This window comes from Megalops cyprinoides, chromosome 20 (assembly GCF_013368585.1).
Source record: "Megalops cyprinoides isolate fMegCyp1 chromosome 20, fMegCyp1.pri, whole genome shotgun sequence".
Taxonomy (NCBI): domain Eukaryota; kingdom Metazoa; phylum Chordata; class Actinopteri; order Elopiformes; family Megalopidae; genus Megalops; species Megalops cyprinoides.
In genome coordinates this window covers 11212326-11420000 of record NC_050602.1, presented here as the reverse complement: position 1 = coordinate 11420000, position 207675 = coordinate 11212326, and the positions used below count along the sequence as shown (strand labels likewise).

The following is a 207675-nucleotide window of genomic DNA, read 5'->3' as shown; positions in this document are numbered from 1 at the left end:
TGGACCGTCTGTGTGATTTTACTTTCTTTGAAGAACCCAGAAGTGTGTCAAAGACCGTGCGCTCTAATGGGAGACCCGGTACAGAAATAAGGCAGCTCATTAGACCAACACCAGCTCAGTCTTTTTCCATACAGAGTACACGTTCTTTACTAAACGAATCCTCCAAGAAAAAAAAAAGAACTTCAAAAGACTTTTTGGCCATTATCTTGTTAGGAAAACATTAGATTCCCATGTTTCAGTCCTTTTTCTACATGTCTCCTCTTCAACCATTGCCAAAAGAAGATCAGTTCCTACACTAAAACAAGGCAGTGAATCCCAAATTTATATTAGTTGAATTGCTGGAATTAAAAAATGTCACAGCCATGAGTGATGTCATTATTCTGTAGAAGGTCAATAGTTAAGTACATTATATTGTAAATCAGTCCACAAATCAAAACACGAAAGGCACCAGAAAGCATATTCCTGAGAGTGAGCCGAGACCTATTTTGCACAAATCACAGAATACATGTCATGGCTTGGTGTGGAGGCCAACCAAAGCAGGTTTCGGCAGCTTGTAATTTAATTCTGTGTAATTTCATCAAGTAGTTCAATCCTTTTTCTGGAATGAGCAAACCAGCGTTTTATCCTCGGTATCCTTTCCAACGAGGCGTGTGTGACCCAGAAGGCCCCTGGGTGCCTGTTTCAGCCTGCAGTCTGGGTATTTTTAGTCAAGCCGACGATAGCTGCTGCAATTTTTTTTTTTAGTAAACGCTAACCCCCTGTGCTAACCCTCAGAAGCACTTTCAGACTTGCAGCCATAGATATAGAATTACCACACTGGACACAGTGAGACAGTGTTCTCTCTGTTATGCATTTCAGCATCCCCAGTGGGTACAAATATAGAGAACCTGATGTTCGAAATCCCAGCGCTAAATCATAAATAGCAGCTTCTAACCGATTTAGAGGACTGTCTGCTATCCAATATGGCCACCCCCCTCCCACATACATTTGACGGTGGCTTTTAGCTGAACATCCACACTGGTAATCTTCTGTCTGTGGGGAGTTGGGAAGGATAGGGTTGATGGGTGTTGGCAAGGTGACAGGGCTGTTTCAACCAATGAGTGGACACTCCACAGCGCCTGCCAGGGCACGTCGGGTATACACGGACACTCAAGAAGCCAAAATTCCACCTCACCTCACACTGCTTCCCACTTACCTCACAATGGCTCTGAACACACCAAGTGAAAAAGCAACAACCACACAATGATAAACAAAGCACCAACTTTCCCAAGACATGTCCTGTGCATGGCACATTCTCACAAATCTGCCAAATCTCCCTTTAGGAGGGGGAATACTTTCAATTGGGACATTTCTGTCCAACTGCAGTCATGAAGCCAGCCTCTTCTCTCTCCTAATTAGAGAAAAAAGCACAGTTCTCAGAGGACAAAGATGGTATTTTGAGCTGTCGTCACGCTGGTCAAAACTCTCATTAGAAAGAGGCAGCTCCTTGGGAGAGAGGCGATGGTTATCGCCGTGGAGATGCCAGCTGACGAGAGGGAGTCGAGTCCTCCAACCTTGCGCATTAATCCTCTGTCTGCCTCGCTCTGTAATCTCCGCTGCAGATAAGGGTCATAAACAGGACGTTGACTGGCGGTGTCATCGTCAGGGAGCGAGGGGGTTCCGTCTTAAAATGGCGTCCGGGCAGGAGAAAGCAACACTGGCAGTTCAGTGTGGGGACGGGGGTGTCCTGTACGGTAACAGCTTGCGCTCATCTGACATTATCTCACCCCCTGCCCCTGTCACGGCAGCCACAATGCCCTCCTTTGTGTGACCTCTGACCCCTCCCCGACCCTCCCTGGTCAACCCTCTCTGGGATAAATGAATGGACAAAAAAGACTCTGGAGATCCGTCAGCCAGCGCTGCTCCTTGCCAAGAGAACATGTCAAAACATGCAGCTTTTGATCTTCATGGAAATAGGATGGGGTTTTTCCTTATCTTTTCTTTTATATACAAATGAAGTAGATGAGAATATTCTCTCTAACAAATCATGCGTTTCCTTTCGTAAGCACAAATTCTAAGTGCCACCTCTCTCTCCAACTCTCTGTCTGCCTCTCTCTGTCTGTGTATGCTGTGTTATGAAGTGCTCCTGATGTCACTTCTGCGCGTCCTAGCGAGTGACACGTCCCAGTGTTCCTTCCAGCACAGGAGAAGCCAGAGTGGTGACCGACATGTATTCATGCCCAAGCTCTCCCTGCGGTGTTCCTTTGGTACTGTAAATGGTAGAAAACCGTCCCAGACTGCTGAGCTGTCACCGGTCAAATCAACAAACCTTCCAAAAGCATTTGCTTTTATATATTATACACGTTCTCACATAATTAGGCTTGCAGCCCAAACCTGAAATGGGACAAGAGTCATTGTTTCCATTTGCTCTTTCTTTTCCTTCTTACTTAGATCAGCTTTGAACAGTAAGTCAGTTGATACCTATATTGGATTGCAACACAAAGGCTAGCCAAGCGTGTCATAAAGGCATTAAATGATCATTACTAAATAATACAAGTTTAATTAAATTAATCTGTTTTTGAAAAAAAAACAATGAGGGGGGGAAATGAACTGAAAGGAGCCATTGTTTTTGGTGATCTTTCGGCGGATGAAATGACCATCTGAGAGCACAAATTAAAAAAAGTAGAGCTTTCTGCAGGTGTGTTTGTGCGGGAGTGCTCTGATAATCAGGCATTAGAGAGGGTGATGAGAGGGGTACAGAGTAACGGGGCTGTAAACACACCCCAGGGACCCAGATTCAGAGCTGTGCCAACACACCTGGAGGCCGGCCACAGGTACCTCCACACATATGGACTGCTTCTCCGTGGGGCGGGACGCCACAGAAACGGCTTTGGCCGCCCTGAAATCTGGAAGGCAGGCACACCTGCAGTGGCATGGACTCAAACGACCCGTCTTGACATGCCATTTCGGACGAGGCCAGAGCGCATTAACAGGAGCATTGCAGGTGTTCAATGACGTCCAGGACGCACGGGTGCAGAGAGGTCAGGGACTTCATACGCACAGTGGCGGATGAATGACACAGAATGACCCATGATATATTTCTCAGCTGGGCCGGCAGGGTTCCTTCCCCTTCGGCTGATTGGGTGAATCTCATGGCAAGGCCCCCGGGTTTATGTCGTACTGGTTACTATGACAACAGTCTGTGACACAGCAGCCTCACCCCCCACACACAAACACACACGCTGCCCCTAACCCTGATCTGCCCCTCTGCCCCACCTCCAGCAGCCTCTGCTCAAGTCACTCCTCGCCATTTCAATCCTGCAGACACGCACGCCAAGGTCCGACAGCCCCCGAGTCACGTGCTGTCTGAGGTCTGATCGAATTTTACACTCACTTACTTTTATGGATTTGTCCTTGCGAGATGATGCATTCCTCAACGCGGGGAAAGTGACATGAGCCATCTCCCTGCTGGAGACTATCCACCCCCCCCCCCATCACTTTTTCTCTACTTCTTCAGCTTATGATTTCCACCCATTCTTTTTGATAGCATCCCCGCTGCGAATCCCCAGGTGTGCCTCCGCAGGTTGGTGAGGTGACACATGAGTCAACAGCAGCCTTCAGTAGGAAAAAAAAAAACCCTCTCGGTGTAGAGAAATGGAATCCGTCGCATGTTCTCCTAATGCAACAGCGCTCACCGCTCACACATCGACGACCGCCGCCACAGAGATGGAGTTTTGTTCGTGTTCAGTGTTATAGAATATGAGAAAGGTTTGTCTGTTGGTGGGGCTGAGGTGAGGAGAGCAGAGAGGTGAGATGGGAAAAGGTGTCAGGTAAGCGAGCTGTGAGACGTACAGCCTGTCGCTGCAGTCGCGGCGTGACGGTGACTCAAACACAGCACCTGGGAGGTACAGCTGACTCACAAACCGCTACGAAATGCTGTGGTGGCGATGCGCAACATCGTTATGTTATGGCAATGTGATAAGAATGCTGTGAGGTTTGTTATGCGCTAACCGAGAGCGCTACATGCTTTCAGACAGATTTGAGGATGGAGGTGTATCCCTTAAACAGGAACTGTACCCTTCTGTCCATACAATACGGAATACATTTCTAGACAGAGTACTGGACTCTTGACCTGAAGGGTAAAAAAACAAACACCATTCACCTTTTTATCAAGGAACTTTACCACTGACTCAGAAAAAATGAAGGTGCATTTTAATGGATGTGTAAAAACTGTATGTGCTGTTGCTCTAGATAAAAGTGTCTGATGTAGTTGTATAGAATAAAACACAAATGTCCCCCATATCCTAAATATAATTACAAAGCAGGGGCCTCTTTGCAATATAACTATAACTGGTCTCAGCCTCTCACTGAAGAACATCAAACTCCAGGAAGGACTGCCTCAGGCATGGTTCATGAAAGTTTTCCACATGTTTAGGGAGGACTGGGAGGGGGAACGTTGTGTTTAAGGAAGGATTATGGCCTTGTAATTCCTGGGAAATGCAATTTCTTGAAGACGTCCAAATCCCAAGGTAAACAGACCACGGTCAGAACCACCAGGTCACGTTAACAACAGAATCCCCACTCCCGGTCCGGCTGTGCAACAGGAAGGGCAAACAGTGTGAAGATAAAGTCCATAATATTAAAATAATAACACGATACATTTTGCAATAATACCCACATATATTCAGCATATCCCAAAATGAATAAGCTATTTAAACTTTCATGCATTATTATAAACTTTGTAATATGCACAGAATAAATTGTATTATGCACAGAATAAAACTGATTTAAAATTGTAGATCTTCTTTAGAGTTTTGCTTTTTCAGTTTGTTATTTCTGTTATATGTAAATGCAATGTGAGACAGGAGTATAATTAAACAAAGAAATTCCGTGAACAGGTCTGCTTAGTTTGCCATTCAACCCCCCTGTCTGAGTTCTAAAGGAGGGTTATAGCTCTATGTGACACCACACAAGTGCCAATTCAGCAGCAGTAGGTACATAACAAGCAAGTTACCCAGCTATCGTAATCAGCTGTGATTTGGCTGGCTGTGTTCAAACAAAAAAAATGCACCTGAAAACACAAAACAAGGTGCCTTATCTGTTGCGCAGTAGAGACACACCCACCGCGTGATGGGCGGGGCTTGGCTTTTTAAACAGATCGTCTCGTCTGGCCGCAGACCGGCTTCACGCGGCGAGAGTCTGGCGCAATTCTGATGCCCGCAAACGAGACAGGACTAAATGCGATTAAAATCAAGGACAATCCCGCGCTGGCCTTAGGCTGTCTCGGCGTGGGTGTCGCCGTGCTGTGTTCTGTAAACGACCTTTCCAGTCTAATTAAGCCCCTGTCCTATGGTTCGCTTCCTGTTTTATCGTATCTGCCAAGAAATCTGTGTACATACAATGGCGCATATTTTCCCCATTAAGACTCCTGACTGCCAGGTGAAGAGAGGAGGTTTGGAGTCAAGCTCGTTCTTGTACCGAGAGCGGGGGCATTGAACTCCAGCAAAAACAACTGCGGGCCCCAGGGGTTGTCCCCTTACTTTAAGCCCTGCGTTTCCATGCTTAGTTGGTTCAGTGTGTCCCAGTATGATGATTCTTAGCTCTCCTAATTGCTGAGAAGAGGCTGTCTTTTGTCCGGCTTTCACAAGAGCCGTTCCAAACACTGCTTGATAAAAAGGCATCTGATTCTACGTGAGAGTGATTGTTTGCAGGTCGCTTATGTTTTTGGCTGTAAATTAGCCATGAAAATTCTGCCCAGGTGGTTTACTTTCCGCAGAAACGCTAGCAGAACAGAGATGGATACTGTGCCAGAGTGATGCAAGACAATGATCGCTCAGAGAAGCTACCGGTAATCTGCCCTACATTTTGGGACATGTTTTATTGTCCTTGGAGGCCCTGACATGAACTTGGGAGTTGTCAGGTTCACGAACTTCATGAACCTCTTAGAATAAAATTGGGTTTTCCTTCATTTTCTTGTTGACTGACATGCATATGAATACCAAACCAACAAGTGATCTCGTCGTCAAATGTTCACTGTTATCACTAGAAAGCAACAGTGTGAACTCACTCAAACCTCCATTCATTAACTCAATCGTTGGAGAGCTACAGAGGAACACCATCATCATCGTTAAACCCCAGGATTTCAGCTGAGGGAAGAAGACTTCCAGTATCTATATGCATGAAAAAAAAAAAATAATTATATAATCTTAAAAAGGACCATATTAGCAGCCTACTCACCCTTTGGTATTTGTGGCTCAGTAATGGAGCCTTAGCCCTTAACTCCTCAGCCTGTATGAAATCTGACATAGTTCTTACCAGACCATGCGGCTTAGCTGATGAGTCCTCCTGGCAGTCAGATGCAATAAGCATTTCTGTCCGTTACAAACGCTAAAGTCACATCAAAGAGCTGGCAAGCTAGAACCACGCCATAAGATTTTTTTCCACTATGTGCATGGGCATTCGTAATGACTTCAGTTGAATGCTGATTTGCCAACTGGAGTACGTTCTTTATGTAACTTCTTTATTTATGGGACTGCAGACTTCTTTTAAAATTGTCTGGACATTTTTTTTTTTGGAAAGAAATAATTTCCCTCTCATCTCATCTTCCATTAAAATTTCAAATGTTGTAACGATACAGGGTGTTAATCCCACAAACTGGGCCAAATTTCTGATCTGGCCACCCATCACAAAATGCTGCCATACTACAAAGCATGTCTGTGTTACAGAGTGGAGAGCCTTGGATGCAAGGGATTATATGCGGTTCATTATTTTCTCTTCTCATTGTCTTGGGTCAAATCAAGTGGATTCAGGTAGCTCTTTACAAGAGTCTACAAAGGATTTGATCCTCCACCCTCTTATGTGCTTCTCTAATGAAATGAGAGCAAGAAATAACACCAAACTGAAAAAAAGGCGTACGTCTCCTACCCCTGATCATCTAGTACCCTCCTGAACGCTGCTTATCCTCATACTCCTCTCAGATTTCCTGTCCATCCATGTTGAAACAGCTGTCAAACATCAATGGGAAAATGCAGGGACGTCTAGGGAGTCGGTCTGATGCTGGATGGGTCCCACTGGGTCTGAATGGGGCTCCGAGGCATCAATTCACCTGGGTTACCATGTGAACAGGACGGTTACAATGTGCCACGACTTCTCTCTGCAGAGACGCTCCAAACAAATGATCGGTGTGCTTTTTTGTTATTTTGGAGCAGCGGTTGGACAACTTTGTCCAAAATTTTTAGACATCAGATAAAATCAACACACGGTTGAGACAGTGAGACAGCGAGCCAGTTCCGCCGAAACAACGGGGAACGGAAAGGGAGCCTCCTCTCTCAGCAACACGCACAACAGCTGTACCCGGCCGAGCCAAATGAAACCTGAGAACAGCAGAGGTGCAAGGTAAACGATGACGCGGCCCGGCTGCTCGATAAGATGGAGGAGGAGGAACGGCACTGACAGGCCCGCTCCCCTCGGGGGTGAAACCCAGGAGCGCACGGAGGTTTTCAGCTCCCACGATCATCTGACGTCAAACCCAATCCGTCTCGCCCCCGTGCGCACCGCCCCGCACGGATTTGTTGGTTAATTTCCTGGAGTGATGTGCGGCGGTTCGGCCAGGACACCTCAACCTTGCTTTAAATCCAGGAACCAATTCAATTTACAGGCTGGCCAAACTTTAGACAGTCATGAGTTTTTTGGGGTTTTTTTTTTACAAACAGCAATGCGGTTGAATGCATCCAGCTCCAAAATTCTCACTGTACATATTATATTAAGGACAATGTTAGTGACAGTAGCACAGGCTTTCAAATGATTAAAGGTTGAGAAACAGACAAAATGAGTGTGTCACAGATCCATTATGGTACAATTCCCAGACCAGACATCCGACCTTGACAAGAAGAAGAAGATCTAGTTTCCACAGGCAGCCTCCTTGTGCTGCTTCATGTTTTCTATTGGTGAGTCACGACAAAGCCCCTCTGTATAAGACTACCTCATATACTCTCTTGCATCTCACTTGGAAAGTTACCTGTATTCTACAGCAACTATTTTCTACCTTCATTTACACAAAGATTACAGCTTACTCCTAATGCCCCACTGACACAAACAACTGCCATTACCCATACCGGAAACCATTTGAAGGGAGCCAGAAGGCTCCTATCTAGAGTTCAAGAGTAGATTTTAGTGCCTTTCCCCCCTTTAGAACAAAGATGAGGAGGAATCTGGAATGAGAGGAGAGAATTTTGGCAGGTATGAATAAGAAAGAGACTAGTAGGGAGACATGAAGTAAATTAAGATATCTGGAGAGAGGGGGCTGTTGAGAGAGGATGAAAGAAATAGTGTGAGGAGCATCGATATAATGAGATGAGAGAGACAGGGAGGGAAAGAGCTCGAGAAGGGGAAGGAGGAAGAGATGAGCGGAGTGGAAGCATGAGGACGAACAGAGAGAGAAAGGCTAAAAACAGAGGGAAACCGAGAGGACTGCTGGAATAGGAAGAACGAGGAGGCAAGAGAGAGACGGAGAGCAAAGGAGAGAAAAATATACAGAAAAAGAAAGGTACAGGCTGAGAGTATGAGACAGACTGAGATGGGGGGGAGACGGTCCTGTCTCCTTGGCCCACAGCATGATTCTCTCCCACAGGATGGGGGACAAAATGAATAATTTATGGTGAGGGGCTTTTAACCCCCCCCCCACCACTACCTCACCACCACCAAAATGCTGAGCCATGGCATGCACACTCACACCATGCACACTCAACCACACACTCATACCCACACACATCAAATATCAAACACATACTATTACACACACAGACCACCCCACCTGCCACAAAACTGGTGTTGTTTTCAGCGTCGTGCAATATTCACGAGGACAGCCACAGTAGGAGTGCAGAGAGAGGGAGAGGAGGAAGAGAGATAGAAAAAAAGGATGAGAGGAGAGAGAGACAGATGCCCTCTATAATATCTGAACGCACACAAAACAACCCTCTGGTCACTTTTGCTGCCATCAACTCTGCGTCACTCTTCCTCAGAAACAGCGGCTTGGGGGGGGTGCCTTCTTCTCAATGCTTCTTATAATCACTCCTCACTCACCCTGACCAATCATGTCCTGTCAACCACTTGCATTAACCAATCATGCGATGCCATCCTGATCATGTGGGCTTCCACAGAGCAACACTGCAGGGCGGTTCTTGTTTCTGGTGATGGTGTACGGTCTAAGACTCACTTCAGCCTCCCTCTGTTGCAGCCATACCAAGGTACACAAAAGCGTTTAAAAAAAACCCACACCAAACCGAAAAACTCTCTCTTCCGTGAAGTGAACAGTCGAGTCGCGATCAGAGAATGCGGAACACAGCGCTCTCTTTCTGCCTAGTTAGAGCTCAGGGCTCCAGTGGAAGCAAACTGCACCCGGCACTGCCAGATCCAGTGCCTGCTTAGCCCTTCAAGAGCAGAGGACTGCTGCTCTGTGTTTTACACCTCACTCCCCTAACTAGCCCAAGAGAGCGTAATGCCTGATGCGATTTGCCTCTTTCTGCCTTTCCCCTAAAACAGGTAGACGCCCACGGAAACGGAATTGGTGACCTTGTAAAAATGTTTGGGGGATTTCTGCAATTCTTAATTACTCTGTGACTGTGGGAGCGAGGCGCCCTGTTGCTGAAACCGCCGGCCCAGCGCCGCCTCAGACCTGCGTGAGACGGATCTTTCGCTTCCGCCAGAAACGTCGGCGCCGCGGAGCAGTTTCGCACCGTCGCTCCCGCGCTTACCGCTGACAAACCCCCGACGTGTTACGGCGCTACGCCGCGGCGGAGGTGTCAGAACGAGAAGCCGCTTCGCACGCTGAGGAGTGCTCGCAAACGGGGCGAGCGTCGTGGAGAAAGTTCAGCTAAGCCTGTGTTTGGACATCATAGGACATGCAGTCCTAGACTGGATTCAGCTAGCTGGACCATAGCATTTACATGTTTTATGTATGGGATATTGGGACTTCACAAACAACAAAATATCTGCTTTGGTTAGAAAGTCAGCAAGCTGTGTTGGTTAGCAAGTTTAATCAAGTTTTTCCACAGACAACTGATTTGTCAGTAGCCTCTACAGCACACAAATTGTAAATTTCATCATTTCCTTTTTACTGTGTCTGTAAGCAGTCTATTATCTCACAATTACTGAGCAGTAAGAATAAATTATTGTGTGAAATTGCCAAAAAAAGTAACACACAGCGAATTTTCAGCGATTCAAATACATCATGAAAAATAAACTTTTCTAATTGATAACACTGCTACTCTATGAATATGTAATTAAAATGAATTTTCATCTTAATTGAGACTATTCAACATTAGAAGGGCTTTGTGTTAAAACTAAGTTTTATGCAGCAATGTGGCTTTTAGTGTCAGATTAACTGCTAGTAAACTTCATTTGTTCAATTTTTTCTTTTGTGAAACAAAACAATGAGGATATGAGATATTATTAATAACCCTGATCCAATTATGAAATGGTACTCTCATCTGTTTGCGTGTGTGTGTGTATGTGAGTATTCTGTGTTTGTCTGTGGGTGTGCACATGTATGTCTGTGCATTAGTGGCTGTACATGATGTTCTTACATGTTTGCGTATGTGTTTGTATGGGTGTGTGACTATGTGCATATCTGTGTGTTCATGCGTGTGTGCACGTGTGTGCATGTGTGTGTGTGTGTGTGTGTGTGTTTGTGTGTACATGTCTGTGTGTGTGTGCGTGTGTGCGCGTGTGTGTGTGTGTGTGCGTGTGTGTGTGTGTGTTTGTGTGTACATGTCTGTGTGTGTGTGTGTGTGTGTGTGAGAGAGAGAGAGATAGAGCAACTCCTAGGCCCCATGTGACCCTGCAGTCTCCCAGAGCATTCGCACTCCTTGCCATGCAGCTGTTGTGACCGATGTGACGCGGGGCCGTAGCCGTCCCCTGCAGACCAGGATGGATCCTTTGAATCCTCCTCAGAAAGCACTGTCCCACCTCACTCCAGCCAGCGCAGGGCCCTCTAAGCCTGCGCCCGGGCTTTGGGCCGACCATCGACCGGCAGCCGGCTCGCCGCTCCCAGTACCCCTCACCATTTTGCTGCTGCTTTCGTTTACCGCGCTTTCGGAGTGGCTTCCTCTGATCCGAGGGACTCTTCAGGGAGGGGGCGATGCGGGACCGCGAACATGGCACGCACACACGCGCACGCGGGGGGGGGGGGGGATTCTCTGCACCCCGGGGAAGGCACCTCCTTCCCTCACGTGTAGTGCGGCTGCGCGGGCCTCATTACCCACCCCGCGCACGTCAGACTGATCACCTCCTCTCTCTCTCGTGCTGTTTATCCCGTCTGCATTCTTTCATCTGTTCCGGGCTAAAAATACCTCTCCGAGATGAAAGACAGCGGTGATGTAAGGCCCCCTGCTTCTAGAACACGCGCGGGGCAAACTTCCGCTATTACTACATCGCATGGACGTATAGTTCATTCGTTTGGCAGGCGCTCTTCTCCGGAGCGCTAGGTTTTATCCCCGTCGGCCCCGAATACAGCTGGGTATCCACCGAGGCTGTACCCTTGCCTCGGGGTAGCATGCAACGGCAAAGTCCCAGCCGAAAACTGAACCCACAACCTTCTGGTTAATAGCTCAGCTCCCCAAACGCTGAGCCACGCTGCCATCCTGCATCCGATAAATGTGTCTTCCTCATTTTCTGCCAGTCTCAGCCTGCACCCGCTCATTATAATGTGCTGAAATGTACTGTATTCTGTGTATTGTATAATGAAACTCGATTCAGATTCAAATAAAGAATGCATATATGCAGAACCTGTAGCAACATTATCATTCTCCTTCTCTCCCAGATGATGTGTAGAATGCTGCAGTGGATCAGAAGAGGCAGGGATCTCTGTTGTGTTTATGAGGGATGGGGGAGGGGGGGGGGTGTTCTTGTTGAAGTGCTTAATCATGCTTCATTCGTCTCTGGAGACAGCTGCAGGGTGCTTCGTCAGCCCCCCCCCCCCCCTCCCCGATCCCGCATCCGCCCCTTCGCTGAGCAGCTATCCAGAGAGAAAGAACATGTGCAGGTCTAAGGAGACCTAATTAAGAGGGCTTGAGAGACCATTAGGGGAAAGGAGGAGAGACAGGGGAGACAGGATGTTTTGGAGTATGTGTGTGTGTGCGCGCGCGCATGTGTGTGTGTGCGTGTGCATGTGTGTGAGTACGTTTGCACACATAAGCCTCCCGGCACTGTCATCCATATGCATGCTTTGATTGGGATTCCGGTATGAAACGCAGGTTTGGGAGTGACTCGAATTGCAATCTGGGAGCAGCTCTGGGTGGAGAGGGGGATTCTGACCTCTGGGGGGAGGGGGTGGCGTTGCAGCCCTGAGTGTATCCCCCTCGCTGATATTTCGGGCCATTGTCTGGGACATATAGGAGCCTGCAGCCCAGGCCTGGTCCAGCCAGGTCAAGAGGTACTGAAGGAGCCTGACGATACCCACAGGGATGGACAGAAGGTCTGGTTCAATCCACCTGCACATCCACCTGGTAGCCAAGATCCTGAATCTCCGGAGGGCAAGAGCACACCGTCACGTTCTGCAATGAGGGACGGTGACTGACCACCTCTCCACTGTCACCGCAGGGACCGGGAAACCCTCAGTCTCTATTACAGAGAGACAGCCAGTTTAAAGTGATGATATCACAGGCAAGGAGTGAAGGGGGCTTGGAGGAGGCAGGACGGCGTGTCAGCACAAGTCACGGGGCAGCTGTGATGAGGTGGAAAAAAAAACACCCCACGTTCACAATACTTAGAAAAGCTACTCAGAGCACTGAAAAAGACGATCCATCAACACTTTGCATTCAGAGTTGCAAAGCTGTCAACATACTTTTGCTCCAATTAAAGAGGGGACATTCCTAATGCTGTCAGGACCCTGTCGGAATGCACCGCTTAGCCTGCACCCCCCTCCAGCACGTTTACAGACCAAAAGCTGAAGGCTGCTCCTCGGCCTCTACATCCTACCATGATTTCTAGTTCAAATCTCCATGTTTCTTTATTTCTACGGCAGCTGAGTATAAAAGAATTTCAACACTCAAAGACAATGAAAAAGCTGGCAAGTATTCAAGAATTATTGAGAGCGGGGCTCAAACTGGCAAAATATCAATATCGCCAGTGATAACAAACAAATTAGCTTTATTTATTCCAACTTATCCATCTGTCTTGCCGACAGAAATTAGATTATTCCTACAGTATTCGTCAGAAGCCAAATGTGATTAAAATTAGCACATATTTCAGTCTACAAGTAAGAAGATTTTAAAGTTACAACACACTGTGTTTCCGTCCTGTCTGCCCAGTCAAAACCTACCACCACAGGCCGTGAGATCAAACTCAGCACAGTTTTGCCACTAGGGGGTGAAAAGGCCAGGTAAGTAGTCACTGCAGTGGAAGGTTCTGTTCTTGTTTTTTAAAAAAATCAGAATGGTATCCCTTGTTGTAAAGACAACGAGATGCTACAGCGGCCAGAGTATTGAATTTTGGGCCCAAAAGCTTCGGTTATGGGTTTTGGTGGCGAAATTGACCAAAAAAACACATGGATGAATAAGGATCTCTGTCCTTGTCAACCGCTCGACCCACAAAAAAATGTCCGCTTTGACCACAGCGACCTGCCAGACATGCCTCGGCGTGTCGTCTGACACATTTTACAACGATCAATGAATTAGCACTTGTGCTAACGGGTAATGCCCCAGAGTGCTTTTCATTCAATTACTGGTCCGCTGCCACGCCACGGCCGTAAGACGCCGGTTGCAGAAAACAGTACTTCATGGTTTATCCTCTGTAATCCTATAATTCTGTTGACAGCATACCGAACAGCACAGCCTGTGGTAATGACCTCTTCTGCTTTCTGCTGAATTCTGTACATTCCTAAGGGAATGTTCTGGTGGTGCTTAAACCAAGTACGGCCACAGTATTTGTCTCTCATTAGACACAACTCATCCTGACGGAGACAGCGCCGGGCCTGTAGATTTCAGCTGGTGGCTGAGATAACGAACGGACTCTTTGGATCCGTATTCAAATGCATCTTCGTTAGCAAAAAGAACTGGAAATATTTCATATTTTACTCTTTCTCGCCAATATTTATGCATAACAGATAATTAACTGATATTTTTCATTTTCATGCTTGGTATTGTCAGACAATACAAATTTGTCATCATTGGTTGTTATGGGACAGAAAATTTTAACATTAACGTTGAATTTAACATTGAATATTGTTATTTGAATATGAACTGGGGAGCCATAGAATAATTCAATATCAAACAAAATGCAAATACCTAATTTGTACCTGTGTAGTTCTTTCAGTAGAGCACGCTGATCATGCCTCTCTGAAACAGTGCCAGCGGTCATGAGGTACCAAGAGTGTCATGACTCTGCAACCACTAAAAGGGCAAGGAGCCACTGGGGCTGGGCTCTCTCTCATCCTATCTGTGACCCCAGCACTTGCTGAGTGTGTGCTGATTGACCCAATCACACCATAAATTCAATTAACACCTTATAAACGCCGCACTGATCTCCAGACCTGCCGTGCTGAAACTCCCTCCCTCCCTCCCTCGCCCTCTCTCCCTCCCTCTCTCTCTCTTTCCTTATGCAGCCAGACAGAGCCATTCACAAAGGTCTTTGAGGCATGGAGGCCGGCATGCAGATCATGACACTCATCACAGAAGGGCCTTTCAACCGAGTGGTGGGTGGGGACAGGGAAGCCTTGACAAGCAGAGGTGATTGTTGGAGGATTGGTGAGCGCTGCGGACCTGTTCTAACAAACACCACATGATGAAGTGGTAGTTATTTATCTGTATGCGAGTCTCAACAGTTGCAGGTCTGAAGCAGGAGGCAGTGGAGAGAAAGGGAAGTGTCACCACATTCAAAATAATGGCTGTGTAACATCATTCTGGGCCAATTGCTAGGTATAAAATATATAAAAAGAGAAACGGTAACTCTCACAGGTGGGAGATCAGGCAGTGTGTCTATAACAAAGGCATCAAAAACAGTAAAAATTCCTTTCTGTAAACTTTCCCAGTTTTAACGTTTCCACCAAAAACCCTTCATGATTGGAGGGGGTGCAAAAAAGGGTTTTCACTCATTTTCAACAACATCAATAATTGCACACACTTAAAGGCAATTGGCACCTCTATGCATTTATTTATACAAATCGCGGAGATGGTTGTAGCAATAGTCAGCAAGCTCTACTTATAGCATGTTAGCCATGGCTAAAACCACCTCACATCATTTGTGAAAATAAATGTGAGGTAACAATCAACACCTTTCTTTCCTGCCCATCCTAACTCCATCACCCAATCAAGTATGTACACAATGATGTCACTATAAAGGTAAGCACTTGGAGGCAGAGAGCGGGCATGGCTTCCTGCAATTTGGTACACGGCCAGAGACTTCACTGGAATCAGCGTTTTCCAAACTTCTGCAAAGGGAATATTAGCATTGCGAGCACATAGGTAAGGGAAGTGGGACACTGAAAATAGAGGATATATGCGTATAAAGATCATTAATGGATGAAATTCATTAAGTTCACATCAAAAGCCGAACAGGCGCCGGCCTAAGTGTCGCTCAGAAAGCCCACTAAATGTACTTCTGCACTTTAACAAATGTATAAAGCGCTTTAAGCGAGGACTTTTACCTGCCCGATGGCCAATGAACCACTCTCACTTAAGAAATCAATACGGGCTAATCACCGGCGAGATGGCCAGATAAAAAGAGAAGGAGGGAAAAAGAACCGAGTCTCTACTGCCAATTGGAGAAGTGTCTTATCTGGAAAACTCTTTTAGGCGCTGGCTTGAATGTCTTCATTGGGAAACAAAACAGCCCCCACAATGCACCTCAAAGGAGGCTATCTGTGAGGCAGACCGCAGGGTATCAGCGGCGATGAATTAGTGACATTTGACTTACACGGTGGAGCTCAATAGCTGTGTAATTTCAGCTGGCCGTCATTGATTGCCCCGACAATCTCCCCTCGCTGTGAAGCGTCTAACCTTTGGCGCGAAGCTGCATGCGGGCGGCCGGCACGGGCGGAGGCCTTTATTAGCGCCAGTCGGCGGGGGCGAAGCGAAACCCAGATGTAGGTGCGCATCCAGGGTTTCCCGGCTCGGCGGAGACGGCGTGACGCACTTCTAAAGCCTTGTTTACACGCACCGCGGAGGGGAGGCAAAGGGCGTAGTCGTTCCAGTCGGGGGGCAGAGGGGCAGAGCACAGGCGACCTTCGTGCCCCTGGGTAGGCGCCTGTCCCCCAAATACAAAATAAAGTGCTCCTTGAACCCTAATCCTAACTCCAAATGCACTGTGCACAGATTTGAAGCTGATCCAGGTTCCGTGCTTCAGGGCACTGGGGATCCACACCTGTGTAGCCTTAATATGGATTAATACAAATGCAGACAGCAGAAAACAGGGTCTGCGACATCTGTCTTACAAACACAAGCCCTTTCTCTGCCAGGATTGTCTTTCTAAAAAGTTACATTCCAACAGAATCTGAGGTGTCTGAGAGAGGACGAACAGATGCCACAGTTTTGGCTGGGAGCGCGGGCGGAGGGGGCGGTGGGGGGGAGTGGAATCAAGAGAAAGCGATGGGGTTGAAATGAGAGGAAAAGAGAGAGAGAGGGCGCTCAGCACGCTGTTCCTGCCCCCTGCTCCAGTGTGTCATTTCACAGGATATGGTCGTGCCAGCGCAACAACAGTCTGCTCACAAAGTGCCAGAGCAGCTCCATCCAGCGAGAGAGGCGAGAAAGCAAGCTATGATTTTATTCTCAATGCACCTGACAAGGCAAGCAATGTAATGCAATGTACCCACTGCGCAAATGGGCCACGTCAGAACTTCAGAAGGGAAACACACAGACAAATACAACGGAAAAATAATGGTAAAAAATGACCTGAAAGCTAAAACACTACCCTACAAACCTGCACTGTTCTTCCCATGGTGCACAATGCTCCGTTGTGTGCATAAATAAGATATGACAGAGGTCTCTGAATGATTCACGAGAATCAGCCCTCCGTCGCGTCCTGGACGTGTTCGTCTCCACCCTGTCGTTAAGACTGGATAGAAAGGCCCTCACAATCTCTGTCTAATCAACTTGCAATCCTCTGTGCCCTCAGCAGTGTTAACAAGCAACCTCCATCCCTGCAAAAACAGCTATACTCTCTCCAAACTGACTCTGGCTTCCAGATATGTATTCCTCTAGCATGGCAGTGGCAGCAGAATGAGGTTACAGAAATATATAACCCGTGATATGCAGTCTAATTGAATAATAGATCGTCATAAAAGTTCACCATGAACCACTGCACACAACACAAGCCATCTGTGGTTAGCTGATCATATGTTGCCTCTGATTGGCTAAAAGTTTGTTGATGGTGGCTTCAGTAAAATTTCAAAATGCCAATATTTAAGAAACAGATACTGTTGCTCATGTGATGAGTAAGTCACTTATTATGGATCTATGACAATATGTGATTAATACATTTGAGCGTAATGCATTCCTTGAAATATGATATTTTTCGTAAAGTAATATCTCTGGAAATTCACAGAGACCTTCAAACGTATGTGGCAGAGGCAAATAAACCCACTGACTGACAACGCTAGACTCATTCATCATCCAGCACCTTATGGATAGGACATTTAGAAGAGGAAGGGCTGTCAAGGAGACTTACTTTGGCATTAATTCCACCAAATGATTTATGCTGTATGGTTAATCAATTTGATTAAACGGGCTGCATTACCGGGGGGCTTTTCAGGGCTTGTGATGGATAGATTAGCTACGATAACCGTTTCACCACTCTCCGCTGTTATTAATGAGACTCTGCTTTCTTCCAGCGCTAATCACATCCTTCAGAAACCGATAAGAACACACAGTGAAACGATTCAGTATGACAAACAGGCTAAGGTCAGAAATTTAAACAGTCTACGGGTGTGTTGCGGGCTGCTTATTTGGGCTTTTGGGATTCCATCTATAACATTTAGTCATCACTTTGTCAGTCAGCTCAGACAGGAAAAAACAATAATTGCTGTGTACCATTTTTTCAACCGATTTAATGATAAGGCGCCAGCGCCGATGAGTCATTTTTTACATAATTTAGCGTGTCATGTGAGTTTCGAGCGCTTTCCTGCCTTTGATATTTCTCATTTTGTTGGGGGGGGGAGAGAGAGAGAGAGAGAGAGAACATAGCTCTAACCTCTTTTAGACTTTCGCTGTCACTGTTAGAAAGTAATTCTAAGAAAGTAGGAAATTACACACGATGACAGCAATCAATCTCCGGTAAATTCTCGTTGGTAAATTCGTTGGAAACCGCTCTCCGACCGCCTAGCATGCACACACTGCGTTTTGTGGTATCATATTAACGCCGTTTTTCTGGGTTTTAACAACATGGATAAGGCTCACAGCTTATCTAAAGACTGTCGACCGAGCGAAATGACGAAACGCTCTGAGGACCGGTGGCATTTAACACTTTGACCAGTTTTTTTCTTCTTCCAGAAAAGATGTCTGATTTCAGATCAACCGAAACCGCGATTAGGAAAAAGGGAGTCAGCGTGGCTTTCTCACAGTAATATCGTTCCCATGTCTTTGAGTCACGCGGTATAACATTCTCATTTCTTCAAACGGGTTCCTTTGCCAAAGTATTTGTAAAAGCTAATAAATAAAAACAATGTGGTGGCAAAGTAAGTGACAGGGACCTTTTTTTAAGATACCGGTTAAAAGCCAGAGGCTTAGGGGAGCTACGTGTGTGTGTGTGTGTGTAAATTTACCGTGATGTGAACAATCAAGTGACCTGTGCCTTTACAAACATTGCAATAGCTCGCAATAGCTGACGTCCCAGCGCCGTGGCGGCAAATGTAGATAAAATGCAGTGGCCCAAAAATAATTTTCATACTGTTATGTAAAAGAGCATTGACACTTGACATTATAGCTATTATTATCAGTAATGCTACTGGAAGAATTAAATTGTTCAGAATGAGCAGCCAGTTGTTAGTAAAAAAAAAAAATCATATTAATGTCTGAGTTTCAAGGTGTCCTCTAAATCCTGAAAAGTTTGCATAGGACCTGCTGATGCGTCTATAACAGGTTTTTGAAACATTGGCGTGATGTATTATGGCATGAAGTAACTGAGGAGGTTTATAGACCTTGTTATAACACTGATTCTGCCATGGAATCTCATGTATTGCTATTACTTGTATGGTGAATAATTAAAATTATTCAGCATACAAGGAGACATTTTGATTGACGCGTACACGCTAGAGATCTAAAACATGCCAAATAGTTAAAACTCCACAATACGAGAAGGATGTGAACGCCAGAGAACGCTGCTCTTACCAGATATCTCGGTCTGTGGAACTCCGCTCAGGCTGAAGCCCTTGCCGTTGTAGAACTGCCTGACATCCGAGCAGCTGCGCGCTTTACCGCTCGCGTTGTCCCCGAAAACCGGAGCGGCGAGGACGAAAAGAAGGAAAGCCCACGGAATATCCATCTTACACGGGGAAGGGGGGGGCGGGGGGGCAAGGTGACCACCAAGCGGCAGCGTGCAAATCCGCGAACGAGTGAGGAGTGAGTGAGGAAAAGTCCTAAACTGCGAGAGGCATCCGCGCGGCTTGTTTGTCCGGTAACGGGGCGGTTATAAGCGCCGCAGTGTGCCCGCTGGCTCGCAGTGCTCGAAGACAGCGTCTGCGCTGCAGAAACCTGAAACGAAATGCAAGCGTATCCCGATACCGACTGCAAGAGTTTCAATCCTTCCGAAGGGCACTTTTGCTTCCCCGGTCCGGTACGAAATGAATCACTTTAGTCTAACGGGTTGCAAATGGATCCTGCCAGGATAGGTGGATTAATGTTACTGATATTTCATAGAGGGCAGAAAATCAACAAGGAAAAAAAAAATATTTTAATGACGTAAACAGAATATACGGTATAACCAAACGTTAAAAAGTAATCAAATTGAACTAGATAACAGGACACTAAACCGGTGCTGACATTTAAAAAAAAGAAAAGCGAGAGCGATCCAGCACAGACGCGGCGTTCAGCTGCGGTGAAGGTGCGCGTGTGCGCGTGACAGAGCGCGAGGAAGGGTTTGCAGTGGGCTCGCGTCCTCCGGTCGGCTTTATTGCGGAGATGCTGTCGCGGCACTGCCCCATGGACGAGTGAAGGAGAGAGGGGAAGACACCACCTGCAGGGCATTACCGATCGTGTTTTTTTTTTTCTTCTTTCCTTCGCGAGTATTTCTGCGGAGCTTCCCTACAGGAAATTACATCAAACAAGCGGGCCGGCCAATTGAAAAGGGATTGTTTTTTTGCCACCACGCACCGGGGTTTTTGAGTCTGACTTGATTGCAGGGTACTCAAGATTTTAATTGCCACCCCCCCCCCCCCCCCTCCCCATATACTGAATCTGAACCAGGGTACGGTTTTTTTTTCTACAGAAATGGTTCAGTGTAAGAACCTGAAATAGAACGCGGCGCGGTGTTTATCCCGAGCGCAGTGTTGCAGTTTTAATAGAGAACCGGGTGGATATTATTGTGAGTAAGCATTGCCCATAGCGCAAACAAGATAATATTTTAAGGTAGCCATGAAAATGTCGTCACTGTCCATTACAGTACAACACCATGACAATTTAGAAAGATAGTGGCTATTATAATTCTGCACTGAATCTACCTCTGTGCTGGGTTTTCAAATTGAATTAGAACGTACTGCATAACTCGACATAGTATCCACTGTTCTGGTGGTTGTCCGTTCATTCAAGTTGCGTATGATCTCACCTTCGCGGACGATATACACCTGCCAGTTAGAGCTCTGTATGTTGAGAGCGTTAGGAAAACAACAATCAGAAGCACTGTGGACGTGAGTCACGTCGCTTTTGTGCATTATATGAGTAGCTGAGGAACTCAGGATAAGGTCTGATTTAGACATGACCTACTCCACAACTTACAAAAAGAAAAAAAAAAAGAAAAGAAAAAAAAGGACGGTAAAGAGATAATGCCCTCTGTAACATGATTAACTCTACTATCTTTCCAGACACCAATCCGGCATTCTTGCATGTGGGTGTGAAACACTATCAGGGAGTAGCCAGGAAATGATCCCCAGACCTACAGTACAGGCAGTGTAAGCGCAGACAGCCCTTGTTGGCTGATGGCAGGGTGTCACTGTTATGCATCTGGGTACAGCAGATTTCATTTCAGCCTAGTTACCCACCCGCCAATGAGAAGTCTGCATTCTTGTATCCACAGTGAGCTCTCCCAGTAGTTTAAGCTCAACAGAACGTGCCACTCGCCCCATGCCCTTTGTCCTCTGCTCATTCTGAATAAAAGGTTTCCCGCCACAGACATTTTGGTTATGATTGTGTTTCGGAACCATGCCAGGCAGAGGCATTTTATCCTGCAGAGAGTGAAAAAAAATGTTAAAAGCAATGGAAATTGACTTTCCCTGTTCTCCTCATACAGGGATGTCAGGAGCAACTTTGCCTCTGCTCACTCACAGAGACAAGCAACATCTCTTCTCCCTGACACGTTTATCTGTCTGTGTACAGTTTTCCCCTCACTGTCCCTGTCACTCTCTGTCTCTGCACCATGCTTGTGTTGTGTGGTTATGTTGGTGCAGCAATGGTGTATCTCTGACTTCGCTTACATGGATTGTTGCCTTCACATTCATGACAACTAATTCGTTCAAGTACCAAGGCTATGCTCAGCCGTTGTTGAACAATTCAATGCAAAAAAATGCCCTGTAGGACCATGTTAAAGCTGGGTGAACTTTGCAGGATGTGACATCACATGGTCGCAGAGGATTTGGTTGGATAACTACATGCTGCCTTTGAGTGTCTTCCAGCTGCGTAGAGAGCCCGCCGTGGCCTCGTGTTATAACATCCTGTGAAGTTCATGTCATGTGCAGCCTTTGGTCCTTGTGAGCAAGGTTTGTGTGCATTTTTTTTTTCTTGTTCACGAGCGCATCACGGCCAATACTGCAACTTTGCTCAGTAAACTGTGGCTGGACTGTGGCCTCCTTCCATCCCAGTTCATTTGGTTTATGGTTAACATTAGTGTATCCCCTGTTTGGACAGGAATCTGCTTCTTTCAAGGAGGTTTTTTTTTTTTTGCCAAGTTAAATGAGACAACTTTGATGATGGAGGTAGAGTCAGTGACAGAAATGCATTTAACTGGATTGAGCTGTGGCTCTTCCTTCAGTTTTGAGGAGGCAAATTTTTTTCTTTTTTTGTTTCCTTGTGATATTTCTCAGACACAACTAAGCTGTGAGTTTTACCTCACATTACAAAAAGGGAGAACCCTGAGGGGAGATCAACACTACTGAGAGCATGTGAATTTCATCTTAAAGCCACGCCCTAAACCCAGTAAGCTCACCTAAAGTCACACCTGAACCCAGCCATCTCCCCACACTCCTTTAAAATTACACCCTAAACATGTTTGTGGGTGCTGCAGGAATAGATAGACTGCTTAGCTCATCCATCACCAATCAGACCCACTCACACAAACACTGGGCAGTTGTTGTCCTTGCATAGTGTTAATATGCCAGTCATGGAATCACACGCTGATAAAACTAATAAGTTAATTTGATAAACTAATACTCTGTCTGGTGTAATTTGATACACCTGTCACCAGTTGCTGTGCTTGAGCATGTGGTGTTTTGGCAAATTGACAATAATCTGCCATAAAAGTGTTCCTTAAAGGGTATGATCTGAGGACGGATTTCTCAATGTTTCACTCTTAGCATTTAAAAGCGCACAGAATATCTGCTTGTGTACATTTCTGCATGGCAGGACATGCCATTCTGGGGCAGCTGACAGGGCGCTCTGTTTGCAGTGTAACTAATGCAGATCCTGACAGAGTCCCGCGGCCTCCGAGCGGCTCAGTGTGTCTGCTGTCTGTGCGCTTGCACTGTGCCCTCCCGGGCCAAGATGCCTCGGCTCAGCTATAAGGTGCCAAGTGCCAGCCCTGCCTCCACCCAGCCAGAGTAAGCTGACCCTCTGCCTCGGCTGTCAGAATCAGGGAAGCTCCACTGGAGAGAGTGGATGTCTGTGTGTGTGTGTGTGTGTGTGTGTGTGTGTGTGTCTGTGTGTGTGTGTGCCTGTGCCTATCTGGACTGGTTTGTGTTTTTTTGATTGTATGTGTCTGTGTGTGTGTGTGTGTGTGTGTGTGTGTGTGTATGCGCGCATGTGTGTGTGCATGTGCTTGTTGGCAGTGCCTGTTTAGCCTTGCGTGGGAGAGCCTCATGTTTATATCAGCAACCTGGAAGACGACAGAATAACAAGCTACACAAACTGAAGAAAAGCAAAGAAGAATTAAAATTAGTAACTGAATGTTTGTTTGAGTTGTTTAGATTCCTCATTCCAACAAATCTTTTTTTGACATTCGTCTTAAAACACATTAAAACACAGTTGCAGTTGTTTTTTTTTTTCAATAAAGTAGGAAACTGCTGATGCCAAAATAAATAGTGTCAATACTGAAAGCCGAGCCGTCATACTGAACATGCACTTTCATATTTCTCCGAGGAGGCCATTTGAGTGAGGTGACCGCTCCATCCTCTGAATAAAAGAAGCGAGAATACACATCCTACGCTGCACTTTGTTTCATTCTTGGTTGGTGGTCATCATCCTGAAATGATTGTGTTTTGACCATGGAAACACACATTGTGATTCCCGGTCCGCTGAAGCCACCTTGCTTGGCTCAGCGGCGTCCGTTCCTTCGCGGATGAAAGTGGAGCACTTCCCACGCTATGGCAGGAATGTGAAGGAGGGGGTGGGCTCCTGGTGGCACATTCCTGAGTGACAGAGGCTCACAGGTGTTGACTAGACTCTCGCTCGCAGACGTACTCACCTGTGATAGCCTGCCCCGGGAAACGTCTCGCTGCACGCTCAGACACACAAGCTTATTATTATAACATTATTATTTAATTTTCCCCTTCAGACTGCCTTGTGGATGGTGGCATGCCTACAATGCTTACAGTATTACATCTCACACGCTTTCTGACCCCATTTATACAGCTGGAGTTTGCTTACCGGAGCTTTCAAAGCTAAGAACCGACTTCTCTTACGCACTACTTGGCATATATATGGTAACATATTTTTTTGCACAACAATTGCAGGAATGGATTTATTTTTATACATGTAAAAATATACTGCTTTTATTTAAAAAATTATATCAGATCTTCTAGCTTGTATAAATGTGTATTAATGAACATATTTCCAAACACATTGTCACATTTCCTTTCTGTTAAATGTGTTCTGGTGGAGCTACATAAGTGAAAGTGGCGATAACTGTTACAATTTTGAACAAATTCAGCATGTTCTAACAACATTGAAATCATGCTCCATATATTCTTGCAACAGTCTGTTCAAGGGGCACAACAGTGTCTTTCTGGCAGAGGTATTCAAACCCCGTATCCAGTACACTGTGGTACTGAGGTTCCGCGTGGTGCAAATGCCATGCCTTGAAATCGATTCTAGAGTGCGGTTTTGCAAGAAGAGAGCAGCAGGATTCTGAGCAGGACGACTGCAACCAGAAAATACGTCTCAGTTTCCACCCTCCCGTCCACACCCGCAGAAAGCACCGCATCGATTCTCACCCGGACAGCCTTCGCTGTCATCTTACTTGCGGCATTCCTTTTTTGAGTACAATCATTGAAAAGATCTCAAAGGTAATAAAGCGGTAACTGATCAAGGTTTCAAACCTATACCCATCAGGTCCAGAGGCTAGTGCTCTGTTGAGCTTGTCTTCATGACTCATTGGTGGGGACTCAGATAACATAATGGTGGCATTGTAAAGCAGTTCTGTTTGCAGAAACAACCTTACCTCTTAGCACAGCAGATGCTTTTAGGTGCAAGGGGCATGCTCTGAATGCATGGCAAATTCACATTACATGGTTCTTACTGAATGAAGGAGCAACTGTCCTGCAATGAACTAAATTATCTCCTGGAGGCTGTTTTAGAAACACATTAGTGCAAACTGTCCTTCAGATAAGCAGATAAATAAAGATAATTTGAGGGTTGGCAGCGAATTAACAAAAAAATACCCTCAAAAGAAAGAAAAGGAAAACAGTGCCCTACCCAAAGGATATGTCCTCTTTTCTTTTTGACAGGTTTTTTTTTGTTTGTTTGTTTTAATGTGTTCTGTCAGATTCACTCAAGGGAAGTGTTGCCTTGGCATAACCCTTTGACAGGTGTCAACCGGTGCCAGTTGATTTTAATAAGAAGAATTAACCAGAAATGTGACCATTGGAAACTTCATTGATATTGGCAGCTTGCCGCATATCCATGTGAAAGAACAGCATATGCTCAAACAGGAGCGTGAATGCTGCAAACACAAGTCTGGGCATGTCTGCACAGTGACCCACATGACTAACAAAATAAAACTGGCTCAGTTCTCAAAGACCTGTTGCATGTTTGATCGTCAAAATAAACGCGTTCAGAGAGAAAGGACGGCCATGGCTTTGCCATTGTGCGCAGAAGATGCCCGTGAGAACAAAACAGGAGCAGATAGGCTTCTTACTGTGGACTCAGCGGCACTATATCACAGACCTGCCGCAGACTGTATGTCTGTTCAAACACAGCGGCCGCGTATCCCTGTGTAACACTGGGAGCAGGGCTGGACTGCCCCGCCAGCCAGTGCATTCCTTTCCCAGCATTCACCAGGATGGGCTTTGTGGGAAGCCATTGTTGGGGATAAAAATGCTCTTGGGGTTGAAAAGCATTTTGTCAGCCATTCATTCGCTGCATGTTTCTTGGCACCAAGTCTCTTAGGTAATTACAAATCTGCGCACATCCCCCATCTCTAATTACAGGCACTTTCATTTTATAAATATTTTAATCAATCACTGCATCTGTGAGGTTGCGTTGTGCGCCACTGGTTGAGGGAGAGAGAGAGAAAGAGAGAGCGAGGAGGAAAGAGGAGAAAATGAGAGAGACGACAGAGAAAAAGGCAGGAAGAAAAATAAATGAGAACAAGGAGAGAGACGGGAAAAGAAGGGGGAGGGTCAAAGATATTGAGATGAAATTACTTGTCAAATTGAGAGCTAAGTGGTTTCATCTCGACACCCCCAATCGCAGGAGAGTGGAGCACCTGCCCATCCATCCCAGACCCCATGCCCTCAGACGCTGCACCTCCTCGTCATCTGGGCACTGCAGTCCTCCCACACTGTCGCATACTTCAGCATCCAATTATTCCCTTCACTCGTGTACACGCTGTTATCTCCCGAATGTCACTCTCCTTCCTGACTGTGAAAATGTAATTATGTGCCTTCAGAACAGATAAAAAGCAAATCACTATTATGAGTGTTTTCCCGGCACGTAAAAATAACAAAGTCTTGGGGAAATGGCTGACAGACCGGTTGAATTAATGCTGCCTCCCCATTCGTTTCGAGTGTAGGTTGATGGCTGCACGTCTGTGCTGAGAACGCGGCGGGGTGTCCCCCCGGAGAGATGCTGCGGGAGGCGTCTCTCGCCCTGTGATCAGTCGGAGCCGAGCAGCGGCGGCGCCACCTCCGCCAGGTCCCATTCGCGCCCGCTGAGCCGTCTCACCTGCGCAGCTGGACCGCAGCACCGGAGCGTGTTCCGCGCACGGCTCATGCATCTCGCGGGCTCCCCGTCTTCTGTCGGTAATTATTTTTTCACAGCTTTCTCCCGAACATCTGAGCCCGCGAGTGACGGTCCTCCGTCAGAGAAGTTATTTGTGCGTGCCCCTTTTGGTCTTAATTACACGGCATTGTAGTGCGCATTGTTTCTTGTTTTTTTTTTTAAGGCAAATCGTCTCTCTCCCAAAGAGCTGTTGATTTGTGCCATCGCAGATTCTAGGAGGTGCGAATGACGCATTGACAGTCCCGTACCAGCTCCCCCTCGAAGCACTACAATTCATTTTTTGACACTCAAAAAATCACATTCCATTTCATAATCTCTTACTCGTGTCGCAAATCCGACCAAATTTAAATGAATTTGCTTCCAGAGAGGAGTGGTTTCTAGATAAAATTATGCAGAGAGGGAGTCAGTCACTACATTTTAAGAGTATGGTATAGCCTGATAGGCCCAACACTCATGCCATATAATATGGCACTTAGTGATCACATAATCTTGAATCTTGAGATGGTGCATACTCATCATAAACAAACAAAATTTAAGGAATTGTTTCATGAAGCTGGCAATGTGGACAATATACACTGAAACCTGAGCCATATTGGGCAAAGGCAAGAACAAATTATTGACTGCACACCCTTGTTGACTGTACAACATTGGCTGGCTGCCTAGCTAACTGGACTCAGTGTAAATGATTGACGTTGGTTGAATGGAAGTGAGGGATTGTTTGTCTATTACTGAACTAATCTTTTGATGTGGGTACTCTCTCAGCTGTGAGCATGTATTCAGAGTACTAACTCTGTCTTTAATACCTAACAACTTGAAATTTACAGCATGACTTAGCATTATATTAATTTATATTCTCTAAATGTTTGCATATTTGGTATAAGTAGATGTGAATACTTATTTTTTTCTTGGCAAAGCAGCATTTGAAAGGGCAATTTACAGAATAAAGTATGTTAACAAAATACTATATTGTGACAACATATGTTTGATCTGAAATATCTTAAACCATGAAAAATACTATGCAATACATGTGTGCCATAATATGAAAAGCATGCCCAGTTTGGGTACACGAAAGTGTTGCACATAAAAAAATGCATTATTAATTTGTGGCACATTTGGAAGAAATATATCCCTGATATATTTAGGTTATTATCATAACACATTTGAACATAGATGCATTTTTCATTCGAGGCTCGTCCAGAGGATCGGACCTTCTCTGGGGCAGTCTTGCCTTTGGGCCCTGGGACAGCAGGGAAACTTAACAGCATTTGCTGTTTTAAATTTTGCCCAGATTCTGCTCATGAGTGTCAGCCTCCTACATCATTGATTTCCTATCATCACCACCCCTGCATTGTGACACCCAGGCAGGATGCTCTGAATTCTCAATTGCGCCCGATCAATGAGCTCCTGTTTAGGCAGGGTAGCCCCAAGCACTCCGAGAGAAAGAGAGGAAGAGGGAGAGGGCGGGAGGAAGAGGCACTGAGGGAGGGAAGGGGAGGATGAGAGAGGCAGGGAGAGAGAGAGAGGGGGTGGAAGAAAAAGAGGGAGGATGGAGAGAGAGGGGGAGAGGGAAGGGGAGGGTGAAAGAGAGAGAGAGAAGCAGAGAAAGGAAGGGAAAGGGGGATGGGGCGGTGAGTGGGAGGGTAACAGAGCTATGCATTGGGGGATGGGGGTGGGCACCTCCCTGGGACAGCCCCTCCCTGCGTCTCTCTCCTCACCCCATCACCAAAACACGCACCCGTACTCGCTGCCTTCCGCAGTCCGCTGCTTCAGAGTGGCACAACCCCCCCCCCCTCCACTTTCTCACCAGACTGCATCCGTCCTCCCCTCCCTCCCACAAAACCCACCGCTGTTCCAATCTGCCCCCGTTCCGCCAGCGCCGCGTCACCCGGGAGACGAGCGCGCGACTGGAGCCGGGCTCCGAATCCAATCCGGTCCGGCGCATGACACCATGTGATGCATTTGCCATCTCTCAGCGTGGCTCAGCGGTGCATGAAATTCCGCGGAGCAGGTGAGAGCCGAGTGCCACTCAAGATTTAATGTAAGCTTTCAGATTAAGATTTCATATATTTATCAGAACAATCAATCCGTGGATTCAGCCATAGGGGAGGGTGGAGGAGAGAGAAAAAGCACAAAGGCGAGACAAAGTGTGATAACAGAAGCGGAGTGTCAGCGGGGGTGGCGGGAAGATAGCCATGCTCACCCTCAGCGGCACCCATCGAACATGCCACTCAACAAAGCCCAGATTCTCAGAAAACGGGCTTCTGTATTCTGAGAGGATCGGCTCACCAGTTACTGAGTCAAGCTGAATAGGACGCCTTGCTAAAACAAGGCCCGGGTTGAAAAACACTGCAAAACATTTCAAAATCCCTTGGCATATACTGCAAAGAGCAGGGGGTCCCTAGCGTCCTGGCCGAGTGTCCAATCTGGCTCTTGACAGCTGGCCGTATAGCCGTCCTCTGGTTTCATTGGCTAAATAAATCCCCCCATCTCCACGTCAGCTGATGAGTGTTCTGGCGCATAATAGCCGACGTGCCTCACTCGCCCGTGAGTCTCCTGCCCTTTGCTGCAACCGGCTTTCAATTACCCATAATCCTTGGGATGAATGGGATGTGCTATAAAAATGGAATTCGTTGTTCTTAATATAAAACATGAGTATCAAGATGATCATTATCATTATCATCATCATCATCATGTGACAAGGCTATCCTTCCCCTTAATACTTGAGGGTGACATATCCGCTGCATTACTAAGCAGGATACAAAGAAGTGAACTGTTGAAATCAGCTGAAAGTGACTTTTAACCACACAACACACAACAGCTCTCCCTGTGTTGTAACCTCAAACAGCTGTTGCCTTTCTTGCAGCTCTTATGTCAATGTGGGAGAGAACTAGACAGATTTGGAACGGGTGGCTTTGTCCCTGGTGAAGATTTCGAGAGGCGGCAGCAGGCGACGTGAACTCTGAATAAATCAGCTGGTGTGCAGAGCAGAGGAGGAAGTATGGCAGTTTCGCCCGCTCTATTCTGAGAGCGCGAGCATCGCTGCCACATAAATAAATTGGCAGAAGGAAGCTCTGCTGACATAGCAAACGCCATTGTTATGCTGCTAAGACTGTCCGAGCGCAGCCGTCCGGCGAGGTGGCCGCTGTTGTCAGCAGGGGAGGGGCAGCGGGTTCGAGTCCGAACCGTCCGACTCCTCCACCTGTCATGGGCTTGGCTTGCTGGAAAGATGATTCCCAGACACGGCCCCTCGGATACGGGGGCCTTCATGCCCCTCTGTTTTCATTTAATAACCTGAAGAATAACTTCGAATTCCATCGAGATTTTGAATTATTACAAACCATAGCAGTTTCTCTTTATTATTGTTGCTGTATTTATTTTTCTGTAGAGGGGGACTTTTTAATGACCTGCTAAGGGGTGCTGCAATATATTGGACTTTGTGACGCGGGGTAGATACTGAATGAGAATGGTGCGTGTGTGTGCTGGCGAGGCTCATGAGCTTGAAATAGTGGAGCCTAAAAACGTACTTTGAAACGATTTGTGTTGTACTTGTTTTTTGTTGTATGGTGTGAGTAACAAGACTGCCAGTGTGTGTGCCCAATGTGGTGGCACTCCCTTTGTGCCCATGAAACTATGCAAAATGTGTAAATATATAAATATGTAAACCTTCACACCCCATTTTTGATTGTGGCCAATCTCCTGTCTCTTTCTTGTAATGAGAAGTATTTAATGTAACCTAATACTTTTGGTTTAGTTAAAATGCTTGTACACAATATGTGTATTTTGTGTACCCAGGCACAGTGTGCTTCCTATCCATCCATACTTTCAAGTTCTTTAATGAAGTTATTGAATTGATTCATTGGAAGATGTTTCAGCAGCACCTTTGAATTCCTTTGGAGCTGTGGCCTCATTTCTGACACTAGACGCTGTGTGGCCTACAGACAGAGACATTACACAGAGAGGCTTCTAACTATCTTAAGACAAGCAGATGCCAGTTGGTCTATCAGGTGATTGCACACTGGCACAGTGTCCTTTTTACACACACATGCGTTTTGTTCTGCCAAGTCACTGTCATGTGAAAGGAGAAATAACAAAGAGGAGCTCAAAAATATTCATCTGAATGTTTAAATTCAGGCCTGACCTAAATGTCCTAAATGTTGTCCCCCACCCCTACCCCCACCTTGCTCTTCTCAATATTTGGGTGGGGGGAGTAACTAGACACCCCTGCTCCACTCATGGTAGCAGACAGACTCATGTCTGCTCTCTACAGTCACGGGGGCAGCTGGGGGGGGGGTGCTTTTTTGGTCCTGGGGAGGCCTGACCTTCTCTGTTTGCATCCAGGAAGCTGCTGGCTAAACATATCGGCCTGTTTGTTCGTGGAGAGGCAGCTGGCATGTGCGTGCCGGCGGGCGAGCGAGCGAGCAGGCGGGCGCAGGATATTGGAGTGCGGTGGCACGGTGCTCTCCCAGAGAGGACTCTCTGCTATTTATGGAAAATAATTACTGAGCCAGGACTGCAGAAAAAAAGAGGATTTAGCCCAGCATAGCTCCTGCCGCCCGACAGGACGCCAGCTTCAGACTGCCCAGGGTAGTGTGTTCCTGTCAGAGCTCGGCGCACCGGCTGCCCCAGAGCGTAACAGCCAAGACCCTCCTGTCAGCCCTTCTTCCACCCCGTCTGTGCCGAGCACACACAGAGAAAGTAGAGCCTCATCTCTGGACAGCTCCAAGTTATACAATCCCTCAACTACTTATTTTCAAGGCATTTGGTGAAAAAGACAAATAAAGTCTGAGGACACACACGCACACACACACATACACACACACACACACACACATACTAAGCTCCCATGACTCAGTGGTCACAGTGAGTCACTGCCGAATGAGATGTATCCATCGAGCTTGGCCACATCCTGCCATATATCAGGATCACACTTGATTGGTCTTGATTGCGCCTGTGAAAGCACTTCGTCTGGGTGTGCCACTCCATCTGGGGACTTCGGGTGTGTGAATAAGATCTGCGCGGCCGAATGTTCCTGTTGTGGATCGGAAAGAACAGAGTTGGTTCTGCTGCAGAGCTGAGAGTATCGGCCCCAGAATTGAGCTGAGAGCATGGGTCCCAGTACAGAGCTGAAAGTACTGGCCTCAGTATGGAGGTAAGAATATGAGAATATGAGTCCCGGTCCAGACCTGATATTATGGTCCCCAGTACGGAGCTGAGAGTGTGGGTCCCAGTACAGAGCTAAGAATATGGGCCTCAGTACAGAGCTGAGGGTGTGGGTCCTGGTACAGAGCTCAGAGTACAGGCCCCAGTACAGAACTGAGAGCAGCCCCACAGAGTGGGGGGGGGGGGGGGGGGGGGGGGGGTGTTCTGCCCCTGCTGCACATGAGCAGGGACTCGGTGTCATAACAGCTGTCTGCTCTGAATGCTATTTTAAAACGCTCCCCGCATCAGCATTTTGGGGACGGCACCAGCGGCCCCTCAATTAGCTCTTGTTCCTGTCTGAGCTGAGCTGGCACGGGGGTGTACAGTCTGGGCTGTCAGCACTCCGGGGTGGGGTTCAGATACAGCGCTCAAAGCAGGGGGAGAAAGCACACAGCAGATGAAAGTGAAGAGAAATCATCAAAAGTTACATCACATGACACACATGTTGTATCAGGTGGAGGGATCCATAGAGGGCATGTCTGGGGGCAAGGGTGGGAGGGGGTTGCTCAGAGTTTGGAAGTGCTCCTTTAAAAAATCAGATTAGGCAGCTGTGTGGAAAATCAAAATGGTTTATAATTAGCAGACTCAAATCCCAAGCTTAATTACTGGCAAAGGTACTTCAAGTTCCATGGGATAAAAGCATCTGCCAAGCCAAAAAAAAGAAATGTTAACACACGTCGTATGATTAATGCTTCTACTACTTATTATTATTATTATTATTATTATTAATGATAATAATAATAATAATATGAATCATCATTAGTGGAGCTTTGTGTTAAGAGCCAGTGTCCATCTGTTTTAGAGAAGGCAACAGATATGTGCTATGCTTTGATGGAGGAGTCATCATCTCAGCCAATTAGAGGCCTAGTTCTGGGCAGGTTTGGTATCATGGTTGGTGAAGACAAATAAACACAGAGAGACAGATGTGAAAAATGATTGTCCATTGCGGAAATGCGTACTGTAAGATTTCTGTGGGTCGTGAATTGATCAGCATTGTTGTAGCATCTGTTGCTAACCAACCTGCAGACCCATTTATCAGCCGGAGGTTTGCAAGTTCGAGTAAAATAGAAAGAGACACACACCCAGTACAGTACATGGCCAAGCAGACCCTTATACGTTTATTGAAATGTCAATTAAAGTCTAGAAATAAATGCTTCATCCATTTCGCTCAGGCCCAGTGACATTCCAAACTTTCCTTATTCCAAACGGCACGCTAAGGGTAACGCTTTTTAACAAACTGCACTGTTGTTTTTGCGACAGACACAGTGGCCCTCCCATTCACGTCCAAGGCCTCTGTGACACCAGCGACAACCTCCAAACCGCGGGGAACCTTGCAAAGCTGGAACCTCCCTGAAACATCTCCGCAATGTTTTAACAGCGTCGTAGGAACACCGCGCAAGATGGGCGCTGTTCTTCTCAGATTTACGCATGAACCAGGAGTCCTAGTGTGGGTGATTCATGCTCACAGCGTGCACCATTTGTAGTTTCACGACTGTATATAATGCAGTCATAAATATACCCCTGCCAGACTGCCAACCGCTCCTCTGACTTTTATCTGCCCCTCCCCACCCCTCTATGTATCATTTATGTGGTGATTAGGGAACTGGGCTCGTGGCCCAAAAGTTGCATGTTTGTTTCCCAGAAGAGGCACCGCAAGTGTATCCTCCTGCAAGGTGTTTAACACGAATTGCTTCATTAAAATACTCAGCTGTATAAATGGCCGTTATGTCAGATGTAAACTACGGTGGTGACCCTGGACAAGGGCGTCTGCTAGGCAAATAAATAAGGCGATGTGCACAGCCGCAGATCTGAAGGTGGTGGATGTTCACTTTGGCAGCGAGATAAGACTTCTCTTGTGTTCTGCGGTCGCTGCGCAAATAAAACGAGTCTCAACACTTGCAGAAATCCGGGCGAGGCCGGTCTCACGCAGCTCCTAACAGCACGTAAAAAGACCTTTATGCGTGTTGAACACACTCTTCTCACACACGGAGATCACAGATGGCTGCTCGGGGCCTGTCAATCACTCCGTCACATGATGAAGATGTTGTCTCGGAAGCCGAGAGCTGGGGTTCATGAACTGAGCACAGACCTACTTTATCACGAGTGAAAGAACTGCTGCTTTCCTAATAAAGACAGTCAAGTTGCGGTGATTCCTACAGATATGTGGAGACCAAAATATGCAGAAAATTTAAAAGATCTTGACTGCACACTGCACAAAAATAGACTTATGAAAATGTAATAAAACGATGAAATAAACTGGTAAAACATTCCCCATTTTAACCATGTTTCCACCAACTCTGTTAACCGTAAGACCTGCAATTAATAACTTTAATTTAGTAGCATTTTGTGCAGTGTGTGGAGACAAACTTCCAAGAAACAGAGCATGCCTTTAAAAAGCCTTACTGGGCCATTTCTACCCACACTTGACACCTTGCATTAAAAAAAGAAGGCAAACAGAAACAAATGAAGGGTGACTTAAATATATACATTTATACACATGCTATAATGAGTGTTTGTTGTGCATTTGATGCGAGTTAAGGATGCAGATGAAGACAAACAAGAGAACAGACAGATGATGTCACATGATCTACTGAGCGTGCTCAGTCCAAGTCAAACTTTTGCTTTGACAAAAAAGACAAATTGCTTCAGAACTCTGACCAAAATATAAAACACAGAAGATCTACGCATTCATGTAGCACTGCACCTCACCCTGGTTGGAACCCTATCAGTACATACATCTATACGGATACAAAATTTTACATTCACTCGACATTTAATTACGAGTACTGTACAAGCTTCTAACGCTAACGGTAAACATTCAGTTCTGAAAAAAAAACATGGCATGAAAAGAAAAGCATAGTTCACACATAGACTCTCAAGCACGCACACACTCGCTAATATGAAAATAGTTATTTTATACACAAGTAACGTGATACCAAATCACCAGACTGTAAAAGCATTCCAGCTGGCGATCGTAAATATTGAACCGAGAGATTCTTTTTCTGACAAAACCTGTCATCGGTAGTGAAAATAAACAGCGGAAGGAGTCAAGCAGTTTGCTCTAAGTTGAAAAGTTCAGTGTCATTTGCTTAAGTTGACACTGATCCTGACTGATGGCAAGAAACACACCCATAACACTGCTGTGATACTGCAGCAGCAAGTGGTAACATTACTGTAACATTGTGAGAACATTATGCATTATCTGGGATACCATTGTTATATAACGAAGCCATAAAACAAAAAATTACAGATATAATGCAACTGCAGGCAACAACAACCTTGAACTCACACGTTGATAAAAGTGCAATATGTTCATCATATTATATATATTCTCCTCTTAAAAGATCGGAAGACTGCCATAATGCTATTGTGGCCATGTTAACGTAAGTGTTTGACAGTCCAGCACGGGTCTGGTCTCGAGAGTCGGAGAAAGGGACAGGGACAGAGAGCGAGAGAGCGGGGGAAAAGAGAGAGGAAAGACAACAGCAAAATCTATGCATACGTTTATCTGTGCGGGTCACACAATAACCTCAAAAATAAACAAACAGAAAAATTTGCATAAGAAAAATTTACAGACAGGGCTTGACCTTGGATCTCTTGTTTAAAAAAAAAAATACATCTAAACGCACAATAAAATATGAAATGCTAAGTGACAACAATTGCCTTTTTTGTTTTTGCAAAATGTGACATTTTTTGGCATATATTAAGAATATATTTCTTTGATGCAGGTTGTTGTGTTGTAGGATGCACCGCTTTTCCAAAAGGGGAGCGCGCTGTCTGTGGAGAGCTGATCTTGAGACAATGTTATGCAGACACCGGAAGTGTTGGAGTTGTAGTCAGGTGTAGAATCCATAAACATACTCATGTCACGATTACTGCATATAAATGAGCCCCCTGATTTTAAGAGTCATCCCTGCCAGCTACGTAACACTTACAGAGTCAGCCTGACCAGAGGGGGGGGGGGGGGGGGGGGGGGGAATGTCTTACCCTGGTTTTCAACCACGGAGGCATCCATCATCTATGCTGCAGTACTGCGTGCCTAACAGGCCCCCCCCTTTGGAGAAAACCTCAGTGAGGAGCCACAGAACCACCTTCCCACCCATTGTTATCTTTGCACGCTGTGGTGGGTCGAGACTGGTTTCGCTCTACCAAAGACACACGCGGATGTGAGCCCAAAGCTGACGCACTACAGGGCTCCGGTTGCGAGCTTTCACAGCGTAACTGACAGTTCTGAGGGAGTGCATGCCAGGCTAAGCACTGAACACATGGACAGCAAAGGCAAATGGATTCGGCTGTTCCTTCCCCACCCTGCCCCCCCACCCCCCATCAGAATGTGCTTGGCTCCCACTGTGGACACCTGCTTTAGGGGGAGTGAATGGGAGGGGGGTGCAGGCAGTGAGAGAGAGAGAGAGAGAGAGAGAGAGAGAGAGTTTGTCTTTTCCTCCTTTACTCAGAGGTGCAACTGAGACCAACCCAAGAGGGAGATGAGATACAGACTGTGAGTACAGTAAACTGGAGAGGCCTGTGTGTGTGTGTGTGTGTGTGTGTGTGTGTGTGTGTGCAGGTGAGAGGAGGCAGTCCTCTGTCCGTGCAACGCTCTGACTGAGAGGAGAGAATGGGTAAACTCAGTAGGCTGCTGTTCCGTGAGCGAACATCCACCATTCTGCACTCCGTTGCACTGTAATTCTGTCTAAATCAGTTTATCACATTGCATTTATTACACCTACACTGTTCATTCGCACCCTCATGCCTCAAGCATCTCCCTGTGTCTGCAGTGTGAAATAAGCACAAAAAGGTTTGAGCGTCGAGTAGAAAGCGCTAGATCGTGTTAGAATTAGACAGCCTTCATTTTTCCGGGTTTGTGTGACCGTTTTAAAAATATATTAGGGATTCCAACAAATACATTTCAAAACCAGTATAAAATTTCCTGGATTAAAACGGAACCAATCCACTGCCATGCAGGCAGCCAGTGCAAAGGAGAAAGCTTTGGGCCAGTGCAGTGCGGTGTGGAGGTGGTGGAGCTGGGTGCAAGTCACACACCTGTGTAAGCTGTAGGTGTTTAGGTGAGTGCGTGCATGCACATGTGATTGTGCAAGTTGGTTTGTGAGTGTGTGTGTGTGTGTGTGTGTGTGTGTGTGTGTACGTCAGTGTCCATAGGTGCCTCTAGGTGTGTGTCTGTGTGTGAGTATGAATGTGTCTGTGTGTGCGTGCATGTGTACATGTGTGTGTGTATGTGTTTGTGTGTGTGTGTGTGTGTGCGTGCATGTGTGTGTGTGTGTGTGTGTGTGTGTGTGCGCGTGCATGCATGCATGTGTATGTGTGTATACGTGTAGCTGGTCTGCATGTGTACGTGTGTGTAGGTCTGCGGGGGCGGGGGCACAGTCCTGCCTGGAAGCCCGTTACAATGAGGAATTACAGTACAGCAGCTGAAGAGCAAATAGGACAAGGCCTTAAATGAGCCTGAGAGAGGCACCAGGTTCCCAAGCCAACGCAGAGCAGCCCATAGAGAAGCAGCGGGTTAAGAGCCAACCGGCCTAGAGCTCACGCACACTGCGGCATGACCCACAGTCTGTCCTGTAAGCGACCGCACCCCCCCCACCCACCCCCTCCCTCTTCATCGTCCTCCTCTTCCTCCTCCTCCTCTTCAGTCCCATGCTCTGGAGGCGTGGTCCACACATCGTGCGGGGGGGGGGGGGGGGGAAGGCCCGGGTGGGGGGGTTTCGTGGGGGGAGGAGCTCAGAGCAGGGTCCACTGGAACGCCAGGGCAGACAGGAGCAGGGCCAGGGTGGGCAGCGCTACGCTGGCGGTGGGGGCGCGTCCCGAGGCCTTGGGGACCAGCCTGCGTGGGGTGATGGTGGAGGTCCAGTGGGGCGCAATATCTCCCTTCCCCTTTTCCTGAGGAACCCACTCAACGGAGACAGTCTGTTCTTCATGGGCTGAAAAAGACAGAGACAGAGATTTTTGCCCATTCATGCCATTTTATACATGTATTGGTCTTACGTAATATATTCATGTCCTAAATTGCTTTCTGCAACTCATGCTAATAAAGTTAGTTTGAAGTCTTGAATCCTTGAAAGAGAGGGAGAGAGAGTAAGAGAGAGGGGAGAGGCAGAGAGGGCGAAAGACAGCACACATTGGAGAGAGGGAGAAAGATGGAGAAGGAGAATGTGAAGAAGAGAGAGGAAGAATAAATCCGCTCCTATATTTTTAGAAGACTTTTTTTACCTTATTTCAGGAAGAAATAGGGACATGAGTCATTCCTGGAGCCTCCCACCCACTATCTCTATAACGTGGGGCCATTTAACAGACAACCTTCAGAACATCATTACAACCAATCAGGGATAAATCAGAGTAATGGAGGCGGGGCGGGTCGAGCACCGGCCTCCACTTTGTCACAGGCCTGGCCCTCCCCCCCACCCCCAAAAGTTTTGGCGGTCTGCTGACTTCAGCGCACTCCCAGTCAACACTCCCTGAATTAAGAGCTCGCTCAGGTACCCGCCAAACCCCCCCCCGCCCACCCCACTGGCGGCCACGTCCTGCCCTGTCAGCTCGCCGGACGCTTTAAATCAGCCTGATCGACCCGCATTAGCCCTCTCCCTAGGCCGTAATTGAAACCCTCCGTTCATCTTCCCAAACAGTGGATTAGAGGAGATTAGATTGGGCCCCAGCGACTCTCCTCTCCAGCTGCCAAGACTCTTGCCTGCTGTTCCTAGATCAGCTCAGAGGACAGGTTAGAATGCGCTCCGCATGATGTCCAGCCACCATGCACTGTTCTGGGGACAGGTCACGGGTGAACGTGTGTGGGGTGTCTCCTTCCTGTCCAATATGGCCACCAGGGAAATGATGCATTGTGGGTACACGAGTTTAAAACACGTGCGCCCCACTTTACATCGTGGGGTCCTCTGCTAGTCGGATATATCAATATTGAAAGAGCAGGTACAGTAAATTTAAGTTCTGTATTAAGAGGTAGAATGAGCACAATAATGAACATAATGGCATAGAGGGAATTCTGCCAGGAACAGTCAAATTCATTATGGAGGTCACATTGTGAGCCTTATCAACCGAACAGCCGGGTGCATTCCCTGCTCAATTCTGCAGCACATGTCAATTGAAACTTGTTATTACCATCCACTCAAACTAATCCCTATGAAAATGTGTCAAATGTGCGCAGACAAAAGTGCCCCCAGGTGTTTTTTTCATCGGACAGAAATGATTCTGAATGTGCAATTTCACCGCTGGAGGGTTTGTGATTTTCTTGAAATTGTAATCCTGATGCTGATTACAGCATTAACTGTTGAAATTATGCTGGGTCTACCTAGAGGGCCCTGAGGACTTGATGTAAGTGCTCCATGTAATGTCAGTGTTATGAAACCCGACAACAGGGTTCAGGGTTGCAGGGGAAAAGTAGGCAAACCCCGAGGGACTGAGATTCGATTCCGTCGCACAATAGGGATTGTGGCTTCTGAGAACAATAGACAAAAGACCTCATTGATCTTTAATCGTGATGAGGTAGTTGTTTATGTGATAAAAATGAATCTGATTAAAACTGGACCAAAGGGAACGAAAGTGCCCGGAGTCTGTTAGCACGTTTTTCGCTATTTTACACTAGTTTTTAGTGTGGTGTCTCTAAAGATGTTCCTGTTTTTTTAATTTTCGTTTTTCCCATAGGAGTATGTTTGAAGTGGAGAAGTCTGAAGTGCTGAATGCACAAGAGACCGAGATGCAGCCCCATAAGGCACCTAACTTTACACTGCCAGCGCAGCCCCTGCTGTGCTTCTCAGCTTGACGCACATTCATACCCTTCCACCCCAGGGCCATTACCCACAAACCACCTCTTCCATCAAACATCAAGCAGATATCCAGCAGATGCTGGTCCTAAAGCAAGCTGTGCAACCTGTACAGCAGGATGGACGGTTTCACTTACAGCGCCGTCGACGTGATTATCAATCAGAGGGATAAAAATGGCCACCCACTGCTTCGTAGCGTCCGCTCCGCACCGGAGATTAATATGTGCAGTGAGCGCGCGACTGGGTCTGAGAGTGCGAAACTCAATCCCTAAAGGGCCGCCGCGGACGCAGCTCTTTACCTCAGCCAATTACCCTTGCTTAATGGGTACAATTAGCTAAATTTGCTGTTTACGCTAACACCGATGCATCTCCAAAAAAAAAAAAATGACAGCACATGTGCCATATACACCTGCACCCATTAAAAGTGAATGGGTAAGTGTTTAGGGTAATTGAAAAATTAAGCAGAGTGGTTTGGAGGGAAAAAAAAAAAACAGCATATGCACACAGCCTTCTGGGAATTGAGTCTGGCACCCTTGGGCTAGTCTATTAAACACGGTCCACATAGGTGCAGGCCTGAGTCCAGGGGATAGAGCCAATCAGTGAGGAGTCCTGTGTCACATGGAGGCACCACTGATGCAGAAAGCCCCTGTCCTCTCAGGACAGCCCACAGCAGCAGTGCTTCTCAGCGACTTCACATCTGTGCCCACACTTAGTATCACTTCAGCAAATGCACAAGGCCGCAAAAGATCACTTATGTTCTAACAATGTAAGTCAGTATATGGCTAAATCTTTGCATACAGTTTATATATACACACAATGGAGTATATTTAGAGATTATTCCTTACATTTTAGATTGTGCATTGAAACAGACGTGACCCTTTTGGTAGGGGTTTGAAATCCACTGCTACCTTTTTAGCTATTTTTTGTGCAATTGGTATTTTCAGCACAGCTTCAGTGCTGTCCAATGTTCTGCCAACTTAATTGTGTCAATGGCTGTTTGATGAGTGGCTTTTTAGCATTAAAAATTCCATTACTGGGACAGGGTTTCTCAGGTACATTACAGAAGCATTCACTTCAGTTCACTTCAGTGTTCGGGACTGTTTGAATTTCATCTGGCAGCAGTGTTGGCTTATGTCTAAAATGAAAAATGACAAGAAATGTGGAATTTATTAAATCAAAAAATAAACGACTAAAATATTAATAATATTAATAATAATTAAACATGATTAATTACAGTTTGTCCAAAAGACATGAAGTGCAATGTCGAACTGAGCAACTTTTTTCTGCCTCTAGTTGTCCTGCATTGATTTTAATAATTTTCAGCAGGCTTCACCTCAACAACAGGGACATCAATAACATGACATTTTCCTCACACTACTGATACAGCCCTCCTTTAATCTCCAACATCAGGACTTCCCCTTTTCATCAAAGTTTTCAACTCTGTGTGTGTGTGTGTGTGTGTGTGTGTGTGTGTGTGTGTGTGTATGTATGTACGAGTGTGTATGCAAGTGTGTGTAAGCATGTACACGTGGGTGTGTGTAGATGTGTGTATGTGTATAAACGCGTGCATGCGTATGTGTTTCTCTCTGCAGATCTGGCAGAGGAACAGCCTGCAGGCCATTGAAGTGATGGTGCTTCTTTCTGTGAAACACGCTTTTATTTCAGTGGCAATGGCCTGTGAATGACAGCTCACTTTTCAGATAGTGAGTTAAACCCAACACCTTTCTTTCTAACGGTGGACGCTTGTCAGCTGGTAAACCCACACAAAATAAAAGGGCCATTTTCCATCTGGGGTGGGAGGCTTGCAGCAGCAGGGCCAGTCTGCTGTGTCACCTCTGCGTTTTAGCACACAGCAGGGATGCGACTCTTCTCAAGCTTATGGAGACACACAGTCAGGTGCACCCGTCTGGGCTATGCCTTTAGCGGAGCTGTCTGAAAGAGGCCTCCAAAAATATGTTGCTTTTCTGTGGACCAGAATGGGATAGGTATAACACCAGGGAGATTGCGATGTGGTTTTGGGGAGAGAGGAGCGCTCTTGACCATCTTTCTTGACTTCTGCTCTCTCGCGGGAAACCTCCTCGCCGTTAATTGTGAGGCGTGTGCCGATACTCTCCGCTGTCACCCCCTCCCACATCGAGGTCTCCGGGGTGCTGTGGGGGGTGGGGAATAAATCAGTGCAAACCACATCCGGCCAACACGTTTCTAGCACAGCCCTGGGGAGCACTCTAAAATCCATGAATCAAAAGCTTGAACCGTATTGACTGAGAAAGTGTAATACACGGCCAAATTCTCCCCCAACACAGAAACATAAGCAGTCAAGACAATTCTAGTGACAAATCCCATCAACTACTGCAAAGAACGAACCAGCAAAACAGCATTTTAGCCTAAGCTAAACAACCTTCCCGTGGCATTCTGCACGTCAAGCTCATTCACATCCCCGCCGCTGGGACAAGCTCTGACTCCCGAGGCCCATCCAGACCCAGACGCGGCCGCTGTTCGGAGTCAAGTTTAATGTGTTTCTGCCGCTACAGTGTAGGCCATTCAGGGCGTCTCTATTTGTGAGAACGTTCCAATTTGGCTGCCGTTTCTGATTTATCTAAAAAAGCAATCATTTACTACATACAGAGACAGGGAGGGAGAAAAATGGTTCTGGGAAGCAATCGGTGCAGCAGGGGTAATTGAATTTCAGATTGGAGCTGGTAATTGCACTGCCTGCTGTTTATTCTGCATGCTGCACACACGCCGGTGACTGGAGGTCAAAGACCCTCAGTGAGTCTCTGCTTCTCCCTAAGGACAGATTTTTTTTTTACTTTTTAGTCCCCCATTTTTACCTTTGGAGGTTTGCTCCATTTGTCACGCTGAATGCCTTGTGCTGTGCATTCAGAAGTGATTCACAATACTGAAGACCCCCCAGACTGGCTGACCAAGGGAGAGAGGATGAGACCAAAGCCCCATGCACACTGATGTATTAGGGTCAGCAAACCTTACACTGGTGTGCCTTAGATGGCTCTAGTTTTCATTTGGTCTGAACGCTTAAATTCATAATCATAAACAATTTTGCCACTTCAACCCTATATTTCTTCAGTATGTATCTATCTGTATAAATGGACAACATGGGATGCAATGTAATCTTGCTGGTAAGTGCTATTCAGCCAAGCAAATGAAAGTTCTCCAGAGTGATTCATTCCCTTCAGAAAGGACGGCAGTACTGATTGAATAGAGGGGTCAGTTTATCGATATGCGGTGCTGGATTAATCTGGGATGGCTGAGGATTTGTTCTTTTTTTTTGGATTGAATGGCTTTCCCACTTAAAACGGCCTGCCAGATTCGATCAATTCAAGAGGCATGTGCAAAAGGTCACCTCTTTTTCTAATTTGGAGATCAACACGTTCTACAGGATTGCGGGATCCCAACAACTGGGATGCACTCCTCTTTCGGGGAGCACAGAACAGAGCTTGGCGGCTCTAATGCGGCAGAATTTTCCTTCAGTTTTCTCCTTCAGTCAAACATCAGAGAGAACTTGCTTTCTGCCAGGTCACATGCGTTTGGAAGTAAGCAGCGCTGAGAGTCCACAAGTGGCCTCATATTTAAGAAGCAATGAAGTGGAAGTGAAATGCGCTCCAGCGGCTAAGAAGCAGGGGCCCGGGGTTTGCAGTGCTCCGGCTGGTTTAGCTTCACTTATTATGGTTAGCCTAAATATGAATAAAAACATGCAGCACAGTAAAAGAAAAAAAATGGGATTGGAATATGTGCCTCCTATCGTTACTCGGTAATTCAGCTCTATAAAGGCCCAGGCATCTCTTCATTTCTCAGCGGGAACGGCCCCAAGCCCACTGGCGTGCGTCAGAAAGAGGAAGCCACAAAAAAATCGGGATCATCGGGTTCCCTGGGACGGCGTCCTCCTTTTTCTCTTAACGCACTTCCAACGCCCCCCAGCCATCCCCTCTATCTGGCAGCGTGGGGCATTATCTACTGCGGGGTCTTGTTGACGAATGAGAGGAGTGTGTATGCGTGTGGGTGTTTGTGTGTGCAACCGCGTGTGGAAGAGTATATGTGTGTAACAGAGGAAAAGTGCTGTTTCAGTGAGGATTTGTGTATGAGAAAAAACGTGTGGGTGTGATAGATAAAGAGATGGAGCAACTGCACAAAGATGTATTGTGTGTGTGTGTTTGTGTGTGTGTGTGTGCCTGCACCAGTTTCAGAACCATAGTTCACCTGTGACATTTAGTCTGTAATAACCATTTATATTTTGCACATTGTGTGTCTATGCCAAGATCACACAAAAAAAAATCAATGCCAGGGCGGGTCAGTGGGCTGGTCCATGAGGCTGCTAATAGATTTCTATCTCCAAACAGCGTGACAAAATTCAAACCAGCAGAAGTGGTTTGAAGACACCGATGACTATCATGACCTAAGACTTTATTTTTCAAACCCAGTGAAAGCTTTGTATGTGTGTGTGGTTCTGAAGTGCGCTCTCTCTCTCTCTCTCTCTCTCTCAAGAGGCCTGTACTTGTTTGTCACCAAGAGACTCCCAGCCTCAAGGCCAGAAGTATCAAACACGCCACACATCACGAATCTGCCGCTTCCCAGGAGAGAGCAGTTAGAGCTGCAATCCCCCCCCCCCCCCCCCCCAGTCCCCCCACCTCCTCCTGAAGAGGTGGTCTCAGCTCCTTTGACAAAAGACTTTTGGTACAGTTAATTTCATCCCTGTATGTTTAAGAGAAGGTCCTTTCTACCACTCATCCATGAGCTGTATTATAAAGCACATAAAAAGCAGAAGATACAGCTAGCAGTAGCCACTGTTTGTATACTCCTCAAAATATTGTGAGTAGCAGTAGCAGAAAAATGCCTTTTCTGTTTCAAAATTTCACTAAAAAAACTTCACCAATTACATAACATTGCTGGGAATGCTAATAACACATTTGCTAGGCTGGAACTGTTGTCTCCACATAAGCTGCTGTGAAAGTCCGCTGTCCTGTTGAACATGCAGGGAACACTCACAGTTTGCTGTCATGTCTTGCTTCAGTTGTTTAGTTTTTCATAAACAAGTACCACAACATGGCCGAGCTTAATGCCCGTAAACCAGCAGCTGCTGACATATTCATGAGCCCGCCTTTTACGGCCAACCTGTTCTCAAGTTGTGCTTATATGGAGTCAGTTTTTACTGTAAGCAGTCCTGTGTACTGAGGTTTTCTTCCAGACTGTAAAGCTTCTGAAACACAATAAATGTTCAAGTACTGCGATTGTGTATATAAACCGACCAAGTGCTGATCACACCTCAACGCAAACCCTGTAACTGAACCAGTGGAACATTTCTTACCACACTTGGTACATTTATAAGCTTGTAAGTGTGAATGTCCATTAAATTGATACCTTTCAACCAAGCCGAGCCATTTGAAATTAAGGTAGTGTGAGTGGGCCCTAATTCAGCTCTACTGTGTGCTCTACCACTGAAAACACAATGACAATCATGTCTGATAAGAAGTAATAGGGGAGAATGAGAGTATTTGAGAGTACAGGGCTGACTGTGGTGTTATCAGTGTGGTCTGCCTAAAGTGAAAGCCTCTTGAAATGGTTGAGCTGAAGGTGTGGAGGAATTTCTGTTGGCTCCACATACATCGCCATTACACTACAGCTTTCCGGGATTCATGGTAGAAGCAAGGACCCTTACAGTGTTGACGGCTAGGCTTGACACAGTGCTATGGAGACTATAGACAAAATGATGAAAACAGATGGGCCAAACAACCTGCTCCCCTCATTAAAAATCTTATCTCCCTAGGTTTGTTCCCAGGATGGCAAGAACGGGGGTGCCTGCGATCCGTGCCAAAAAGCATATTAAAGAAAATAAACATCCTGTTGACTGTAAAGTCAATACACAGATGCGCGGACTCCACCAAGCGCTCTCACCCACCCTCTATCAGTTTAATCTCATTGCATTACAGTTCAGGGTCAGGATTAGGGGTGGGTAAAAGGATCCTGTATTAGCTGCATGGGAGTTATTGAGTATTCAGGGCTAAAAAAAGATCCGGGGACCAGGACAATTTCCAAAACAAACAAGGCAATCTCCTCTGTGTGAAAGTTCATTCAGCCCCAATCTTATGGTCGATCACATGCGACGTGTCCACTGTACTTGCCTATTAGACACTCCGGATCCAGGGCAAAGGTATTGTATGTAGGCCGCAGTCAGAGCCTATTCCAATCTACATTTTTCAAAGGATCTTATAATACAGATGAAAGGATACGATCCATTCCTTTGTGGTGATGCAGTTCTAACAAAGGTTTAAATAGGAGCTTGGCTAATCAGAAAGGAGCAAGCTTCTCTCTCTGCTTCCCCTAATTTCCTCTTTCTTTCTCCCCCTCTCACCAGTCATGCCCTTTCTTTTTTTTCCCCCTGTCTCTTCATCTCTTTCTCATTCTCTCCCTCACTTCTTTTTCTCTCCCCCTCCCTTTCCATCTTTGTCTGTTCTTCCTCTCTCTGTTTCTTTCTTTCCCTCCTCCCCATTCTTCTCTTTCTCTCTTGCCCCCCCCCCCCGCCCCGCCCTATCCCGTGCCTCTCTTTCTCTCGCTTCTCTCCCTCTCTCTCTCTCTGTCTCCTTTTCCCTGTGTAGAGACAGTGCTCAGTAGACTCCAGCATGAGGAGGGAGAGAGACTGCTTTTGTTCTTCTCTCACAGTCACATGGGTATGGGACAGTGCTGACAGCTCCCTATATGACAGTAATAAGGTAATAATGAGTCCCTAATCTCATTTTGTACATATCTATATCTGTTCTCTATCGTTTGACTGCTTTCTCCTGCCTGAGGCAATACCAAATTACCCAAACCCTACATCGCTTATTTTAATATGATTGTGTTATACATTATTAACAGTATATCTGGTTATTATTAGGCACTTCGTATACACTTCTTAATAACTGCTGATTGATTCGTTGATTGATCGACAATCAGCCGTGGAGTGGTTATGTAGTGATAAGAGCCTTTGTTTCTCTTCCAAAGACTTCTCACACACACACACACAAACACAGGCAGGCACGCTCACAACACACCTGATCTGCTTGACCTTGGGGGTTGGCTGAGGAAGTCTCCCTGCTCATTAGCGTCTGAATCAGTAACAAGCTCTTCATTGCCCCTTGGAGTCTTTACCCTTCTTCCAGGCAGAGAATTGGGCTGATCCAGATATTATTCACACTCCTCTCTTTCTTAACAATGACTGCTTGCTCAGTTCAAACACGCTGACCTGGGTTCAGGGGGGCTAGGGCTCCATGTGCTTCAGTGAAACATCATTGACCACAGTCACATTTACTGTGCCTAGCATGTCCATTTGAGCGCACTTTACAGTCTGCGATGTCATGTGGAGGTAGCTGTCTCCTGCCCACAGTTTTCAATACATTGAGCAAAATGACATAACCATCTCAAATTGATATATTGATACTCAGACAAGTATTCCAAATCAATTTAGAATTTCATAAGGACATCTCCGAATGCAGTCTTTAACAACAAAACATGCAGTAGCCTGCTGAAAATCCCCAAAAATGCCACACCCATGGAAGCTTCCACAGAGAGGGCCTAGCTGAGGGGCGGCAGTCTCATTCCCCATCTTTCTTTTACGGGTGTGAGTCAAACAACCTAGAAAAAAACCTGGGATCAAACAGCAGCACTCTTAGGGCCATCAAGCAAGCATCTATTTCTCATTCACTTCCACTTCAAAAAAAACGGCTGTTTAATAAAAAGAGGCACTTAAACGTGGAATAATTCCTTCTGCGATAAGGGGAAGGGATCTTCAGTCTAGCGTCCTCGAGGATTCTCATGCCATCGGGTTCCGCAAGGCGTTCCTACATGCGCCGTCCTTGTTGAGAAACCACTTTATCGTCTCGAGAAACTCAGAGGGCCTTAATTTTAATCACTGGCAATTATGTTGCAGCTCCAAACTGACACTGGAGTGCAGCAGATGAAATACATCCACTTCCCCCGGGGGCGCCCGGCGAGTCTGTTGTGTATTGCTTAAACTCATACCAGGTGCAATTGTCATCTGGGATTACAGATTATTAAATTGGGAAGATAAAAGCGTCTAATTCAATGCGAGGAGGCAGGCAAATACTGGTAGAAAAGCCCTCAAAGGATGAATGATTTTCAAAGGGAAACACGCCCCTGGCCCCGAGCTGCAAGACCGGCGAGAAGTGCTGATGTAGCTGTTTGAGCATGACTCCTTAAAGTCACACATACGCTCGCATACTCATACAAGCACACAGGCATCTAAATTCACGCAGACCTGCACATTCATATGCACCTCTAGAAACACACACACATATATGCACAAACACATCTGTACGACTGCATGACAACACACACCTATGCACATGTAAAAAAACAGTTGCAAGCACATGCACTTGTGCAAGCCTGCCCACACAAATACACACACACACACAAGATTATATGAATCCATGTACACAAACAGAACTTATACAAACACACACACACACACACACACACAGAAATAGCTGCTCTCAGGGTATGGGACACCTCTCAGACAGATCAAGATACTTCATTAGCTCACTGTTTCATAAAAAGGATGAAAAGCAACAGAAAGGCTGGGTGCTAACACACAGATTCAATCACATGTCAGCACCTCAGACCCCTCTGCACAGATTCAATCACATGTCTGTCTGTCTGACCCCTCCGTGTGCAAACTGCACCACTGCAACAGTGACCTGGCCTCAAAAAGCTTTCAACCCCCCCCCCCCCAAGCTCAATCTCTCACCCATGCTGGGTCCAAGGCACATTGCAACTCCCCCTCTCACAACAACAAAAACAAAACAAAAAAAGAAACAAGCTTGACCTTCTCTTGGCTGTCTCTGTTGAGACAGTAACTAAAATTATAATCAGCTAATTAAGCACATTTATCTCCAGGGCAGAAACCAATTGTCTGTGATGTAAGACTTCTGAGCAGCAGATAGGATTACGCTGGCTACAGATTACTCCGACAGCCAGTCCGTGCCCGTTTCCAGCGTTCTCCCATTGTATTGCATTACAGATTGAACGCTAAAATCATTTCCTGCTCCGCAGAGTGACCGCAAGGATCTGGCGAATTCCAAAGAGAAAGACAGAGAGAGAGAGAGAGAGAGACAGAGAGAGAGAAAGAGCCTATTTTTATTTTTAATTAAGCAGGTCACAGACATTAATGCCCGCAAACACAGACACAATTAATCTGGTAGCGTTCCGCTGTGCCAGCGAGCCAGGGAGTTAGAGGTAAAACGGCGTCTCTCTTTCTCAGGCGTGACAGATAAATATGTTGTTTCTAATTGCTTTTGATTGTTTTTCTTTATTAAATTCTTTTATTAATCTCAGCATTGCCAGGCTGGCGGGAGACAAAGGCCGCAGCAAGTAGCAGCAGCCCAGGCTGAGAGATGGGACTCGTGCCCAAGGCTAAATGGCTCCGAGACCATTATCCTGCTTTTCACGGTGAGAAAAAGCTTGGTGCGCGAATGTGCCCCTACCACAAGGGGGCGCCAGTCAATCAAAGGGGTAATTACTCCTGCTGCCTCCTTCCATAATGCAGAGAATCAAGCAGGTGGGATAGGTACCGTTTTTGGATATAAAATAAATCTTATTGTTAAGTCTGAAAAACCGGTCCATTATCGGTTTAATGGTGAGTTCTCTTTGTAGCTCACCAGCTGCCAACTCAGCTGAGTCACAGCGTGTGTGAATCAGAACACGCGGGCAATCAATGTGTTGCTTTGCGACCTCTTAGGATGCGGCGTGACACTAACCATACCGCCTCATTACGAGCGACTCCAATGTTCCCATCCCACGATGCGTCACATCGGGGTAATACGCTTGACTTCTTTCCCTCTTAATCAGACTGCTTTTTCAAATCCGTCCGACTCGGTCTGCAAATAAACTTGCGTCAGATCAATCTAACACAATTATTAATTCTCATCGTAAATTATCAGAGAAGATGAATAGCTCGCTGTGCTGCGCAGTCCTTGATGATAAGTAATTATCTCCAAATTGCAAACATCCCACTCCAACTCCAGTAAAACAGGATGATATGAAGGTGGCTATCAAAGCATCCCACATAGCTTCAAAAAAGAAGACTCTGCAGGTCTCTCGGCATGGTCCACAAAAGCAACCTGCTGTGAGCCTATGCGGTAATTGCCTCTGGTTTGCAGTGACAAAAGTTGTGGTTTCACCAATATATAGACAGTTAGCGCAGGGGAAGAGGCTAACACGAATGCAGTTTCATTGCACAAAATAGGGACCGCAAAGATAAACACAGAAATAAATCTCTAACTCTTTAACGAGCAGTATCCCCCCCCCCCCCGGAGCAAGAGATACTGCACTACAGTCCCTGGGCTCAATTATATGGCATGTGTAACGGTTATTAAATATAATGACTGCAAAACGCTGCACTTCTGAAAGGTATGTTTAATTCGATATCTAAGTAGCTCATTAACATTCATCAGATTTGCATAAATTGCTCATTTAAAAAAGCCTGACCACCTACTTCTGGAAACAAACGATTAAATGTCCTCTGCTCTGGTTGAGGTGAAGTCATTTTAGAGGAAGGAACACAGCCACAGTAAGCCAATAAAAAAGCTGATGTTGGTTGTCCTTGCCCTGATTGGTTCATAGCTGAAAGAAGCATGTGGCCCTGTCAAAGAATGTCCAGGTCCCCTTGTAACCCCATTTTCTATTGAAATAATTGTCCTCAGTAAAGATGGTGGAGTTGCTGAAGTGCATATGTGTCTTCTGTGATAAAGATTTTTTTCCAGAGTTGGCTCACTGTCAACTAAATACTTTCAGTTCAATATGTTTAGACAATTTTCACCTGCCGCTTCACCTGATGCTTAACTTGGTACAAATGAGATCCAGTCAACAAGACTCACTGTGATAGAGAAGAGCATAACCTCCTTCTAAATGGCTCTGTGCAGGTCCTGGATGTAGGCGTAAGTGGGGTCTCTTGTTCCTTTGTATCTTTGCAATACTCCAGCAGGTGCTGGGGGTTATCCAATCAAACCTCAAGTTGGAGAAGCAGCAAAGCAATGGTCACATAACCAATCAGACCGGTGTGTTATAACCTCAGATGTGGCCTTATATCTCTTACTCTGGCTAATGTCATTTCCTCTCTATTTTTATTTTTGCAGACAGGAATTTAGTGATGTTAAGGCAACACATTCTATTTATCGGGTGAGAGTTTCTAAAAATACAAAAAACATCAGAGACAGACCCACCAATACCATCGTGTATGTTCACAGTCAGCAAAAGACTGGGTTAATTTCAAATCATTCGTAGATCACTGTCAATGGTCACAACCGAAGAGAATGCTAACGCATCGTGGAGTAAGCATCAAATCAGGTAAATACTAAATGGCCCCATATCATGTGGTTCACTTGTGTTGGGTCGCTGTAGGATGGCGATACTTCACAGTCCTTCATTAGTTTTGACCTATTCCCAGTCTGCGGGAGAGATCACCATGTATTTAATTGAAGGCCAGCGTCCGGCAGTACAAATACTCCACAGGCCAGTGTGCAGGAAGGTCCTGTCAGGGGCCAGTAAATGTGACACCCTAGCGCAGGGGTGAGGTTTGCCTGTTTGTGTGTGTGGAGTGGTGGTGAGGGGGAGGAGTGCGGTGGGGTGAATGTTGGGGAGGGGTGTCTGGTCAAAGAGGCCGGCCTCCAAATCCCCACCCCCCCATCCCTCATCCCCCGTCCCCCATCCCCACGGCCACCCCCGTCCCAGAGGAGCTTTCACCGCGTACGGATGAAGCGGCAGTTTGGAAGCACGCAATAATAAATAAGCAAGAGTCCGCGGCCGAGCCTCGGCGGCGCAGGGCGGTATGAGGAACAAAGCACACCGCCGGCCTTTCGTTAAAGCCCGCAAAGCCGGGAAAGGTGCTGCGCAGCTGCCTCCGCTGGCAGGGGGACCGCATTCCTGGCGGACGGGGGCCCGGCCCCGCGCAGGATATGGCAACCCCGGCTCCGGCGTTAGCGGGATTTAGCCTGGAACGCCGGGGCGCTCCAGAGAGGCCTCCGCAGTAGCACGCACCTGACTTTCGAACGGGGCGAGAGAGGAGGGGGAGGGGGAGGGGGGATGGAGGCACCGGGTCAGACGGATAACCGCCAGAGCCAATAATCCCAGCTCCCTCCGGCAGTAGCGGGAGCCACGGATCCAGATGCGGCATCTGTGGCGCGGATATTACCGCCAGACCCGCTGATTTCCTGTCACCTTTCATGTCAGGGGTTGGGGGGCGGACGCCGCGCGCCTCAGAGGCTAGGCCGGGCTGGCTGCATTGACAGGAAGGGCGGGGTGACGGTCTCAGGATGCCTGTGGACCACGGTTGACCTTGTATGTCTATAGTCCATGTGGCTTATAGAGTAATAGTATCCTCCCCAATGATGTCTTTGCATCATCATATACATGTTTTTATCATACAGTACCAGTCAAAAGTTTGGGTACACTTAATCATATTTTCCACATTTTAGAACAATAGTGAAGACATCAAAACTATGAAATAACACAAATGGAATTATGCAATGACCAAAAAATTCAAAATTATGTTATATTTTCCATTCTTCAAAGTAGCCAAAGATATTTTTTTTTAATTTTGGAAAGAAGTTCATACATAGGCATCAACTTCACTATTTATATTTGTCTAAGAAACAAATGTCAAGCATTTAAGCATAAGCCTTCAGATCAAAATGTTTTTGAATGCATGTTTCCCTTTATCTTAAACAGGTGTGTCCAAATTTTTGACTGGTATGGTATGTGCAATATCAGGGAAGAGGCCCACGATACTGGTAATAAAAAAGAAAGCTTACTCCTGTACACTCTGGATTTCTATCCAAAAGAGAGCATGCTGTATGATCAGCTATTCCTCTAATTTCTCCAAACGAGCAATCCAACATCATTTTCATCATCAGCATTTTTCTCTCGCTCCTCAGGTGCCTGTAGCCGGTGCGTGATTTCTGGCACATTCACCCACAGGCTTTTTTTTTTTAACGGCACCACTGCCACGCTAAAGCTAATCACGGTGACGACGGGAGATCTTTGGGCCTTTAAATCATTTCATTTCCATTCCCTTCCCTTGAAACCCGGCTCCCCAGATCCTTTGTAGGGGTCGTCTGAATGGGAGAGAGGAGCTGCATCTCAGTTCATTGCTTTCAGCCGGGGGGGAAAAGCGGTTTCCTCTTCAGCTCACAAAACTCCAGACGAACAAAGCCATTAAACCCTCCAGATTTACATCTCAATCAGTCCTAAAAAAGCTGTAAAACTTAGCATATTTCTACAAAAATACTGAAAACATTAAAAGAGTATCTGTGCTATGGTGGCAAATAGACAGGTGGGAAGGAATGCATCTATGAAAGAAATTACAATGATGAATGAGATCAATCTGTATTTCAAGAGAGCTCTATTGTTATGTCTAATTAATTTATTTTGCTGTCCAACACACTGCTTATTTGTTTAAAGACCCTTCCCTTTGAGAAGCATTTACCTTTAGATACATTCCTCATTTGTCCTTAACTTTGACTTTCACATAAATTCAAGTGATTTCTTCACACGCACACAGTTCGGTGAGTTCAGTAATCACCAAAATTAATGGGAAAAATGTGCCTCTATTGAAAAAATGCTGGCGTTTATTTGTAAGTCAAAGTTAAGGACAAATGCTGATTGAATCCAAGGGTTTGTCTCAATTATGAAGTAACCATTCTCTCGGCTCTGAGGAGGCATTGGTTATGCAGTACATTTGTCTCGGTCCCACCCACTGCTCCAGGCTGAATTAATCAATCCCAGATCATTAAGAGTGAAGTGTAGATGGAGCTGCTCCAAATGACTGTTTTCGTCATCCAGCACAACATGCCAGACATAAAACAACGGCTCTGAGGCTGATGCACCTGACTTTGCAACCACATCCCTCACATGGCCCCAGATTCTACCACAGCCTCCCCATCCATTCTACCACACCCTCCGAAAAATTCCACCGCACCCTCTTGACATTCCTGGACCACGCTGCTCTTTCCGGTCAGGCACTACTGACACACTGAGATCACTGTGCAATCTGTTATTATCTCCTCAAAGCAAGAAGGGGCTGAAACTGGGTGTATTTTGTCTCTGTTTGTAAAGTGCAGCAGGCCCCACTGAACGCTGGCTCAGCCAGAGAACAGCACTCCTGATCTGTACCACAGCTGTAAGGTGACAATGAAGGAGAGGTTCGTCCTGTTGACCGTCAGCGGGGGCCACAGCTGTCAGGCAGACAGCCACCAGAGAGCAGGTAGAGACAGTTATTAACACATGACCAACACTGTCAAGGAGAGAAAAAAAACAGAGGTGGCTATTAACACAAGCCAGCGCTGTCAGGTGTGAGCCATCAGCTAAGAGGAAACCAGAGGACATCTGACCTGCCTCCACCTCATCCAACAGCGATTCTCCGGTGCAGGGTTCACAGATAGCGAGGACATGCTTCTTGTCGACACGCTGCAATTAGGCTGTCGTCAAGAGAGCTGTCATCCGCTGAACATTTGTTCACCAGCATTTAGCGCGAGTGCCGGGGTCTCTGCCACAGTTTCAAAGGACTCCGCGACTGCATTTCCGTCAGTGCGAGAGAGTTTTTTTGTGCGTGAGATTTGCATTCAGGGAGTTACGCGGCGTATCTTTTTGCTGGTCACAGTATAACGCATTTAACATTACTGACACTCTGGACAGAGTTCGGTTGCCTTGGAGACAGGCCGTGACTGCATTAGGAGCATCAATCCCATCCTCCCGCGCGATTCCCGGGGAAGAGTCCCCCCGAGTGGCGTGCCAACGCAGGGCCGGCATTCCTCCCGTAACCCAATTACTTTATAAGCAAAGAAAACATTCCTTCGATATTGAGAAATACATTATGAAAACACAGAGGGCTCAAGATCCGCTTTGGGCAGATCCCTGAACTCATTAAAAAAAATCCCGTTGTTTCAGAAAGTCGATTTCCCATAACTGTAGCCTCTCTCTCAGACAGCCTCAAACCAGGCGCTCCGCATCAACCAAACAAGTCAGGAACAAAACACATAAACAAGCAAAGGGGAAACACACTCCCTGTTCACAGATGCACCGCTGAAGCCCCATAGAGACAGAATTACTCAGACACAGTGGTGCACAGGCCGTTCTGGAGCTATTTGGCTCTCGGGCAGGGGAGTGGGAAGAATCACCTGTTTTTCAGGCAGCGCGTCCTGTTGATTCTAACCACGCTCTGTCAAAACCCTCACCCAGGGCAGCTTAGATATGACATGTTATCCTCTTATTGACCTGGATTTCACAGAAGCAATTCGTGCTGAGGTCACAACTGCACACCTGTGAGTCAAACCTGTTGACTTCTGGTTAAAAGCCCAGCTGGTTAACAACAGAGGCACAGCACACATTGCACAGACAGGACCAGGGCTGAGGTTAGCGCATTCAATGGCAATCACCTCCTTTTTCAACAGGGCATACGGGTCAGGTGCTTCTGTCTGTCCCCTCACCCCTTGACGGGGACAGGCCTGATGCTAAACCATGAGGAACTCAGTCCTGATCCTCACTGACCTCACACCTACCCCCTTTCACCGCCCCAGGACTCCCTGATCCTCTGAAAGGAGGGGTAAAGCGGCAGCCCTTTCATCTGGCCCTCCTCGCCCCCCCCCCCCCCCCCCCCCCCCCCGGCACGGCATCAGATGTTGCGGTCAGGTCGGGTCGGGCTATTCCCAGCCCATGGAACAGAATGTTCCGAAGGCGAATTCCACACCAGCGGCAACAGTGTTGCCGGCCCCACGCCCCGCTCACCGGTCCGAACGCCGACAGCACGTCAAAACAAACACACTCGCACGCACACGCCCCATTCGCGAGCGAGCACATCGGCTCTCCCACGGAAACACTGTGAGACGGATTCTCCCTCCCTGTCTGTCCCGCACACGCAAAGCAGCTACTGAGGTGGTTTTCAATGCAGGCCAATACCCACAGAGTGGTCAAACAGAGCCCCCGGTCCGTCTATCTCTGAGATAATCAGGACATGCTCCCTGCTCTCCACGCGCTCACTGCCTTCCTCACAGGACTCTAATGAATCTGTAACTGCCAGAGGGCTGACGCCTCATCTCGACACACTTTGTTAAAGCACCCTGCTAAACGATTTCTCTCTGTGAGGAGAACATGATTCTGTATCTCCACTCCAAGGCGTCACCGGGGTTCAGACACATGAGGAGCACACACCTGCAGAGAGCAGATTCCCTTCGTGTTTTGGGGGAACTCGCTGCGAGTTGAATGAGTGTGTATCCCGGGCTTGGCTCTGGGCTTCGATTACAGGCAGCTCGGGACACACGCAATGGTAAATGTGAAAGGAAGGTGGAGAAATCTGTATCCTTTTTACAATTCATTTTAAAAAGTCCTCTTTGGTGAAGGGGGCGGGGTGCCACGCAGTGCCATTCACAGGTTAGGGCTTTAATCCGGTCTCATCACATTGCACACTGCAATCTCCAATCCCAGGGTATCTTCACAAAAGTCAGTCAAATATATCACTTCATACAGAGTTTAGAGAACTTCAGCTGTAGCATGCTATTCTGCAGCTATGTCAAAAAACTGTGCTTGAAGAAAGTATCACTGAGTGATAAAAACTGTATTGTTTGACTCAGCTCTGGCTATCTTGCTGTGAGAGTGTATGTGTTTTAATGCTGGTAGGAATGGGAGGTGCCTGGATAAAGCAGCAGGCAGCAACAGCAGAAACTACAGAGCAGTAGGAGCTCTTGTGTGCTGCTTTTTTTCCCCTGCTCTCTCTCCGAAAAGCACATCCGAAACAGGGCATTTTATCAATAAGAGAATGGCATTTCAGACACAAAAACAGGCCACAGGTTCCTCAAGCTGAGTGCTTTTTACATCTATGGTGAAGAGGTGGAATAGGAAGCGATCCCAATCAGCCGTGGCAGAGATGACTTCCCCACTGGCGTCAATAGGGCTTTGACAGTGTTCGCCGCCAAAGCGACGGCAAATATCCTGTCACCGCCGTATCTTTTAGTTACAAGACGAGCTCGTCATTCAAGCCTTTATTCCTGTACCTGATTCTTACAGATGAACCAGCAATTCAAATGTGTCTCTCCCGTATCTGAGCGTTATTGACGAGCCTGTGGCTGCAATTCAGATCTTTCTCCCCGTGCCTGCTCACTACAGATGAGCCCGCAGTTCAATCTCTCTCTCCCTGTATCTGCTGCTCATAAATGAACAAGCAATTCAAATCTTTCTTCCTGTGTCTGAGGGCTGCGGATAAGCTTGCTTTTTAAACCTTTCTCTTGACTATAGTTGGTTGTTAGCGACAGGAAGGATCCATTGACTCTTTTTTTTTTTTGGCCTGAAAATATGAGCCTCGCCTTGATTGGCTGTGACACGCTATTGATTACTTTGCTCTCAGAAGATGAGAGAAATAGCAGTTCAGGCACTTTTCCGGTGATGTGCAAAGAGAGTGCATGCTGTCTTCCCCAATTACAGAGACAGAGCGCACAGCGGGTGGGCGATACAGCCCTCAAACCGCTCATGTTGAGCAGCGCTGGCTGAAGACACCTGTACTTGTCTCCTGGAGCCCGAGACAGACAGCAGCAGCGGCCACTCCACTGTGTTTGCCTTTTTATCTCCGGTGACAAGGTACAATGACTGACAGGTGCCACAGCAGCTTGGCCTCGAAGATTAAAAAGACAGAGCTGGCACTGAGGCGGTGTTGGCAGACTGGCATAAAGCACAGTGCTAAGGAGCGCTGAACGAAACGCACTCTGGGGAATACCAGTCTCGTTATATAAACCATGCAGGAGTGCTTTTCAAAAAAGCTATTGTACAGATGCTCTTCTACTCCTACAGACATCACACAGTAGCGATCCACCTGGGCAAAGGGTGGAGCTTTTATCCCGAATATTGAGTGGTCTTAGCACAGCTATTGGGCCTCAGGGGTTGAGGGGAGACACAGAGGTTTACCAGGTTTATAATGGGCAACACCCAGTTCCAGCTCAAAGCTTTGAGAAGAAACTATGCCTGACAAAGCACATTAATGAGTTTGACAGCTGCCTCAAGTCAACGGTCAATGGAAAGGAAGACCCTGCCCATGGTGAGAACAGAACTGGAACAAGGGAAGGATCTCAGGATGATGACTGTAAGCTCTGGCTCCCAGCCCGCGGTCTCCTCACTCCCCTTAGCCGTCGCACCTCATCTCCGGGCCCGGCAGAACCAGCACGGACCGAACCGTCACCTTCCCCCCCTGCTAACAGTCACCTTCCCCCTGCTAACACTCTCTCAGCTCTACCCTCTCCCCCTTCTTCAGCAGAGGCACGCACTCACTCTTTTGCCACCTTCTCCACTTCCCACAACCCCTTTCAGCCTGTTGCTGGCACACACTGGCGGCCGTTGCTAAGAGATTCGCAAAATGCATGCCCTCCCAACACCCCCCCCCCCCTTTCCACTTGCCCTCAGCATTCGTTCCTCAGGGTATTTCTGGTGAGGCCCCCGTCCTGTTTTCCCAGCTTGGGCTGCCAGCGAACATGAACTTTAAGGGATACAACAAAGGGCGTCAGGGAAAAGAGGGGACCAGCCAGCTTCACAGAGGGGAGGAGAGCAGGCGGCTCGCTGCTATCCATCTTGGGGCCTGTTACTCCATTAGCGTTCGGCACAAACAAAAGGGACACGGGGATTGATGGCTTGTAATGAGGTGTCTGAAATGGCGTCCAACTTCTTCTGGCCCCCAATAAAAAAGTGGGGTTGAATGTGTGAAAGAGATGGAGAACAGAGAGAGAAGTGGACTGATCTGAAGTCATGACAGGTTCACAGCTGCTTGGACCCCTCTGTTTAGCTGTTAGGATTCTGTAACATGACGAGTGTGCCAGAATCACCTCATTTCGGACTTTAAACTCAACACAGTCATCTGCGATATCCTTTTACAGTACAATAGAGATGGCTTTTCATTGCAGCAAACCATAAATACAGCGTACAATGCTGCTGATACAACCATTACAATTGCAACTAATACTGCTATTGCTAGCAGAACTACAATACTTCTATAGTAGTGCTACTACTATCTACTATCAAATAATACATTTTTTCATTACATCTCAAAACACTTTACAGACAGTAAGACCTACCCCACCCACCACCAAAACTATGTAACAGCCATCTTTGACCTTTCATTATTCTGGAGAATGGAGAGACCCATGCCATGAGCGGAGTGGCAGGGTGTTTCACATTATAGATCTTGCACGCAATGCTAAATGAAGGGCAAATCCACATGGTGACGGAGTCTTGCTCTGTGGCCTGCATCCCCTCCTTATTTATGCCCTCATCCCACACAAACACATATACCCTCCAGCCACCTGGACTTACCTGGCCTGACCCCAGCATCACAGTCCTGGGTCTGCTCATCTCTCTCTGTCTCTCTCCCTCTGTCTGTCTCTCTCTCTTTCTCTCATTCTCTCTCTCACTGTCTCAAACTCTCGGCGGTAGGACAATAACTGGCTCTAATGCACTATATTGAAAACGTTTAATGTTCTCATGGCGTCACTGTGAAGCTGAAGCCAGGTGCTGCTGCAACATCGGGGCCAAGTTGTGAGAATGACCAGGGGGAGCTGGGACAAGGTTTTCAAGGCCCTCAAAATGCAATCCTGTCCTGTCCTTCCGCCGAACTGCAGCCATTACAAGAAACAGTCCGCTTCTGTGTCGAACGACGCTCGCTCGGCCTGCCTCACCATGACTCAAAGCGCTTCATTCAGTCATTAAAATTCACGCCCTGATTTACACATTCACCATTGCACTTATTCACACCAGCAATCGGGGGGGGGGGGGGGGGGGGGGGGGGTTCAGATGTGACCCAGGGTGGGTCTGAAAGGGTCATCAGAAGATGCAGCTCATCAATAGCGCTTCCCCCGTCTCCCGGGACAGTGCCCCCACAGACACGCGCTTCCAAGGTCGGGGTAGAGGCGCGCGATCGAGGGCGCGACCTCCAGCCCCGAAAAAAAACCACCACGAGTCGCAAATCAAATGTTTACGACCCCGTAGAGAGAGCTACCGAGCACGAGCACCGGGAATAAAACCCAAAACACTGAGGAATTGTAATATCGTGCGCGTGTGTGTGTGAGAGAGATGACCTTTATTTCTAGCCCATTAAAAAGAATGTGTGATGCACTGAGATTATAAAGAACGGTTTCGGGAGCAGAAAAAAACAGGCTATGAATCAGTCTTGCTGGTGCCAGATGGGTCTCTTTAGTGCTTCATAGCCCCCGGTGTATTGCAATAGCCGGGGGGGGGGGGGGGGGGGGGGGGGGCACTGTTGAAAGCCAACTGACGGCTTATAACAATGTCTTATAATGCAGTTTATTGCAATTACTGTGGTGTGAAGAATCCTGCCGCACAAGCACAGAGTGTGCATGTAGTAGCAGAGGGCTTCAGCCCCAGACTCCTTCGATCTCCACCATCTCTTCATGTTTGTAGATGGGAGGCCAGGATGGTGGTTACGTCAGCCTCCTCCAAATCCCTCTACACATTTTACTGAGACAATCCTGAAATCCTGCTTCTCCATGGTTCCCCTTCTGTTCCACATGCTGGTCCAGAGGTATCACTGGTGATAGCTAATAAGCTGGTGTTTAAACAAACTATCTGTGTTTGCCATCCGTCAGATTGAACAATATTAGTGTGTAGATACTGCACTGCCTGGACATTTTAAAGTGCACAGAGGAAGTCCACATTTCAGGAATTGGCCCAAACTCAATCCCACACCTCCTTGACCTTTGCCACAGATTTAGATCATTTGTGTGTGTGTGTGTTTGTTTGTATGTGTGTGTGTGTGTGTGTGTGTGTGTGTCCGTACATGCACGTGTGTACGTGTGTGTGTGTGTGTGTGTGTGTGTGTGTGTGTATGTGCGTGATGGTGGGGGACGCGTGTTAAAAATAAATCTTATCAGCGAGCAGCAGGATGAGGACTGTCTGGGAGCCGTTCGTTTCTCACGCTTCCACAGGTCTGAGGACGTTGGTTGAAGGTATGGGCTGGCTCTGGCACCGTCTCACAGAGGAAAAACCTGGCTCTGCAGATGCAGTGGTGCTTCTCTCAGATGTTTTCAAAGACAGGCTGTGTGCTTTTATTTTGTTTTTGTTTTGTTTCATTTTTTTTATTTATGTATGTATATATATATATATATATATATTTTTTTTTTTTTTTTTTTTTTTTCCGGCCAATGCAAGCCTTCTCAGTTTGTCAATCTGTCATGCAGCCCCGCTGTTGAGTCCTTGGTCCACGGGGTATTACTCATATCCACGACATCTCAGAGGCTGATTGGAGCGCTAATTAGATGGCCTGCATTATTCCGATGTGTACCCAGCTAAAAATTCAGCTTTAACTGTTTGGACGATGCTGCTGCTGCGCTGTGGATTCCCTAACTGCAGGCAAAACAGTGCACTTTTACCCTGACATTTTAAACCTGAGGAAAAAAATAATGAGGACAAAATACCCCTGGGCTAATATTATAATGATGAATTTGGTTCTCCCCTCTGACCCCTTGGGTCAGCGCCACTGACCTTGGTAGAGGCTGTAAGAGGGCAAGAAGCACAGAATGGACAGGACAGCCGCAGTACCTGTTAGCTGTGTGTGTGTGTGTGTGTGTGTGTGCGTGTGTGTGTGTGGAGGGGGAGAGTATGAGGTGGTGGGAGAAGAGGATTATGACTGACAGAGAGCAGAGCAGGATCTAAGAAGCGAGGATAAGAGATATGAAGACTTGGGTGTGAGGACTGAGGAAGACAAGCAGAAAGATGCAGAGTGAGGATTCGAGTGAGAACAGAAGGGGTTGTGAGGTGAGGACTGGCCTTGAGGTGCAGCAATATTTTGAGAGTAAACAGTAGCTCATTAAGGGAAAGGGTGTAAGGATGGAGGAATGAAGACAGGTGGTAAAAGAGTGAGGAGTAGGGGTGAAGGGGTGTGGAGGAGATGGTTTGAGTGGTGAAGAGTGGTATAGCTAGTGGCAAAGGTGAGCAGCAGGCTGAGGGAGGGTGTTGAGCAGAGTGTGAGGAACAGCAGAGGTGGACTCACGGGCCTGGACGGTCCCCTCCCCCGAGCCCTGGCAGCCATCCTCATCGTCGCAGTCGGCACTGCCCTCCACTGTCCCGCTGCCGATGTCCGCCCACGCCCCCCGGGTCCCCCATCCGGGTGAGCTGTCCTCCATCTCCTACAGCGCAGACACAGGGCGGCGAGGTTACCCCAAACAGGCAAGGTAGACAGAAACATTACTGCACAGAGCTTATCCCAAACAGGTGAGACCATGACCTCACAGGCTAATTCTGAGATGAAATCCACACAGTAGCGTGTGGTGCAACAGCTGGACTAGTCTAAGCTTTCAACCCTGGTATGGACAGGGCATTTGTGCCTTAAATTAATGTCCTCTACCTCAAAGGCTTGGGTGCAGAAAATCCAACAGTATAAATATGTTAAGGAAATTGTAAGAAACAAAATGACAATAGTAATGCTTGGGAGTGCTAGAGCATGACGGCTCTGATTTATGAAAGGAAAGGTCGAAGCACAGGGACGGGATCTGGCGCGTCCAGAAGCGGGAATTCACCAGCACCTTGTGAGGTGCCCTGAGGACGTTTCCTTGGAAACCTGTGCTGCTCGAAACGGGTCGACCGCGCCTTTCTGTCCTGTCACTCCTCATCTGTGAGCCCATCTGTGCGGGGCTAACAGGAGGCTAAGCGAAACAGCGCCTGGGCGCGACCTCCGTTTTGCGCAGACAGCGGCGGCCGCGGCGTCACCTTCAGCATGATGGGGCGCCGCATCCCGACACCTCCCGCGTTCGAGACGCGCGGGGAAGCCAGAGGGGCTTTTAAATAAAACACACCGTGACCATTAAACCCACAGCCCAGCACCGGAGCGCCCCCACGGTTCACGTCCCCAGCTCCCGTGGAGCAACAAGCAGCTTAAAACCAGGAAGCGGCAACAGGGGGGTGGGGGGCGGGGGTAGTCACGGACCGCGAGCAGGCACAGACCGGTGGAGCGCAACCGGATAACGAACGTAAGGTCGCGGTAACGAACAGCAAAGGTCTCCCGAGGATAATGCTTTGGGGGGAGGGAGGCTTCTTCCAGTTTGCAGAGGGATAAAACATTGTCTTTCTCCCGCTGTCTCTTGATTGCTATGAAAATGTAGCCTATTGTTATATGACAGCTTTCTTTTTTCCTGGATGCTCTTGTATATACTGCAATACCACGATCCTGTCATGCTGAATTAGTCTGACTGTTCTACCATAGGATTAGTTTTAAAAACAGATTCTATGCATTTTTTGTCCACCTGCCAGTTCATTGCTAGGATGTATCACCAGTGTTAGAATGGCAGTTTCTCTCAGGCTATACCAGGATGTGTAAATGATATTCAGAGACATGGTGGTGAATGTAAAAGCTCAGAGATTGCCTTCTGAAACCACTGCATCCCAAAAATCAATGGGGGCCAGATGCACTTTGCCAGTGTGTTTCTCCTGTTAAGTATAGTCTAATGAAGACCAGTGTGTTTTTCTCCTGTTAGACGCAGCCCAATGAAGACCAGCGCGATTATCTAATGTTAAGACTAACCCAATGAAGACCCATGTGTCTCTCCTGTTAAGTATAGCCTAATGAAGTGTGTTTCTCCTGTTAGGTCTAACCCAATGAAGACCAGTATGTTTCTCCTGCTACGTTTATCCCAATGAAGACCAATGTACTTCTCCTCCCTGACTGCAGTAGTGTGAGCACTGGGCTGTCCAATTCAGCCTGGATGGTTTCAGTTTTCAGTTTACTACCCAGCTCAAAAAAAAAGTACATTATAGTACATTACAGTACATGACCTCATTTATTGTCAATATCATATCGGGATGGTATGCCCTGCTCGGTTTTCACATTACCTTGTGATGCTCTCAGTTTATTGAAGTGACTCATGGTTAAGTGCCTTGCTCAATTGTACAGACCGCAGCATCCCACATGGGGTTCAAACCTGCAACCCTGTAGCCACAGTCCATTCCCCTCACCACCAACTTCAAAGAAAGTGACCACATAGCAGAACCACTAAGCTAATAAATAATGTACAGCGGTGTAATAAGCGTACAATGAGGCAGGGTTTGCATTGTGAACAGTGTCAGCAGATATGGGCATCTCCTAAAGATATTAATCACATAATGTGCTATAATGGAATAAGAGATGAGGTCTAATGCTGACCTTGATGGAGTTCAATGTTTAAAATCACCGTGTACATTCAGGGAGGAAACATAGATAAAAACATAGATAAAAATATTAGGATGGGGCACAAAAATGGTGTGTGTGTGTGTGTGTGAGAGAGAGAGAGAGAGAGAGAGAGAGAGAGAGAGTGTGTGTGTGTGTGTGTGTCCATGTTTTCACCCTGTAGTGAGTACTATTCATAACCAATGCAAGTTCAAATTTATTAAATAATTAGAAGATGCAGGTGAAGAACACCTGCATTGCCTTATTGCAAGTAGAAAGTGAGTTGGATATCATCTCATTGTGGTGTGACGTGAGGCTTATCACTGAAAGATTTGATGTGCAATTAATTGAACAAAAAGTGAGTATTTCATGATATTGAACATGCTCTGCAAGCTTTCTCAACACTTTAAAGCTAAGTAAAGTGAGCGCAAAGTGCATATCTAATCAAGTTCTTACCACATTTCAATAACGGGTTTTACAAATGTTGACCACAAGATAACCAAAAAGCTACCTCAGGGTCCATTTTACCAGATCCTCAGGAGAACCTGTACAGTCACCATCCGAAAGACTTACCAGAATTTTATTTTTCGGTAAATTACATTACATTATTGGCATTTAGCAGATACTCTTATCCAGAGTGACTTATTTCAAATACAGGTCTTTACAATGTTATCCATTTATACAGCTGGATATTTACAGAGGCAATGGTGGGTTAAGTACCTTACCCAAGGGTACAGCAGCAGTGGTCCCATGGGGATTTAACCAGCAACCTTTCAGCCCTGCCCCCTTCTAATCTATACATCACGCCATGCAGAAGCTTTAATGTGTTTCTCAGCAAAAAGCAGGGCAGGTGAGAACATTACAACAGGCTGAAAGAGACAAAGTCGCAAGATGGCAGCTCCCCGGCCTTGGGCGAACTGCCTAGGAGAGATTAGGGCTTGTTTTCAAAGTGCAGTCTGCTCCTCTGATGTTCCTCAGGTGTGCGATGTCTGCTTTCCATTTCATAATACCTGCCCTCGCTGGTTCTCTCCCACGCCTTATTGGAGGAATGCTTTCTCTGGTTTCTTGGGGTGGTTTAGTTTTCTATCTCCCTCTCGCTTTCATCATTCTGAGCTTCAGCAAACAGTCTGCAATATAATGCTGCTTGTCACGGTTTTCACTGCAATTGCAGAAAGGAGCAGGATGAAAGGATATTGCGGTTAACTGGAGAGACTCCTCTGCCACAGTCTGGGCTTCACTGCCTCAGATCTTCTCCTACCAGCCCAAAAAAGGGGTCATAACTAATTAACCCCCTCACCCATTCCCTAGCACGTCTGACCTGCAGTCTTAAAGTGACCAAGTCTTGTATATCTATTTCAAACTGAGAGACTGAGGACTGCCCGAAATCTAGGAAACATGCAAGCTCATGTCTGGAGCTTTCAGCTAGTTGAGACTGAACCATACACACATAGAGGTTTGAAAAGAGGGATGCCTTCTCCAACTCAGGCACAAGGTTTCCACTGTAGGGGAGAGCCTCTAAGGAGGCGCATGTTGCAGTAAGCCCTACAACAAGCACTGTCAATCATGCGGGGAAGACAAAAGACAGACAGACAGACAGACACAATACAGACACAAAATGACAGAAACCTGCAGATGAACTACCGACAGAATGACAGATGCACAGACCAAAAGGGTGGTTAAAGATGATGAGTGACGACAGCAGTCCCCTCCCCTTCCCCTGATATCCACACAGGCAACAGATGCAGACGTATGCACCGATAGCCGCAGGCTAACAGTTTCATTCCGTAGAGCAAATATTGTGCTTTCATAAAGAATTCTGGGATGTCTCGCTTCAGAGGTTTCGCATCAGTCGCGTACAAAGGCAGAGTTTACACTTTCTTCATCCTCTTTTCCTCCTCCTCTCTGCCCCAGCTCGCGTTTCTGAAGAGTGTGCTGGGATGCTGCGGCCCTAAGTCAATCTAACCACAGTATGTTTAAAGGACTGCTGGACACTCCAATATTCAATAGCATAATGCTTTCCAGTCAAGGCATATTTAATTAAATCACTTGATCAATCAGCCCCAATGGAATACGGAGTTTAAGGCCCAAATGAAGGGGGATGGGGGAAAAGAGATTCGATTAGTACAGTCAATAGGTTAACGGTAGCAAAGACCTCCATGCGTGTTCAGTCCATTTATTTTTTATCGAGAATGTTTATGGCAACTTGGATAAATCTCTCACAGAAGCATGCTTTTTGCAGCACAAGCAGAGGTATCTACAACCCAAAGGATTTTTAACAGTGGAACAGGGGGAGCTAATGTGGGCTTTACTCCTCATACTGAAATATTTGGAGCAGTGGTCAATAATGGATACCAATAAGAATAATGGTTCGAATGGGACGTCCACTGCACACACTACAACAGTGAAATATTTACACTGCAAGCAGACATCTCAGGACTCCCAGCGGTTGACTAGCTCATTCATGGATCGTTGCTGTTTGGAGATCGCTGTTCCCTTTTTTTCAGTGAAATCCTATGATCCTCAAAAGATCAGTAGGTTCAGAAATACCACACAACTGGGAAGCAGAGCCCTGAGAAAACATGTTTGTTTTGTACAGAGCATCAAAAATGAACACAATTAAAGCACTTTGGCTGGTAGAAAAACTGCCTTTCACTGTGAACTAGGCACTCTGTCAATACTGTGATAAGACCATTAACAATTAATTATGTAAAGCAACCAAATTAAATGTCTTACTTAATAACCATGTTCACGAGTTAATGAATGAACGTTCGGCTGCAGCAGAACACTGTGCAGCAACATTTACCCAGATTACCAAAAGGGTATTAAATAATTACTGAAGGAGCTAAAATGATATTTAATCTCAATGAGTCTGGCCCAATCAGGTTTGGGCTCCTCAATTAGAGGCCCAATAAAGATTCAATAAGGAGCTGCCTCTGTGGAGACCACGGTATCTTGTTGCAGTCTGACGGCGGGCCTCGGGCGGCTCTCTGTTTGTTCGCCGCCTCTCTTTCAACTCCGCTAATTCGAAAGCGCGGCTGCGGCAGCCGCCGTTTTGAAGCAAAATTGATGCTAATCTCCGTCATGGGATTCGCGCCGCAAAAGTGACTGCCGCGTTCCGACGCTGAGTGCGGGCTGCCAAAAGCGGCCTCCGCTGCAGACTGAGTGCTATTTCCGCACGGCGTGGTCATCAAACTTCCGATGCCTCCCAAGGTCACGCCCAGGCTAGTCAGTCTATAGCTATGTTTAGCTCGCTCGCTCTCGCTCTCTCGCTCTCTCTCTCTCTCTCTCTCTCTCTCTCTCACTCTCTCTCTCTCTCTTCCTCTGGGTGCCAGAGAAAGTCTGTTGTAAATGGTCTCCGGCCTCTCGTGTCCTTGCTCATCCCCGGCGCCCACACTGTCCATCTGAGGAGGGAATGGGGCCAGACGCGTCCAGCATTATATTTATTACTTATTTGCTTAGCAGATGTCCTTACCCAGGGTGCCTTATATAGCTCACATTGTCACACTGCTCCTATTTATGTGGCGGGAGTGTGCTGTACAGTTTGCCAGAAAGCACGGTGACAGTGGGTGACATGGGAATCGAACCTGCAGTGGGCCGGTTACAGTCCCAGGAACTTCAACACAATGTTACGTGGCTACCCAAGGATGAAGTGGATGATTGGTTGGAGCCACATGGATGTGGAGGAGACTAGGAAGGGGACAGGGACTGGATAGGGAGGTGTTAGGGTCACCGACAGCATACGTAAGGAGGCCTCTCCCTCTTCTATCCAGCTGCTAAGAGCTCACCGCCTGAAGACACTTGAATAGAAAGCCGGGTAGAGAAGCTGATTTTCAGTCAGCTCCCCCTCTCTCTTTCTCCCTCTATCTCACTGGCTCCCCCCTCCTCCAGGACGCCTGAATCCAGGCTGAACTGCGATACCAGGGACCTGCGCTGTGTGCCAATGAGTTCTCTTCCTCAAATCTCCCAGGCGGCACTGGCTCCAGGGCCCTCTCTCCGCTGAGGCCTGGCCTTGTAACAGAGATCAGAGCCCTCAGGAGGACGGCAATGATAAGCAGACCTGCCGCTCGCCACCTTGCGCACCACGCATGCTGAACCACATGATAAAGCAGAGTACAGGATTACTGGCCACCCCGTGCTACACAGGAACATAAGCTTTCTGAGAAAGAGTGAACAGAGCTTTGGATTCACACTTACTTCAACCAGTTTCTCTGTAAAGGAACACTGCCTGGTTTCTGGGGGCTTTCCTACTCTCATGCAGGGCTACTCTGGCCCTTTACAGTCACGGTATCTGTAGGGCTACTCTGCTCCGATACTGCAGAGCCACAGCGTCTACAGGGCTACCCCACACCAGTACTGGAGTGCCATAGTGTCTGTAGTGCTTTACGATAGCCAGACAATTAACGTTCAACAAATAACTGTCTTCACTTGACTACCTCAGCTTCCCTCTTTTGAGTTTCAAGAGTCAAGACAGAGTGTGTAAGATGTGCTGCAGTCCTGCTCCTCAGCTCCCGCCCCGACCGTAACCTGAAACTCACACACCTTGGAAGGAGAGACGCAGCACAGGTAGGTTCTCACACTCTGAGCCAAGCACAGCATCGGCAGATGGTGCCCAGACGTGTCTGTCTCTAATCCCTGGCAGTCGAGGCAGCTTTCAAATTGTGAGAACCGTGGCCGCCGTTCCAGGACTTCCACCTTTCTTTGCACAAGAGGGTATGGCCCCGTGGACCTCTGAGGACCACAGACCTCCCGTCAGTGGCATTATCCCACAGGCCGTACTTTTCTCAGTTACTGCACATTACTACGGTTTATTGTCTCTGGTGCACAGGGCATGCGCAGACACAGATAGAGATACTTTCACCTCTGCACAACTGTTTTCAAAAACTGCCTTTGAGTCATATTAGTGGCCTTTAAGTTGCAAAACATATGTACTCTAGTAAGAGCTCAATCCCAGTTGCCAAATACATTCTGAATAAAAAACCGCAGGTCTTTTTTTTTTATGTGAGTGCGGTTGTTTGCTACTGCTGTCCCATTGATTGTACTGTTGGATTCCAGATGTCTGCTCTGCGCTGTTGTGCTGCACAAATATGGTATTCTTTCATGCTGTTATGCTATTCTTTGTATTGACTGATTTTTTTAATGATTTTCTGCGGAACTAATATCCTGATTGGAAGACGAATCAGTGTGCCATTGTGATGCGATGCCATTGGCTGGAAGTTGTGATACGGGCGTGGTTAATCCTCTGGGTGGGATGTCCCCAGGTCTTCCGCAGCATGCTCCCGTCTTATCCAATACGCCCAGCTGTCACGAAGCTCGCCGGGTCCAGCTCCGCCCCCCGGCTTAAGAGCTGTGCGCCGCACCCGTTACAGGCGGCACGTGGGACGGGAAAGACGTACCGCGCGCTCCCACCCCACAAATATGGGCTTGCGGAGGGACAGAGAGCCCATTGTGCTCTTCATGGGAACAGGGGCGCGCTCTTGGTGTTGCACAAGGGTGTGAGATGAGACGAGAATCCTCCCTTTATCTCCCTGCCAGTCTCCATGTGGAGGCCTTTGTGGGCTCTGCACTGCAGCACATGTGACCGTTTTTCTCACAGGGCTGAGGGGTTCCCTGAGCCCAGTCGGACCCCAAACCCACCCACCCATCCGCTCCCCCTTCGGCACACCGCGACCATGCTGGGGGCGAAAGACAGTACCCTGGTAAGGGTTTTTTAAAAGAAGGGAAGTGAGGATGGGAAAAACAAGCCAACATTTTTTAAAGCAGCAGGCCTCTGGCATCCGATGCCAAATTATGCCATTCTTTCCATAATGTTGTCATTGTGAGGCTGATTCGGCTCACCGAGACTAAAGTGGAACATCTATATCCCATTTATGGGCCTGAACCGAGGACACCATTCGCTACCAAGGTCGCTGGTATGCGGTACACAGATTTCTCTTCTGTTGTCTTGTGAATCCTATTCACGGTGAATCCCGGTTGCCGGGAGACACCAAATCGCGCTTCACGTTTGTCTGGCCCCCTATCGAGTGGTGTTGCAGGGCAAGAGCACAGAGGGGCCCTGATTAGCCTAGCGACGGGGTCCCAAACACATTCCTACTTTATTGGAAATGGAGGGGAGAAAAAAAAAAGCACAATTTGTCCCCGAACAGCCTGGCGGAGACCTGCCCGACGCTTCGAACAAGGACAGACAGAAGAAAAGGGGCTTCCCACCTCTCGCGTCTGGGAACAGGATCACGACTCCGCGCCCCGAGCCAAATCGCGCATGAAGACATCCCTGAGTCACTGCTTTTATTGCAACAGCATGGATCTGCGGTTTCTCGCTGTGAGTTTTTCATTTCGTTTGCATCCCCCTCTCTCCCTCGGTCCCCGCGCTGTTCTGCCGGACCCGTGACGGACTGCTGTGATTCCTTTCCCAGCTGCCCGTGCCGCGGTGTGAATCAGGGAGAGGTGAACAGAACCCGCGTCTCACGGGCCTGATCCGAGCCCCGTCTCCGATGATCTCAACGCCGTCACCTCATCCATGAGGCCCACGCGTGGGACAGCCGGAGCGCAGCCAATGACGAAAGCCCACCAAAAATAGAAGCGGCAGACAGAAAAAGGAAGGGAAAAAAACAACAACCATTTGGGGTTTTTTGCTGTCAAAGTCCAAAGAAGCCTGTCACTCCTGTCTTCACTTCCTGTGTTGGACTCTTTCCTCTGGCCTTCGCACCCCTCCGCCCCGGCAGACCAATCGGTGGGGAGACCTCATTTCCCTTGTGTGAACTGAAAACATCCACACCAGAGCCCTGACAATGCAATCAACAGGAGGGGCCTTGTACTCAGCACATGGCAGCATTTTTTCCATGGCCACGGACCATGCTTGTTCTCCTAGGGGGGAGCCAGGGAAGCCCACTGCTCTAGCCATAATTAAATTTCTTGTTTGGCACCTTGGATTAATTTTATATAATGCTCAGGAAGTCAACAAAGGAGTGTTAATACAAGGGAGGAAAAAGCGGGCTACCTCTGCTGTCAGATCCTCTGAATAACGTATTGCATTCAGATGTGTCCCACAGCACTGCCTGGTAATTAATTTCTGTAAGTACGCGATAATTGCTGGCTGAGGAGTTTCTGACAAGCCCAAAGCATTCCTCCGCGTTTGTGTTTGCATGCGTGTATGGGTGTGCAGGGGTGTATGAGTGCAATACCTCCGATCCCAAATCATCTGGCCCATTTCTGTCAAGGCCAGGTCTGCTTATGGCTGACGTGAATGAAAAACACTTGAAACTGCAGTGTCTCTGGCTAAAACCAAGGCAGATCTTCAGTCCTAACGATCACAGACGGCACAGAAAACACCAGGATCAGACGGCAGCCAAACGCAGCATCAGCTAGGGTCCAGGTGGATGGAAATCTATACTGTCTCAATACTAAAGGGGTCTCACTGCCAGATCTGAAGCACTCTCACCTCAGGAGCACGCTGAATTATTATCATTGTCTTACTGCCATCTTGCTTGGTTTCCATAATGCAAATTTATTGTTCTGTTTGCGGCATTTGACCTTACTTCCTTTTTGTTTTCCGTTTTGAAGACCCTCTGGTGTACTTTATGCCTACTCAGTCCTACAGTTATGATGGTCACATGTTAATGCAGCCGTGCACATAAACTGCTGTCTGACAGTGAGTTAAGCTTTCACTGTAGAACTACACACCAACTAAAAAACAGGTAACCCTGGGAAATATGTGCACTTGGCTGATACAGACTGAAATAGGCAGCAGCCTTGAATGTATTTGGAGCTGCACAGGCGGTCAGTCTGTCAGTCAGTAAGGGATGCTTCCCTTTCTAAGGCTGCTTTCAGTGGTTGCACCCAGTAATCAACGTTACGCGTCAACCAGTCAATATAAATCAACTGCCCCATTGGTATAGTGCATCCAGCATCTGGGGATGTGAAGTACTGAGTGCCATCAAACAGTATTATAATATCCCAAATTCCTGTGTGTATTGTAATTTAAGATGCAAATAATAAAAAGGACCTGGAATATTGACTCTTCACCAAGCTACACATTTCACTGATTTGAAACAGTTCAGAGCAAGTCCCTCAGCCCGCAGCACAGTGTGGCCTTTTGATATAGAATACTGTGGGGAGGTCACCGAGGGCCAGCTGTCAGCGCCCTCCTGGGTGTCTTCTGTTCACACGTCTGACCATAGCATTGATGGGGGTCCTCTGCTGGTTACAGTTCAAGTTCCTCCAGAGGGTGCGAGCTGTCTGCCTGAATCAGCTCAAGCAAGGAAGAGCCACATATATATATGTGTTGTTTTTTTTTTAATTGTTATTAATAACTGAAACAATGGATAGTGAGAATGTTTTGTTGAGGAAGCGCCCATATGAATAACTGGGATGACAGACATTAACACCTCTTCCCTTGCTCATGGTTTCACTTCACTCCCTTCCTTAGGGTGGAGGCTGGAGGGGAAGCATCTCCAAGCTAGAGGCACCATCCTCCCAGTTGTGGCAGTCGCTAGGCATGGACATGAAGACGTATTCATTCATATCATAATCAAAGCTACAGTGACAGGCAGGTATTTGGCTCCTGCTTCTCCAAGGAAGGGACATACTCGGCATGGCCAGCTTTATTATAAGATTATTATAAGATAGCCTGTTCATTTAGCATTAGATTTGATTTTCCATTTCAAGTCATAAGGGGCGTTTTCCAGGCTTTGCTCAGTCGCTGGGTGGGAACTCATTATTCAATGCTTTCAACAGCAGGAATGATTACTCTTAACTGGATCATTCCCCTCGACCAGAAAAAAATCCATACCCACCCAAACCCTGAACCGTCAGCTGGGTGAGTGTCATGAGAAACAAATGCAGCTAACGAAACATTCAGTGTCACAATCAAAAGGGAAGAGTCCAAAGACTAATGCTAACGAACCATGAGCACAGGCAAGATTATGCTTTTCAACCTGCTACACACATACATTAGAACTACATGAACAGAATGTTTCTTCTGCACGCTTTGCTACTGCTGCTAAACTGGCACCTGTCCAAAACACGAATACGTATACTTGATTTGTGAATGAAAAACAGGTTCCCACAGCAAACAGTACAGAGACAAAGAGCTGAAAAGTTGTGTTAGTGAATGGGGTTCCCTTTATCAAAAATAATTACTTCCCTGCCTCACAAGCTTATCGGCTTGAAACAGCGCTCAGTGTCATTTAACAGCTAACTGACACAATTTGGACGTTCAGCCAAGTGAAAGTAGCTTGAGCAGACAATGAACTGGCAGGCTATCGTCATATGCTGACTTCCACTAAAAACAAAGCCGTTTGCTATGGTTATTCATACAGTTGTGTTTTAATAGTGATGACCAGAATACCTTTAAAAACATTTTGTTTTACCCTTTATTATCTAAATCTGTCATGCTGTTGTGACTATTGTTTGCCCAATGCCTTTAGATAAAAAAAAATCACTCTGACTGACTACTGCAACCTAGCATTGCGGCTGGCTACTTTAGAATAAAGCAAATTTATGTTACATTACACCAAAGACAATGCATCCCTCTGGGAACCTAATGATATCAACGTAACGCAATGAAATGGATCTTTTAAAATTAAGTTACACATAAAGAACTGGACACCGAGTCATAGTGAATTAAATCTTTCTCGGAGCATACTGTACATCTTAGCATTTCACTGGCGGTTATGAAAAGGTGGATTTAGCATTTAGCAGGGCCACAAACAGAGCCAGAGACAATAAATACAGTCAGAAATTAAGTACACATCTCATCATTCGTGGGCTTCGCCCGTCTGATTCTCTGGAATTAATGCAGTCACATCGAATTCAGTTTCCATCCTTTATCTGATAAAAAATCCAGAAGTCAGCTTCTCGCTTGATGGGAAGCAGGCTCGCTACAGCTTCAGAAAAAAAAAAAAGTCTGGTTTTAATGGACAAATAAAAGCTCTCTCTGAAGAACAGATAGGCCTTTGTGCATCTCCACCCAAAAACAGCTGCGAGAATGGCCTGCAATCAAGATTCCTCTTTTTAAATATTTACAATTCACATTAGACGCGTTTATGGCATGCTGAGGGAAAAGGCTGGTGCGAAGCAGCAGTAGTCCACAGAGGCCCATAGATTAACCTTCATTTCACTGCAAAGCACATCTTAAGTTACATTTTATAGTAAATCAATTAGAGGTTTCGGAATTCGGGATCTTCACTTGCAGTCCTGAACCACACCCACCGCACAGAGCAGCACTGTACCCAGACTGGTGGATAAGGCTCATTTATATTTCTGGGGCGGCTTTGCGCTTAGAAATTCTATGTAATGTTGCTCACTTGTGGTAACCCCGCACATCCTGCAAACTTCATTCCGGTGCTGTGGAAGTGCTGTAGAATACAGATTTGTCAGTTGAGGGGATTCGCAGGTTTAAGCGCTGTGTGTTGAGCGATCACAGTGCCCACGCCCTCAACAATAATGTGAAAATATTCTTGGGAAACAGACAGGTTTTAACTGCCGTGCAGCTTCACAGTTAAAGTCATTTAAATCCATTTGTTTAAATCCTTTGGCATACAGTTCTGGTGTAATATCGTTCTCCTGACTTGTAGATGTTTGTACATATGAATGCGTATATGGCCGTGTGTGTGTGTGTGTGTGTGTGAGTGAGTGCACGCGTGTGCTCTTGATAATTCTGCAGAGAAACTAAACTGTTTGACACAGCCATTGAGTCACGCCCTAGCCTTATCTACAGCGAACACTAAAGCTCTGGGGGGTTTCGCTAAATATTTCATACCTGACGGCAAATAGGGGGAGAACCCTCTCTTAAATGTCAGCAAGATTGCTGCACCCTCCTGGGTTTCCATGACGACAAAACCTCCCCCCCCTCCCCCCCCACCCCCGAATGTCGTGCAAGGGGGGAGGTAGCAGGTGTCACTCAAACAAGGGAGCAGCGATCTGTCACTGACTGAATGCAAGTGGAGCATATAGGACAAGAGAATGGAGTGAACAAGAGGGAAGAAGAGAGGGAGTGAGAGAGAGAGAGGAGTGATGGCTGATGACGTTTAAGGACACAGTGAACTGGGCTTGACCAGTTATGTACCATGAGACGACTGCACACAGGTGGTGTTCCATATCGCGGCAGACACGCAATGAGCAGACCTAGCACAGGAGCTGCTTCAGTTCTGAGTGCAACAGGGAGATGGAGAGAGAAAGAGAGATGTGGCCGACACACTGTCTGGGCAGCCGAAGTGAGCGGCAGGAACTTAATCTGTCCCCGTTTGTCTCCAGAACGGGTCTCCAGGGAGTCTGGGAAGTGGCTTTTTTATTCAGGGCCTATTCAGGTTTAATCGCATTTGCATGACAAAAAGTATCACTTTAAAGTAGCTTGTGTCATCTCCATTTTTCTGGCAATCCATTGCCGACCCTGTGGCTTTATGCTATTGATCTTTGATGTGTCTCTCTGAATGGTCAGCTTGGAAAGACTCCAATTAGAGTAAACGATGCTAGGAGGGTATATTAGTCCTGCACATTCACTCCTTATCACTCCGAAAGAGAAAGGGGCCAACGCGGCTAAGAAGACCCATCAACGCAGCGAGAAATATCCTTTTGAATAATATACAGAAAACATCACGAAAATGTCAAATTTCAAATAAGCTAAAATGTATAAAATGAAAGGTGTGGCTGAGCTTCACCTCAGAAGCGTGTCAGCCTGTAGTGAAGGGCGAGAGCAGTCACCCCACCCGGCCTCGAACCCGGGTCTACGGGGTACCAAACATGCGACTTTGACCGCGACGCCAAAGAGCAAAGTCACATGTTTGGTACCCCGTAGACCCGGGTTCGAGGCCAGGTGGGGTGACTGCTCTCATCCTTCACTACACAGCCTCCTTGTTTGTCTGTCAACTGCCTTTCCTGAGTTTGGTGCAGCTTTCAGATTCAGCTTTAAAAAGGTGAATCCAGTCAGGTTTTTTGCCTGGTTTGTAATGAGAATGTAGGATATTAACATGCATTGACACCACTTGCTTCTGCTGTCTCTTAGTCAGGTAAAACTGTGAGGATGACCAGCATCCAGGTCATCTCAGTCAGAACATGCTGACAGAGACAGAGAGCCAAACTGTTAACAATATAGGAGCACTGCTGTGTGTGTGTGTGTGTGTGTGTGTGTGTGTGTGGGCGCTGTGCTAGAGTGAGCTGACAGGACAGCTCTGTCTGGTCTATGATGTTTGGTCTGCACTGAGCTGTGTGGTGTGTGTCTACACGTATGCCTTTGCGTGTGGTTGGCTTGTGTTTGACTGTGATCCGCGTGGGTGATCTGCTTCTGGCAGTTGACATGTGTAAGATTAACTCCAGCAACCGCATTCCACTGGTCACAGACTCACAATGTCCCCTCATAATTTGCCCGACAGACATCCAGAATGCACAAAACAGTCCCGGGCTCGTCCCTGTCCTCATGAGACCAATCACACCATTTTGCTCCTGAGCTCAAACAGTTTCACCCCCAGGCCAGATCTGAAGGTGAGCACCCCAAAGTGTTTGGTCAGAGAGATTTCGATTAGGTTTGAAATTAGCTACTGTCATGGAAGATTGAAGGTTTTCAAACAGTCACCTTGAGATGACTGGCACTTTGACAGATGAGGACGGTATTTTATAATGGACTACAGCACACATTGAGGATCTAGTCTTCTGATGTTTCTTTGTCATATCTGGGTACGATACATTTTTGTTCCAATTACTTTCATGTCGTCAGTAGAAATTTTTTCTGGTGTAACGCTTGCAGATCCAACAAAGGAATAATACTAAGTTAAAGAGTCTTGTCTCTGGGTATTTTCTGTGGTACTATTTCCTTAAGACATGGCAGCTGTCTCCCTCTGTTTGACCAGCATTGTGATTCATGTGTTTGTACACGTATGTATGTATGCATGGGGTGGTGGGTGTCAGGGAAGGGAATGCTGTGATTGGGAGGTGGTCAGTGGGTGGAGCAGGGTGATGGACAGGCACAGTGCTCAGAGGATGCTCTTCGTCCCTTTTATTGGCGGATAATTCGGTTTTCTCAAGCCCGTAGCCTCGGAGACGGGCAAAAATGGACCAATTTGAAGACGGTAAAAGCAAGAGGGATGGGGGACGGGAGTTAAATAGGACAGGCAGCATTATATCATTCGTTAGCGGGCGCTTTAGCAAAACGCTTGGAGTAGTTACACTGTTCCCTGCCGCGGTCTGGGCACCCCTCTCACATTATGAGGCGCGGGTTTAGTGTGGAGCTTTGAGCTTTCAGGACTCGCCACACACGCTAGCCCTCCGAGGACGGTCACACCACCCATGCTTCTCCCAAAGTCCCCGGAGAGGGGACTCCGCGGGCGTTATGGCCTCTCGCAGCACACAGTAAGGTAATGGACCCACCAGAGACCCGGTGCAACGCTGTACGAGCGAGGAGAGACGACGCACCAGGGCCAGTTTTCATCTAAACAAGCCCTCCAGTCTGAGCAGCAGCGACTGACTGCTTCTCAGTGTCACCAGAATGTTAAAAAAAAAGGGAAAGGGAGAGAAAAAAGGAGCGTGTGTCTCTCCAGCGCTGGCCACTGAAAGGGAGGCCGAAACGCTGGAATAGAGACGCACTGTGTTGCTTCTCCAGGGATACTGTTTGTCTCAGTGCTGAGTGCATGTAATTGTTCGTGGCTCGGACATCAACAGCATTCCCGTTGGGCCGCTGTGACCTCCGACCCCTGGCCTCATTCATCCTGCTCTCCTGTCTTTCATGAGGGGCACATGACCAGTCATGGTATATTACCCCCCCTAAAACCCCACCCCAAACACAGACTGAGATGATATCACATGATGGCAAGGAAAGAGTGTAGGAATGTCAGTGTAACCACGGCAGAGCACAGGTGTGGGTGTGCAGGTGCAGCTTTACCTGGTTGAAGCGCTCCAGCTTCTCTTTCACCTCTGCCAACAAGGCGTCCGGACTCCGCACTTTGACCTCTGGGTTCTGCCTCTGTGCCTGAAGGCCGCTGTCAACCACACGGCTTGTGTAACTGAGTGAGAGAAAGAGAGAGAGAGAGAGAGAGAGAGAGACAAGACTGTTAAGGAGAGTGAGTGTGAAAGAGAGAGACAGAGACAGAACAAGAGAAACAGAACTACACAAAGAAGGAGAGATGACGTGAGAAAAAAGGAGACAGAGGGTGGGAGAGAGAAAGAGAAAGTGGGAAAGAGAAAGAGAGTGATGGAGAAAGGGAGCAAGGCAGACAGAAACAAAGAGACAGGTTGAGAGAGAAGTGCATAGAGTAAGAATGAGAGAGATACACTTTTCAGTACAAACTCATCGGTTACTTAGGAGGAAATGCTGAAGAGAGACATCACATGACTAATATGACAACACTCTATTTTCTCTCTTTTATCCTTGTTCGTCTTGGGTGTTGAAGATTTAATTTTCAATCTATTTACAGACATTTCACAGAGCTCAAAAACAGGTACCATTTCAGATGTTGCCTATGCCACGAAAAATGCTGTATTCACTGATATTGACGTGCTGCAACATTGGAAACAGAACATTTCATTCCTGCTCCTAAACACGTCAGGCTCGGGTGTATCCTGTTATTTAGACCCTTCACGTGGAGCACGCTGACAGCTTTTGATTGACATTTGATTGACATATACATAATATGGGCTTTAAATCCACATGATACCTACATCTCAAAATACACACATTAAGAAACTAATATAATAACTATTATAATCATATATAATTCAGTACTGTTACTTCAGTGATGTTACTAAATCATCAATATTATCATCAATATTTCCACTTTGTATGCAATTTTATCAATATTTTATGAGATTACATACTGAAAGATTTTCTAAAGTACCTGCAATTCCCTATGGACCCACTTAGCCATAGGCACATACATTGTGACATATGCCGTTTCTCTATACAATGACATTTAGATGTTGACATTAGTCCCAATCAGGCTCTCCCCTAACGTAATTGGCTAAAAAGCTCCCCCCTCACCTCCACCTCAGCTGATGTAAGGTGAGCATTCTAGTGCAAAATGGCTGCTGTGCATGACACAGGTGGGTGCTACACATTGCGCTACACATGGTGATTGAGGTGAGTACCCCCCTTCACTGCAAAGCAGTTTGAGAAACTTGACAGGCTGAAAGGCACTATATAAACATCATCCATCATCATCCATCATCATCATCACCATCACATTTAGCAATCATTTACCTTGATAAACTACACTGAACACTACACTGACAGTTTGAACTGAATTCAGAATCTATTTATTAGTTTTGTGCCTGTGCACTAGCAGGAAGACTGCTAGTGCATCAAAGTTACATTTGCAGTCTAATTTTGCAAAAACACCAGCGCCACCCTAACAACAAGTTAAACAAAGAAAAGCGTAAAAGCGGCCCCCTCTTCAATTCTGAATTTCTGCAACCGAACGCATTAGTAGCGGTAATCTGCTTGCGCGTGTTGTACTGCGATTGTCTGATGCGGCGGCAAATTAACTACCTTGTTGGAGTCGGAGGGCCGTTTTCTCGGGAGGCGCAATCAATAGTGTTTCGGACTGCCCACTTTACTGACATAAATGATTAATTAAAAAGTCAGATAGCTGGCTTGCTGTGAAATGAGCGAGCTCGCCTGGACTGCAGATCACAGTATCGACCACAAGACTGATGAGTGGGGGAGAGGAGGAGCAGCGTTATTAGGGTAATGAAACAAAAAAAAAAAGAGAAAGACTTTGACCATCGCATCTGATAGCTCATTATTGTAATCTGAAGTGGAAAACATGTCAGTTTGCTTAGCCAAGAGCGGACGGCGCCTTTAATTGATCCTTCGCGCTGATGTACGACGGCCAATTACAAGACTGAAGGCATTGCGATAGAGCACGCTTGATCAGAAGCAACCCTTCCCTCTCTCTCACCCCTCTGTCTCTCGATCTCCCTCTACCTCACCTCTCTGTCTTTCTCCTCTTCTTCCCTCTCTCCCTCTTTCTCTCCTGCTCCTTTCCTCTCTTCAACCGTCATTAAGGCGGTGTACCGAGAAGCTATAAATGCAGGCGGCTTGTAAGAAACATCACTGTTGAGCCGTGCAAACAAACCGGTCTTCTGTATGTTTACAAGGACAAGACCGGACTCAACAACCTGCTTTTCTGGCTTTTTAATTATTTCTGTCTGTCAGAGCCATCCTGCTGAAGTCATCCAGTGTCCCTCCAGCACCTTCACGTAGACACATGAAGTGAACGTGAACATGAACGTGCTATTACTCTCTTCCATGTTGCAAACTTGTGGGGGAGGATGACAGAGACAGAAAGAAAACCTTGACTTGACTCTGTGACCACATCCACATCTCCATCTGTCTTTGACCAGATCCACATAATGGCATACTTGGAGGTACAGGATTGAGCAGGTTCTGATATTAAATTGTGAAACCAGTGCAGAATCAAAAGCAGACTGTGCTGCTGGGAGAGAGAGAGACAGTCCTTGTGCATTCTTGCGGTGTTGTGAGGCCAAAGCAATGCACAAAATCAGGGCTTCTCCTTCCTCTTCCTCCTCTCTCCTGCCGTCTTTGGCCAGACAGCACCTGACCCTCTTTTCTCCTCAAAGGGCTCTGTAATACACTGTAGTCGATGGCGCTGTTCGACGGGCCATATTGATTTCTTTTAAAAGGACTCTAGAGCAGATGTGCCAGGCCAACAGAGGAAAGACTGTAAAGAGCAGCCATACTGTAGACCAACAAGGCCCAGACGAAAGCACTTGTAACTGGGGAGGTCGATGGAGAAACAAGCCTGTACTCACCAGAAACACCACTTACTTGATCTTACCCAACACCTCACCCTGACACGTAAACGTACTACAAGCCAGGGAAAAGCAAACAGTCTCGCGCTCATGAATATTCATGAGCAAACGGGGAGCGTAGAGACAAAACGCCAACCCTCCGTCAGTCAGTAATACACCCCTCCGGTTCCTTCCTGTGGGTGAAACAGGACTATTACTCGTCTGGGCACAGATTTCAGAGCACTCCGAAACAAAGAAGCGAGTTGGTGTGGGACCTGGGGTTACGAGCAACATTTAAACACGCTGAAACACTCAGTGCCCAAGTGGCAGCGATGTTTGAAAAACAACCAAGCTTTTCTCACAGGGAATTTCCTGTCAGAACACACATCGAGAGTCCGGACGCCTCTGACAAATAAATAAATTAACACAAAAAAGGTCACGCAGATAAACACTTAATCGGTGAAGAACAGAGCTGCCCGAACATGCTGGCGCAGCCTCTGCGCCCAGAGCTTTTTTATGTTCCGTTTTGCCGCATAAACCGAGAGCAGCCTAGCGCGGCTCGCATCGATTTAATAAGGACATCTGACGATAAGGACCCCAAACCATTTTCTGGATTAACACCAGATTCATCCACAGCTCATACTTGGCCGCGGTGCGTCATTATTCTCTCATTGTTAGATTTACAGTGAGCCGTTTCCCCAGTTGGCCCCTGGGAGCCCGGGGCAGGCCAAATCCAGCCTCCCTCCCGGCTCCCAGCCAGGACAAATTGGCACCCGGAGAGATTTCTCAAAGGATCTTCCTACGGGCCCTACTTTCTCACAGTGCGAGGGCCGAGGCCGTGTAGACAAGTCGCTCCTGAGAAAAAAAAAAAAAACATGCCCGTCACATTAGACAGCAACACAAGTGACAAGCTGACAGCGCGTGAGTTTGCAGCGACAGGGTAGGAACAGAGGGCCATCGATAGCTTTCTCGACTCAGATGGACAAATCAAATGACACCCATGTTTTTTTTTTTGTTTCAACAAATAACTTAAAACAGGAAAAAGTCAAAAATCAAGACAACCATAAACCCAGAATGAGCCACAACATTCCAACATGTGCATAGATATTTTTGTTGAGGACAAAGTTGTCCCCCAGAGAATGGGCAGCAGTTATCTGAGCTGACCCGCTGGGCCTGAGGTTTCAGATCTTTCAGGCTTTTAAAAATCAGAAATGCAGCGGACTTCCAAAAGGCATCCAACACTCTGACAACATTTACAAGCATTTAGCATGTCAACACAACACAAACACGCCAAGTCCAAGGCACTACTGAACTCCACCTTCCTACAGCCTAGATAGATATAGAATAACTAGTTCTGGTTCTTAACACCGATGCATCATTCAAAAAGAGTGCAAGCAGGAGCAAGGTTTTTTTTTTGTATAATTCCACACATATGACAGGAGATACTAGTTCTAGAGCTACCTGCATGTACATCCACCAGGGGGGAAGCATAATAGGTACAGTGGTGGAATGTGTATTAAACAGAACACTGCAACCAATTTGGTACTTCTGTATCTACAGTATGATCGGCCCTCTCTGAGTGAACAGTGGAAGCGTGGAGGGCAGGCAGATAAAGTGTCATACAGTAGCCATAGGCTGTAATTAAAGGTGGAGGAGAGGCAAAAAAAAGAGAGGCAAATCAAACCACTACAATGCGCAAATCAAATCTGGGAAATTGTAGGTTCGGCACATTACATACTGCCACTGAGCACCATGTTAGACAGGCGTAAATTGCTAGGTGGGAGTCCAGTAATTGTCACTGAATTCAGTGCTCCGAGCTCCCGGTTGGAACATAACTATTGTGTTTGACGTCTCCTCCTCTTGACGGGAGGCACAATAGCGGAAAGTGTTTGTGTTTTGTTAGAAAGCAAGTGATGAAGATGGCGCATTATCGGTCCTATCAGGACTCTGGTAAGAAAAAAAGATGAAGACAAAGCTGCCGGAAAAAAAGGACCTTTATGTAGCAATACTAACAATCAAGACCTTTATGTTCCCAGCAGATCTTTGTTTAGACACTAAGAAAGTTCCTGATTCCAACACGATGACTGTACTGTAAGCTGCAGCTCCAAGCAATCGCTGACAACAGATACTGTCTAATAAATCTGACTGAACAAGTTGTCGCTACCTCCCGTTAAAAAACTTCATCGACGTGCCAACCTGCTGCCGAGCAAGCTCACAATGTGTAATTTGACACTCCGGCCATAAATCAGTTTGAGACTGTGCCGTTTTATTTCCAGTCTTCCCTGCTGGTTGGTCGGGTCTGAGCTCAGATGCTCCGCCACAGGTGAATGCCAGTCAGGTACCAGCCGACGGAAGGCATCACAGATAAGAGGTTATCTCAGTTCAATCACATTAACTTTGCTTCACCTGAAGGGATGGCGATGCTAAAAAACAGAGCGGGGACGCGAGACTGTCGTGCTTATTGGAAATGGCCCCTCGGATGAAAAAAAGCACGCCGCCTCCATTGTCGTGTGTTTGCGGCAGAAGAAGTCGAATCAGTCGACAGATGGGACGCGCCGGTGTGACTCAGCGTCTGAGCAGTCACATGACATCACACTGTTTATTTTCCTGAGCGCACGCTCTGCTCCAGCTTAAACGACTTACATTCTTGTATATTATGCATCTGCGATGAGAACGCCCGCCTATTGCGGGGTCATTACCTCAGATGCATCCCCGTGATGCTGGGCTCTGAGGAGAGATATGGAGGGCCTCGCTTTCTGAGTCATGGTTATAAATGTGCGGTGCTGTGCTGCGCTGGTTGAATTATGGGACGTGACGACCTTATGGTGACCAAGCTGACTCCGTAATGGCGAGACCACACTGAATCTGTCAATTTATGCTCCGTAAAGCTGCCCTGAAGCCATCGCATGACCATCCCCGTTCTGCTGCCGCCGAAGTGTCACACGGGCTGGTTGATGAGTGCTGCCACCATGTCGCGGCGTTGCGTTCAACCACGGAGGGTGTCCACTGTGACAGGAAGCTGGACCGCGAGGTGGAACTTCTGGTTCTGATCCGGAGACAACCGTAGGCCAGAGGCCAGGCTGGAGTGGGACGGGGGAGAGGACAGAGCCCACAAATCAGGGGGGTGGGGGGGGTGAAGAATGGGCGTGAACCTGCGGGCAGGGGCGCCTGGCCAAGCCTGCATCCCAGAGGATTATGGGAAGGATCAGCGTGGCGCTGGAACCCATGTGGCCAGCAGCTGTCTGGCGGAGGGGGAGTGCCGGCTCATTCCTCGCGGGAGAACCACTCGGAAGTGCCATCGCCCATCAGATAGAGATCTACCCAAGGACACAAACAAGCCATTAATCACATGCAAGCATTACGCTGGCTGACCGACGGAGCAATATTGAAACAGACTCATTTCTTCTTAATTTGGAAATACCACCAGCATAAAGGGATGGTTTCAGTTTTGGTTTTTTCGGTTTTCCTCCTCCTCTCATAATGTTAAAAGGGAGATGATGAGGGGGTTTTCTGAATTAATCATTATCCTTCATGTGTACTGTGCACTGTTCCCATAAGCACTGAGATCTGCTGGCCTCTGTGTGTGTGTGAGTGTGTGTGTGTGTGTGGGAGAATGTCTGTTGACGCAGTGCATGTGCATCTGCACGCTTGTGTACTCCTCAGCTTCCATACTCCGAGCTGGAACGTTTGTCTCCATCCATGCACCAAGGGGTTAAACACACACACACATACACACACACACACACACACACACACACACACACACACATTCACTCTCTTGTAAGTGAGGAGACGCAGTTCCCTTACGGCCACACTGCTTAAACACCCCTCATTAGTCATGTTACACGCCATCATTTAACCCCTGTTCTCCGTCTAGGCGTGTTCGCTGGGGGTGAATTCTCATCATTAAGCTGTTACAGCTCAGCCCACACACTCGACAGTTCCAACATTTCCTCTGCACAAAAGAAATGGCCGGGGGTTGAGCGGGGTTGGGGGGGTTGGTGGCTGGGGGGGGGGGGGGGGGGGGTTGGGGCTAGAGGGAATTAATTCGTATTGATTTTCTGGGACTCAGAGGCGTGTCAGCAAGTGGAAGTCTTTACTCTGTGTAAGCGACATGCTCTTAGCACATTCTCCACTTCAAGGGAATACCTAAGAACAAAACAGGAAAAATATTCAGAGAGGGAGAGTTGGGGGGGGGGGGGGGCACGGTCTGAAAATATCTGTGCCCCCTCTTATGAAGCCACTTCTCGGTGTCAAAAGCTGTGGGATGCTTGACAGAACCGCTCCTGTTAAGGATCAAACTGACCTGCAATAAACCAATAAACAAAATGGCGTGAGCCGAACCCATATTTCTGTGGCTGAAGATGGTCATCATTTTTTCAGCTGCCATACTGATCCGTGCTTGATAAAATCCCTGGATTTTTTATTTAAAATTTCATAAAGAGTCAATTTTACAGCTGAATTAATCTTTTCACCCTTCTGCTGGTTAGTTTGACTTCGTCCACACATACTATCGCACCAGGCCCAGGTTAAAGTAGCCCTGTTGAGAAACTACAGAACACCTTTATTGACGCAGTTTTGCTTTTTAACCCGGGTTAACCGTGAGTGTGTGTAACATGGCAGTGCATGATACAGCTGAAGATCCACAACACTGAACCATGCAAAGACACCATGCCAATGAAATAACTTCCATTACACTGTGGAACCTTGCAGTAACTGCACAAAAGAGGGACAAGCAAGTTCAGAGTTTAGAAGATGCCTGTTAGCAACGTGGCCCGATCGCAGCTTAACCTCGGATGCCAACGAGACAAGTTTGTATCTGTGCTATCTGTTTGTGGGCTGAGGGGAACGTTCAGCGGAGATGTGAGGGAAATCGGGTCACAGTCACAGTCACACAGTACGACTCTGCCGACCACTGTCTGGAGGGCAGACCACAGAAAACAGGTAGCACGTCAGACACCGTAACCACCTTCATGTGTGTGTAAGCGTAACAGAGCCACAGGGAGCGTGTTGTAGTTAAAACAGCATTTGGCCCACATTGGGCTTTACATAATCAGGCATGTGAAACCCCGCCTTTTCGCCGCCTGAACATAACGTTCAGTGCGCGCTGTGTACCGTTCTCTTTGCCTCAGCCTCAACGCAGAGTAGCCTCCGTGACCCCAGCTGAGGCAAAACAGATAGGGAGGAAATTATTCTGGAATGTCTGGCACAGACGTGGGCCTTTCCAAAAATGACGGGAAAGCACAGTCTGTTTGTTATTCGCATGTTGACGTTGACGTCGTTGTTGCTGCCTGCTACCCGCTCCGCCGCCGGTGCCCAAACACCCCCGCGCTCCTATCTAGTGGTTTTAACTCCCGTCCTAAGATTAATGGAAATATAGGAAAACATTTCCTGGTCATCAGTAAAGCGCGGTTTGACCTCGGCTCGTTGGCTAACTTCGTCAACCAGAAAGACAGGGGAAGAGTTGCATTAACATTGCTGCCATGCTGCCCTCCAGTGGCGGCAGCTGGTATCACACTTATAGTCATGCTTGATGGTGGGAGCAGCTGAGAGAAAAGAGCAGGCGATTCCTGTGGTGTGGGTTTTTAGAGACGACGGCAGGCCTGAGACGTTTCTTTTGGAAACAGCACCGTCATGTAACTACCAGAGTCACTCCTTTGCATTCAACACCAATGGCATGAAGTCACAGACAAGTGCCTTTGAAGGGGTGGACAGCCTCGACGTCGCCACCAGCAGGTCACTGCAGGTCCCTGTCATCAATCACAATAATTGCAGGAGATGCCTGGGGGAAATGGCGAGCCAGAAATGAGAATCTTTTTATAGAAGCGGAAGATGAGCCCTCCCCTCTCCCTTTCAATTACGGATCAAGAGGTACAAAATTTGGATGAATGGGAAGGACAGAACGGTCTGATATCCCCGTGGCTCCTCCCTCGAACCTCAGACACTGGGCGACCGGGGGAATTCCACTCTCAGGCCAAACAGCCTGGCACGGTGTTTCCATTTTCGTCGAAGAAATCTGCCCACTCCTTAGCCTGGAGCCCAGGAGTGCTCTGCATTTCTCTGGCGAAACGGGGAACCACTACCCACATTGGAGGGATATTTCAGAGGGATATTATGCATTGGAGGGATATTTCAGTGTATAATGTACAAATCTAACCAAACTACCAATGAAAAAATAGCTTATTAAAGAATTCCAATTCTGTCCTTTAGACCCCAACTGCTCTGTTTCATTATTGATGAAAACATTACATTTATATTTACAGTTATTCATTTGGCAGACGCTTTTATCCAAAGCGAGATACAATACAAGTGAGGTACTATACAACACAAGTGAAAACCATACGGAGTCAACAATATTAGATTCTCAATATTCTCACTGAGCTCCTCAACCACGGGCAACCCAGAGAGAGCTCTGACCCCTACCGTTTAACACAACCAGGGAGGCTTACAACCCTTTGTGGAATGAGCGTGAGGGGAGACTTTGTGAAAATTATTCCACAGATAGTGAAATAAACACATTTCTTTATGTTGACAAAACTGCCAACAGACAGCATATATTATGAGCCCCTGTGCGAATTAGCATTGCGCCTGGTGAAATTCATCATGTGTCTCATCTGAAGGCAGGGGCGAAGGGTTCTTTTTTAAAAAAAAATTTGCCGCACGCAGCTGTGTTGATTTGCAATTCCCCACACATGAAGATGTTTAGCATGCTAATGAACAAGGTGTTGGGAACACACCAGGAGACCGCTCTGACACCTCGCCATGTAAACACCAAAAGCGCGGGGGGGGGGGGGGGGGGGGACAACGATGCCAACGCCTCCAAACATCCAACCAAGGGTGTGTTTGTATTCCAAAAAAACCGTGGCTGGATATCTGAAACAATCCATCACACTTTGCCAGGTAATGGAGTTTAAACCTGAAGCACAATCTGTGCTCATCAAAGCCAGCACATATGCATAGAGAGGAGCATGAACCTTCATCTTAACTCTGGCAGATTGGAAAAGCTGTAGCTCTTGCTGTGTGACACCAGCCTGGCTCCAGAAGCAAAGTTTCAGTCCATGTGCCCTGTGGCATAGCAAGGGATGAAGTTAAAACTCCCAGAAAGCATGAATGCTTAAATGAAAGCAAATGCGTTCAAGAAAGCCTCCATCAAGCATTTAGGAATCCCTGATATCCATGGTTGCAGTTGCTCCTATGGTACCAGAGACAAAGGTCAATGAAGTCAGAGGACGATTGCTTGATAGCTTGTTTGAAAGATATTAATTATCTGGCTTGTTAAAGAGAGCTGTGCTTGTGCCGTATTGACAAACCACGGACTGGCTCCTTTAAAGCACCAACAGGAAATCTTGGATCTTGGAAATCTTGGATGCCAGGCTCCCTCTAGTGGTCGATATTGTTATTGCAAGAAGCTTGTGTTGCATGTGGGTGGAGGCGTGTGGTGGAAGTATTCCGCTATCCTCACCGCTCATAATCAGCTCTGCTCTTTGGTGGAGGCCACAGTGTGTGCTGTGGCAAGAGGAAGGAGACTGTGTGCCAGCTGAAAGGAGAATAAAGAGTGGCAGGCCTGTTCAAGCAGGACACGGGAGCTGCACGATCAGTCACTCCAGCACTCACATGCCACATCAGTTCCTGTTCAGCTTTGACAGGGCCGCGTTCCTGCATGAAGCACATCACACCACACTCTGTGATTCAGGACGACTCACAGCGCTTGCCTTTTTACATATTGTGTCCCCTTTTCCACAGAGGGGGATCAAACCCAGAACCCTCAGGTGCCAAAGTCCTGAATGCGCTCAGGACACCCGTACACCGATCCAGGCTGCCCTCACGCAGTGCTCACACAATGGAACTGTGGGAAACATTTGGAGATGCAGACCCCTCGGAACAATGCCACGTGGCCACACGCTACCCCCACACCCCCAAGCACTATCATTCACTGGCTGACATACTGCACCTCCCCTGTAGTGGAACAACACCTTCCACCCCTCCTTGTTCTCTCATGTTAGGATCTCATTTGCTTGAGTTTCAGACACTTCTGTTCCAATGTCTAAAATGTTTCCCCACAAAGGACTGTGTCATGAATCAGATTATAACATGCTTTTACCCTTAAAGCTATGATAAGACGGGGTAAAATCGCAGTTCAATCTCATTGATGTTTTAGAAATGTTTAAGTAGTAGAGAAGCTCCTCTGTCAATGTAAAGCTATCCCAAACTGCACTTTAATTCCCTGCAGTGGCACTACATGAGAGTGAGAACACTACCGACAATCAGAGCACCTCCAATCTGCAGAAAAAGGAGAACGTGCACAATTACTGCCACATACCACACGTTACCACGGGCCCGCTCGCAGGGAGAGTGTGCCGAGTACCTGAAACGTCTCCTCTTTGATGTTCATCACGCAGTCAGCTGAAAGTTACCTGCACGCAAGGAGCGAGCCTTGCATTTCAGCCAGAAGAACAAAAATCTTCAAATCTGCAAAACAGGCCAAAACCGGTCAGAACCGGCCAGAGGGAGGCAGACAGCCAGCAGGGCAACGGCTGCATTTTCAGCCTGTAAATACTCTGGCTCCCGCCGTACGGAAAACAGGGGTAAAGGCACGGCCATTCTAAAGCCCCACGCTCACAAATGAGCTCAGTGCGTTTTGGGAGCGCAGGGTTCAGTGGGCAAAGGAAGCCTTTCGTGGGGTCATCTCTCTCCAGGTCCGCTGTCCAGCACGGGACGGACTGGGTTCGGGTCCCTTCACTCCTTTCAGCCAAATATGTTTTCTCCGCACCAACTGGGTTGATCCCATAGCACAAAAGCAGATATCCACGTAGACCAAATCCCAATAATTGCTGAAAAGTTCACCTTAGGCTTCTTTTCTTTTTCTCTTTGTTTTTTTTTTCTCTCAACCAGGAATGGGCGAGTGTGGAACAGTGCAGATCCAGGCGAGGTCTGGGTGTGTCCGTGTGCAAGTCGTGTGACTGTGAACGACCTCTGTGTCAGTCCAGACCACACAGGCACATGGAGAGAACAAGCGCATCGAAAACCCCACCTCTTCCGAAGCACATCCTAACTGCCCTTCATAATCAGAGTCGGGCGAAACAACCGTCTGTAATTAAAAGGGGCGGGAAAAGAAAACGCAAGGGTCTGTGCTTTTTTTTCCTGAGGCCGGGACTCAGGAAAAGGAAGTCAATTGAGCGCAGCTGTTGTGGGCTCCTTTGGTGAAAGTGTGAGCAGATAGAGTCCTGCAGGACTAAGCACTCGTCTGCCTCCCTCACTGTGACAGACAGGTGAGAGCACCAGAAAGGGACCTCAGCCAAGGAAACAACAAACCACGAATCTCCTTCAGAGATTCCTTCTGGCTGTTCACTGCTGGATGCTGTTCACTCACAGATGCAAAGGAAACACACAGGATAGGGCTCATTAAAGCACTTAACCACTCATAACCTAGACAACGGCAGTCATCCTCTGTGAATTATAAATAATCTGTTTGATGTGTGTGAGCACCATACGCACAGAAGGAGAGGCAGCAAATGTGGAGACCAGAACAAAGGAGACTCGCTGAACTGAGAGATCTTCGTCCAATGAACCAGACACATACACACACTCACATACTCACACACAGACATCCACACACACCAAAGTACACACATACAAACAGCCATACGCACAGACAACCACACACACCCAGGTGCGCACAAACACACACATACACACACTCACATACTCACACACAGACACCCACACACACCAAAGTACACACATACAAACAGCCATACGCACAGACAACCACACACACCCAGGTGCGCACAAACACACACATACACATACACACACTCACACGCACAGACATCCACACGCACGCCGGTGCACAGACACACACACGCACACAAATACCACAGTACCGTGCAGCGCATTCCCTCAAATCGTGGGGGGGGGATTTGGAAAGAGACGAAAAAAAAGCGCCTTGTCTCCAGTCTGCCTAATTGAGGCTCGAACCCGGAGTCAGACAGTGATAAATGAGTCGAGGAGCTGGCGGAACCGTGGAGCGGACCGCATTCCTCTCTGGGTTGATGGGCTTGGAATGGGAAGTGGGGTTTTAATGCCAGATTCATTTCGGTAATACAGTCAGCACTCCGCTGTGAGTGCAGATCCCTGAGGCTACATAACCAACCACCCCCCCAACATGAAGAAATGACTCAGGTGCTAACTTTATATCCACTTTTCCATCCCCATGTAAAAAAGCACCTCGTGGTGTTTTCATTTGCCTCTTTTTATTATCGTGATGTATTTTCGCTCCTCACACAGAGCGCGCGGCTGTGAAATAATTACGTTTGGAAACCACACCCTCTGCGGCAATCATAATAACGATAATAATTGGCGCTCACTGCTAATTAAAGCATAACAAATTAGGCAATTACGCCGATCACCGGTGTAATTTTTGCGAGGTACCTGAGGTGAACTTTTGTGAGCGTAATCATAATGAGCCTTAATGTTATTATTATCAGAGTAATTCACTGAGCAGGTTTGCTTGAGGCCAGTTTCTCCCATGCAGTGAAAAAAGACATACTGGTCTCACCTGCCTATGTCAAGCAAGGAGTTCAACCTGAAATGTTTGCTGAGCAGATCTGCTGCAGTCTGCTTGCTGTTGTGTGTGTCCTGTATGTTGCACAGGCATCCACAAGGTGGCGATGTTGGCCCAGGTGTAGGAGACAGACAGCAGGCCTGGAGACAGGCAGGGAAGGTGACTGGAGCTTCTTTACATAAACAGCCTGCCTGACACTTGCAGGGCCTGAGCATGACTCAAGGCCCAAGGGGAGGAGGGGGTGGTGAGGGAGTGAGTAGGGTGGGGGCTCTGAGTACCCCCCCCCCCCGGTCCCCCCCGCCTCCCACCCCCAACCCGACTGCATACTGAGCAAGGATTGTTGAGATTGTTGAGGTCTGGGTCAGACAGGGCTGTAGAAACAAGAGTCTCAGAGAGGCAGTGACCTGTCAGTCAGAGTGCTGGACGGACACACACACACACACACACACACACACACACACACACACGGGACCTAGGGATCACAGTGCTGAGTGAGGGGGTCAGGCACTTGACCACTGTAAAAAAGCTGGACAGGAAAGCCCTCCCATTTCCGTTCCTGGCCACGCTAATACATTTAGATATGTTGCATATTCAACCCTGAGGGGAACATGCATTTATCACAGAGATTTAAAAGACCAGAGGGGAAGATGAACCTGTCCCCACTCCGACAAAGCACAGTAAGCTGATCTTGGTTCAGTGGGGGGGGGTTCTGCCACATCACTCCCTGTTCAGCTGGCCTTGTTAACTGCATGAACCACATCAAATCGTACTCCATGATTCAGGAATATTTGCAATACTTGCAATACGCCTTTAGCCATGCTGTTCCCTTTTCCCCACAAGGGAATCAAACCCAAAACCCTCCGGTGCCAAAGTCCTGAACGCTGCATGGCGAATATGAGGTTGATGCACACTCGGGCAGTTTATACTGAGGTTAGGCTCAATTAGGTGGAATTCGTTAAGATCCAGATCTACAGCTTAGAACTGCAGTTCCATGGAATGGAATGTTGATGGTTTGCACCTTTTAACACTCAAACCAGAAGTTTAACCCAGGTTTTTTTTTAACAACAGAATTGGGTTTTAAAAAGGCATTGATGCTTGTTTGACATCTTAATTACTCCTATTTTGAGCATGTACATTGCATTAATGTCATTTAGCAGAAGCTGTTTTCCAGAGTGGCTTACGTAGGTTACAATTTTTACATGTTACGCATTTATACAGCTGGATATTACATTACTGAGGCAATTCTGGGTTAAGTACCTTGCCCAAGGGTAGAGCAGCAGTGCCCTAGTGGGGAGTCAAACCAGCAACCTTTCAGTTACGAGTCCTGCTCCTTATCACTATGCTACACTGTCGAGCATATCCCTTTAGTGTCACAATATGCACTTAATGGGGTCTTCAGTCATGCACTATATGTTTCAGTTCAGGCCTAAAAACTGGTCTATCTGGTCATTCAAGCCATTCAAAAGGCTGTCAAGAGCTACTGTACAGCAGCGTTGGTCAATACTTATAATACACATATCGCAATGAAAGAGGCTTTACATAACAGCACAACAGTACCAGTGGCTTTTACCATGCTATTCTAATCTTCTTAATCCTGGTTTAAAATGGGATAATTTCCACTTTAAGGAAGTTCAGTTCCAGCTTCATGCTCAGACTCTTGCCAGGATCCAGCACGCCGATCCATTAACACGAAGCATAAACCCCTCTCTGTAAATCAGTCGCAACCGGGAGTGCCAGGCAGGTTCTACGGCCTAGAAAAACATGGGCCTACAATTCCCAGTGCCCTCGCTGCTGTTACTGGCTGAGCTCCAAGCCCGCAAGCAAACATCCCCACACGTCCGAGGGACCCAGGCACTAGGGCGCTCGCCTCTCTGAGCCCCGTTCAAGCCCATCTCATGGGCGTTTAAGTCTCCACCAGGCGCGGCAAAGCCCCCCAGAAACCGCCACTTTGATCCGAACACGTGTAACGCGTGGCTGTGTGGACACCGGATTAGACCTATAGATCGCTTATCTATTCTGGGGGCGTTTGGCTCTAATTCGCCGGCGAATTCCCCTCCCAGCGAACGCTAAATCACAAAGCGTGGCCACGCTTGAGGGGGGGGCTTTGGTTATTTCTGTAGGTTATTCAGGAGGGTGTCAGATTAGCGCCTCACTGAGGGGGGGGGGGGGCGCTAAAAGGGGGGTCTTTCATTAAAAGGAATCGCGGTGAGCGCACTGATGATGTTAACGAAAAAATTGATGTGCGGGAATAGGAAAAAAAACATTCCTGAAATTCCAGCCCAATCCAAATGCAGCGGAGGGAAGGTCCCTGTGAGGTGGTGCAGGAATTCGGGGCCCTGAGCTGAGCTCAGGAATGGCTGTGAGGTCACGTCCTGTTCCCGTGACAACACCCCATAAATCAGCTTGAGTGATGCGAGCCGTGCGGAGCAGGGGTACCCGGGTGGCTAGGCCGAGGGGGGGACGTTTGGAAGCCTGAGCGGAGGGCCATCAGCCAAAACCATTCATCCGACGGCTCAGTCAAACCTCTGTGTCAAACTGAGCATGACACAATATACGTCATTCTGATTTTATTTTCACTTATGATTATAAATTATGACACATTATACAGTATTTCTTACTACGAACAGTTAAAGCTCTTTTTGAAATGTCTGGATATTTCTTATTCTCAGGCGTTGGAAGTAGCTCTCCCTTAACGAGGTCAAACAACTAATGGGGGCCACAGGCTAAATTTGGCCCCTGGGCTGTAGCCTGGTGATACCTATTGAAGGGTTTTCCTGTTGCATCACCCCTGAGGTAAGCTGCATGAAGCCGCCTCAATCCATGAAAGATCGGAAACAATCAGAGCACAAGCACTGTAATTCTGAGTTCCTCCCTGCAGAACTCCCACACCTTGCAGATGGAGTCCCTCAGTCTCACGCGTTAGCCCCTTTGTTCTACATTGAAGGTGTGAAAAAAATAAAATTTTGGCACACAGGAACATCCATTCATCCATTTTTTTTAGCATCTGCTCTTCTTTGCTAATGCAGTGGCTAGGCTGGGTATGCTTTATGATGTAACTGGAAATGAAAAATTTGGGAAATTGATGAAAGGAAAACACAGAGGTTCTCATTTGCATGAGTGATGAGCGGCGCTTCGCGAGGTCAGGAATGCGAGTTTCAATTGCGCTTTCGGCGTTCTCTCGGTCCTCCAGCGGGGCAGGGTCATTAACGGTTCGTTATTTATCGTCACGTTATTTCTCCGCTTAGCGGACGGCCTCATTCGGGATGACTTATGCGCAGCGCGGCTTTTCCATATCGTCCGCGGGAGCAGCAGGGTGTTTACCGAGAAGGTCCAAATGCTACAGCCCTCATGCCACAGAGCGGCACTCAATCCTGCTGCCTCCGGGAAACCGGTCCTTTTCTCCCAGCACTAAAACCACAACGCAGCCCCTGAAATACATCAATGTGGCACCGACATAAAAGTGAAAGATTAATCTGAGGTATTTTTTTTCTTTTGGAAAGAATTTTAGTCAAAGAGCATTATGATCTGAAATGAGCCCCCTACCCCCCAGCAACCCCCGCCCCCCCATCTCAGCAGTACAGGTGAGCACCCTTGAAGGAGTCTCCAAGCCCCGGATTTTGGGACCGAACCCCATGTGGGCTGAGGGGGTGCGGGGGTTAGGGTTTTGGGTGTGTGGGCGTTGTTCGGACAGCCGGTGTAGGCCTGCCTGCACAGAGTTACTGTCCCCCCCCCCCGCTCCCTCCCTCGCCTTCCGCCCCCGCACCCCGGTTTAATGGGACGTGCAGTTTGAGTTCCTGGCCACCTGCTGGCGGTGCGTGCCAAGCTGAAATCCCAGGGCAGATGAAACTGCAGTGACAGCATTCTTCCTCCTCAGTCCTAACGTGCCGGAGCTGCGTCCGACACACAGGCTGGACTAACGCGGGGGGTTGGGGGGGGAGTGACATACTGAAGGTCAGTTTTGTCCCGAATTCAGAGCGCACGAAAACTACTGCCCCTCGGTTTCAAGCAGAGAAGTCTCTTTAGAGAGGATACACTAGACCCCCCCCCCCCCCCCCCCCCCACCCCCTGGATGATACCCCCCCCCCCCCCCCCCCCCGGCTCCTCCTTAGCCAGCCCCACAGCCACCAGCTTCCACTCCTCTCTGTTGTTGCCTTATTTATGTTATTCATTTAACCTTTATTTAGGTCGATGGAGAAACCATTTATCTTTTACTGTGATGACACGGGGTCACAAGCCAGGAAGGGAAAGCAGGGGATCAGCTGTAGGGGGGGATGCTTAGGTGGACACACTGAGAGAAACTTTAACCAAGACATGGGCGTTAAAAACCCCTTCTCTTTCAACAGGTGCTGCAGAATCTTTAACCAAAGTGAGTCAGGAATTCGGTGCAATGGCCCAGTGTGAAAATGTACACATTGCCACACTGGGGCATTGGATTTCTGCATGGTGCAGTGGGAAGGGTGCCCCCTACTGGCTCCCCAGTATCACTGCCACAAGCAGTTTTCATAGTCTTCTACCTGTCAGCCCTTCACATTGTTTCCATATGTATTATACTACTGTCAAACTTTGTTGTACAGTACCCATCTTTCTGCAAAAAAACATGCATGCAACAGTTGTAACTTGCAATATAGCCCGGTATGGATGTACCTGTAAGAGAAACACAGTGAAAAGAGCATGTGCAAGAGTCATTCAGCTCCCACAGGTTGGTCACTGCACAGACAGGTGCTGCTCAGGCAGGAGAGGAAGGGAAGCCTAGCCAGACTCAGCGCTGGAGGTCAGTCAAGGACATGTTACCGAGCGCAGGTTCACGCTGTCAGAGGAGAATGAGAGCACTCCTGGCATCCTCCACAAGGGAGGACAAGGCAACAACAAAAGGAGTGATACAGTGATACAGAGAGGGAATAAATATCCTGTGTGTGTGTGTGTGTGTGTGTGTGTGTGTGTGTGCACGCACATGTGTGTGCGTATTTTTCCAATGTGCCCTGACATCTCATTTGCATGACAACAGCCTCTAGCTTTCTGAACTTACTCCCTCCCCAAAAAAAATCTAGGGCCTTGCTCCCAAAATCCATGGAAACCACTGTTCAGACTGAGAAGGCTGGGGGGATTGGGGGGGGGGGGGGTACAGAGTGGAAAAAGTCCATCTTTGTTGTTGTTTTTGTGAGACCTCTCTATTGAGGGAGGAGGGAGGATATCACCACGGTGACCAGTGCGAGTGCTCGCTTCAACCCTCTTCTCAAGGCCAGCAAAATGGCCATTGTTGTTTCCTGTCCAATAAAAAAAGAAACAAAAAACTCGCTCCCCCTTGTGACTGAACTGTGCCTCCCTCCTTTTATACTCATGGCAGCACCTCCCCCGGCTGTGTGATCCCACTCCCACCCCCCCACACCTCAGCTTTCCCGCTTGCGTCCCGCTGGCAGGCGAGGCCCTGGGGATTTAAACCCGCGACACGCTGGATGAAGGTGGCGGGAGATTTATGTTACGAGGGGACGAGGCAGCGCACAGAGCCGGGGGGGGGGGGGGGGCGGCCCATGTTTGTTCCTTGCCGCCTCGACAGCCGGGGGGGGGTCTCCGACGTGAATTACGGCGCGTGCCGTTGTCCTCGTCAGTGCCGCAGAGAAAAAAGGGCCGCGTCTATAAATGAAATCGCCCGTCATCGAAATTCTCCCCGGAGCCAGAACCCGGCAACGCCAGCCCTCGGGCTCACCGGTTCAGTGCAACCTGCGGGAGGTTTCCTTTATGGGGGAGGGAGGGAGGGTGATAAAATCTATCAAAGAGGGACGACAGATTAACGTTCATGCCGGAGTAGAGCATGGACACTCCCTGCTCTTAAAAACAGCTTCATTAGCATTCTGCAGCTGTTCCTCCTGAGCGAGGCCTGTTTGTGACTTTCTCCCACAAAATTATCTGGCTCTTACTTTTTCTCTCCTCACTCATCGGTCCCCAGTCACCAAGTCAACGTTTCAATATTGGTCTGTGTTCCACAGGGGTCTGTCTTCATTAAAGGGTATTAGAGGGTGATCCAATGTCTCACAAAGCCAAAGCATTCACTGTTATTGTTGGTATGTTTTTAACATGCTGTCTAAAAATGTTTCTTTCCATGGCTTTGTTAGAATGTGTGACAGTGTCACTTCAGCCCTGTTTCCCCTGAGAGAGCTCTGCTCTGTGGAACCACAGGACCTAAATCAGAGTCAGGCCTCCGATGGCTCTGAATTCCTCTGAGTAACGTGTCACATTCCGGGAGAAGAGCAAAGGCCCCATTGTTTTGTGTCTAATTATTTTCCCTGGCTTTGGCAAACACCCTTTTTCTCAGGCCTGACATGCGAGGCTTACTTTCTCTGTGATCTTCCCAATTCTGTAACCCATGCACACAGCCATCTGGGCTGTCACTTGGGTATTTGTGAGTATGGATCTTGCTCAATGGTACTACTGGGACACCATCCCTAGTACTCAAACCTCCTCACCTGTGGAGTCTGAGACTCAATGTCTTATGCTATGTTAGCTGCTCCTCGCATCAGCTGCTAGCCTCTCTGGCTTCTCACTAAGCATCAAATCTTGAGTTCCACCCCTCCAGATACGCTAAACCAATCACAGTTTTCTCGTGCCATCCAAACCATTTCTGGTGTGCAACAAGTGTGCCGTTTTAATAAGGGCCACAACCCACAAACAGTGTCTTTGTTGCTCGCGAAAGCCATCTTTATTTATTTTGCTTCGCTCGTGTTTCTCCCACTCGGTCGCGCCATTTCATCTGTCCTTTTCATGTGTGCCTAATGAAGTTCAGGCCCTTCTTACATAAGAGGCAGCTCCGCGCACTCCCTCTCTCCCTCTCTCTCTCTCTCCCTCCCTCTCTCCAATCGCGTGCTCCAGGCCACACTCCCACAGCCCCCGCTCACAGACAGAACAAAGAAGAAGGGGGGGGACGATGTCGGCCACTTGTACCCTGCGCGGCTGGCAGCGCGGGGACGGCGGTCTCTGAGAGGGCACTTCAGAATAGCTTCACACAGGCGGTTGGTGCTGCGTGAGGTACCCACTGACTGCAACAACAAGGAATCTCACTGGCCTCCGCCTCTCGTCCTCTATGGTTTGGGTTCCTCTCCCAGGGCTGTAATGTTGCAGTTGTGTTATGCATTGTAGATACACTTAGTGAGTGCATGCTTTTGTCCATCAGTACACGTGGAACTGGAAAGACAGCCTTTCTTTGAAACGTTTGTGACGTTTGTATTTACTCTCCAGGTCCAGCAGGCCAGTTTCACACACATGCATGAATTCACACTCTCATGAACGCAAACACACACACACACACACACACACACACACACACACACATACACGAACAGTCCATAAGCAGAGCACTCATGTGCCTTGTCCACCACTGGCTCCATCTGCCACACAGCACTTGGGAGTGACCCAGGCGGGGCTCCAGTCAGGCGGGTGCGGCCTATGGAAACTAGCAGCACCACAGGTGGAGCTCTCCTGGGGACGCAGTGTGCCGGACGCGGTGCACACCCAACGCCCAGGCACAAGGCAAGGCCTGGCACGCCACTGACCGCATTACGTCGCACGGCACGATGCGGTCATTATTACTAATGTGTCGGATTATTTGGACTTCACTGATCCCTGAGAGACATGCCACTGAAGCAGACCTCACACCCTGGTCTGGGACTGATGGCATCTTTGGCTTATTCATAATGACCGTCTACTGTGGTTACTGGCAGAGGACAAAAAGGCGTGGAGGCATAATGGGACACAGAGGACTCTGGGACAAGGACAAGGACTGGGGGAGCAGTGCTGAAAAGACTGCTGTATGTTCACAGAATAGCATGAAGATTAAGGAATTGGGCTTGTTTGCAGCAGGGTGTAGGTTTCAATCTTACGTGGGGAACATATGTTGTACGCTTGAATATTATTTTACATTACATTATTGTCATTTAGTAGATGTTCTTATCCAGAGCAAATTCCACAGGTTACAGTTTCTACATGTTATCCACTTATACAGCTGGACATTTACTGAGGCAATTCTGGGTTAAGTACCTTGACCAAGGGTACAGCAGTAGTGCCTCAGTGGGGAATCGAACCAGCAACCTTTTGGTTAAAAGCCCTGCTCCTTATCGCCATGATACACTGCCACCCCTAACCACAGTGTTGAGCTCCTCCTCAGCGGGAATGCACAGCACAGCAGAATGTCATTCCTACAGACGCAATCACAACGTCAGTTTTAGCAAATTCAGTTCATCACCTTGCTCTCCTGTGAGCATTTTAAGCATGTTTAATTCTTGCATGAACTGAGCCAAATGATTTGCCACGATTAAGATGCTTCATATAGCACTGTTTCAGTAAACGTTCAGCTGCATGAACGGACCGTCTGTTAAATGAGAGCTATGTCACCCTGGAAGGAAGTTCTGGCTGAACAAACGTAGGATCATAGTAATTTGTGTCCTCTTTCCCACTTTCCTCTCCCTTTGTACCCTTGCATCCCTGGGAGCTGTGGAGTTCAGCGGCTGCAGGCTGCTCCTCTCTGTAAGGATGAGTGATGATGGGCCTTCTCTGGGTTCCCGGTGACACCCGGGCGTGCCTCTTTCCAGTTCCTGCCCCTCCTCGGCTCAGAGGAGCCTGGCAGTGGAAGCGCTTGGCCACACAGCGAGATCTGGCCTGGGCCCTTCCTCTTAGACGCGCCCTTGCTCATTCTCTTCCTCTCCCCCTCCCTCCCTCTCTCTTATACACTCTCTCTCTTATACGCAGTTTCACTGTCCTGTGTTCTCTCTCTGTCTGTCTCTCCGTCTCTTCATTGTCCTCTCTCTCTTGCTTCTCTCTCTCACCCTCCCTCCACTTCTCTCTCTCCCCAGTCCTGCTCACTTCAACTCTTTTGTTGTCTCTTCCTTGCTCCATTCATCTCATTCTCTCTCCCTCTCTTCTTCTTCTTATTCATTTTCCTGCTTGTTCTCTCCTTCTTTCTCTCCTGCACCAGTGAGTTAGGCAAAACTCCAGGAAAGCGGTCCCTCTCTCCCGGCTCCAGTCCGCAGCAGGGTTAGTGACCGGGCCTGACACCACAAGCGTCTCTGCGACCCGGCTTCTCCGGGCTCTGAGGTGGGGTGGAGGAGAAGGTGCCAGTGACTACGTCAGGGAGCTGAGCGCGGAGATCGGCAAGGGCTTCACCCCCTCCCCCGCCACCTCCCCCTCCCCCCCCAACCCCAAACCCAAGACGCCAGAATAGATTCCAGATGTCTGTATGATAAACACCCAGATTGCCATAACCTGATAAAGAAAGTGCACTATTCGCAAACTCCTCAGAACTCTCTCCGTTATTAACGGATGAATTACGATTCCACGCCCCATAAAAGGCCCCTGGGAGCGTGTGTGTGCGTGCGACGTTGTCTCTGCAGAGAGCCCAGCTCCGGTAGAATCTTCCCATAAAAAATTCATAAATATCACTGGTGTGGACGGTTAAACGGGCCGGTATGGACCAAAAGTGATTAAACCAAGGATGTGCACACAGGAGCCGAGGCCGCACATGATGAGAAAGCGTCTGACGGCTGTTCCACTGTTTGTTTCTTCTCCAAGTTTACAGGACATGACCACGTGAATATCCTCCATGCTGACTGTACAGAAAAGGCACTTAACCAAAACAATCCGATCAACATCACAACCTCTGCGTTCTTGGCTCCGGCTTTGAGAAAGTTTTTCTTTTTCTGAACAAGAAATATACACAAACACCCAAGTAAAGAGATTAAAAAAAAAACAAAACTTTTTTTTTGTGCTTCACCCCGAAATGTTTTGACATCCAGCAAACTGTCCTCACACACTGAAACAGCGCAGGCTTAATTCATGCAACTAAAATCTGCTTCTTTCTCAAGCAGCTCAATATTCGCTCTCTTGTGAGTACAGAGCAATAGGCCAAATGAATTGCTGGACGTGCTGGGAACACAGGGAATAGCTACAGGATATTGAAGAAGCAAAGGCAGCTTCCTTCATATGTGAGGAATTGCATCTCAATCTGAAGGCTTGTGTTCAGGGTGTGTTAGGGGTGTGTGTCTGGTCTGATGTGGCCCTCCTGCGTGTACATTTGACCAACAGGTTTCTAAAGAGCCATTCTGGCCTTTGGCCCCCCTGGTGGAAACCCCTAAGAGCCCTGGTCCTAATTCTGTTCTTTTTATCTGTGCCCTGAGGGAGAAAGACTCACACAGCGATCTGACTGTCATTCATAATCACACACTCACATGCACACACACAGGCACACACAGACGCTCCAAGTCTTCTTGTCACCCGAGGACATAAAGTACTATAATTGGGATTAATGAACAACTGATGAAGAGCTTTAAAGAGCTTTTTGAAGTGACTGTGTGTGTGTGTGCGTGTGTGTGTGTGTGTGCGTGTGTATGTGTGTGTGTATGTGTGCGTGTGTGCGTGCGTGTGTGTGTGTGTGTGTGTGTATGTGTGTGTGTATGTGTGCGTGTGTGCGTGCGTGTGTATGTGTGTGTGTGTGTGTGTGTGTGTGTGTGCGTGCGTGTGTATGTGTGTGTGTGTGTGTGTGTGTGTGTGTGCGTGTGTATGTGTGTGTGTGTGCGTGTGTGTGTGTGTGTGTGTATGTGTGCGTGTGTGCGTGCGTGTGTATGTGTGTGTGTGTGTGTGTGTGTGTGTGTGTGTGTGTGTGTGTGTGTGTGTGTGTATGCTGTTGGATCACACACGTGCCTATATGTTTTCTGGCTGAGTCTCTGCTGCAGTGACACATTTCAGTTATGGAAAATGCTGTAATAGGCTCTTGTTTAATAACCATCAGCAGTGTGTGAAAACGTCGCTGGCAGCAGCAGCCCTAAAGCAGTGGCTCACGCAGGTAGAAATGCAGGCACAGCCTATGCAACAAGCATCTCAGATCCTGACAAAGAATCCGTGAGCAACAGTGATGTTAAACGTCAAGCTCAAGGCAAATCATTAAAGACAGACAGGCACATTCTCAAACAAAAGATCTAGCTTGTACTGTTGCCAGAGAGCACTCAGTTAATAAAGAAATGTTCCTACAACACTGCTGCAGGTTGCCACGTTGCACAATGCCTCGGTGATACTAGAAGGATGTTGCACAAATGCTCTGGCTCGGTCTCTCCACAGGCTGGGCATGGGAGCGAGGGGTGGGGCGTCAGCGGGCGTGCGGGCGGGCGAGCCCACGGCCCTCGTGTGCGCACATGCCCGGATCAGCTTTTGGGACGGCGGGCGTCCACTCGCTCTCCCCAGGTTCCCCGCTGTTCGAGGGCACATTCCCTGCCTGGGCGGGGCGGAGCCGAGGCTCCTCTCCTCACACGCCATCGGGAGGAGAGCCACTGCCTCCCTCCTGGCTTTGGGGTCTCCAGGGTGGAGCGCTGTCCCACAATGCACCACTCTTTGCAAACCCCTCTCTCGGCCACACCTCAACTTGTAAGTACAGGGAAAGGCGAGAGGTGTACCTCATCACAGGGTCCACAAAGGAGGGCAACATAGTCAGCCTTCTCTGTCTCTCTCTCACACACACACACACACAGGCACAGACACACACACAAACATGCTTGCACCGCACACACCTTTCCTTTAGGTGATCTCCACAGAATGATTAAGTAACAGCCATTCGTGTGCACCAGAGCGGACAGCGCCGAGATCCATGAGAACCGACGCCTTCCCAGCGCCTCACCCCAGGAGCGTGTGGATCCTGGAACCGGCCCAGTCCGCACGGCAACACGTCCCTGCCGCCTCCGCAGAGACATCGCCCAGCCAGAACAGCCTTGACATTCTAAGCCATCTGACCCGATGGACAGCTGATGGTAACTGTCACTCCAGAGACTGGCTGAGGACAAAAGGGAAGACACACCCGTGCCACATCTACGTCAACAGCTCCACTGTTGCAGTCAGTGTGGAGCAGGTGCGGCGGTTAAGGAGCCGTATGGCCGCAGCCTCAAATCCCAGGTGGCCTTGAGACATTTTACCAGAATCTAAAGTTAGCCACCATGAACAAGTATGTCTGCTAAGAACATGGATAACAACAACAACAGGAACATTTATTATTTTTTATTATTTATTATTAAATTTATTTATATCAGGGACCATGTACAAAATACATTAATCTCAAAAAAGAGGAAAGATGCCTTGTACCAGATTTAGCTACTAGCTAATTTCCATCTGCAGTCCCTGGGAAGCAGAATAATATTAATAGCTTAACAGATATAGGCAGGATGCAGGCAGTGAAAGGCAGAGCCAGCGGTTCTGTCAGTAATCCACCCACCACACTCGTAGGTCAGACGCTACCACAAACCAATGGAAGCCTGGCACACCTAAAGTTCCACAGACTGTTGGGTTTGTTAAGTGGCTGGCCCAGAGTGGCATGGAATAAGAGCAAACAGTGCCACTGGCTACTGGCAGAGCACCCGGCCAGCTCCACTTCTCTTCCAGGCTTGTTTGTCCTCTCGCCATGAGGAAAAGAGTGTACCTGTCTGATCTGAATACTGGATTCATCTGTTTTTATCCAATTGTATCCCAGATCCTTTGCCCTCATGAGGTCATGATAAATGGCTCCCCAAGAGTGCTTGTTCTGGACATGTCGAACATCTGGCTTTGATTAAAGTATGGACTCGTTCAACCCCAAATTGATAACCACATCCAAGGGACGTACAGCAAAGAACACATCTATTCATCTAGCAATTATGACACTTTAATGACATCTCTCCCAATATCACCCCTATCACCTGTTCTTTCCTTAACAGATGATGATGATGGTGATGTCAGTGATGTACTTATAGCACAGGCCTAAGGTGGCCAGGCTTAATGACATCCCTCACAACATCACCCTCCCATCACCTGTCCTTTCCTTAATAGATCTTCATTGAAGAAGATGATGATGATGACGATGATGATGAAGATGGCGCACTTACAGCTCCAGCCTAATTTGGCTGGGATGTCCCCATAAGTCCACATCAGCGGCGGAGGGCCACCATAAACGTTAAATCTGAGGGGCACTTGCCACAAGCTCATATTTGTAGCACATTCCCGGAAAGCCTGACATGAAGAGAAAGTGCCCTCCATTAGCAGGGCTCATTCAGACATTGTGATTATTAAGCATAATTACTTTAAGTCCCCCTTAAACACATCTTCCAAACTTGCTGTTCCTCCTTTGCAATTTTTCTTCATTTCACCTTAATCTCACTTATTTCATATCTGCTTGTTTCCATCATTTATTTTTATTTTTTGAAATCAGTCTGCCCTTTAAACAAATTAGTATCCATCTTTATCAAAATCAAGCACTAAACCAATTACTAGATTTCATTGAGAGAGCTGGCCCAATTTAAAGGGCAGATACTGAAAGGATGTTAAATAAGCCCACCTACTTGTATTTTTCCAGCTCAGACACCCTCCCCAGCAACACACCTCATTCAAAAAGGATTCACAGAACATTAACCATCAGGAGATGTTAAATGCAAGTCCCTGTTCAGCTAACAGCTCAGACAAAACAAGCTAATTAAGATCTTATTGGAGTTTAGCAGCAGCTGGAACAGAAAAAAGCACACACAGAGTGCACCCAGGACCAGGGTTAGGAAATGAGCTTTACCTGCTAGTTTGTACCTTGCCTGGCCAACCACTGAAACCTGGTCATGCAGAACTTCTAATATAGTCCTATAATAGTCTTTCACTTGTGTCGTATTGTATCTCACTTGTAAGTCGCTTTGGATAAAAGTGTCTGGCAAATGAATAAATGTAAATGTAAAAGTAAATGAAATGCTGGGAAAGAGGCACACTTCACTTAGGTAACTTTGGATGCATGAGCAGGTCCAAAACAATAAAACAATAAAACTTGAGGGGACAGACAGCAAGGCAAGGAATAGGGGATTATTTTAGCTGTCATCTTTAGTCACATTCCTGCATGTGGGAAAAACCTCTGTTCATTACACATGACTACATACAGTATATAAATATCAGTATAAAACTACAAAAGAGTCAAGACAATAAAACAATCAGCTGGAAATAAAAACAAAATAAAAAGACTTAATTGAGATCATTGTCCTTTATCCTTCAGTTCAGATCAATCCCACCACGCCAAGACGTGGGTCGTCATGACAACCAGAGCCTAAATAAAGGAGACCAGTAGAGGACAGTACTGTCACTGTCACATATAAAAGCACATCCGAAAAGGAAAATGCTGCCAGCCGGCATGTGCTTGCTGACCTCCCTGAACCGAAGCCCCCTTCATAAATAACTCGCGTTTGAAAGCTTGACTGAGGCTTGCGTGGCACAGGCAGTCATGACTCTTCAGCGCACTCCCCACTCCCCCCCCCCCCCTTCCGCGCCCACTTCACTGTGTGATAAATGCCTCGTAACTCAGAGAGAGAAGAGCATTCTTCACTTGACACTTGCCACACATGCAAAGAGACAGAGACAGAGAGAGGGAGCACAACTCAGAAAAAAATGTAACTCTTGTTATTTTTTCCGCATCCAGAGTGGTGAATTTTTTTAACCCTTTCCTCATTCATGAACAAACAGCATAACAAATACCCTCAAATTTGGGGTGGTGTAGGGGATACGCAACATCCAGGCAGTTAAGACAGCTGCTGATCTTCAAAAGCAGAGAGAGCCCAGCTGTCACACTGTCAATCTTATTCCTTGGTGGGGAATTCTCCAATAATGACAGCAAGACTGGCTTTTAGAGAAGCATATGCGGGGCCTCTGAAGGCATATGGAGATTTTACTGACACGAGAGCATCTGCACAATCCAGCATCTCTGAGAAACGCTCTTTTGCAAAGGAGGCATTGCAGTAATTTATCAACTTGATGACATTTGGAGCAGTTGGACAATTCCAACTCGAATCGTAAACCCCCCTTGGATCCCCCCACCCAGAGCGGTTTAATGATGTAGACGCACTTCATCAGGATTCCGCTCCGTACCCCCCCCTTCCACCCCCCCACCGACCCCTCTCCTCACCTGGACGTCGGCACGACGTCGTCGCCGCTCCAGCAGTTGAAGTCGTCCACCACCGTCTCCCCCTCACACAGCAGGTCGGGCAGCCCGCCGAAGAAGGACTTGTAGTTCCGGATGTAGACCATTAGCTCCCTGAAACAGAGCAGGGGGGGCTGCTGTGAGGGGGGTGGGAGAGAAGGTGTTGAAGGGAGGGCCAGGGGTGCGGTCACAGGTCAGGGCAGACACGCCCTCCCTCACACCCCACAGCCTTCACCCTGACTCTCACCACGTGGGCGGGAGCTTTAGGTCAAAGGTCAGCATCATATATCCCTTACAGCAAACTGTAGAACAAGAATTTTCCCTAATTAACAAATATTCAATATTCCTGGCATATAGGGGAATATAAACGGTACATTAAATATTTCATGATCAAGTTACTACTTAATTGTTCAAAAAAGGGAATGTGAGCAGTGATGAAAATGAACTGATTACCACTAACAGAGGCATAATGCACGGCACACAAGACAAGCACAAATGCACAGAGAGCAAGCACAAATGAGAGAGGCCCAAAAACCAAGAGGATCAATAATCATTCATTTATTAAAACAGAGACTTTACCATATGAAATGATGTATGATGCACATGCAATTTCCCATCAATCAGTGACTAATAAATTGAAAACAATATAATATCATAATGTAAAACCAATCATCACTTGTTCAGTCAAGTTTGCCAATAGGAAAACTGGCATTGTAAATGCATGACTCTTCTATTGGCTGTTATAATAATGTTACTATAGCCAGAGAAGAGCAGGGCCAAAGCATGCAATAGTATCAAACAGGGTCATCTGGGGTCATAGTTAGCACCCCTTCAATCAATGTTTTTACAATGTAAACTTGTATGTTAAGTCTTAAAAACGGGCAGTCATTAGTACTGTACATTCTACAGAAATGTACACTGTAGCCAGACAACACTGAAGATCCTTAAAAGCTTTAGCTTGACAAAGAACACACACACACACAAGCACGCATTCGCACACACACACACTCACACACACAAACACACACACACACACACACACACACACACACACGCACGCACACGCACACATACATGCATACACACACACACACATGCACACGCACACGCACACATACACACACACGCACACAATCAGACAGAATTGTCACACTCTTCTCGTATATGACACTGCTGGTTACAGAGAAAGATAGAAAGGCGCTGGGATTCATGCTTACCTAGATATCTTTTTCAGACTTTTAGGTTTATCTTTCTTGGAGGGTTTCAGAGGTAAGGAGCTAGGGATGGTCAAACGCCACAGGGGAGAAGAAGGGGGGGGGGGGTTGTTGCAAGCAGGAGGGATGCAGGTGGGAGGGGGGAAATGAAGGGAGAAAGAAAGAGGGGGGGAAAAAACAACACAGGACGACAAAAAGAAGGGAACAAAAACAAAACGAAAAAACCAGTGAAATCACAACCCCTGGAAAAAAAATAGTCAATCATGCGCATGCAAGACAACACCGTCGCTGAGGCGGACCGAGGGAAGACAGCATGCATTGTCACACACGCAGGTGGCGGGCACACTGCCTCCTGTCTCCTCCCTCAGTCCGAGAACGGGCGACCTCAGCGTCATGTGATCGTCCTACTGTTCGTTCATAGACATGACATCACTAGATCAGCGGAAAAATTCTTTCAGACCAGCGGAAAACTATCCAATCAAGGCCGGCCCGCTGAATGGGAGTACACATGTATGTGGAACGTCGCGTGTCGTTTGAGAGTCACGGCATCCTTTCACGGCGGATAATGAAATGCTGTGAGACGACCTCATCTGATATGGAATCCGAGGCCTCACATACGTTTGACCTTCTCTTATAATGGGCAGAACCACTTTGGTGATTCAATCTCCACATATTCGTGACCCTCGCTTAACCTTTACATTTAACTGATTGTTGCAAGGCCAGACTGAGTGAAACGTGTAAACATTTCACTCAACTGAGTGAAATGTATTTCCATAAACACAATATGCATTTTGAACAGGCTGGTTGTCATCACTGAGTAGCATTTTACAATTGTTGCCAAACAAAACGAACTTTCCCTTCGGGCAAAACAAGATATTTAATTCTAATCTACACCATCCTATCAGCTTTAATCAATTCTGCTTTATTCTTTTTCTATTTGATTCCATTATGTTCAAATAAATTATTTTCTGCTGCACTCCACTGAAATAATTCCACTGCAGCGATGCTGTTGTATCTCTCTCTCTGTGCTGGCTGCCAGTCACACAGTGTGGTTAGGCTGAGTGAGGCTGCTAATGTTCTCAGGCAGTGTTGAGTGGCAGTGCCAGAACAGGCTGGCAAGCTGGCAGTGGGGGCCCGGGGCCCTCCGTGCCAGCGGGCGGTGACTTATAGGCGGGACCGGGCCTGAGAGTGACTGCTGCAGAGCGGGGCCGGCCAGGGGACAGGAGGTTGCGGATTTGAGCGTGGCGGATTAACCCAGGGCGGTCCTCTCTCCCTTCCCCTCCACGCTCCTGCCAGCTGCAGTGGGGTATGAGCGGGTCAGGGAAGGGAGGAGGGTACTCCAGCACGTGCCCGTCGGGCAGGAGTCCCCGAACTGAGCTCACTTAAAGCACAAGTTCAGCTCCCGGTTCGAATGCAATGTGGATGACAGTGGGATTTTATTCACATTAAGGTCTGGATCATACTGTAAGATCTTTGCTAATCATAAGCTCTTGGCCCTTAAAAGCAGAGGAACATATGACTCATGATAATGTTGTGTCTGTGAAGGCAGATCAAGGCAGGGTCACTGTTCCGAATCTTACCGCCTCAAGTGGGCCAGTCGGCCTAGAGGAGCTTCCGACGGTGGTGGAGACGGGGTCGCGGGGGTCAGAGAGGACGTCGGGGTCACGGGCGGAGTGACCGTTACCGAGGAGGGAGCGCTTGTTGCTGTCCCTGCGGGCTGTCCGCACACTTTATCCACCTGGACGGGGGGGGGGGGGGGTGGGGTTGGTGGAGGGGTAGAACACAGGAAGGCAAAGTCACACATCAACAGCAGCAGCAGTAAAATCAGAGCAAGTAAGGTCAATTTCAAACGCCGGTGCTACCTCTGGCCAAAACCCTCAACTCCCTACCGCAATTACAAAAAAAAAAAGAAAGAAAGAGAGTTTGAAATAGTATTCTTCCTGGAACTGAGTTCTGTCCTTGCAGGGGATTGTGGGTTTGGAGACAGCTTGCAAAATAGAACCCAGCATTTTCCATGCTATATTGATTCAATGCAGAAATAATAACAAACAGAGCTGTTGTTACTGCGAGCCACACAGTCATTATGATGCTGTCACTGAGCTGACAAGGACCAAGACACGCGCACACACGGATATAAAGTGCGCACACACACACACACACACACACACATACACTATATGGACAAAAGTATTTTGGACGCCTGACCATTACACCAAGAGGGACTGTAATGACATTGTATTCAAATACTTTAATATGGAGTTGGTCCTCCTTTTGCAGATATATCAGCTTCCACTCTTCTTGGAAGGCTTTCCACAGGATTTTGGAGTATTTCTGTGGGAATTTGTGCCCATTCATTCTGTAGAGTATTTATGAGGTCAGGCACTGATGTTGGACGAGAAGGCCTGGCTCGCAATCTCTGTTCCAGTTCATCCCAAAGGTGCTCGATGGGGTTGAGGTCAGGGCTCTGTGCGGGCCAGTCAAGTTCATCCACACCGAACTCATTAAACCATGTCTTGATAGTCCTTGCTTTGTGCACTGGGGCAGTCATGTTGGAATAGAAAAGGGCCTTCCCCAAACTGTTGCCACAAAGTTGGAAGCATAGCATTGTCCAAAATGTCTTGGTATGCTGAAGCATTAAGATTGCCCTTCACTGGAGATAAGGGGCCTAGCCCAAACCCTGAAAAACAGGTGTGGCCAAATACTTTTGTCCATATAGTGTATATCCAATAAGAAAAGAGCCACAACTCAAAAACCTCTCTTTCTGCCTGTACAATGCAGGTTACGTTTCATTCAAAAATACTCAAAAATAAAAGCTGTTGTGTATATATATATATATATATATATATATATATATATATATATATATATATATATATATATATATATATATATATAAAGCAAATTATATGTACATTTATTGTACATATAAGACAGCATAAAGCACCCACACACATTCTACAGTTGTCACAAAGATGTTCTGTGATTAAACCTTCTTTTTACAAATTTACAGCATGACATTTTATTTATGCCTATACACTGCCTACTGCCTACTGCCTAAACAGCACTGCACTTGTCATGCTACTATTCTTTGCCTGCTCTTTGCCTATCCATTTAACAGTGCCTGCATTAGTGGGTGGCAGAAGAGAGGGGGAGGACGTTGAGAGATTGAGAAAGTGAGAGCTTCACTGGAAGAGAGAGAAAGAAAGGGCACAGAGTTTCTGACTGATTGAGAGATAGAGAGATGGAAAAAGGACAGATTCCACCTGATTGAGAGAGAGGGAGACGGCAAGTGAGAGAGAGTGAGAGAAGGACACAGAGATTCTTACTGACTGAAAGAGAGAAGGAAAGAGGGGAGTGATCGCTGAATAGAGAGGCAGGTGGGGAAAAAAAGGAAGAGTTACAGCCCGCAGTATCAGGGGTGGAATCTAATCCCCTGCCAGCAGCTATAAAGTCCCCCTAACGAGATGAGCACAATCAGACCTCCTTAATGATGATCAGTATATACACTGAGGTATCGACCCGCCCTGAGTGCCGCACTGAGCCCACGCTAATTAAAGGCCTGGCAGCTAATGAAAAAGGCTAACGTTCCCTCCCGCGAAATCAATGCCGTCTCATAGGCTTAAAAGCACTTCGGGTTATTAAGTGGCCTTAAATCTGGCTGAGTCTTTCAAATGAATACATGCACAGGACAAACTGAATGAAGCACACAGCAACAATCAGTAAGTGCCTTTGTGTACTTGTGTGTGTGTGTGTGTGTGTGTGCGCAGTATTTTAGCCAATTTGAATATGAATCACCAAACCTGACACTATTACTGCCTTTGTTTTGGGCTGTAGTAAGGCCCCTCGCTGACTGACTTAAGTAAGCAGCTCCTGCAGTGACCACATTTTACCACAGGAGGCACTGCAGGGAGAACAGTGTCTGTTCTGTTCCAGTTTATACTCTTGGGGTAGAGGTTAGGGGAGGTTCCTAACATGTGGGGTAGGGGTTAGAGCACTGGATCCGAGTTTAAGGTGGAACACTGCCACAATACTCTTAAACAAGGTATTTGTTGGACTCTTAAAAATCGGAAGAAACACGTAAGTTGGGATCATTCTATGTCGCTAAGGGTGTCTTTTAAATAGACAACACAATGTGCAACAACTCCCAGATGCAGAACTAAGCACTGTTAATGCGAAACATGACCCGTTTCCTCGCAGTGCGTTTGTGGTTTCTGGTTAGCAGGTGGGTCCTTTTGATTAGCGGACCCAGCCCTCTGACTCAAACGCTCCGCTGCCTCTGAAGCGAGCGCGTTGGCGGAGGTGTAAACGTTTCCACATTGGGCCGACGGGCGGGCCATATTGATTGGGCGAAGCCATTCCGCAGCTCTGCCGTGTTTACTTAAAGAGCGCCTCGGTTTCCTCCAGTAATGGCTTCCTAATTCATTAAAGCTATATGTGGCAACTTCAAAGCCATACTAAGCATGGATGTTTTAATCTCACTCCTGGGGCAGGAGGGGTGTTGGGGGACATTTATGGATGCTGCTGGCGAACAAACAATGGAATGCATAAACAGACGTCACTGCCATGCACCACAGACAGAAAAAAAACGCATAGAGAGGGAATAGGGGTGGGAGGGGAAGGGGTTCCGAAACAGCTGCTGAAAAAAAACCCCTACAACAATTACTGAACCGCAGGTTGTCAGAACTCATATGCTAAAAAGTTAAAAATAACTTCACCCTGCCAATGTGGAAGCCCATTCTTCAAGCAGTATGAGGGTCCTAAAAAATGATGGGAGTTTGTGTGCCCCCACCAATCATGTGATGTAAAGCACTCAAGCGTCAGGAGAATGACCTCGCAATGAGGACCAATCAATCCGTTTTTGACAGTTGCTTGTCAAACTGTGTTCCAATCAGCTTTCCATAAAGCCATACGGACAAAACAGATTTTTTTTGGAGAAGAAGAGGGATCATTGTTCTGCAGTCTGAGGGGAGAGAGGGAGGATAGAAGAGGTAAACATTACGAAACCTTTCGGAGATGAATGGTATGAGGTCTGAATGGTATGCGGACTGCAAGACACACTCCGGACTGGCCCACTTTGGTAAACGGGCTGAGAGGAGCGGGTCTGTGAAGTCCTTCCAAGTGGATGAGGCGGCCGTTTGCGTTATGAATTTACGGCCTGCTCTGAGCTGTGACTGAGCAGAAAGGACACGGGAAAGCCAAGGGAGACTGGCTCCGCAGGGACATCGCACGCCTCCTGCGGCCTGCGTTCACTTTCACCTCAAACCGCGCAAAACTGCAATTTCTGGGGAGCAGAAATACACAGGATGTATGATTTGGCACCGCAATGCCTCCGTTTATGCATTAACCTTAGTCATCGCTGGACTCGTAAAAAGTTTTTTTTTTTTTTAAACGTGGCTTCTTTTATCAGGTCGAAGCAGCGATGAGAAGGAGTACAAGTCTGAAAGGCAGATCTTTCCGACTGCCCTGGTCTGAGAGGGGTCTGTTTAATAGCAGCCAAACAGCCAGACTTGTAAAGTCACACACACTTCGCCTTCCTCTCCCCGTGTTGTTGTTTTTTTTTTTAACTTTAATAAAAAAAATGGAAAAAGGTCTTATCACTCATAGACTCACTTTCCTTGCCGGTCGTGCGAGCTTTACTGCAATGCTTGTAAAACGGGTTGTTTTTCTTGGTGTGAAACACCCTCTGGAAGCTGTAAGGTGAGGTAATCTGCATGTTATAATTCTTTTTCACAGACTTCTGGGGAATACTGTGAGGGGGTGCCCTCCCCCCTCCCCCCTCCCCAGAATGCTACCTTTTCTCTATATGTCTTTCTCTGTCTTTCCACACTCGCTACACCCATCTCTCACTCACTGTACCTATCACTGTACCCACATCACAAGATCATCAATTTCAAAAGTTCTATGTAGCACATAGTCTACTTTCCATATCCAAGATGACTTATAGACCTTACATTTTTCACCTTACATCCAGCTCCCCCTGGATTTGAACCTGCAGCTCCCTCTAAATGTTGCTCCACAATGCTTCCCAATGTGCATATTTTAGCCCTTTAATCTTGTTCCCCTTTCTCAACAGAGGTGCTCTCACTGTGACACATTCTTTCTTCTACTTTTAAAAATGACCTTCACACTTCTGATGCACAGATAACAACACCCAAGCCTTCATCCAGCTCCAAATTTAATGCCTGTCTTCTTCCTATTCCTTCAGGACTTCAACTGCTGCTCATCCTTCTCAGCCAGGCTTTTGGGTCTACCAGCCCTGGGTTTTTCAATTACAGACAATGTGTCTGTGCACTGGCAATGTGGCTGATTATGCTTTGGATTCCGTATCTTGAACATAGAGCTACTTGGTCAATGTTTTCCCTCCTATTTGCAGTATTGTAATCATATACCAATCATCATATCCATCCAAGAGAAGATGTGTGTGTGTGTGTGTGTACATATATACACAGTATAGTCACTCCTGAATGTGAATATATATGTAATATTTTATTTATTGTTCAATCTTTTTTCTTCATGGCTGTGCACGTCTCTCCTCTCCTCTCCCTCTCTCTCTAGAACATTCCTGGTTCAGACAGATGGGCTCCGCTGCAGGCGCTGGGCCTGCCATAGACTGGCCTGGGGGGGGCAGAGCGAGCAGCAGGCAGGCAGCACAGTGCTGCAGGGGCCGCTGGTATTAATAACCGGGGGGCAATTGCAGGGCTGGAATTCCTCAGACACCCCGGCTCACGGAGCGGGGGGTGTCAGAGAGAGCCGGGGTGCTTCTGGATACGGATCAATCCGGGCCCGGTGCCACGGCCTGGAGCCCTGACAGGCTCATACAGCTACCCAACACTCCGCAAACCCAGGGGCCACTGAGCACACTGCATCCTTCAGCACTAACAGTTACCGCACGTGAGCCATAAACATCAGAGACAGTGAAAAACTTGTAAACCCCATGCTAACTGCGATGAACTGCTCAACACAGTGCACCCCTAGGCTGGCTGACCTTTGCAAACGAACACATTACACCATGGCCATCATAATAAGTGTGCAACAATAATTGGGCAGATACGTTTGGATGAAGGTGAAGGTGATTTAACACACTTCAGACCTGAGCACTGAGAGTGATTAACACATCTCAGAAGCGAATGCCAGCCAATATTTAAAAACCACCAACCAGAACACTACCAATTATTAACACCTCTCAGAGCTGCATTTTGATAAATATTGCTTCAGACCTGAACACTAACAATGATTACCACACTTCAGACTCCAACTATGATCTCAGCACATCTAAGCCCTGGACGCTGAATGATGAAGCTTGATCACAGCTCCCAGTGGTCCACAGGAAACACATCAGTCCAGTCTTCTTGCTCTATCCTTCAAATACTCAAATACTTTATATCCTACATAAGCATTTACCCCACAACCGAGAGAAGGTAACAGAGAGGGACAGAGGGAAAGAAATAGCAATTGTGCTATACAGGTATCATACTTTTAGCCATACATGGTGACAGAAGGTCTCCAACGTCTTATTTTAGAATTAACTTACAGCTCTTTTCCCTCTCAGCCAAACAAACAGCTTCGCTGTTCCAACAGACAAGGATATAAAAAGATAAAACACGGCCAGTGCATCTTAAAAATATTTATAGCCAAATAAATCCTGCTTTTTATCCCATCACAAAGACGTCTCCTGGATTGTGAAATGTACACCAGTGACAGGCAGAACAGCCAAAAAGGACTCTTTGAACCATATTTATCTTTTGTCTTATCCTTCTAGTCCTCATAACATCCCCAGAAATGGCTTGGCATGTGTGTGGGGGTAAGCGTGGGTGTGTGTGTGGCGTGTGTTTGGCTAAGTCCCTATTAACATTTGTTCTATGTGTTTCAGTGAGCTTTTTTTGTGTGTGGGAGCATGCAAGTGAAGGTAATGGATATAACAAGATGCATCACCATCTATTGTTCTGAACACCAGGGCATCTCTGGCCCTTTAAACAGAGTGAGTCAAACACAGTAAGATGATTAGAAATCAGTAGGGTGTCCATGCAAAACAAATAACTATTTAAAATATTAAAAACAAAACGGCAAAAGATGACCTTGGCCACAGCGTGATTCTCAGCACAAACAAAAGCTCTGAAAACAAAGGCCCAACTAGCTTTATGTAATGTCTTCCACACCCGCCTGAGAATTAGTCCATCTGTGGACTGACTGACGGTACAGAGAGTAATGTAATGCACCTGTTCAAACGCTCGTCAGTCAATCGATCAGTTAATTAACCCTCGCTGATAATTCGAGCAGAAGGGCCCGGCGCTGGGTTCAGCTACGGAATGCATGCGGTTTGGTCCAATACTTGTCCATTGTTATTCTTCCTGTTACATCTCAGGCATTCCATTTCCAACATTCCGTTTCTGATTGACCGATAATTGAGCACCGCGTGCCTCTGAAAAACAAACCACGCCAAGACCGCATTTCTGAGAGCTTCCAATAGCTGTTAGCTTCGCTAATTCCAGCGGGTCTTCTTGCAGATCGCGTTTCTACTTGCGGCCAGCAAACAGGTGTATGAGTGTGTGTGTGCGTGTGAGGTTCCCTCCGTCATTCATAGCATGTGTTTATCCATCATCACTTCTTGGTGTGTCCATCGTGTGAGTGTGTGTGTGTGTGCCTGATAATCATTGTCCTTCTGCATGTTATAGGGCATCAGCCAGCACCATTATAGGGCATCCACACTTAACACAGCATTCATGAGCATTTGTTTGTGTGTCTGACAATCATGGTCATTGTATACGTCCACTCCTGGCAATCCAAGTGTGTGTTCATGTGTGTGTGTATTCACATGTGCGTGAGTGAGAGAGAGAAAGACAGAGAGATAGAGGATGTCACTCCATGTATGGGCCAAAGCGGGGCAAAGTTCGAGAGAATCTTCCTGCTGGTGTCTGAGCATGTCTTCTCTCAGGGAGTATTCCCTTACAGTGACCAGTGGTGGTCCATTAGGGAGGTTTATTTGTCCAAGGATTAGCCTCAGAGGCAGACAAACTTTCTCAGAGCTCTTACGGCCCCTGTGCTGCACTGCATTGTGGGTAAAGGGTCTCTCCAGCCAGCACGAACCCTTTGTCCACTGCTGGATTTGCATTCTTCACGCTGAGTTGCACCACCACCCCCCCCCCCCTTTCCACAGCCAAAAGATTCAGCACCTCTCATGCAGTCATAAATCTCTCATACATCCATACAACTCTCACACACTCACAAATCCCTCCCACACTCACACAGCTCTAACACACTCAGAAAAGCCAGACACTCTCACACCCTGTCCTACAGCTGTCACACACTTGTACCACTCAAATACATACACACACACACACACCCAACAGACACACACACACATTGTATATATATATATATATATATATATATTCACTCTCATAAAACTCTTACATAGTTTTATGAGTAGATGCTCACGTGCACAGACTTTAAGACTTATCAACAGCACCAGATCGCAGCAAATTCTCTCGGCCCCTGTTACTGAACAATCGTCCTCCCGTCAAGACAATACACTGGTAACCACAGTCTGACCAAAATTGACCAAGAGGCACTAAATCATTAAGAGTGCATTAGCATCAAATGGTTAGCTTGGCTGCGTTTTTGTTTACCTCGGCGACAATGCTGGCAGGGACCGATGGGAACGCTTGGGCCAAGACATTTTTCAGCCACGATGAGAAGCTTTAAGTGGGTATACATCGTTCCTCAAGGCCACTTCACATTATTTTAGTGGGGTTACACGGTTCCAGCAGTTATTTCTCTATTCATCTTTTTAAGATTGAATCCAGGAGCGTAACCTACCTTTTTCTAGCCTGACTGTGTGCTGCAATATTACTGTAATGTTGCCAATGTACACTTTTGGTCGAATAAATCACGCAATGTAGAAATCAATGCAAGTGCTCAGCTGACACCCTTATGATGTGTATTTACGTGCAAGTAAAAGAGGGAGCTTTGAACTTTGACCTTTTGCCTTAAATAAATCTATAGTGCGGCAAATTTATTAGCAATACCATTCTGCACCGCGGTGCAGGGCGACGATTTATTACCGCACTTGCATATGCGTTCGCTGAGAGCGTTCGTCATTGTGATAAAGTGGTTTACAAAGGAACAGTGTGAAATAGGCTAAGCGTTCGGAGGGAACACTTCAGATTCCAGTACAAACAGAGACGCTGCCTCAGAGCGAAGACACGCCCCAGGGTTCATGTCGATGAAGACGACCGAAATCTTGCTCTCTTCAAAGCTGGGTGTGTTTTGCCGTCTGCTGTCATTGATGCACCGCAGACAGGAAAGGCAAAACCAGTGGAAAACCGCAAGATGCGGCCTTGATCAGACAGCCATGAGCAATGATGCTGAGTGCAGGGGCAGCCCCTCCTTTAATAGCATAGGAATGAGAGAGAGAGGGAGTGGTTTCCATGCTTTCATATCCTTTGTAATTTTGTAATAAACAGAAGTATGATTCAAAAGAAAAAAAAAATACAGGGGCTTTATTCAGATTTGCTTTCTTGAATGAAAAATATCAACGAATGAAAAATATCAACCCTACCAAAATGGGACAGGGCTGTAGGCACGTGTTTTTCAAGCGTCCTTTTCTCAACACCACAATTTTATTCATAACTCAATCAAAATTTTGCACAGCCTGCACTGATATGCAGAAAATAATTCCTACAGACTTCTGTGAGGTTCATGTGGATATTTTTATAGCCATCATCTGACCAGTGGAGGTCAAAGATACTGAAATTTACCAAAAAAGTGCCTGCAGTGTGGAGACAGCTCACTAACTTTAGCCATGATGAAGGCTGGTGATGGATTGCCTCTGTGAGTAATCTACTTTTATACCCAGTGCTAATACAGGTTGTTGGAAGCTTCTATTAAGTTCCAGAAGCTTCCTGTGAATGGCCAGACCACCGAACAGAGGATGTTTTCAAGGGTTTTCTCAGATGATAATAAGGGGTAGTAATAAGTTTATCATTATTTTAGTTTGTTTTTGTCATTATTGTTGTTTTTGGAAAGACCCACTATTCATTTCATGCTGCACTGGGCTTTTAGTATTAAAAATATTCCTGTTTTCAGTTTATTCACATTGTCTCTTATTGTTCAATTAAAAAACAATCCACTGTATTTTGTTCTGTTTGTTCATATTAAACAAGGTGGTGAAGAGTTATGGAGAGTGCTGTACACTCCCACATTCATGACTCATTGTGTTCCTGGAAGCAGCATCATTTCGAGCCGAATCCCGTTTTCCCACAAAAGCAATTTTCTAAATGGAAATTATAATTTCAATCACAGAATAGAAACGCGATGAATGCCTCACAGATCAGCGTAGGTAAATATGGGATTACACAGATGAGTCATAAAATATTAATTCCGTATAATTTTGGTGTATTTAAATATGCTTAGACGTCTGAAATGCAGTATAATTATGCAGTATTGTGACACACGCTGTGTGAAGGGTTCGGGAATGCTGGGATATGCAGAGCAGCAGGATGTTAATCATAGCCTTCTGTAGAGCATTTATTCAGAGTGAGGGAGACAGCGGGCAGGCAGACACACACACACAATGGATGCATTTATAAAATAAAACCTGCTTGAGCATTACCCTGTAAGAGCCCCAATAAAAGAAGTGTTGTAAAACCAGAACGTCTGTGTCATACAACAATTTATGACAACATTTTCATACGTGTTGTTAACACAGACCATTGTGAAATGGAGAATGCCTTTATATACTGCACATATACAGTTCTCTGTATATGTATTCATACTCATGATTACAATGCATTCACCCCCTGGTTAAATGAAAACAAAAAACGTTATATGATTTTTGGGTATGTAAATACTATTGTCCTTATATGTCGAACTGATAGTTTCCCAAATGATACCACAACCAAATATACGCTTTCCCATAGATGTTGTTGTGACTCCACCCCCCACCCCCAACACCCCACTGGTTGTTCCGCCAGCCAAGGCCTGTGGTTTGGATGCTCCTTGCGCGTTTCCTGAAAGATGCCTTTCAGGCTCTCATTTCCCATAAACCCCTCTGTCACGACGCGCTGATTTACGGTCTTCTTCCCGTCTCCGCGTCCTCGCCTCGCATGCGGCTGCCGGGTCCCCTTCCCAGCGGCCGACTAAACGGCCGCCTGACCCCCGTTAGTGCCATATTGTTCTCCCTCCGCTTCCCTTATGACACAAATGAACTGAACAGCAATTACAGCAATACCCCTCCCCTTATAACCCACTATTAATAGACAGAGGCCTGAGTGTATACAAAAAAAAAAATCTGTATATAACAGTGCCTAATTTCCCCTCTGTAATTGTTGTTTACCATGATCTAAGCCTGTGCATGGGATTTCAAAGGAGGCTAAAAAAAATATTATTTCGAGAACCGACCTTTCGGATGACAAATGACATATCCGGACTGGTTGTAAACAAATTCATAAAAATGATTAACGCCAGCAAGGGCGGATCGCGAACTGCTGGAATACTACTGGATACTTGGCCTGGAGGAAAAGAAGGCTCATTCACGGCAAACTCAGAGAGGCAGGAGAGGGGGGTTGAGAAGACCCGTCCCAGAGTTATAACCTGCGCAGTCTCGGGACGGGCGCGCGTCTATTCAGACAGGACGAGGGGGGGAAATATCAGCTTTGCAGATGGTGAGGCACCCGCCACGGCCTTGTAATGCCGCAGAAGGGGCTACGCCTCGGCGGGGACCGCGGAGGTCGACGCTCGAGGGCAGCTGTCGGCAGCGGGCATCGCACCAGAGCGCCTGAGCTTCTTGAAAAGCCCTGCGCGAGGCACACGGTGTCCGGCGGGGCGGCGCGGCGGGATTCGACACCGCGGTGAGGGGAGCTATATTTGTCCCGATGGGGGGGTCTGGACTTGTGTCCTGCGGGCGTGTTGGGACCTGTCCCAGCCATACCAGACAGGGGGGGTCATGGGGGGGGGCGGGAAGTGGGGGGGGAGGTGGGCTGAAACAGATCGACTCACATGTGGGTTGCTCAGACAACAGGGTTGGTAAATAGAGTGAACGTAGCCACCAGGTGCCTGATTCCCCCCCACCCCAGCATCTGACAGCATTGATTAACAATTGCTTCGACTGCACATCTTCGGTCTGTGAATCTCAGTTCTCTTGAGACGCCTCAAAAATTCCTTCCCGAAAACGTTCAATAAGAGAATGGCTCTCTGTCCTGTACAACACCAGAATTTCCCTCCAACAGAAGCTGCAAACCTTTGGCCTTCCAAACTTCATTTATATTTTATGCAATGCAGGTTTGACTGGAGATCTCTCAGTCTCCCACACATCTTGGCAAGGCCAGGAAAAGGCAGAAAGTGCATATTCTGTTTTTTTTTTTTTTTTTTTTAAAAAGGTTTGTGTCTTACAATTCCGCCATTGTGATTGACTCAGAATGCCTCCTCTATCAGAGGTAATAAATGGGCCCCAGACTGAACCAAGAAATTTATGATGCAGTAGTCCAAGCTGAAATTGGTGAACCTTTGCAGCCTGAGAAGTATAGTCCATACAGGTCTTGGACAGGCTAATAGAACTAAAACTCAGCCTGAACTCCAAAACTGCAGACAAGCCCTGGGAATGGAAGTTGTTCGTAAAAATTCATCAAAAAGCCTAAGATCAATTTCACGGCCAATGACTCCTGTTTGAGCCACGGATATAAGAAACAGACAATTTAACCTACAATGGTTTCAGTTTTAAAGGTACAATTCAATGCCACTAAACAAACAGGACCAATCCCTGTCTCTTCTTGGTTTCACCCTTCTAATTAGCCATTTATCCAGGTATAGGCCTACCACTTGTGAAAACAGGATGCCAGAATGCAGGCTGTCTGTCAAAACAGTAGATCTTTCACTTTACTGCATGAATCCCCAAGCTGCTTTGACACACCACAACACAAAGACGATACAGGCAATTCATTTAGTCACTGGGATCATGGATGAGAGCTGACATAACTGAGATTGGGGGGGGTTGTTCCCAAAAAACAGTAACCCCACAGTAGCTCCTCGAGCAAGCCCCCGCTCTTAGCCAACTTAGCTTGAGTAAGCCGGCCCAGTTTCGGCCCGCCCTCCTCGGAGCCTTGGAAATAGCGCGCTGTGACTCAAGCTCATTGTTTATGGCTTTTCGGCAAGGGCGCATATTATCAGCAGATTGAGACAAATTGGCAGCACAAAAGGAAGAGGGAGATTTTTCCCCCGCGCCTGAGGCAGTGCTGCGTCAGTGCAGAGAGGGACCGGATCAGCTAATGGACTCCCGGACTTGCTGAGAAAGCAGACCGGGGCCCGGGGCCCGGAAACTGGGCCAGAAAACTTTGAAGACGCGACTTTTCCTCGGGCCGCGTACTGTCCCGCTGCCACCAGGATCTTCCAAAAAAATGCTGTCCGGCCCAATTTCCATTATCTAAAACACAAGCTGTTATTAAGTTTTTTATTTTTTTTTTGCTTTTCGTGAGGATATAATTAGACTCTTTGCTAAAACCTCAGAAGAAGTGGGTCTTAGCGAGTATTAGCTCTCCTTGTTCAGCTGAAGCGTTTTCTTCTGAATGCGCGCATTTTTGTAATAGCCGTCAGTCCCCCCGGTCACGCACTGAAAGCCATGAATCACAGCAGTCATTGTCAATCAGTCTGTCCTCTGTTAACTCTGAGGTGGGCCATCTCTCTCTCACTCTGTTTCTTCCTCATTCCCTCTTCATTCAGCAACAATGATTTCGGTTCAGTTAGCAAAGGTATGAGGTGTAGGTTTGCATCACAATTCCCTTCCTCCCCACGCCTCGAATTCCAGCTGATCTTGATTCAGTCGATCACCAAGAGAACACTTCCCCTGATGAGCAGTGCACTGATCTGAGATCAGCTAGGACAGAAGGAGCAGAGAGAGAGAGGGACAGGCTGCAGAGGGAAAAAGGGGATTTTTGAAAACATGGCCACCGCAGAGAGGCCCCAGCCCCATCTACTCATTTCCAGAGACATAAAGTGTGCGGTGGGATGCGGAAGTGCTGCATGTCATACCCCCTGGGACAGCCTGATCCCCGCTTGGCTGAAAGCGCCACCGCAGCAGGGTAAAGTGAGCCCCAATCATCCCAGCCATGCGTAAATGCCATGTGAGTAACGCTGGATGCTTTAGGGCCTGCGATCTGTAAACACTGGAATGGAAGGGGGCGTATTATTAGAATAACTACTTTTAGGATGGCGGGCCAGGACCCCCACCCCCCCCCAAGACCCCCCTGCCACATCCCACCCCCACAGACCCCCCCCCCTCAACACCCCAATATCACCAATCCGCCCCTCTGTAACACCCCTCGCTCATACGCTTTTTCAGCAAGAGCGGGAATGCGTTCGGACATAATCCCCCCGACACAACTGTCAATGCCTGCCTTTCAGCCCCACGCGCTTCTGCTCCATATTGTCACAGGAGCTGGGGGGCTGCGCAGCCTCTCTCCCGGGCTCTGCATATCCGGGGGAGACGCAATGTGGTGCGCCCACGGCCCAGGCGCACGGCGACGGACAGGGCGTCACGCAGACACGCGGCGTCGGGGTCTCCCCTCGTGGACCACCCCGCTGCAGCCTCGCGCCCCGAGCCTCACGCCGGTCCGCCACGCCGGTAACTCGCTCAGACCTGGGAACCGCACCGCCCGAGCCACCCCGCTAATGACGAGAACCACAAGAAACCATGGAAACATAATAAACCGTGGACACAAACTGCTGGTATGTCTGCAATGCATAATCGGCCCAACCGCGGGGAAACATCTCTCGCCTTTCCCCCCCCCCCCCCCCCTTTACTGCTCCTTTGTAACATATTACAGGAGAAGCACAAGAAAGTTTAACAATACTGCAAAATAAAGGGGGGGGGCTGAGCTGAGGTGGTAGTCGTGCGGTCTGCACTTTACCATTTTTGGTTCATAGGCCACAAGTGCGCCATTAAAAAAATGGAAAAAAAAAGTTTTAAAAGGCCAGGGCTCGGCATTAATGTTGCTGATCAGAAGTTCAGACAACCCAGAGCCCCACTGCTGCGTGGATCAGACCCCAGCGCTCTCCCGTTGGGGTCCCTCCGTTTGCCAGGAACAATTTTCTGGCCCTTTCCACCTCAGCGGGCCCGGTTTGAATGGATGGCTGGAACTCATTGGGCTTTGTCAAATCCATCCCTTTCTCTTCTCTGTAAGGCCGCCTGCTTCATGAATGCTAAGCAGTCTGCCAGCCCCCGGCCTCAAGACCTGAATATTTGGCCAGGGTCACCCTCCAAGCCCAGCAACCCCCCCTCCGACCCCCCTACCCCACACCCCTCCCAAAGTCCCCATCCCCTGCACTTGAGGGGCCAATTAACCAAGCATCAACATGCTGTGACACGCAAACACCCTCAGGGGGCCCCCAAGTCAGCGGCGGGCATCAACCCTGCTGCTTCCCCTGGCAGGGGCTGTGGCAGATGCCCATCTGAGCTAGAGGGCGGGCAGCAGAGGGCTTTGGGATGCTGGGGCCAACCCAGAGGGGGGTTGCGGGGTTTTGAAGGTAACACGGTGAAGGTGAAAAGGTGGGGGCAAGAGGATTGCGCCTGTGGGATTATCGAGAGGGGGTGCTGTCGAAAGCTGAGAATGGAATGCTCATTTGAGCCAGCACGGAGCAACCGGAGTTGCAAACATGCACACACACACACATGCACATATACACCCACACACTAACCTAACCACAAACGCACACACAAGCCAACCTATCCGCACATACGCACAAACACACACACACACACGCGCACATATACACCCACACACTAACCTAACCACAAACGCACACACAAGCCAACCTATCCGCACATACGCACAAACAAACACACACACACACACACACACGCACATATACACCCACACACTAACCTAACCACATACACACATACATACACACACTAACCTTACCATACACACACACACACACACACTAACCTAACCACACACACACAGACCAACCTAACCACACATATACACGCTCACACATACATCTTTGTGCTAGTGTTCAATACGAACATGAGTAAGAGGATTTTTCATACTCTGTAGGAAAGCGTGGCACTCAAACTGGAAAGGACTTGAACAGACTCCAGTTGTCATCTTCTTGAGTGCTCTTCACAACAAACATAAGCTTAGTTTGGATCTGCCCGGAACCCTTTCCCCCACACATCCCCCTTTTTGTGATTATGAAATCTCTGGAGTTTATTTACAAGTCAAGCAACAGCATTTTCAAATGCCTGGTTCTGTTTAAAAACAGATCCGCACCAGCCTCAGGCTCGCAGCTGACTGCTGTCTGTGACACCTTACATGAATAGACACCGCATCAAAGACTGACACTGACTAAAGCCGGAAGACCATGAACATTAAGTAATGAGAGGCCATGTCCTCATCCTTTGCGTATGATTAGCATCGCGTCTAACTGCTCAATCTCATTTGGCAAAAGATGTGCTCTCCAGGACACAGCAGCACCGAGAGATTAACTTGTAATCTTTGACGACATACAGAAATGTTCTCTAAAGCCCTCTGAATGTGAATTTGATTTAGAAATAGAGGCAGAGACAGAAACAGAAACCGTGAGGTAGAGAGAGTGAGTCAGTGAGAGAAAAAGTCATAATACAGTGAGCAACAGAGAACAGAGAGATGGTGGTTTAGGCAGTAGTCACTTATGTGAAATGAGAACAGGCTGTTGGACTCTCCCTCTCTTTTAGTAATACATTGACCAGCGAAGGCCCAGGCCCACCCTGAGTCCCCTCTGACACCTCTTTAAGGATAAGGATCAGGAGAGAGGAGGCGCGAAGCGCATGGCAACCCGGCCCGGATGACTCACCGTGGCGGTCAGCTGGGGCGCGTGCTGCTGGGCGTAGACAATGGCGTCCGCGATCCGGGCACGCACACCCAGCAGGGAGAGCTCCAGGTCGTGGGCGTCGGCCATGGAGGCGCTGATGTCCTGCAGGATGGCGACGTAGCGCCGCCAGGGCCGGTCGAGCTCGGAGAGGCCCGCCAGGCAGCCGCGCATGACGTTGAGGCAGTACCCCGCGCAGGGCTTGATGAGCGTCAGCCCGCGGCAGTGCGAGCAGTACTGCATGCGCACCAGCGCCCGGGCGCACTCCCGCGTCACCGCCGCCTGCTCGGTGGCGTTCAGCGCCTCCTCGCCCGCCGCCAGCGCCCGGCTCAGAGCCCGGCCCGCCCGCAGCGAGCGCGACAGCTCCTGGGCCAGCGCCCGCGGGTGCGGCCCGAACGGGTTGACGTCCTGCCGGGTCATGCGGAGGCAGTCGCGGCGCTCCGGCGCCAGCTCCGCCCCACCCGGCGCCAGCAGCCGGCGGTAGACCGGCGGGAAGAGGGCGTCGTAGAAGCGGTGCACGGCCGACTCCACCGAGGTGTTGCCGCCGCGGATGAAGAGCGCCAGGTCGGAGAAGAGCTCGGCGACGGGGCCGCTGGCGTCCTGGGCCAGCGCCTGGTACGAGCTGTCAAACAGCGAGCTGACGTGACTCATGGAAAAGGACACCAGCGACTGGAACGTATCTGTGGAGAGAAAGAGAGAGAGACAGAGAGAGGAAGACAGGGAAAGAGAGAGAGAGGGAGGAAGAGGGAGAAAGAGAAGGACAGGGAAGTTAAATGTTAAATCATATCAGTAATTTTAAGGAAAGAAAAAAGAGGTGATATGCATCAACTCCTCCATCTACCTTCCACAATATACTCATCTTCATGACCAAACAGCATTACATTACATTACTGTCATTTAACTGACTTTCTTATCCAGAGTGACTTACATATGTTACAATTTTTACATGTCACCTATTTATACAGGTGGTTATTTATTTAGGCAATTGTGGGTTAAGCACCTTGCCTAAGGTACATAAGCCACAATTGCCTCAGTTACTGTCCAGCTGTATAAATGGGTAACGTAAAAAATTGTAACCTATGTGAGTCTGCTAAATGCCAGTAATGTTATGTTATGGAAGGTAACCACTGTCCACTTTACTGGAATCCTCATTGACAGACAGCAGCACAGGGCTCTGGTCAGGGGGTGCATACCCATTCCGGGAAAATATGATTACCCACAGAAACTTTGGGAAAATTTTCCCAATCGGATCTGTCTGTGTAAGACTGAATCACTCAAAGAGAAATGTGAACATGGAAAAAAGGAACATGAAAAAGTGGTTGGCCATGATATCTCCTCACTGTGAATCCAAGGCCAGACATGGGCTGTATCATAGCACACACTATTAAATTTGAAAGACAGTCAGAAACCAGTCTAACAGTGAGTTCCATTACCAGTATTTGTAAGAATTCTACAAAATTGTAAGCCAAGTAATAAAATATACTGATGCAACACCAGCTTCAGTCTTCCCCAGCACCAGGAGGCATTTCCATTTTTCAGTGAACCCATAACTAGCAAAATGTTTAAGCAACTTACTCTGCATAAAAAAGACTGAATTCCGAGTTCCTCTAACTAGCACATGAACTTAACAGCATAGCATCAAGCAAATACATAAGCACGCCAAGTTTATCCAAGTTAAATAAAGCAAATTGTGGGAGTTATGTATTAAATTGGTGGAAGAGGGCTAATTCAAGAGTGTGACATAAGTGGTGCTATAACTGCATTCGGATGTGATAAATATAAATGGGATGAATTTCAGATCGGTTGGCAGGCAAGCGAGCGCCAGGACGAAAGAGTCGTAGGCCTGAAAAAAGAAAAAAATTCACACACACACCGTACCAAAACACAGGTATGTAGCGTGAGAACAGACTGAAGTCCCAGACAGAGAGACACCAGGGAGTCACTCAGAAACCACACGTCATGGTGCGGTGGCCTCCACACGTGTCAGGACATATTTAGAGGAGGGCACGTGGTCCCTGGACCGGCCTGTCTAATAAGCCGTGATGTCACCCTGACCCCCACCCCTCCCCCCCCCCTCCCCCCCCCCTCCCCCCCCGTCCCCGTGTCCGGACTGGGACGTCCTCCTCAGGCGCTGATGTCAGCCTGGCAGATGGAGAAACAACAGCAACTGGAGGAAACTGAGACCTCAGGAGACACGCACAAAACACGCATACATAAACACGCACCGAAACTCGCAGATATGCAGACACGCACAGAAACACATACAGATACACAGACACATTCGGACAGACACACAGTCACACAAATATATGGACAGATGCAGAACCACACACACACACACACACTACACTGCAAACACAGTGTTTTTACAGACGGATAATCTCTCTCTCTCTCTCTCTCTCTCTCTCTCACACACACACACACACACTCTGTGTCTCTCTCTCCCACAGCACCAAGACAAAAACCAGCAGCAGCCATCTCACACACAACAGCTGTGATAACTACCATTACTCCACAGAGAGATGTCCGGGAATTCTATTACTCCCAATAAAAAACATCAATTTGCTACACACAAGAGTGTATAATCACAGGCCCCTGAAATCACACAGAAAACAAAACACAATAAGACAAGCGGTGACGCTCACTTTCCCTTATGCTACAACATCTCTCTAGGTTGAGGTGCCCTTGTCCTTAATATACTGAGAGGGAGAGAAATATACCGGTAACGCTTGTATTAAAAGCTGTGTTTTAAAAGCAAGAACTACTATACTGAAGAATGCTTGATTATTACAGCACACTTCAGCAAGTAAAATAACTAATTAGATAGGAAGTTAGTAAGTTAGTCCCCTGGATGCACAAGGACAGCACAGTCACTCAGTGTTTCACCCTGAATGAAAACTGATCAAACACCCGTATGTGGACATAGAGGCTGAGAGGCAAAGCTACACAAACAGCAGTTACACATATAATTTTGTGTAGCGTTGAGCAGCGCTGCACAGTGCCTGCACACAACAAGCAGGCCTTCAATGGAGAGCCAAAGCAGGATGGGATGAGCTGAGGTTAGGCTATGTTACAGCTTCCAGGAGTTCGCCTTGTGCCGCAGAGCCTCCACAGTAAAAAGCCCAAAGCAGCTCCGATGGACTGGGATCAGACGGCGCGGCGTATCAGCGGTTTCACATACGCCAGAGTGCTTTCGCGTGCACACGCAGAATTCACATGGTCCCTTTTATGCACTCAGACTGCCAATATGGACCTAATGGGAAACACAAGCGAGCCAAAGCTTCCACATTCTTGATGGTGCGTATGGAAGGCCAAAGGGGGTCACAAAAGGCTGGCAGGACAGATGTCTGCTTGAAAAGGACAACCATTCAGGACTGCATTCTCTAAATGAACAGCGCAGGTAGCCTATGAGCTGCGTTTGAGATTCTTCAGTGAATCCACTGGAAAAGGAGAAGACACCTCTGCACACACCTCGCACCTTTTTTCATACGCAAGTGAGGTGCTGGGTTTGAATTTGAATATCCTACGTGAAAGCGGGTCTTCAAGGGAGCGGCTGTACATTTCCACCCCAGTTCGGATGAACGTTTGTTCTACTTTCTCTCACCAGACCGTGATAATCAGCTTGCTTTACCAGTGTCTGAAAAAGGACCGCCACTTTAAATAATATCCCTTCTCTGCTTGAAAACGTTGCTGTTTGTCATGAGTTCGTTTAATGTTCAAATTTAAAGTTACAGCCGTATTTCCCCAGGCTCCTGGATTCTTTTTGAAGAGCAATTTTCCATTTGCATCTAAGCCAATTTCAAAGCAAGGGAAATCCACGCAGAAGTGTCTAGAGATTCTTGTGCTAAGATAGGAAATAATTGGGACTGCTAATCAGGAGCTCTGCCATAGCTCAGTCTCCGCACTGTCTGTGGCTGGAGATTTGGAGGAGCTTTCTGAAACCAGCTCCTTGAGAGGGGCAACTTTGACATGAAATCACTGTCCATAACCACAAAGGCTCCTGGGATATAAGTCTTCCAGAGGGAAACACATAAAAATCTCAAGCGTTTTGTGCGGAGGAGCAATTACAGATACATTAGGGAATTCTGGACATTCAGATCATGAATCATCTGTAAAACACATTCAGCTGTAATACAGCTACCCGCCCCCCACACCCCCCAATTTTTGGACACTTACTTCAATGTTCTATGGTGGCATTTCGCTAATGCTCTATCTAATGTGTAAGAAATTAAGCCTACAGTTTTATGGCTGCCCAAAATGTCACTGCCCCCCAATGCCACGGAGTAAATCACGCGAGAGCGCTTCTGATTGCTGCTTTCCTTAACCACAGTTATCCGAAGGAGGATTTTTGCAGAGGTATCCATTTTACTGCCCGGACTGCCGCCACACGTACAGCACAGAGGCCATGCGGCATTACTTAAAGCAACGGTAACATGCTACTCCACTGCAGGAGTGTGGCGCAGTGGAGGAAAAGGGGGACCCGGCTTTACTGTGATGTAATGGGACGTTATACAGCCTCTTAAAATTGCCTCCGTGAGGCTGTTATAAATTACTTAAACTTAATTGCAACAGCTATTTTCAATCTCCATTGCCTGGGAGCGAATGGGTTTTTACAATAATGAACACAGCCCTCGCCGCAGCGTGACCACAAAAACGAAACGGTCGAAAATAAACGCCGCCGTGTTTCCGCAGCGCCCGACCACAATTATGGCATCTGTCCCGCGTTCCCCCCACTCCCCTCCACCACACCCCTCCCGACCGAGGCTGTTTTCCAGTCTGTTCGCCGACGGGACAGAGCGAGGGAACGGAGAAGGCCCTTCACCACAGGAAGGGTGCCAGCAGCGTGTGCCTACACCCCCACACTGTTACACCCACCCCCCATCCCCACGGTCCCAAACCAGGCAGGGCACGTGGCTCTGACGAGGAAGGAGACGCTGGTCTCGTAACGTGCTGCTGCGGTCTTCGAGCCGCAGGTCTAGGTTGGGACGCCGGTCGCTGGGATCCGCTCGTTTCCCATAACTCCCCAAAAGCGCTTAATCCCAGGGAGGTCTTGTGTTTCATACAGCTTAGAGCGCAGACATGTGACAGTGGAGACACATGCGTGTAGATTAAATATCATACTTAATTAGTAAAAATACATATCACACAACCCCCCCCCACACACACACACATCTCATAAAGGCTTTGGTAACCAAATCCCTGAAAGCACCTTGTCGCCAATAGGTCAATGCAATGTGACATCTGATGACTCATTGCCATGGAATAAAAATATATAGGATTGAAACTACATCTGTTAAAGGTCATGACCACAGGCCTTGAATCGGACTTGAATTCATCTAATCCTTTCCCTGACTGTATCGGCTGCTCAACACTGAGATGGATGAGGTGCCTCAACAATGTTTGCCAACAGTCTTCCAGTCCCCTTCAAGCCACTCGCTGAAGCAGTTCTGTCAGGGGGTTAACAGGTGGGGTGTAAGATGGGGGGAGGGGGCAGGAATGTGCTCTCCATATCTCCATCAGCTCGCCTGTAATTAAGATGGCAGCCCAGCTAGCACAAAACTCTCCAAGATAAACAATTCCTCGGATGCCAGGGTATAACCATGACCTGATCGAAAGTGAGAGCTTGTGTGTGTGTGTGTGTGTGTGTGTGTGTGTATTTGGGGGGGGGGGGGGGGGTCCAAAACTGGGCATCCAGCAAGTAGAGGAGTTAAAGGCAGCTTAGTGAACCTTTAACTGAGATGAGTCTCAGCCCATCGGCTAACCCAGGTCCCAAGGGCTATGTCTATGGGGCCCTGCTGGAGACCATCCCTTCCATTGGTGTGGGCTTCACTTAATCGTAACTTCATTACATATTTTTACAGTCAGGTGTCCTGGACTTACCCCCTACTCTGTGAGTGTGACCCATTAATAAACTGTGGGGGGTTGGGGGGGGACTCAGTGCCTGAACACTGGAGTCACAGATACTGGGTCAACTTAATAAAAAAACCGAAATGTAGTATAAAAAAGCTATCCCACACCACGGCTTGACATGGCAGGATCTTCAAATGACAGAAATTTATTAAGAGCAAAGCAAGTATGCAAAAAAGGGAGCCAGTCTGAATGACATCTGAAAAGGGCAGCTCTCAGCCAAACAGTTGTTCCCCTTCCCAGACAGAGAGGGAGAGATTAACAAGGCTGCTCTAGTGAGGAGAGAGATATCAAGAACACAAGGGCCCTGCAGCTCACAGACCCAGTTACCCAACAACCTACACACCCAATCCCCCAACAGCTCATGTACCAAATTCCCCCATACCTCATGTACCCAATTGGCCATCAACTCACATATCCATTCTCCCAACAGCTCATCTGCCCAGTTCTGCAACAGTTCATGTACTCAATCCCCCAACAGTTTATTTACCCAATCAGCTAACAGTTCATGTACCCAATGCCTTAACATCTCATGTACCCAGTCCGCCACCAGCTCATCTACCCAATCAGCAAACATCTCATGTACCCAGTCCCCCACCAGCTCATCTACCCAATCAGCTAACAGCTCATGTACCCCGTCCCCCACCAGCTCATCTACCCAATCAGCTAACAGTTCATGTACCCAATCCCCTAAGAGCTCATGTACCAAATCAGCCAACATCTTATGTACCCAATCAGCTAACGGCTCATGTACCCAATGCCCCAAAAGTTCATGTTCCCAATCAGGCACCAGTTCACATACCAAACTGCCCCACAACTCACAGTGCAGTATTCAGAGAGCAGCATTCAGCATATATTACTCTTTAATCTGCTGCCACTCTCAAACACCCATTTGGATTTTCTGTGCCACGTCCAAAGCGACTGATTTTGCAAAAACCTCAGCAGTCCAGAGGTAAAATGCCGCTCATTTAACGAGACGGACGAAATGATCAGCGCTAACGCAATCTGGCGCCGAATCAAAATCATAATTCGTCCAGGGAATAAACCGGACCACTTTACGGTAACAAATGACCACATCGCACGCAGCCAACGCACTATGCTTTCCAGAGACTTCTCTCCGGAGCGGAACGCGGGGACGACCAAGAAACGCAGATGTGAAACCCAGACCGAGGGCCGCTCTGACGCTGCTCAGAGTCGCCGAGACAGAGGCAGAGCCCAGCGGAGCGCCCGAAAAACAGGAAGGATTAATCAGGAAATGATCGTTTGGAGCAGGACAGGCGGTCCGTCCCGGCCTACCAGCTGAGGCAGGGCTGAGGTAATGGTCTGAGTCACCGCTCGCGGTCGTCCTGGACGCGGACCTGCACGGCCGTTTCCCGAGCGCTGATCGTGTGAAAGTCGCCGCAAACGACACTCCGGAGACGACGGCACACCCGTTCACCTTCCAGAGGCCGCGCAAATCTCTCCGCTGATGTCACACTCTCCTCTCTCTCTCTCTCTCTCTCTCTCAATCACCCTCTTCCTCTTTCTCCCTCTGGCTCCCACTTTAATCGGATCCCTCTGTCTTGTCATGCCCCTCCACCTCCCCCCTCTGTTTGTAATTTTTGAAATTTTTTGAAACTGGAGAAGACGATCACAAATCCTTCCAATGGAATCGAAAAATTCCCGGTCTTGCTGAAAGAGCGAGCTTTGCTCTGCGCTCAGTTTCTAAACAATGAAATCATCGCCATGCACAAACCCAACTCTTGGTGTGCGATTTCACAGAGTTATCCGTGAAAAAAAACAGTCTTACTTTCACCAGGGCCTTCTGTTTCTCAGCATGCGCTAATGAAACGCTCTGGCTGGGAGTAAGGCTGGCTTGCATCTAACCTTCCAGCACACATCATTCCCAAGTCCTTACATATCCTGAAGCATCAAATTAATAATTGTTTTGTCCTGAGTACTTCATTATAAATGAATGCCGTCACTAAGAACAGCAACTGTCTGCCCGATCGTCCAACTCCTGGGTCACAGGAGGAACAAATGGGGAGTGTTGGAGGTGAGCTAAACCAGGCTGAATGAGACAGGGAGCCTGGGGAGGGCGATTCTTATGACTCCCAACGCAGGAATCCAAGGAATCCACTCTCATTCTATGCCCGTCCCATCTCCCCTCCCCGAGCCGCTTCCTGCCGGTAGGCCCCGGAGGAAGTGTTTCTGCTAAGGTTAATACACACATTACGCTTCTTGAACATCGCATGCCAGTGCAGTGTGAGTGAACCTGACACAAATTACATGTGGACTACTGCAGAATAAGGAGACCAACACGCCACACAAGCTTAGAAACTGGGGAGTCGCACTGAGAGTCGTGACCTCAGGGCTCAGGTCAATGATTTTGAAGCCACGTAGCAGCCAGCCACTGGTCAGCAGCAGCCAATGCTGCCCTATTAGGTTATGAATCACTCACCATAACTAACGATGACAGCATGTGAGGCAAGTGGTTACTTTACAACAGGAGCATGAAGCAGAGTCAGTACTGCATCCCAATGCTCTTTTAATGGCTTCTCTGAGAAAAACACACTGGTTCTCTTCATTCAGCAAGAGACCGGCAGATATTCAGCAGGGTAGCAGTTTGACACTTTAAAGCTAGAGAGGCTGGCTGTTCTAGCACTAAACAATTTCATCAAGCTAGCAAGCAGGCTGTATTTTGACAACCAAAACATAAATAAGCCTGAAAATTCACAGGATCTCTTTTGTAATGGCTTCAAAACTATCTGGTTTTATTTAATGGGTCATTAAAAATCTGTAAACACAAGGGGAGAAGAAAGTGGATCTGTGCTGACGTTGGACGGAATAGGATGTTGCCATTGAGTTCTATCCTGAACCTTTTCTGTAATTACTCATGAATGAACAGAAACACCAATCAAAACATCGTCAGACAGTGGGCGATTTCTTTGTATGCCTTGCATTTAAAGACAAGCTATTGCATGTACGAAATTCAATGGCATTTTGAAGGCTTGAAAAACTGATGAAAAACTTCAGATGACTACTGCAAGTTTTTTTGAGGAAAGACTGCAGTTGAACAGAGTAGAAACTAAGGGCAGCAGGAGCGCTGTCTAAGCGGAGTGGAGTATTTGACATGGGGAACGCAGAGCGGTTACGGAGGTCACAGAGCGAGTACGCCCTCCACTCGCATGCCCCGTGCGGGACCCAAAAACCCAGCCGCAGCTTCCAGGCCGCCAGGCCTCTTCAGGCTCCTGTTGTCTGCGGATGGATCAAATAAAGCCTTCATGCCACGGCTCAGATTCCTCGTCTTCCGCTTCTGTCCAGCCCTGTATTCTCATCTTGGCGCTCTCCCTCGCGTCTTCTGCGTCGTTTCCCCGACCCCAGCCCCGACCCAACCCGCTGGCTGCAGCTCACTGTGGTTCGGCTGGAAATACTGACAGCTCCGATAATTAAAAAAAGGGTTGTTTTTTTCGGTAGGGGAGATTACGTTATTGATCAGTTGCTTTTCATTGGGTGTTGGCAGCCCCTCGCTGCTTCTGAAACTCCGCGCTGAACAGGAGTTGGCACTCACAGCTTATAAGGTGCTCTCAAGGGCAATAATCATCAGGCCCGAGACTCTACACAATCTATTAAAGGTGTTAAGCAGAGGTGCAGTTTCAGCATGCTCGAGTTAGACTTCACCAAGAACGGTAGCACACTCCAAACGAACTCATAGCAAAGCATGAGCTCTTCATCAATGTGCTCCTACTGTAGGCTATTTATCAGTTGAGAGGGCCCACACAGACCCAGTTACTGAATATAAATGCACATCTTTAACATTTATACAATATACTCATCATATACATGTTTCATGTATACTTATTGTTCTGTTATTGCTGTTTCCAGTTTTGGCATTTAAGTGTAAATGCTTGAATTTTCCATCGGCTGTGAGACATTTTTCCTGAAAAGCAGCTGTAGGAGTTTAAAAACTCATCAGTCATTACCATTACTGGGTCCTTGTAAAGAAAACAATAAAACTAGTAATTCCGTTGACTGCGAGTTAAAGAGCAAAAGTTCCGAAACACACACATTCAGAGCTTGTCGTCAGTTACACAGATGGGGTGAGATGGCTGCAGGAGAAAAACCCAGACCAAATGCAACAATAGGTTTGGGGGCGGGGGTCAAGTGCAAAAGATTAATTCATAGGTGTGTGTGTACATGACCCCTGGCCCATCGCATACCCTGCATCAAACATACACACACACACACACACACACATACCAGACAGCACTTCCTCTGTCTTGTCCCACGGCATAGACATTTTGCTTCCAAACACACACACCCGGAAACATCAGGGCTTGGGGAAATCAAGGAGCTGACGGAGACGTTCACAGGAGAGCGGAGGAGAGACCTCTCCAATTAAGCAGGAAACAAATGTCATCCCACGGATCACGCTCTCGTGAAGCGCTCGGGAAGACCTGGGCGTTCGCCCATCTCCTTCTGCTGCATGCGTGAGCCTGGAGTCCTCCACACCACGGATCGGGTGTTTACAGAGGAGGGACGAGGGGGAAAAGGGATTGACAATAACACCACGCAAATAATGACACGGACTCCAGGGAGAAAAGGAATGAACTCATTTCACAGTTGTCCTTTGTGGTGTGCAGCTTCGGCAGCTGCTGCGTCTTTGAGACAAGGGACTTTCCCCTGGAACCAGCTCTTGGAACCGTGCCCTTGTTACAAGGCTGCAGCGTATATGACAGAATGCAATGTACAGTATATGTCAATCTATGGTAAATACAAATTCAAAGACATTGTATTACTGAAGTTCCAAATGAAGATTCCTGAGGAGAATTTTCAAACAATCTCCATGCAATTAGCCAAACCCAGACAAACCAATCTTACCCACGACTCCCCATCTCCCTTCCTTCTTTTCCCTGTTTCTAATGTACAAATCAACCATTTCAGCTCGCGACCAGGTGTGATAACTCCACCGCTATGCCCTCATCAGCTGCAGCCCTCCCACTTTGATTATATGGAAATTCATAGCTACTGAATATGTGTGTATATTACAATTCAATGATGTGCTATTTTCCAAATATGCATAGGAACATTTTACGATATGTGTACATTTTACGACAATATATACAGTAGCATAGCAGCTTTAATTATAGCTTGATGTCTATAGGTACACAGTGGACTTTAGGTCAGATGACTGTGATGGCCTGCTCATGACTTCAGTTTCCTCCTTAACTTATGTCTGCACACTGCCTACACAGTGACAAGCAATGTTATCCTACTCTCTTCAGGCTCCAAAACATTATGCTTGTAATAATTTCAGGAAAGACGTTAAATTGATTGCTCAGTTCAGGTCAAAAATGACTGCAGTAGTGTGCAAAGTGCACTTAGATTAGTATTAGTTTTAGTAATTCTTACAGTTCCTATTTCAAAGACAAAACTTCATCCAAGCACTGTGATGAAACATTTCACACCAGAGCAGGAAAAAATGCAGCCAACCATAATAATACAAGATGAGATCATATACAGAGTAGCCTGAATGGTCCCATGAAATATTAAAATAGCAGTTGAATTTCCATCTTGGAGTTTCAGGCAGACACTTTGATAAACATTGCAGTGTCTGATGGGAAAAGATGACTGTGTCTGGAACACAGGGAGAGTGAGCGAGATGGTTAATGATTTAGACCACTGTGGAAAGCACACTCTTCAAACGCTACTTGTGTACTCACAGATTAGCTCTGTGACTGGATCACACCCGATCCCAATGCCCCAAGGCCAGGTTTCAGAGGGAGGGGCCCAAAAGTGTCAATGAGCCCCCACAATGAAGCCCTCCTTAATGACATTCATGTGGATATGCGTACACATACACACACACTCACACAAACCTATCATATAGGTGTATTGCTCAATGCTATTTTTAAAGATATCATTTCTGTGTTACAACAGCTACCAACCACCCTGTAATGGTGAAACAATATTTATCCATTTATATGTTTTTACCTCACTCTGAGCCATATACCTGTTGACTGGAGGTTGAATTCTTGGCTACATAGTGTCATTAGTTGTATGGTTTGAGCAAAATCAAAACACATATGTGATGATAATGTTACTATTGCCTGCAATAGATTGCTTAGTACGCTTTAAATTAGGCCAGGTATTTCAGTATTGTTTTAGTTCTGTGTTCGTGCAGAATCTCAGACATATTTACAGAACCCTCTCCGGAACATTCTACCTCCAAGAACAGAAAAAGAAAAACAGCGGAACACAGAAAAAAATATATATTTCAAGTGACATTCCAGAAAAAAAATGTTTTGTCCAATCAAAGTAACACAAACCACATTGTAAAAAAGAATTCAGTTCTGAAACATATCATTACAGTCTGATTGGGCAATGGAGAAACCTCTAACACCACTCCAAGACAGTACATTCATTATCAAGGCCATTTGTTCACTAACCAACTCAAAGAGTATTTTAACATCAATCTACAAGAACAGCAAAAAGCCCTACGGGTTTCTAGATTAAGGGGTGTCATAATCCATTCAAAAACCTATTTGCCCACACACCCTTAGTCAATTGAGTAGACTCTGATCGTCCAGAATAGGATTTTACCAATCTGATTGGCTAATTTCCTCCTCCAAAAGCCCCCTAATACTATCCAAATTTTAACTACTTCAACCTGGGATTGCAGCAGGTTTGGATTTTCCTACAGTACTCCTTGTCACCACCTTTGCTTGCAATTAACCAGGACATGGCGTTAGATCTTTCCATACCAACAACTGTGGAGGTGCGAGGATCCACCAGTTCAGCCGACAGCCTATCCAACAGTTTAAGTTCTCCCAAAAAGCACTAAACAGGGAAAGGGAGGGCAAGGGGGTCACAGGTTAATCAACCATACTCATATTCCAGTGAAACTGAAGGCGACATTTGGACATCAATTCTGTACTTCTTTCATTTTATTGATGTTCTCAAATTAAACACCCTGCATAAAATAACAGGCAGGCCTGCATCACTCATTTTCCTCTCTGAAAGTGTGAACGCAGATCACTTTGCAGTGAGTCATTATTTATAGGAAACTGGGGGTTGAACACAGTGTTCAGGTCAGGGAGAGAGTGCATAAAAGCAGGGCTTGAGGAGTCGAATACCTGATCTTAAGAGCCATAGTCCCACCTTGCCACATAACTGTAAAATATGCAGCCACAGCCGCAGACCCCAGACTCAGCTGAAACACCCAGGACTAGTTCCCACAGTCTCACAGATAACCAACACACCACATATGCCCTGGGGCATCTTGGGAAAATACAGGCCTGGATTCAATCAGCGTTTGTCCTTGAGTCAGACTCACAATTAAATGTCAGTTTTTGTTTTATGCTCCACAAATCGGTTTGGCAAATTCAACGTTCACCAAAATTACTTCAAAGAATTATGTTTGTATTGATAAAAGTAATAATTCCACTTGTGTGTCAGTTAAAAATAATGACAAATTAGAATTAAATCCAGGCCAAAGTGTAATAACTGCACTGACAGCAAAATAAGCCGTGTTACAGCATCTGATACCATGTTGTTGCTAAATCTTACAACTTCTTTTATGAGATGTTCTTGTTATTTATTTACTTGACAATCACCATTCTGTAGGAAGACCTACATGGGTCAAATATTTCCAATTTACCCAGCTGAATATTTATGGAAGGAATTCAGGTTAGATGCCTTTCTCAAGGGTGCAAGGGCAGTAACTTACCTAAGAACTGAACCTATGACCTTCTGGTTAAAAATCCCATGCAAGCACACATGCAACCCCTCCATCAGGGGTCACTTCTGAGCCCTGAAATCATTTACATCACCACATGCTCCTTTCCTGTTCACCCACTGACCTTACAAAAATGCAACACGGCTTAAAATGTAAAATAAAAAATAATTACATTCTGAATATATGTGCTGGTATGTAACTGTGTATGTGAAAATACATAAATTGCTTATATTTTCACATACACAGTTGTATGTGTGCATTCCACAATATATGCAGATGTGCACATATTCTAAAACACTGTGCATTCTCTAACAGTCTTTAAGCTGCATGTGTCAATGTGACAGTGATGTATATGTTTTGTAACACCCAGCATAAAGTGACATTTACAACTGCAATGTATGAGAGGCCATGATTCTACAGTTAAGGTCAATGCTGGGGTAGCGACTGCCCCCTGCAGAGTGAGTGTGTGGTGGGGAGGGGGTTCGGGAATGTTTGGGGGGGAGGTTTTAGACCAGAGCAGACGGCGGGTCGTCCAGGAGCTGATGGCTGGGTGCTCTGGGGCATTGGTTAGGTCTCCAAAAACCACATGGGAAAACCAAAGAAGGAAGTGGCTTCTGGCTGGAAAGAGCCAGCTCATTGTCTTCGTGTTTTTCGGGAGGAATTTTCTCCTCTGCTGAGTGTGTGTGGGCGGAGAGGCTACCAAATCGGATCTAAGCCTAAGGAGAGCTGGGAGCTGGTGGTTAACTGGTGGCGGGGAAGAAGGGGTGGATCTCCCACCATTTCCAGTGAACCCGCACCCCACTGCTCCGTCTTGCACTCAGACCCACCCACATCAAGGGAAGATGCATCCCAAGGGCCCCCTCATGGCACAATCCAAACCTGCCATTCCATTTCTGATCCCCTCTCATGGTAAGTCATTTAAACTGAGAAAAGTATCAGAGGGAGCCTGTCACTGTGCTTCGAGGTGTCCATAACAGACGCTGCTTTCAATGCATAGGACATGTCACAGTCATCATCATCAACATCTTAATGCTTACATATTTCCTATATTTCAGACAACCCTGATCTCCACTGTGCCACACCATCTTACCCATCTAAAGGACTGAGAACTCAGACTGCAGAAACTGCTCTGAAAATCTTGTTTTTCATTTTTTAAATATCAGTACACCACTAAAATAGTAATGAAACAATGAGTTTTAAATATAGATGAACTAAACTCCCCCATTCCATCTCTGCACAAGCCCCCAGTTGGCTGTTACATGAGGCATGTGTTGGCAAAGTTCTCTACCGAAGCCTTTCAATATTTCATCTTAACAATGTCCTTTTTTCCATTATTTATTTTCCTGGGATAACTTTTCTGCTTATTATCATTTAACACGCAATGCAAAACTTTTAAGATATGAAAGACTTCACCAAAAAAATTAAAGATTGAACAGAAAACGATTGCACTGTGTCAATAAGCAAATGTACCAACATACTGCTGAAGTCAAGAGGAAATCTCCCACAGAGACAAGTGCTGTCAGGGGATTTCCTGCTCAAAGATCCATGTATTATTACACTGACAAGCAACAGGCAGTCCAGCACACACAGGAACAGGCATCTTATCTGTAAGGGATCACTCACTCATACATGCTAGCCTCCCAGGGACATGTTTGCCCATAATGAGCTGGATGTAGTGTGGGGCATGACCACAAAACACACTGCAGGAGGTGACGTCCCCCACGCCTTTTTGAGGTGACCCTTCGTGACAGCAAGGCAGAGAGAAGGCCCCCGCTTTTTGGGCCCATCCGAACACCTCCATACTATGGCCTTGACAGAACCAACTTTCGTCCTTAACTTTGACTACCGTGTTAATGGAAGTGCTACTTTTTTTTATAAAATCACTATCTATTTCATTTATTTTAGTAATCCCTGAATTTGCCAAACTGTGAATAAAAAAGTAACATTTGGATTTAATTGCGAGTCAAAGTTAAGGACAAATGCTGATCGGATCCAGAATTAAATTTATGCATCCGTGGGGACGTATTTGAATTATACATTTAAGCCCTCTCTTTTTTCTCTTTCTTCCAGTGCACCCATAATTCTTCAGGAAGACAGCGACAGAGACAGAGATTGAGAAAGACTCAACATAAACACTGCATTCTTTCAGTGGACCGCTTTCTCAAAATCTATCGCAACCTTTCCGATAAACAAACAGCTATGATCATATCAAGAGAAAACCGGATTACCGTAGATAAAGAGAACAGACAAAAAGCCTCAGTATCACTCCAAAGCTCCGGAAATCAGATAATCAGCTAATCAGATAATCTAGTCGTTTTAGCATTAGGTACCGTTCCTTCATGCCAGAGGCGAGCTTAAATAGAACTCTAAAGAGCCGCTAAATCTAAAATTTGTCTCCTTGAACTGGACCGGCCAAGACCAACACGTGCCGCACGGGGGAAAGGAGACGTCCATTGTTTAAAAGGCTTCTCCCGCCCATGATTTTCATTCCATACAGTGGCTTTGGCTCTTTTTAATTAAGGGAGCTAAAAAGACCAATAAACAGCCACAGGCCTTGGCAAGGATGGCCCAGCTGCAATCTCACCGAGTCCAAAAAGGGCAAAAGCAGGAATTAGGAGGACAATTCTGCCAGCACTGATCTTACTACATTTGGAGCGGGAGGCCCTGATCTCTTTTCTGAATGAAGACTCGCTCAACGGCATCCTCGATCGAAACCCGGGAAAGAACACACGTGCAAAATCTTTTGTGTAATCCTATCTGTCTAGAATGCGAATGGCACAGGCCTCAGAAAAGTACGCGTCACAGCCACCAGCTGTATTGTTTCATGTATGAATTGTCTTTTAGTGCTGTGCGAGTCTGCAAATCAACAAAACATGTTGCATGCTCGTCTGAAGTCGGTCAAGTTAACCGAGAGCGACCCAATGTAAACTGAAAAACACACATTGCTGTGGGTGCTCGCATTTCTTCCAATCTGTTTATTTATGGACTTATTGTTTAGGAATTCGGGTGACATTTTTATTATTATGCGGCAAACTCTGAAAGAGAGAGGCGGCTTCGGAAACCTGGCCGCCTGCCTGCTTATTTGGGCCAAAAACCGTTTCCCTGACAACCAGGATACCAGTACAACGACCCCCAACAGCAACAGGTCAGAGTGTGGCAGAGCGAATGAGCTTTCATGTGTTCCGCACTCCCTCTGCCAATCAGAAACCACCAGATTTACACAGAAGTAGTCTGCCTACTCATCACAGGGCCCCAAACCCAAGGGGAAAAGAGATTTCCAGCTCAAAAGTGGCTGTAAGTAAACTTAGATTCATTAAGCACAGACACACTAATGAAACCAAAGCTTTTTGGTGTTGCTGCAGCAGTCAGTATTGAACAGACAGGACCATTGAAAGAGCAGGGTATTAATGCACACTTCACAGGGAAAGGAGCCAGGCGCTAGTGGCACCTCTCCCACCAGTTTCCAGATCTAACTGGCAAGAAAGTGGGTGCTGGATGACTGGCCAGCCCAGAAGAGGTCAGCTCTCATTTAAGGAGTGGATGTTGATGGCTTCAGTTTTTCAAGGTGCTGCTGGAACCTATTAGACCGCTAGATGATACCACATCACTTGGATAGAATATATTAGCATTGGAACAGGACTTAAGTGCAGCTGCTCAAACAGTGATATTTGCATGAGCGTGACTGTGTGTGTGTGTGTTTGTGAGTCTCTGCATTTGTGTGTGTCTGTGCATTTGTTTGTATATCTGCCTGTGCACATTTGTGTGTGTGCCTCTACGCGCATGAATGCACATGTGTATGCGTGCACCTGTCTACCTGTGTGTGTGCGCGCCTGCATATGTGTGTGTGTCTGTGTCTGTGTGAGCACACAGGTGTATGTCCATACGTGTGTATGTGTGTGTGCCCCTGTGTGTACACCTGTTTGTGTCTAGCAGACATGGAGACAGTAATCCCTCTCTCCTAGCCAGCAGGCAAAGCTCTCTTACCCTGGAAGGCGGCAGCGTGGCTCATGATGAGGTACTTGAGCTCGAAGCTGTAGGAGCGGATGTTCTGCACTGTCTCTCTCCGCACGGCTGCAAGGTAGCTCTCCTCCATCTTGCGGGTGCAGCAGGTGGGGCCATTGTGTTTGCAGATCTGCAGGTCAACATCTGCCAGAGAGACAGGGTGAATGAAATGATGACGAAGGCACACATAACTACAACCACCCATTTAAGATATATTTACACACACTCTTTGCATAGACAGAAATACTGTACATACACTGACATAATCAACCAAATATGCAATACACAATATAGACACAATCTCACACGCAGTTAATGCCATAGTCTCCCTCTCTCTTTCTCTCTCTCTCTCTCACACACACACACACACACACACACACATGGACACAATCAACCAAGCAGCCAACAAAACAAAAGCCTAACCACACACAGACTCAAATCTACAGTCACACACCCACACACACACACCAGGTCATAGAATTTCATCTCTCATTTACACTAGTCATAATATCTCAAGCCTCTTCCAAAGAAAGGAATAGATATACTGACAAGGCCCACCAGCCAGCATAACGTCAGCACTGACCCAAAATAAAGCACAAGGTCAATACGTTCTTCAATCTCTCACCCCTTCATCTCTCACTAAAGACATGATGTAATGACATCATCGCTTCCATAATAAACCAATCTCTGCACTTCAAACTCAAGGGTGCAAGGCTGACTGACTGTCTTGTCCTCCACCTTGGCTTGCATCAAGCCAAATGCATGCGGTGGGCCGTGAAACTGGAACCCGGGACACAGGTCCCGCGGGGCCTCAGGGACCCATGCCTCCCTTTCCAAATCCGTCCCTGAAACACAATAGGCTGCCCCCCATCCCCCTCCCGCCCCATCAACGCATCATAGTCGCTTAATTACCGCTCGAGATTGCGCCTGAACACCAGCTGCGCTCATCCCTGCGGAGTGAGGTCACTGCTGACCCCCGTACCCCCTCTCCTGGCTGGCTCGCCGCCCCGCGTTATCTCCGGCGTGAAACTGATACGCAGGGACCGCTGGCCCCACGCGCTCGGCTGGAACCAGACAGAGAAAGTGCTGCAGAAATAGACCCTGGCTCACAGCACCCGGACCAGTAAGACCACTGCGTGGGTAGGAGGAGGGGGCTAGGGGGAAACTGGCAATATTCGTAAACATGCTACAGCAGAAGAGGAGCAGTGCACCATGGGTATGCCCACCTCCCAAACCCAGATTTGCCTGTGTCAGATTGTTCATTACAGTTATGATTATTGCATTGTCAATACCATTATCACATATTTCCAGCTAGCTTTGGACAGACCTGTGTGTTGGTCTATCAGCACAAATCGATTTTTACCAGGAAAGGGAAAAAACTATTAAGCCATTTGACAAAAATCAAACAAAGCTGGGCGATCGCGCAGTAACGGGGATAACATCACGTGCTGTAAATGAATCTGTTTCCGTACGTTCCTCCAAATACATCCAGAAAAAAAAATCCAGCCCATAATGTTTTCTGTGAACAACACTTCAGAGGGAAAACTACCATTACATTCCAACAGCGCTCGGAGCGAGAATTTGGATTTCCCTTAAAACGGGTGTCATGAGCTGCCGCCATCAGTAAGAATATGAATGAAAATAGACTCCAAAGGGCTGGCAGGGCCACTGCCAGCTCCCCAGACTTTGCACAATTAAAACACAGCAGGGCACAGCCACAAGGCCTGCCTTGGCAGATAGTCACCGCAGTTTCCACACGGCTGAGGCCTTAATTCTTTAATCTTTAATCGTCTTCAGGTGACAAAAGCCTTGTGATTAATTGGCGGTAGAAGTCATTCTGTGAATCCGGGGTGTTCGAGGTGGCTGGCAATTACTCTAATGTGCCCCAGCCCAATTAGCAAAAGATATCAGACACACTGGGCCCAGCCTGTGGAAGTGAAATGCCAAAGGTCAAAGTCAGAGCGGTCAACATTAGAAGCGTTAAAAACCTTTTAAAGAAGCCAGCCACTGAATGATCAAACAGAAAATGAACATTTTCTGCCATGATAGTATTTTTTTGTTGTTGCTGTCATATTAGAGCAATTTCCTGATGAGCCTGTTTTTGATTAACTTCCTGAACGCAGGAATAAACTTTCATAAAAGCAGGTAATTAATGCTGAAGTTGCTCTCAAGATGTTGTTTTTTTTTTCTTTTTCCCGCAGCCCAGGAAGTATTTTTCACTTTGATGTGCTACCATCCAGCATAGCTGCAGGATATTTTTTCAATATTGATTTGCTGTGCTTGGGATGGACCTTGTTGAAAGAAAACATTTCTCCGGCGAGATCCGCCGCATACCTGGATTTTTTTTGGAACCCCCTGAATCGCGCCTGGAATGTTTGGCTTTCGAGCTTCAAGCTGGCAATGCCCGCAGTGTGCATAGAACTCGGGTTGAGAGCCGGCGGAGGGGGTGGGGTGGGGGGGGGGGGCTCACCGCCTGGTTGATGTGGGCACGGGAGACTCCCTTGGGGGATGGTTACGCCACAGGGAGCGCTCTGTGTCCGTACATCTGTCTGACCAAGCGGACCCCTGGCCTCTCTTTCCCCTCCTCTTATGAACTCTACGTCCAACTCCTAATTCCCCTCTCCTTCTCTAAACCCCACCACTACCTCTCTCCTTTCCAAAACCACTTCAGAGACTGCAGCTACCCCTCTCCTTTTCTAAAGCCCATCACAGTCTCCTACCCCTTTCTCCTCCATCTTCCCAGCAGAGCGAGAGGCTCTCTCCTTCAGTGGAAGAACCATAACCCCATCTCAAACATTAGAGATGTGCACCGCAAAAAAATTTACATACGATAAGATGCAAACTCAGATTTGTGGATTCCTGCAATGTATTAGTGGGGTTCACAGGAAAAAGTATGTGAATCAGGTTTTTCCCAAAACATTCTGCAGATAAGTGAATATCTCTGATGAGTCTGTCCACCAGTAGCAATTCCTAGGAATCACCGTGCAAGTTAGAATTTTGAGTCTTTTAATTGTATTGAATTGAACAGATAAAATGCCCAGGAACAGCCATTGACCACAGAAAAAAAGACCAGTTTAATGTGTCAAATAAATATATTCCATGCTGAGCATTATTATAATTTTGGTAAATAAAACAGTGATGAGCCTGAAATGGTTCAAAGATGCTTACCTACTGAGACAGCAGGGTTATTTTATTCATATAAAGTCTAACCACTGTTTATTAGCTCAAGAAAAAAAATTAGTCATAATAACTTTCTTCACCTTTAAAGGGATTGATCTGTTTTGTCACTTGAGGGTGTATTAACCTCTCAGACACACAAACAGACGGGGGAAAGAAAAACAAACATGGATGAAACCCAAGAGCGTTCACCCCCCGGGGACAACCCACAGAAAGAGACTGCGAGACACCCAAGAAGATTCTACAGACTGGGATTACAGAGATTAAACAGGGGAAATCGAGATGGACAGGGGAGAGGGGACTGGAATGGGAAAGTGGAATTGGAAGAGCCACAGATGGGGAGTTCCTGGGTCCCATAACTGACCTAGTCACCTGCCAAAGCTTGGCCACCTTTATTCAAGTTCACACTGTCTTACATGAATTAAAGATCTTTATTCAGATGGAAAGAGAAGGAAGATTCAGATGGGGAAGCAAGTGGAAGGGAGTAGGTACTGTGCATGTGAGGGGTGATGGGTTGGGAGGAAGGGAGGGGGAGGTTTACTGACATCACCAGGTTGGGTTGAAGCTTTGTCTGCACTACCAAAGCTTAGACTAAACTACTTAAACTAAACTATCCTGGAGTTCTTTATTCAGTCCCCAAGATGGAATGTCCAGCATTTAATAGAGCATCACAGTAATTGCTGGGGCAGAAAGGCAGAACAGGGGCAGGAGAGGGTGCTGCTTTCAAGAATGCCTAACTATACATAAGCTCTCTCATACTGATGTACTTATGGCAAGCCTGCTTTGACACCCTATTGGAGCCACCACTACTTCCGCAATTGACTAGCAGCCTATCTGGTACCCTGCCAGCTTTACAGCCATCTTTCATACTCTGAAGCCATCTTTTGAAGCCAGCTTTCTGAAGCCAGCTTTCACATTACTGTATGTGCAAGATGGTTTACAGTTGGCTTCAAGCCAGCAACCACACAGTGTGAATGAGACAAAGTGTGCATACGGAATGTGCACTTGCTCATTAAATGACATGTCACAAACAGCAGTCGTCTGAACAGATCAAAGTTCTCAATGAGGTTTGCTGCACTTCCTTAGTTACCAATACTTCTTTTGTCTACGCTTAAAAACACGTGTAGTAGCAAGGCACCATACAACCTCCTTTAACACACACAATGAAGAGAAAAAAACAGCTGAGGGAAACTGACAATATTACATAGCGTGTTGACATAATCATCCTGCATTTTGCACCCCACACAAAATGTCACATCTGGTTAATGGAGTCTGTGCCAAGTGCAATGTGAATGGGGGCCACAGCAGCAATTTGCTGATGTTTTGTTGCCGTCAGTCACTGGTGCGAACGGAGACCGGCGGGCAAAACCAGCTTTTCAATGCCAGCAAATCAGTGACATGTTTTATGCTGATTGAACTCAAAGGGGCTTTTGAGCTCGTGCCAGATCGCCAGACATGACAGATTTAGAAGCACTTTGGCGTGCCCTCAAAAAAAAAAAACAGCCGTGTTTCAACTTTAGTGTTTGGGACAAGAATGTTTCTCCCAAGACGTCTGAGGCTCAGAGTGGCGCGGACCTGATGACCGGGTTCACGGCGGGCGGACACAACCGCGATGGAACCAGCCCCGGGCACACAGAAGGCTGGGTCATCCACTTGTTTATCAATGAGGAATACCTCCCGAAGGCCCCGGCGCTGACACATTTCAAACCACACACTCAGCAGGTAATCTCTTTATGGTCCGCCTGGCTCGGTATCACAGCGTGGGAGAAGCCGTAACTTAGGAAAATAATCACCGGATAAGCAACTCTGAAGCATTGATCACTTAAGCTCTTCTAACGCACGCACTGGCAGCGTTACAGACCAACTATTTAATAAGTGGAATCCTTCGGAATGAGGATGAAGTGTCTGAAACACACTATTTGGAGCCAAACTTTTACACTGAAGTCAGTGTAGAAAAAAAAAGTCAAAGTGTAGAAAATCTTAGCATTAAATTCCTACAATAAGCCACAGGCGTTCCCACGGATTCTTTGTCATATACGTTTCACGAGGACCCTTATATCATTTCACGCGTGCGTGCATGTGTGTGTGTGTATAGAGTGCACTGACGTTAGGCTCATTAAAAGAATAATGATATGGAAGAAATGTATCCCACATTACATACGACTTTCCTGTTGTATGAACTACAGAGCAGAGGCATGCACCTCAGTCCCACTCCACTTTAAAGCACGCACGCTACTCTGATTATTAGAAAGGGCCTAAGGGACGAGGGGGGGCCACAGAGCGACTTTGTTTCTTGTTATCCTCTGACAGCTAGTCACAAAGCAGCGCGGTTCCTTGGCCCGCTCTTTGGGAAATGCAAGAATTTGTGACTTTCCCTCTTGGCTGCACCAGAATGTTAACTCAATCGACTGCCCCCGTCACCGCCCCCCCCTCCAACCTCCACCACCTCTATAGAAATCCCTCATGACAAATAAGCCTCAGACTCTTTGAGCTGACTGCACTTTCACAGCTCCAGAAACAGAGAGCTGCTTTGCTTGGCATTTGATCTGAAAATCACTGTAGGACCCCATATGCCCCCCCCCCCTCCCCCTCCCCACTTTCCCCACCTCCAACCCTCCGCCCCCCTGTCTTGTCAGGGCTTTGAAGAGACAAATGGCGGGTTTTACCCCGGGTAACCTTTTCCAGACCACTCAAAAAAACAACAACAAACAAATTAAGAGCAGCTTGGCGGTGACGATTCCGAGGCGCTCTCAGGCTTCCCTGCATGCTTGTGGGGACGCTAATGAACAGCCGCAGGGGTACTAACTCCAGGCCTCTGCACCCCTGAGAATGGTGTGGAAGTAAGCGATACAGCCTCAAAGGTTCCCCAATTTCTCTGGATGAAGGGCGGCCCAAGACGCTGGCCGCTTGTCTTGGGCCACCCTGGGATGAGAGTGATGCCATTACTCAACCAACCACCAGTCTGCTACATGATCATTTGGCAAAACAAGCCAGTTAAACCTACAAAAAACACATACACACACATCCAGAGCTGTTCATTTCTCACCAATGTTTATAAAGAATAGCCTTGGGGAGAGAAAACTCCACTTAAAGTTACTTTGTTTTGTTGATATGAACTTTCCTGTCTGAGAGTATGAGCGAGGGCCATTCTCAGAAAGGATATAAGTTTCCAGCAATGCCTGGGGAAATTTGGGGCTCAATTGCTGCAGTATTTGATCTTAGGAGCCATCGAATAATTCAACATGAAATTATTTGAAATGCACATCGTTACTCCTCCCTGCTGAGCTCCTTTATAAAGCAGACAGACCAACTGTGGCTCTAGTTCTTACTGTATTTTTCTACAAATTTGTTGAAAAAAAAAAAAATCATCTTGTGGTTTTGAAGGCGTCTCCCTTCATGTGCGCCATCATTGGCAATCTATAGACCCTCGCTGTCTTGCAAAGCAACCCATGGCTACAGCCCTGCCTGGTTAGCTGCCACGTTGCCCTGGCTACAGCAGTAAAAACATACCCCTCGGTTTCCAATGCATCCCCAGATACGCTTCTCAGCGCTGGCTGCCGCCCGTTGTCCCTCGCACTGAGGCACCGCAGACGGAAGCTCCATATAACTGCAACCTCCAGCCAGCGGGCCGCCGTGACGGCCGACCGCGGTTCATCCGCGTGGATATTAGATGTCATATGGTACTGATGTGTTTCTGGAAGGAGCGCTCTGTTCTAATCTAAGGGACACGAAACAGTCTGACGGGCGAGCAGCTCTGGCTGGATCAAACTGTTCTAGAACTGGAACGCTCCAATCCGATTCCAAGGGGGAATACAGTCAAAACTACATGGGCTTCTCCAAGCCTCTGAGAACTGGAAGATAAAATGTCACGAAACGCATTCACTTCGGAAAAGGTTTTTTTGTTTTTTTTTTCTTGCTGTGCCTCATGTCAAACATCAACTTTTTCATCATGGCGGCCAGACCAAAAGAAAATAAAGTTACTGCAATTAAAGGTAAAACGGCAAGGCAGAGATTAGAGAAGAAGTGGGGAGAGGGGCGTCAACTTAGACTTTGTGATGATAACCGCCTCCTGTGCTTTTAAACTCCAACTCTCCAGGGAATGTTTTTCAGTCATGTCAACAGTGCTGTATTTAACCCCAACCACAGGCCTCAGCTCCGGGCCTCTGTGGCATTGCTGTGGCTGGCTGCTGCCTGGTCCGGTGGCAAGATCTTCTTTTATTCCTGAACCGAATTAGACGTGGCCCGTTCCCGCTCTCTCTCTCTCTCTCTCTCTCTCTTTGCACTTCAAAATAACTTCAAAGGGGGACCCTGATACAGACCAAAAGCACAGGTAGGCGTACTGAGTTACACTGAAAGAGGAGCGCAAGGAGCACCCAGGGGTCTGGTGAGGTCAGGCTGTTGGTGTGGTCCCGTTCCTGCTGCCTCCGACTGACTGTGTGTCTGTCTGTCTGACACACAGCTCCCTCTCGCTTCGACTCTACATTCCGAAGCACGGCTTAAAAGCAGCCACTTATGGCTTCTAAGGACTGCCAAAGAAATGAGCCATGCAAGAGAATTGTATTTATATAAACAAGTTTCTTTTTCGGAGCTGTACTTTGCTTTGTCACTGCTACTTAAGTTGTCAGGTCTCCTTTTGTTACACCCCGTGAAAGATGAAAATGCGAACCTTCTCTCTCCAACGCGCTCCATGCAGTTGGGCACACCGCTACTGACCCAGCTGCTAACAGCATGAAACCACACTATTGGTGGAATTAGCGATGTAATTGTAACGCGCTTGCTTTTGAGTTTCTAATTCCTCTTATTTTCCACTGCCATATTATGTTACCCTTTCGCAGAAGTGGCTGTTTTTCCTTACCAATTTACATACTTAAAACACCGCCGGAATTTTTCTGTTCTGTCCCCCGGCTTCAGCATCACTTAAAAGAACCGCAATCAAATCATGTTAACTCTTACTGGCTCCAAGCATCATGGTATGACAACTTTTAAACTCGAAATATCCGTATTTCTAGTTGAAGTTCATGTCTGCTCGCTCTTAACGCGTGACATGGGCATTAACGGACCCGTGTATTTCCAGCCGGTGAGGTCAGTGATCATCTTTTAGCATCACAGGAGCACGGTCCTGAGCGCTGAGTCATATGTCTGGGCAGTGGATGTCTCTGTCATAATTTGTCACACCGGCTTTCATAATGTAACGGTCATTTCACAGTGCGAGTGGCACAGCTAAGCACGCATTGTGCAGCCCGCTGCAACGCCACTGTATTTAAATTACATCACGCATGAAATCGGAAAAAAAATCAACGATCTTTAGCCTACTTATCCCGTCTTCTCCCCTGTTAAGATCTCTAAACATAAAAGAAGAGAGGGCTGGTGTCTTACATAATCCCGGTGGTTATGCATTTGCAGTTACTTTTCTTGTATCAGAAATTAAACTTTCTGTCTAAAATCCATGTTTGTCGTCTTGTTAGTGCACGAGTGGTGAATTAACTGCACCGTCGTTCGCATCCACCGAACAATCACAACAAACATTTGTATTTGTTCCGCTCTTACCTGTTCCAGGTGTTTCTGGTACCCATTTCAAAGGGCCAATCTGGCGCACCTGGAAAGCCGTTTTCACCTCGTGGCAGCTGTGAGGTTTTACATCTGACACGTTCAGCAGCAGCGCAAGCGACGCCAAAATCCACCAAAAGTTCACGCGTGGGAATATTCCTCGGGACATTGCAGCATCTCAATCCAGGGATACCCAGGCAGTGGTGTAATGGTATATGCGAATAAAAGCCCAAAAGGATGTTACTTATACGATCAAGAGAGACCACTCGATAATAGCTAACAATAAAAATTGCCGACGCCTTAAAAAAAACTACGTCTCCAAAGGGTTCTCACATTATTGAGTTTTGACGTGTAAAGAGCTATCTCTCTGAGGTTAAAATCCTAACATAGGATTAAACAGAGCTGGAGAGTGTCTTTGCTCGCTGCCCGGGTCGCACTGCCTATCAGGAGTCGGCTCGCTGCGCCGCTTGCATGCTTTCTGTCTCACGAGCTCTCCGCGCTTGCACCCTCTCGCTTACGAACCGTTTCAATAAGAGCAGCTAAGATTATTGGCTTCCACTATAATTAGTTTGACACTCGAGATACCTCGTTTAAAGCTACACCGATCCAATCCGCGGACGTCCCGCGATTGATCCGCTGCATTTGAAGAGAGGAACTGCTACCAAAGTATCCACGGTTATCGTATTTATCATTCCGCGAAGAAAATAAAACGGGCGGCCAAGAGTTCATCAATCAATGATGACAACTTGTACTTCTTTATTTCTCAGCACGATTCTACTGCCCACAAAACAAATCGTATTTGTTTTGTGGGCAGTACATTAATAACCATTTACATTGCGTATTCCCATATTTGACATATTTTGCATTTCTCGTTTCATGTCAATATCGGTTAGTTGAGTGGCTTTGATTCACCCGGAATAGGCTACTAATAGGCGTGTCCCTTCATTTACCTGAAGCCTCGGTGCTGGTACCGAATGGGAAAGCGCTTAAAAAACTGGCATTGCAACAATTGGTCTCGGGGAAAGTAATGAAACAATATTATAGCTGTGTAACCAACTCAATTCAATCCCCACATTAGGTTATGAAATAAGTGGGTTGATTTCCCATGGCATGGCCACGGTCCGCCACAGGCACCTCATGCAACACGTCCGTGTCTGTCTCCCTCTATTAGTTAATGGACAACAAATCAATAATCCAGCCCACACAAAACCTGATCGATTATGGATAAATCAGTAAATCGAGCAGACGAAGCATAGGACGATTCCTCTCCGCTAGAGTGAAAATCCAAGCGTGCCTTGTACACCGTGTCCCACTTCCAGATTAGGCTATTTTTTTTTTTCTGAGACCCATCATGTTAGAGCAAAATTGTGCCGGAAATGAAACATTCCGATTCAGCTGTACCTATAATTAAATCTAATTAAATCTATAATAAATACTGTAGCCTGTATGAATCGGCGTTCGTAAAAAAAAGTTAATTGCTGACAATAAACAATTTATCTGTCAAAATGTCGTGTGTCACTCAGACAGAAAGTTAAGTAAAGCCAAATTCATGAAAATCAAATGTTTTTTTTTTTGGTTCGAACAATAAAACCGTCCACTTTATGGTAGGCTAATATCCAGCTATGGTGCATTATTATCAATCCTCAAGACCAACAACAGTCTGCCATTGTAAACATCAGATCAGATGCTTGCTTAAGTTAGGACTTGATTGGCTCTTTTATACTGCAATATTCTAATGCTGATCAAACCATGAACCTAAAATTGTTCTCAGCACAGTTAAATTTCGGGGGAGTCAAAGAAACAATGCAGTCTGACTCCGGAGTTGGCGCTCAAAGCTCACTGATCTGCATTTTGAAAGCATTCACATATGAATCTCAACAGTCAATATTTTGTCAAATATCCTCTATTGCGATGCTGTGCATTGCATATCTCAGACCGCATCGAGAGTAAAACTAGAATAGTCAAACACATCCCGCACGCCGCAGCAATTTTGAAGAAGATGAGGACTTATAAAAGTAAGAATCACTTGTTTGTGGGTTATGTTTTAACCTTTCTATTTAGTTTTCTTTAACCTGTCGGTCCTATGGCAAGATGCTCTTCAGCTGAGACCACCGTTTCATTGCAGCCGGGACGCTTACAGTATCGACATGGACCGATCACACATGCGTGCTGGTTCAAGACCGTCAGCGTCCAGCAACCGCTGCGCATGTCATGTTTGTAGCCTGTGATCGATCGTTGGGCTTCACTGTCAGCCTTTACGTATGACATGAAGATGAACATAAATACATGTTCAATGACTGACGGAGAAACCTTTTCATGGAGCCTTTTCGAAGAAAGAAAAAAGAATGTTGTGACTCATTTGATTGTGTAACTCACGCCGTCGTTAACCTATAATTTAGGGTACATTTTTTATCTACCACCAGGGGGATGATCTACTAAGGCAAATTTTCTTAAATTTTGCTCAGACTTGGTCACAAAACAATTGTCATAACAACCTAAAACGCGTCGGATTTTTTTTTTTTTTTCAAAATATGCACTGATAAACATTATATCACAACTTGCAATTACATGCTTTTGCTGAGTGCTGAGTCTAAGCAAACTTTGCAGTTGGAATATTTCAGATAGAAGTTCAAAGCCCGATAGAAGTAAACCAATGATGCCACCAAGAGTTCATGCCTGTTATAAACTCGCAAAGGCAGGCTGAGCGTTGCGATTTTTTTGTGACTTTGTTCTTGACTCAAGACTTCCCTCTGCTGGGAATATTTCTAAGTGCAACAAAAAAACAGGCAAACGTACGTCTGGCCATTAGCTCGCATGTGTTTCATTCATGCCATTCATTCCCCAGATTAAACATTTAAACAAAAACATGATACAGTAGAAAAAAACGTACATATGCACTTCTATGAGTGCATAATATAATACAAATAATAATACATGGTGAATAAATAAATGGTGATATACTTAGTTAATAGCAAATCTAAAAACAATGACGGTTTCAAATGAGACACTGCACAGAAGAGCATTGTAAAGCTTGAGGGCCTACGCTAAGAAGTATCTGTCCCAGTGTCTGTTTCCAGCACAGTGTTGGTATAGCCAGGAGACACTTTTAAGTAGATCTGACCCGTGGTTCAGTAATGTATTTAGGGATAAGGCCCCTGAAGTGCTTTAAAAGTGGCTGACAGTATTTTAAAACTGATTCTAAAAGTCAGCAGAAGCTACTGTGGGAAGGCCAAGAGTGATATAACGTGGGACTCTTTATTAGTTCACAGTAGCATTTTGGACAAGATACATTCTCCATTACTAACCTTCAGTCGACGAAAAAGCTTGGCCCGTACGGGGATCGAACCCGCGACCTTGGCGTTATTAGCACCACGCTCTAACCAACTGAGCTAACCGGCCATACTGGTAGAGCGAGAAATACTGGTTTTAACTATAGGTTTTACTAGGCGGTAACAGTATGATTGTAGTGAACGTTATGAAGATGTGATGTTCCGGCTTGCGTGCCAGACCTCGTGGCGCAACGGTAGCGCGTCTGACTCCAGATCAGAAGGTTGCGTGTTCAAATCACGTCGGGGTCAATTCATTTTTTTTAACAATTTCATATTTCGGTGAACGTACTAGGCTATTGATTACGACAAATAGTGATGTCTGGGAAATTAATCGACTACTGCTTTCCATAACAATACTTTTGTACGTGGACAAGCAAACCGTATTTCTTCCAAATGTTGTGCATCTGAAGACATGCGTAGATTAAAAAAAATCACAATTCTCAGATAAATATTAAAATGTTAATTATCTGAAATTATTTTACAGTGAGAGTGTGGCTTCGGCCTTGTTTTGGATGCGACCCATTCTTGAAAACAATTGTTTTAGAATACATACTTGGGCCAAAAGGGAATCTGTATTTTCCATTGCAACCACATGCATGATGACAAAACGAGCTTTGCAGAAAGAAAAACTGGGCTCGTCCGGGATTTGAACCCGGGACCTCTCGCACCCTAAGCGAGAATCATACCCCTAGACCAACGAGCCTTGTGATATGCCATGTACACAGTATTCTTATTATCGTTCTTTATGTGTGGAATTATTTGATACCAAATGAATTTACTATTTGAGACCAATACTAATTAATAATATTAATTATTACCATTACAACATAATAAGTTTCATGCCATGTGAATTAGCTAACAAATAATTATTATTTCTAATGTCTAATAATTATGTAGGTAATCCCAGGCCATCCGGGTCCCCAGTGGGCTATATGTGGTCATGTGACGCGTTCTCAGCCATCTTGCGAAAACGAAGAGAGGTTTAGAGCTCGAATAGCTAACCCTGCGCTGTCAGTTAAAGCAGAGGTAAGACAGCGGGGTGCAAATTCTTGGCATTGCTGTAAAATAAACCTAAACTATTGAAATGTGTTTTCCCTGTGGCACTGACCCCCGTCATGTTGGATCGGAAGCGCTTTGCTCCTGTGTTGATTGCCCGCATGGTTGCCTGGCCGAAGAGCTTCGGTCTCTAGTATGGTAGGGGAACGTTGTTGGAAGTTATTGTGTTCGCAGTGGATCAACAGGAAAGTCCGGTGCAGCGGCAGGCTTTGTAGGCCGCATGGAGGGTTTGGGGCGGAGGGGCGGGGGGTACTAGAAACTTATGTCAGAGCACTTTCGTCCAGTTTTGCGACAATTTGTGTCTGGATTTTCGAAGGTGCATGGGCGAGTTTCCTGTGTTTAAAACCAGTTGTGTGGTATGGCAAATGTTCGATGACGCCGAATTCAGTCGTGACTAAAAAAGTTTTCGCAGGACGTAAGCTACCTATGTAGCTGTAGATATTTGCCCTGTAACATTACATAATATTGTGGGCTATAGCATGGGTGCAGCTGGCAAGAGTGCTAGCTAGATGTACTTCTCTCATCTAACGTAGATAACGTTAAAGCTGCCTTATTGTTATTGTAGCTACAATGACAGTTTGATGGGGACGAGCTGCATTTTTAGGAATTTACAGTATTCCCTTGCGGGTTCGCGTGGTACTTTGCGACAGTTGTGTTGTCCTGCTTGGGATATTTACGTTTAACTGTGCCGTCATAAAAAAATAGCGAGTCAGCTAACTAGTAAACTTGGGTAGCAAAGTGGATCAGGTTAGCTATTTTTGCAATGCAGCTAGCAAGCCATATAAGCAAATGCAGCAAACTGTTGTTCAGTTTGCCCTCATTTTGCTGTACTACGGGATTACACCACAGTGGTGACGTGCTTTTTGTCGTTGAACTATGGCTAACCCACTTGGCATGCTGACGTTGTTGATTAAGTAACGCTAGCGAGTAAACAAAGTTTACAAGTAGACGTGATTTCCCAAGATGCTGTCCGTGTTGTTCTCTAGTTATGCAGGCTAAAGCTAATTAATTCAGTAAATACGTGAGCCAGTTTTTGAGCTAGCTAACGTTACCTAACTTAGCCCACGCAGTGACAGTGACAATTTGATTGAGCGGCCAACGAGCTAACTGGTGACTTTTGCACAACTCTGTCAGCCTGGCGAAAAGATGCTGAATTGTAATAACAGCCTGGTACTTGGTTTGGTCATGCCCCCCTCTGTCCTCCGTATATTGAAAAGGCGGTGAGCTGTGAGTTGGCTACATGGTTGTGGCGCTTTGCACACAAACCTACCGCACCCGTCCCGCTGTCTTAACTTAGTGCAGTATCCCCATGAGAGCGAGCCAGCAGGGGGCACTGGAAGCAAGGGAATCCCGATAGTGAATCAGAAGGTGTCTTGGAATACCCTTCCTAATTGGGCAAGATCCTAAAATAGATGGTGGGAATGAAACCATATGCCCCGAGAAAGTATAGCAGGGTAGGAGGTGCTGTGTGCTTGACACCATAGAAAAGGAACTTCAGTGGAAGCCCACCCTCCATAAACCCTAAGCAAATAAACCCTGTCTCTTATGAGAGACTGGAAGTAGTATATCAACCATAACGGACTATCTGCACTTTGCGTGACAGCGGTGTATCCGAAACAGCATGAAGGTGTTTGGCATTTTTGTCTGACGACCAAATAGGTTTTCTGTCGGTTAGTAGGCAGACGAATAAATGTCATGTACTCTGAAGTAGGTTGGTATTTGAGTGTGGGTTTTGTTCTTCCCTTAGATTGAATTTCACAGAACAATGGCAGAAACCCAGACGCTGAACTTTGGACCAGAATGGTGAGTGAATTGTTCCATGTAGTCTCTGAGCTGGGGAAGGCGAGAGGTCCAGGTAGTGTGGGTTCAAGTCCTTTGTGTAAAGAGATCACACAAGAGCAAGCACGATATACTATCCATTATGCAGAAAAGAGCAGGGGGTGTCAGACACTGTTCTTGTTCACACCAGTTGCCCTTGCTTAGTGTTTTGTTATTAGCAAAGTGCATGTGTACAATCTTCAGTTTAAATGTATCAGAATGAAATTTAATAAAGACATAAATGGCAGACAAAGGTAGGGCTAGGTGAAGGAGGTGAGCGCTGGAGTGTAGTCCTGAATACACAACAGCAGGATGTGTTTCGCGGCCTCTCTCCTTGTCTTTGCTTTGTCCTCAGCATCCCTCCCCTCTCTCCTCCTCCAGGCTCCGCGCTCTGTCCAGTGGAGGCGGCAGCAGCAGCGTAACCTCCCCTCCTCTCTCGCCCGCATTGCCAAAGTACAAGCTCGCAGATTACCGCTACGGGAGGGAAGAAATGTTAGCACTTTACATAAAAGATAATAAGGTAAGAGCCTGTCACCATAATGGCATGTTGTTGTTCGGGGCCAGCTGTGGTGGCATTTGAAATTCGCTCATATTGGCTGCCTCTGGAGTGCTGTGACCAGTTGCCACAGTGGAGTTTGCTCTTTTGATTGTTTGTATGGTGGCACGTGATGGTGCAGCTATGTTAGCCCACTGAAAGTGTATTCATATGGTGGTGGTAAAAAAAGAACACTATTTTCCCTACCTTGATTACAGACTGCTGAGAATGGAGTTAATGTTATCATGGTGTGAGGTGAAACTTAAAGGAAAGAGAATGCTTTAAGGAGAATTTGTTTCAAAAACATTCAGGTTCAGCTGAATCCTGTTAAAATCTCCTGTCTTAGCATCACAATCCTTTTAATGTCCGGTGTTTTATCTTATTGTGTTCTCGCATTCACCACCAGTAATAGTGTTAAATGGACTTTTAATGTCACCAGAACCTGTTTCTTCACCTTCAGAGAATTCAATTTAAGTCATGGTTCTAAAAAGTCTTCATTTGATTCTTGTGCTAGTTAGATTGAGAAAAGTTAACTTGGGGAGCTACAACATGGTCCTTCATAGTGTAGGCTACTGTGTTCTGAATAAGCATGAAAAACTTGTGTCATTAATTAAAATGAATAGAGCAGTACACAACTCTGTTGGATGCTGTTTTGCAAATTATGGCAAATTTTGTTGAATTTGCAGTGTATGGGCTGTACATGGTGTCAGTATGCGCCTCAATTTAAATTATATTACATTTCATAATATTGATCAAATTGTATCTCTCATTATGTTTCAGTAATGTGATCGTGCTTCTCATTTCCCCGGCAGATTCCACTAGACCTACACGATAAGGAATTCCTCCCTATTTTACAAGAGGAGCCCCTGCCACCATTGGCGCTTGTACCGTTTACAGAAGAGGAACAGGTGATCTCAGCATGTGCACCTGACATATTGTCATGTGCAATATTCCTGGTTCTTAGTCAGCCATAATGGGGGCTCCATTCTCCTTTGTGCTGTGTATGTGCTCTAAGGCCTGGGTGGTGTGTGGGTAACCTGTGTGTCTTTGTGTCCACAGAGAAATTTCTCCATGTCTGTAAACAGTGCAGCCGTGCTGCGGCTAACAGGACGAGGAGGGGGGACAGTGGCAGGGGCGCCGAGGGGTCGAAGTTCTACACGGGGCAGAGGTGAGCTTCTACAGTAATGATCAACGAGAGGTCGCAGGTCTCCTCCAGCTTCCAGCTGCTGCTCCTCCGTATCCCACAATGCAACACTTTAGCCCTGTGTCTGAATGCCAATGTGCAGCCTTTGAATTCCTCGACTGTGAGCACACCCATAGAAAGGTGCTCCCTCCCTTGCAGTTCACTGAAGAATCTGGCTGATGAGGAAGCACAGTGTCAGTGTTCATACGTAAAGATGAGCTGTTCAAAGACGAGGAGGTGCTCGCTTCTTTGAACGCGTCCCTGAGAAAGGGCAACCTCTCACACGAGTACGTGACGTGACTGGCAAGGAACGAAGTGAAAGTGACCAAGATGACTTTGCAAAAATCCCGCCTGCCTTCTGGCACAATGCAACGTGCGGGAGTCGGCGAGTCGGGTTTCTCTGCAGCATCGTTAAGCGTGTCCGTGCGCGTGCTCTCTCCCAGGTCGCGGGCGAGGGGACGGCTTTTACCAAAGAAGCTTCGACGATGTGGAGGGAGGCTTCGGCCGCGGAGGCAGAGAGATGCATCGATCGCAGAGCTGGGAGGAAAGGTACTCGATTGCATTTTAAAACCGGGACAGTCTCTGCCCCTGGTGTTGGGAAGTGCAGTGTCATTACCTGCCTGTTTTGGGAAGGATTTAATTGGATTTCCAAGCCTGTTTTCTGGCTTATGTCTCAGTTGGGTAAATAGGAAAAAATGACCACATTGCGCTAACTGCTAAATAGGTCTTGATTTTTAGTTTCAGCAGTCAGTGCTTGTTCAGTATTGATTTGTTTGCCCTGCAGTTGCAGTTTAAGCTGAGTGGTTGACGTGCGGGTGTTAAGTCCTCTCCTGACACATTCTCTTCTCTCCTTTTCATCAAGGGGAGACAGGCGGTTTGAGAAGCCAAGTCGAAAAGATCCAGGTCAGCAGAATGTTGTTTTCTTAACTTGCCTGCAGTTCACCGTCGCCACCCATCAAAGATAGCGTGACATTGAATGTAATGGTTTACTGCAGCAGAGAGGTGGTAGAAACGCCTCTTGATTTAATGTGAGTCCATGTAATGTGTGATTCATAGTGTGTTCCGATGGCCTGCAAGTTTCTCAAGGTCGTGAGGAAGTTGCTGTGCAGCATTTTTGACTGACCTGCTGGTTTCTCTTATTCTTATTTGGTCTCTTTGTGTCACATGGACCCAGTAGATGGTGCTCCGGCCCACTTCCAGCTCAATCACAGTGAGTGAACTAATTTCTCCTACATTTTGTAGATGAATGTAATAAGTTTTCTTGTGTGTGTTATATTCTGCAGATGTGGGTTATTGTGATGTTAAATTTTTATAGAATAAATGTGAACAGAGATATAAGTAAATGGAAGACAAATATATGTGGGATGATACAGGCACAATTCCAGTCCAGGTATGCCTGGTTTCCCCACTCCCACCCTCCCACTGGTAGGGGGACAGAAAGAGGTTGACTGGTGTGTCCCTCTGTCTCATGTTCTCTCCTGTTGACGGGAACCACAGCCTCCTGAGCCCTGTCCCCTTCTGTCACCCTGTCCCCCTGCAGTAAGGGCGAACTACGACGAGGGCGGGCCGGCGGGCGGCAGGAAGCACGAGTTCACTCGCTCAGAGAGCGAGAACTGGCGCATGTCCCGCGAGGAGCAGAACGGCGAGGACGACGAGGGGGGCTGGCGGCTGGCGGGCTCGCGGCGGGACGGCGACCGGTGGTGCCCCCCCAGCCCAGGTACCCACACCCAGAAACCAACGCTAAATCCCCTCCCCCTTGTCCCGATGCTAAACCCTGATTGGACGTCGCCCTGAGCTGACCCGCCCTCTTTCCCCCGCCACTTCCACCCAAAACCGACGCTAAATCCCCTCCCCCTGGTCCCTGTACTAAACCCTGATTGGCCGTCGCCCTGAGCTGACCCGCCCTCTTTCCCCCGCCCGCAGACGGCCCGCGGTCGGCGGGGTGGGACCAGCGGCGCCGCTTCCCGTTCGACTCCCGCGAGGACGAGCGCGGGTACCGGCGCACGCGCTCGGGCAGCGGCAGCCTGGAGGACGAGCGGGACAGCCTGCCCGAGTGGTGCCTGGAGGACGCCGAGGAGGAGACAGGAACCTTCGACTCCTCCGGGGCCTTCCTCTCTCTCAAGGTGAGGGGCACAGAGCTCCCCCTGGATCAAGGTTTGAGAGCTGCATGGCTATGAGCTTCGCCTCAGATGCCCTGATCTGCTCCAAGCTAACTGTATCCAAGCGTTCTGTAATGAACTGAAAGGATGAAATTGTTGACCTATTCTTACAGTAGACATGACTTTTTATTGCTTTTTTGTATGTCATTATATGTAACGCATGCATTTATAATGCGTCATTTGCTGGTCCTGTTTTATAGATTTTCCAGCATGGGTTTCTGCTGCCTTTTGATAAGATATTTAATAAGATCATTATGAGTGATTATGAGTGTGATCCAGTTGTTGCAGGTTTGTTGCAGCTTGGAATAATATTGTTGTGTTTGTACTTTGATATCAGAAAATGGTCAAAGCGGTCCTTCATTTTGCAGAGCTCTAACTGAAGGACTTTGTGACCTGAATATGATTTCGGCCTGCAAGGCATTCCGCGTGTCCGCTGTGAGCTTTGTGTTCTGCCGAGTTGATGTGTAACGGAGGTCTTCCTGCACCCCCCCCCCCCCCTCCCTCCCCCACCCGCAGAAAGCTCCCAAGGAGCCCATTCTGGAGGAGGCGGAGCTGGACTTCCGGCCCGTGGAGGAGGGCGAGGCGCACGGCGAACCAGACGAGACCAAAGAAGCAGACGGCCCCGCCGGCACAGAGGCGGACAGGAGGGAGGGTGAGCGCAGGGGACCAGAGCGCCGCGCGCGTCCGTTTGTCCTGCCGAACGGGCGCTAATGACGTTTCCCACTCGACAGATTCCGCAAAGTCGGAAGAGGAGGCCAGGCCGCCCCCGTCCTCGTCCCCGTGTCCAGCGGAGCCCGAGCCCCAGCCCCAGCGGCCCACACCCTCGCCCCCCCGTCAGGCAGAGAGGGAGGACACGCCCCCCGCCCCCGAAATGCAGGCGGAGCCAGCTCAAGCCCCGCCGCCCGCCGCCATTCCCGTCAGCTTAGTCGAAGGCACGCAGCTGCCCCACGTTCCCTCCACTCTCCCGGGTGAGTCACGTGACACGCCGGCGTAATATAGCGGGCTTTTGGACCCAGCGGTGCCGGAAACGGTGACCTGTTGTTGTACGATCTCGCAGAAGTCTCCGCCCCCTCGCTCACGGCGCAGCTGCGGCGGCCTCCGGACGTGCCCGCGCTGGTCTCCGAGCCCCTCCCATTCCCGGCCGGCCTCGCGGCTCCCATTAGCCAGCCAGAGGCTGTACCGCACGACACGGATGACTATGAGGGACTGAAGCACTTGGAACAGGTGGGGGGGGGGTGGCATTCACAAGTATCTCAGAGCACCAACATGCTAAAGAAACCTTTGAAGCCTTTCATCTGTGTGGCAGCAGTAAGGAGCAGGACCGAAAGGCTGCTGATTCGATTCCCTGCTAGAGTATTGCTCTTGCTCTTGTATCCTGGGTCAAGCTACTTGACCTCGAATTGCCTTAGTAAATATCCTGCTGTTTAAATGGTTAAAAACTGTCACGTATGTAAGTTGCTGTGGATAAGCATGTTGACAATAACGTAATAACGTTTCTTTGAAGCGTTGAAGGCTTAATGACTCCTGACCTCCCTCTAGCTCACACTCTCTCTGTGTTCATACTCAGGAAGCAGAGAAGATGGTGGCCTACCTCCAGGAGGATGACCGGCTCTCGGCGCAGAGTTTGGAGCGGGCCAAACCCACGGCCCTCCCCCTGACCCACGAGGCCGCGCTCAAGTGGTTCTACAAAGACCCTCAGGGAGAGATACAGGGTGAGAGGAAGAGTCCAACCAGATCTGTGAGGACTGATGTCACCATATGTCATCTAGTTGTAGTCAATAGCGTGCTTTCAGTTCTCCCTTTGAGAATTGCATCAGTAACCACATGAAACCCCAAATAGTAACATTGGAAGTAATGAAACTTTGCTCATTTGCATCATATGAGGCTGCACAGGAACCTTAGTAACAAGGCAGAGCTGAGTGCAGTGCAGCGTCACTGCCCCTACTTTAATGTGAGTGGAGCCGGTTGTATAATGTGCCTGAGTTCAGGAGTAATGAGCTGCCTCTCAGCGTTTATACAGAGTTCCCTCATCTTCTCGTTCCAGGACCCTTCTCCAACCAGGAGATGATGGAGTGGTTTCAGGCGGGGTACTTCACCATGACCCTGCTGGTGAAGAGGGGCTGTGACGAGCTCTTCCAGCCCCTGGGTGAGATTATGAAGATGTGGGGGCGGGTCCCCTTCACGCCTGGTCCCTCCCTCCCGCCTCTGCTGGTAAGCCTTGTTGGTGGCCCTTGTCACCACTTGAATAAGATTAAATTAAGCCTACCTGTTCTGCCAGGAAAATTAATACTCTCATGCTGCTGGTAATTCTTTCTCAGTTTGAGGCACCTCACAGTCACTGTGACCTTAGTATGAGCGGTTTCGGTGACCAGTAAGTAAAGCTGACAGATGAATGACCACCCCAACCCCCCCCAACCCTCTCTCTCTCTCTCTCTCTCGATGGTCTGCAGGGGGATGTGGACCAGGAGAGGCTGAAGAGACAGCAGGAGCTCACAGCCCTCAACCTCTACCAGCTACAGCAACTCCAGTACCAGTACATCCTTAGGTAGGCCCATCTAAGCTCATCTGAATTGGCCTTACCCTGCCACCAGGGGGCAGCGACGGGCCAGACCCTTTGCGCGTGCATGTTTGTGTGAATGTATCTGTGTGTATGTGTTAGGGTGTATGTCTGTGCGCATGGGAAAGTGTAAGTTTGTGTCAGTAACACATTGATGTAGTAAATAGGTCACTGGGTCATGGCTTCAGTCACAGATAGAGAGTTGGCTCTTTTCCCATCAAGCAAAATGGTATCAGTTATATCTTACTAGGCCATTCAACAATAGAGCTCCCACTGGCCAAAACCTTGTGGGATAATGCAAGCTCCTCAGATTCATGCTGTTTGCAGACACAGAAGAGTAATGTGATTTACCGCCCCCTACAGGCAGCAGTACGCCCAGGCTCTGGCCCAGCAGCAGAAGGCGGCGGCCCTGGGGGCCCCCCAGCAGCAGCATCAGCAGCAGATCAGCCTGCTGCTGCAGCAGTACCAGGCCCTCAAGATGAGGTAGTACCCCAGAGAAACGCATTCACTACGACCGATGGATTCATTACAGCACGCAGGCTGCCATAGCGGGATAGCATCAACCTGCAATCAAGCCATGCTTATCTACAACAGAAACCGCTGTGTTGACGTAGTATGGGGCACCTGGGTGCGTGTGCGTGCACTGCAGATGTATCGGATTAGATTTCCCACCAAATTAGCTCAGATTTTGAACAGCAGCTTGCTGAGTGGAGGAGATGCAGTATAGTGATAAATCAATAAAGGATGCCATGGTGGGCCTTATGTTATTGTGCAAACAAGTCAGTGATTCTGATGGCTGGTTGTGCTCACAGTGCTTTTCCATTACAAACTGCAATAGTAAATCCCTGCTGTGTGGATGAATTATAATATAAATGCATCAAGGTCACCGTGAAAAGAGTATTAACCAAGCAAATGGTGTTAAACCCTGTTCCAATAAAATAATGTCGCACTCCAACACAGCAGGGAGGTGAAATTCCGGTGCTGTGAATTTATTTTTGCAAGACATTATCAGGGAATAGCAGCGGCCTTGCTTCTCTTCATCTTGTTCTTCCTTCTCCTCCTCGCTTACGTTTCCCCAGAGCATCTGAGCCGGGTCTGGTGCCGCCCGTGACCCGGTCCATGTCTGTGCCCGACTCGGGTTCTGTGTGGGAGCTGCAGAACCCGTCCACACAGGCTCCCGGTACAGCCAACGTCCAGCACGTGGCCCGTAACGGTGAGCCCCCTGTAGCGAGAGTTACCGAGCCTGTCCATTTACATACACGCACGCCAGGAAACTGGTCATTTCGAAGGTCAGCCCACCCCCTAAAAGAGGGGACTGTTTAAGCCTAATCATAGTCGTAAAAGCATTGTTCATTGTGGTCCTCTTTAACTCATTCCTGGCATTCCACCAAGTGTACCAGACTTTCCGAGGCAGTGGGGAGGCCCCTAGGTTTGACATTGGCATGAGATAAACCTCCCACAGAATGATAAAGATTGAACGATAAAGATTCACAGTAAATCAAATCCACAAAACGTATTGAAACACTGTCCTGAACCGGTCCTGGGTTTTAGCAGAGAGTGGGAGGGGGGCGTCCACATCCCGCAGACGTGTATTCAGTTCCGCCCAAACATTGCTGGTGATTCTGCTGTGTTTTTCATCAGCTTGGGAAGGGGGGAGTGTGTGGGATCTGCCCGGCGACCCCGTGCCCCCTGCTCCCACCCTGGAGCAAATCCAGCAGCTGGAGAAGGCCAAAGCAGCAGCAAAAGTAGGTCTGCCTTTTCCAACCAATGTGCGGTGAGGCCAGTGAAGGCCGACGTACACCGTAGATTCAAAAGCTGTCACGCTCGCTAGTTTCGTTGCAGTTTAAGTATGATCTGCAAACTCCTGAGGAACAGAACTTTGTCCCGGAGATAATATTTGTGAATGAAATGTGCTAAATGGCTGTCATTTATTTGAAAAGGGCTGCTTGCATATGATTCGCTACTTTGTTTATTGCACTGTTTTGGAAGGTGTTTGAATTCTTGAAAATCATACAGTATTGTGTGTTCATTAAGTTTGTCTTTACAAGATAACATGAAGCCAATGAGCTTAAGTCCAGCTGAGTGACACTCAAAAAGGTTCACATAAGTTCCCCCCCCCACAGCTGGAGCAGGAGAGGAGAGAGGCAGAGCTGCGTGCGAAAAGGGAGGAAGAGGAGAGGAAACGTCAGGAAGAAGCTTTACTGGCACAGCAGGAGGAAGAGCGGAAACGCAGGGAGGAAGAGGAGCTGGCCCGGCGCCAACAGGTGAGAAAGATACTCAGAGGAAGATGTAGGAGACCGCGTCCTACACTGGTTTTATTTACCGGCCTGTGTGCCATCTAGTGGTAACATGAAGGTACTTCCGTTGTTCTGGGAGTATTCCAGTATTCTACGAGCGGGGGACGCCCATCTCAGGGGCACTGAAGAAATGTTCAAAATTTTGAACGTTTGATGCCCACAGGAGGAGGCGCTGAGACGTCAGAAGGAGCAGGAGGAGGCGCTGCGCAGGAAGAAGGAGGAGGAGGAAGAGGAGGCGCGCCGGCAGGAAGAGAGGAAGAGGAGGGAGGAGGAAGAGAGGAGGCAAAGGGAAGAGCTGTTGCGCAAGCAGGTGGGCGGCTAGCCGGGGCCACCAAAACCAAGACCGCACGCACCTTGCACATACAAATATAAACCACACACCTGCTTACTCACTCTAACATATGCAGACAATGCCTGGCCTTCTCAGCACCCAGACGCCGTTTTATTCTCCAGCACACTTCCAGACCACCTGGGGAATAGTGCTGATTCATTCGACATTTCTCTGTTCCTCTCTCTCTTTCTCTCTCTGTACCTCTGTGTGTCCATCCGGATGTCCGTCTGTCTGTCTGTCTCTCTTTGTTTCTCTGTGCCCTGGAGATGCAGGAGGAGGAGCGCAGGAAGCAGGAGGAGATGGAGGCGCAGCGCCGGCTCGAGGAGGAGAAGCGCCTGGAGGAGGAGGCGCGCCAGCAGCAGGAGGAGCAGAAGAAGAGGGAGCAGGAGCTGCAGAGGCAGAGACAGCAGGAGGCGCTGAGGAGGTTACAGCAGCAGCAGCAGCTGGCACAGATGAAGGTAGGGACGCTGGGAACAGGCGGCAGCAGTAGGCTAAGCAGTCGGACTGCTGCCAGTGGACAGGGGGTTTAGGAGCATTTTAGCTGTTTTCTTACAGTTGAAGAAAAATAAATCAAACTCCGTTAATGGATATTCCTGAATATCGAAAAGTTCCCAGATAAAGGCAGTGTGTGGGTCGTGTATATATGGGCAAGCAGATTTGAGTCTGTGTATGGATCGGAACTTTCTTGTCACACAGCACTGTTGTACCCCTTTAAAAGTCATTTCATTTTAAGCTTGTTTAGGCAATGATTGTCAGCTTACATGACATTGTCATTTAGCTCTCTTATCCAGAACCACTTACATAGGTTAGCATTTTTACATGGTATTTATTTATACAGCTAGATATATAGTGGGGAAATTCTGGGTCAAGCACCTTGCCCAAGGATACAACAGGAGTGTCCTAGCGGGGAGTCGAACCAGCAACCTTTTGGTTCCAGAATCTGCCCCTTACCACGATGCTGCATTGCTGTCCTTAGTGAATTTCTCCTGAGCGCTGCTCAGCCGGACTAATGGCGCGTAGCGCTAACCGCAGCGCCTGGTCTCTGCCTTCTCGCAGCTCCCGTCGTCCTCCAAGTGGGGCCAGCAGTCGGCCGCGCTGTGCCAGACGCAGAACACGCTCTCCCTGGCCGAGATCCAGAAGCTGGAGGAGGAGAGGGAGCAGCAGGCTCACGAGGAGGTGGGAGCGCTGGGGTCACACACACCCCTCTGTTACTGCGTTTTCACTTCTGCTCTTTCCTGTCACTTTATTTGGGAATTTTCTTTGGGGTTTTTTTTTTTCATTTTTGGGGTGTCTTGCGTGTGGCTTACCCCCTAGCGTTTTTGCTTCTCTTTGTCGCTCTGTCTTAAATGTGGGACATTTTGTGTGCATGTGCATGCGCCTGCACGTGTGTGCATATGTTTGGTGCGTTTCTGTTTGCCATCGTGCACCTGGGGTTGTGGTACCCAGCCTAGCTGCTGCACGTAGACCTCTCTGTGGGTGAGTGTCTGACCAGGCCTGCCCCCTCCCCCGCAGAGGCGGCAGCAGCAGCAGGAGCTGATGAAGGTCCTGCACCAGCAGCAGCAGCAGCAGCAGGTGCTGCAGCAGCAGCAGCAGCAACAGGCTCGGCTCCCGGGCTGGGGCAGCGTGGCCCGGCAGCCGCCCGGAACGCCCAAGTCCCTGCTGGAGATCCAGAGGGAGGAGGCGCAGCAGATGAAGCAGAGGAAGGAGCAGCAGCAGTCCAGCGGGACCCAGCAGAACCGGCCGCAGAACCGAACTGTGAGTCCGTTACCGTTACCTCCCCACAAAGGGCTCTGTAGTTTCACGTCTGAGCAGAAAGTCTCCATAATCCACCTTAAAGAATACGCTTGGGGCAGCTTTGGGTGTTATCTAGAGAGAGACATAACAACACTGTACATGCAACCTATATTTCTGAGCACTCTGATCTGATTAACACATGAACCATGTTTGTTTCATTCTTTGTGGGGGAAAAATGGAAATCACCTCCTATAAATATCACTTGGTTTGAGTGGGCTGTTGTGGGGGGTCCTCTTCAGCTGGGGGTGTCTTTGTGTTGTTGCAGTGGTAACCTTCCCCCTTCTCCTTGTTTCCCTGTCCCACAGAGCAACATTAGTCACTCCGTATGGGGGTCGGTCAGTAACAGTAGCCCACAGTGGGGCGGAGACACGGGCAGTATATGGGGCAGCTCTGGCGACGCCAGCAACGCCAACATGGGCTTCTGGGACGAGGCCGTGAAAGAGGCCGCCCCGCCCCCCTCCCGAAAGAGCAACGCAAAGAACAACAAGAGCAACGCCAACCTTAGGTACCCAAAGCATCCACGCGCACACACACACACACACACACACACACACACACGCACGCACAACCTTTCACACCCTGTCACAGGTTAAAGTGCATAGGTGTCGAATTTTACCTTTTTTGTTTTGCTTTCTGTTTTGTTTTCACACAGTTGCATCACTCTGTAGTATTGGCTGTATTTACACTGCGGTGCGTGAGTCAGCAAATTGAATGAAATGTGTTATGCTGGTTAAGTAGCTGCTTCGTTATTTTCAATGGAGCGGATTGTACACTTCAGCGCTCGTGTGTCCGCCTGTGTGCGCAGTCACTCGTCGAGCGGGCGGGCCAACAAGAAGGTGGAGGAGGAGGAGAAGCTGCTGAAGCTGTTCCAGGGGGCGAATAAGAGCCAGGACGGCTTCACACAGTGGTGCGAGCAGACCCTGCACACGCTCAACACTGCCAACAACCTGGACGGTGAGAGCCTCCCTGCTGCACACACCATGTTACACACAAACGCTTACACACACACACTCACACATGCACACCTGCACACAAAATTACTTGCATTTCCAGTATTCACATGTACAGCCATACACCATTTGTGTCCTCACTATGAGCACGTGTGGCTGTGCACTCATGTACCCCATACACACACACACACACACACACACACACACAAACCATTCTCACACCCAAACCTCAGGGTGTGCTGGGGTTGTTGGCCGCAGTATCTGCGTTTGAACGTTTTTCCGTCCACCTGACCAGGGTTCTAGGCAGCCAACTCCTGTCACAGCTCCTCCTGAAACACTTTGTCTCCTCCTCCCTGCCGCTCCAGTTCCGACGTTTGCGTCCTTCCTGAAGGAGGTGGACTCTCCCTACGAGGTGCACGACTACGTCAGAGCCTATCTCGGGGACACGCCAGAAGCCAAGGAATTCGCCAAGCACTTCCTAGAGCGCCGTGCCAAACAGAACGCCAACCACCAGAAACCGCAGTCGCAACCGCAGCTGTCGCGCCAGGGAGCGCAGCAGAAACAGCAGCAGCAGGTGAGGGGGGGTTCAAAGAGGTTATGCACCTGGCTTATGTGTGTCATGAGTACCAAACCGAAACGCCCCAGACCAGGTATTACAAATGACTGGTGGCAAAAACTGTGAGGATGATTATAATGATGGTGCAGCCCCTAGGAAGATTTTAGCGAATCTCACTCTCCTGGGCCCTTTGCGGTAGTTTACAGAAACTGCATGTTTAACACTTAGGCCTGAGTTTGTGGCACTCTTTGCGACCTGACCGGTGCGCTGTGTTCCAGGACTCCACGTGGGGGGGCAGCCAGCAGGGAAATCAGACCATCTTCCAGTCGAACCACAATAGCCTGCAGCAGGGCCGCTTCGAGACGGTGACGTCGGGGAAGAAGAAGAAGAAGCAGAAGATGGTACGGGCAGACCCCAGCCTGCTAGGTGAGCAATGAGAGGAGGGAGGGGCACGCGTGTGAGGGATGAGCACCGGGGTTGCCAGACCATTTCACACATTCAGTGTAAAAATGTCACTGGAAATCATCCAGAAAAACCGAACGTTCTCACAGTCCCCACCCTGCACGCTGCAGAAAAGAGAGAAAATACAAACAGTGCTAGACCCAAACACCGGATCAAAACAGAACTAAAAAGTTGACTGCACACCACAACGCAGACAAAATTTCCGTTCTGTAAGTGAGGATATCCTTTCCTCTATCTGGCTGAAAAGGCTGTGTCTGGCAACCCTGCCGGGCCCTGCTGCACTTTGACCCCTGAAAGGCTCTGCGCGTCACTAACGCTGCTTGTGGCCCGCAGGTTTTTCAGTCAACGCCTCGTCGGAAAGGCTGAACATGGGAGAGATCGAGACCGTGGAGGACTTCTGAGGCGGCAGTGCAGGACTGGAGCCGTCCCCGCTGTCTGTTTCCGCTCCGAATAGCTGCCATTTTATCCCGTCACCTTTTTTTTTTTTTTTTTTATTCTTTTTTTTTTTTTTTTTTTTAGTTAATTCCAAACAGTTACAGGGGCGGGTTTGTGGGCTGACACAGCCAAACCCCTCCCCCTTCCCCTTTCATTGATGGACTTGAGTGAGATGAAGTGGTGTGGGTTATACTCTTTTGCGCGGAGGAGACATAGGAAAAGAGGAAGCCCTTTTGGTATATTTATTGAAACATTTTCGATCTTCCCCCTTTTGTTTTCCTCATCCCGTTTGCTGCCAGGTGTCTGTGGGAGATGATGTTCTGCATCTCTGATCAAAGATGTCCTGTTTTAAGGACATTTACAGCAGTACCAGTACTTATCCATTTTCTTGTAAAATATTAGCCTGTTTAAAGAATAAACTTTAAATTCTGCAGCTGCATTATAAAATATGGAAATGAGGTGACTGAGTCATACATTTTTGTTATTTCAGGGAAGGGAACCTCTCTTGGGTTTACAGCAGTTTTCTGCCTTTGTATAAGAAAGAATACATATATTCTCCCATTTTATGCATGGGTGTGTGCAATTGTATCAGTTATCTGTTTTTTTTCTGAGCTGAATATTTATTTTCCGAAATGGAATGAAATGTCATTTTTGGGGTATGTGGGTTTTCCACAAGCCGTATGCACCCTGTGCGAGAGAGAACTGGAATCGCAGGTACCCACGCACACAGACATCCGCAAAGCGTTTTCCCCTGAGCCGTTGGGACAGGCATTATGGTAGGATATATTAATGCTGAACTTTTTTCAATCAAGCCACTGTTTACTCTAAAGTTTTATATAGGAAAATAAAATGATTGGAAATGTTTAAAGTATAACTTTTTTACTGTGTTGTTTCAAGGGTTTCAGCCTTTGGTCAGCTGTCTACCTAAGTGGGAGTTGTGTGCGTAGAATATGGAAATTCTCAGAGGTGCTTACGGAACAGTTTCCATCCAAAGCTGGGTGTGCGTCCAGACAGCGGTGAACAGCGGAAGACACAGTGGAATTTAAATTCACTCCTCCTCCTTTTTTTTACATCACAATTCTTAAGTTGCAAGTGCGCAAGGTTTAGTAAAGTTGTTTCATTTTTAACGAATCCTTTATATTCCCTTTGGCTGCACTCAGTGATCACATACAAGCATGCACACACACATAATTCTGTTGGGGTTTTTAGGAGTGATGCCTAAACTGTTGCACAGGCTCTCTTTGCTGCTGTCTTGGAGAGTTAATGATGGCCGTCTGCAGTTTCACAAAGGCCCACTGTGAGGATACATTAGAGATGCCAGTAGTAATGTGTCAGGAGCACTGAGCCCTGATCTGTGAATCGCAGGAGATCTCAGGAAAAGTGCCAGAAAGTCTCAAGGCGACTGGCAGTATAAAACTTGTGCATTTCCAGGAAGGAGTGGTGTTTTTGTCAACTCAGCTCAGGTCAATGTGTATTATTCTTACTCCTTCAAGTTCGTCTGTCTGTTTTTTAAATAATATTTTGTCCACATGATGTCTGCTTCGTCAGCGCAAGGTTTGATCTATACATGCTCTTTTAACCTTGCCAAGCTGCTTAACAAAACTAGTCTCATGGATAACCTTGGCTCTATGAACAGTAGTCAACACACGATGAGACAGGGTCTTGAACGCAACATCCAGTTGGAGAGGAGTTTTCTGACAAGTGAACCACTACACAGCAACTACACCGTACTATGTGGTCTCCACACCTTTGTTCAATACCAACCAAGGTCCTGCGCATGTTTCACGGATGATAGCTTAGTGTGAACTGTGGTTACGTATGTTAGAATAAATGCTGTGTCACTGGAGTCAGAGTGGTGAGGGGGAGCATTTGGACCTGAACTGAAGTCTGTACACAATGCCCAAGGTGCTGAGAACCCAAGGAGAACGGCTACACTGGCACCAGTGGTAATGCTGGAGAGAAGGGAATTACAGCTGCAGAGTCTGCAGGCCAGCAGGGATGTGCTGGTGTTTTGGACTGATCAAGGAGGGGCTGATTTTGAGCGTGTCCGTGTGAGCAGACCTGAAGACACGGACACGGGCTTCCAGAAGTTACCGCTCAGCTCTCAGACGGTCTGATTGTTTAGGCCAGCGTTTCCCAAACCTCTCCTGGAGGACCCCTTGTCCTGCATGTTTTAGGTCTCCCTGCTCCAACACAGCTGATTCAAATGATCAACTCGTTACGAACTCCTGAAGCTGCTTAATAACAAAGTGACCATTTAAATCAGCTGTGTTGGAGCAGGGAGAGATCTAAAACATGCAGGACAAGGGGTCCACCAGGAGAGGTTTGGGAAACACTGGTTTAGGCAATTTGGCATACTTTTTTGGGGTCCGCACGCCCATGGACTACCACACTAATTTTTCTCTCAAGGACTCCCTCTGCTGGGGGCCCGAACATTTCAACGGGGAAAACTCAGGCTGCCCGAAGTCATGGGCTTGGAAGCTGGCACTGCTACATTATGTCAGAGACATGTTATTTTTGCCATTGTGTGAACGGGGGTACAGCTGCAACACAACTGCTTTTGCCTGCACCAGCAGCGTTTCTGGGTGGGGCCTCGGGGGGGCTGTGGTTAAACTCCAGGATGGGAGACACTGGAGGAGGGGATGAGAGGTTTGTGTGAGAAATGACCTCCCTGTCCCAGATGTCTAGCTTTGCCTCATTACCATGAGGTACCAAGCTCCTGACATGGGTTCTTTTCCACAGGAATCTGACAAGAGGGACTTAACTAATCAGTCCAGGGAAACATCCAGGCTTTCCAAGGCTGAAAGAGACAGAGTGTGTGGGTTCTGTGGAGCTCCCAAGGGGTCTGAGCACCTCTGAAAAATTCACCTTGAATCAACTGCTCCTGCATAGCAGCTGCTACTTGTAGTACCCACAGCATGGTTTGTAGCTGTAGCGTCACACAACTGATATGACAGTAGGGGGCTTGTCATTGAGGAGGTTGACAGGGAATGTTCATATGTTAATTATTTACACCATTTTATTCACATATAGGCCTCTGGAAGAGGATTCGCATACAAGCAGAAACCTGGCCAGTAGTGGTTAGATCAGACAAGGCATCTTCTACAATACCTTCGCTGTTTTATCTTGATCAAATATTTACTGTGCCATTAAGCTTTGTGAATTGCCCTACATATCCTGTATAGCGAAATTTAGAATCACGGTGAGCAACTGAGGTACTCAGGCAGAGCACAACCGCAGTCAGCAAGAATGGAGATGCGCATTACATCGAATGGAGATGCGCATTACATCAAAGCAAGCAAGCTAGAAAAATAGGGGCTCTTCTGTGAGAACAGAGGGGACTCCTCAAAGCTTCCGGCCGTGTAGTTGTAAATTTTAGAGGAAGAGATCAAAATCCTAGCACGCCATCACGGAGGAAGGTATGAAGACTAAGAGAATAAAGTCCAGGTCAGTCTTACAGTTCTGCTACGAGAGGGTTTTGACACTCCGACTGAGAACACAAAATAAAAGTTAAAAACCAAGGAGGTGAAAATAGTTCTGTCAAGCATGTGTATAATATGTTAAGTTGTAGTTGATGTTATCCGCTTGTACAACTGTGGTTCATTTTGAGCATGGTCTTCTCCAGTTGGTTGCTAGGTTTATTACTCAGCATAGTGTTGTGTTAATTGCTGAGGGAAAAAAAACACGAAACATGAAGAAAATGAGAACCAAGAGCATAATTCCAATTAACTCAACATAATACAGTTTGGTGATGTCGATCAGATATTTTGTGCAGCACACAATATGGTTAGGTCGTGCCCACATGTGCTGACCATAGTACACTCTTATCAATTAAATCTTGCATGCTTGTTAGTTAAACGACGTAGTTTGCCAGACATCCTGGTTTATAGTATGAATCATAAATGAATTTACACTTTTTGTGGTGCTGACCAAACTACACTTTCTGCTGACATTTGGTATGGCATATTTATCCACATTAGAACAGTGATATTATTTAACACAAAAAAACTTACTACTGCTAATGCCATGTGAGAACAGATATGAGGTCCTGGATCCAGGAGGGCATGGAGACCTGGCCCATTTCAGTGACCAGGGCCCCCGAGGCTGGGGAACAGTAGAGAGGTCCAGAGGGAAGGAGGCCCAAAAACAGCCGCTCCCCAGTGTTTGTCCCCAGATTTGAAGTGGGTGGCCAGTCATTGGCGGCACAGACAACATCAGCACTGTATGGTCAGTACCCCTGCTCCTCCTCCTTACCCTCTCCCTCAGCTCTCTCCCTCTTCACTCTTTTTGCCATCCGTCATTCTGACTTCCCTTCCTTTCCCTCCCACTCTTTCTCTCTCTCCCACCCTCTCTCTCCTGCCCTCTCTCTCCCTCCTCCCAGCCATCTCCTTTCCTCAGGACAGTCTTCGCAGACCCATGAGCTGGCAGCAGCGGAGATTCCCTGCAGACTCAACACAGGAACCATGGCTCCCGGTAGCTTTCTCGCTCTCTGCCTCCTCACACTCCTGGGAATGTGTCTGTCCCCCACCCAGTCAGGTAAGGATCAGAGGGGGACCCCAAATTGATGCGCTCCAGTCTAGGGATCTGAATCAGGGTGTTTGACAATGGTGGGAGGTCAGTGGATGTGTTCTGTGCTGCCTAACGACAGCAGTTACCTTTCTGTCAATAGAGTTTTCTTAGAATGGCCATTTGCTGCTTGGGAAAATACAGATGATTTAAACATTTCAGAGCTATCCTTCTGGTAGGTGGGAGAAGCGCCATACGCAGGTTGGTCAGGTTAGGTTGTATTGTTGTATTGTTGAATTTTGTTTCCTTTAACTGAATCATGAACAGTTGGGTTGCAGTTGGGTAGTTACCTCCTGCATGTGTTTTATCAGAATTTCAAGTAATGCTCAAGGTTTGTGTTCTCTTGACGACTACTCTGACACATTTACATTATTTTGGTGGAGGCTGCAGCTTTACTCAAAAGCTCCTTAAGTATCATATTGTGTAAATGTGTGGGCATGCAGGTTTTAAGTGTTAAGGCCAAGTCTCTGGATTTCATACAACTGGGTCAAGAATTTTTGCACTTAACCGGCTAACTGGTGACATTATGTTTGTGAACTGATCTGTGTTTTTCTTCTCTTGGCAAATTTAATCTGAAATATCATGTTGAACATAGAGCACCTCTTGCTCTGAGTTAGAGAAAACAACTGACTTCCACAAAGTTTGCAGGGCCTTCCTGTTTAACACATAAAATGCTTTCATCATTGCTGTTATGTCAAAGAACTGTCTGAGAAATGTATCATAATGTTGTGTGCCATTTATAGTCTGTTGTCACACTTCTCAGTAACTCACTCAATGAGTAAATAATGCAATGCTGAGCAGAGGAAGTGAACAATCTTCTTAATTGATCATCATGTTAATCATGAGTTTCAAAATTATTTATTCAAAATTATTTGTTTCCTTTACCCTTTTGTAGTAAAGCATGCTAGTGGAAAAAGCTCTTGCTTGAGAGTAAAGCTGTTCAAATATTTACAGTGGCCAATCTGTGTCTAACTGCTGGAGCCAGAGGCCAACCGTAAAAGCTGGACAAACGCTGAAAACTGTTCAGTCAATTTTTCTAAAGCACAGTGCCAAAATCCACTTTCTGAATTGCAGACTTTATATAATTTGTGTTCAGTTTTTTTACTTTATTTTAGGTAGTTTTGACGAAAAAACTAGCTAAAATAAAATAAAATAACTGTGTTTCTTCTATAATGTGAAGCCAGACAGAGGCAGATTGTTGCTGCCATAGGTGCAGGTCCATTTTGTTACTACAGTCCTCTATGGAGTGTGTTTTGTTTGATTTGTGTGCTTTGCCAAGGAGGTACATGGGTCGTGAGTACGCAACTGACCCCGTACTGTATCTTTATCTTTTTTTTCTCTGACCCACTGGCCCATTTTCGATAAATGGGTACATTGCATTCGTTTGCTCCCACAAGGGACGCTTACAAAAAACATGACAGGAGTATGATCTCTTCCCTCTCATGACACCGCTGGGGAGGGATACATCGCTCTCTCTCTCTCCTTGCTATAAACCTCCCCAGTTTTACGAGGGGGTGGAGAGTGCCAAGGTGCCAGGGAGTGGCAGCTTCTGTGCAGTGTGCTCAGGCCTGGGATAATTCCTTGCGAAGCTTCACAAACAAGTTTGGGGTTATGTCTTCATGCTACGCCAGGATTTAAAAGTAAATAAATAAATAAAACTGTCCCAGAGCTGAGCCGTAACCACCCCTCCCCTGTCTCTGCCTCTGGGACGGAGCGGTCTGCCCAGTTCGGGGTGAGGTGAGGACGCAGGGCACCTTGTCGTGGGTGTCACCGTGGCGGCGGAGCGGCATGTGACGTTTTGCTCCTGACCCTTCCGGCGCTTAGTCATCTCTCAGCAGTGTGTGAAGTCTCCGTCCAGCGAGGCACCAACAGCATTCAAACATCCATCCACGCTTCCACCCATCTAAACCGCCCTGGGCCTTTCACATTGGCAGTAAGAAAGGTGCATTGGATGGGCAGCAGTCTGGAAGCAGTTAGCATGTTTTTGTCCCGGTCAGCCTGCCGTGTTTCTGCTTGTGATTATTCTGGCTGTCCCCACATCTGTCCTCCAGGTTTCTCCCGGGTGGCCTGTCCTTTAGCTGTCAGGACACCAAATGGGATAGGATAGTCATTATTATTATTATTATTATTATTATCATCATCATCATCATCATCATTATTATTATCATCATTATTATTAGTAGTAGTAGTAGTAATATTATTATTAGTATTATTATTATTCAGGTTCTCTCGTTAGGAACAGAACATTTGACCAAACTAATAATTCTGTACATTGAAGTGCAGGTGCTTACAAAATCAGACCATTACCTGCTGTAAAGGATATGTTCGAGCTAACACAAGATTGTTGCAATATCATGTGAATATTGTGTGCTAGGTAAATTTGGGGATTTCATACGTGGCCGTTACAGAACTGTGAAGATGTCAGTAAACAAGGCCTTCGGTTATGGTGCAATGGAACAGGCAGGCTCATTTACGGGTGTTTGAAAATGAAAAAAAAAATCAAATAGAGGAGCAAGTCAAGAAAAATATGGCTGAGTGCGAAATGTGTGCTGACCTCAGATCAGACCTACGTCAGAAGATGAAAGGCGGGGAAGAGGATGAAACTGGGGGTAGGGTGCGCTTGGACCGGGAGGCCGCTACTCGCAAATAGGCCGCCAAAGCAGGAAAAAAAAGCGCGTTAGCAACACAAACAAAAACAGTTTTTCGAGCAAACCTGCCACGGTAACAGTGTTTCCATAGATGTTTCATAAGCAAGCTCGCTGGGGCACGCCGCCCCCCTCTGGCACAAGCACCCTTTTGTGCCCCTCCAGTGAAGGCCGCATTGATGGCCGGGGGGCCAGCAGCGATGTACCTGCGGCCTGCTCCAACACAGGAAGCCTGCACAGCGGAGGGTAAACATGTCATTATTAAAAATACTCCACTGGTCAGTGACTCAGACCAAATCCAAACATCGGGCCCGGGTTTATTTTAAGGAGGTTCTGGGGAGATGTGAAAACTGGTAAAAAGCAAATGGCCGCCACTCTGGTGTCAACTCTGGAGGTCGCCCACAGGAGGCTGCCCACAGACATGCCCCGCTATTATTAAATATTTTCAAATGCCGTAAATGTGGATTTGGGAATGGCTTAAATATTGGACCAAAATATGACGATACTGTTTTTTACGTAGTTTGAAATGAGTGGCACATTACAAATATGTGAGCTGAAGTCAGCTTCTGGTATCTTATTGTATTAATGTATTGTATAAAACAATGTCTCTTGTAATGAAGTTAACAGCATAACTCGGTGAAATGAATCTATTTGGTTAAATATATACAGTACCGGTCAAAATTTTGGACATGCCTGATTCAGATAATGGGAAACATGCATTCAGAGACATTTTGATCTACAGACTTGTGTTTAAATGCTTGAATTTTTTTTTTCTTAGAGAAATATAAATTGCCAGGTTTATGCCTAAGTATGTATTTCTTTCCAAAAAACATTTATTTTAAAAATAAATATTTTTGCTATTTTGAAGAATCTAAAATAAAAGATAGTTTTGATTTGTTTGTTGAACACTTTTTTGATGACTGCATAATTCCATTTGTGTTGTTTCATAGTTTTGATGTCTTTACTATTATTCTAAAATGTGGAAAATGGTAAAAATAAAGAGAGTAAAGTGTGTCCAAACTTTTGACTGGTACTGTATGCTCTCCCTGAAGTCATCTCGCTAAGTTCATCAGGAGAGACAAAGGCATGGTGTAATTCGTGACTAATCGATATGTCCTGGGAAGGCGAGGTGGAGCGGAGGAGGGGCGGCCGGGCTGCGGTGTGTGTCGTGTGGGTGTGAGAAGTCTCGCAGCCCCTCGATGCGAGAGCCGTTGGATTGTGGGGTGATGAGAGCGCTGTGGAGGTTAGGCGCAGTCTGCGCCAAACGGCTCTCCCTCTACAAAGGCACCTTTCACCAGCGGCCCTGGGCTGCAGGAGGCGGGGGTTGGGGGGAGAGGGGAGAGGTGGGAACTGGGAGGCTTTGAACTGCATCGTCAAAGGCCTTGATTGGAGCTATGCGGAGTCTGTCCCCTTCCCGCCACCCACCCTATTAAAGCCGTTATCCAAGCCATCATACCACTGAGGCAGCCCCTCAGGAATTCTGCTCATGAAGTCAAGACTCATTCATTTTACCTCCTTTTTCCTCTGAAGGTTGATTAAATATATTACATTGCAGGCAACTGGCAGGTGCTCTTATCCAGAGCAAAAAGATTTATATATTTTTTTAAATGTTATCCATTTATACAGCTGGATATTTACTGAGGTAATTGTGGCTTAAGTACCTTGCCCAAGGGTACAACAGCAGTGCACCAGCAGGGACTCAAACCAGCAACCTTTCAGTTATAAGCCCTGCTCCTTACCACTAAGTTACAATGCTGCCATTTAATTTTTTTGTGTCATCACAGTTTGAGTTAATGCTGCACTCTGTGGTGTATACAATCTTGTTGACAGTCAGCTTGTAAGTATGGTGAGGAGAGCCTTGCTAAAGGCCCTGTTCAGTTTATACACTATATGGGCAAAAGTATGTGGACACCCCTCCTAATTAGTTCAGGTGTTTCAGCCACACTGATTATTAACAGGTGCATAAAATCAAGCACATTGCCATGCAATCTCCATAAACAAACCTTGGAAGTAGAATGGGTCCTATTAGAGAGCTTAGTGACTATGGCACTGTCATAGGATGCCATCTTTGCCACAAGTCAGTTCGTGATATTTCTGCCCTACTAGATCTGCCCCGGTCAACTATAAATGCTATTATTGTCAAGTGGAAGTGTCTAGGAGCAACAACAGCCCAGCCACGAAGCGGTAGACCAACTGTCTCTGGCTGCAACATCAGCACAAGAACTGTATGTCGGGAGCTTCATGAAATGGGTTTCCATGGCCGAGCAGCTACACACAAGCCCAACATCACTATGCACAATGCCAAGCGACAGCTGGAGTGGTACAAAGCACACCGCCACTGGAATCATGAGCAGTGGAAGCATGTTCTCTCCATATTAACGCCCATGGTTTTGGATTGGGATGTCCAATAAGCTTATATAGGTTTTATGTCCAATAAGCTTATATAGGTGTGATGGTCAGGTGTCCACATACTTTTGGCCATATAGTGTATGTATATTGCCATGCCAATGCTGTTTCCACAGAAACAGTGGCAGATCCCGCCCCAACCCCACAGAAGGATAACCAGGACACGTCATCGGGGGGAGGGCCGTATGACATCACCACAAAGGATCCCTTCCATGACCTCACGGACAACGCCTTCACCTTCGAGTACGAGGACACGACCCGATTCCAGCCCATGGATGAGGACGATGGTGAGGGCATGGCTGCATTTATGCTTTTTAATCAGAACATACTATTACACTGTGTGGGATGCGCTTAATTTCAATTTATCCAACATCTACTCTGTAACCAATTCATTCCTACAGGATCTGAAGGTAGAGCTGTTTATATTTTGGCATCTGATGTTACCACTATTCCAAATCTTCCGCTGGTTTGTATTGTAACAATAACCCTCTTTGTGACAGCTCCTTCTCTTAGCTTCTCTTAGCCGTCTTAGCTGTGGGAGGCTTTCTGAGATTTTTGAGACACTTTTTTACTTGTCTTTCTGGGAGATCTGAGTTCCAATCACTTTGAGATCCATTAAACGTGCTAGAAACATGAAACGCATTATCATTATTCTATTTGAGTGGCCTATTTTTATTGTTGCTGTTTACTCTCTTCTGTGCAGGAGCGCTGGGTCCAGGTGCCATCACTGCTATCGTGATCGCCGTGTTCCTGGGTGCCTCTGTGCTCCTTGCGCTGATTGTCATCATGCTTAGGAAGTTCACCAATGCCTAAAGCTCCACCCCATGCCCCAACCCAACAGCCCCCTCACTCTTACTCTGTTTTACATGCACACACACACACACACACACACACACACACACACACACTCTTACACTGCACTAGACAAAGAAGACACAAAAGGAACCGTCCTCTCCGCATCGCACAGCCAGTATAGACACAGGCCAGCCGCTCCTGGATGAGGGGCATAAATGAAGGAGGCATCAGGTTATTGGGTCAGGACCACGCCCACAATGTGTAAACCACCTGCAAGTATGTCACACCTGACGTTTATTCAAAGTGGGCTCGTCATCATGAGTAACCGTGGAAGTCGCAGACTCCCAACCGGCTCCTCCAACAGAACATCGTACAGCGGAGCCCTGGAAAGGAGGGCCTCCGTGGCTGATTCTAAAATCACGTTTCCACCCCAACAGGCATGGTTGCGACCGCACCAAAACCAAAGTGTTCTCAGAAGATCTTTGGTGGCAATCACTTGTCCGATCAAGCTGTTCCATGTTTCAAATGTAGGGGGTGCCATTGAAAGTTGCTAATGTGAATGTGTAATTACATTTCCAGATGTGCCTCAAGTTATTATTTTGCATGCTGGTAGTTTTTCAGTTTATTTGTTGAAATGGCCTTGGTTCTTTAATATTAGTACATCCAGTGTACTCATCTCAGTTGCAGGGGGGAGTCATGATGGCCATTGGTCCCATCTGGCTGTGTGAGTGTGTGTGTGTGTGTTGGGGTGAGGGAGGGTGCTTTGGCTCGCATATTGTATAATGTGACATTTGTTGTGATATCAAATCATAAGTATGTGGAACAACATCAGCACAGGCCTAACCTTTCGTGGTTGTTACTCACAGGACTGGCCGGCTGAACTTTAGCTGTTTACTCGCAATACAAAATATCACCATTTCCCCCTCCAAAATGACAGTCAAGGGCTGAGAGTGAGAAAGTGAGAAATGAGAGAGAAAGTGAGAAATATTTCAACAGGCATGTCTACTCTTAGTATGAAAATTGATAGGAATTTCAAACTATGCACAACATTCATTTTCATTTTCATTTTCACTTTCAAACCTTTCACCTGAAGAGACCTGAGGCACAAAATTCAAAACAATGAAAAGCAAATGAAGAACTTAATAATGAATTCAATAATGATTAATAATAATTGTAATTATTAATTTTAGATATGTAATCTTGTATTGTAAATTGCATTTTTGCCATTTAAAATGACATTTTCCATTTATTTAAATACACATTTTGCAAGAAACATGCAAAAACAATTGTTTTAAGATGCTGGCATTGGAGTTGATCTTCTATAGCAGTATGTACTGAAGCCATTTTTCCCCAGTGTAAATATACCGAAAGTATTAGAAAGTGAGCTTTAAGGTTCAGAATTTGTGACGGCTATTAGTGTTAATATTTCAGCATAAGTGAATTATAGTCTTAAAACTGTGTACAGTGTTTTCTTTAGTCAACTAAAATTTGAAATATTTATCTAACAATGGAAAAAAAGTTTTTATAATGTAAACATCTTATTGACAGTAATGTATTCTTCTTTAGTAAACACTTTGTAACAGAACTGTCTGTGGTGATGCTTTCTTTGATTGAACATATAAATTCAATTTGAGTATCATCATAGGCCCACACCTGTTTGTGCATATACAACAAGGGTGTGTGTGTGTGTGTGTGTGTGTGTGTGTGTGTGTGTAGAGTATGTGCATGCGCTTTAATATGTACATGCTGGTGTGTGAGCATATGTGTGGTCATGCGTGTATGCCACTGTGCAGTGAAGCATATACTCACTGTGTGTGTGTATGTGGGTGTGGGTGTGGGTGTGGTAATCTCTGTTCTGCAGCTGTGAGCTATCACACACATCTTTTTATTGTCCTTTTCTAGTCTCTTTGATATAAGCCAGGCTACACTTTCACCAACAATAAATGATTCTTAAAAGAAAATAAGAAGTGTTGGTGCAAATTAATCTAAAAACATGTTTCTCTGTTCATTAACACATTTTTACATGCACACACACAAAAAATGAAAAGAGCATCAACATTCTAGCTGGAACGTTCAACCTAATTATTCTGACAGTGCCACAGATGATATGAAATTAGTCCACTTTATCTTGAGCTGAAGAGAAATGTAGAAAAATAGCACTTCGGTATCCACAAGAAAGCGGGAAAAAAACAGAAAATCAGCCCTCTTTTAATGTTTTTAACCAAATCAAAGTCCTGTGGTGAGGATGACACTCAAAGTTTAGCGGTTTCCTGTCTGCACCTCGCTCCCTTGCCTTCGCCCCCACCCCTGAAGTTGTAGCCATGTCGCTCTGGGTAACAGTACTTCCCATGACAGAACAAGCCTTTATACTCACCTGAACTAATGAATAATTATGGACACCTGGTCTTCTGACCTCATGATACCAAAAACCAGCTGTAAAATTACACTGGAGTCTGACTTTACAGAAAAGCCTATATTTCAGATAGATAAACTACTTAATTGCTAACTAACTGTTTAATTTAAAGTGCACTATATAAAAGTGCACTATATGCACTTTTGTACGTCACTTTGGATAAAAGAGTCTGCTAAATGAATAAATGTAAATGTTGATGTAAATTTACCACTTAATTACATAACCACCCCCTCGCCTTTCTGAGTTCCATGTATGATACTATAGAAGTTTCAAAACTTTACTGCAGTAGTTGTGGTGTTCTGTACTCTAAAAACCTGTTCCTCATTGCACCAACCGACATCATGCCCATACCACGAGTTTTGAGTGAAGTGCTTGGTTTCTAGGAGACAAACAAGACCATGTGGTGACAGAGAGGCCAATGTGTGCAAGCCACAGACTGGCTTGTATCTCACTTCAGTATGTATCAGAGGGGTCAAACAATAGCTACTACACATACAGCCACCACACTTCCAATCCAGCTCAAAGAGAATGCCAGGGATAAGAAAAAACATTCATGAGGGACGCATAAACATTAGAATGAAATGGTTTAAACTTAGTGTCTAATGTGTCCTATAAAATGCCTGTAATGTACAAGTTTGGATTTATAGTACATATAAAATTTAGAAGAAGGAGGCTGGGTGGTGAAAAGTTGACTCTCTGCATGTTAAATTTGGGTTCTTGTGTAGTGAAGCCCTCGTGAACCTTTTGTAAGGCCAAATGAAAATGGAGCTACAAGCGGATACGCTCACTAGACAACCACAGCTGCAGGATGTGGTTTAGGCTCTCAGACAGGGTTGTGTTCCTACAGCAGTGCTTGCTGGCAGCCGTTTCAGTGTCTATATTACCTTTTATCATCCCAGTGCAATTTTGGAATCCCTCACCTTATTCTTCACCAGATATCAGATGATTGCCTGTTAGCAGTTGCTGCTTTTGGGCTTATATTTCCATTTATTATTTACACATATATATTTAACATGTATGTGTCTGCATGTTTGATTCTGCATTTATAATTATAAATGTCATGTGCTGTAAGCAGCATTGGGTAAGCTTACTGACACAACAAAAACGATGCTGATGAAGATGATGACGAAGGTGATGACCATCTTGATGGCTGCCGTGGAACATGGACAGAGCCCCAGACCCTCATATGGCTCCTTCATAGGATTAAATACGCTGGGGTCTTGGTTTTCTGCATGGTTCAGACAGAAGGCAGCCCTGTGCTGACCCGGCAACACCACTTCCAGCAGCAGCCTCTTTTTCCCTGTCTCATTCAAGCATTGACTCCACTAAGCTTCAGCCAATTCAAGCAGGAGATGCACGCCCACACAAACATTTAAAAAAGTTCTAACATGATTTGGATACACCATCATGACTGTTAACATGTTTTATCAATACTGTGAATGGGCTCAGGCCACCGTTATGTGTTCATATTTACACTTTTTGTCCACTACAGACAGACAGACAGACGACACAAATGAAAAGGCACTGATGGCTACAGCCACAATCTCTTAGCACTACGCTATTAGAGGCCATTACTGATTGATAACTTTCCTTTTTCAGGTTTTATATGTTATGTTTACCGCAGTAGTGTAGATCGAACCAGGCATGTGTTAGTTGTCACAGCACTATGTAAGGAGCTGACGCGTTCTCAAAAATGATCCGTCGTTTCGTGTATTTAATGGAACTATACTAGATGCACGTTCTGTTTTTGTAAGTCGCTCTGGATAAGAGCATCAGCTAGAAGACATAATGTAAATGTAATCATCGGTAGCCCCTTAGTGTGTTTGACTTTTCCTGCCTTTAATACCTGATGGTAAAATTACATGTCATTGTTATTAAAGATGAAATTGACCTCTAAAATTAAGACGTAACAGTTACAGCACACAATTATCAACTTCCACATCTGAACCGAAAACGAAATGTGTTAGCATTTTCGCGATAAGGAAAATGAAACAGTGCCAGTGAAGGCGTCTTTGAACCCACTTTGAGAGGTGCGAAAAACAGAATTAACTGTCGCCTGTAAGTGAACCCAACTCTCATTGCTGTTTCCTGGCATCTACACAAACAGAATTCAGAAAGATTTCTACCACGCAACACTCTTTGGACAAATGCCATCTCAAAAAAGCATGTGTGAGTTAAACAGTGATCTTAGCAATGATGCTCTGACACACGGTTATCATGCTACAAATTGTCCAATTTTCTTGTCATATATAGTTGTAGGCCATTATAAGTGAATTAAATAAACTTGCCATGATCCTCGTGTAACCTCTAAGCTTTCAGGTATTTAAATGGAAGTAACCACTTGTTTGACAAAACCACGAACTTCAACAACAAAAACGGAAAATACCCGACGTCAAAAATCAAACTCCCTTTAAAGGCTGTCATTAGCTTGCAGCCTATAAGAAGACCAACAAGGGTAGCTTCAAACAAGGAAGTGGTTGTGGAACAGCTCTATATGCCGAAAGCAGAAGTACTGTCTGTACACCATCGTGCAGTGTCACGCCACTGTAGGGACTGGGCACACCTTCGGAGTGGGAACTCCAAGGTAAGGACACTCTTACGCTGCGATCGCTTTGCACCGGCACATCGTACGGCACAGAAACTTCCCAAAGAAATATAATTACTTCAACGTTTAATTAAATCTGAAGACCAGATTACATGCAGTGACTTTAGCAAATTCACATCCATGATCAATTTCGCTTGGTTTGTGTTTGACAATACCGTGGACTGCGACAGAGGAGAAATTACGGTCTCTCTCTCCAAGCGCAACTACACGCTTAATATCAATCTCTTCTTCATGAGCGCAATCACTGTCTTTCAGTCGAAGGATGAAAGCAAATCTCAAACACATCTCAATGAAGACGGACTGCTGCTGCCTACGTAACCAGAAGAGACATGGCCTCTCAGCAGAATTTAAAACTAGATCAAAATAGTTATACATTTTCCCCATAAATTGATTAATTAGATATTTTACAAAATTACATTGTCGTGCACTCCTGCATATCTAAAATAATACAATTTGATTGGTGGCATTACAGGAGGACAATCCAGTTTCACGTAAATAATTGTGGAAATCTAAATTGCTTGATGCTATCCACAGAGTGAGTGTAGCAAGGGCTTTTTAATTTTGATGTGATCAAGGCTTTTGATGTGAGCATTTTCACTGGGACGTGAAGGTTGTTTACGTATAATGCTGCTAATGCCAAAATGGAATGGATTGATGCTAAACCGGCTTGACAAATGTAAGTGCCAGAACAGTTGTATTTGCCATAGGTGGGAACATCTGTTTACCCTCGAGGGCGATCCTCACCATAGCAGAAGTCAGACGAATCATACTACACAGTCGCATTACTGCATTACCCTTACAGACATTTGTGTTTGTAATGTAAATGATTAACGACATTCTTACCGAACACATTTCAATCGTCTTTTAACAGGAATGCCCTTTTCCCTTGTCTCCAACAAAGTCGTCCGCCCAAGACCCTGGATGTGGTTGCTGCACTCATCGGGAAATCATTTTTTCTATGGATTTAATAAGCAATCTACCTGCTGTATGGCAACTGTATCCTGTTTGCAGAGGCTGTGAAGGTAGACCCAATCGGATGGGAACATGTAAACGCAATCCTTGTCTGTCTCTCTCGCTCTCTAGCTGCTAGGCTTACAATAACAGTTGAAATTTGTAGTAGCAAATTAGTCAGGTAGAATGAAACACCGAGCTATTTTACGACCTCAAAAACTTGATTTATAATGAAAAAAAAACTTCATTTGTGTTAATTCTGAACATTCGGTTAGCAACAGAATTCAGAACCTAATCTACCTAGGTTATGGTATCTGTGAAAGCTAGCTATAGTAACGGCTATGACCAGTATAAAACGACATTCATCTTGATATTAGCCTATGCGTGACACGTAATCTCAAAATATGTTTCCCTGAACCGTGATATGTCTCGACACGTCTTGATACGCGACATCAGGCTGCACTGTTCGGACTAGCTGATGCTGATGATTGCCTTTATCTCGCGAATGCACACAGCTGCCTTATATATGCAATAATTGGCTTTTTTATCTGGGTCTTAGGGTATGAGAATTAATATATTTGCGAATCAAATGATACAAAATTTAGTGACTTCTGTGTTCGTTTGCGTCGGCGCTTGGTTTAACGAAAACCATACCGTTTTCCACGCGGGGGAACAGGTTGAACAGAATGAATTTCGGTTGCTACACATTTTTAAAAACAAATATCATAAAGAATTTGTGAATCGAGAGGGAAATAAATATCATTATTGTTGTCAATCTAAATGGCAGTTGCTCTTACCTTTACCGACTTACAGTGACAATATGATACACACATGTCTCATACCTCATAATATGAAGGTACAGCCTGGTATGTGCCAAAGCACAACGAAAAATACCCGCGCTGTTTATAGAGGTTAGATAAAGTTTCATTGCAGAGAAAAATAGACGACAGCATAACAAATATGAGTTCCATCAGGGGGGTTTACGTCTTTTCGTTGTCACCGAAAGAGCGTGCATTGAAAATTCCCGGTCCGCTTCTTTAATTAGGCTATTTAGGAATTTCTGGACAGATACGAAGTGAAGGTCTAAAATGTGGAAGTCAACACTGTTTTTACATGTCATACATCACGAGCTTACATTTATGTTGTCGTCATTTTATGAAAATTTTCAATCCAAGCAATGTATTTATAATTCTCTCAATCTGTGAGAATTGTGGTTTTACTGTTTCCGCCGGATGAAAAACAGCTGAATGATCGTATCTAAAACTCTGACAGACACACTAGAACTTTATCAGACTAGTCTCTGTGTTGTAAAACTAAGTAAATTCTCTCATTTGCATGCCACAGACACTCTCTTTGACGAATATTGACAGATCATGTGTTCCTTTAGTATGCTTCCTTTTGTGTATCCCCTTACTAGCCATCTCTGTCTGCTTTCAAGAGATGCCATGCCTAGGCATCTAGGGCACCAAGATTCTATATTAGATACACATGTCCTTGTTCTGTAATCATCTCAACAGAGATTAAGCATCTAGTGTATTTTGCTTTTCAACCTCATTAAAAATCTATTGTAAGAATTTGGGCAACATGGTAACTGCCTACTATTGTCCAGTTTCCTTAGTTTCCAAATGGAAGGTTTTCTGCTGTAAACAGGCAGAGCCAGTGTGTTGTTTCTAAATTTAGCTTGTCTGACAATTAGCTCACCGAGGCAAAGAGGAGAAATTGACAAGTGGCAGAAGATGACACAAAACGCAACGTCCAACATGACCAACTGCAGCCTGCAAGACGTGGACACCCTGATGACCTCCCTGCGGCTGGTCATCTACATCCCCATCTTCGTGTTCGGGTTCATCCTCAACGCCATGGCCCTGGTGGTCTTCTGCTTCCTGCTCAGGAGGTGGACGGAGTCCACCATCTACATGACCAACCTGGCGCTGATGGACCTGCTCCTCCTGGTCGCCCTGCCTTTCAGGATGGATGACTCCGAATGGGCCCCCAACAAGAGGGGGGCCTGCTCCTTTCTGGAGAGCCTGTACTTTGTCAGTGTCTATGGCAGCATCTACACCATCACGTGCATCAGCGTGGACCGCTACATAGGGGTCTGCCACCCTTTCCGGGCCCTGCAGCTGCGCTCCCAGCGCAAGGCCCGGACCGTATGCTTGGCCATCTGGGTGCTGGTGCTGGCAGCGACCGCGCCCGTCTACAGGTTCCACTCCGACAGCCAGACGAACTTCCGCTGCTTCCACGGGTTCTCGGAGGACGGCTGGCACCCGGCGCTCATCGCCTGCCTGGAGGTGTTCGGCTTCCTGCTGCCGGCGCTGGTGCTGGTGGCCTGCTCCGTCCGGGTCGTCCGCACCCTGAGCCGCTCCGGGCGGAACCGGAACGGCTCCGAGAGCCGGGCCTCCATCCGCGTTGTCCACAGCAGCCTGGTTGCCTTCCTGGTGCCCTTCACGCCCAGCCACCTGGCCATCCTGCTGCAGTTCCTGGTGCGCCGCGGCGTCATCACCAACTGCAGCCTGCAGGGAAGCATCAGCCTGTTCGTCCAGCTGGCCATGAGCCTGGCCAACGTCACCTGCTGCCTGGACGCCGTCTGCTACTACTTCGTCGCCAAGGAGGTCCGCAGCTCCAGAGGCAGCATCAGCACGTCCCTCAGGCGGCTGAGGATCACCAGCGCCTCGGAGGACTGTGAGGCGAGGGTCTTCAGCACCGCTTCAGCACCAAACTGAACATCGGACGAAGCATTCGAGGGGAGGCGGCAGTGCTCGGAGTATGTGTGTCTGCCACCAGAGACAAGGCAAGAGTGCAATTAATCTCATGTGCAGCTAGCTTGAGCCTTTTGCACGTTTGACTGTTTGTGTCTCTCTCATCGGAAGTTGTGCCAAAAGGCTGTCTCACAATCAGACTAGACTACTTACATTGGTGCTGTGACTGGGGCACTGGAGACCTCTTCCTGAGGTGTCACAAGGAGGGGGACGGGGGTTACCAGAGCTGAGTGTGTATGTGAGTACATGAATGACAGCAGTATCACTTACTGGAATCAGGAAAGTCACAGCACCCTGTTTCTGCTGTTACATGTTGTTGACATAATGCCTCCAGCTCCCCCTGTACTTACATCGTGTCATAGAGGCATGGGCATCATCTTATTAGCCATTCCACCAATGAAAAAAAAGGTTAAAATGATAATTATATCTGTTCATAAACACAAATAAGTTTGTGATTGCACTGTGGAATAATGATGGCAAAGACTTTAGGAGGACAAACAACAGCTCTCATTAGAATTGAATGGACTCTGAAAATGTCTAATGTTTAATGAAAATGATCGCCTTAACTAGGTCCCTCCGAGTACAGAACAGTCATATGAGCCCATGGCACATCCTGTCACAGACACACACTCTCTTGTTTATCCTCTCCACACACACACACACACACACACACACACACACACATACATACACAAAACTTCACACCCCCCACCAAAGGATACAAGTAGTTAATTTCAAAATGTTACATATCAGTCTGTTTTATTACACAAGCATATTAGAGTCTAGCAGTGAACTTGTGTGAGCTTGTGTGTTTATGGGTGGCAAATAACCCTTTTTAATTTACAGTAGTCAATGGCACGCATATCTACAGCAACAACGGGTACAGGTTTTCCACTGTTCTGAGTTTACATTTGGGAAGCAGTCAGAACAGATCACTACACTACAAATTGTGCTGATCTTTCTTTGCAGACCAGAGGTAATCAGCAACAAATGTGTGGAAGAGGGAAGCATGAATCTGTACAAATTGTCACTAGCTCTAACAGAAAGCACAAGGTTTATTTATGTAATCTGGGTAATCATCTCAAATTGAAAATTAATTTAACCAGGCTGGAAAATTGAGATAGCATACTTAAGACATGGAAAGTAAGTCACTATGATTTGTGGTGCGCAGTTAATTGTTTATACTTCTTCCCAGCAGGGGGTGTCAATGATATATGACTGTAGCAATAAGTCAGACTTCACCAGTCAGGGAGCATGCCAATAGTAACCTCTGTTCATGAAACAGTGGGTTTGCTAAGGGCATGATATGTTTCGATGAATGGAGTTCAGGAGACAAATTTATATTCATGGATGATATCTTAGAGGACTGAGAAATTAAAGTTGAATAATGATACAATCACACTTTAGCACTTTAATCAACCCAACCAAAATAGCACTTAGCCCAAATCAACCCAACTCTCATATTCCTCAAAGTCCAGACTGAGACAGTTAATCAATCTCCAGATGACCACATGCCTAATAGTGATCTCCTGGAAGGGTCACTCGTCATGTTTACATCGCTACTTTAGCCGTGCCCCCAAGTGGTGGAGCTCCCCACTACTGTCGGAACTGCAGGATCACATTACGTTATTATCATTAAGCACATGTTCTTGTCCAGAGCGACTTACACTGATTATCAGTGTGACTGTATATAGCTGAATATTTACTGAAGCAGTTCTGGGTGAAGTACCTTGCCCAAAGGCACAGCAGCAGTGTCCCAGCAGCGAATTGAACTCACAACCTCTCCTTACCACTATGCTACAAGCCCTATCTGGTAAAATAAAGGTAAAATAAAGTAAAATAAATAAAAATATGATCACTGTTCATTTTCCGTCGCAAACTAAAAACCCACCTATTTTGACATCACAGCTATGGGCTCTCGATCGTCTGGCACGCCCCCTTCTTAATATTACAGTAATATGAGCTAGTAGCTGTAAAATTCACTGCGATTTAAAATCTCAAGAATAAAAGCCTGGTGGTACCTCATGCTTTTGCAGTGGCATACGTTTGGTTGTAAACGTGTCGTGGTAAGTAATTACGGTTTAAGTTTGTACATCCTTTGCAAGCCCATTTTGGCAATGTTTCCCACAATGACACTACATTTCAAGGGCAGCACTAATGTTTTAGTGTAGCTATGTGCAGCCAATTGCCTAACCATATTGAATACGCTTCTGTAAGGTAAAACTTTCTGCTGGTCAACGTAAACGTCAACTTCTTCGAGACAGGCAAACATGCACGCGGATACGCAGCCTCTTAGAGTATACGGTCGAAAAAAAATAAAATTTCCGTTCAGTTATTCGTTGCCTACCCTCAAGGTATGCATCCGTACCCACAGACTGGAAAGTTGTGCCCTTAGTTTATTAAGCGAAAGTTGCTTTGTATTTTCCACTGTGTCATTTAAGGGCATATCGACATAGCATACAATTGTCGTTGAAGTGACAAGCATTCTTTCACACAATATTCCATCTTGCTTTTAAAACACAGCATTTTAATTGAGACATTTAGTCGATGGCTCTTCGCTACGGGCAAACCATTCATGTACACACACGACACACGCAGGTGTAACATTGTTTTTTTTTTTCCTTATTAATGCCAAATTGTTCCTTATACGCATGACAAAACATACAACTGCATACGGGAATATATACAACATATAAAATGGGACATACTCAGGGGTAGGCCTACCTCAAACAACCACAAGGGGTTATAAACAAAGTATTTTTTTTTTTTAATGATGTAAGATATTTAAGGTTACTCTCCATTTTAATTATGAATTATATGGAATTTGGTCTTTGGTCCATTTTACTCAATGTGAACATTTCATATTGTAAACAATAAAATATTTTTATTAAATTTCTTCGTTAATTAAAACACGCAAAACATCTTTAATTCTGATCTGCACTCGTGTATTGCAAGTCTACCCAAAATATTTTGTATAGCCCTACATGCAATGATCAAAGAGATGACTAATATACTTCAGTGCCCAAAACAATGTGTCGTGTTAGTTCGGTACAATTTTGTGACGCCAAGAGCTTCGAATCGCTGCCCTCATCGTCTGCACTGAACACCAATGAAAATCATTTCTGACACAATTCCCCAAAATTTCTAACTCTTAGAGCATACATCTACTCACGCAAGCACCTATTGCATATACAAACACTCACGCTGCGGTTTAAATCGAAATAATGCAGCGTTCTCATTAAATATGGCAACAGTCCGTGGAAGGTTTTAGGACGACTGTTACACAAACAACGTGCAATACATTCACTTCCCCGTAACAGCGATATGTCCTCTCCCATTTGAGAAATCTTAATCGTTTCCGTCTCTTGCGGTAGATAAGACAGCGAAGTTCGTCAGGAGAGGGGGCATTCGTGGCTTCGTCTCGTCTGTTCGCAGTCACTGTGCCACTTTCCTCTCACCATGCTAAATAACAGTTGCCTGGTGAACCTGAACGTAACCTCCAGGTATTATGCGTTCGCTACTGTGTACAGCATGGTTTTGCTTGTTGGGTTGCCGCTGAATGGGCTGTCGCTATGGATTCTCCTGAAGAGACACGGATTGAGGACGTCTAACACTGTTTTCATGGCCAACCTCGCGCTGTCCGACCTCCTCTTGGCCCTGTCTCTGCCTCTACACATCTATTACTACGCTACGGCGCGCTGGCCCCTTGGAGCGGCGGTGTGCACCGTCACCACCATGCTATACCGACTGAACATTTTCTTCAGCTCCGTGTTCATCACCTACATCAGCGTGGACCGAATGCTGGCGGTGGCGTTCCCTCTGCGTTCGCGTTCGCTGCGCTCAGCCAAGTTTGCAGCTTCAGCCTGTGTGGCCACATGGCTCCTTATCAGCGCCATCAGCATCCCCATGGGTATAAGATACAATGAGAAACTGCATATTTGCAGAGGAGAAAACTGCTTCGATCTGCACGTGGACATGGGCTCAAAGCCGTCAAGAACCGGTACTTATGTTTTTCCGTTTCTCGTGGTCTTCATTCTGCTGCCTGTCAATGTTTCCTGCACAGCGTTGGTCATAAGGGCTCTTCACAGATGCCGGACTCACTTACTAAAGAACAGAAAAACAGACGTCATGTTGGTTTTCGTTGCAAATTTGTTAATGTTTGTCGTATTTTTTATTCCGGCATGTGCACTGATTTGTTCAACATCTCTAAACATCAAGATCGACATAGATGTTGTTCGCTGGACGTTATGTTTTTTGACATTAAATTGCTGTCTAGATCCATTAATTTATTATTTCGCGTTGGACACTTTTTGGAAAAGAGAAGTGGAATCGGATACCTAAGGGGATTTCTATTATGTATTATCTTACCCCGCCCTGAAAAAGAAAACCTCACCCCAACAGCTGGTCTATTTTCGTTGTTTGAGTTCTGAAATAAAATCTTTAAGAAAGCGTCTGCCTTGTTTGATTTTTTTTCTTTGCATATTCTCATTCCATTTTATTCTATTGTTAAGGTACGGTATTAGATACTGTAGGACAGCATCACGTAGTGCAATATGCTAATAAATATATGCAACGCTGGGCAACCAAATGCTCGTGGAGATACACGCACTCCCTAGCAAAGTCAAGGAAACCGAATGCTGGACCAATCTGTCGAATAGAAAACCTAGCGCTGCAACTAAACATACGGTGAAGGTGTATCGAGAGAAGATAACAGGCGCTAACGATCTCTGGCGTGTGTAATGGTCATTAATATAAATAAAGTAATGATGGTTTATTTTTATTAGTTTCACGCTCAATGACAGTAGGACGCTTAAAAAAAACAGGCAACACCTTTTTACAGATTGTTGCAACTAACCGCAGTTTTACTTCTACATTTCAAAACACTACCAACATGACTCAAGATAAACTGAGTTTCCGGGTATTGCAATAAGAGACTAAGTGGAATTGTACTGCTAGCCAGCAAATAACGAAGTGACAGTGGCACTGTTAAGTCATGTAGATCAGTGCACAGTAGCCATCCCCGACCCACCCGACCCTCATGAAATGGGAAGTGTTTTATGTAGGTCTAATGCAACAGTCGCAGAGAGCTGAAATACGCGCAGCGTTTACAATTCGGATGGACGCGAATCGTTTTGACTGGCATCGTGACAATTCGTCACTGAAGTGCTGCTGTGTTCTTAAGAATCCAAACATGCTGATAAACCCCGGATGCGCATATCCAGTGATTCCCTGCGGTGACCCTTCTCCCCATTTTCAAAATCCGACCTTTCTGTCCTAATTAAATGAGAAAACTCAATGAATGATACAAGACTTTATTCTGGTATAATGAGCATCATCTAGAGGCCTTTGCCTTTCATATAAGCCATTTCTGATTCCAATTGATCAACTACAAGTCAAGCTATTATTTGTTGTTCCTACAACTTGGATAAGCGACAAGACTTTTGTCAGGGACTGTAGTCGCTGAAGCAAAAAAGAAAGCGTGCTTAGTGCGTATTTGTTCATGCAACCTTGCTTGTCTGGAAATGGCACGATTATGTGTTGTGAAAATAATCACAAAAACGGAGAAAAGTTTACCCTCAAATTAGAAGGCCTTTTTTCAAGATAACGTTCTGGCCCGATCGCATTATCCTGTTATATCTGGGATTATTTAGTCCGTCCAAATTAAAACTATACGAAGAGGCAGGCTGTATCAGTGAATATATGTGAACAAACAAATATACAAATAAATGTCACCAGAAAGTATACACCTGTTCATTTACCTTACATTATTATCTTTTAGCAGACATTCGTATTCAGAGCAACTCACAATTTTATCTATTTATTTATTTAGGTATAACTGTAGCTGAAGTACTTTACCCAAGGGTATAACAGCAGTGACCCAAGTGGGGAATCAAACCAGCAACCTTTTGGTTCCAAGCCCTGCACCTTACTGCTACACTGCACCACTGCCCTACATCTATATATTTACTATCACTTTTGTTAACATAAGAAAAATCAGTCTAGCAGTGAAATTGTATGTGTGTGTGCGTGTGTGTGCGCGCGCGCAGCTGTAGATACAGCTATAAATAACTATTTTTATTCAAAGATGATTGGTGGCATAAACTTATGACTGCAACTAAGAGCAGTCAACATTCAGAGTTAATCTGATAAGTAGTTACACAGCATATCCGCACACTACATATCAGTTTCCTCTAAATGTCACAACCACCCACATTTTGACAGACTATAGAGCAAATCAACAACTGTAGAAGAAGGAATGAAATGACACAAAGTTTCAGTCAGCTCTGAGAGAAACACCTCACAAGAGAGAGAGTCAGCTTTATGTAACCTATGCAATAATATCACAGTTTTTCTCAATTGCTTACAAGCATTTTCTGAAATACTACATTATATACTACAAATGTAAATACTACATGCAAAACAGTGAGAGCTAACCCCACAACTGTGTAACTGACTTGGCAAAACAATGCATTTCAGCTGCAGAAGGTCCTAAGAAACAAAACATTTAACACACATTGCAAAAGCAAATGCATCCATCATAAGAGTACGTTGTCCTAATAGTCTGCTTCTCAGTTTCTAAAGAGCTTTCTAAAACACCAAAGACAGTTAACCTCTAAAAGATGTCTGATCTCTCTGGCTACATATTTTTGTCCACAGCACATCTGATATTGTCTCTAGAAATACAATTTCTGTCCTTCCCCCTTCCCCCTGCTATACCACCACTGATAAGAACCCCCCCCCCCCCCAAGTAAGTTGAGGTTGTTGTCCCTGTCTGCATGGGCTTGCTGCATTTTTCACCAACATCAGCGCCAGTATCCAAAGCCTAATGTTTGTGTTTGATAGCTAATAATTGCAAATTGAGGTAAAGAAAAGAGCATGTGGGGTTAGTGGATTTCAGATGAACAAATTAATTTGGTCCATACGGTGGGCAGGTGTTTCCAGATCTGGCCCTCGAAAGCCAGCCCTGGTAGTTGGGTAATTGAACAATCAATGTAGCACTGTTGATTTACCAGACCCTAATCAGAATCAAATACAGTGTATCAGAAGACAGAAGTCAGACCTCATCGGCCATCCTTCCTCAGATATTCATATTGTACAGACCCTCCAATACCATCAAAATAAAGAACAATTTGTGACATTTTAAATACCACTGCACAAGTCCCTGTAAATGTCACGACCTAGCTAGACGCAGGCAACCTCCCACCTTCCCCTCCACAGGAAGCCGCCTGTCAGCACAGGTCAGTGGCAGTGAAAGCAGTTTTACTTTAAAAAAAAAAAAAAAAAAGATTTAAAGGCAGCAATTGACAACATTATGACAGGCATTCACTGGAGTGATCCCCACATTCTCTCTTCCTGTGCTCCCAGCCCCACTGCAACGGATAACTATCTAGCACCCCATACACATAATGTGACTGTGCACACTCATACACACACACACAAACACAATGTACACACACATCCTTCCCCACCCACTTAGGCCTGATTTTAAAGTTTGATGCATTTCCGTCTCCTGAGATTAAATCACAAACTCCAATGCTGTCAGAATGTAATGCAGTTGTCCCTGATGCTTTTCTGTTTGCAGTCACATTGCTACTTTCCTCTGAGAGAATGGCAAATAACAGTTGTTCTGTGAACCTGACTATAACCTCTACATATGCGTTCGCTACTGTGTACAGCATGGTTTTGCTTGTTGGGTTGCCGCTGAATGGGCTGTCGCTATGGATTCTCCTGAAGAGACACGGACTGAGGACGTCTAACACTGTTTTCATGGCCAACCTCGCGCTGTCCGACCTCCTCTTGGCCCTGTCTGTGCCTCTACGCATCTATTACTACGCTGCAGCGAGCTGGCCCTTTGGGGCCACGGTGTGCACCGTCGCCACCTCACTGTTCCGGCTCAACTTCTTCTCCAGCTCCGTGTTTATCACCTACATCAGCGTGGACCGAATGCTGGCGGTGGCGTTCCCTCTGCGTTCGCACAGGCTTCGCACAGCCAAGTTTGCTGCCATATCCTGTGTGGCCGCCTGGCTCTTCTTAATCGCGCTTAATGTCCCCGGAGCTCTAAAACTCAACGCGAGGCTGCGTGAATCCTGGAAAGGGAAAAACTGCTTCGAGCTGGGTATGGATCGGGAGTCGAAAGCGTCACGCAAACCTGATTACGTGATTCCTTTTCTCCTCACGTTTCTCCTGCTGACCGTGAATGTCGTGTGCACGGCAACAGCCGTAAAGACTCTTCACAGACGTGAGATGACTGATTCAAGAAGAAACATCAAGAACATCATGCTGATTTTCGGTTTGAATGGATTCATGTTTGTTGCATTTTTTATGCCTTTCAATATCGCGCTGCTTTTGATACATCTGAATGTCACAGACAACATGAATATTCTGCATGGGACACTATGTTTTGCGACCCTAAACGTCTGTCTAGATCCATTTATTTACTATTTCTCTTTGGATGCTTTCTGGAAAAAAGAAGAGGAATTCGGTAGCAAAGGGAATTCCAAATGAAACGCAGATGTAAAGGAATGTAACGCCATTAACTTGTACATTGCCAGATTTTTGTGTTAGGTGAGTTTACGTAATCAATAACTGGTCCATTTGTTGTTTTGCAAGTTGTGAAATAAACTTCTCTTGCTGTTTCTCGTTTCCAGCATATAGTGGTGTATTAGGCTAGTGTTGTGAAGAATAAAGGATGGTATGTAGATACAAATGTGAAACGCAAACGTACTAGGTGACAGAGAAAGATACGGACACATCGTAACAAACACATAGAAAAATAAATGAGGCGAAAGGATTAAACACAATGGAGAACTGATGAACTGATTTGTTGGACATCGGACGTAGTGAGAATGCGTATCTGTTGCAATATAAAATAGTGCTGTGCGGTGTAACATATGCGTTAATGTAAATACACATGAAACTAGACGTGTTGCTGGTTGCTGTAATCTTTATCGACCCAAAAGAAGAGAATCTTCCAGCTGGACATTGGAGAACGTATGACCAATTATAAAGCATTTTTATTCCAAACCTCATTTCCGCACAGACCTGTGTTTCCTTCCTCATTCTTAAAACAAGTAATGTAGTTCATTTATTTGATTTAATGTAGATGTAGCCTACCGTAGTCGCGTAAAGTAAATACACTCGACAATAGCTAGCTGAAAAGTGCATAAAAGACGATTAATATTACAGGGAAAGATCTTCCACTTTTTCTCAAGCACCCAAATTTATTGCCACGTGGCTGGAGATTTTCAGTGTTGACAAGCCTAAATGTTGAAAAAGGGAGTTTACTTTGAGCTTGTTAGCTGAGGCATTGCCTCCCTGTACAGTGCCCTCCAAAAGTATGTTAACGGGTGTAATTTGATATTTTTGCCACTTTAGGTATTTGCATTTGAGATCAAAAAATGACTGTGAGACCAAGGTAGAGACTAGCTTTTAGTTTTTATTTCATGCTTGTTGTCACCTTTTAAACCCTTGTGTGAGTGCACTACGAGAGACACTGGAACCGGAGTCAAATTACTTGTGTGTGTAAAACCATAACTTGACCAATAAAGATTGATTCTGATTCTGTTTACATGCACATACAGTACGTTTTTTATCGTTTTATAGAAAGAGCCATTTTAATGTTGAGTCCCCTTTTTTTCAGATGTGCAAAAGTAAGCTAACAGATGAATTTCAAAACAAATCAAAGTGATAAGGTCTAATATTTGGTTGCATAGCCCTTTGATGCAATGACTGCATCAAGTCTACGATCCATTGACATTACCAAACGTGTGGCATCTTCTGCTTTTCCAGGCCTTCACCGCAGGTGCATTCAGTTGATGTTTGTTATGGGGGATCTCTGTCTTTAATCTCCTCTTCAGCAAGTAAAATGTATGCTCAATTGGATTTAGATCTGGTGACTGACTTGGCCAGTCTAAAACTTTCCACTTCTTGTCACTGATAAAAGCTTTGGTTGCATGGGCAGTGTGTTTGGGGTCATTGTCTTGTTGCAGGATGAAGCGCCGGCCAATGAGATTGGAGGAATTTCTTTGTACATAGCCAGACAAAATCCGTCTGTACCCTTCTGAATTCATCCTGCTGCTGCCATCATCTGTTACATCATCAATAAACATGAGTGAGCCAGTTCCAGAAGCAGTCATATGTACCCAGGCCATGACATTACCTCCTCCATGTTTCACAGATGAGGTGGAATGGTTTGGATCATGGGCAGTTCCTCTCTTTCTCCACACTTTTGGCTTTCCATCACTTTGGTGAAGGTTTATTTTGGTCTCATCTGTCCATAAAACTTTGCTCCAGAACTCTGACTTGTCCCTGTATTTTCTGATGAATTCTAATCTAGCCTTTCGATTCTGGCTGCTGATAAGAGGTTTGCATCTTGCAGTATACCCTCTATAATTCTGCTGTCAAAGTCTTCTGCGACAGTGGATTGTGATACTTTTGCATGTGCGCTCTGTAGACTGGCGGTGATTGACCATTGTTTTGGGGTTTTTCTTCACAGCTCTTAGGATTTTTGTATCATCAGCTGCAGTTGTTTTCTGTGGGTGACCTGCTCTGTGTTTATTCTGAAGTCCATCAGTGTTTTTTTTTTCCAGAACTTTCCAAACTGCTGTACTTGATTTAGCCATTTCCTGTGATATGGTTCTTAATGACTTTTTTGTTCTCTCTTCTTACAGATTAGCTGTTTTTCTGCCGTAGTTCTCTGGATTTCATGCTGGTGTATGCCTTCTTGCTCCAAATGCAATCTCCATAGATAAAAATATAGGCTGAAATCAAGGCTAGACACCCGCTGCCCCTTTTATGAGTGAACAATCCATGCAAAAGGAAATACCTGAGCAATGCCTTTCAGTCATTTGTTAACTTACTTTTGCACACCTGAAAATGGGGGCACTTATCAGAAAAACAACCATTGCACATAAAATGCACATACAACTTTTATTTCACATTCATCTTTTCATTTCAAATCCAGACACATTAAATTAATGGCAAAAATGACACATTCCATTCTACCATTAACATACTTTTGGAGGGCACTGTATATTAATAAACAATGTTATGAGGGGAAGAAAGTTGACCACCGACTCTAATTTGCTCCTTGTGGCCTGTTTGCATACAAATCCTTTGGCATGAAGTGCTTTGCACATGTATAGACCCATATGTACCTACCGCACCTACATGTGGTGTGTGTTAGAAAGATTTTTTCACATTTAAAGACAATGTGGATACTGATTATTCCATTCAACTACCTGTACAAGAGGATGGGTTACGATTGCTGATTAAAATGTTCTCATGGTATGACCCCAGTGGCCCATAATATGCTGCTAGGGGAGGTTACAGTGAAGTTGTTATTTTTGAGAATGTACAACATTATTATGGCAGGCAGAAAAAAAAAATAAATAGGCTTCTGATACCTTAACGCTGGATAAAAGAAAGTCAGTTTAGCTGTAGTCTCTGTGTTATGGATATCAGACCTCTCTCAAATAAGATAAAAGCTAGCTTGCAACATATTGGAGATGAATAGCTGATAAGGGATTGCAGTAATGGGTATGCATGCTGGAATAATAAGAGCACAATGAAAATATTTTCTGATGATGATATAGTAACCGTGTACACTATTTTGCTTGTATTTATGACTTGGCCAACAGGCTGTTTAACTGTGGGCAAAAGAAAGACATCAAGAAGCTGTACCTGTATTGGAGCACCTCCTCTCACCTCAGCTGTTTGACCAGATCCACTTACTTCTATCATGCTGATCTGCAGGTCACATTACAGACTGGCTCTCTAAAATTATCTACCATAGTCATCCCCCTGAATATCTGATTGGCCACGCAAAACCTCTCTCATTACATTATTGGCATTTAGCAGACACCCTTATCCACAGCAACTTACACAGGTTACAATTTTTAATATGTTACCCAATTATACAGCTGGGTATTGACTGAGGCAGTTCTGGGTTAACCACCTTGCTCAAGGGTACAACAGCAATGCCCCAATGGGGAATCACACTGGCAACCTTGCGGTTACGAGTTCTGCTCCATACCACTATGCTACACTGCTGCCCCGCCTTGAAGGTGGTGAGATTTTTCAAAAAAAAAAAGATTGGTTCTCAGGGTCTCCTTCAATCAGAAATCGGAGCACTGCATTATGGTTGATCATGTCCACCATAGTTTTGTGGACAGAACAAACAGCAGGTGACATGTGACACACATTTGTCTCATTCACCCTGCTTCCACTGGTGCCTTACAATTTTATCCTGACGAATTCTGCTAATAGCAGCAATGCTACGCTCAGGCTGTAGCGGTTCACACAAACGGTCACACATTACCCAGAAGCTGACTGGAAAGGAAGTGGACGTTTGTGTTTAATATAGATGCAAGTTCGGATATGCAATGGAAGAATGATATATGTAGAGATTTCTTTTTCCCTTACCAAGAGGGATGTTTTTCAAAATGCACGCTTTCTTTTATCATCATTTAACAGACCTTCCCTTTTACACATTTCTAAATTATATGAGGCCCGCATTATTCAACTACATTCTGTTGTGGTAATCAGCACAACAGTCACCAACATTGAACAGAGCAGCAGCCTAAGCATTAGTGCATACTGACTCATAGACAATGAGACTGTGTTGATTAACATCAAACAACCTGAGCCTCTTCATGCTTCACCCTTTCCTGTCACATGAGCTCGACAGCCACATAACTTGAAGCATTAAAAATTTTTGTCACTCGTTCTCCCTGTGACAATGAGATGGTGGTTCCGCTGAATTGCTACTGCAACGTCTCTGGAGCATGTGTATTTGCTGGGAGAGCCCTTTGCCCTGGTATGTATCCTGCTCATAGTGTGTCTCCTCTCTCTTTTTTCCACCGCCTTTCAATCTGCAGAGCTTTGTAACCTCACACGCTCTGGTTTTCTTAAAGCAACGGTAACGCAGCTGCATCAAATGTAATTGCAAATGCTAACCCCTTGCACTAATATCAAGGGTGTGTCCAAATACATTTCGGTCCAGTTTTCTCTCTTCTTAGTTAGACCTAAATGGAGCTGTCATTGGCTGGCAAACAACTGCAAGTAATTCCTTTGTGATGTGTGGTCATCCCAGACTTATCTCCTGTTTAAGGCGGTGTATGCCTGTATCACTAAAGGTTGTGACAGCATATATGTTTGTACTGTAAGGCTCTATGAGACATTCTAAGCTATTTTAACATTGACACCATAATATTAAAGCACGCAAAATAGCACCTGTGAATTTTCCAAAGACCTTTTCACCAAAATTGGCAAAATCAATGTAGAAAGGATGTCTGTTGTTGAGGGAGTTGGAGTGTTTGGTTCATTAGCCTTTGTAATGTTGTGTCCCCATATATAGATAACACATATATAGAGAGATGTTATATCTCAGGTTCATTTGAACTGGGAGATTGTTACACTGTATTGGTCCAGGTAAAAACACTGCATGAATGCGCTATATAGATGTACTTGATTAAGCAAACTCTGAGAGACAGGCAAATAATCAACTGATGACACAATATAAATTTGATCCATCAGTCATATGTTTGCCAATTTAATTTGTCAGGTGCTCTGCTACTAGTTACTTGGTTTCACTTTGCACCCTGCATCTGGCTTAAGGTCTCCTTCCGGTGGTGGTATTTTATGATTATGTAAATGCTGCTGTGTGTACCATTTGCCGCAATCCACAACCCAAAACTAATGGCCACACCCTCTCCATGCCTATTCAGTGCAAGTCCTAAAAACACAAGGTAGAGACATCTACTAAAGCATATCTGTCTTTTTTGAGAGTTTCTGTGCTGTGCTAAAATGACGAAATGTCACTTGTGCCTTCACTTTTTTGGTTCCCCTTTGCTTGTCTGCCTCTTTTCTTCAGTTTTCGCACCCTGCAAATAGCGCCTGGGTCTTAATCAGATCTATTTGTGGTCATGCTTGACTGTGCATGTATTGTGTATTTGAGGCATTAAGTATAAACATGTCTGCAAAAGCCATAGCAACAGCTGTGTATAAGTTTCATATCATTTTCCAACAAAAGAACAATTTTAAAATGTACAAATTGTGTCAGTGTAAGTGCATTGAAATGTAATGATTAAATACACAAATGATGGTGTGTAAAGATACATATTTCAGAGGCAATAACAGAGGGAAACAAGGACAAAGGACATCAGGCACTACTTTACTCTAAAGCTGAGAATACATCCATAATGTAATTTCTACCTGGTGAGCATTTAAGAAACAGATTACCTGACCAGATTTCCAAACACTATGCAGAGGTTCACACAACAGTAGCCTGGAGAGGTCTTTTAATTTCTATGTTCAGACAGAAACAAGTGGCACACAAATTGGCCACTTGCAGTGTCAGTTTACCATAAATACTCCATACCTTGGTCAGTGTGGCAAAATTTGTATGGGCGTCAACAGAAGCCTCCCCTGTTTTCACACAGAAAAGCAGTAGTGCCAAGTGAAACGCCCTCTCAGTGAGCAGCTGAACTTCTGAGCAGAGATGTCGAATGCATCCTGTGACACCTCACACTTCAGATACCCGCTCTTCACCGCCACCTACAGCCTGGTGCTGGCACTGGGCCTGCCCCTCAACGCAGCATCCCTGTGGACGTTTGTCCGCAGGCTGGGCCTCCAGTCCGTGCCGGTAATCTACATGGCCAACCTGGCGCTGTCGGACCTGCTGTTCACCCTCTCCTTGCCTCTCAGGATCTTCTACTTCGCCACGGCGTGGTGGCCATTCGGGGACGTGGCCTGCATGATCCCAGGCACCATGTTCTCGGTGAACCTGTACTCCAGCTCCCTCTTCATCGCCTTCATCAGCGTGGACCGGCTGCTGGCCGTGGTCTACCCGCTCCGCTCCCGGACGCTGCGCACCCCGCTGCTGGCGTGGCTCTCCTGCGCCGGCGTCTGGCTGGCCATCTTGGGTCTGGCCGTGCCCGTTGCCCTCAACCACCGCACCAATGTGGACAAGGGCTGCAACGTCACGCGCTGCTTCGAGCACTACTCCTCCAGGGAGTGGCGGCAGGGCTTCTACATCCTCTGTGCCGTCACTGCCCTGGGGATTCTGCTCCCCTTCACCGTCATCACCGCCTCCACTGTCTCAGTCATCCGGAAGCTGCGGACGGGCAGGGTGTCCCCAGCGGTGGACAAGCGCAAGATGATCTGGATGTTCCTGACCAACCTGCTCATCTATGCTGTGTGCTTCATCCCGTTTCACGTCGCCTTCATCCTCTACGGCCTGTACAAGCTGGAGTTCCTGCAGTCCAGCTACTTCGACGCTCAGACCGTGACGATGTGCCTGGCCAGCACGAACAGCTGCTTGGACCCAATCATCTATTACTTCAGCATCAAAAACCTCCGGAGGAATAGTGACGTGGACACAATGTCCATGGGAGCTGCTCTGAATGAGTGAGGTGAGAATGCTGTTAACTCACCATACCTTGGGTTAACGGAGATGAAACCCATGATGTATTTAAAGTAAGCAATAATACTTCACACGTTAAAAAATTAAACTAATAATAATAACTTATGATAAATTCACATGACAAAGAAGAAGCAGCAATTGTGTCTTGTAAGCTTGGGGAAATGAGGTCTATGCTGTGATGAATCCAGCATGAAACATCCTATGGTCACTCGCATTTTTAACTCATTTTGAATCAATTCATCACTTCTTACATGAATGAAATCTTCTTGTATTTTAGCAGGGGGAAGAAACACCAAAGAGGCTTGACTGCCCACAAGCACAGGAAGCACTCCCCACCCTTCAAGATATTGTAACTCTCATAAACATATATGTAATATATATTCCAGTACATGATATCTAAATTATATGGAAAGTATATTAACATATGTTAAAATGCATTGCAAATTACAAAGGCACAAATGTTTTCATTATTATTTAGGTACACTTAAATGTATACAATATTATGTATATTCTGTATATTAACTTTTAATTTAATGTACAGAACTTCAAGTCAAGGGACTGTCACCTCCAGGAAGTAAATTTCAAGAATAGTTTTACAGAAATTCTACTTGCCCGTTTTACAAAAATACATGTGGGAGGAGGAAGTGATCGTAAGGCGTAGAGAGGACTCTGAACTATCACAGTGTTTTCGAGACCCATTTTGGTTGTCACTCTTGGCCTCATTTAGCCTGACTTTAACCCTGTGATATCAACGATGGATGGAGCACCTGTTGGAAACTTTTTATTGATGTGCGCCTGTGCACTGTTTTGTTATACGATGTGTTTGAAACTTAAAAATTTTTTTGGTAAAAAAAAGATGGGTGGGGTGTTGTGTCAAAAAGAACAACAGGAAATATTAAAAACCACAATGACAGAGCAGCCATATGTAAGTAGACATGCAGCATCTTATGGGTCGGCCAAATTAAACCGCAGTGAGCACTGCTTGACATGAATGCATCTGTGAGTAACAGCAGACAGCACAATCACCCAGAGTGGATGAACACAACTTTCCTAATAGTGTATCTTGTTTGTTTGACCTTAAAGCAGAGCAGAGCCCCAGAGGCTTAGATCCCAGAAAGAAAACGACACTTGTGGATCTCTGGGGGACACCAGTGCTTCATATATGCATTGCAAAAGTTGTGGCTTTCTTGTAATGCGTTGAAATGTCTCTTGCAAAGCAAAAGTCAAACCAGTGTGGAGGCGTTCAAGATGAGCTATCACCCATTGCCTATTCAACTGGATATTGATTTGCACCTGACATTGCAAACAGCGTGCCTTCAACAACAACTTAGAGACCAGAAAGAATGAAAACCAGGACCATTCAGAACTGGGATTAATGCTCCTGTCAAGTGAATTTGATGTAGTTTGGTAAACACTGAACATGGGTGCAGCTTTATTTCTCATGTGGAAGACAACAATGTCATCCTGATTGGATACCATAAGGTCTGACTAAACCCATTCACAGAGGACTAGCTTTGCTGACCCCAGAGCGGTTAACTGGATATATCAACCTTGTTATGCTCCCACAGCTGGGTTGTCCTTTTACCCACATGGGCATTCCTTTGACGATGAATTGTTGTGGCTTGCAGAAGTTACAGATTTTGTGCGTATTGGATAGATTTTATTGTTTAGGGGCAGTAAGTTAATGCTAGTTCACGCAAGCAGACATCAATAACGATACATGAACCATTTATGTAATGAAAATTACAATGTGTTCTGTTTAAGTAGAATGACAGCACTTTTTCATTTTAAGAAAACTGGCCTTTTTGCGATGTCAGGAAAACTGGTTTTGAGCAAATTAAGCTTTTGAAGAGGTCCCATGGAGAAAAAAAAAATTCTGTCATGCTAATAAGTAAATAAAAACTAATCTGGCCTCGTGAGAGGCTCAGCTGGCACAAGGTGATCATCTCAATAGCAGGCAGACACCCACGTCCCAGGGTCAAAACCAGCTGTGCCATTTGTCATAGATGGCCGGGAACGCACAACAACAGAACAAACTGGCTTCATTCAGTCATGTCAAGTTATTCAACGGAGTTAAAACGAACAGAAGCACCACATGTTTGGACTCACTAGTTTATTCACAGGTAGGTAGGCTTTACAAGCAGACAGTATACAGTGGGATCAGTCGAGTCAGGTATCGTAGACTGAACATTAAATATTCTAAAGTTCCCTTGCAACAGCAATAACTTTAGTTCAGTATCTGAACTAAGGCTTTTTTTATTCATGGTCCTATAAAATATT

General features: G+C 46.6%; 8 protein-coding genes and 3 non-coding genes across 12 annotated transcripts in view; 7 read left to right on the top strand and 4 right to left on the bottom strand.

Moving 5' to 3' along the window:
- The window catches only part of gpc1b (glypican 1b), a 61678-nt gene extending 41493 nt beyond the window's left edge, over window positions 1-20185 (bottom strand). The window contains exon 1 of the mRNA XM_036554119.1: window positions 19296-20185. Within this exon, the coding sequence (XP_036410012.1) occupies window positions 19296-19449 (154 nt within the window). The 5' untranslated portion in view covers window positions 19450-20185. The remainder of the gene's footprint in view (window positions 1-19295) is intronic.
- Window positions 20186-37458: 17273 nt separating this feature from the next.
- LOC118796093 (glypican-5-like) lies at window positions 37459-151877 on the bottom strand. Its single transcript, XM_036554924.1, has 9 exons — window positions 151370-151877; window positions 142628-142789; window positions 125005-125699; window positions 108756-108913; window positions 107179-107238; window positions 105947-106075; window positions 77590-77710; window positions 61575-61710; window positions 37459-37684 (listed from the first exon to the last, which is right to left on the bottom strand). The coding sequence occupies exons 1-9, from the start codon at window positions 151536-151538 to the stop codon at window positions 37485-37487; spliced, it is 1830 nt and encodes a 609-aa protein (XP_036410817.1). The 5' UTR covers window positions 151539-151877; the 3' UTR covers window positions 37459-37484.
- A 2817-nt stretch (window positions 151878-154694) lies between these two features.
- On the bottom strand, window positions 154695-154768 carry trnai-aau. The gene has a single exon. It is a non-coding gene; the product is annotated as a tRNA-Ile (tRNA).
- Window positions 154769-154875: 107 nt separating this feature from the next.
- Window positions 154876-154947, top strand: trnaw-cca. The gene has a single exon. It is a non-coding gene; the product is annotated as a tRNA-Trp (tRNA).
- Window positions 154948-155329: 382 nt separating this feature from the next.
- trnap-agg lies at window positions 155330-155401 on the bottom strand. Its single transcript has one exon. It is a non-coding gene; the product is annotated as a tRNA-Pro (tRNA).
- Window positions 155402-155648: 247 nt separating this feature from the next.
- gigyf2 (GRB10 interacting GYF protein 2) lies at window positions 155649-170908 on the top strand. Of its 2 annotated transcripts, none has more exons than XM_036554494.1 (29): window positions 155649-155724; window positions 157502-157557; window positions 157954-158092; window positions 158920-159015; window positions 159167-159275; window positions 159734-159839; window positions 160153-160193; window positions 160465-160500; window positions 160831-161007; window positions 161214-161413; window positions 161966-162101; window positions 162181-162417; window positions 162507-162673; window positions 163017-163161; window positions 163494-163660; window positions 163900-163994; window positions 164370-164489; window positions 165086-165219; window positions 165648-165751; window positions 166130-166270; window positions 166467-166613; window positions 166907-167092; window positions 167691-167810; window positions 168147-168389; window positions 168734-168933; window positions 169207-169382; window positions 169744-169952; window positions 170213-170360; window positions 170730-170908. In XM_036554494.1, exons 2-29 carry the CDS (start codon window positions 157520-157522, stop codon window positions 170795-170797), a joined length of 3885 nt encoding a protein of 1294 aa, XP_036410387.1. In that variant the 5' UTR covers window positions 155649-155724; window positions 157502-157519; the 3' UTR covers window positions 170798-170908. The 2 variants fall into 2 exon arrangements, with proteins under 2 accessions (XP_036410387.1, XP_036410388.1); XM_036554495.1 differs by lacking the exon at window positions 155649-155724 and adding an exon at window positions 157110-157381 and having other exon boundaries at window positions 169234-169382.
- Window positions 170909-175241: 4333 nt separating this feature from the next.
- On the top strand, window positions 175242-181693 carry LOC118796135 (protein SNORC-like). Its single transcript, XM_036554973.1, has 3 exons — window positions 175242-175367; window positions 180565-180735; window positions 181152-181693. The coding sequence occupies exons 1-3, from the start codon at window positions 175295-175297 to the stop codon at window positions 181259-181261; spliced, it is 354 nt and encodes a 117-aa protein (XP_036410866.1). The 5' UTR covers window positions 175242-175294; the 3' UTR covers window positions 181262-181693.
- A 4476-nt stretch (window positions 181694-186169) lies between these two features.
- Window positions 186170-189935, top strand: LOC118796092 (G-protein coupled receptor 55-like). The gene is made up of 3 exons (XM_036554922.1): window positions 186170-186240; window positions 187133-187283; window positions 188909-189935. The coding sequence occupies exon 3, from the start codon at window positions 188949-188951 to the stop codon at window positions 189933-189935; it is 987 nt and encodes a 328-aa protein (XP_036410815.1). The 5' UTR covers window positions 186170-186240; window positions 187133-187283; window positions 188909-188948.
- A 3493-nt stretch (window positions 189936-193428) lies between these two features.
- On the top strand, window positions 193429-194358 carry LOC118796091 (lysophosphatidic acid receptor 4-like). Its single transcript, XM_036554921.1, has one exon. It carries the CDS (start codon window positions 193431-193433, stop codon window positions 194310-194312), a length of 882 nt encoding a protein of 293 aa, XP_036410814.1. The 5' UTR covers window positions 193429-193430; the 3' UTR covers window positions 194313-194358.
- Window positions 194359-197536: 3178 nt separating this feature from the next.
- Window positions 197537-198637, top strand: LOC118796090 (lysophosphatidic acid receptor 6-like). The gene is made up of 2 exons (XM_036554920.1): window positions 197537-198191; window positions 198620-198637. The coding sequence occupies exons 1-2, from the start codon at window positions 197580-197582 to the stop codon at window positions 198635-198637; spliced, it is 630 nt and encodes a 209-aa protein (XP_036410813.1). The 5' UTR covers window positions 197537-197579.
- Window positions 198638-202710: 4073 nt separating this feature from the next.
- Window positions 202711-205728, top strand: lpar5a (lysophosphatidic acid receptor 5a). Its single transcript, XM_036554763.1, has 3 exons — window positions 202711-202788; window positions 204413-205384; window positions 205673-205728. The coding sequence occupies exon 2, from the start codon at window positions 204472-204474 to the stop codon at window positions 205381-205383; it is 912 nt and encodes a 303-aa protein (XP_036410656.1). The 5' UTR covers window positions 202711-202788; window positions 204413-204471; the 3' UTR covers window position 205384; window positions 205673-205728.
- The last annotated feature ends 1947 nt before the right edge of the window (window positions 205729-207675 follow it).

Bases quoted from the DNA above. Each gene is read 5' to 3' on its own strand.
- LOC118796093 (XM_036554924.1), bottom strand. From the start codon at position 151,538: ATGTCCCGAGGAATATTCCCACGCGTGAACTTTTGGTGGATTTTGGCG. The intron at 107,239-108,755 runs GTAAGATTCGGA...GACCATCCCTAG, and splicing joins CGACTGGCCCACTTGAGGCG to CTCCTTACCTCTGAAACCCT. The intron at 106,076-107,178 runs GTAAGCATGAAT...GCTCTGTTTCAG, and splicing joins AGTCTGAAAAAGATATCTAG to GGAGCTAATGGTCTACATCC.
- gigyf2 (XM_036554494.1), top strand. From the start codon at position 157,520: ATGGCAGAAACCCAGACGCTGAACTTTGGACCAGAATG. The intron at 159,840-160,152 runs GTACTCGATTGC...CTTTTCATCAAG, and splicing joins TCGCAGAGCTGGGAGGAAAG to GGGAGACAGGCGGTTTGAGA. The intron at 169,953-170,212 runs GTGAGGGGGGGT...GCTGTGTTCCAG, and splicing joins AGCAGAAACAGCAGCAGCAG to GACTCCACGTGGGGGGGCAG.
- LOC118796135 (XM_036554973.1), top strand. From the start codon at position 175,295: ATGGCTCCCGGTAGCTTTCTCGCTCTCTGCCTCCTCACACTCCTGGGA. The intron at 175,368-180,564 runs GTAAGGATCAGA...CTGTTTCCACAG, and splicing joins TCTGTCCCCCACCCAGTCAG to AAACAGTGGCAGATCCCGCC. The intron at 180,736-181,151 runs GTGAGGGCATGG...TCTTCTGTGCAG, and splicing joins GCCCATGGATGAGGACGATG to GAGCGCTGGGTCCAGGTGCC.
- LOC118796092 (XM_036554922.1), top strand. From the start codon at position 188,949: ATGACACAAAACGCAACGTCCAACATGACCAACTGCAGCCTGCAAGAC.
- LOC118796091 (XM_036554921.1), top strand. From the start codon at position 193,431: ATGCTAAATAACAGTTGCCTGGTGAACCTGAACGTAACCTCCAGGTAT.
- LOC118796090 (XM_036554920.1), top strand. From the start codon at position 197,580: ATGGCAAATAACAGTTGTTCTGTGAACCTGACTATAACCTCTACATAT.
- lpar5a (XM_036554763.1), top strand. From the start codon at position 204,472: ATGTCGAATGCATCCTGTGACACCTCACACTTCAGATACCCGCTCTTC.